Here is a 288358-nt window from a genome sequence, read left to right as displayed (position 1 = left end):
ACGTGGCAAATCCATAATCTACCTGAGCAGAATTTCCCCAGTGACAGTGGCCTCCAGACATCTATCTGGGGTCCTCTGTCTCACAGCATCTTGTGTAAAAGCCCTCACACCCTTCCCCACCAGCCCAGCCTCTAAGAGCAGCATATCTACTCCATAGGTAGGAATAGACATGGAGCGAATGATAACAAAAGGTACAGGTATAACACAGACATCTTGAAATCTATTTGGGGATGCCTCCATCATACACTGGGTTATCTAAGCTAAAAATAAAGGCTATCAGGCCTTGTGCCGGGTTGAATATTGTTTAGATTAGTCAGCTTGGGCTACCATAACAAAATACCACAGACTGGGCAACTTAAACAACAAAAATTTATTTTCTCATAGTTCTGGAGGCTGGGAGTCCAAGATCTAAGCCTCTCTCTTTGGCTTGTAAATACCCCCCTACTGGCTATGTCTTCATGTGGTCTTTCCTGTCTGTGTGCACACTCCTGCTGTCTCTAATCTCCTCTTCTTATAAGAACACCAGTCATATTGGACTGGGGCTCACCCACATGATCTCACTTTAACTTTACCTTTAAAGGCTTTATCTCCAAAGTCATACTCTGAGGTGCCAGGGCTTAGGGTTTCAACATGTGAATTTTGAGAGAACACAATTCGGCTCATACCAGTGTTTCCCCAAAATTCATGTCCACAGGAACCTCAGAATGTGACATCAGTTGGAAATATGGTCTTTGTAGGTGTAATTAGTTAAGGTGAGGTGCCACTGGATTAGAGTGGGTCCTAAACTGACTCAATAACTGATGTTCTTAAAAGAAGAGGAGACAAATAGAAATACAGACCCACAGGGTGAACACCAATTGATGACAGAGGCAGAGACTGGAGTGATGCAGCTGTAGGCCAGGGAACACCAAGGATTGTCAGCAAACCACACCAAGTTAGGAAGTCAAGGAAGGCTTCTCTAGAGCTTTCACGGGGAGCATGGCCCAGCTGACACCTTGATTTCAGACTCCAGCCTCCAGAACTGCAAGAGAGTAAGTCTGTGTTGTTTTAAGCTACCTGGTCTGTGGTCCTTTATCACAGCAGCCCCAGGAAACTAATATGAGCATGATGACTGAACAATAGAGAACCCCCAAATCTCAGTGTATAATTAGATTATCATTGGAGCCAACTACCTGATGACAACAACACAAACAGGTCTATATTTCTCTTCCCTCCTCTGCCTCCCAAGCCTCCCTCTGGTGAATGAGCCAGTAATCAGTGACAAGGTTTTAGAAGATCCACAAGTGAGACAGCAGATCCTAGACATCTGGTCACCAGCTCTCTGAAGTCAGAACCCAAAGAAATACAGGGAGATAATCGTGTTCAATGAAGTCAGAAGTCCAAACTACAAACAACTCAGTCTTTTGTCTCTAGGCTGAGGTTTAGAGACCTGTACCAATCCACAGTGACCCTCAGTGAAAGGAGAAAAATAAAGTCAAAACACTGAGTTTGTATAAAGCCAAATATGTTTAATTTGATGGACTCCCCGTTTATTCTGAGAACATGTCCTTTAAATATCTTAGATATCCTACCTACTATGAAATGATGGTAGTAAGAGAGTGTAAGAATTTTTCTAATATCCATTCTTAGCAAAATTAAAAGCTGGCAATTCTTCGACTGTCGCCCAATTAAAAAAATTAAAATCCATGACCTGTTACTTCTTCCAAGAAGCCTCTCTACATTCCTCCCTCCTTTGGTATTGATGCATAAGTCCTGTGTTTCATTTTTTTACTCACTTATATTTAGTTCTATAATTATTCCCTGATTCCTTCCAAATAGATTGCAAATAGATCCTTATCTCCCAAGGAGAAGGAACATGACTCTTACATATTCTATTTCTATTTTTACATAGCACAGAGCAGTACACTCCACAGGTGCCCAGAAAATGCTGATGAGTGAATGAAAGAATAACCAGATAAAGTTGGTAAAAAAAAAAAAAAAAAAAAAAAAAAAAAAAAAAATCCAAGATATTTTCAGTGGGCCCAGGACAAAGCAGTAATTTATAAATTAATAATGAGGATTTGATAGCTTCTGAAGTCCCTTCCCACTACAGCTGTCTACAGTTCCTGTCTCTGGGAGAACTACTGGGGTGAGAAACAGACCCCAAGTCAGTTGAAATGATAATGAAAAAGGGGGCACCCATGCCACAGGCCCAGAGAATTATGGAAGCTTCCATGGTGAACTTGGCCCCAATTATAAGGCAGCATGATACATCACCATGATCCAACTGCATCTCACCACTTTCACCCAAGCCACCTTCATCCTTTGCATGAACGCATTAACCTCTAAGGTGGTCAGAACCCTGGCCTTCCAAAAGATGAACACATCCTAACCCCCAAAACTTGTGAATGTTACCTTACATGGCAAAAAGGACTTTGCAGCTGTGATTAAATGAAGGACCTTAAGCAGGGAGATTGTCCTGGATTATGCAGATGGACCCAATATAATCACCAGGGCCCTTACATGGGAAGGAGGAGAGTCAGAGTCAGAGAAGGAACTGTGACAATGGAAGCAGATGTCAGAGAGAGAAAGATTGGGAGATGCTGTGCTGCTGGCTTTGAAAATGGAGGAAGAAGGCATGAGTCAAGGGATGCAGGTGGTCTTTAGGAGCTGGAAAAGTCAAGGAAGTGGATGTTCCTCTAAAACCTCCAGAAGGGACGCAGCCCTGCTGCACCTTGATTTTAGGACTCTGAGTTCCATAACTGTAAATTAATGTATTTATGTTATCTTAAGCCACTAAATTTGTGGCAATTTATTTCAGCAGCAGTAAGAAACGAATACACCCTCCTCACTGGCCTCTCTGCTTCTGCCATTGTCCTTCTACGGTCTATTTCTAAACATAAAGGCAAGAGCAATTCTTTTAAAACCGAAGTCACTCTTCTGCTCAACATCTTCCTGTGGTGCCCTATCTCAGAGTAAAATACAGAGTTCTTGGAAGCCCACAAGGTCCTGCCTGACCTAGCCATCCACCTTCTGAGGCTTCCTTTCATCCCATCACGGCCTTATTGGTCTCCTTGGGGCTCCAGGCAGCCTCCTGTCTCAGTGTCTTCACATTTCCTCTGCCCTCTGTTTAGAAGTTTCCTTCCCAGACATCAAGAGCTAGATTCCAACCTCCTTCATGTCTACTCAGATGGCACCTTCTCAGAGAGGCCTTTCTTGAGCACCCTGTTTAAAGCTAAAACCTCAAAACTGAAACTCCCTTCCACTCCCAGACTTCCCTCCCTACCTGATGTTCTCCAAGGCACTCAAACTCTCTGACGTGGCTGGAGCTGATGAGACAATGTAACCAGTGCTGATAACAAGACACGCTAATCACAGCTAAGTCCCTGGGTACACACCAAACCAGGCGTTGTGGTCAGCGCTTTCCATGTATTAACTCAGTTAAGCAAATCACAGTGGCTCTTCACATAGGGCCCTGAAGGGTACTCAAGGGGCCACAAAATTCAAAATGTAGGGTGGGAATTGCTGATTTCTGATGAAGGTCCCAGGTGGTTCAGGACAAAAAGAGGAAACTGTTTACTGGGCAAAACTGGTGTCAACACAAGAGCATTGATAAAATGGAATCGGAGCCAAGAGCCAGCCCTCCAGCTCTGGAAAGTGTCTGAACTATAGTAGGTATACAGTCAGAATCTGCTAATTCGGGTTTTGTTTTGTTTTGTTTTAACAACAAACAAACGAATGTCACCTGCCCATATGGAAAGAGGACGCCCACATTCAGAAACATGAAAAAGCTCAGAGAAATAGGAGACTTTGGCTCAAGAAGCCACACTTGTCAAAGCCTCCAAATCCCACCCACCTTTTCTTGTCACAGGCCCGAGGGGTAGCTAAGAGTATAGATGAGAACTAGGCCAGTGAAAGAGGGCAGGGATGAGACGCGACGGGGGCTCAGTAAGAGCTCTTGCTCCCCAAGGATTCACAGACGGGGCAGCGTGACCAGCGGCGCCCACGTGAGTCTGTGATCAGATGTGGGGTGGGGGACTGCAGGAGGGCTCTCTCCTTTCTGACCCTCCTCCCATGGGCCTCATCTGGGGAAATGCCTTCTGAAGCAACAGAAACCCATCTACAACGAACTCTTCTCCACTCCACTCACAGGCCTCAGCATCCCTGAGGGGGAAGAAAAAGGAATCCCCTTTGGAGGCCACATTAAGGGTGGGGATTTTCCTTCGTTTGCAATTGTAAGCCCAGTAGTCACTCTAGTCAATAAACAAACAAGTGAAAAGACTCAGTGAGGTGTAAAAATAGATTTGCACAGGGCAGACAACTGCGCATTCCATTTATTTACCTCTTCTAACAAACCGATACCTGGGGTGACATTTATTAATAAACGGCATTACCAGGTGCCTGCTATGTGACTCACAGAAATTAATTACCCAGCCCATGGTAAAACCATAACAAGCCTGCAGTGCTGTAACATTTGTGCTCATTGAAAATGAGATAAGTGCTGTGGGTGCAATTTGCATTCAATGCAGTGTATTAATTATCTTCAGTTCTCTTCATGATAAATATACGTGACTGAATCGCTCTCCTAATTTACCGGGTAATAGAGTCATAAGTGGATTCCCTTAGGTAACCAAGGGAAGGCGCTGAGTTGTGGGCAAGATGGAGGCCCAACTCTTTTCCAGCTACTTCCCCGAGCTTAGCTCCTGTACTTCATTGCCTTGCATCATTCCTCGGAGTACAGCGAAGCCAACCTCTTATACTCACCAAAACTCCCAGCCTCAGGCTCTAATCCTTCCCCCTCCTCTTCCACCAGACAGGCTGGCTATTCTAGAAACTCAGAGTGTGCTCAAAAACATGAAGTTAGAGGAGATATATTTCAATCCATTGAATAACTCTTCTGAGCACTGAATGTCATCTCTGCAAAGAAGGGCCTTCAGCTCTTCATTGCCCCCATATTAATTCAGGATTTAAATGCATTTGGTTCTAAATGAACATAAATTGAAACTTGTACTTCGATAACCAGCAGGAAAATACAGATTGAAAGAGACTGGACAGTTGCAGCAGATTAATACTTGGGGATGATGGTTTGGAGAGAGGGCTCAAATGACAAACCCAAGATGAGATGTCCAGCAAAGCTGCGTAGTACCACCCAACAAGGAAAGCCTGCCTTTCAAGATGGCAAGAGGGAAAATGCATGATCAGTGATTATGAACCGGAGCTCCCCGACCTTCCAGTGCTGGCACATCAGCAAAGCCATGCATTTTCCTCTTGCCTTCATGCACTGAGCAGCCTATGATGAAGGCAAGGAGACAGTTAATAATAATAATAATAATAGCAGGGCTTCCCTGGTGACGCAGTGGTTGAGAGTCCGCCTGCTGATGCAGGGGACACGGGTTCGTGCCCCGGTCCGGGAAGATCCCACATGCTGCGGAGCAGCTGGGCCCGTGAGCCATGGCCGCTGAGCCTGTGCGTCCGGAGCCTGTGCTCCGCAACGGGAGAGGCCACAACAGTGAGAGGCCCGCATACCGCAAAAAAAAATAATAATAATAATAGCAGTTACCATGAATTGAGGGCTTACCATGTGTCAGGCACCATGTGTCAGGACTTAACTTACATTATCTAAATTAATGCTCTTTAAGAAGCCTTCCCTGCTTTCTCTGTCTAAAGAACCCCCTCTTACACCTGAAACTAACACAACACTGTAAATCAACTATACCCCAATAAAAATTTTAAAGATATTTTAAAAATAAAAAAATAAAGAAACCCCTCTTACCCCTCCCCACACACAGTAACTTTTCAAGGCAGCATCTTGCTCGCTTCCTGGAGGGCACTGTTCCAGACTCTCATCACCTTGCCCGTTTACCTGCCTCCCCTCCCTAATTAGCATACAAGCTCCGGAAGGTAGAGTCCTAGCCTGTTTGTCTTCACCCCTACCCTGTGACCAGCACACAGTAAGATACTCAACAAATACATATGGAATGAACGCAAACTTATAATACTCTCCTAAAGTAAGCAGACCGAAACACAATTTATGACCTAGACCGAGCGATGCACAGAACATGTTCTCAAATTAACAACTTTATAAGGTCTCCCACCCCACCCAGAGCACTCAGAGTGGCCAGGAATCCCATGTGATAAGGGCCAGTGGCACACAGAAGGCCTACTGTGAAATCCCATCTACTAACTAGAGAGGAAACTCCAACCTGATTCTAAGCTTCCTCAGAGTCCAAGGGAAGAGGACAGCACAGTTGTAAGTACCCATAACACAAAACCAACCAGGAGCCCAAGGGAAGCACAACTATTTCTGATACTCACACTGGACAGAAATTTCTCCTGAGGACAGAGAAGACATTGTTCAATATCCAATCACACCCATGCAGTAAGGAGGCTGCTGTCAGCCCACAGGCACTTCCGTGTGAATGAAAAAAGGACACACTTCTCCAGACCAGCGTGACCAGGAGGGCACATGGCTCGGCAAGAGGTGCCCAGCTGGATTTCAGCCCTCGTTCGCCCCCTTAGGCGGGAGGCCTTGTACAGAACATAACATGCCTAGGGCGGCCTTGCCTAGGGCGGCCTTGCTGAGGACCTGCAGGTGACTGTCTCCTCCTAAAGCGTCTCATGTTAAAGTGCAATCTGGTAAAATCATCTCCATGGAGGTCCTTGGGATGCGGTCCTGGTCCTCTGGTAGATGTTACCACAACATCTAGGGTAACTCTGCTAGGTTATATACCTCGTTATGAAAAATGACAGCAACTGCTGGGTTTCTTCTAAGAGAGGGGTGACATTTTATTTTAGCTAAATGAGCACAGTCTCCATTCTGGTAAAAAAAAAAAAAAAAAAAAAAACTGAACTCTTAATATGTCACTTCCTCCCTGTTATGGACTGAATGTTTGTGTTCCCCCAAAATTCAGATTTTGAAGCCCCACCCCCAATGTGACTGTATTTGGAGATAGAGCTGTCTTGGAGGCTATTAAGGTTAAATGAGATCCTAAGGGTGGGACCCTGATCTGATAGAATTCATGTCCTTTATAGAAAAAACTGATCTATCTATCTCCCCACCATGTGAGGACTTCGCAAGAAGGAGGCTGTCTACAAGCTAAGAGAAGAGGACTCAGAATGAAACCTACCTCGCCAACACCTTGATCTTAGACTGCCAGCCTCCAGAACTGTGAGAAATAAAAATTTATTTTCATTAAAGCCACCTAAACCGTGGTATTTTGTTATGGCAGCCTGAGCTAAGACATTGCCCTTAATATCAATGATATTTATCCCCCTGGAAAATGGGCATCTTTGTACAAAAGGAGAATGCATAGTCGGTTGTTGAAGCCTAGAACTAGGAAAAGAGAAGAAAGACAAGCGGGCAAGAAATTATTTGTTCTCTGTTATATCCCCAGCAATTTCAATAGTACCTGGCACATAACAGACACTCAGGAAGTATTTCTTAAATGATGAAAATCGTAAATGATTATAAGGTAGCAGATAATAATAGCAGCTACATTTACTGAGCAATGAGCTAAGCTATATGTCATGTGTACACACTGGGCATTAAGCTAAACTCTTTACAAATCAAGAACAGAGCTTTAAGTACATCATCTAACATAGTCCCTACCGTAACTGTCTGAGGTAGGTGTCGTTATTCCCATTTTACAGATAAGAAAACTGAAGCTCATCTGCACAAGCTCACAGCAGTAGTAAGGAGTGAAGTCGGTTAATATTTGAACACAAGTCCATCTGACTTCAAAGCCCATGCTCTTAAACGCTCTACAAATCTGAAACAATCCAAAAAGTGGTATGGAAATCAGATATCTGTAAAATAAATCTTAACTGAAATACACCAGGATTATTTACTATTTAAAGGGAACTTGCAATCAATTCCAAGTTGTATATTTTAAAAAACTAACAATGCTTTTTATGAAAGAGCACTCTCATGTATTTATTTGTGATAAATATACCAGCTTCATTTTAATCCATGACACACCCATGATTCCAAAATCATTTTTATTTGGCTCTGCAATATAATGTGTGACATTTCCGCCAGGAGACTGACCTTCCTAGATTTTCCTCAGGCTAGCACCGAAATGGACTTGTACTCCCCAAAGCACACCAATGGGAAGAGAGGGAAAAGAAACAACTATCACAAGTTTGCTGAAAAGTCCACCTGATTAAACTTTTTCCAAAAAGATGCATAATGAACTCACATGGTGTTGGAAGGGTCAAAAAGATGATTTTTTATTGTTGTTGGGAAATTATCATCATTATGTTCCTTTAAATATAAGCAGAAAATCAAATTTTCCCCAGGCAGCTCACCATTCCATCACATCATTTAAATTCACTGTGAATGAAAGCACAGAATAGCATAAGGGCTCACTGACTTCATTGATTTTCCCGGTTGAATTACTGGGCTCAAATAGTAATTATGCACTGTACATTTTTAAGGTCTATTCTTGTCCCCATTTCAAATGCAGAAACACACCATACAGAGGTCAGGTGAGTGGACTGAGCCTGGGGGCAGGGGGGACTTGCAGACATTCTGTCCAACTCTTGACCGAATTTGAGTATCACTCAGAATTTAGTCTTTTAAAATCGCTCCCATTCTTCGGTGCCCGTTTCATGTTATACAAAAAAAAAGAAAAATTACTCAACTGAATGCCATAATACTCTGCTTACATCATTTGGGGCAATTCATGTGGCAGAAACAACATTCAATGGGCCTATATTCCCCCACAGTATTGATAGTTTCCATTGCTGTTAATGAAGGAAACTTGGAGAGAAAAGAAAGTCCCTGTGGTGAAAAAAGCTAGTGAAAATAAGTTTTACTTAAGCAAGTGTCTTAATAGCAAGATTTCTCAGCTCTAATAGGCTAAGAGCCATCTTAAGTCTCCAGGTCAGGGACTCCCGATATCATGTACCTCTAATGTGTTTGACAATAGGACACTCTTTAACCAAGAACCTAAGTTTTCCTGTTCCATAGCCAAGGTTTTAGGAAACACTGTTTCAGGGAGTACATCAAATACACTAGGCTTTAAGAAGGTTACAGTTTAGTTGAGGGGTGTTATGAGTTGAATCATCTTACCTAAAAAGAAATGTTGAAATCCAAACCCCTGTTATCTGCAAATGTGATGTTATTTGGAAATAGGGTCTTTACAAATGTAATCAAGTTAAGAAGAGGTCATTAGGGTGGGCCCCTAATTCAATATGACTAGTGTCCTTATAAAAAAGGTCAAGTAAAAAGACAGAGATACACAAGGAGAAGACACATGAAGACAGAAGCAGAGACTGGAATTATGCCACCAAAAATCTAGGAAGCCTGGAAGAGGCACGAAAGGATCCTCTTCTAGAGGCTTCAGAGGGATCACGGCCCTGCCAACTCCTTAGTTTCAGATTTCTAGCCTCCAGAATAAATTTCTGTTGTTTTAAGCCACTTGGTTAGTGTTACTTTGTTATGGCAGCCTAGGAATCTAATATGGGAGGATGAGACACATGATTGACCAGCTACAAAATGGAGACTAAATAACACAACAAGAGGGGAGGATGGAAGGAGGGGGTGTAGACGGGTGTCCAAAAAGGATTACAGATACAGCTTTGTCTATATTCAATATCCTGTAATAAACCATGATGGAAAAGAATATGAAAAAGAATATATATAACAATCACATTGCTGTACAGCAGAAATTAACACAACATTGTAAATCAACTATACTTCAATAAAATAAATTTTTTTAAAAAAGGATTATAGATAACAAAGATGCAAGGCTTGAGAAGAAAAGAGCTCTCTGGTGGCTGGGGTGATTAAAGATGGCTTCCAGGAGAAGGTGGGAGAGGTGGGATCTGGATTATCAGAGGAGCTAACACACACATACACACACACACACACACACACACACACACACACACACACCCCTCGATGGAGTCACTAGAATAAATTGAATCCCGCTTCTGAGAGATTTCTCCCCTGGACAGCTCAATGGTCATCTCTCTGCCTTGAAGGCACCATGTAAAGCCTAGTAATCGCTCATAGATTTTCCCAAATGAGTTTTAGAAAACACATGCAATTCCCATTTTTGTGAGTTTTGGATTTCTGGGTCAGCTTGCATATCATGAAAAGAACAGCTAAATAAGAACAGCTAAAACAATTAATAATTCTAGATCAAACCAGTTAACACAACCATCTCATTTCAATAGGAAAACCCAGAATAAGAAAAATATCTCTGAAAAATTGGAGTAAAAAATCTCCATTGAATGAAATAGCAGCGAAGGTTTGCATGGGGGAAGGGAAAGAAATCACAAGAACCTTAACTTTTAGCATGAAATGCATCTGTTAAATAGACCTACTAATGGTGTTATTGTAGCTAAAAACAGTGACTTGAAAATGTTGTGTACATTATTACTGTCATTATCCACCAACTGTAAGAATGCTATGTTAAAACTAACTCAAAACACCTCGAGAAAGGTAATTGCTACTAATGGATCTGAAGTGTGCAAAATTGGACTTCATTACCTTGTCCTCACATTGTGGGGCTCGGGAAGCTGCTCGAGATGGTGGTTGGTAGGCTCACTCGTCTTTCCATCAGGACGGAGGTTTGAGGAGAGGGCTGGGCTCGCTTTCGTTCTGTAGTGCAGGGAAATTCCACACTGCAGTGTTACCGGCAAGTGTTTACCAGGCAAAGCCAAGGGAAGGAGATGGAGTTTTAGCACCATGCTCCAAACTCTACCAAGCTGATTCTGTGGTGGAGGAAGGGACTGGAAATACCACAGAATCTTCCTATGCTGAAGATCTTCCAGGTGCCAATTTGTCAGATCAATTGCCACCAAAATGAGTTGACCCTGAAATTTCATAGAATAACTCAGAATCCAGGGTTATACAAGCCAAATGGTCACCTCGAGTCATCTTCTGCTCCCAGACACCCATGCCCCTGAGAAGAGAGCGACCCAGCTCCTCGTCTGCTCTGGTGTGATGCCGCCCCAGTTCTCTCGGTGCATCACACACTTCTTCCTGACACTTGGCCTAACTTCCTTCAGCTGTAATAACTGCTCTTACTCTTAGCCGAGTTCCCCATCTCCTCACCTCACATATCCCCTAAATTTCCCTTATCCCATGCTAATTGATAATTTTAAAAAAAATCAGTCCTTAAATGTTTCCCAAACTTTCAAAACGAATGTCCCCAAACAGTACATGCATCTTAACACAAAAGCTTCCCTCTTCTGCCCAATTCTCCACCACCACACCATGCCCACCAAAAAAAAAAAAAAAGAAAAGAAAGAAAAGCAAAAAATCCAAGGAAGCTGATTTCGAGCAGGAATTTCAACCTCTTTTCTCACTACAAGTCTGACAACTTAGGGGAAATTTCCCTTCTTTTTTGTGGCCAAAATAAAGGAGAACAAGGAGGGCCAAATGACCAGAAACTGCATAGGTAATCTCTGACCTAAAGAGCTGCCAAAATTCTAAATTTAAAAAAAAAAAAATGTTTTATGTCCTAGTTTGGGATTAACACATACACACTACGATATATAAAACAGATAAACAACAAGGACCTACCAAATAGCACTGGGAACTATATTCAATATCTTGTAATAACCTATAATGGAAAAGAATCTGAAAAAGAATAGGTATATATAATATATATATAACTGAATCCCTTTGCTGTACACTTGAAACTAACACAACATTGTAAATTAACTCTACTTCAATTTTTAAAAAGTTCTTCATCTATATAATTTCGTCCCAGCCCCAATGGCTCTGGGTGAGCAGGACCCCAAGCGCCCTTGCTAGTCTGTGATCTTGAAGCTCTGAGTGACTTTGCCCCCATCTCTTCACCAAGACTGAGAAGCAGAGATCCAAATGGTCTTCTGGTTCCCAGGGGGTGAGGCTTCACCCTGGCAAAGAGCACGGGGTGGAGGGGGTGACCGCAGGGGACAGATAAATGCACCACAAGATGAAATGCTGCTGGGGGAAGAAACCTGGCAAACAGTCTAACTTTTAAAACAGTTGTCTTATATGTAACCCCAATATAGATAATATAACTTGTTTCATCGTTCATTTTATTTATTTCTTTGTTTATTCAAGAATTACTTATTTAGCATCTCCTAGCAGCGTTACTGCTCTAACAGTACCTACAAACAAAGAAGACACAGCTGCCTGGTGCATAGATTAAAAGCACACAATGAGGGACTTCCCTGACAGTCCAGTGGTTAGGACTCCGTGCTCCCAATGCAGGGGGCATGGGTTCGATCCCTGGTAGGGGAACTAAGATCCCACATGCTGCATAACAAGGCAAAAAATAAATAAGAATCAAAACACCTCTAAAAAAACATACAATGGGACTTCCGGGTAAGATGGCGGAAGAGTAAGACGCGGAGATCACCTTCCTCCCCACGGATACACCAGAAATACAGATACACGTGGAACAACTCCTACAGAACACTTACGGAACGCTGGCAGAAGACCCCAGACCTCCCAAAAGGCAAGAAACTCCCCACATACCTGGGTAGGGCAAAGCGGAGAGATTCCCGCACAGAGGATCGGTGCCGAGCGGCACTCACCAGCCCGAGAGGCTTGGGCGGGCGGCGCTGGAAGCTGAGGCTCGGGCTTCGGTCAGAGCGCAGGGAGAGGACTGGGGCTGGCGGCGAGAACTCAGCCTGAAGGGGGCTAATGTGCCACAGCTAGCCGGGAGGGAGTCCGGGAAAACTCTGGAGCTGCCGAAGAGGCAAGAGACTTTTTCTTCCCACTTGGTTTTCTGGTGCGCGAGGAGAGGGGATTAAGAGCGCTGCTTAAAGGGGCTCCACAGACGGGCGCGAGTCGCGGCTGAAAGCGTGGAGCCCAGTGACGGGCGTGGGACGCTGGGGCTGCTGCTGCCGCCGCCAAGAAGCCTGTGTGCGAGCGCAGGTGACTGTCCACACCGCCCTTCCGGGAGCCTGTGCAGCACGCCACTGCCGGGGTCCCGGGATCCAGGGGCGGCTTCCCTGGGAGAATGCACGGTGCGCCTCGGGCTGGTGCAACGTCACGCCGACCTCTGCCGCTGCAGGCTCGCCCCGCACTCCGTGCCCCTCCCTCCCGCCCGGCGTGAGTGAGCCAGAGTCCCCGAAGAGGCTGCTCCTTTAACCCTGTCCTGTCTGAGCGAAGAACAGACGCCCTCCGGCGACCTACACGCAGAGGCCAAATCCAAAGCTGAGACCCAGGAGCTGTGAGAACAAAGAAGAGAAAGGGAAACCTCTCCCAGCAGCCTCAGAAGCAGCGGATTAAAGCTCCACAATCAACTTGATGTACCCTGCATCTGTGGAATACATGAATAGACAACAAATCATCCCAAATTGAGGAGCCAGGAGTCAGTGCTGTGCCTCTGAGGTGGGAGAGCCAACTTCAGGACACTGGTCCACAAGAGACCTCCCAGCTCCACATAATATCAAACAGCGAAAATCTTCCAGAGACCTCCATCTCAACACCAGCACCCAGCTTCACTCAACGACCAGCAAGCTACAGTGCTGGACACCCTATGCCAAACAACTAGCAAGACAGGAACACAACGCCACCCATTAGCAGAGAGGCTGCCTAAAATCATAAAAAGTCCGCAGACACCCCAAAACACACCACCAGACGTGGACCTGCCCACCAGAAAGACAAGATCCAACCTCATCCACCAGAACACAGGCACTAGTCCCCTCCACCAGGAAGCCTACACAACCCACTAAACCAACCTTAGCCACTGGGGACAGACACCAAAAACAACGGGAAGTACGAACCTGCAGCCTGCAAAAAGGAGACCCCAAACACAGTAACATAAGCAAAATGAGAAGACAGAAAAACACACAGCAGGAGAAGGAGCAAGATAAAAACCCACCAGACCTAACAAATGAAGAGGTAATAGGCAGTCTACCTGAAAAAGAATTCAGAATAATGATGGTAAAGATGATCCAAGATTCTATTTCCAAGATCCAAAATCTTGGAAATAGAATAGACAAAGTGCAAGAAACAGTTAACAAGGACCTAGAAGAACTAAAGATGAATCAAGCATCGATTAAAAACACAATAAATGAAATAAAAAATACTCTAGATGGGATCAATAGCAGAATAACTGAGGCAGAAGAACGGATAACTGAGGTGGAAGATAAAATAGTGGAAATAACTGCTGCAGAGCAAAATAAAGAGAAAAGAATGAAAAGAACAGAGGACAGTCTCAGAGACCTCTGGGACAATATTAAACGCACCAACATTCGAATTACAGGGGTTCCAGAAGAAGAAGAGAAAAAGAAAGGGACTGAGAAAATATTTGAAGAGATTATACTTGAAAACTTCCCTAATGTGGGAAAGGAAATAGTTAATCAAGTCCAGGAGGCACAGAGAGTCCCATACAGAATAAATCCAAGGAGAAATACGCCAAGACACATATTAATCAAACTGTCAAAAATTACACACAAAGAAATCATATTAAAAGCAGCAAGGCAAAAACAACAAATAACACACAAGGGAATCCCCATCAGGATAACAGCTGATCTCTCAGCAGAAACTCTACAAGCCAGAAGGGAGTGGCAGGACATAATTAAAGTGATGAAGGAGAAAAATCTGCAACCAAGATTACTCTACCCAGCAAGGATCTCATTCAGATTTGATGGAGAAATTAAAACGTTTACAGACAAGCAAAAGCTGAGAGAGTTCAGCACCACCAAACTAGCTTTACAACAAATGCTAAAGGAACTTCTCTAGGCAAGAAACACAACAGAAGGAAAAGACCTACAATAACGAACCCAAAACAATTAAGAAAATGGGAATAGGAACATACATATCGATAATTACCTTAAATGTAAATGGACTAAATGCTCCCACAAAAAGACACAGATTGGCTGAATGGATACAAAAACAAGACCCATATATATGCTGTCTACAAGAGACCCGCTTCAGACCTAGAGACACATACAGACTGAAAGTAAGGGGATGGAAAAAGATATTCCATGCAAATGGAAATCAAAAGAAAGCTGGAGTAGCAATTCTCATATCAGACAAAATAGACTTTAAAATAAAGACTACTAGAAGAGACAAAGAAGGACACTACATAATGATCAAGGGATCGATCCAAGAAGAAGATATAACAATTGTAAATATTTATGCACCAAACATAGGAGCACCTCAATACATAAGGCAAATACTAACAGCCATAAAAGGAGAAATCGACAGTAACACAATCATAATAGGGGACTTTAACACCCCACTCTCACCAATGGACAGATCATCCAAAATGAAAATAAATAAGGAAACACAAGCTTTAAATGATACATTAAACAAGATGGACTTAATTGATATTTACAGGACATTCCATCCAAAAACAACAGAATACACATTTTTCTCAAGTGCTCATGGAACATTCTCCAGGATAGATCATATCTTGGGTCACAAATCAAGCCTTGGTAAATTTAAGAAAATTGAAATTGTATCAAGTATCTTTTCCGACCACAATGCTATGAGACTAGATATCAATTACAGGAAAAGAGCTGTAAAAAATACAAACACATGGAGGATAAACAATACACTACTTCATAACGAAGTGATCACTGAAGAAATCAAAGAGGAAATTTAAAAATACCTAGAAACAAATGACAATGGAGACACGATGACCCAAAACCTATGGGATGCAGCAAAAGCAGTTCTAAGAGGGAAGTTTATAGCAATACAATCCCACCTTAAGAAACAGGAAACATCTCGAATAAACAACCTAACCTTGCACCTAAAGCAATTAGAGAAAGAAGAACAAAAACATCCCAAAGTTAGCAGAAGGAAAGAAATCATAAAAATCAGATCAGAAAAAAATGAAAAAGAAATGAAGGAAACGATAGCAAAGATCAATAAAACTAAAAGCTGGTTCTTTGAGAAGATAAACAAAATTGATAAACCATTAGCCAGACTCATCAAGAAAAAAAGGGAGAAGACTCAAATCAATAGAATTAGAAATGAAAAAGGAGAAGTAACAACTGACTGCAGAAATACAAAAGATCATGAGAGATTACTATAAGCAACTCTATGCCAATAAAATGGACAACCTGGAAGAAATGGACAAATTCCTAGAAATGCACAACCTGCCAAGACTGAATCAGGAAGAAATAGAAAATATGAACAGACCAATCACAAGCACTGAAATTGAAACTGTGATAAAAAATCTTCCAACAAACAAAAGCCCAGGACCAGATGGCTTCACAGGCGAATTCTATCAAGCATTTAGAGAAGAGCTAACACCTATCCTTCTCAAACTCTTCCAAAATATAGCAGAGGGAGGAACACTCCCAAACTCATTCTACGAGGCCACCATCACCTTAATACCCAAACCAGGCAAGGATGTCACAAAGAAAGAAAACTACAGGCCAATATCACTGATGAACATAGATGCAAAAATCCTCAACAAAATACTAGCAAACAGAATCCAACAGCACATTAAAAGGATCACACACCATGATCAAGTGGGGTTTATTCCAGGAATGCAAGGATTCTTCAATATACGCAAATCAATCAACGTGATACACCATAATAACAAATTGAAGGAGAAAAACCATATGATCATCTCAATAGATGCAGAGAAAGCTTTCGACAAAATTCAACACCCATTTATGATAAAAACCTTGCAGAAAGTAGGCATAGAGGGAAGTTTCCTCAACATAATAAAGGCCATATATGACAAACCCACAGCCAGCATTGTCCTCAATGGTAAAAAACTGAAACCATTTCCACTAAGATCAGGAACAAGACAAGGTTGCCCACTCTCACCACTCTTATTCAACATAGTTTTGGAAGTTTTAGCCACAGCAATCAGAGAAGAAAAGGAAATAAAAGGAATCCAAATGGGAAAAGAAGAAGTAAAGCTGTCACTGTTTGCAGATGACATGATACTATACATAGAGAATCCTAAAGATGCTACCAGAAAACTACTAGAGCTAATCAATGAATTTGGTAAAGTTGCAGGATACAAAATTAATGCACAGAAATCTCTGGCATTCCTATATAGTAATGATGAAAAATCTGAAAGTGAAATCAAGGAAACACTCCCATTTACCATTGCAACAAAAAGAATAAAATATCTAGGAATAAACCTACCTAAGGAGACAAAAGACCTGTATGCAGAAAATTATAAGACACTGATGAAAGAAATTAAAGATGATACAAATAGATGGAGAGATGTACCATGTTCTTGGATTGGAAGAATCAACATTGTGAAAATGACTCTACTACCCAAAGCAATCTACAGATTCAATGCAATCCCTATCAAACTACCACTGGCATTTTTCACAGAACTAGAACAAAAAATTTCACAATTTGTATGGAAACACAAAAGACCCCGAATAGCCAAAGCAATCTTGAGAACGAAAAATGGAGCTGGAGGAATCAGGCTCCCTGACTTCAGACTATACTACAAAGCTACAGTAATCAAGACAGTATGGTACTGGCACAAAAACAGAAAGATAGATCAATGGAACAGGATAGAAAGCCCAGAGATAAACCCACGGACATATGGTCACCTTATCTTTGATAAAGGAGGCAGGAATGTACAGTGGAGAAAGGACAGTCTCTTCAATAAGTGGTGCTGGGAAAACTGGACAGGGACATGTAAAAGTATGAGATTAGATCACTCCCTAACACCATACACAAAAATAAGCTCAAAATGGATTAAAGACCTAAATGTAAGGCCAGACACTATCAAACTCTTAGAGGAAAACATAGGCTGAACACTCTGAGACATAAATCACAGCAAGATCCTTTCTGACCCACCTCCTAGAGAAATGGAAATAAAGACAAAAATAAACAAATGGGACCTAATGAAACTTCAAAGCTTTTGCACAGCAAAGGAAACCATAAACAAGACCAAAAGACAACCCTCAGAATGGGAGAAAATATTTGCACATGAAGCAACTGACAAAGGATTAATCTCCAAAATTTATAAGCAGCTCATGCAGCTCAATAACAAAAAAACAAACAACCCAATCCAAAAATGGGCAGAAGACCTAAATAGACATTTCTCCACAGAAGATATACAGACTGCCAACAAACACATGAAAGGATGCTCAACATCTTTACTCATTAGAGAAATGCAAATCAAAACTACAATGAGATATCATCTCACACCAGTCAGAATGGCCATCATCAAAAAATCTAGAAACAATAAATGCTGGAGAGGGTGTGGAAAAAAGGGAACACTCTTGCACTGCTGGTGGGAATGTGAATTGGTACAGCCACTATGGAGAACGGTATGGAGGTTCCTTAAAAAACTACAAATAGAACTACCATATGACCCAGCAATCCCACTACTGGGCATATACCCTGAGAAAACCATAATTCAAAAAGAGACATGTACCAAAATGTTCATAGCAGCCCTATTTACAATAACCCGGAGATGGAAACAACCTAAGTGTCCATCATCGGATGAATGGGTAAAGAAGATGTGGCACATATATACAATGGAATATTACTCAGCCATAAAAAGAAACGAAACTGAGCTATTTGTAATGAGGTGGATGGACCTAGAGTCTGTCATACAGAGTGAAGTAAGTCAGAAAGAGAAAGACAAATACTGTATGCTGACACATATATATGGAATTTAAAAAAATGTAATGAAGAACCTAGGGGTAAGACAGGAATAAAGACACAGACCTACTAGAGAATGGACTTGAGGATATGGGGAGGGGGAAGGGTAAGCTGTGAGAAAGTGAAAGAGTGGCATGGACATATATACACTACCAAACGTAAAGTAGATAGCTAGTGGGAAGCAGCCGCATAGCACAGGGAGATCAGCTCGGTGCTTTGTGACCGCCTGGAGGGGTGGGATTGGGAGGGTGGGAGGGAGACACAAAAGGGAGGGGATATGGGAACATATGTATATGTATAACTGATTAAATTTGTTATAAAGCAAAAAAAAAAAGTGTAATAAAATGTTATTTTGTGGGACCTCCCTGGAGGTCCAGTGGTTAAGACTTTGCCTTCCAATGCAGAGGGTTCGATCCCTGGCTGGGGAGCTAAGATTCCACATGCCTCAGGGCCCAAAAAAACCCAAACAAACCATAAAACAGAAACAGTATTGTAACGAATTCAATAAAAAGACTTTAAGAAATGTTCCTCATCAAATAAAAATCTTAAAAAAAAAACATACAATGAACGCAGAACTTATATTCTGATATGGGAAGGCAGATAATAAACATATCTATGTCAGAGCTTGATCATTTTTTGAGTGAAGAATAATTTAGTAGGAAATGATAACAAGGTGGGAATTCCCTGGTGGTCCAGTGGTTAGGACTCTGTGCTTTCACTGCCGAGGGCACGGGTTTGATCCGTAGTCGGGGGACTAAGATCCCGCGAGACGTTCGGCGTGGCCAAAACAAAAAACAACAACAACAAAAAACAGGATGACAAGGAGAAGTGCTCTTTTAAAGTGGGTGCTCAGGACATGCAAAAAGCACTGAAAGAAAGTGAGATATCTGGGGGAACAGCCTTCTGGGCAGAGGGAGAGAAGTGCAAACGCCTTGAGAAGACCAAAGAGGCCAGGGGAGTGGAGCACAGTCCAGGAGGAGGACAGTAAGATAGATGACATCAGAGAGCAATATGTGGTTGGGCTTTATAACCTCAGGGAGGACATGGGATTTTATTCTGAGGGAGATTAGAAGCCGCTGGAAGGTTTGAGATGAGGAGGGATAAGGTCTGAGCTGTTTTATTAAAAGGACCACAATGGTTGCTGTGTGGAGAGTAGACATCCCAGGGACAAGGATGGCAGTGGGAAGCCAGTGAGAAAGCCATGGCAGCAATCCAGAGGAGAGACTCGGGGGGAGAGAAGTGGTCAGATTCCAGGTGTGTTTTGAACAAGAGGCCAACAGGAACTGCTCATGGGTGGGAGGAAGGGGATGAGATGGAACCAAACACGACTGGCTGGAGTGACCAGAAGAACCGGCGAAGTCGACAGACCTGCGGTCCAGTCCTGCTCCACCACCAACAGCGTGACCTTGTACAACCTCTCTGGGTCTTCATGTCAAAAGTGAGATGGTTGGACTAAAATTTTCTAAACTTCTTGTGGACTCTGACATTTTTCACTTCATTTTTGGCATGAAGTAAGAGCATAAAGCAGCTCTTTTTTTTTAAATTAGATTTATTTATTTATTTACTTATTTTTGGCTGCGTTGGGTCTTCGTTGCTGCGCACGGGCTGTCTCTAGTTGCAGCGAGCAGGGGCTACTCTTCCTTGCGGTGCGCAGGCTTCTCATTGCGGTGGCTTCTCTTATTGCGGAGCACGGGCTCTAGGCGCACGGGCTTCTGTGGTGGTGGCAGGCAGGCTTAGTTGCTCTGAGGCACGTGGATCTTCCCGGACAGGGATCGAACCCGTGTCCCCTGCATTGGCAGGCGGACTCTTAACCACTGCTCCACCAGGGAAGTCCCCAGATCATTTTTTAAATACTCAGGTATTACATCCACGTTCTTATGGTTCAAATAATTCTCTTTCAAACACCTATATTGTCATCAGCACTTTCAATTGCCTCTTCTTCCATTTTTAATTAATCCGGCTCTGCCAGATCTCCAGCTGTCAAAGGCTTTGCTCCGGAGTGTTATCCACAACTTTATGAAAACATGGATCTTCTGCAAGATTTGCGCATTTACTTTGCAATCTATTTATATTTTATTTGCATTAGGGTTGTCAAATGTTTCCAATACCCTGAAATTAGCAGAGACGTACTGAGAGCCGAAAATGTTAAAGATATTGACCCAATGGGCAGGGTTAAAACTCCGGTGTTAAACAGGGAGGGTTGTTTGAGTGGAGGCTGATTTCTAAGTGGTCACATTATTACTGAGAATTTCCTTGTTAGAATGGCTTTTCCTTCCGTATGCAACTGGGGACTCAAGATAATGAACATTCAGAGAACAAAAGGATCCTTACCCCAATAAACAGCTTTAAAAAGTTTCCCATAATGGGTCTGAGATGTCTTTTAGCAGATAGGCATGGCACTTTAACATCTAGTTCCAAATCTGTGTGTGTGTGTGTGTATAATTATGAGTACTAAATATTCTGTGGGTCCCAATAGAGAAAATATTTTGGAAAATCGGTCCCTAGACTTATCATATTTATCATATAGACATAGAGACAATAAGGATGAAGAACAATGTAAAAGCACATTTCCTATTTTTCTTTGGAAATAAATTCATTTTTCTTTTTAATTTTTGGCAAGAGCCCACTGTCATTATACAGCCCTTTACTACTCAAGGTTGGCACAGTACTTGACTTGTTGCCCACTGTACCATGAGAAGTTCCCAAGCAAGTCCTGTGCTCTCTGGAATGAGAGAGCCTGGGGGAGCCAGGAGAGTCAGGCTGACGAGAAGAACAAAGGGAGAGGGGAAACCGGTAAATTGACCAGGTAGGTCCTGCTAGGACTCCCCTTGTCCTGTTTACCATTTCACTTGAGTTTCATGGTACAGATTCTATGGGGAACCCATCCCAGAGTCCCAGCCAAGAAGGAGCCCCTTTGGAGATCCTGCAGGTCTTCACACCACTTCTCCTGAAGCAGTTGACAAGGAAAGGTGGCATTCCTCCTGCTCCATCCTAGGTGGACTAAAAACCAAAAAACTTAGAGGAACCAGAGGAGAGACATTCATATCATTCCCATTTGCTAGTTTCAGCTTTTTAAGACAAGAGAAAATTCTGTGTAAGACAATAGACTCTGGGACCTAATAAGAATAAGCAAAGTTTTACAAAGCAGCCAGAGGACTGAGCTAGGGAAAGAGAAACATAAAAGGAGATGGTGCTCCATTAACACCTTTAGTTTCCTTGAAAACACATGTCACAGGGATGAAGCATAGTTAGTTCTGCAGGACTCATCATGATCAGGGGAAAGCACTTCAAAACCTACATCCTTCTTATGGGAGTGCATGTGAGAGCCAATTAGCAATTACCTCTATTGCTTGAATTAATCTGGCACTAACTGAACAGTCACATTAGCTCAGAGATGGAAATATGAAGACAATGTGCCTCCACTTCCCTGACCCACCAGACACAATCACACACACACGCATGCATGCAGGCATCCTGTGACAGACACCACTAAATGATATCGATAGTTTCACATGAGCTGCAGCATCAGCACTTGGTAGAGTGCCTACTGAGTGTTTTGTAAATATCTGTTGAATGAATGAATCACTGCACTCTTCCTCTCTGAGCCTAGATGCTGCCTTAGAGCCCTGCTCAACAAAGCAATTGAATTCTAAGAAGTTTACTACCAAATAGCCATGGCACACAAATTTAAACCTGCCTCTGATCCCTATACAAAATGTTAAATCATAACACTCTCCCTTTAAGTGATGCGACTTGTATAGAAAATTTAGGTAGATTCCTGGGTTACTTTGAGCTCCATCATTACATCCAGGTTAATTTGATGTTGTTGTTTTCACCGTGAGGCATACAGCTTCACATATTTGTAAACAACAAATTCAGTTTGAAACATAAAGCCTAAATAATGGATGCTCTCATAAGTCACTATTTATCGGTATTGCTTGCACATATTTAATAATGATGTTTTTCTCTAATTACTGTGTTTGGACTATATTTTAAGATCTCTGTTTTCGGTAATTCAGGTAGACATCATAATGCTCAACAATATTTCCAGTTCTCTCTCCTTCCTGAACATACAGATAATCACATTTTCCTGACCCCAGGCAATCAGGTGAGGTCATGTGCTTAGTTTTGACCCAAAGGCTATAACTGTGTTACTTCCAGGTTGAAGCACTTAAGAGATGATGCTCAATTTTCTGTACACTCATCACCTGCCATGGTGATCCTGAAATCATGTCTTAAGATCAAGGTGCCATAAAATCCAAGCAGACTGGATTGTTGAGTCATACCCCATTGGATGACAGCTACCTGAGTGAGAAATAAACCTGATTATGTAAAGGCACTAAGATTTTGCTGGCATTGGTAACTATAGCATTACCTAGCTTACCATAACACAGTAAAGATGAGGTCAGTTGTGATGGAATACCTGTCCCCTGATCTCAGTCCAGTGCAATTTAAGAACGGCAACCAGATTCTCAAAAGTTACAGGGTCAAAACAGTTGATGAAAGAGCAAAGCAGAAAAGAGGTGAAGATAGAGAGGGCAGGGGAAGGAAGGAGGAGATGGCAGGGGCAAAGAAAGATGAACAGAGGAAGCCATTACCAGGAAATCTGTGATAATGCGTTTGGCCAGTGGGATTTGTCCTTACCCAAGACACCAGAAACACAGATGCCAGCTAAGTGAAGCCCCAGCTGTCGCTCCTAACTCTTCTCCACTCCCCTACTCTCTGTTCCGATACCTCCCTCAAGCTCAGCCATGGGCGCCGTCTCCCTTCCGCTGAGTTAAAATGAGCTAAGCAGAACACTCAACTGATTGAAGTTGGAGTTTTTGACTCTGCACTTTTCAAACAACTAGTTTCATAAAGCCAGAGCGAAGTCGAACTTTACTCCAGATACTGGTTTGGCAAGTATACTGTAAAGAGCCAAGCTTATATATGTCCATGCCACTCCCTCACTTTGTCACAGCTTACCCTTCCCCCTCCCCATATCCTCAAGTCCATTCTCTAGTAGGTCTGTGTCTTTATTCCTGTCTTGGCCCTACGTTCTTCATGACCTTTTTTTTTTTTTTCTTAGATTCCATATATATATGTGTTAGCATATGGTATTTGTTTTTCTCTTTCTGACTTAATTCACTCTGTATGACAAACCCTACCAAACATAAAATAGATAGCTAGTGGGAAGCAGCCGCATAGCACAGGGAGATCAGCTCGGTGCTTTGTGACCACCTAGAGGGGTGGGATAGGGAGGGTGGGAGGGAGGGAGATGCAAGAGGGAAGAGATATGGGAAGATATGTATATGTATAACTGATTCACTTTGTTATACAGCAGAAACTAACACACCATTGTAAAGCAATTATACTCCAATAAAGGTGTTTAAAAAAAAAGAGTCAAGCTTAAATCCCAACTTGATCCAGTAATAATAATTTCAGCTGTTTCCCAAAGACAGGTTCCATGAAAGAAGACTGTGGCTTTACAGTATTAGTAACAGCAAAAATGGGAAATAGTCTAAGTGATCAGCTAAAGAGAAATTCATTAAAAAACAAACAACAACAGCAACAAAAACAGGAGACACCCATGAAATAGAATGTTATGGGTAAAGCAAAATGGTGTTTTCAAAGAATGTCTCAAAGGATGTGGAAATAACTTACAATATAATGTTAGGTGAACAAAAAGATGCAGAATTTTCTAAACAGAATCATCTCAGTTTTACATAACAACCCATGACATGCATAAAAAGACTAGAAGGAAATATATTAAAAATGTTACCAGGGACTATCTCTGAGTGATGGGTTATGGGGATCTTTATTTCTTCTTCAAAAGTGTCAACATTTTTTCAAGTTCTCATTAATGAATATATACGATTTTAAATCAGAGGAAAACTTTTATTTTAAACAAACTAAATCTGTATCAGGGCTTCAGTGATTTTATTATTCCAGGGTATGTTCTGGGGTGAGGAAAGCTTTGGCTCAACCCTCTATACCGCCTAAATGCAATCCTAGACAAGTCATAAATGTGCAATATGATGGCTCTGTTGAAAGGATGTTTTATTTTTATATTTTTCAGTTGATATATTATTTAATTAAATAAAATACGATTATAACACTGTTCAGAGCCTTGTTGTTAAATTATTTATAAAAATCTTTTGGTAATATAAGGCTATTATATTATTAGCTCATTTGAAATCCAGGGATTCTTAAAATAATTCAGCATGGCTGGGAGGAAGGTGCTGGATCCTCCAGGCCTCTGGCACATCCTACACTGGACTTTGTCAGGAGAAACACAGCCCTGTTTGGAAAAGAGCCCTACCCAACCTCCACACTGAGGTCCTAGGGCTGGCCCTGCACCACAGGCCAGGGTGCAGGCATCCAAGCAGGCATGAAATCTGCTCTAATGCCCAAGACTCCGCAGAGCTGGAAGGAGTCTTGGATGGCATCAAGTTTCCAGGGTTGCTTTAGGAGTGGGGGGAAATCTCAAAGGTCAGTTTCTGTCTGGAAAATCTTGAGATGAATCGTGAAGGGAATAGTAGAAGTTGCTTCTGGGGCTTCCAAATAGGTTTAAGCTCCCAGGCACAAAGCAAGGGCTTCTTTATCTTCTCCTCTCTCTCCCATCCTGGAGCTGACTGGGAGCTCATAAAATGAAGGGCCCTCTGCTCATGCTGCAGCCTGGTTTGCTGAGGACCAGCCAATCAACTAGTTCTTACTGGGCAGCCAGCACAGGCCAAGTACTGGCAGGGCACTGCCCAACATTTGAGGTAAACAAAGCAGAAAAGGCATATAATCTAGTGCTTCTCAAACCTTCTAAGTGTGCATGCACATCACCAGGGGATCTTGTTAAAAGTACAAATTCTGTCCCAATAGATCTGGGGTAGGGCCTGAGAGTCCAATAAGCTTCCAGGTGAGGTCGATACTTCTAGCACTTGGACAATATTTTAAGTACCAAAGGTCTAGTGGGAGGGAGAAAAAGTCCAGTGGGCAAAACATATACAAAAAAATAAGCTACTAATATTGAATACCTAGAGTGTGCCAAGCAGTAGGAGAGCATATTACATGAGTTCTATCCCTGAGCTTCTCCCAGCCTGGATCTTAGTAACAGGTGTCTGGAGGGACATTGGAGCCACTGGGACAGATAGGAGGTGCCTATGGTCAAACCTGTGCCCACGTGTGGATGGGCCACAGTTAGAGCAATTGGCATGTTAATCTTCCACCAAACCTCAACCCTACCATTGGGCGCTCACTATGAAGATATGATCCAGTAACCTCAGGATCTGAGGCTTAATCCATAAGGAAACCACAACAGGGATATAAGTATTACAAACGGGTCTTTAGATCACTTCTTAGGTCCTTTCCAATCCTAGGAACCTATGAACATAACAGATGTAGAAACCTATAAATAGCCATTAGCCAACTTCTGGCCAAGTAGAAACATCGTAAAAGCATAGATGGGCAAAGCATGTTATTCCTAAGCAAAGTTTATAATGAAATTAAACATCTTTCATGTTAGAGACATTTTTCTGATGTCCATTCACATTGAGAGTGAAGGGCTCAGAAGTTGATTGGAAGCTCTGTGTGGGAGGACAGGCTTATCTACTGGGCGAATCTCAGGCCCTACGCCAGATCTACTGAAACAGAATTTGCATTTTTAACAAATCTCCAGGTGATGTGCATACACAGAAGTTTGAGAAGCATTGAACTACATGCCTTATCTGACCTGTTTGCCACTGCATACCCAGGGCCATGACAATGCTTGGCATCTACTAGCTGCCCGGTATTTCTTGACTGGCCATTATATGGACTGTAATTTATAGTGAAATTATATGCTAAATTTTAATTTTAAAAGCAGCACAACTGTTGAACTCAACAGCTAGAAGTTCTAAGGCACCAAAGGGCCTGACATTCTTTCTGGTGGCACTGTCATATTAGCAGGACATCGGAGCTTTGCTACCTTAAAGCTATCTATGCTTCCTACTAAAACCCTGCTAAAATAATAAGCAAAGGAATATACAAAGGACAAAGAAAACAGGAGAGGAGAAGACAGCATGCAACAGGTGTTTCCAAATATTTGGGGAATGGAAGGTGGATGCATGAGTGATAACTGGCTCAGCAGAGTGGAAAAATATGAAATCTAAGAACCATAGAGAGGACGCCCTGAAATGGGGTTGCTTCACAGTAGAGGCCCAGAGAGGCTCAGGGACCTTCCTCAGGAGGCAGGGTGAGGGTGGAGCTGGAAGGGGAGGACTGGCTGCTCCCTAGCCCTACCTGTGGCATCCTGGAAACCACTCTTCCACAACCCAGCAAGCCCTGGGAGATTTATTCTTCGTATAATTAGATCAGAGCGGTTCTGGTGAAGACACCAGTCACTACAGGGGGATGAGGTGAGATGCTTTACTGAAACAATGGCATTAGGTAAACATTGACACCATCCCTGCCGCCTCCGCTGCCTCCACGGCCTCCACCGCTGACAGCCAGGCTTACATACCCTAAGGACACTGATTCTTCTCTGAAGAATCTGACCTAAGAGAGACGACCAAAGATGCTGACCTGTGATGCATCCCCAGTGGGATGACCTGCCCCCATCAATCACCCTTCAGTGAAGTCTACCGACAGATAAGCCTTGCCCAACACACAGAGCTTGCACCAACCTCAAAGAGCTTCAGTTTTAGTAAACAGGTGTTAGAGGAAAGTCTTCACCACAAAATACGGAAAATAAATCAGGGGAAACTTGGAGCAGATGGCCGCAATATTTCCGTTCCCACATTTTCCTTAAAACTTTGCTCCTTCTTCCATTGAGAGGTGGGGTTTATGTTCTCTTCCCTTGAATCTGGGTGGCACTCCAACTAACAGAGTCACACTGTTCAATACGGGAGTTGGTGGCCAGCACGCCCATGTGGCTATCGAGCATTTGAATTGTGGCTATTGCAATTGAAGAACTGAAATAATCATTTTATTCAATTCTAAATCATTTAAATTAAAAAATTGTAGTATAAAATATTTTGCCAGTAACTTGATTGTTTGGATAAGACTGTATTTCCTATTAACTACTGAAAATTTTGCATCTGAAAAAAATTTAGCATTTGAATTGAGATGTGCTATAAGTATAAAATCTAAACTGGATTTTGAAGACAGTTTGAAAAAAAAGAATAAAATATCTCATTAATAGTTTTATATTGATTACATATTACAATGATATTTTGAATATATTAAATACAATATTAGTAAAATTAATTTCACCTATTTCTTTTTACTTTTTTAAACACATGATTATATTTTAATACACAACCAAAATATCTTTTTACTTTTTTAATGTGGGTACTAGAAAGCTTAGGATTACACCTGTGGCTCACAATTATATCTCAGCTGGAAAGCACTGCAATAGAGTAAAGAGGAATGACTCTATGTGACTTCTGAGGCTAGGTAATAAAAAGGATCCGGCTTCCACCCAACTCTCATGCTCTCGGGACATGCACCCTAGAAGCCCTGAATCATCACATAAAAGTCTGCTGTCCTTGAAGCTGCCATCCTGGAAGGAACATATGTTGCTATAGAGAGATCCCCAGGTGTTTGAATCTTCCCGACCCAGACACCAGACATACAAGTGAGCGAGCCTTCAGACACTTCCAGCCTAGGTGACGCTGAATGGACCAAAGATGAGCTGCACCTGCTGAGTTCTGCTCAGTTGAAGGTTCATGAGCAAAATTAATGTTATTATAAGCCACTAATATTGGGGGGGTGGGGATTTGTGACATAGCACTAGATAACCAGCACAGAGGGAATCAGGCTAGAAATACGAAAAACAAAAAACCTAAAACTACAATTCTTCTCTCCTTACAGAGATAAATATATATAAATATATCATTAATAAAAATAAGAATAGGATGTTGTCAAATAGGTGTATCCAAAGAATAAGATTCTTGAAAATTAAAAAGATCACTGCTGAAAGAAAACTCAATAGAAAAACTGAGATTAAGCTGAAGAAATGTCCAAAAAGAGAATAAAAAGAAAAAAAGGTTTAATCATGCAAAAAAAGCCCAAACCTAGCTAATAGGAATTCTTGAAAGAACAGACAACAGAAGAAATATACAATAAATAGTCTCTAGGCTAAAGGACATGAGTTTACAGACTGAAAGGTCTACTGAGGGCTCATCATTGGGAAACAGAGAAAAAGCCACATGACTGGGAAATTCAGAATAGGAGGAACTGAGAAAAGATCCTAAAAGCTATCAAAGAGGGAAAAGAGTTGCCTCATTCTTTGGTTTTTTTTTTTTTTTTTTTTTTTTTGCGGTACGTGGGTCTCTCACTGTTGTGGCCTCTCCCATTGCGGAGCACAGGCTCCGGACGCGCAGGCTCAGCGGCCATGGCTCACGGGCCCAGCCGCTCCACGGCATATGGGATCTTCCCGGACCGGGGCACGAACCCGCGTCCCCTGCATTGGCAGGCGGACCCCCAACCACTGCGCCACCAAGGAAGCCCAAGTTGCCTCATTCTTGCTCTGCTACTCCTCCTACATCTTCACCAGACACTCCTTCCTCTCCTCCACTGCTCCTTCTTAAACGTATCTTTCTCACTGGGCAATATCTCCTCACAATGGTTTTTAAAAGGAGGTGAGAATGAAAATAATCCCAAGGTCAATGGATTTATAACTTTAATCCTTAGTCAAAAGTAGTAGGAAAGATGAAAGTTCACTGAAGAATTAAGGATTGTCCTCGGGACATATATTCTGGGGCTCCTCAGTCTCTATCAATTTATTTTTGATCCATATATTTTGTCAAATATATGGATCAAAAATTGACCATGGATGGATATAAAAAGAGCATAAATACTAGAAAAGATCTCTTAGCAGCTCTCTCTGAAATCTTTCATGTCAAAATTGAGTAGACAAAAATCCAATTCTATAAAATAACGCTATTCTGATCTCAGACTATTAAGTATCCCACCTTCCAGGACTACTCTGATCTCCCTGTAAAGATATCACAACTGCCTTATCTACCTTCTGTGTTGGTGTTCTTAAACCCGAGGTGTACCTCTTGGAAGTAACCTTATCAGGTACCATTAAATACAAATACTGCAGTGAAATTCCAAGGAATTACCCCCACTGGATTCATGATTCCCAAGATATCATACACCCACATCCTGGGCTTCCATACTGACAGGAAATCTAAAACTGAAACTCCCTCAAGATTCTTCTGAAGCAAATGGCATCACAAAGGAGACACTTTTCCCAAGAATCCCAGATCAGGCAGCAGACAGCTAGATATGAACAGCTTTGACCCATGACCTCCTGATCAAGATCCAGGACACAGGAAGCCACTGAATGCCATACCCTTGTCTCTTTCTTTCATCATTCTTTCCATAACTATCTATTCCCTTCTCTGTTTAAAACTTTGTTAAAAGGAGATTCTTAAAATTACTTCCCCTAATGGTACAGTATTCTGGATGCCAGAGGTTAAACCTTGGTAAGTCAAGAGGATGAATGAAGTATTGGGAAAATTCACTGATATCAAACCTCCCTTCTCCTTGGTCTGGGAACGGAAGTGTTCTGGCTGATCTGAGGATGGGGCAGGATCTGGACTAATAAGCATTATCCAAGGCCTTCTGACAACTCTTTTAATCCATGTTGTCTCCACAATCATTTACTGTGTTCTCTTCAGAGTCTTAAATGCTTCTAGTCAGCCACTTGCTCAAAAAAAAAAAAAAAAAGGACTGAAATTCAACTACAAAGGCAAAACAAAAGTCACAAGAAACTCGATAGCAGTCCTCACCAATGGGTCTGAGACTGCAGTTGACAGGAGTTAGATAATTTGAGGGAGTGAACAAATCAGAATCTGATCAGATGATAAGACTTGGTCTCCCTGTTCACCAAGAAGGGGAACTCTAAGAGACTCCAAGTGACTAAAAATTTCCTGCTGTGGCCCTTATATGACGTGGTTCCTGCAGCTGTTGTTCCCCCATTCTTGATAAAACCCAAATCAAGATCGATTCCACTTCATTCCTCTAATTCTTCCCGTGTTACTGATGCTCTGGTCAATTTTCTTCTATACCTGCTGACTATGGTTTTAGTGTTTGACAACTTTGTGTCCATTCTGAACAAAGAATGCAAGGGGATAATGAACAACTGAAAACTACTGTTGTGTTAGGGTAGTGAGACTATTGAGACTTGCTTCCTATTTTCCAAATTTTCTCTAAGGTAGTTACATCATCTTCACAGTAATTATATCTCCTAATGAAAAAGGGAAGGGATGCATTACTCAGTTCCTACACAATTATAACCACTCCAAGAAAAGATTTCCAAGAACATCTTAAGAATTTGATGTTTTCCACATAGTTACTCAAGGTAAGTCTTGAGTCACCTGGAATACTGGTTTCTCTAAACTTTTTCTTTACTTAAAAAATAGGGTGGGAGGGAGACGTAAGAGGGAGGAAATATGGGGATATGTGTACATGTATAGCTGATTCACTTTGTTATAAAGCAGAAACTAACATACCATTGTAAAGCAATTATACTCCAAGAAAGATGTTAAAAAAATAGCCTATTTCTCCAGCAGAAACATGAATATTTGGTTTAGAAATGACCAACGAAAGCTTTGATTTCCTGCCACCTACTCTTCTCCAAAATGCCAAATTAATGGCATCTGATCCTAACAAAGTGAGGCATCCACATCTAAAAATGTCTTTATAATGGGGGTAGGGAGAGAGGGGGAAAAAGCAGGGGTAATTTTTTCCCAATATGTTTGTCATTATTATAGGTTATATATACAGAAGGAAAGTTAATTAAGCTTTAAAAAAAAATCCATCACACATCAATGGCCGCATTTTAATGAGTACAAAAAGTTGAGGTGTTTACTACCAATTAAAGTGGTTTTTAAATAAGCATTAATTAACACAGAAATTCAGAAGAAAGTTATACCTTGTCAAAGAAAGGCCAGTGCAGGCTATGCCCACTTCTGCTCCCATTCATATTCAGATAGTAATTACCACCAACCCTATATTTTCCATAATAATGAGGAGATGCTGTCATGTCTATCAAACAACAACACACACACAAAAGTGGTAGAATTAGAAATTCTCAACCTGAAGTAAACTTTTCAAATTTTTTCCTTCTGGGTTTTTCCCTCATCCGTGTCAGAGTTATTCAAAGAGGAGGTTGGCCTGATTTTAATGGTGAGTTTCTCTTTCTTTTTCCCCCTTTTGTAGGGAGCACTGTGTAAGGAGTACTCACTGGTCAAGTCTACATCAGCAAATCAGAACAATTACCCAATCATGATTTAAGAGGGCCTGCAGTTCTTCCTTTGTTTCTTAATAATTATGTTAATGTGCATAACACTACTCCCTCTGTCCCATTTCCTTTTAGGAAATATTGTCTATCATAAGGTGGTAAGGAGGAGAAGGACATAAAATCTTTAAAACCCACAACCTAACTAGCACACAGTCTGATGGATGGTCTCATCCTTAAGTGGAAAGTAATGGGGAGTATGCTGGAGTTTGGGGCGGCGCCTAGGAAGATGTCATGGGGGTGGTCACAGGAAAGGGGTTCTCAAGCACCTCGAGGCAACACGTTCCAGAGACTGAGCCTCAACCTCACAAATCAGATTTTCTTACTGATGACCTTATTCTTACCAAATTCACATACAATTAGCCAATAAATCAGTATATTAATTTACTAATCTTTAATGGAAGAGTTCAGAAATTCCCTTTTTAGAGCTTGGAATTCTCATGTTTCCTCTCCAGGTGATCCCCCTCCCAATATCGATCTGTTTATTAGAAAAGGAAGCTGAGTTATTAATCAGAAGGCCCCTTGGTGAACTCAAAATTGGAACAGGAAAGCAGAATGGTGTGGGAGGGCTCTGCTCAATGGAATTTCCCCTCTGCACAACAGGGAACCTCTTTCTTGTGGTCAAAACACTCTAATCCTTTGCACACAGTGCCTCTGCCTTATACAGTGCAAATGTGCCAACTTGGTCTCTCTGGACTCCAATTTTCAGTGAAGATTCCTCCCCTGTCTCACTGGTACATATTTTGCTTTATCTAACAGTAAAGTTCCTCCCTTTGTGGTAATTAGTCAAATTCTCACCATGCCAGAAGCTTCTCACAGCCACCGTCTTTAATGATCCAAGGATAGAACACCAAACAAGAAAGATCAATTCCAGGAGTTTGCATTGGACATGTTTTCAATCAAGTTGGCTAAGTTGCTGTAGAGTCGATTCTTGAAGCTAAAGGGTGAGAGGAGGCAGTGGAAGAGACTTCATCATCTCCCAGAGAGGGATGGTTTCTCCCCAGTGTGCAAAAAGGTGACAGGATGCTTCCACAAGTTCGCACAAAGAAGTGGGAGGGAATCTACCAGTCTTCTTGAGTCTTGAATTATGCATGAATACAGAGATGGATGAAGAGATGGTTTGATTATGTGGCCTTTTAGTTGCCAGAGTATATTTTCAGTGCATCCCCGGGAGGCTGTGGTAGCTTCAGAATTTCTATTTATAAGATAGGTTTAGGGAGCAATCCAGTTGGAAGGGGCTTACAGAACTTGTCTGGAAGCCACATTTGCAAAGCAGACATGCCATTTTTACCTAGATTGAACATTTCTTGGAGTGGCCTAGGGGTGCTGATGAACACTGAGGGAGGAAATGAGGACTCTGCCCGTTGCTATGGGATTACTGAGGGTGGGAGCCAGGTCTAATTTATCTTTTTTTTTTTTTTTTTGGCTGCACTGCGTCTTCGGTTGCTGTGTGCAGGCTTTCTCTAGTTGCGGTGAGCGGGGGCTACTCTTTGTGCAGTGCGTGGGCTTCTCATCCTGGTGGCCTCTCTTGTTGCCGAGCATGGGCTCTAGGCGCGGGGGCTTCAGTAGTTGTAGCACATGGGCTCAGTATTTGTGCCACGTGGGCTCTAGAGCGCAGGCTCAGTAATGGTGGCGCACGGGCTTAGTTGCCCGCGGCACGTGGGATCTTCCTGGACCAGGGCTCGAACCCGTGTCCCCTGCATTGGCAGGCAGATTCTTAACCACTGTGCCACCAGGGAAGCCCCTAATTTATCTTTGAATCATGTAAATGCCTAGCAGGATGAGTAGTGTTAAGACAAGTGTTCAAAATTTTTATAAAATGAATGATGAGTGAGTTTTTAGTTCCATGTTAAAGTTGGTAAGTTCATGCCTGGGTTTGATTCCCTTATAAGCCCACTGGCTTCCCTCCTGTTTCATGAGTAGTGACTGCGTTCTTAATTTGTACCAACCAACTGGTATACCTTCCCTCGTCACAACCAAGCCCAGGAAGAGGTTGATAATGGACCAGCAAAAAGCTACAAAGAAAAACCTAAAAAACCCAGGAATTTAGTTGGAAAGAGAACAGGCTGAATTGACACAGGAGAGAAGGAGTGGCTGGTAATCAGTGTGGAGTAGGAAGCATACTGTGGCCCACAGCTCACTGACGAGCCACAGAGCACAAATATCCTGCCATTCAAGTTGTAGGCACTCTCCATCATACGTTTTTTTAAAAAAGTATAGCTGTTCACTGTTGACACTCACCTCCATCTTATCTGATCCATTTGTACAGGAATAAACAGGCTTTGAAGAACAGTTAAGTACCAGTGTACTTCTTAGGAGAGAAGAGTAAAAGGCTGGCAACCCCTCGAATTCCAGAAGTATGAAAATCTCCTACCAGGGCTGCCACTTTGGCCTTTACTTTTTTCTCATTCCTTTCACTGCCGTTGCTTTTATAGGAAAATACTCATTTAGGGCACTGTTTAAACATGCAGTCAATTGTACTTCTTTTTGGAAAAGTGTGCAATTCCCCCCCCATAGCACAGAGTTGGGTCAAGTCTGGCAAAAGGAAGTGTCTCTTTTTCTGAAATTCTTCAGTTATGTTACCTTTATCTGGCCTTATTAAAATGGAAAGAACTTCCCCTATGTGTGTCCCATTCTTCTGTTTATCAGACTAGGGATAGATTGTGCCTTTCCACTCAATTTGGACAATGAACTGAGTTTCATTTTTATTTATGGGCTTCATAAATCCGTTTCACTTGCTGCTTTTCATGCCCCAGTTCCATGCTGTTGTGCTGGGATTTCCCACCCTGCCAGGCAATTAAACCAAAAACTCGGGGAAAAGAAATTTCTTTACAAAACTCTTTTAAATCCAAAATACACATAATCATCTCCATTTCAGGTCCAATATATTTAATGGGCATGGCCTTTAAGTCTTTTTTTTTTTTTTTGAGCATCCAACTCTCCAGATTAATTCTTTCGCTGTCATAGCCAACCCCTCATTTGAGTTCTAAAGGTTAATTCAAAATTCCAGGATGGAAAGCATGTTTAATTTTAAACCCTCTGTCTCCAGACCAGGTGCCAGGCTTGTGAGAAGGTACTACGGTGGCCATGTGGCTGATGGGCCTGAGGAACAGCAGGGGGTCACACACCATGATCACCTGAGCCCGGAGCAGGAGAAGCCCAGAAACCTGGAGCAGCATGGATAGCTCCATGTTCTACGCCGGATTAGATAAAACCGACAAACAAATAAACAAAAGCAGCCAGACCCAACCATACAGACCTACAGCATTAAAGGAAGGGAGGAGAGATGTAGTCCCCTTTCTTAGTACTTTGCCATCCTCAGAGGAAATTACTGCTATTTCTCTAAATATACAACCAAACAGCAAGCTTCTACCTGATAAGTCTGCATCCAATAGGATCCAATCCCATCTAATAAAATTTACAGACTGGGCTCAGGTATAGTTCAGTCCTGTTATATGTAAGTCTAAGAAAAGAAATCCAATAAAACTTTATTTAGACAGAGACCCAGTAATCTGAATCTCACAATGCTCAGATACAGGCCAAGCTAAAGTTTATTTTGATGCTTTCTCTGATTCAATCTCACAACCACACAAACACACTACATATATATATATATGTGTGTGTGTGTGTGTATGTGTGTGTGTGTGTGTGTATCTATCTCTCTCTCTATATATATATATATTTCAAGCAGAAGTGGGCAAAGAACGTTTAAAGCTGGCCCTACAAGGCTGTAAGCTACTTAAGACCAGGAACCATTGCTGGTTCCTCTTTGTGTTTAGTCCATTCAAGGTACTGCAAGTTTGTTAGATTCATTTACCTGAAATTCTTTATATGTGAGGTGAGCAGGCTGCTTCAACGGTCATGCCACCAATCACTAGGGTTGACCCAGATGCTCTGGCTGACTGTGAAGGTGTTTCCTTTCTCTATGTGGAGCCTGGGAAAAGATAAACTAGAAAGCAAGAATTTGTAAGTGTGTGTATTGCACAATGTTGACACGGCTGACACAAGTGTTTTGGTCCAGCTGGCAGGTTTCTCCCTGGAGTAGAGGTGGGTGGATCAGAATGTGATAAGAATGTCACCAACCATTAGGATCAGCCACCTCCCTTTGCAAACCACATAACCTTCTGTCTTCTAAGGTATTTACTTGCCTAGTAGGGAGAAAACAGAGATAACATGAATACCCTCATTCATTTAGCAGTTACTATTATTTTGGAAAATTAATAAACTGACATTCTGATTTATATCACAATCTTTTGAACCTTTGTTAATGTGGATCTATCTCCTTGAACCTGATGAATTATGGTGAATCAAGTTCTGGACCTGGCCAAGATGGGGTCTAGCACCCAAATTGTGCTAGCAGAGCAGGGGTATAATACCATGGAACATCCTGCCTCAGCAGCCAGTCAGCCCCCCTAAATCTTTCTAATACTATATAACATCTCAGGAAATACTTAATTCTACCTTAGGGATACTGCATGCTAAAATGAGTAAGAGAAATATTAGCTAGAATAGCACTTTCTCTATCGCACTGGATTGCTAAATTGCACTGAAGTAAAATCCCTCAAAGAACAAAATGGTGTTGCAAAAGAAAAAAAGAATCCCTTTCCCTAATAACACTGAACAGAGATGGGCCTGAACCAACATAGAGACTCAAGGCTATTTCATAACGTTGTGCAGGTTGTACACTGCACAAAAGCACCATCAAAGAGGCACTTTTCATTCATAGGCATTATTATAGATTTTTGTATTTACTGGCCAATAGCAGTAAATGCCCAAGGAAGGGCTGCCTTTTTCTAAATTGCACAAAGATAAAGGCTGGCAGTAGCTCTGTAGAAACTCATATCTAGTAAAAGGTCAAGGTAGCCAACATCCTCTTTATTTCTATTTATATATTTTTTATGTTTTTATTTTTATTTATACATTTATATTTGTGTATATGTATTATGTGTGTATATATATATAGTATCCCCAAGAAGTCCCTCCATGTGCCCCACCCAATCATAATCCCTCCCTTCCCCCAAAGTAACAGTTATCCTGTTGTAGTTATCACTTCTTTGCATTTTAAAAATCACTTTTTCATCAAAATGTGCATCTCTAGACACTATTGTTTAGACATGCCCTTAAAATTTTCAGTATCTTTTAATCCATGGGTTTCTCCTCCAACATTTTCATACCTTTATAAATTATCTGTTGAAGAATTCAGGCAATTTGACATATAGTTTCCCAGTGTCTTGATGTTGCTGACTGCATACTCATGGAAAAGTTCAACATGTTCCTATGACTTCTGTATTTCCTGAAAATTGCAAGCTCAGTCCACTAAAGTATCAGACCGCTTTTGGACCCCTTCATGAAGACTACAGGTGGTGTTTAGCAATAATACTATAGGAGACACAAAATGTCTGGTTGTCTTTCTTTTTATAATCTTAGCAGCCATTGATGTTTAATGCTTGTATCCATCCATTAGGGGTTGCAAAATGGTGATAATCTAATTCTATCACTTCTTTTACATTCTGTAGCTGGAGTAACTCTATAAGAGACTTTGTCCCTCATTTACTATTTGGATACCCAGTGATACAGTTCATATAAAAATCAGTATAAATGCTTAATTCTTTCCCTTTATTTCCCAGTTTTCAAGATAATGAATTAGTTCTCTATAATTCTCTGACGGTGATCATTCTTTGTAATATCATTATCAAATCATGGATTAAACATACATGATGGGTTTCGGTTTTTCTCATTACTAAAGGTCAAGTTGTCCCATCTTTGGCCAGTAGGAGGCTCTGTGTCCTTTTGACATGACCCTAGAAATCTTTGATTGCTTCCTTGTTATCCAAGATGTTCCAGCTTCATTTTGTAACTTTCTGCCCCAGACTTATTTCTCCAAGAAGCCATAATTTATTTTACAGAAAAATGGTATTTCAAAACCACAATCTGAGTGCTAGAGATGCTCTTTGCTAAATTAGACATAGTTTCTAAGACTTTTCAGTGGAATAAACTAGGAAATAGTATTGATTCAAAGAAAAAACATCTTATAAATGCATATTGGTGCTCTCTATTCAAATTCAACATTACAGAGCTTTTACCTAACCACTTCTCTGTAACATCAGAATCTTCTTTCTTCCATTCTGAGAATCCTGGTTCTTAAAAGCAGAGAGGATGATAGAACATTTCACAATGACTTATTTGTTTTATCCCACGTTACATGGCAACAATCTCAGAATGACAACACTAATATCACCACCAACATGATTACCAAAACTATTTTTATATTTTTGTATATACTCTCCCTACTTTCCCCATTAAAAAAATAGATCTACCAAATCTACACTGTCAGAGCATATGGTCATTACACACTATACTCTTTCCCCCTTAGTCCTCCTTTAGTCCTAGTTCTACAGGCAACTATTTACTTAATGCTTAAGTCTTCCCCCCACCCCGCCCTGCACTGCACGGCACGTGGGATCTTAGTTCCCCAACCAGGGATCGAACCCATGCCCCCTGCATCAGAAATGTGGAGTCTCAACCACTGGACCACCAGGGAAGTCCCCACTTAATGCTTAAGTCTTACCTTGGTGTCTTTCTCATCACCTCAGTTGTCTACAATATATTCTCTAGTAGATTTCTCAGGAAGAGCTCATGCAAATAATACTCCATGAATACTCACATGTTGATAACTATTGTGCTCTTTATACTTAAAAGTTAGCTTTATTGGGTATAAAATCCTTGGCTCACTCTTTCTTTATTTATTTTAAATACAGTTGACCCTGTACAACACAAGGGTTAAGGGACCTAATCCTCCACACAGCAGAAAATTCAGGTATAACTTATATTTGGCACTCCATATCTGCAGTTCCTCTGTATCCACAGTTCCACATCTGCAGATTCAACCAACCATGGATGGTGTAGTACTTACTATTGAAAAACACATGTAAGTGGACCCACAGAGTTCAAACCCACATTGTTCAAGGGTCAACTCTATGTTGTTTCATTATTTCCCCCTCAGTAAAACACTGTTGTTGAGAAGTGATTAATGATAATCTTTTCTCCTTTGTAAGTCATGTGCACTTTTTCTTCTAAAAGCTCAAAGGATTTCTTCCTCTTCTTGGTGTTGGTCATACTGTAGTCATTCTCAGGTATGCAGTGTGCTATTTCTATATTTAGTTTTTTTTAATTTTCAGGAAAGTTTTCTTGAATTAGTTTTTATAGTTCAATTGTCTTGCTTTGGTTTTCTTTGTGATCTTCTACCAACCATATATCCAATTTCCTTTGCCCACTTGAATATTTGGCACTTTTTCTTTAACCCTTTGTATCTCTTTCTCTCTTAATTTTTTTATTTAAAAAAATTTTCTGACATTCAGTTTCCGGTTCCATATGCAAGGAGCTTAGAAGTCACCACTCTCTCCTAACAACAAGTAAAATTCTGAACAGACTGAAAAAACAACAACTCTTCTTCATCTGTAAGAGATGGGCAAGGACACAAGGCAAACTGCTGCTCCCAAGACTGGAGAGACAGACAAGTGAATACAGGGAGTCATGGCTTACTATAGCAGAAATTCACAAATGGAAGACTCACAGGTGGAAACCTAGGCTGTGGTAGGAAAACCTGAATTGTAACTGACAAAGTGATAGAGGCTCAATGTGGACAAGCTTGAGACTTAAAAACTCGAGGGGACTCAGTCATTGGGGTCCCCTACAATATCATGAGATTTACCTCCAGATAGTTCACAGATGACATGATTAGCTACGCAGAAAATCGGAAAGAACTGACAAAAAAACTCTTGGAACTAGTAAGCGATTATAGCGAGGTTGCAGGATACAATTTCCTATATACCACCAATGAACAAGTGAAAGTTTAAGTTAAAAAACACAATGCCATTATATTAGCACCCCCCCAAATGAGATATTTTAGTATAAGTTGAACAAAAAGAAAAAGACAAGATCTTCGTATGCAGAAAACTACAAAACTATGATGAACAAAGTCAAAGAACTAAATAAATGGAGAGGTATTTCATGTTCATAGATAAGAAGACTAAATATTGTCAAGATGTCAGTTCTTCCCACTTTGATCTATAGATTCAATGCAATCCCAATCAGAATCTCAGCAAGTTATTTTGTGGATATCAACAAACTGATTCTGAAGTTTATATGGAAAGGCAAAAGACCCAAAATACCCAACACAATATTGAAAGACAAAGTTAGACAACTGACACTATCCAATTTAAAGATTTACTATAAAGCTACTGTAATCAAGACAGTGTGGTATTGGTGAAAGAATGGACAAATAGATTGTTAAACAGAATAGAGACCCCAGAAGTATTAACAGAACCACATAAATACGGTCAACTGATTTTTGACAAAGAAGCCAAGGCAATACAATGGAGTCTTTTCAACAAATGGTACTGAAACAACTGAACATGCAAAAAAATGAATCCAGACACAGACCTTACACCCTTCACAAATGGATAACAGACCTAAAGATAAAAAAAAAAAACTATAAAATTCCTAGAATAAAAACCTAGATGAATTTAGGTATGGCAGTGACTTTTTAGATACCAGACCAAAAGCACTTTCCATGAAAGAAATAACTGCTAAGCAGGACTTCGTTAAAATTTCAAATTTCTGCTCTGCAAAAGACAATGTCGAGAGAATGAGAAGACAAGCCCCAGACTGGGAGAAAATATTTGCAAAATACATATCTGATAAAGGACTGTTCTCCAAAATATATAAAGAACTCTTAAACTCAACAATAAGAAAATGAGCAACCCAATTTTTAAAATGGGCCAAAACCTTAACAGGTGCTTCACTAAAGAAGATACACAGATGGCAAATAAGCATATGAAAAGATGCTCCACATCATACATCATCAGAGAAATGCAAATTAAAACCACAATGAGATACCACCACACACCTATTAGAATGCCCCAAATCTGAAACACTGACAACACCAAATGCTGGAGAGGATGTACAGCAATAGAAACTCTCATTCATTGCCAGTAGCAATGCAAAATGGTATAGCCACTTTGGAAGACCACTGGACATTTTCTTATCAAACTAAACATACTTTTACCATACAATCCAGCAGTCAAGCTCCTTAGTGTTTATCCAAATGAGTTGAAAACTTATGTCCACACAAAAACCTACACATGGATATTTATAGCAGCTTTATTCATGATGGCCCAACCATCTTGGAAGCAACCAAGATGTCCTTCAGCAGATGAATGGATAAATAAACTGTGGTACATCCAAACAATGGAAAATTATTCAGCCTTAAAAAGAAATGAGCTGGGGACTTCCCTCGTGGCACAGTGGTTAAGATGCCACCTGCTAATGCAGGGTACACGGGTTCGAGCCCTGGTCTGGGAAGATCCCACATGCCACAGAGCAATTAAGCCCGTGAGCCACAACTACTGAGCCTGTGCGCTAGAGCCCACGAGCCACAACTACTGAGCCTGCGTGCCACAACTACTGAAGCCCACGCACCTAGAGCCCGTGCTCTGCAACAGGAGAAGCCACCGCAATGAGAAGCCCGTGCACCAAAACTAAGAGTAGCCCCCGCTCATCACAACTAGAGAAAGCCTGCATGCAGCAACGAAGACCCAATGCAGCCAAGAATTTGAAAAATAAACATAAGATAAAATAAAAATTTAAAAAATGAGCTGGGACTTCCCTGGTGGCGCAGTGGTTAAAACTCTGCCTGCCAATGCAGGGGACATGGATTCGAGCCCTGGTCCGGGAAGATCCCACATGCCATGGTGCAACTAAGCCTATGTGCCACAACTACTGAGCCTGCGCTCTAGAGCCCACAAGCCACAACTACTGAGCCCACGTGCCACAACTACTGAAGCCCGAGCGCCTAGAGCCCATGCTCCACAACAAGAGAAGCCACCTCAGTGAGAAGCCCGTGCACCACAAGGAAGAGTAGCCCCCGTTCGCCACAACTAGAGAAAGCCTGCACGCAGCAACGAAGACCCAACACAGCCAAAAATAAATAAGTAAATTTACTATAAAAAAAAAAAAAGAGCTATCAAACCATGAAGACATGGAGGAGCCTTAAATGCATATTACTAAGTGAAATATGCCAATCTGAAAGGCTGCATCACATATGGATTCCATCTATGACATTCTAGGAAAAGCAATGGAGACAGTAAAATGTTCAGTGGTTTCCAGGTGTCAGGGGTGGGAGAAGGTAGGGAGGGATAAATAGGCAGTTGCAGACTATTTTGAGGGTGGTGAAAATACTCTTTACACCATAATGATGGATACGTGTCATTATACATTTGTAATGAAAGTGTGACACCAAGAGTGTGACACCCACAGTGAATCATGAACTTGGACTTTGGGTGGTAATGATGTGTCAATGTAGGCTCATCAGTTGTAATGAATGTACCACTCTGGTGGGGGATGTTGATGATGGGGGAGGCTACATATGTGTGGGGCAAAGGGCCTTTGGGAATTCTCTGTAACTTCCCCTCAATTTTGCTGTGAACCCAAAACTGCACTAAAAGTCTGAAATAAGAAAAAAAAATTTTTAATTTTTAATTTTCATTTTATATTTCTCTTAAGGCATTATCTATCGTGTTTATTCACTCTTTTGGTCCTCCCAGTTTAATCTTCATTTCTGAAATAATTGTTTAAATTTATCTCTAAGTCTTTCCTGAGATGTCACATCATTTCTGAGTTTTCTACTTATGATTTATGCTGTTCTTTCCTGTCTTGTATAATTTTCTTATTGTCCTGCAGTGCATTTTGAAATTGTAAATTAATTTTTATCTGTTTGTGAGAACATCTTTCCAGAATGCTTTCATTATCTGTAAGGATATTATTCTATTCCTAATTCTCTTTTTTTTCTTATAATAACTTTGTATGGGACTTGATTCTTTTCTGTTGTGTATTTTTATGTGAAATTAGGTTTCCTAAACTATGAGAATGAAGCAGGTTAAATTTTAAAAGGCTCCAACTTCACAGAGCTCCCTCTTCTGTTGTTTTTGTGAAGTGTTTTTAAAAAAAAAAAAAAAAAAGAAGTATGACGTCTTGGCTTCTGAGATTTCCTGGCCGCCCTTCCCTTCCTTAGAACTGGACCTTTCTCTTGTCCCTACCCTGCTCCGTTTTGATTCCATTCCCAGCAATTTCTTCTCAGTGTAGGGCTCTGTACTAGAAAGCTGTTCTGGCAGGTCAGTTTTGAGAGTTCAAGGAGCCCACCCCTTCATTCTCTTGTATTGCAAGCTCTTTGCACTTTACCAGGTGTTTGAGCAGGCAAAACGCCTTCACCTTCAGCTGCTGTCCTCAACTTGGCCCACTGAGTTTCCAATATGAGTACCAGTAGGCTAGCTAGGATTCTCCTGTTCTCCGGTCCAGTCAAAAGCTGCACTGTTTCTTCCTTTTGTTGCCCACATGGATGTGCTTATCATGCGAGTCTTGTGGTTCTTGGTATTTTGTCCCCAACTGCTCACATTCTGGGATTCCTGGTATCCTGTTACCTAGTTTTGTTGTAAATGTCACCTATGAAATTTTGGCTTCGCTTATCTAATTGCCCTGTACGTTTATACATGGGATTATGTGAGTAGTATGCTACTGCCATCATTACCACCATTCTTCCCAGGATCATCACCATCTTTTAATTCAAGCTAATTTTTTGCTTTATCCTTCCTCTTGATTCCTTCCTTTAGCCTGTCACAGGAAGAACTTGGCCTCAGTTTGTAGAGTCCCTGTATTAGTGCGTGTGTGTGTGTGTGTGTGTGTGTGTGTGTGTGTGTGTGTGTGTGTGTGTTGAGGTGAGATGTATGGGGACAGGGTCATGAGTGAGTAGAGGTTGCTAATTGGGGGCAGATGTGCAAAAAGTTAAAGACATAGTCCCTGCCCTTAGGCGTTTATAACCTAAGAATCCAACACATATCTGCTTAGTGAACCAGAAGTACAGCTATACCCAGTTTTCAATCACAGCTCTTACTAGTTTGCCATGCCAACTGGGGTAAGGCAACTTCTCCGGACTTTACTTCCTCCCTTTGTAAAACACAGAGCATATCACTGCCCTGTCCAATTGTGTAGGTGTGGGGAAGAAATGAAATAATGGAAGCATATGTAATCCGGGCACCAGTGGCCTGCATCCTGGGTTGGGGGAGGGCAGCAACTCTGTGGTGTTCTTCATCTTTGTCTCTGCTCCTCAATGCCTCAGACAGGGCTTGACACATTCTGAGTACTCAGTATTTGCACCTAGAAAAAAAGTACTAACAGCCCTATTATGTGATAATTCATTTAAAGAGCTCCTTGGCCACATCACTGATGACAAGAGTTAACCAACCCCTGTTTAGGGCTGGAGAGGCTAGCCTCAAAAAAGACCCTTCACATGGAAGAAATGGCCTTCACTCCAAAAGTCACCCGTCAGAAGACAGGGAAGAGCTGAGTTTTTAAAATGCATGCTTTATTATTCAGCCTTCAGCAGAAATGTCACCTTTCTAAAGCAAGCTGTTATCATGCGCTCACCGTGCCAAACAGGCGCCTCTGAGGAGCAGGATTTTATCTCAACATTTTTCGTGATTTGTGTTTCTCTTTCAAGGAGCTCCATGCCTTAAGGCACCTGAAACACTAACAGCACAAGAAGGTAAGGTTACAGGAGGAGCAGACTCCAACAACATGAAACAGGGATTTTTGCAAAATAGGTCCAGGATCAGCATCAAAGCTCTAGTCTGCAGTCACCCTGCCCAATAATTCATGTCCTCTCAGTGCAGTTCATTGTTTTCTGGTGGGCTCCTTGGTTGAAACCATATTCTCAAAGAAACTCCGTTTTGTGACAGGGCCCCCATTAGCGGGCTCAGCCACATGACAGGCCTAGAAGCAGCCAGCACAACTGCCGGCAACGCTTGCCAAGAAGCCAGATGCTGCCACACATTGGCATCTGGGTCCTGGAATCGCAACCATGCTCTCAGTCTGGCTAGGGATTCTGACCCCAGCTACGGAAGGAGACAAAGGAAGGGAAGAAAGAGACGGAGCAAGGGGAGGGAGGGCAAGCTGTGGAAGAGTCTCTTGGTAATTTCCCTACCAGGGGTTTAGAGCTTCCACAACAAAAGACTCGTTGGAAAGCTGCTACCAACGCTGCCATGGGCGGGAGAGGTAGAGATGGGGAGCATTCTAAACCCAGCGAGCTATTTTGGCACCTGGGGAATGGGGGTGGCTGATTCTAAAGGAGACAGCTGCAGCGGGCAGCCACCGCTCTCCCCTCGGCTCCCTCACACCACGACAGCCCACAGAGGAAATAAGCTGCCGGACAGGGCTTCAATCTGCAGCAGAGGGATAGACAGTGGCAACGTCAGGATGGCTGTCGCTTTCTGCTTTCTGAGTGCCAAGACTGACCAGCGTCAGAAAGGCCAAAGAAATGGCCAGGGCGAGATCCAGACTGGCAATCTTCAGGGGATCCTTACAATCAAGAAAGGTGTGATGGGGGGTGTTTTGATCCCAGGAACAAGGTGCAGGCAGAAAGAAGCCCTTTGCCTTGAAGTGGCCTTTGATGCTAAGGTAACAGGAGCCTGAGTGAACTTTCAGGTCCTGCTGGAGTCACGTTAGGTGGAGGTATGACCCAGCGGGGTGAGTTGAATGAGGAAAGTTTAGGGTTTGAAGTGAGAGGTGAGAGAATAAAAAGCAGGCAGCAGTTCTTTCTCAAAATACCAAATTCTATCCGGCACCACCTTTACCCACGTCATGCTTGTTGGGAGTTGCTCAGGGCCTTACACTTGAAACACAGGTTAGAGGAGCAAGCGAATGAGACAGTGATGACACGGTGGGAAGAGTCCGGCCTCTGCGGCCAGAGGACTGGGGGAAACAGCCCCAGAGGACGCTTACCAGCAGGAGGGTTGCTTCTCTTAGGGGCACAGGGGCTTTTTTCTGTTCACCAGATACTGTATTCCCTGACCAGAATTGCGTGGTGTGCCTCTGCTCATGATCAGCGGGGACAAGCAGGTGTTGGGGGAACCTCTGTCTACCAGTAAAAAGAATTGTGCAAAGCATGTCCTATCAATGGCGGCTTAGGAAATAGTGTCATTTTGGGGGATAGGGAGGGTGGGAGGGAGACGCAAGAGGGAGGAGATATGGCGATGTATGTATATGTATAGCTGATTCACTTTGTTATACAGCAGAAACTAACACACCATTGTAAAGCAATTATACTCCAATAAAGATGTTAAAATAAAATAAAATATATAACCAAAAAAAAAAGAAGGAAATAGTGTCATTTTTAAGAAGGACAGCACATTACTATGGAGGCCGAGTCTAGGCATAGCAAGAACACAGAGACACATGAAGCCACTGCCAACACTGAAACCCCACCTCCTGAAAACATGAAATTATCTAACCATCTTGCAGATGCTCATGAGAGGTCAATATATATTTGGTCAAAATATACTTTATTAATCATCTTGGTACCTTATAAACAAAAGAGCCTTAATTTAAAGTGAAAAATAGGAAAACAGTGGGTCACCCACATTCCTCTCACCACCCGCCCCCTCACTCACACACACACACACACACACACACACACAGACACACACACACAAAGCCTTCAGGGAACGTTTCATACATTTTACTTTACTCCTGTGAAGCTTGGTGCCCATTTTCAACAGGCAAAACCAAGTCTACCGAGAAAGCATCCCAAGCTAAGTCCCTCAGTTCTAAAGAGAACACTGAGCAGCTCTGCTACCCTTCAGAATGAGATGAGAACATTCTGGCCTCTTTCTCAAACTTGATTTAGATTCTTTACATTCAGATTTTGAACAACGCAGGGACTAAATACTAAACTTCCACTGTGGCTCTGCTTAAGAATGAGCAAACAACTCAGCAGCATACAACAAGTAATCAAAAGAATTATGATTATAATGCTTATTCTACTTCTAAATGGATGAGTCATTTGAATCGAGTAACCATGACAGAAGTGGCTGAGTCTCTTTGGGGGCACAGAAACACTCCCCACCATGTATGCCTCCTTTTGCCCCCTCCTCTGATGTTTTCTTTATCCAACTGGCTATTCCCCTTGCCTTTTCCCTTCCTCCTTATTGTCCTCATTATCTATCTTCTCTTGTCATCTGTTCCCATTGATGCAAAAACTGCTTGGGCCAGCCTTCTGGGAAATATGCTAAGTGTTGGGAAATGTCTTCAAACTCAAAACACACACCACAGGGAAGGATGTTTATGTTCATACAAAGCAGAGGCAATAAACTGACGTTAAACTAAGACAGTGGTTCTCAAACTTGATCATGCATCAGAATCACCTGGAAGGGCTTGCTAAATAAAACAGATTGCTGTGCCAGCCCCCAGAATTCTGATTCAGTAGATTCGGAATAGAGTTCAAGAATATGCTTTTCTAACAAGTTCCCAAGTGATGCTAATGTTGATGGTTTGGGAACGCCTTTTTTTTCATTTCCCTAAAACTTTTTTGGGGGGAAGTAATTTCAAACTTAAAGCCACAAGAAAAGTGAAAATCGCTGTATTTCCTTGACCCAGATTGGAATCATTTTTTTGAGGACCACTAAGCTAAGCTAAAGGTAGGTCAGAGCGGAGAGCAATCACCTGACAGGATGTAATACCTTCTAAGAGCAAGAGCAGAACACCATCCAAATAGAAAGCAAAACCAACTATTTAAAAGGTGGGAAGAAGTATCACAAAATGATGAAAGAAAGTGAGATGGGACCCAGGGGTTTTAAGCTCAGAATAGTAAACACCATTATCAACCAATGCGGGAAAAGTGTAGAAGCTCTCCTGGTTTGTCTCTCTGGTGATTCCTTGGGGGTGATTTTACAAACAACAAATCGGTATCTCCTAGTATAAACTGGCTTCATGAAAAAAGGAAAGCAATTATTTGGTAGGGAAACTCTACACCTGAGAGACATGGATGAGAGGACGGTCATGTACCCCTCTTTTGTATTCTATCTCCTGAACTTAGGACTTTATCTCTTGCCTGAATTTCTGCAGTGACTCCTAACTGATCTCTCTGTCTCTTATCACTTTCTCTCCAATATTATTCTCCATTCTAACCCTACAGTTACCTTTTTAACAGCAGGCTGCAATAATGTCATCTCTCTAAAGTCCCCTACAACTTAGAGAATGAAGTCCAAATGTCCACGTGGCATTTAATCTGGCCCCAACCCACCCTTCAAATTCATATGCCTACACACAGGCCAAACACAACATGCACAGCTTTACGTTTTTCTAGCTCCATGCCTTTGTATACAACTGTTTTTTGTTCCACTGGAAACTTTCCTCCTTCCCAAACAAAATCTGGAAAAAAGAAAAGTCCTTATGTTTAAAAATACCATTCAAAGGTCAAGGTTTTGTTCCACTACAGGAAGCCTTCCTGCAGTTCCTCGGATCTCTCCTCTGTATGCTCACCGTACTCTATTTGCACCCTGTAACACAACATTCTGCCCTACTTATTATTTATGCTTTATTTCCCCTGAGTTTTATAAGATCCTTGAAGACAGGTACCATGTCTTTTGTTCAGTGACCAGAGAAACCCATAGGAGGCAGGGTGGGTAGATGAAGAGGCGATGAAGAGAGGAAGACGGAGAAGAATGAGAAAAGAGTAGGAGAGCCTAGGGAGGGGACGTGTTCAGTTTTATAGTTTTCTTAGGCATTTAGAATGTTTTTGCTTAAGACAGATCCTTCAAATATCTAACACATTTTCTTTCCAGAACAATCCAGACTGAATAGTTGTATAGATTTTTTGTTTTGCCAACACTACACCTCCTTTTCTTGTTATATGCTATCTATGACACAGCTGAGTCAATTTCATGTCTGTCTCCCATATGATAAGGGCAACATCACACTGCAGTCATTATTTGGGCACTGAAACAGACTCAAATCTCTTTACATTTGTCAAATCCCCTTTGACATTTGCCTCTTTGGGTGGGGTTGGTCAAACTCCTGCCTTGTGGATTAGCTTTAGGAGGAATTTGATCAACATTCCCAGAAGAGTTACCTTTTTGATATGAAAATTTTTTGAGACTTACAAAAGCAGGATGCCAACATCTCTAAGTGTGACTAAAAGCTGGTTCATTTGCCATTCTTCCTTATCCCATTCAATAAGAGGTTTTCCTGCCCAAAGAAATGAAAGCAGCTCTTCGTAGACACTCACCAGCTGTCTTCTGCAAGAAAGCAGAGTTAGAACCAACTCTGGATAAGCATGTCACATAATCCTTTCCAAAAAGTTAGTTCAGCATCTTTTTTCCTGGGATAGGAGGAACAGTTTCAGTTTCTGCCTAACTCTTGCTGGGGGAAGAACAAAGAATAGCACTTTAAATCTAGCTCAAAAAAACACGCTCTCTATTGCTCCAGATACCTGGGCCAACATGCCTGACGAGTACCCTGCTTCACTTTCCTAGAGTAACACTCAAGTCACTTTCTCTCTTACACCTCCACACATTTTCTCTGCTGCTATTTCTCCCTGAGATAGATCCCTGGATCAAGGGAAGAAGTCATGTGATAGGGACAAAAAATGCAACGCTATGCCATCTGACTACATATCACCACTATTGTAAATCTTCCTAAAAAAGGAAACTTGCTCTCTGGTTTCCTATTTACTGTCCTTGAGAGAATAAGTGATGCCGAGTCACAAAAGCCTGTAGTACTTTGCTTCCCATTTCCCTACGGCTACTATGTTTACAACTTTACTTAGAAATAGCTGAATTCACAGCTTTTGCCATTTAGTAACCCTTCAACATGAGGACTTAATATGAAATCCTTAAAATGAGGTGAGTAGACATCAAATACTCAAAGTCCAAATTACCTAGACTGGTAGAGGTTAATGTTCTACATTAAATAGGAACAGAAAGTATCAATTTTGTACTCTGATTATGCCTGCCCAAGAATTGAGTCAAATAAACACATAAAATATGATAGATGAGGGCAATGGGGGTAGGAAAACCACCACGGTTGTTGAAAAAGGTCTAAGAAGTGAATAAATGTAGGTGTGTCCTACCCTCCGTGGGCCTCTCACTGCTGTGGCCTCTCCCATCGGCAGGCGGACTCTCAACCACTGTGCCACCAGGGAAGCCCTGTCCTACCTTCCTTTCACCTCTGTGTACTTCTATCTGGACTTTCAACTCTCCTTTTCCAGCGTAGAGCTGACTGAGAAATAGCCTTTTAATATTTCAATCTATTTTTAATTTTTATAGCCACATAACCACTAAGGGCTATGCTACTGAGTGGGTAAATGGCAGTAACCCAAGTATCTGGGATTACTAAAAAAAAATTATAAGAAAACAGTTAAGTGTCAATTTAAGATTTTCATTAACCTTGTATTTTTACAATGTTGGTTTATCAAATTAGTTCACTCTGAAAAAGAGAAAGGCCACCGTATACTTGGGGAGCTTAGAACTCAACTACTGTTTCATTCTATAGGTGAGGGAACAGGTCTAGAATATTGTTATTTGATTAAAGTTAAAAGGAAAGGCTAGTTAGTTACAGAGACAAGACCAGATACCACTCTAAGACTTTCTGTTATATTCCACAATCCTCGAAGAAAGAACTTGAAATATGAGGCTTCATTCATTACCCAGAGCATTTAGAAACACCAAAGGTTAAATCAACTACTCTAAGAAGAAAGATGATGCATCTTATGCCTTGGCCTCTGCTATAAAGTAACCCCTAAGTGAGTCCAATAAAGATGCTAGAAAGGGCCCCCTGAGAGGCAAAGAACCTTTCAGTGCTATAGTCAGATTTCTCTCTATTTAGAGTCATAAATTATGAACAAGTGAATTCAACTAAGGCATACTATGTGTAGGGCCCTAACATAATGTTACTGGTCATAGCATGAATATTATTTATAGATTTTAAATTCTTCATTAAATGCACTATACAAAAGCCAAACTCAATCTTGGTTCACAATGACTCTGAAATAGGATAGGGTAGGAAAAGCCTGAGGGTCAAAACACAACAGGAAATACAGCTGTTTAAAAAGGTTTAAAAGGCAGGTTTAAATATGTTAACAAGAGGTCAGTTATTACAACAAGTAAGTTGAAAAGATATACGTTCCAAAAAAATATTAACTCATATCATAGTTAAAATGAACTGCTAGAATCACGGCATTCTTTTTTACTCTTAGGAAGCTTATCTTACCCTTCTGTGAAATGGAAATGGTAGATTTTCATGCCTTGTCTGAAGATAGGTGGCATTACACCAAGTTATTGGCAACCCACTGGTAAAGCTCTCCTATAAAGAACATAGTAACATAACAGTCAAGGACACTGGTACTTTCATATAAAAGTATAAAATCAAAAGAGAGCAAGGACTCAAACAGATGTTTGAACATCAACGTTCTTAAGGACATTGTTTATGACAGCCAAAAGGTAGAAATGCCCAAATGTCCATTGACAGATGAATGGCTAAACAAAATGTGATATACACATACAATGGAATATTATTCAGTCTTAAAAAGGAATGAAATTCTGATATAGGCTACAGTATGGATGAACCTTGAAAACCTTACACCGAGTAAAATAAGCCAGACATAAAAGAACAGATATTATAAGATTCCACTTCCGTGAGAGACCAAGAAGACTCAAATTCATACAGAAAGTAGAATAGTGGTTACTAGGGGCTGTGGGGAGGAAGAATGGGAAGTTACTGTTTAATGGGTAAAGAGTTTCAGTTTGGGATGATTAAAAAGTTCTGAAATGCATAGTGGTAATGGTTGGGAAAAAATGTGAATATACTTAATGCCACTGAATTGTATACTTAAAAGTGGTTAAAATGGTAAATTTTATGTTATGTAAATTTTACTACAATAAAAAATATCAGATGAGAAAAAAATAAAAACAAGTTTAAAAAATCAAATGAGAAATACTAAGTGGTAAGTTCTTCTCTGATTTTGATATTTCTAATACACATCATCAAGTAAAAACAGACTAGGGGCTTCCCTGGTGGCGTAGTGGTTGAGAGTCCACCTGCCAATGCAGGAGACACGGGTTCGAGCCCTGGTCCAGGAAGATTCCACATACCGTGGAGCAATTGGGCCCGTGCACCCCGACTACTGAGCCTGTGCTCTCAACTAGAGAAAGCCCACGTGCAGCAACGAAGACCCAGTGCAGCCAAAAAATAATTAATTAATTTTTAAAAAAGAAAAAGCTTTTTAAAAAAAAAAGTAAAAACAGACTTGGGTCCATCACCCCAAAGCTATTTATCCTGTGTGTTTATTACTAATATAATTCATGTCTACCATGATTATGAATGATGTATTTACATTAAGCGCAATTCCAAACACACAGAGAGAGAGAGAGAAACTGAAGCAGTGGAATTCTGTCAACACACTAACACAGCAACCATCTGTTAACACTGTCCTTTGAATCCAAGGGACCCAAATCATGTGGTAGGGCTGGGAGCTTCACCTTAGCTGTGAAGTCCTACTTTCATGTCATAGGGCACTTCTGGAAGGAAGCTCTGTAATGGCCAGCTCTAACTACTTACAGATTTCCTACTAGTCCTACACAGGAAGTCATTCTTGTGTCTCACCTGCATGAGTTCCTGTTATGAGGCCAGGGGGCTGGTGAGTTGAAATCCAGTTCCAGGGAGTGATGTCATCTTGACTGAGCTATGATCCTGCTGACCTGCTCCCCATCCCAGTGTTGTTGCAGCACTTCAGCTGGGGTTCAGGTTATAAGGGGACCAAAAAGGAAAATGGGGGAGTAGGATAATAGAAAAAGCAAAAATGCTTGCACATTTCCTTTGTGTCACTAAAGCATTTTCTGCTTCCATTTAATTTGATGGGCAGACCCGGCCAATGGCAGCTGGAAGCTGTACAGATGCTCTTGGAGTAGGGATAGGCTCTCACACAGATCTCAAAAATACAAAGAATTAAAACATACAGAAAGGGCTTCCCTGGTGGCGCAGTGGTTGAGAATCTGCCTGCCAATACAGGGGACGCAGGTTCGAGCCTTGGTCTGGGAAGATCCCACATGCCGCAGAGCAACTAGCCCCGTGAGCCACAATTACTGAGCCTGCGCGTCTGGAGCCTGTGCTCCGCAAAAAGAGAGGCCGCGATAGTGAGAGGCCCGCGCACCGCGATGAGGAGTGGCCCCCGCTTGCCGCAACTACAGAAAGCCCTGGCACAGAAACGAAGAGCCAACACAGCCATAAATAAATAAATAAATAAATAAATAAATAAATAAAAATTTAAAAAAAAAAAAAAAAGATGCTTAAAAAAAAAAAAAAAAAAAAAAAAACATACAGAAAACTTTCATTATGTTGTGGCTCCTAACTTGAAAATGGTGACTTATTCTTTCTTCTTTGGATAAAGTTTAAAAAACAGACATTAACTTACAATTTTGTAAATTGTTGTAAACAATGCATGACTACAGGAGCTATCTTAGCAACAGAAAGAAATAACGAATACAAAGTTTGGAGATGTATAAATACTCATGTTCTTTCTACACAACGTCAAGTAGATTAGGAGGTCAAATCTGGAAATCCTGTCAATACATAATAAAATAGGATTGCCATTCAATCCCATTTAGATGAGATCCTTTGGTTCTTAGGATACTAAGCCATAAAACTAAAATGAAATCAAGCATAATAAGAAGCAGAAGTTGCTAACATTCCAAAATGAAAGGAAGAGAGTCCTTTGAAAAAAAAAATCTTAAGCAATTAAATGAAAGAGAGATTTAAATTTTTACCACGTTTATTTTACATGATTCTTTAGTTCTTATTAAGTTGATACAATTTGGGGAAATAAATACTCCCTTCCCTTTTTTGTTGCATATGTATTAATAGGGGTAGGAAGAACAGAATATGAAAGAATAGACAAAGGGTGTAGAAAGTGAAAAAATAAAGATGAAGAGAGAGAGAGAGAGAAAGAGAGAGTGTTCATATGAACCCTTCTGTTAGCAGTATCAACCAACAAAGTACGAAGTTGACAACATGAAGTGTTTTCTTCTCAAGTGGACTTCAGAAAGAATGACCATGGGACCATATTTGACATACATTAATTATATAGCATCGTGGTTCAGTTTTCCTATCAGACATGATGTGTATATTCTTTTTTTCTCACTTTTTAAGCTCCACAGATGACATTATTCATGAAGCACTTTTAGTATATTATTCAGCAAATATTAATTTGATCATATTAAACCAATCCTGGTTAGCAGAAAGCACTGTCAGCTGCCATGTAAAGGTCCTCCTTTCAAGTAACACTTCATTCTACACTTGGAGCTTCATATCAGAGGAAGGTCTTGAAGGGCATTCCTCTTTTAGCTGGGTTTACAACTCACCTGCAACATTAAATGCAGATAAAATAAAGACCACACCTCAGTTAAAGGTTTGTACATAACAGCCCCTTGCAAATGTAGCCAGTATCTTGTCCAGACAGTAACTGTAAAGGAATTTTCTCTCTCCGGCTTTTTCTTTCTCCATTTCCTCTAAAGATCTTCATCCCAATGCTTGGTGCCCCATAACTGAGTGTAAGGCAGAGCTACCTCTGTGCTGGAGAAGCCTGTCATAGAGAAGATCAGAACGTGTGCAGAGAACCCTGCATTATGTTCATCTCATTAGTTCTGCCCAATCCACAGGGGTAAAAAATGGATGAGATTTGATATCTTCAACACCAGCAACTCCAGCACCAAGACGCTCCACAGGGTTGAACTGTAAGAGCTAAAAAAGAAGGATTTAGTGAATAGTGGGAATCCAACTAAAGAATCAAAGGAAAAGAAAAATATATGAAAGGAAAGAACTTCTAAATTCAACCCCAGTAACAAATGGACTTGACTGACAGCCAACTGACTATATTTCCTTGAAAGGGAATTATGTCTATGATACCACTCTAGCTGTGGGGTGGTGGGGAACATATCTGAGTTTATGACTTTTCAACTGATGTGAAATATGACCTTGAGTAATTCACTTTGTTTCTCATCCTCATATAGTACAATAGGATAGTTACACCTATCAATTTCCTACTCCAAAAGTACAATTATGACATTAATTAGATATTGCACCAAATTCTGAGAGATCCAGTTACTCCTTTCATGATGAGAAAGTTTGGGAGGCACAATAAGTCTTTCAACCCCTAGTGAATTATATATGCACTGGGTCTAAACTTTACCTAAGGTCCGAATAAGCCAATTCATATTCCAGAACTGCTTTCTTTGAAATAGCTGACTCACATGGAACAATTTGATACAATGAGTGAAATGTGTTTCGACTTCTTCACTAATAGGAATCAGGTATAAAATAAGTTAATAAATGTTACACGCAATAGGTTTGTTAAGTGTGGGAAACTAAAAGTAGTCATATAGAATTATAGACGACCCTGGGCATATTGAAAGAATGTCTTAAGACATTCATGCATCCCCAAATTTTTGTTTTAACAGCTTTACTGAGGGATAATTTATATAGCATAAAATTTATCTGTTGTAAGTGTACAACTTAATGATTCTTAGTAAATTTAAAGAGTTGTGCAACTTTCACCACAATCCAGTTTTAGAACACTTTGATCACCCTAAAAAGTTTCCTCATCCTGTTTGCAGTTAATCCGCATTTCCATCTCCAGCCCTAGGCAACCACTGATTTGTTTTCTTTCTCTATAAACTTGCCCTTTCTGGATATTTCGTATAAATGAAATCATAAAAATATGTTGTCTTTTGCAGCTGCCTTCTTCATTTATTTTTTTATTTTATTTTATTTTATTTTTGCGGTATGCGGGCCTCTCACTGTTGTGGCCTCTCCCGTTGTGGAGCACAGGCTCCGGACGTGCAGGCTCAGTGGCCATGGCTCACGGGCCCAGCTGCTCTGCGGCATGTGGGATCTTCCCGGACCGGGGCACGAACCCGTGTCCCCTGCATTGGCAGGCAGACTCTCAACCACTGCGCCACCAGGGAAGCCCTGCAGCTGCCTTCTTCTACTTAGCATAATGTTTTTGAGATTCATCCGTGTTGTAGCATGTATCAACAGTCTGTTCCTTTTTATTTCTAAACAGCATTCCACTATTTGGATATAACACATCTTGTTAATATATTCACCAGTTAATGGACATATGGACTTTCTAGGTTGCAGCTATAATTAATAGTATATATGACTTCCTGCAGACACATATTTTCATTTCTCTTAAGGACATTCCTAGGAGTGGGACTGGTGGGTCTTGTGTTAAGTATTTCTCTTAAGGACATTCCTGGGAATGGGACTGGTGGGTCTTGTGTTAAGTTTATGTTTAGCTTTTTAAGAAACTACCAAACTTTTCTAAAGTATCTGTACCATTTTACATTCCCGCCAGCAATGTATGAGACTTCCAGTTTCTCTACACCCTCATCGATAATTGATACTATCTTTTTTATTACAGCCCTTCTAGTGGGTATTAGTGGTATCTTATTGTGGTTTTAATTTATATTCCCTAATGACTAATGATGGTGAGCATCTTTTCATATCCTTCTTAGCCATTTATATAGCCTCCTTGGTGAACCTTTGCCCATTTTTATACTGAGCTGTTTGCTTACTGAGTTAAAAGGTTCTTTACACATTCTGAAAACAAATCTTTTATCAGTTGCATGATGTGCATATATTTTGTCCCAGTCTGTGGCTTGTCTTTTCATTCTTTTACTGGTATCTTTTGAAATGCAAAAGTTTTTCATTTTAATGAAGCCCACTTTATCATTTTTTTTCTTTTATGGATCATGTTTTGGTGTCATACCTAATAATTCTTCTCCTAACCCAAGGTCATGAAGGTTTTCTCCAATTTTTTTCTTAGGATTTTACAGTTTTAGCTCCCACATATAGGTTAATGAGCTATTTTGAGTTAATTTTTGCATATGATATGAATTAAGGGTCTTAGTTCATTTTGGTTTTAGCATGTGAATATTTGATTTTCCCAGCACCATTTTTTTTTAACATCCTTATTGGAGTATAATTGCTTTACAATGGTGTGCTAGTTTCTGTTTTATAACAAAGTGAACCAGCCATACATACACATATGCTCCCATATCTCCTCCCTCCCCAGCACCATTTGTTGAAAAGATTATTTTTTCATCATCAAATTATCTTGGCACCTTTACTGAAAATCAATTGACCATAAATGTAACAGTTTATTTCTGAACTCTCAATTCCATTCCATTGATCTATATTGCCTATCTTTGCTCTAATACCACAGTAATTAAGTAGTTACTGTGGCTTTATACTGACTGGAAATTGGGAGTGTAAGTACTCCTTTGTTCTCTTTCAAAATTGTTTTGGATACTCTAGGTCCCTTGCTTTTCATATTCATTTTGAATTCAGCTAAAGTTTTCCCAATTTTGCTGATCTTTTCAAAGAACCAACTTGTGATTTAATTTTTCTCTTATTTTTCTCTTCTATCCAATGAAGATTTTCTCTTTCATTGATTTCTGCTTGCTTTCTTTCTTCTGCTTGCTTTGGATTTATTTTGCTTTTTACAGTTTCTTTTTCTACCTTCCTCAGTTACAAGGTGAGATTTTTATTTGAGACCATTCTTTTCCTATACAGATGTCTAAAGCCATAAATTTTCCCCAAGAACTGATGTAGCTGCATCCTATAAATTTTGATATATCGTGTGTTTGTTTTCATTCCATTAAAAACAATTTCTGGCTTCTCTTGGCATTTCTTCTTTGACTCAGGTTATTTAGAAGAGTGTTGTTTAATTTCCAAATATCTGGTATGGATTCACCAGATCTCTTTCTGTTGATGATTTCTAACAAAAAGTTGTTATGGTCAGAGTATGCTGTATAATTTCAATCCTTTTAAATATTGAAAGTTGTTTTATGGCATAGCAAGTGATCTATCATGGGGAATGTTCCATGTGCATAAGATTGTATTCTGCAATCATTGTTCTATATATGTCAGAGTTGTTTGCTAATGTTGTTCAAGTCTTCTCTATATCCTTGCTGATTTTCTATTAATTATCAAGAATGGGGTATTGAAGCCTCCATTTATTATTATTGGATTATTATTTCAATTCAATCAGACTTTGCTTCATACGTTTTGAAGCTGTTATTAGAGCATAAACATTTATAATTGTTATATCTTTCCATGTATTGATCCTCTCATCATTATAAAACATCTTAGTCCCTGGTAATTCTCTTGTCTCCACATGTATTTTGTCTGATATTTAATAGAACCACTTCACCTCTCTTATGGTCACTGTTTGCATGGTTTATCATTTCCCATCCTTTTTCTTTCAACCTATTTGTGTTTTTAATTTAAGTGTGCCTCTTGCACACAGATAGTTGGATCTCTTTTTTATCCAGTTAACAATCTTTGCATTTTGTTTGGCATGTTTAGACATTCACACTGAATGTAATTATTGACATGGTAGGTTTACGTTTGTTAATTTGCTACTTGTTTTCTACGTCTACTGTCTTTTTTTCATTCCCCTTTACTGCCTTCTTCTGTGTCAAATACTTCTTACTGTACTATTTCAGTTCCTCTATTAATTTTCCTTTACTATTTTTTTTTACTGGGTGCTGTCAAGATTATAATATGCTTCTTAATTTATCACAATCTACTTCAGATTAATTCCAGTGAAATGCAGAAATTTTGCTCCACTATAGTTCTATCCCTTCTGTCCTCCTTTGTCTTTTACTGTCATTAAATACTATATGTTACATCTATATAGGTTATAAACCTACCAGCACAGTGTTACAAGTATTGCTTTGTACAACCTTATGTCTTTTGAAAGAAGTTGAGCAGAGAAATGAGAAAAAACATATTTAGTCTTTTCTATTAAATCATATTTATCATTCCAGAACTTTACATTTCCTCCTATGAATTTGAGTCACTATCTGGTAACTTGCAGCTGAAGGACTTCTTGTATTATTTCTTGTAAGACAGCTCTGCTAACAATGAATTCTCTATATTTAATTGGAAATTCCTTAATTTCATTTTCATTTTTGAAGGATAATTTTGCTGGATATAGAAATCTTGGCTGATGGTTACTTACTTTCAACACTTTAAATATGTCATTCCACTGTCTTCTGTCTTCCTTTTTTTTTTAACATCTTTATTGGAGTATAATTGCTTTACAATGGTGTGTTAGTTTCTGCCTTATAACAAAGTGAATCAGTTATACATATACAAATGTTCCCATATCTCTTCCCTCTTTCATTTCCCTCCCTCCCACCTTCCCTATACCACCCCTCTGAGGGGTCACAAACCACCGAGCTGATCTCCCTGTGCTATGCGGCTGCTTCCCACTAGCTACCTATTTTACGTTTGGTAGTGTATATATGTCCATGCCACTCTCTCACTTTGTCACAGCTTACCCTTCCCCCTCCCCATATCCTCAAGTCCATTCTCTACTAGGTCTGTGTCTTTATTCCTGTCTTACCCTTAGGTGCTTCATGACCTTTTTTTTTTCCCCCTTAGATTCCATATATATGTGTTAGCATATATTTGTTTTTCTCTTTCTGACTTACTTCACTCGGTATGACAGACTCCAGGTCCATCCACCTCACTACAAATAACTCAATTTCATTTCTTTTTATGGCTGAGTAATATTCCATTGTATATATGTGACACATCTTCTTTATCCATTCATCTGTTGCTGGACACTTAGGTTGCTTTCATGTCCTGCATATTGTAAATAGAGCTGCAGTGAACATTTTGGTACATGACTCTTTTTGAATTATGGTTTTCTCAGGGTATATTCCCAGTAGTGGGATTGCTGGGTCGTATGGTAATTCTATTTTTAGTTTTTTAAGGAACCTCCATACTGTTCTCCATAGTGCCTGTATCAATTTACATTCCCAGCAACAGTGCAAGAGTGTTCCCTTTCCTCCACACCCTCTCCAGCATTTATTGTTTGCAGATTTTTTGATGATGGCCATTCTGACTGCTGTGGGATGATATCTCATTGTAGTTTTGATTTGTACTTCTCTAATGATTAATGATGTTGAGCATACTTTCATATATTTCTTGGCAATCTGTATATCTTCTTTGGGGAAATGTCTATTTAGGTGTTCTGCCCATTTTTGGATTGAGTTGTTTGTTTTTCTGTTATTGAGCTGCATGAGCTGCTTGTAAATTTTGGAGATTAATCCTTTGTCAGCTGCTTCATGTGCAAATATTTTCTCCCATTCTGAGGGTTGTCTTTTGGCCTTGTTTATGGTTTCCTTTGCTGTGCAAAAGCTTTGAAGTTTCATTAGGTCCCATTTGTTTATTTTGTTTTTATTTCCATTTCTCTAGGAGGTGGGTCAAAAAGGATCTTGCTGTGATTTATGTCATAGAGTGTTCTGCCTATGTTTTCCTCTAAGAGTTTGATAGTGTCTGGCCTTACATTTAGGTCTTTAACCCATTTTGAGTTTATTTTTGGGTCTGGTGTTAGGGAGTGTTCTAATTTCATACTTTTACATGTCCCTGTCCACTTTTCCCAGCAACACTTATTGAAGAGGCTGTCTTTTCTCCATTGTATATTCTTGCCTCCTTTATCAAAGATAAGGTGACCATATGTGTGTGGGTTTATCTCTGGGCTTTCTCTCCTGTTTCATTGATCTATATTTCTGGTTTTGTGCCTGTACCATACTGTCTTGATTACTGTAGCTTTGTAGTATAGTCTGAAGTCAGGGAGCCTGATTCCTCCAGCTCCATTTTTCTTTCTCAAGATTGCTTTGGCTATTCGGGGTCTTTTGTGTTTCCATACAAATTGTGAAATTTTTTGTTCTAGTTCTGTGAAAAATGCCAGTGGTAGTTTGATAGGGATTGCATTGAATCTGTAGATTGCTTTGGGTAGTAGAGTCATTTTCACAATGTTGATTCTTCCAATCCAAGAACATGGTATATCTCTATATCTCTATTTCTGCAGTGTCAGTTGTTACTTCTCCTTTTTCATTTCTAATTCTATTGATTTGAGTCTTCTCCCTTTTTTTCTTGATGAGTCTGGCTAATGGTTTATCCATTTTGGTTATCTTCTCAAAGAAACAGCTTTTAGTTTTACTGATCTTTGCTATCGTTTCCTTCATTTCTTTTTCATTTATTTCTGATCTGATCTTTATGATTTCTTTCTTTCTGCTAACTTTGGGGTTTTTTTGTTCTTCTTTCTCTAACTGCTTTAGGTGCAAGGTTAGGTTGTTTATTTGAGATGCTTCCTGTTTCTTAAGGTAGGATTGTATTGCTATAAACTTCCCTCTTAGAACTGCTTTTGCTGCGTCCCATAGGTTTTGGGTCGTCATGTTTTCATTGTCATTTGTTTCTAGGTATTTTTTTATTTCCTCTTTGATTTCTTCAGTGATCTCTTGGTTATTAAGAAGTGTATTGTTTAGCCTCCATGTGTTTGTATTTTTACAGATCTTTTCCTGTAATTGATATCTAGTTGTATAGCATTGTGGTCGGAAAAGATACTTGATACGATTTCAATTTTCTTAAATTTACCAAGGCTTGATTTGTGACCCAAGATATAATCTATCCTGGACAATGTTCCATGAGCACTTGAGAAAAATGTGTATTCTGTTGTTTTTGGATGGAATGTCCTATAAATATCAATAAGTCCATCTTGTTTAATGTATCATTTAAAGCTTGTGTTTCCTTATTTACTTTCATTTTGGATGATCTGTCCATTGGTGTAAGTGGGGTGTTAAAGTCCCCTTCTATGTGTTACTGTCGATTTCCCCTGTTATGGTTGTTAGTATTTGCCTTACGTATTGAGGTGCTCCTATGTTGGGTGCATAAATATTTACAATTGTTTTATCTTCTTCTTGGATTGATCCCTTGATCATTATGCAGTGTCCTTCTTTGTCTCTTGTAATAGTCCTTATTTTAAAGTCTATTTTGTCTGATATGAGAACTGCTACTCCAGCTTTCTTTTGATTTCCATTTGCATGGAATATCTTTTTCCATCCCCTTACTTTCAGTCTGTATGTGTTCCTAGGTCTGAAGTGGGTCTCTTGTAGACAGCATATATATGGGTCTTGTTTTTGTATCCATTCAGCCAGTCTATGTCTTTTGGTGGGAGCATTTAATCCATTTACATTTAAGGTAATTATCGATATGTATGTTCCCATTACCGTTTTCTTAGTTGTTTTGGGTTTGTTATTGTAGGTCTTTTCCTTCTCTTGTGTTTCTTGCCTAGAGAAGTTCCTTTAGCATTTGTTGTAAAGCTAGTTTGGTGGTGCTGAACTCTCTCAGCTTTTGCTTGTCTGTAAAGGTTTTAATTTCTCCATCAAATCTGAATGAGATCCTTGCTGGGTAGAGTAATCTTAGTTGTAGGTTTTTCTCCTTCATCACTTTAAATATGTCCTGCCACTCCCTTCTGGCTTGCAGAGTTTCTGCTGAAAGATCAGCTGTTAACCTTATGGGGATTCCCTTGTGTGTTATTTGTTGTTTTTCCCTTGCTGCCTTTAATATGTTTTCTTTGTGTTTAATTTTGATAGTTTGATTTATATGTGTCTTGGTGTGTTTCTCCTTGGATTTATCCTGTGTGGGACTCTCTGTGCTTCCTGGACCTGATTAACTATTTCCTTTCCCATATTAGGGAAGTTTTCAACTATAATCTCTTCAAATATTTTCTCAGTCCCTTTCTTTTTCTCTTCTTCTTCTGGGACCCCTATAATTCAAATGTTGGTGCGTTTAATGTTGTCCCAGAGGTCTCTGAGACTGCCCTCAGTTCTTTTCATTCTTTTATCTTTATTCTGCTCTGTAGTTATTTCCACTATTTTATCTTCCAGGTCACTTATCCGTTCTTCTGCCTCAGTTATTCTGCTATTGATCCCTTCTAGAGTATTTTTAATTTTATTTATTGTGTTGTTCATCATTGCTTGTTTCCTCTTTAGTTCTCCTAGGTCCTTGTTCAATGTTTCTTGCATTTTCTCTATTCTATTTCCAAGATTTTGGGTCATCTTTACTATCATTATTCTGAATTCTTTTTCAGGTAGACTGCCTATTTCCTCTTCATTTGTTAGGGCTGGTGGGTTTTTACCTTCCTCCTTCATCTGCTGTGTGTTTTTCTGTCTTCTCATTTTGCTTATCTTACTGTGTTTGGGGTCTCCTTTTCCCAGGCTGCAGGTTCGTAGTTCCCGTTGTTTTTGGTGTCTATCCCCAGTGGCTAAGGTTGGTTCAGCGCATTGTGTAGGCCTCGTGGTGGAGGGGGCTAGTGCCTGTGTTCTGGTGGATGAGGCTGGATCTTGTCTTTCTGGTGGGCAGGTCCACTTCTGGTGGTGTGTTTTGGGGTGTCTGTGGACTTATTATGATTTTAGGCAGCCTCTCTGCTAATGGATGGGGATGTGTTCCTGTCTTGGTAGTTGTTTGGCATAGGGTGTCCAGCAGTGTAGCTTGCTGGTCGTTGAGTGAAGCTGGGTCTTGGTGTTGAGATGGAGATCTCTGGGAAATTTTCACCGTTTGATATTACATGGAGCTGGGAGTCTCTTGTGGACCAGTGTCCTGAAGTTTGCTGTCCCACCTCAGAGGCACAGCACTGACTCCTGGCTGGAGCACCAAGAGCCTTTCATCCACACAGCTCAGAAAAAAGGGAGAAAAAATAAGACAGACAGACAGACAGACAGAAAGAAAGAAAGGAAGGAAGGAAGGAAGGAAGAAAGAGGATAAAATCAAATAAAGATAAAATAAAATAAAGTTATTAAAATAAAAAATAATTATTATGAAAAAAAATTTTTAAAGAAAAAAGAATGAACGGACAGAATCCTAGGACAAATGGTGAAAGCAAAGCTATACAGACAAAATCTCACACAGAAGCATACACATACACTCTCACAAAAAGAGGAAAAGGGGAAAAAATAATATATCTTGTTCCCAAAGTCCACCTGGGATGATTCGTTGTCTATTCAGGTATTCCACAGATGCAGGGTACATCAAGTTGATTGTGGACCTTTCATCCACTGCTTCTGAGGCTGCTGGGAGAGATTTCCCTTTCTCTTCTTTGTTCGCACAGCTCCCGGGGTTCAGCTTTGGATTTGGCCCCGCCTCTGAATGTAGGTCTCCTGAGGGCGTCTGTTCTTCGCTCAGACAGGACAGGGTTAAAGGAGCAGCTGATTCGGGGGCTCTGGCTCACTCAGGCCAGGGGAGGAGGGGTACGGATGTGGGGCGAGCCTGTGGCAGCAGAGGCCAGCACGACATTACACCAGCCTGAGGCACGCCGTGCGTTCTCCCGGGGAAGTTGTCCCTGGATCACGGGACCCTGGCAATGGCGGGCTGCACAGGGTCCCGGGAGGGAAGGTGTAGAGAGTGACCTGTGCTCACACACAGGCTTCATGGTGGCAGCAGCAGCAGCCTTAGCGTCCCAGGCCCGTCTCTGGGGTCTGCACTGCTAGCCGCGGCTCGCGCCCATCTCTGGAGCTCCTTTAAGAAGCGCTCTTAATCCCCTCTCCTCGTGCACCAGGAAACAAAGAGGGAAGAGAAAGTCTCTTGCCTCTTCGGCAGCTCCAGACTTTTTCCCGGACTCCCTCCCGGCCCGCTGTGGTGCACTAGCCCCTTTCTGGCTGTGTTCATGCAGCCAACCTCAGTCCTCTCCCTGGGATCCAACCTCTGAAGCCCGAACCTCAGCTCCCAGCTCCCGCCTGCCCCGGCGGGTGAGCAGACAAGCCTTTCGGGCTGGGGAGTGTTGGTTGGCACTGATCCTCTGTGCGGGAATCTCTCCGCTTTGCCCCCCGCACCCCTGTTGCTGTGCTCTCCTCTGTGGCTCCAAAGCTCCCCCCCTGCCACCCCAAGTCTCCACCCGCGAAGGGGCTTCCTAGTGTGTGGAGACTTTCCTCCTCCACAGCTCCCTCCCACTGGTGCAGGTCCCGTCCCTATTCTTTTGTCTCTGTTTATTCTTTTTTCTTTTGCCCTACCCAGGTATGTGGGGAGTTTCTTGCCTTTTGGGAGGTCTGAGGTCTTCTGTCAGTGTTCAGTAGGTGTTCTATAGGAGCAGTTCCATGTGTAGATGTACTTCTGATGTATCTATGGGGAGGAAGGTGATCTCCGCGTCTTACTCTTCCACCATCTTCTCCTACCTCTCTTCCATTGTTTTTGATGAGAAGTCAGACATCACAATGTTCCCTTGGATACAATGAGTTGTTTTTCTTTGGCTCCTTTCAAAATTTTTCTCTTTGTTTTTGTCTTTCAACAATTGGACTACAACGTCTCTATGTGGATCTCTTTGTATTCTTCCACATAAGGTCCACTAAGCTTCTTGGATGCATCTCAAAGTTCTTCATCAAATTTAGGATGTTTCCAGCCATTGTTTCTTAAACATTTTTTGCTGCCCCTTTCCCTATGTTCTCTTTTTGGAACTCCCATTATATGTATATTGGTATATTTAATATCATCTTACAGGTCTCTTTATCCCTGTTCATTTTTCTTCAAATTTTTTTATCTGTTTTTCAGATTGGGTAATTTACTATCATGTTGAGATGCTCCAGTGAATTTATTTTCCCCTACTTAATTCTTCACTTCAATTATTGTACTTTTCAACTTGAGAATTTCTATTTGGTTCTTTTTTTCCTTTTAATATAATTTCTATCTCCTTATTGAGAATCTCTATTTATTGATTCATTATTGTTTTATTTTCCTTTAATTCTTTGAACATTTTTATAATAACTGCTTTGAAGTCTTTATTAAACCCAAAAATCTGGGGACACTCAGAGTAATTTCTATTGACTGTTTTTTTCCCTGCCTATGGATCATACTACCTTGTTTCTGTGGATATCTTACAATATTTTGCTGAAAATGAAACATTTTTGATAATATATTTTAGTGACTCTGGAGTCTTTTATTTTTTTCTCAAGAACACTGTTATCAATTGCTGTTGGTTGGTTTATTCTTTGTTTGATAACTTGTTCAGCTAGATCTGTAAATCTGCTTCCCCCACCCCACTGTAACAAGCAGAGGTTGATATCTCTGCTCATTCCTTTTTTCTTTTTTAAGAAAAAAGTTTTAAGTTTTCCTTTTTTAAGCTTGGTTTCCTAAGGGTCACTACTGTGTCTGCATAGCTTAGTGGTCAACCAGTGACTGAAAAGGGGGTGCATTCAAATACCTTAGCTACTAAAGCTTCCATCCTATGCCAGTGGGCAGGAGAACACATTCAAAATTTAGGCCACTTTCAAGTCTGTCCTTGTTTTTACTTTCCACTGAGATCTTTCCCTGCACGTGCATACAGCCTCAGTGCTGGTCTTCATGGCCTACCCCAACCTGGAAGAACCTTCTCACCTGGCCAAGCAGGGAAGAGAGAATGCAAGTAGCCCCAGGCAAGTATGCCACAGAGTCCCACAATTCATTCCCAAAGTTCAGCTATTTTTCAAGCATAAGTACTTTCCAGATTGTTGCATCCCTCTGATCAATTTCCAGAGCACAAAGATGGTTATTTTTGCCAATTCTGTCCAACTTTATAATTTCTTTTTTTGAGAAGAGACTTTTCCAACTTTTTCATATGGCTATAGCCATTCAAATTTGAGAATATTCCTATAGCATATAATTTTTTCCACAGAATTTAGTCAACTGCAACTGAAATATGTGGATGATTACATTAATGGTTCTATACCTACAGGAAATCCCACTATTCAAATCAAACCTAAACTTTTATTTCTTCTTTTTCCTTTATTTCTATATTTCTATTATTCACTAATAATTAATCATTTATATAAAAGCATCAGTTGATTTCCTATTATGTGCCAATCCACTACTTTTTAGACCTTTTCAACCTGTATCACCAGCAGTTGTATCACTCTCATGTTAGCAGCCCTATACTATAATTCAACTATATGCTTCATCAAATTATAAATTACTACATGTCGTGAGCTTTCAATGCTGCCTTATCAATAATAATACAAAACATTTATGTGACGCTTACTGTGTGACAGGCATTATTCTAATTACTTAACATAGGTTAATTCACTGAACTCACAACAACTCTATGAATAGTTACTATAAATATCTCTGTTTTATAGATGAGAAAACAGAGACTCAGAGAAATTAAATAACTTGTTTAAGATCATATAGGTAGTAGGTAGCAAGGATATGATCTGAATTCAGGTATTCAGTCTCCAGAATCCCTGCTCTTAATCACAACATTACACTGCTTTATGAGTGCGTGACCTGCAAATGCCAAGAATCTATTACTTCACTTTGATATCACCAAATCCACAAGGGGAGTGAAGCATATACTTCAAAAGACTGTACTCACAGTCTTTTCACTTGAAATTACTGTATCTAGCATTCAAAATGCCTACTTTTTATTAAAGTGAACTGCTCAAAGAATTTTTATATTAGAAGTTGCTAAACTGTGTTAAGAGAAAAGCTGCTATTATAAAACAAACAGCATAAGCATATCCTAAACGTATCAAATCCATTTTCAAAATCAGACAAGTCATGTCCACTGATTGAAATGTGGAAGGCATTAAACATCTGAATACAAATCTAAAATATCAAACATTGGTAAGAATTAACTATAACTATAGCATATTTTTTAATATTTCAGGAAACATATAAACATATAAGTTCCTTCTTTCTTGTTAAAATTGGCTTTCCCGCCCCCATTCTTTCCAAAACATGACCTCACTATGAAATTCCAATAAAAGTTCATATTTTGACTTTTACTAAAGTCAGTTTACCTTAGTTCATGGACTCTTCTATAATTTTGCAAGTGTAAATCTACAAGCAAAAATATAATTGTTTACCCATGACTGTCTTGTTTATTCTGCCATTTTAAATACTCTCCCAGGCCTTCTGAGAGATCACACAAAGATTCTACTGCTAAAAGAATGTGTTAGCCAGTGGCAAAACCAAGACAGTCACTGCCAACCTCCTTTCTCCTAAAGAATAGGCAATAAAGCTGAGCATTGGAGGCACAGAAATTTGTTTTGAAGGTCTTTTTCTCATATAATATCTTTCAACTGACAAAGCAATTGTGTCATAAAGAACTAAATGTACACTGGGAAGTACAAACATCCATGCTCTGAGGATCTGTAAACTGTAAATATCTTTTTTTAAAACTGCATTTAAAATGTAACTATGTTTACTTTAGCACCATTCACTTGGACTGAGATGACTAAACCATGGGTACAGGGAGTTATGAAATCTAGGAAGAAAGCAAGGAGCTGAAAAGACCAAAGGGGAAAATCTCCTCAAAGTGAAATAATTCTTTCCACATAAATCATTTTGTGATTTTTTAAAATAACCTTTATGAACCATGAGGTAGTGGAAGAGGAAAGTCAAAATGACAAATTGCTAATCATGCCAAGAGACCCCTTTTCCCTTTCCTGATGATGTTTCCTCAACATGAGTGGTAGTTTCCTTAGGCAGACCAATGACAGAATGCTGCTTTAACTATATAAGCTATACATATCTGTATTTGGGAACTTAACATATCTTAAGCTCAGACTCCTTTACAATATAAATTCTGATAGACAGGAGTAACAGACCTTTATTAATTAATGTGGGGAATTCTATTCTCAATATTATATAATAATGACTACTTCTTTAAGAAAGAGAAACAAAAAATAGCAGTTGCTAGCCTTCCTTAAATTAATAGCCAAAAAAAATACTTTGAATTTACCTTGCTGTGCCACAACAAAGAATATGAAATCAAATGAGGAGCTGTCCTTTTTGCTCATTAGAATGAAATGTTTTATGTATCTTTGCATTACCTCTTAATCCTTTTACAAAGTGCTCAGGGTACTCTCATCTCACTATTTCCAACCTGATTATGTTTCTTTAGATTTTACAGAGTCTGGGCAAATTAATCTTCCTGAAGCACGACTCTGATCCTTTCACTCTTGTGCACAAAAACTCCAAATGTCAATTTTTTACTGAATTAAATACTATCATTCTCCCCTGGTGTTCATGATAAGAGAGCCCCAATTTCTCTTTCCATTCTCATCTACTTACTCATCCCTATATTCATCCTTGTACTCTAGATAAACCAAACTTTTGATTTCCCAAATTGAGTCTTTCTGACTCCTTCCTTGCCTTTGTTCAAGCTTTTCATTCCACCCAGTTATTCTCCCACATCCAAACTTGCAATGCCAAAATTCTGGCTAAGGTCCGCAAAAATAACACTCACTACACAAAAACTTTCCTAATACCACCACTGCATCAATTATTACACCTCTTTATCCTGACTCGCCAAAGTATTTTTTTAAACCTCTCTGATAGCCTTTATTAAATCCATCTGTGATATAATTATTTGTGAATCTCAAGTTTGTAGCTTATGACACTATGCCTTACATATATTCATTGAATGGAACAAAAATCACAGCTCAAGAGAATACTAGGTAATACTCTTCTTAATATATTCTCCCCTCCCCTTTTCTCTTTCTTTTTTTTTTTACAAATTTTGTTTTCCCTGATTTAAAAACTAATTCATGTTTCATTAAACAAAAATTTTAGTTCTTCATCTTTTTCAAATAACTTTTCCCTTGATATTTTCCCAAAAGCATAGGGGGTCACAGTCCTGACAATTCTTGCTGATTTGCTGTGAGCCTATCACACCTCAATGTAACAACCCTCAGTGTACTCAACAAAACTTGCTCTTCAAAACTAGGTGAACATTTTACACATGGCGAATCAATTTAAGGAGCTCACTAGAGTTCCAAGCCTACCTCTGGGATACTGAACTTTAATTATCAATAGTCTCTTTCTTCAAAGCCACCAGAAATACACCAACTGACACCAATATTCAAGTTCCATGAATGGATCTACAAGTGATCTAACTTGGCAAGATTTTCTACCACTTCTCTCCTAAGTAGCCCATTCCTACGTTTATAAATATAGCCATTCACCATATACTATCTCGAGACTAGCTCTAAGGAATAAACTCTTTAAAAAGTTAAAAAAAAAAAAAAGTAAAGAAAAGAACATAGCCATTCACATATGGTTACAAAATGTAATAGAGCAGCTCCAGACCAGCTAAAACCAATACTTAAATCTCACACCTACACAGGTATATGGAACTGACTAAACATTAGCCTGGATTTTAAATAAATAAATAGATAGATAGATAGATAAATAAATAAATAAATAAAACCAACAAGCTTTACCTATTCTCTCTGACATCACCAATACTCAGATAATAGTAGAAGCCTAAAGATATACAGTACTAGTTCTGAATTTGTAATTAGTAAAGGGTCCTTCTTGTCTGAAACTAATTTCTTTAAGGTTTTGGAGCTGTGGGCTCTGCTAATTTGCATGGCTGATATACTTGGCCAATAGTTCAATTAAATTACCTGTTGAATGAGTGAGCGAGCCTCTTCAGAGACACATTCTGGCATGTTCAAAATAGTGTGAGTATTTATTCCTGCTGGATGGCACTCAACCAGAGTCTGAAACAATCAATCAGGTACACTTCTTATCCCAAACAACATCATATTCTGTTCCATCACAGGGTTTATGGACAGCAAATACAGAAAGCTCAACAACCACCTTAACTGGAGGTGCAGTAATCACCACAGTACCCTCTAAGCAGTTTAGGACATGGGCTATGAGCCCACAGAACTCTAACTGAAATACAGGCAGTCATCAAAATCACATCATAAGCTTAGGCCACTCACCCTTTTCCCTTAGTTATAAAGAGGGTGGCTCATAATAGAAAAACTTCCATTATACCCAAAAACTAAAATGGGATTTGATATCTCAAATTTTTTAGTGTTCTTAAAAACCTTCAAAGTTGAAAATTTGTTAATAATAATGCTTTATATATGTATAGCACTTTATGGTTTAAATGTATGTATAGGTGACGTGTATTCCACAACCATGTTAGGCGCTCAGTATTAACTACATATTTAAGGTAGATGACTACTTACAAAGGTATGACTGTTCATTTCCTCTGTTTTCATCCCAGGAGGCAATCTGCACAATACTCAATTAAAATCTATCAACTATTAACCTCAAATATCTTACTTAAAAGTTATTGATCAGAGAGGGTATAAATTCTCTCTGATCAATAACTCTCCATTAAGCCAGAATGGACGGGAAAAATTACAGTATTGAGAAAAAAGATAATACTACCTTTAATATCTACATTAATTTTCTAAAATGACAATTCCCTCCTGGTTTCAGACAGGTATTTAAAACATACAGAGAATTTAAATCCTTACATGAACCTTACAGATTTAACTCTGTTGAAACTGACTCATAGAAAAAGAAGAGAAAGAGTGTGTAGTCTTATATCTCGCTATGGACTAACAGTGTGACATAACAGAATTTTACCATCAATTTATTCAATGTAATAGAATTCAACTTTTTAAAAAATCTGGCACCTTGATAAACATGCATTTTTCTGCACCCCCCCTTTTTGGTATCAAGGTTTTCTTACTTAGTCCCTGACCTAAAAACTAAAGGCAAAGGCTAAATATTCTCAATTTGAAATAAGGTAGCATCTGGATAAAGTTAATAAACCTCCAGGTCACTGCTTACCTTGCCAGTGAGAAGCTCAAAGAGGACAGCACCCAAACTCCACCAATCACAGGCTTCAGTTTCTTCCGTGATTGCTCCAACCTCTAAACACACCAAAAAAGGTTGATATTAACATTCCAAAGGTCAATTAAACTCTCAAAATTAACATGTATTAGCAAGGTGACCTTTTTAATGCTGAGAGAGCACATACTAAATACTACTGGGTTTTCAAAATTCCTGAAAGTTACTTATCCTTTTGGTCACCTACTGTGGTTGCATTTTTTTATGCAGTCATATATTAAACTGAGACATTTGTTCTTTAGTTGATAGAGGGACACCTTCAAGATGCTATACTTAAAAGTTACATGAATCTACTAGATGAACATTTTGCTTAATTTTTCAAATTTGAGAATGTACAGACAGCCTTATCTCAGGGGTCATTTTTTGTTTTAGAAATAAAGACTCTAGGTTTCAGAAGGAACTTCAAAAATTATCTAAACCAGTATTAATTATCCTTTGAGTTACAGACTAGAAACCAGAGAGGTGAAATGCCTTGTCCAATGTCATATAGTAAACCAGAAGCAGAACTAGGACCTAGTTATAGTATGATCCCTCTCCTAAATAATCAATTGTTTTCAACTAAAGAAGGAGGATGTGAAATGCAAATTTACCCATTTTATTATTCGGAAGTACAGATAGATATGGTGTTTTAAGCCACAACTGAAACTACTGGCTAAGATGAGGGCTTTTAGAATATATCCAAATTACAGTTTTATCTGTGTTATCCCTATCTCTCACCAGCACAAGTTCCTGAAATGTAATACGAGTTTTCAGGTGTCATCTTTCAGTTTTCTTCACAAATCAGGAATAACTCCTCATTTCACCATTTTTGAGGCTTTTAGCTCTTAAGTCATGTTTGATGTCTTCTTGTCCTTTCCTAATGACATTCAATTAGTCACTAAGCCTGAATATATCTGCCCTTTCATTTCCATTAAACTGACAAAACACGCTTATTATTTGTCTGCAGGTAGCCCAAAACTCACAACAATCATGTTGAAAAGGTTTTAAGTAGTTAGATTGGAACTTGGACAATAATAAGTGGAAGTGGTGCTCAGGCGCCCCAGCCTTTTAACCAATACTTAGTGAATCTACTGTGTTGGAGAACCAAAAAAACTCATAACACAGCTCGAGTTTTAAGTCTTGAAGCAAAGGTCATATGGATCAGAAAAAGAGCCATTTCTATGCAAAATACTGAAATTACTCCACTTCAGCAACCTCCTTCCTTATCCCTGCACCTACCGTATTCTGGGCTTCACAAGGCCTGTGTACAACTATACCCTTCACACCAGCTCCTACCCATCTTTCCTCCGCTTATTGTGCTACATGCCAAATCACAACCTCCACTCTCAAAATTAGCTGCTCTCAGCTAGGTGGTAAAAAGAAAACATAGATATTTAACTAACTCATATTATTGTGTGAATGACCAAAAGGCTTCCTCCGAGAGCCATGTGCATTCATAAAATAGCAGCATGCTTGAAAAACTGAGAACTATCTTACTATCTAACAATAGAGGTTTAATTATACATGTTTTGACACATGAATTCAATGAAATGTTACTACATAAGCATTTTAAATGATGTATTCACGCAAGGTTTAGGTATATAAGTAAATGTCTGGATATATTAAATTTTAAAAAAAACAAGCTATAAAACAATAGAATCTTAATTTTTAAAATACATATATTTTTAAAAGACTGGTGAGAAAATGTAACAAAATGTTTTAGTGCTTTGCCTCTGGGATGGTGAGATTTTTATTTTCATTCTTATACTTATTAACCTACACGAATATCTAAGTGGTACAATTTTAAATGTATAGCAAGATGGCATGAAAACATTCAGGCTTGTTGGGGCAGGAAAGATGAAGCTATATAAGGCCAGTCCTCCCTAAGAGTCTGTTTGCCTATAGTTTCCTCTACAACTTTACACGTGATCTTAGCCAAAAGGCCAAGAAGCGATCCTCTAAAACTTTAATGTATCGTATATTAGAGACAGCAGTGGACTAGGAATCAGAAGTTCTGGGTTAAGAGCCTTGAGGAATTCACTTGATCTCATCCATAACACGAAGGTGAGATCTGAGGACCTCTAGGTTAAATTTAGCTCTATAATCTACGATTCTGATACTTAAGGATTCCCTAAAACAGTGATTTTCTTGAAGGACAATTCCTTGGGGGCTCTCATTCAAAGTACTTATGTTACCCCTCCCAGATTCAAATACACTGCCCCCACCCCCATTCCCAAGCTCCCCATAGAGAGCCACCATCATCTTTGGAAGTGTGCTCCAGAAACTTTAAAAAGGATGTGTTCTTAGAAACTTCAGAAAAGTAGAAGAAATTTACCATAGCCCTGTTATCAAATATAACCTTTTGCACATTTCCTTCCAGTCTAAGGCAGGCAATGGATTACATCACTTCCCTGTTCAAAATTCTGAAATGGCTTCTCACTGAACATTAAATAACATTCAAATGTCTTGCTTAACCAGGCATGTATATATATTCAGGTCTCTATAATGAGGTCTCAACCTATCAAGATTCATTCAAACACGTATAAGCAGTATGAACTAGGTCCCCTGCTAGGCACTATTCCTCCACAGAACACTATGTACTCACCACATTGCTAAATAATGTGAAACTAAAATCAGTTTTCAGAGTTAATGGCTTTATTTTTAAATATCTTGCTCAAGAATTTAAGTTATGCCATTTTCTTTAATCATAAAGCAAGCAGTATATACTCCTTAGTTTTAGAAAGGTGTTACATATTCACAACTCAAGACCTCAAATTATTGATCAGCCATCTGTTTTGAATATGCAACCTCCAAGTCTCACTTTCCGTGCCTAAAGGTTGCTAGTAGGCATATATTGTAATAATGATAGTTGCAACAACAAAACAGTAGCTAACATCCATTGACTGCTTACCATACGTAAGGAACTGTGTTTAACATTGTACATGAATTACTTAAAATTTCCAAGCATCCTTACGGAGAACTTACTTGGGTAGAATGACTTTGGAGGAGAAAGAATACTGTATTTGTGTGTTCAGGGAAAAGAGGAATGCCTGACCCAGTCAGCTCAGAGAAAGCTGTGAAGATCAGATGGTTTTATAGGGTCTAACATGCCCTGAGGAGCTGTAGACTAGAATCACACCCCAAGTCTCTGCTCACAAAGGTTTGCTGTCAGAACTGAGCAAAGGGTTATTGTGGTAAGTCTATGCAATGTAATCAGTGACTAATATAATTTATAAAGGGAGCTTTCAAATTCACCAAAAGGTCCAAAGTGCCATCACCAGTGTAGCCTAGACCACCAAATGCTACACGTTGTGCCTGCTTCCCATATCACTGCTGGGAATGTGCGCTGGGTGTGAAATGTGTCAGAGAGAGAGAGAGAGTGTGTGTGTGCACGCACGCATGCGTGCGCACGTGGTAGGGGGAGGGGGATCTCTGATGCTACCATAAGAACAGTGCACCCTCCTGAGCATCAAAGATTTTTGTATGTGTGGGAGGTGGTAGGATGTTGTTTTATTATTAAAAGAAACACAGACCCATTATGGAACAGAATGTAATCCTTGCATGGATCTGCAAGATAATGACTTCAAAGAAACTTCAGGATCATATTATTAGTCTCGGAGGTCCCCATTTCATATCACCGCTACAGTCAGAAGTACTTGGGTAGAAAAGTTTAAGAGGCACTTCAGGAGACAGACAAGGTGTTATTCCTTTATTGGTTTCTGTGACCTTGCTCAACTAAGGAGTCTAAGAACTAGGTTCACTGGTTTTTATGCTGCTTTGAAATCCCTCACAATTTTCTGCCAGAGTCCTTAACAGGTAGATAATGACCAACATACTGCTTCAAATGTGGATGTTAGTGTCTGACAAGCACCAGTCTGAACGTCAGGCAACACAGACAGTAGCAAGAGACCCAAGCAGGCCCTAAAATTAATTTAATTCCCATTTTCAGTCGGCTCGCTTTCTGGTCCAGGATGCGGGATGTACCACGTGGCACCTGATATAACTGCTGGTGACGCCCTAGCACCATCAACCTTAGTCTACTTCATTCACTCCCCATTTCTTTTCCCATCTTTCCTCGATTTTCCCCTCGCCTTATTCTCTTTTTCCTCCCCACTCTTGGCTGTCATTGGTTAAGCTTTCTAATGGCACTTGGGCCTAAAGAAACTACTGATCCCATCTAAGAAAAACTGCTTCTGAAAGTCTGAAGACAACTAGGCTGAATGTCATCTTTAATCTGACTGGGCTAAGAAAGAAGGATAGCAACTGTGAAAAGTTAATTTTTTTCTCATGGAAATCTGGAAAAAAGACACTGAACAAGTTTTAATTCCATCCCCTTAACAGTGCAGCTTGAACCACTTCAAAATGACTTTATATTAAGGATTCATTAATTAATGTGAAACTGACATCCTGACCAACTGTCCTTGATTTTAATAGATGACTCTGAACTACAACAAAGAGTTCTATATTTAGATAAGATACAAAGAAGAGGGCTTCCCTGGTGGCGTAGTGGTTGAGAGTCCGCCTGCCGATGCAGGGGACACGGGTTCGTGCCCCGGTCTGGGAGGATCCCACATGCCACGGCGCGGCTGGGCCCGTGAGCCGTGGCCGCTGAGCCTGCGCGTCCGGAGCCTGTGCTCTGCAACGGGAGAGGCCACAACAGTGAGAGGCCCGCGTACCGCAAAAAAAAAAAAAAAAAAAAAAGATACAAAGAAGAACTTCCTAACGGCTCAGGAAACTTAAATATTAGAACAACTGGAAGAAGATACTTAACATAATTTCTTCTTTAGGGTTTTAAAATAGAATTTCACTTTCTTTTTTTTTTTTTTTGTGGTACGTGGGCCTCTCACTGTTGTGGCCTCTCCCGTTGCAGAGCACAGGCTCCGGACGCGCAGGCTCAACGGCCATGGCTCACGGGCCCAGCCGCTCTGCGGCATGTGGGATCTTCCCGGACCGGGGCACGAACCCGTGTCCCCTGCATCGGCAGGCGGACTCTCAACCACCGCGCCACCAGGGAAGCCCTCACTTTCTTTTAATAATCAGAATGAAAGATTTTGATTGTCTTTTCAACATCCCTTATAGATGAATAATTCTTAGATTAAAATTTTAAAGATATACCTTGAAATTGCATTGCCAAAAAGAAGACTGAGGTTGTGTGGCTGTCAAAACCAATACTCTAAAACTGCTTTACTTGCAAAATCTATACAAAATTTTAAGCATAAACAAAGAGTACTGATTCATATATAAAGCTACATGATAGCTACTACAAACACCAGGTGAACAGTCAGGTATGTTGTGTCCAAAGTCAAAAGCAGAGAATATGAAGAAATATAAAGAAATATCAAATAAATTTGTGAGGGTTCTTTTAAAGTATAACATAGTAAAGCTGAGAAATCCCTTTAAACTCCCTAGCTTGAATTTTTAAAATCTCTGGTGGGAAAAAAAGCAGAAAAAAATTTTAAAGGATAGGGGCTTCCCTGGTGGCGCAGTGGTTAGGAGTCTGCCTGCCGATGCAGGGGACACGGGTTTGTGCCCCGGTCCAGGAGGATCCCACATGCCGCAGAGCGGCTGGGCCCGTGAGCCATGGCCACTGAGCCTGCACGTCCGGAGCCTGTGCTCCGCAACAGGAGAGGCCACAACAGTGAGACGCCCGCGTACCGCAAAAAAAAAAAAAAAAAAAAAAAAAAAAAAAATTAACAGATAAATTCTCCACTGCTTTGTCAATTTTCAAAATATTTTCACTATAAAACCCAATGTATTCAGTTCCCATGCATGCCCCTTCCCCTGACACTACATTCTATATTTGCAGTTTCCAGGGTGGTAAAGCAGGTATCCTTATTCTCCACAAGGACAGCAGGGCTATAAGCATTAAGCAAAGGGATCAGGGGGAAAAATAAACTATTCCCTAAGAAAACAAACAAATCCTCAGATTATTCCCACAAAAACTCAAAAAGAGACAGTGATATCAAAGAATCCTGAATTTTTGTCTTTGAGTCAAAGAAATGTTGTATTGACAGGGCTCTAGTTCTGCTACTGTTTGAGCCTGGCTGGGTATTTTAGCTTCTCTGAAAATGAGGACAGCCAGACCTCTAGCATTCTTTCTACCTGTAATTTTACAATCCTGAAAGTGTTTTCAAAAGCACTCATGAGCCTTTCTCATAACTTCTTCTCCCTCCATTAACCTAAGATGCCCAAAGAGTGGGATTATGCTAAAATGAGCCAGTGTTCCACATTCGTCCTTCTCCATTCTACACACAGCCACCCTTCCTTTCCCTAAGAGACCTGGTGGCAAGCAAAATGAATCAGTGTCACTGAATCTAACTGTTACCATCTTTTAATGTAATGGAGACACAAAGTCAGCTCCAGATTAGATTTCAACTTGTCCAAAATTTTTGGAAGACATCAAATATGTGAGAACAGTTTAGTAAAATTCTAGAAATCCCATTTTAGCACTATCAATCCTCACACTCTAACACAATATAGAATTTTATGGATTCATACTAATGATTCAAACTATCATAATTCACAAGTGAATAAACAAGTTTAAATAAAATAATAAAGATACCACAACGTAAAAATGTGCCTTGCCTACCTTTGTTTTACTCATGTTTAACACCTCACAGAACACTCTTCAACAAGCCAGGACATCTCTCAGGAAAATAATGCTGCCTTAGTAACCCATATTGTCAAAGGGCTTGCTAAAACATAGACTAAGAGAGTTTTATAGTCCTATGATAGAGTTTACTAAGTCTCCCTCTTACAGCCAAAAATAATAATGTTAATCTGACCCCCAAACTGTACTATAATAAGCCGTGTTCCTGAAAAGTAAAAGAGCAAGAAAACAGAAAGCCTGGACTCAGGACACCGTAAAATGTCTCTATCTGTACAAGAAGTGAAGGGAAAGAAGCAAAGTATACACTCTTAGACTTGAGAAAGTCTGAAAGACACTGGAGAGACCGTTCGATCCCAGCATTACTGAGACCATGACATATACTATCTACTGGCCCAGGCCCTGCCTTTTAGGGCTATATAGTTTAAGCCACATGGATGTGTCAAAGACATGACTCAGAAATAACTGTAGATAATATTAAAACTATGCTGGAAATTGTACCGAGAATTTTAAAAGCTGGAAAATGCATCTCAAGGTCAAGCTTTATAAATGAACACCAACCTTCCTATAAAGCTTTATAAAGATGAATCACCCAGCTCGGTGCTTTGTGACCACCTAGAGGGATGGGACAGGGAGGGTGGGAGAGAGATGCAAGAGGGAGGAGATACGGGGATATATGTATATGTACAGCTGACTCACTTTGTTATAAAGCAGAAACTAACACACCACTGTAAAAAATTATACTCCAATAAAGATGCTAAAATAAATAAAAAATAAAAACAAAGGAAGAAAAGAAGATGAATCACCTTGCATTTTAAGTAACTGTGAATTCTCAAATTCAGAATTTACTTTTCTTTAAGAGACATTACCGTTATGGTGCTTGATAAATAAGGGAATATGATATTCTACATTTAGCTCTTTGATGGATTTGTTAAGGCACATTTTCAGACTGGTGACATCACTTGATTCTCCACTAAGGGAGACCCACACAGGTCATCACATCCTTCTTCTTACCTCTACTGATCACAACAAATAGCTACCCATCCCCATTCCAAAAATCTTCAGAGACAATTCCATGACCTCCCTCTGGCAGTATGTTCTACTGTTGCTGTCTTCCTTTCAGGATATGATAGGAAATACAGTAAATTCAGAGTTTTCTTAGAAGAGAATTTCACATATAGAGAATTTCTATTTTAATTTAGAGCAAGTATTTAAATATTTCTCCCAAACTCTTTTCCTTAACTACACTTTTTTAAATAAACAGAATCTTAGATGCCTCATTTCTCTTCACTTTCAAAGTTATAGTAACTGTGGAACTGTTATTAAGAGGTCATATAAAACTCAGTGGAAAAGCAACAATTGTTGCAAATCATGTGTTTATATAATGGTCAAATTAAACCGACATTTAGATGTTGAAAGAATTAGTTACATAAACGATAGAGCACTTTATCCAAATATCAGAATGATGGAACAATTTTAAAGCCACAAACCTATAGAATACATTAAAATGATAGTCAGCAGTAAGTATACTTTCGGGGGGGGTGCAATATAGTTTCTAAATGCACAGGGCTTTTTTTCCAAAACAATATTTTAAATTTTGACATTAAATACCTTATCTTAAGGATTCCAACTCTCTCTTTTAGGAAAAAGAAAAAAAGTAAGAAAAATACATTAGCTTTTAGAATAAAAGAGAGCTCTTTGGTGAATAAGACAATATAAAAATTAAGCCACATTCTTATAAACCTTAAAATTAAGCACCATATACACTTTTATAGTATCAGAAAAAATGCTGTGGTGTCTAAATTTTCCATAAATTCTGTAAGTGTTCAGTAAGATTTAAAACACTATTACAATTAGTTTGTTAACTTTCTTCCAAGGGAGTCAAGACTTCATTAATGGCCTTAGATAGTTCTTTTTTTTAAGTTTTTTTAAAAAAAATCTGATCTATCATTAGTGACATACTTGGACCAAGGGTAAAAGAACGTCTTTCTTCTACAATGAGCATTCCATGTTAGCTAGAGCATGCAAACATTAGTCCTGTGTTCCTACACAGTCTTTCCCTGCAGCATCTGCTGCTAATTGAAAGGGACTAGAATTATAAAATTCTAGTCAATTTCTCTCAGCAGCTCTTGCTGTGTATAAAGATTTTCTATGCAGGGGCTGAGCATTAGTCTTCCACTACAGCTGATGACTAAAGAGCTAAGAGAAAGAAACACAGAAGAAAGCATTTCTTTTTTCTTTATATATCCAACAATACATGGAACTAAACTGTGAGAAGAGGGACAGCTAAGCATATCTTATGTTAGCTTGGTAAATTTCAATTCTGTAAACATAACTATTCACCTATAAAGTCTATTAATGTCCTAGTTAACCAATTGTGTATGTCTTCTGTTTGGACAGTCTCTTCTTTTTATACACATCTTCAAAAGTAACTGTCAATATTAAACCAATTATGCCTTATTTCTAGCTCCTAGGCATAGTACCTGGCACATAGAAGGCGCTTAATAAATGTTTGTTGAACAACTATCTCTATCTTGTGTTTTGTAGCACAGTGCAATCAAAACACCTCCAAAGGCCTCATCACATGCATTTTCTTTAAGTCTATTGAGCACAGAGATCTACATCAAGTCCTCCTGCACCTTTACATGTGGTAGGCCAGAAAGTTTTCAACATTATCTAAAGCATACTCTGGCTGCTGGCTGAAACGCAAGAATGGAGGTCAGTCAGCTGAGGACTGCAGGAGTCCAGGCAAGAGATGATGGTGGCTTAAAATGGGGTGGTCTAGTGGACACCTTCCAGGGCTCCCCTCTGCAGAACACAATGACTGCTACAGTTTGTCCTGGCACGGATGGCATGTGGTAAAGAAAAGAAACGGGAAAGCCCTGGGAGGAGGAAGACAGGACTGGGAGATAAATCAAGGTTTCCCCTGTCCCTGTTCAATGGAAGGAATCTAGACACACAATTACATGAAATGTGCTCCAATGGATAAGCTGGTGATAACATCTGAGTAACTCTAGAGACTGGAATCTGCACTTCCTAGCCCATCCTTTCAAATGGGCATTTCGCTCCTTTTTTCTTATTTTATATTTATATTTATATAGTTCTATTGACATTTCAGAAAATGCTGGCTGCCCAGTTATCTGTTGCACATTCCATAAAGTCCTTCAACATCCTACTCAATCGATGATTCAAATGCCTTATTGGTCGAGTAGAGAATATGAACTGTTTAAAAGTTGCTGGTATCACATTGCTCTAACTCATGAGAGTGTTATCAGGGAAGACCAGCAACAGGGGCGAGCACTTTCCAGAGGGGAGAACCTGCGGCAGCTGGGGCTCAGCGTTCCTGCACACGCACCCCACGGTGATGGGAGAGAGGCGGTGCTGCCCCCCCCTTCCACACGCGTGCCTTCTTGGCTCATCCGTGTCTCTAGACTTGCTTCCTGCCGCCACCACATGACTAATTCAGTTGGTTTTCAGGCAATTGAATTATATGAAACCTGGGGCCTTGGGTTGTACTGCAGAGACTTGAACATAAGTACTAATTCAGGCAAGGTTTAACAAAATTCTGCTTCTCCCACTACCCAGCTTTTAATTCCTTGTTGTCGTGGTGACCTGGCAACCATGTTCTGAGTTTTCCTGCAATTATCTGCACAACTTGGGTCAAAGATCCTTGATTTAACTAGATTCAGCATTCCAGAGCCAAAAATTACTTGTTCGAGGAAGTTTATAGGTACCATTACTATACAGTTTTCTTGTGAGATAAACTAAGAAACAGGTAACTACCATATGACTTCTGGTTGACTGATTATAATTCTGAGCTCTATACAATCTTGCTTACTCTCACCCTGCGTTTCTGGTAGGAAGAAAACCAATAGCATGCTCCATTTTCCATTGATCATATCACAACTCCATTCTGAATAGCCATTGGGTGTCACAGTGTTACCCAACCAAAGCCATTACAGTTGATTGATGAGAAAAAGGCTAACTGAAAATTGTGAAAATGACAGGCGCAGTTTTCTCTCTCTCCCCGCTGCTCTGTTGCTGTGTTAGGCAGGCAGAGCTACATGCACTGCTATTAACGGAGCTTCAGGAATTCTATTTGCTTTATCACCAATTTTTTAAAACCTTGGCATTTTTAAACATTTATTTGAAGGAAGTATTTATGAATAATTGTTTAGAAGGAGTCAGGCCTGGTTACTTCCTGGAGATTCAAACTGACAAGATTTTACATGGTATAAAAACTGATGATCTGGTCAAAGTAGCTAGCCAATAGTTCTGGTACATAATGTTGAACTCAGCATTACATCTTCTTTGTTAAATACCACAGGTAAAAGATACTTCACTTTCTTCTTTATAATAATATGGTGGTGAGACCAATTAACTGAACAGTTGCCAAAAATCCATTTAGACCTTAAAATTAAGAAGCATTACACTGCAGCTATTACTTAAAACAGTATCTAACCTTGTGTTCCTCTTCTAAAAAAAAATTTGTCCAAGATCATAAAGAAAAAGATGTAGAGTAAATAAGAAGTTAAAATTAACTTCCTTTTAATAATCTAAAGCTTGAAGTAAACTCCCTATTCCCCAATATCAGGTAGTACTAGGAAATGTACAGAGATATTGTTCTTATACAGGAGGGGTGAAATACACTATCAATTCTTTCACCCTTATCAATTCTCTAGTTCTAACAGCTCAAGAATTTCTTCCCTTAAGAGGAATTAATGTGTTATTCACTAAGGTGCCGAATAACACGGACTGAATACTCGGCTATTACTCTGTCTCATTCTCACCACTAGAGACAAATCACATTCTGGCCTGATGAGAAGTATGGTTTCAGAATGGGTCTATTTCAATATGGAGTGACCTTAATGCAGAGGTGAAGGTGACTGGCCCATTTTTAGGGGGTTTGTGAGGACTCCAGAATATACCCTACCTAGGGATGGATCCCAAGGTTTCAGACCCTCAAACATGTATAAAGTAACCCTTCAATCTTCTTTCCATCAGAAGGGTCTTGCCCTTCTGGACAAGGTTAAGACTTGACTTGAACCTCTTTTTGCTTAGCCTAATATACTCATGGCACAAGCTTCTTCAGTATACAGGAGTGGAGTGCAGCAGGGAATTTTCCTCAGTGTAAAATTTCCGCTATTCTATGGCAAAATTGAAAAGATACAGGTTCTCTCAAAGAAGACATAGAGTGAGTTATATAACATTAGGAACTAAAGGCAAAAGATTAAAAGTACTTGCTAATCATTCGAGGAAAACATTAAAACATTTACTATGTACATGGGAGCTACTGTTGAAGTTTTGCTTAAGGGTAAATCAAACAAAACAGTTCCTGTTTGAAACATAATGTTTAAATATTAACCACAAATATTTCATTCTTTTAAAATTATTTCTATAGCTCCCTCTTGCCTTTTTCTTCCTTCTCCTTTGGCGGGGGTGGGCGGGGGGAGACTGGACCAGGGATGTAGCCATATTTCCTGGTTATAACGTTATTTCAAAATATACATCTATATTCAGTTGCTTTCTCTAACAACTTCACGTGCCCAAAATTAGATTCCTCACGCATGGTGAAGTTACCCAGGACACAGAAATTCTCAGATCTAAATGATTCTTTCTTCTTTTAAACAGCTTTGTTTGTTAAAAATCTTGGCATTTAAATTTCACCCTACTCAAAAGTTGTCTTGGCTTTTTTCCTGCAAATGAAAACAGTTTCCATAAATTCCTCAATTCCATATTATATACTTTATGTGCAAACTATAAATGAGTAAAAAGAGAATACTTAGAAAGTCCTCCAAGTGAAATAATTTTTTTAACCTTACTGATGTTAGACAGGAAATCAGTATTTATTTCTCGGCAGAAAAGTTCTTGCCCTTAATAAGATGGACTTGAATTTTGACATCTGTGATCTTCTTAATATTCAACAAATCTGTTTCGGATAGATATATGATAAAGCAAATATTATAGGATGTTAATTGCAGAATCTAGGTGATGGGTAAATATGGGTGTACAATTCTTCCGACTTTTCTGTATGTTTGAAATTTTTCAAAATAAAATGTTAAGAAAAAAGTTCTTAAAAATCTATTTTACCACTGGTAAATTAAGGCCTAAAAAGTCTTAAATAACTTGCCCAACGTCATGCAATGAGTTAATGGCTGACGTTAGAAAAATATTGAGTTTTGGGAATTCTCAATTTCATGGTAACATTCTAAGTCTTAAACCTACAATGCCCTCATGGTATTTTTAAACCATCCATGGTCTGAGTCCTAGATCTAATGATCAAATACATAACTATCACACAGAGCACCATGCTTAAAAAGCAACTAATCATGTGTAAAGCATGCGTATGAAGAAAGGTAGGGGAGACTACGCCCCCAAAATATATTCATGGATTATTTGATAAAGTCAGGCTAGAAGAGCAAAGAGTAGTAGTAAATAAATGTTATGCTCTAAAACTGAATTTTGCAGAGAGTTATCAGCATGATTTTTCTATGTTTCACTTTTCACCGTCAGCTGTGAGCTGTTTCCAAGTGTGAAATCGCCTAAGAGAGGAAGCAAAGCTGTCATTTGACATCTGGGAGCGTGGAGATCGGGCTGCGGTAAAAAGCACTTTGGACTTCTTCAATTTACACACATATTCACCTATAAATTCTCAAGTGTGAAAAGTATTCAATGAGAAATATCAATGTAAATTTCAAGCATTTATAAAGGCTCATAATCAGGTGGAAACTAAAGGTGAAGGACACACTCATAGGATACCATATCAACTTGTTAAGACTAGAATGAGGAACTTAAGTGATTATGTTAGCATAATAACTAACATATACACAATTTTATTCACTTGTCTTAGACTGCATATTAAACTTTCAAATCCAGTCTTTTGTGTTTTATGTGCTTAATAAGTTCTATTTTCTAGCTGCTTTTTTATGATGAGAGACGAGACTGCTAAGAAAAAAATACTGGTAAAAGAAAAAATAAATACTTTCTTGACATTTTATTTTTCCTTTATACTTAAAATACTATAACAAAAAATTTATTCTATATTATGATAAATTAATAGTTCCAATGATAAAGCACATTAAATCTTCTAAATACATGTGTGTTTGTGTGTATATACAAATTGAAATAAAATCAGAGTAACTTCAAGGACGTCCTCTGGAGAAGAATAACCAATTAATTCCAGTTATTCTATAATTCTCCAGATTATTCTATAATCTCTCATAACAAAAAAATAGAAGAATCTGTCTAAACATCTCTTAATAAAATATCTAAAACTCTCCTCATATGGAAACTAGACAGTGTTATATTTATATCGTCATGCTATACAATCTATTCCCACTTTGGGGACTATTTCTTTGCTCTTTGCTCTCACAGAACTCCGTTCTGTGTTTCTGTGGTATGAAAGGAACCCATTTACCATGAATGATGTTTATTTAAAATAAAACCTTTCTAGAGAATCATCCTAGATAATCTAAGGATACAAAGTGAACCTAAAAGGAACGGCTTCTACTTTGAAAACAGGGCTGGGTTTGATCAGTGAATTCGTATTCTCAAGACCCTCTTGATGGGTCTGCAGCTGCAGCCATTTATTTGCTGGCTTTTTCACAGATGTAGACAGAGAAAAAGCTCCATGGTTTTTGTCTTTCTGTTGTTGGATTTATTTTCTTTAATATAAAAAAGTGGCAACTTTTTAAAAAAAGTTCTTCATTTCACTGTAGAAACTTGTGAACATCGGACATCCCTGGTAGTATACATCATTGAAATGACTATGACTTTTAAAATCTAAGATCGCAAAGTTGGCAGAAACTACACTTAAATAACAGAAGGTGATCATTTGCATTTCAAAATGTATCTGTCTTGCTTTTCCCCTCAATTAGACCAAAACATGTTGATTCACAGGTTTCTGTGTGTGTGTTTTCTTTTTTAAACTTATTTATAGAGCAGAATAATGGCCCCCCTGCTAGTTTGGCATTTGCTCAAGTTTCTGTCCATGTAAATCGAATCTGTTACTGGAAATTTTTCTCAAAATATAAAGGCACATCATCCACAAGATAAAAAGATACACTGCTGATATTATAAAGTACAGGGCAGGTGGATAATGTTTTTAGGACAAATGTGCGATAAGGATTCCCAGGAGGGAGGCGTGGTAGGGGTAGAGGTTGCATGCTGTTCAAACAGAAGTGAATCGTTCTCATCATAATCTTGTGACAACTTTACTTTCTAACCAAACATCAGCTGCTTAACATGCTTTAGAGTTACTTGGACAAAAATACTAAGGTTAGAGTTGGGAAACAGGAGGGCAAGGGGATGTAGGAGGAGAATTACTTCAACCCTTAGTATTGCAAAGGACAGATCAAAAGATGACTTAGTACTCTATGTCCCCGTGTGTTCATTGATTTGTGATTTTTAAGCATTGAAACATTAGCTGCTTCTCATTGCTCCCACCCCTTTGAGAAGAGGAGCAAAGTCTACTTGTATTTCTATCAGTAGCACTGCTATTCAGTTTTGAAACAGACAGTAATTCACAAATTTTTGTTCCAATTCCCCTTGCATTATAAGCAATGGGCAGGAGTACACACACCTAACTGAGTTCTGCAACTCTAGGTTTAAGACCATCTAAATTAGAACACCAGCATCACTTTTCAATTAAGGTCATTACTGATTGAGTTTTATACTGTTGATAAAACAAATTAATAGGCCCAAGGAATGGAGAGACTTCCCACATTGTTCAATGTATGCCATAATACTAGAACGCTTTTGTAACTTACAAAGCTTGAAAGTACAATTCTTTTATGCAAATAATTAAAACAAAGCCCTTCTTCAGACTACAGCTTTTTGCAAATGTTAGTGAAGGACAACCTGGACGATGACAGCAAAAATCCATTAATGGTAGACTGCCACCTGCTGGTAAACGATGAGAATTGTGATTTCTGGGAAAAGGCTTAAAAATTAGAACTTGGAAACTGATCGCTATTAAATTTAGTACACAAAACTGTATTTCAGTACACAGAGTTGAAAGTATGTATTTGCTGATGTATGTAGTATGGTTTTATTCCACATATATTATAATTCGCAGGAGGTCACATGCTATGAAGGTTAAAGTGAACATGCCTATAGTTTGAAGAAAAATAATCTGCTAGGAAGCCAAAGTACAACCTTACAGACAGTTTTCAACAAGAAAGTAAGAAGAAAAATAGGAAAAAAAGAGTCAGTTATAAACATTAAACTGCCCCATAAACATTTGGTTTTGATGTGAGGTTTATACTGCACTTGACTTCAGGATTTAACAGGTTTTACTTAAAAGAACTCCCAGATTTAATTTTGATCCTAAAAACCTGAAATTCATTATAATTAACATATATTTATTTACATACATTGGTACCTAAAATGTTATTTATAATCAAATTAGAAAGGGGAAGGGTCTGTTAAAAAATAAACCAGATAACCATAATAAAGTGATTTCACTATGACATTTTTTGTTATCCCATTAACTAAATCATACTAATAAGATTTCAAAAGCCAGCATAATATTATCTATTTGAGAAAGAAAAAAATGTAGGCATGCTCTATCACCCCTAGGAAGAAATAAAATCAAACAATCCTAATTTGGGGGAAGAAAGAGGAGAGAAAAGAGTGTAACAGTAAGAAGAAAATCTAAATCATTGTTTTCAGAAAATGGTTTTAGTATATTTGCTTTGCAGACTGAAAAACTGTGCTATTTCTCAATACAGAAATAATTCTTAACAATGAAAATTGTAACTAAAAACAATATAGCTCTTTGAATCCTAATTATAATCATTTCCCATTATGCAGGGAAACAATGTTAGCATCAATAATAATGCTGGTTTGCTAGTAAGCATTAAATACTGTATTAATCAACAACTAAGCATATCATGTCAATACAATCAGCTTGAACCTCCTCTGAAAGCCAGAGGGTGACAAGTGAAGCAACTTTGGCCATTCAAAGAGGCTGAATGCTAGGCAAAAGGTGAACAAACTTTGGATACAAACACAGCCCCATCTGCACTGATAACAGACAGAAACTAACTCAAATCCAATTCATATGCTTAAGAGACCTATAATTATCAGCAAAGGATCTAACACCCCCAGAAATAAATCTCTAATTTAAAAAAACAAAGACAATACAGTAAAAGTAAGAGAAACTTGTTGTGTCAAATATTTGGTTATTTCAAAACAAGAAGAATATGCTTCCTAAAATTTCTCAAATATGGAAAGAACTCTTTAAAATCTGCTCTAAAATGCCAGGATGTCACATCACTGAGATCACAACATTGCATCTTTTTTTATTTCAAATTTTATCCATTTTTAGCCTTAGGAATTTTACTCTTTTAGTCAACTACCTCTCACATCTTAAAAATCATCCATTTACTGGGCTTCCCTAGTGGCGCAGTGGTTAAGAATCCTCCTGCCAATGCAGGGGACAGGGGTTCCAGCCCTGGTCTGGGAAGATCCCACATGCCGTGGAGCAACTAAGCCCCTGCACCACAACTACTGAGCCTGTGTGCCACAATTACTGAAGCCCATGTGCCTAGAGCCCATGCTCCGCAACAAGAGAAGCCACCACAATGAGAAGCCCACGCACCACAACGAAGAGTAGCCCCCACTCGCTGCAACTAGAGAAAGCCCAAGTGCGGCAACAAAGACCCAACTCAGCCAAAAATTAAATAAGTAAGTAAGTAGACAGTCCTCTGTGACTATGAATGGATAGACAAATGGATAAAGAAGATGTGGTACATATATACAATGGAATATTACTCAGCCATAAAAAGGAACAAAATTGGGTCATTTGTAGAGACGTGGATGGATCTAGAGACTGTCATACAGAGTGAAGTAAGTCAGAAAGAGAAAAACAAATATTGTATATTAATGCATATATGTGGAATCTAGAAAAATGGTACAGATGAACCAGTTTGCAGGGCAGAAAAAGAGACACAGATGTAGAGAACAAATGTATGGACACCAAGGGGGGAAAGTGGCGGGGGTGGTGGTGGTGGTGTGATGAATTGGGAGACTGGGATTGACATGTATAGACTAATATGTATAAAATGGATAACTAGTAAGAACCTGCTGTATAAAAAAATAAAATTCTAAAATTTAAAAAAATCATCCAATTAAAGAGGATACTTAAAGGTCCTTTTAAACACTAAGAAGTTGACATTTCTACGAATTCATGGCCAGTTCTAAGAGAAGTATAAACCCATTTAACATCATATACTAACAAATATACATACACACATATACTATGGATTATATAATGATTTTATCCCCCAAATTATCTTTTGTAAAGGGTTAAAGAGATAACCAAATCCAACATATTGTCAACTGCTAGCGAAAATTCAACTTCAATAAAGAAATGAGAGCTGCCAAACTACTTTTCCAAGTGAAACATTTTAGGAGATTGCTCTAACCTGGGGCACAGTACATTCTCTCTATGGCATCGCTGTCACAGGAATCTTCAACCTCACTCCACCTGCTAAAATACGTTAGCTGAATGTGTCCTAAAAACAAAACGACAGGAGAAATCAAAACATTTTTCTCTTCCATTTTCTGCAGAAGTGAACTGTAATTACTCCTTTTGTAGCTAAAAACAGTATCATTAAGAATAATGGCATCATTAAGTACTAGAAGCTATTACTGGGGGTGAATTTGCTGCACTGATAATGAAGCTCTAGACAGGAAATGAAGATACTAATTACAAGATAAAACGCCTACTCAGTTAATTGGAAGCAACAGCGAATAAAAAGAAATGCATTTGCAAAAGTTCCTGACCTCTATCATTCAATAAGATGTTGTTTGGGTTCAAATCGCGGCACACAATTCCCTCTCTATGTAAAGCATCAAGGGCTACCACCATTTCAGCTGCCCATCTTTGAATACAGCCCTCTGGGATGTAAAACCTGGAGTTTAGTGCTAATTTTTTATCAAGGTCCTCAAAAATCTGATGTATTTCCTTGTCTCCTTCTAGTGCTAACCCACTCTCTGCCTTAGTCTCAGAGTCTCTCTGAAATACAGTCGGCTCCTCTTTAGCCAAATCATCAGTTTGATCTGTAAACAGCAATACTTCTTCAGTTTTTAAAGTGTCTGTATTTACGTTATATTCATTAGCACCTGAGAGTGGGTCAGAAATATGGAATAAGCTTTCTTTTGCGTTGCTTCCTGTTACTGCCGATGCAACCAAGCTAAGTCCTTGAAACTTAGGGTCTGAACTGTGTAACAAAGACATGTCTCCCGCATTACTATGATCATCAGCTGCTACAAATAACATCCCAAGATCTCCCTGTGCGTAGTGTTTCTCTGTGATACTATGGGATTTAGGCCCACAGGGATCACTCAGTTCCTCTGTGCCTTTTTCTTCACGTGCTTGGCACTGTTCAGTACTAAGCCTGAGGCATAAAACATCAGGGGTTTCCAACAGTTTACTTTCTATTATGCCTATATTAGTCTGTGTGAACTTTGTAGGTCCCATTGCTGCACCATCTTTCATTGGCTCCAATTCACCAGGCAGATTTACAAGAAGATCAGGCCTTCCTTCATCAGTACCACTGACATCATCAAAAGCAGCATCTTTAAAAGAAATAACCGGGACTGAGTCATCTGAGCCCCTGCTAATGGTGTCATGAGCTATAAACTCTACCTTGCTTTCACTAGTACTAAAACTCCTGGAAGTACTGTCTCCATCAGAAAAAGTGAAGAATGGTTTCAAAGGTTCTGACTTTAGACTATACAATTTTTCTCCAAAATCAAGTCCTAAGAGTTCACTAGTGCTATCCTTACTATCTATTCTAAAGAATTCCATGGGGCTCTTTTTAGATCTACTGAGGGAATCTGATGTTCTTGGAGAACTAACTGCTTCCAGGCCATCATCTCCAGGAAAGAACTTCAGCTCGTGGGCTGTCAGCTGTGTGCTGGGGCTGTCACTGTCAGCAGCAAGGTGTTCTGGGAAGTTTTCTATAGCTTTGGTATCAACATCATTCCTTTCAGTCTTTATGAAAGGCTCCTCATTCAAAGACCCTGGTTCAATCTTTTCTTGCCCATATTCATTGCATAATGTTAAATAACTAGTAGTACATTCTTCTTCTGAACTTGAGCCAGAATCTGGCCATTTTGGAGAGCTGTCTTGCCCATCATCATCTTGGTTGCTATCATCTTGAGAGCTTGGAGTAAGACTAGTCTTCAAAGGCAGAACTTTAAGCATGGCTCCACCATCACTTTCTCTGGATTCAAAGCTGCTGCTGTCCTGAGGACTAGATGTTGGCTGTTGCAGTTGAACTTTAGCAAGTGAAGATTTTTTCACTGCTTCGATGTCAAAGCTTTCTTCAGGACTTCTGTTTAGAAACTTACTGATATATGACCAGAGTTTGCCACCTGTGAATAAGCATAACCAAAAAAAAAAAAAAATTAAGAACACCAAATTAATGGTTACTTATTGAAGCCATTAGAAAAACAAAAAGTATTCTAATAATCAATCAAAAGCAAGTCAATGATACCCATTAATGTCAAGTATAGTGTAAGAAGCAATTTAATAAAATGCCTTCTTGAAGAATAGTCGAGCTTGGATTTGGGATTCACGACAACAAAGAGTCTAAATAAAATTTTTGCAATGAAAAAAAAAACTAAATAACTGAATAAAATGCTTTCTTATTATTGCTGACTGGTGAGTACAGTTTCAAGCATATCTCCTAATATCAATTATTTTTTAAATGATAACCTATTTCTTCCTTTGAAGAGAAACTGGTTATAACAAATACTAGTATGAAATTTCACAGCTAAAATTCTACTTTAAAGTTAAACATAATTTACTCTAGAAACATCTATGTTCTGCTCTATTAATAATTTTTTCAAGCATGGCCACCGAAGCTCTACTGACTAGAAACAGTATTACAAAAAAAAAAAAAAAAAAAAAAAGAATAGTGAAATTTGATTCAGAAATCTTAAAAACAGTAATTGTGGGAGCATACTTTGTAAAGATATAACTATTGCTCCCCAAAATAGGAAATAATACATTAAAAATGAAACCCTGTACTAATAAGGAGAAAGCAACTTTTTTCAGCACATTTTTAAATGTCATTATTAAATATCATATACCAAGGGGAACTAAATCTTAGGGGAAATAATCACTGACAGTCAATTATATGTGTAAAAAGGTCAATGGACGCATCCAAAATATCTTTCTCTCCTTGGCATTTCATTTCATTTAGAGGAACTCAATAAATACATAAAGCGCCCAATACTGTGCCCAGCATAGAGTAATGCTATAAAGGGTAACTGCCATAATATTAATCCTAGGATACTCAGACATCTTCTTCTACCAGTGATCTAGTTAACAATCTTATCCCATTTTGATAATAATTAGTGGTATAGAACATTGTGGTGTTTAACTTCCCTCTTGCTTCTTCTTAACTAACTTTCTGTCATCACTAGATTATACTCGGTGTCTCATATTTCTCCATATTCAAACTAAAGTTTAAAGATTCATATATGGCTTTGAAATTCACTCACTCACACACAAAAGAAGCTATGCATCGATTCCATCTTTTTTGATTCTTTTGACAACAATAACCACATTCCTCTTATCACAAATACCTCCATTGTGGCACACTAACAGTAATGCCTGCCCTGAAGCTGGGGTTCTTGTATGCAGTCCAAATAAAATGATGTATATTGTTCAACTGTCCTACTGTGAGGACAGGACTAAGTCTTTTTCATCTTTATATATCTACTGCCTATACAGTGTGCAGGACATGATAGGCATTCACTCAATGCTTGTTAACTCAAATCATAACTTATCAGAATGGGATATGCCATCACAAAGGAGACACTATCTGTAGCTGTAAAGTTCCAGTGATCAGCAAGGAACAGTACCTAGTAAAGTTCTAAGAAAAGTTGCATTATTCTTAGGCTAATTCAACCTGGATGAGCTGCTCAAATCTAAAATTGAATGTGCTTAAATTCTTTATTTTTGCTCCCCAAATCACTTCTTCTTTCTGACTTCAGAGCTACTGAGGCACAAAAACTTGGACTATTTTCTCTCCTTTGTTCTTCCTATATCTGACAAGTTTCCAAGTCCTATAAGATCTACCCATGTTTCCCACAGTCTTCCTCTTCTTTTAATTCCTTTGACCACTCTGTGTTTCCTGGAATAATGTTATAGCTACAACTAGACCACTACTTTCAGTCCTTCCTGTATCACTCTATCATACCAACTGCTGCCCAAGTAATCTTCCATTTTAGCACAGATCTTATCATGTCATTTCTCCAAGAACCCAAACCCTACCCCCACCCCGCCTACCTACTGAACAATGTACCAACTCCATATAGGTATTTGGACCCTTAGTAATACAGTATCAACCCATAATTTGTTCCTCTCCCTCAACTCATCACACATTTCATCTGAATAGAATTTCTCCACATATAACCCATGCTGGGCTTTTGCTCAAACTATACCTACCACTTAGAATTGTCTTTCCTATTAGTTTCCCCAATATCTGCTTGTCAAAATCCTACCCATTCTTGAAGATCCTTCAGAATTTGTTTTCTTTTATCAGTTTTTTTTACATACCCTCACTGTATACAACTCCTATCTTCTCAGAATCCTCTGTATCACTTCATCCCTCTTATGACATTTACAACATTGTATTTCATACTAATATTACTTCTATGTGTTCATTAGTTCTTTTATCATACTGCAGGGTCTTCATAACTGCAAGGAGAGGATTCTGTCTAGCATGTAAAATAATAGGAATTAAATATTTATTAAATTGAGTTATAAAAAGATGACATCTTTACAAATTTTTTGAAAACCTTAGGAAAAGTTTATACAAATTAAAAATGTCATTATTTTTGGTCATACTTTCTTCTTATTCTAAAACAGATACATGGGTTTTATTATTTTTAAAAAATTTAATATAGAAAAGGACACAGAATAGCAAAAAATTCAGAATATATAAAATCACCCATAAACACTATTAACCATTAGTACATTTATCTTCTGACTTTTCACAACTAACATCTTATCATAAACATTTTCTAATTTCATGAGAATATGAACTTGAAAGGCTATATAGCATATCCATGAGATAGATAGATATGGTGTGTTTAAATGTTCCTCTGTTGTTGAACATCTAAGTTGCTTCTAGTTTTTTATTATTAGAATTAAAATAATGTATACTTTAGCTTACAAATACTTAGCACCTCTGATTATTTCATCAGGACACAACACCAGAAATGAAAGTGCTAGGTCAGGAAGTATGAATATCTTTAATGCTTCTGATATGTGTCATTAAATTGCTTTACAGAAAAGCTGTACCAGAATCCACTCCTACAAGCAACATGTATTAGTGTCATCTTCATAGCATCTTACCTATATTGGATATTAGCAAGTTTACCAATTTGATTAATCAAACATGGCATCTAATTTAATTCCATTCTTTTCATTATTAGATTAAAAATTTTTTAATGGAATTGTTGGCATTTTCTCTATGGAAATTTGTTACTAGCCTAAAAAAGTACTCTAATGTGAAGTATAAAAACTGTGCATTTTCAAGAGAGAAAAAAACTGTTTTAGCTCTTTCCATTCCTTTTTGGGGGCCAAGTTAGATTTAATGCTCAATGTGGAGCTACAGAAACAAAAATTTGGTCCTATGACATACTTTTTTCAATTACAAAATCATGAAAACCACATAACTTACAAAAATACATAATTCCCATGAAGTTTCTTTCCACAGAAGCTGCGTTCTACTTTCTAGAGTTAAGATCAGGCCTAATACACAAACTTACACAAATGTCAACATTATTATTGTAACATTAATAATATTAACCTAAAAAAATCCTGTTATTGCTAAATCACAAAATATAAATAGAAAATATCTAAAATATTTATAATTTTTAATACTCTAAGAATATAAATGATACTTTTCTAAGCCCTGTTGAAGCACATAAAATTGCATATATTAGCTACTTTAAGCTATGAAAATAGCAATCCATAAGGTTTAATAAAAACTCTTTCTGTCTCTCTTTAGATTTTCATCTATTGGTTTTCTGCAGCATTACAAAGAAAATCTTTTCCATTTACTTGACCAGAATTGGAATTTAAATTTAATACATATGATAAAATATTGATGGACCCATGATCAAAAATCATCTTTTGACCCAGCAATTCTACTTCAAGAAATTTTTCTTACAAATAATTCTCAAAACAAAACAAAATTTTAAAAAATGCACATATATAGGGACAAGTACTGGAAACAATTTAAACAACAGTAGACAGGGGACTACTTAAATCAATTATGGTAAATCTGCACAACCAAATACCTTGTATGTATTCAAAAATAAACAAACAGCAATATTGCAAACACTTAGTTTCTACCATGTACTAGGCACTATTATAAGTGCTTTACCTATACCAACTATTTAATCCCCACATCTACCCTCACATCTACACTATGTAATTATTACAGTTAATTACATAATTATTATGTAATTCTTATTATCCCTGTTTTACAAATAAGGAAACAGAGGTATAGAAAGGCTAAATAATTTGCCCAAGGTCACACAACTAGTAAATTGTGAGCCAGCCTTCAAGCTAACATAGTCTGGCTCTAAGATCCTTCTTTTTTTTCCCCCCTTAATTTTTATTTAATTATTTATTTATTTTTGGCTGCGTTGGGTCTTCGTTGTTGCTGTGCGTGGGCTTTCTCTAGCTGTGGCGAGCGGGGGCTACTCTTCATTGCGGTGCACGGGCTTCTCATTGCAGTGGCTTCTCTTGTTGTGGAGCACGGGCTCTAGGCGTGTGGGCTTCAGTAGTTGTGGCTCACGGGTTTAGGTGCTCCGTGGCATGTGGGATCTTCCCAGACCAGGGCTCGAACCCATATCCCCTGCATTGGCAGGCGGATTCTTAACCACTGCGCTACCAGGGAAGCCCTAAGATCCTTCTTTTTAATCACTATACTATACTGCCTCTCTCAGTGGACACCTATATGTACTGATAAGGAAAGATGTCTGAAGTACACTGTTAGGGTCGGGGGAAAAGCAAGCTACAGAACAATATGTAAAGTGAATTTATGTTTTTAAAAAACAGGGACTTTCCTGGTGGCGCAGTGGATAGGACTCCATGCTCCCAATGCAGGGGCGTGGGTTCGATCCCTGGTCAGGGAACTAGATCCCATGTGCATGCCACGGCTGAGGGTTCGTGTGCCACAACTAAGGAGTCCACACAACGCAACTAAGGAGCTGGCAAACTGCAACTAAGGAGCCCTTGGAGCTGCTACTAAGGAGCCCACGTGCTGCAACTAAGACCTCACGCAACCAAATGAATAAAAATAAATAAATATTTTTTTTTAAATCAGACAGGTAGGGGGGAGAAGTATATGTTTATATACACAGGAAATTTCTGGAAACGTTCACCCTATTTCTAGAGAATAGAAATGGGCATTAAAGTGAATAAGGAGGAAGAATTTTTATTTCTACTTTATATACTTCCATCTGGTACGAATTTCTTTCTATATTAGTTTTATAATTTTTTTTAAAACTAGTTAATAAAAAGAGAATCATTTCATCCCTTTGGTCCCCTCTTAACTTGAGGAGAAACTCTTTCCCATCCCCCACCTATTTGCTCGGAAGCTTTTCCAATCACTTTCTTGTAACCTAGTCATTCATCTTTTCTTAGTCAGTATTGAGCAATTATACACTGAGCACCTTCTATGTACCAAGCATTCCTATAAATGCTGGGATATATATATATATATATATATATACGATGAATCATAATCCCTAATCTTAGGAACTTAAAGTTTTAATAACACATATAGCCTTGACTGAATACATTTGTTTCTCCCACCTTTTCTTCTTCAAACAGAGTTAAAATAAGAAATCCATTAATAGGAACAATAAACATTTTAAACCTCTCTCCTAAAATCCTGTCTGGCATATCCAACTGCCTACTCAACACCACCTGGAAATTTAATAAGCATCTCAAACTCACATGTCCAACACTGAATCTCTGGTTTTTCCCTCTAAATCTACTCCTCCCACAGCTTTCCTCATCTTAGTAAATGGAAACCATTCCTTCAGTTACTTAAGCCCAAAACCATGGAGTCATACAAGGCAGAATCATGTCAGTTCTACCTTCAGAATGTGTTCAGAATCTAATAAGCATTTCTCACCACCTCCACCACTAATGCTTTGTGGAAGCCAGCGTCGATTTCACCTGGAGTGCTGCAACAACCTCCAAACTGGTCTCCCTGCTTTCGAGTTTGCCCTCCTAGATTCTATTTTCCACCAAGCAACCAGAGTAATCCCTACCTTGTCACTGCTCTGCTCAATATCCCCCAGGGTCTTCCTATCCATTCAGAATAAAAACTATGTTCTTAAAGTGGCCTAGAAGACCACACCGGATCTGCTCACCTGACTCCCCACTTCTCTGATACCATTTCCTACCACTCTTCCCATTCTGCTCCAGCCACACTTGACCTTGCTGTTTCTTGTACAGCAAATACACTCTTGCCTCCAGGCCTATGTACTTGTTCCCTCTTGCCAAGATACTCTTCCCTCCCATGTCCACATCTGCTCCCTCTCTCATTTCCCTCAGGTCATTGGCCAAATGTCTCCTTCTTAATAAGGTGACCACTCTCTATAAAATAACAACCCCCAACTCACCCTTCTGGCATTCCCTCATATATTTACTTATGTATTTGCTTACTGTCTGTTCTGCCTCTATACTGCAAGCTCCATGTGGACAGAGTCTTTATTTTGCTCACTGCCATGTTAGAACTAAGCCTATATCCCAGAGAGCACTCCATATATTTCTAAATGAATGAATTAAAAATGTTATGAAAATTAGTTCAAGAGACTCATGTGAATCATGAATAGTTCTGTTAAGCAAAGGGAAGTTAAAGCCCAAATCATAAATATTCAAGGATTCATATTATGGAGAAAACAATTCTTCAGTGTTTACTTTTTTAGTAATAGCTATTCACGTATATGAAAGTGAAGTTTTTATGATATATGCACAACCTCCTAATTCACAGAGGTAACAAAGAAAGTACCACTGACATGTAAAAAGATAACACACTGTCCATCAGCCAGTTCACTTGACTGCTCATGCCAAATCCAGGAAATTATCCTAGATTCTTCTCTCCCTAACCTCAAATCCATCACAGGTCCCACTGACTACCCTCACAGCAACTCCACAAGTATCCCAGAAGGCCATGCCATCATCAACTCTTGCCCAGACTACTTTATTACCCTTCATTGCTTCTCCTCTTGCCTTTCTATAATCAATTCTACATACAACAGTCAGAGTGATTTCATTAAATGTAGAGCAGATATTGTCACTGCTTAAAATGTCCAATGGTCTCCCAATGCACTTGAATGAAAGCCAAAGCCCTTGCCGTGCCCCTGCCTGCTTCTCCAATAGCTTCATATACCACCACTGTCTTCACCTACCAGACTCCAACTGAATGGTCTCCTTTCTTGTTCATCAAACATTGCAAGTTTCTTTTTGCCTTCGATTTCTTATACTGATCCCTATACCTAGAATGGGTTTGTCCCTTACATCCAAACAGTTATTTCTTTTGTCATTCAGAACTCCTCTTAAATGTCACCTTCTTAGAGCAGGCTTCCTTGACTAACTAGTCTAAAGTAGTCCCCCAGTCATTCTCGATTAGAGCTCTCTGTGTTAAAGATGAGTATGGTCCCTATTATTAGCCAATATTATCATGCTTTTGTTTTTCTGTTTGACTCTCCACAAGAAGAATGTAAGTTTCAAAAAGTCAGACTCTTTTCCTGTTTTGTTCACCTAAAAGAAAGCCTAATAGATAGTACGTGCTCAATAAATTAGCTGAATATTAAATGAATCCAGAGTCCCTATTTACACCATAATCCAATATATTTGTATTATAAAATCTTCTTAAAATTAAACAATAAACACCTGAAATGAGTAGTCAAAAGAGATTCCTGCCCACCTCCCAAGTTTAAATAATCCAGAACAAATTCTATGGTCACGTAACCATTCAAAGTCAGGCATGGTCAACAATAAAAGAAAGAGACTTGGTAAAGATTATCTAAAACAGTGGGAAATTTGAAAGCCACATGTCTATGGCTTTAAAGCATATTATAAACATTTTCTATAGTAACAAAGTAAAATCAGTTGAAATATCAGCTTTGGGAAGTATAAGAGAAGGTGAGAAGATGGCACAAGAAAAAATGAAGTATTGTATTTGGAGAAGGAAAAGGAAAAACAGGAAGAGGAAGCTGCAAATAGCAGAGGTACACTAGGATTGAAAATTTGCCACAGATAATCTCCAACATGAGTAATCCACACTGGGTAATAGAATATTGACTATAATTACATTCATCCTACTGACCTTGTTCTAAATTATTATGGATTATTACTACGCAAGTTATTTTGTTCCACACCAGAGGTGGCTGTATTTCGCTATCAGATGACATGACCTCTAATTCAATAATGTCTGTAATGCACTGGTATCCTCGGATAAAAGCTGTCTATAATATCTGAACAAAGGTGAATTAGTTATCCAATTCACACACGCAATTAACTCTCTTAATACCTGAGAGACCACAGAGCCCCTTCTGAATTTCCTATCAAATACTACATATGGAGGTCTTCCCTCCATCTGTAGTTATCTTGTGCTGTACTTCATAATAAACAATATTAATAGTTTATTGCCCCCGCCAAAAATCTTACATTAGTTATCATACGAGACCTCATTCCACAAAGCAATGACTCATTTTCCTGGGAAAATGCATTCAATTCAAATGTTAGGCCTATTACTAAAGCACAGTAATTCTTTATTCTCAGTAATGTTAAAATAACGACGCCTTCAAGAAATATGGAAAATAATTTTAATTTTCTTTATTATTTTAAGAACACCTCTCAAAAGCCAAAAGGAGATATTTATTTTGTGGATTAATATTTATGTGCTGTGTTCATTCTACATAAAAGACTCTTTATTTAAATTTAGGTGTTAAAGGGCAAAAACAAACCAAAATATAGTATTTTTTTGCCACCTGTTCCCTTTACTAAGAGCTGAAATTTCATAGTTTGAAGGCAGAGCACTGTGCCTTTGCTTTGTACCCATATGTGATGCCAGTGTCTGTATTCGTAAAAACCCAGATCAGAATAACTAGGTAATGTCAAATGTTAAGCAAATACCTATGCCTTCTAAAAAAGGAGGTGATTAAGTAGTTCTTCAGGGGATGCTCTTCATTTTGTCATCTAACATTAGTGTATCTTCTCAGCAGAAAACAAGAGAAATCCCTAAAATAAAACTTAGTTCTCTTAGCACACATTCGCATTAAAGTTCTCATCATATTGGACCAATCCTAGGAGTGAGTAAGTAGTTAAGTATATCTAAGAATGTTACTACAGTTCAAATGAAATCTGCCTCTTGCCTGGGCTTTCATTCTCCCTCACAACTCAAACTAGGGAGGGAGAACAGAGGAATAAGGAAACAATTTCTCACACGTGTTTCCTATGTTTTATCCGCTCAAGTAATGACAGAAGTAAGAAGGACATTATAGAAACTAAAAAGCTAAGCAGGTGACATTCTTCACTCCACAAACAATTTAAACTACAAACCAACCTTCCACATGCTGCAGCACAAGAAATACCGACTCCTCAGAAATGATGTACTTGTGCAGACACACCATGTTGGGCACACAGCGGGGGATGATGGTCTTTCTGTTCCTGCTGTATTCACTGCTTTTCCTTAGACCCTGACAGAGAACAAAAAGGTCAGTTGTACCCTCAGTTGCCTTTGGAGCCTGCTGTGCTCTGTGTTTATCAACCAAACTAATCTATCCGAGTTACCCTGGGCTTCAGAGAAACCACTCATCTGCTGCTCTATGCCCCTCAGTCCCTGGAGGCTCTGCTGATGGCATCTGGCGTGAATCCAGAGAACGGAAGATGCCACAAAGCTGCCATTAAAATCAATTACGTGGGTCAGTGTTTTTATTAGAGATGCTCTCAAACTAAGTCATCAGGATGACACACAGTTATTTCTCTATGACCTTTTCTTAAGTTTTATTTTACTTATGTATATCTTTAAAGCAGTAGACATCGTGCGATCAATTCAAATTCCTGAGACACAAAAGGCATTCCTAGATTAAACGGGCAGTTTTAAAATTCTATTCCAAAAAAGTACAAAGATCATTTTTTAAGTTTTCTCCAAAGGAACAAGGTATGTGTAGTTTCTGCTGTCATATCCTGGTTTAAAAATCTAAGAAAATGCCAGTGATAAAGTATACTCATAAAAAGAAATTTATTTCAGTATATGTCAAGGTGACCAACTGCCATGCTGATAAGTAAAAGAAAAAATATCAGAAAAATATAAAACTAATCTGAAATTCATTAATTCTGGATGCCATGGAAATGCTTAAATTAGGATATTTTTAGAATATGTACTATAACAATCCACTTCAAATATGATTTTGAAATTACAAAATTGAGGGGGTTTTCTTCCTTTATTCATTTAATTACAAACTGAGTAATACAGAGAATCAAAATTGAATTTAGAAAAAAGACAGGGCCAGGGATGTAGATAACACTTTCCCAAATACCTGTAACAAAGACTTTAAGGCAAAATTTCAGCTCTTAAGAACTATAATCATAATCAAAGGTATGATTGCATGTGGTCTTCACATATTACGCAAAATGTACTAGAGATGTATTTAAATTATACACTATACATTTAAGCAGCATAAAATGAGTCTTCAACTTATCCAAATTATTTCCTCCATACTCTATAACCTAAGCCTCTTTTTAAATGTATGCTATAGAGTATTTATCCACTGTGATGGAAGGACACAAAGTAAAATAAATACAGATCACTGCAAACATAAAAGAACATTCAAACACCCAGAAAAAAATTAAATATTTTCTTTCAGAAGCATAATTTGAAAATAAATTTCTAAATTCATTAAACAGAAAAATTCTACTTACTTTTAGAATGAATGTCTGTTCTGTCCTTGTATCCATTACAAGTAAAACCTACATAAAAGACATGAGTAATAACCTATTTACAATACAATGAAACATGAACTCATAACTTTTTGAAACTATACTTTAAAGGTTTGGGGGAAGTGTTGAAATTGACTCTGCCAAAATTGTTAATTTCTGAATTAATTTTTTTTTAAGTTGCCAAATCACAGGATTAAAACAGTCTTATCTAAAAGTGTGTTTCCTTTCTAAAAATGCCATATTTTAGAAACACTACTACATTTTCCTAGATTTATTTTAAAATATATTTCTTAAAAGGAAGAATTATTTTAGAAAAAGAACTGTTCCTCATGAAACATATATGGCTTAAAAAAAGTTTAAAAAAATTATTTTTTACAGAAATTGAAGTCTCAGTTTTCTTCCTAAAACCTCTAATGTAGCAATTTTTTACAATGTGATCTCAATAACCCAGGCTCTAACCCAAGGCACCCTTCTGGTGCTACTTCTCCATCCTGGACTCATCCTTAACTCCTCTTTTCCCATCAGCAAATCCTGCCAGCTCTATCTTCAAATTGTATCCAGAATCTGAACTCACCTCACCACTTCCACAGCTATTACCCTGAATGAAACAAAGATTTACCTGGATTATAACAATGGTGTCCCAACAGATTTCTCTGCTTCCATCTTTGCTGCCCTATGGTCTATTCTCAAAATAGCAGGCAGGGTTTGCTTTTAAAAACATAAGTTATATCATGTCACTTCTCATTCAGAGAAAAAGCATGCATTCAAAACAATGACCTCAAGACCCCTCATAATCTCACACATTGCCCCCTCAAACTATCCACACTCCCCCTGCACCCATCCTGGTGAAAAAAAGAGTGAATAGAGATAGGGAATTACGCTACCATATTAATATTTATTTTATAGTTTATGTTTTATAAACATTTAAATATTTATATTATATATTTTATATTATGTTAATCTTATCATTTTGGAGAAACACTATAGCAGAGGTTGGCAAACTTTTCCTGTAAAGATGCAGGTAGTAAATATTTAAGGCTCGGCAGGCCCACACGGTCTCTGTTGCAGCTATTCAACTCCGCTGTTGTAGCACAAAAGCAGCCAGAGTCCGAAACGGGCCATGGCAGGAGAATTTACACCACAGAAATCTGCAAACACTGTAAACAGGGCTTTTTTTCCCCACCCCCTCCAGAGAGCTGGGAGTCAAGGGTAAAAGAAGATATTAAGCTTAGAAAAATAAAAGAATGGTCAGAAAGAGAAAAACAAATACCATATGCTAACACATATATATATATAGAATCTAAAAAAAAAAAAAAGTGTTCTGAAGAACCTAGGGTCAGGACAGGAATAAAGACGCAGATGTAGAGAATGGACTTGAGGACACGGGGAGGGGGAAAGGGAAGCTGAGACAAAGTGAGAGAGTGGCATGGACATATATACACTACCAAATGTAAAACAGATAGCTAGTGGGAAGCAGTCACATAGCACAGGGAGAGCAGCTCGGTGCTTTGTGACCACCCAGAGGGGTGGGATAGGGAGGGTGGGAGGGAGACACAAGAGGGAGGCGATATGGAGATATATGTATACATACAGCTGATTCACTTTGTTATACAGCAGCAACTAACACAACAATGTAAAGCAATTATACCTCAATAATGATGTTAAATAAATACATACATACATAAATACATAAATAAATAAATAAAAGAATGGTGAGAAGAAACGGGAGTTACAAAGAGGAACCCGTTTAAGACCTGATGAATTTGAAGTAATAGTGACAACTTCAACTTTGACCCCTCTTCTGAGTGCTTGACCTATACTATTTAACTCCATTTAATTTCAATTGAATATTCCCACAGATACCTCCTAAACTCATCTCTTCCTCTTCCCAAAGCCCTGTCCCCACTAAAACTAAAACAAAACCCCACTTCACCTCTCACCATATTGAATAACACCACCACCCATGGAACCCCCCAAATCAAAAAGCTCCCTAAGTCACCGTGAATTCTCCCCTGCCCCCCACCTTCATAACCAGTGACCAAGTCCAGTCAATTCTACCTCCTAAATATTTCTCTCCTCCACCTTCTACTCTCTTTCGCCTACCACGTTTTAAGTGTTTAATATGTGCTATGCTTTAGTCATGTGTAATCATTGTTAATTCTTTCAATTACCCAATAAGATAGTTTTACCATTCCTACTCCATATGTGAAGATACTATTGCTTCATCTGTAGAAGCTATAACGGTAGATAATAATAGTATCTACCATTTGTGAGAATTTCAGTGAGATAATCTTTAAACTTGCTTGGTACAGCCAGTTATTACTATTATTGCTATCACTATTATTGCTTCTTCTCCCTGAAATGTTCACCCAGCCCCTTATCAAACAAGCACTTATCTTTCCATATTCAGCTCAAATGTCACTGACACTTTTCTTCCTTTGTTCTCCCACTGTATATGGTACCAGCCTCTTCAATTTGGTTTTATTTAGTCACTTGTCTATATCCCAACCAGGTTTCAAGCTTTTCATCAGCATGTTTAAGCAGAATAACAGTCGCCAAAGACACTCATATCTTAATCTCCATAACTTGTGAATATGTTATGTTACTGGCAAAAAGGACTCTGCAGATATAATTAGGGTACAGACCTTAAAACAGATTACCCTGGATTACCTGCCTGGGCTTAATCAAATCACATGACCCCTTAGAGAACTGTCTCTGTCCAGAACTGGACAGCACAAAAATGATATGGCAGAAGGGAAAATCAGAGGGATTCGAAGTATGAGAGGGACATGTTGTTGCTGGATACAGAGGTCCACATGTAAGCACTGGAAAGAGCCCTCTAGGAGCTCACAGTAAGCATGAGAAGGAACAGGCAGCTTCTAGGAACAAAGACCAACCCTTGGCTGAGAGCCAGCAACCACAGTCCTACAGCCATAAAGAAAAGAATTCAGCCAACAACCTGAATGAGCTTGAAAGTGGATTTTCTCCCAGAGTCTCCAGTATGGAATGCAGCCCTGCCAGCACCTTGATTTTAGCCCAATGCAACCCATGTCATGTCAGACCTCTGATCCAAAGAACTTTGACGTAATAAATTTAGTTGTTTTAAGCTGTGAAGTTTGTGGTAATTTGTAATGCAGCGATAGAAAGCTAATACAGGGCAGAAATTGTATTTCCTCCAACACATAACCTATCCATCTCCCACAGTAATTGTTCAATAAACATATGTGAATGAATTTAGGTGTAAAAGTTTGGAAGGTAGACAACAATTTGGGAATGGAGCTTAGAAAATAAGTCAGGACTAAAGATGTACAGTAACTGAGCAATCTCCATAAAAATAACAGCTAAAGACATGAGGAAGTAACCCAATGGAATGCTCACTTTATAGCAGGCACTGTGATGGGGTTTAAGGAATTAAATCACATAATTCATTCAACAATCCAATGAGGTAGGCATACATTTTTTTCTTCCTTTTTGGCCACACCACACGGCATGTGGGATCTTAGTTGCCCAGCCAGGAATCGAACCGGCGCCCCTTACAGTGGAAGCGCGGTCTTAACCACTGAACAGCCAGGGATGTTCCAAGGTAGGTATACTTTTATTAACCAATATTACAGAGGAGAAAACAAACATAAAACTGTTAACCTGCCCATGCTCACAAAGCTAAGACGTGCCAGAGGTGAAATTTAAACCCAGCAATCTGGCTCCAGGGCTCTTCCTCTTTAACTGCTAAACTATACTATTTATGTCTGTGTATACATAGCTGTAATACTGAGGGTATATAACACAATAACAACCAAAAGTACAGTGAGAAATACACCAAAAACCCCAGAAAATATAGTGGTTCAGACATCAGGAAAAGAGAATGCTTAAAATGAGAGTAATCACCTGTGCCAAACAACAAAGAGAAGCCATGAAGAATGAGGACTAAGAAGGGACTACTGCCTAAGGCAGTTAGGAAGTCACTGATAACTTTCAATACTACATCATGCAGTCAACTGGTGGGGACAGAAGCCAACTACTCTGAGTTAGTAATGGGTGATAAGAAAATGGAGGCAACATATACATGTCTCTCCAAAGAGAAGTATGTCAGAAGAAGGAAAAACACTAAAATGAAAGAGTTAGTAGGATCATCAGGTTTGAACTATTTTCAGAGAGGGTAGACCTATTTGCCCATAATTTCCCTCGGAGCTATATTCACCACCAATCTTGAACCTCCTAGGCATGGAAGCACATTCAAAGAACTTGAACCTTGACAGTTAAGTTAACATATCATGAGTGCAAAAGGGGGCACACCTCTGTAAAGGAGGGCTCAATAAATATCAACTGAATCTGTGAAGACATCTATTCAGTATTCCTTAAATCTCATCTGTTTTCACATCAAGTTGTGACTCTTTTAAGCTATTCATCAGATTCCAATCCTAATTTAAATAACATACTTCTATGTGAAATGAAATAGAAAACGTTTCACTAGGTAAAAGGTAAGGAAGCTGTACAAAGCAAAGAACTTTTTTCTACCAGAAACTTCTTAATCGACTGAACAGAATGTACCTGCATAAATCAGGAGTGATATCTCTTTGCTGGTCTCACTTAGCCATGAAGCATGAAGTGGATCCGATAAAAAGGCCAAATTAAGATCGATAAACATGGCTGAGAAGGGCTGCTTTGTTTACATTTACTTTCTTCTCCAAGTTTGTCTGCAACTAGACAATGTTCACATTGAGGCAATAAACACAAGAACATATGTGATTTTTTTTAAATGTGCCCTTTGACTGTCAATTTCTCCCAAACAGGTGTTGGCTAAATGATTATAAATTGGCCTCTGGATACACCTCTTCAACTGAGCCGTACAGGGCTGGTGATAATATAATTAGACCTAAAAACATCAGGCTGGCGAATGCTTTCCATCTGTTTGGCAATAATGTTTAGTTAACAGTAGTCTTTAAAAGAAGCACCTTCAACTTCAGTTCTTAAAGTTATTTATAGAGCCATTCTTAACACACCAGCACTCCTGCTAACAAGAGCTTTAGCCACTTGGAAATTATTAGCCATACGGCTGTATACAAAGAGAAACGACTGCATTTAACATCTGTATCTTTCCAAATTTACACGCTTCAACCTCATTTAGAGTCATTTCTTAATGAACAGTGCTATGGCACTGCATTAATATTATAGTTGCATGCACAAAGATCATAAGAAGCCAAACATTTTTTAATGCCAACAGCAGGCCAATCTGTAATGAAGCTGTCAGCATAAAGGGCAAAATAATAGCTTCTTTAACCCTCAAACAGAATTCGTTCATTTGTGGACTAGAACATATCAATTTAAAAACTGCTTCACGGGTTTGCTCACCTTTATAAAGACAAAAATCTAATTTGGTACTAATTTGATACAATTGTCTTCCCAATAAAAGACTCCTAAAACCATCTTTTGTTTCATGATAAAACAAGTACTATAACTAAACCTGTCATGAAATAATTACCTTGGATAGCATACTTTATTGAAAGAATACAAGTAATGTATTTTTCCCTTTCATTTTTCACTCTTACTTATCAGCACTATATTAGCATATGGTCTAACAGGAGAGATTACTTCATCTTTGCCCATGGTAATATATAGAATCACTGCTCCTAACTGGGAGAAAAAAAACAAAAACAGACAACTTATGCCTTTAGGATTAGCCTCATCTGCTCCTCAATTCTACCAGCACAATGAGACTTGCCTACTCTTCTTTTGCAACAGTAGCAGGAAAAGCTCCAATTGATTATAAGTCAATTTTGTTAACTAGAATGGGGAAGGCCCAATATTTAACTAGGTACCACCTCTGGAAAGATAGGAGACATTGGGGAATATATCAAAGGTATCAAATGATGAGTTTTTTTTAAGCACATGAAAACTAAATTTGGAGAAAAGAAAAGAGACAAATAGCAATAAAGACACTATGACTGTGGTGAGGAATTATGGATAGTTCCCTTCAGTGAAGATTATGTGCCACCCATTTTTAAAGATTTTTTAGATACTTAATTTAAAGGTTGACATTCAAAGTCTGTAAGTCTCTAAAAGTAAATTCAACTCCAATTCCTTTAAAAAGAAAGACTACCTGGGTTATCTGAGGGAATATCTATCTCTACTTTGGTGCCAGTTACTTCACAGGACTCCAGAACAATTAATAAAAGTGTTTTTTTTTAATGTTTAAGAAAAGCTTACAGAGATAGCCATACCAGACAAACAGCGTTTCCCTTAAAGGTGTCACAGTACCATTCGTGTTGACGGGATGTCATCCAAATGGACTTCAACTGTGCAAGTTATACTGCTGGGAATTCACACATAAACAAACATACCAGAAAAGAACGGGATCAACATAATAAAGAAGCCAAAGAAAACAGAGAAGCCCAATTCCACAAGTTAGAGAGTCTTTTTCAACATAGTTCCAGATAAATAAGATTATACTTACTGTACTCTCTTTTTACAAAAAAGTCCACACTTAACTTGACCATTATTAGATGAGTTATTAACTAAACTCATCTTGGCAGCTTTATAGGAGCTAGTAATGTTATTCTTCTGTAGAAATGGTTTTGAACAACAAACCTAAAGCACTAAACCTTTGCTCTTCCTGTCAATACCACATGATGATAATCAAATGTTATTTATATTTATTGCTAAAACCCATCTCATTTTATATGCTTAGAATATTCAAAATGTATTTCTACTGTTGATGGTTAATTCCATACCTTATGCTCATGAGATATTCTTATAAAAAATTTAGCTACCAGAAAACAAAGAGTACTAGGTGACCTTTAATACCAACAATTCTCCCCACTGGGATCTAACTTTCTCTTTCTTTGACATCAGAAGGTTAGCAATGTTCCCTGTACCATTGCTCAGCAACTCCAAAAGCAAAAGGTACTCAGCCTACCACTTCCGTCCATGAGAAGTTGCAGCATCAGGAGCATCAGCATGAACAGACTGTGTAGAGGAACTTCTCACCTGTTATGCCATGAAATCAATCTGTTCTTAATGGTCATATGCTCACAAAAGTTGTTTCACTGATAAGAACTGAAGTATGAAAAGTAAAATTTGACATGGATACTTACAACTCTATCCTAAAGGACATTTTCATTTACTACTCTCAAGAATCTATGTTCAGCAAAGCATAAAAGGTACCCCTGTGATGTAAAGGGAACAGAAAAAAATTATTTGGAGTCTTACCAGTGCTTTATTTGTGCTAGAACTTCCAACATAGCACAATATCGTGAACTAAGTGAACAAACAATCAAAAAGCGTACTGCTTTGTGGACTGACAGCAAAGCCAAAACATCATCAAACAACTTACAGCAAGGAGAAATCTTTTTGAAGCGGGCTAAGTTCTTTAGGCTTCTATATAACCTAGAAGTATCTTCAAATGTAGGAACAACAGAACTAATCTACTAGGATTCTATGGAAGTAGTACGTAAGATCCACATTTCTTTCCAATTATTAAATTCCAAATTACCATAAATTAAAATATACTTTGCACACCACTGTAAAGCAATTATACTCCAATAAAGATGTTAAAAATAATAATAAAATAAGGATATGTAAAATAATATATATATATATACTTTAAATGTTTATCCAAACACATTTAACTTCCAAAAACTTCCCAGTTCAGTTTACCTAATTCTTCTATCTGCCTCAACTACAAGCATACTGGGGCAGGGGCAAGGGAAAAGAACCACAGTAGGACTAGCAAGCAACACAAATCTAAGCTGGTAAATAACGAATTCCTGTATAAGAAAACAACTAATTTTAGATTTCTTTAAATGCCCAGACATTTACAAAGGTTTGAGTATGCTAATTTTTTAATTAAAAGATATTTCAGCAGCGAAAGCTCTTTCATATGCACTACTGATTCTTCATCAAACGTTAACTTTCCAACTTAACACCAGTATAGCCGGTGGCAGCCTGAAGGTTCACCATCTGCTGCTACCCAAAGTCACTGTGGCCACCTTCAGAACATATGCATCAAAGCCTGGAGATAAAGAGACTGAAGGAATACTGCGTAAGTCAGCATAAGGGTGATGACAAACCTAGAGGCAGGCAACAGGCAAGCTACCAGAAAATTCAGAACATCACGAACCATCAGTCACCTCTTCGAATACATACCCAAGGTCACAAGGGACTCTAGTGGCTGAACAAAAAGACAAGAGAAATACTACCTCTAATGGAATTTACTTAAGTAAATGTGATGATTTTTTCCTTTAAAAAAAGGGGAGAGGTGGCTAGTTTTTTTAAATCCCCTATAATTTTATACAAAGCAAGCATACAATAAATAAAATGAAATATAAATTGAAGGTGTGTTCAGTCTATGAAATAATAATAAAGGTGTATATATATTTTTAGGTAGTCATAAAATAAGGTACTTTGCTTTGAAAGGTTTGTTTTCTGTGTACCATCATATCCACAATCCAAATGTTACCCAAGGTAAATGCACTTTGAGATGAGGTTTTATAAAATCCACAAAATAGCAATTAAAAATCCTGATTTCTGGCTACTCAAAAATGTCATTTATTTCAGGTAATGATTATATTCACCACAATACCTCATGTAGAAACAAAATACTGCGGTGTCTTTTAAATTACTATAAACAGAGAATCTCAAGAACCTGGCTATATATTCATCTTAAAAGAAATGCACTTATATGAAATTTTCTTATACATCACCCTTGATTCCTGGGTTGGGTTTTTTGGCATCTTTAATGCAGTTAGAAGAAAAGCAATATAGAAAGTATTTTTTAGAATATATAAAGCATCTTTTAATTCTTGATTTTAAAATGGCAGCAGATACATTTAGTTTGCATTCATTCTAATCTTAATCCTGATTTTTAAAAATTCTTCCAAGCTTCCACAGCGAATTAGTTATAAATTAATTTAAAACTAGGGCATTATTAAACATTCATGTACCCTAAGAACTGTCATAACAAAGTCCATTTGTCCTGACCTCTATTTAAATTGAACACAACCTGTTGAGCACAACTATCTACAGTTTCTATAATCAAATACAATACTGTTGTGTGTGTATGCTCCACGGGAACACAATTCATGCCTCTGTATACTTAGTAACTTCAATAATAATCATGATGATTTTTTAAAAGATCACAGTTTGTCATTGTGATAGCTAAAAATAGAGTATATGTTACCAAAGTAACTTTATCTTCCAAGATGTTATGAATATATTATGAATCATAACATTAAAAAAAGAAAATAAGCATATTTTGGTGGTGCTAAAAGAGATTTGCAAATACAAGTAATTTACTCAAAATTCAAAGGTCAGTCATTCCCACATTGTTTCATTCCTCCAAGGGGCATTGAAATATGCTTGGCAAAGACTGTTTTATCAGGATCAGAAAAGATAAAAAGGATTTTAAAGATGTTCCTCGGGACTTCCCTGGTGGTCCAGTGGTTAAGACTTCGCCTTCCAGTGCAGTGGGTGTGGGTTTGATCCCTGGTTGGGGAGCTGAGCTCCCACATGCCTTGTGGCCAAAAAACCAAAACATAAAAACAGAAGCAATATTGTAACAAATTCAATAAAGACTTTAAAAATGGTCCACATCAAAAAAAAAAAAAAACTTAAAAAAAAAATGTTTCTCTGAAAGTCACTTGGCCAACACCTGGATTATTTATCCTTAGGCGAATAGCTAAATCTAGTCCTGCCCTAGGGCAATGCAAAATACATGTGATTCTCCAGAAAATAATCCAGGGAGTAATTATTTCAACCACAAATATGAATTTTAAATCTCATATTCCTGTTAGCCAAATGTCAATGAATGTGAGCCATTCCTCAATGATGTCTCATACTAGGATGTGAGGTTAATGATTTAGTGAACAATAAAGCTATCACAGAAATGTCTTTTTTATACATATGAAAAAAGTTTTACTTTGTATAATTTTTCAAATCCTAGGCCTATACATCTATTACTTCATAAAACATGCTTCCAAAGGACATGGTGTGTCTTTGTAAGAAAACAGGATATAAATATAGCAGAAGGCAGAATATAAAAAACAGAGAAATCGAGTTTAAAACAGAAATCCTGAAGAGCTAGGAAAAACACCCACTTAGGAGGCTCTTCTCAGATCCCAATGCTTTAAAAGCTAGATCTCTACACCTTTGTCATCCTCATTTTGATTGTCTGTTTTCTGTTTTTGCAAAGCAACTTGCCCAAGGCCACAAAGAGATTATTCTAAAGAGAGGTAAAAACTCTGAAGTTCTGGGTTTATAGGCCCAAGTTCAGTTTATGTCATTCAGTACCATAATGAAACCATTTGTTCTGTTTCTTTGGTTTGAATTCTGAAGTTCACTTGGGATAACGACTTGACACTGTTAAATTTAGATGAAAATTAATTCAATTATAAGTATAGTCTGCTGTATTTAGCTTTAGATCCTTCTTATTTGCATTTGCTAGAAACACCTAATACTCTGGTGCTGATATAAACTATGTCCATTCATACTCTGGTTTAATATTTTCATTCTGCTGCTAAGTGTGTTCCATAGATATGCTCAAATAAATTTATAGGCCCTGGAAACTGAAATAAGTCCCTAAAGAGCAGCAAATATGTCCACATAGTTTTTATATAGTGTTCAAAATTGGTGCAGTGTGTACTCAGTAAATGCTATCTTATAAGGATAACAGACGGACACAGAGGCTACATCTTCAAGTCAATCAATACATATCCAACTAAGTTGCCAATGTCAGAGATAGCCTGATTCCAATTCGGAAGAAAATGCTTCAAGGGCAAGAAAGCTTTAAATATTTTTATTTTTAAGTGTTTTAAATGAGTTTTGCACTTTTGTAGCAGATGGAGTTGAAATTCTGGTACTGGTCAAAATTTAACAATGTTTTAATATGACTAGAAATTTTATTTAGTAGAAGAATACATGTTGATGTTCTTAAAAATTCCAAAGTATTTTAAAGCATATATGAAACACAAAGACACAACACTCATTCTCAAATTGACAATTTCATCGACTGCAACAATTTCCCTACCAACAATCTACAGGTGTATTCTGTGAGAGGGTGAAAAAGGGAGGAGGATGAATGTTTTCACAGTTTTCAAAACTACTCTTCTTGCTCTGATCCTGAACGTGTAGTATGTTTTGAGGTACAGACTCACAGAGTATTTGAAATCTTAAAACACATGTATTATCTCTTTTTGTCCCCTTTATAACTATTCAGCAAGCATTTGTTAAATCCTTACTGCATGGACAGCACTGTATTTAGTTAGGCATTATCAGAGAAAATAAAGAAGGATAAGTTATAGTTTCTGCCCTCTAGGACACGTTAACAAGATATTTAAGGCAACTAAAGGCATACAAGCTAAAATAACACACAACTGAATGCTAAATTGTGTTAATTCAAAGAAAGGAAAGACGAGTATTACAGTTAAGGCGGAGATAAGCTTTCAGCTAAGTCTCGAAGAATGGACTAAACATAGGTGAGCAGGAAGGAAAAAAGGAAGAATTCAAAGAGTTGAAGAAGCTAGAAAGAAAGCATGTGCTGAGTCTCCCACAATTCCTTTAGCCTGAAACACTATTCTAGGAGCTAAACCCTACTCATTCCTCATGTCTTTGCTTTGCTTCTAAGAAGCCTCTGGAGAGCCCCAAGCTAGGCACCCCTCCTACATGTTCTCACAATACCCTAGTGTACTTCCTTCCCCCAAAGCAGTTTCACACTGTATTGTAACTGCTATTTCCCACTGAATTATAAACTCTGAGAGGGTAGAGATTAGGTGTTTTATTCACCATTGTATCTCCAGTGGCTATTATCACACTTGACATATAGCAGGAGCTCAACAAATATTTGCTGAATGAATGAATGAATAAATGAGAAAATGGAAAAGACCTGGAGAGAAATGGTGAGGAGGCAGGCCAATTAGATAAATGGTCCCTACCTTTTTTAAGATAATGTGAGTAGAGAGGTATCATTCATTCATTCATTCATTTTTTTCAATACATATATATTGAGTATCTGCTGTTTTTAAGTCACTATGCTAAATGTTAAAAATACAAAATTAAATAAGATATAGTCACCAAGCTGGTGTTTGACATGTTATAGAGGCTCATTCTCCAAAGACACATATCTTCTGCACAGGATTTAGACTATCTTTTCTATCTAATAGATGTCTGTGAATACTGTACCAAAATATATAAAAATGTTAATTTTTAGGAAAGGAGGAAAATACTTGGTACTTGAGGCATATGAAGGCTTGTTGGAGGAGGCATAGAAATATCAAAAACTACCATACAATATGGATGAATGCTATGACAGATAGGTTCAAGGCATTAAAAGGACACAACAAAAGATATTTACATTAGACCGTAGAGGTAAGTAAGCAAGGGAGCCTTCCAAAAGAAGACAATAATTAAGAATGAGACAAATTAAGTGAGGAAGGAAAGGTAAAGTCACTCCAGGTAGAGGGGTATAAAACATGACACCTTGTATATCTTACAAGTTCCACAGGGCTGTAACCAAGACAGCATGTTGAGGTGGTCTGGGAATGGTCTTTGTAGGCTTAGCTAAGAAATTTGAACATTATCCTAAAATTCTATGTGAAGGTATTAAAGACTTTTAAGCAAGAGAGTTATTCATTTTAGAAAAATCACTTTCCTAAAGTATCAGTTTTATGAATTATTCTGGCAACAGTGTTGATAATGAACCAGAGGAAAATGAGACTAGAGGCAAATAACAGTATGTCTTAAAAGGGGGATAAAGAGAATAGTGTATATCTTTAAACTTACAAATAACTTGGGATGCCTAAATTTTGATTTGAAACGGTTGAAGGAAAGATGGCTTAGTTGTAACTAGCGTACCCAGAAGGTATTGGGTCAACCTGAAATAATTATTCTAGCTACATGTCATCTGCAGGATTCTTTGTCCTATTTTGTTGAAAAAAATTTGTTGACAACTTGAAAAAGGTCAACAAAGACATGTTGATCAAAATTATGGATGCCATGAAGCTGAGAGGACTACACAATGTGTTAAATTTAACATTCTCTGAAATACACATCACTATCCCCTAGAGAAACTGCATTAAATAACAGTAAAGAAATGTTTAAAGTTATACAATAATGACTACAAAGAAAACAAGAGAGGAGATGAGAAAATATGGAAAAGTTTCAGAAGACAGAAAACAGAATGAATCAGATACTACAGACAGCTAAAGGAGGGATTGAAGAGTGCTACTGAAAACGGGCAGTATATGAAAACCTAAATGCCAAATTGATGAGGACATCAGTCCTCCTTCAACCACTGGGCTCCCAGAATGCTGGCTGGTCTAATACTAGATCCCTTGGTAAGAGATTTAAAGGTTCTTTTCTAAGAAAACCAAATAGCCTAAAAGATAAGGCATATAGATACTGACATTATTAGGTCTCCTAATAAAACATCTGGATTATTACGCAAATTGAAGGTCACCAAATGCCCAGCTCAACAAATGAAAAAAACAAAATCCCACCAAACAAATCATTGTGAAATTTTAGAACAGTAGGGATAGGGAGACGAGCCTATAGGCCTCCAGAGAGAGAAAGGGAGGAAGAAAAAAAATGGGTCGGGAATTGGAATGCAGTATATTGGGTTGGCCAAAACGTTTGTTTGGGTTTTTTATGGAAAAACCCAAATGAACTTTTTGGCCAACCCAACAGAAAACTGATGAAGAGAATTCCCACAGTAACAAGAAGTGGAAGTGTGATGAGGAAAGCTATGCAGAAGGCCAAGAGAACAAACCAATCCATACATAAGCAGAACAAAGAAGGAATCTAAGAGAAAAGACTCTGAGAAAACCACTGATCTACTATCTGAGGTGTCTGACTGCATTGAGACGTTTTAAAATTTTATCAGAGAGTTTAGTAATAAATAATGATAGGGACAGAGAAAAAAATAAGCAAATGGGGGAAAATGAGGCAATTTATTAACTCTAAGAAAAAACCAAAAATTTGTACATGGAAAGTCCAAAGATATTTCAACAGATTGAAATTTAGGCCAAATTTAAGCAAAATAAAACTAGAAGAAACAAACATAAAACACTACCAATTGGAAAGACAACACACTGTGTTGAAATAACTAAAAACTGGTTATTGGAGAAGGGCAGTACTAAGGACTAAAGAGGCAGTATTTGGCTCAAGAGAAAAAAGGACTTTCTAAGAGTTTCAATTGTGTAAAATGGAATGACTGACTTTGAGACATTAAGTAGCTCTGTCTTTATTCACACTTCTTTACAGTCCCTTCCATGCTGTTTTAGAATTTACATACTGACCTATATCTCTCCTACTAGACTAAAGAGAGGAACCATGTCTTATATAGCACCTAACACAGTGCCTGCTACATGGTGGCATTCAAAACAGTTTGTTAAATTAATAAATAAAAGGTCCTGAATGAATGAATGAATAAATAAATAAATAAATAAATAAATGGCCCTGAAGCTGAACAGCCATTCAACAGGGCACTACAGATGGGCCACAAGATCTGTAATTCACTGGGTCAGATGACCTTAAAGTCCTTTCTAACCCTGAGATTGTATACCCCAAGCCATTAGGAGGTAAAATGAAACTTGTCCCTTTATTTTGAAATTACTTAGGTTCTCCTACTATAAAACTGACCATACAAATATATTATACATTATACAATCATACTTTAAATACAAAAAGAATTTGACTTCTTTGGAACAAAAATACTCTATTAGTCCAATATATTAACATTAATATTGCAGATAAAGGGTTTTACAAGCATAGAATTTGTTTCATACTCTTAATTATAATTAAGATGTGAATTTCAACAATAGAGACAGAATAAGATATTAAAACACTGAACATTATGAAACATAACTAAAACTCATGTGTGTGTGTATCAAACATGTGGTTGTCCCTTGTTTTAAAAAAACAGGTATACTAGATGTGGTTCCTTAAAGATGATATTATTAATTATAATCAAAGCCTATTTTGATTCCTTATATAAAAACTATGGGTAAACTACATCCCTTTAAATTAAGTTTGTGGATATTAATGTTATCTGCACAATCTAGCTCTATTGTTTACTATTCCTTGTCTTCTTGAAGCAGTTTTTGGTTCACAACAAAATTAAGCAGAAAGTACAGAGTTCCCATATACCTCCTGCCCCCAAACACTCACAGCCTCCTCTACTATGATCATCTTGCACCAGTGGTACATTTGTTGAAACCGATGAACCTACACTGACACACTATTATCACCGAAAGTCCACAATTTATATTAGAGTTCACTCGTGGTGTTGTACATTCAATGGTTTTTGACAAATGTACAACACGTATCCACCATAATAATATCATGCAAAATAGTTTCACTGCCCTCCAAAATTCTGTCTCTGCCTATTCATCCCTCCCCCCTCCTCCTAATTCCTTGCAATCACTGATCATTTTACTCTCTCCATAATTTTTTTGCCTTTTCCAGAATGTCATATAGTTGCAATCACACAATATGTACCTTTTTCAGATTGGTATCTTTCACTTAGTGATATACATTTAAGGTTCCTCCATGTCTTCATGGTTTGATAGCTCATTTCTGTTAAGTGCTGAATAATTTTCCATTGTCTAGATGTACCACAGTTTATTTATCCATTCATCTCCTGAAGGACATCTTGGTTGCTTCCAAGTTTTGGAAATGATGAATAAAGCTGTTATAAATATACACATGAAGATGTTTGTGTAGATATAAGTTTTCAACTCATTTGGGTAAAAAACTAATGAGCATGACTTCTGGATTATATAGTAAAAATATGTTTAGTTTGGTAAGAAACTGTCAAACTGTCTTCCAAAGTGGCTGTACCATTTTGCACTCCCAACCAGCAATGAATGAGAGTTCCTATTATTCCACATCCTCACCAGCATTTGGTGTTGTCAGTGTTCCAGATTTTGGCCAGTCTAATAGATAGGTGGTGGTATCTCATTGTTGTTTTAGTTTGCACTTCCTTGATGACCTATGTTGTGGAGCATCTTCTCATATGCTTATTTGCCATATGTGTGTGTATCTTCTTTGGTGAGTTTCCTGTTAAGGTCTTTGGCCCATTTTGTAATTGGGTTGTGCATTTCCTTATTGTTAGGTTTTAAGAGCTCTTTGTATATTCCAGGTAACATTCCTTATGATATATGTCTTTTACAAATATTTTTCCCAGTCTACAACTTGTCTTCATTATCTTGACAGTGTCTTTCACAAAGCAGAAGTTTTTAATTTTAATGAAGTCCAGCTTATCAATTATTTCTTTCATGGATCATGCCTTTGGTTGTATCTAAAAAGTCACTGCCATGCCCAAGGTCATCTAGATTTTCTCCTATGTTGTCTTCCAGGAGTTTTATTACTTTGTGTTTTCATTTATGTCTATGATCCACTTTGAGTTAATTTTTTTGAATGATGTAAGGTCGGTCTAGGTCCCCTTTTTTCATGTGAATGTCCATTGGATGTGGTGTTCCAGTACCACGTGTTGAAGCAACTATCTTTTCTCCATGGTACTGCCTTTACTCCTTTATCAAAGACCACTAGACTATATTCATGTAGATCTATTTCTGAACTCTCTATTCTGTTCCATTGATCTGTCTATTCTTTCACCAATCCCACACTGTCTTCATTTCTGTAGCTTTATAGTACGTCTTGAATTCAGGTAGAATTAGTTCTCTGAGTTTGTTCTTTTCCTTCAATATTGTGTTAGATTTTCTGGGACTTCTGTTCCTCTGTAAAAAATTTACAGTCATTTTCTCAACATCCACAAAATAACTTGCTGTGATTTTGACTGGGATTGCACTAAAAGTATAAATCAAGCTGGGAAGAACTGACATCTTGACAATAATCTCCAAGTATTTGGGAATTTTCTAGTTATCTTTCTTTTACTGATTTCTAATTTAATTCCATTTGGTCTAAGAGCAGATATTGTAAGAATTCTCCTCTTTTAAAGTTGTTAACGTGTGTTTTATGATCCAGAATGTGGTCGTAGTCTACCTTGGTGAATGTTCCATGTGAGCTTGAGAAGAATATATTTTATGCTATTGTTGCATGAAGAAGTCTGTAAGTGTTGATTATGTCCAATTATGTTGATTGATAGTGCTGCTGAGTTCAACTATGTCCTTAATGATTTTCTGCCTACTGGATCTGTCCATTTCTGATACAGTGATATTGAAGTCTCCAACTATAATACATTTACCTATTTCTCCTTGTAGTTCTATCAGTTTTTTGCCTCACGTATTTTGATGCTCAATTATTAGGCACGTACACATTAAGGATTGTTATATCTTCTTGGATAACTGATCCTTTTATCATTATGTAATGCCTCTGATAATTTCTAATAATTTACCTTGCTCTGAAGTCAGCAATGTCTGAAATTACTATAGCTATTCCTTTTTTTTTTTTTTTTGCGGTACGCGGGCCTCTCACTGTTGCGGCCTCTCCCGTTGTGGAGCACAGGCTCCGGATGCACAGGCTCAGCGGCCATGGCTCACGGGCCCAGCCACTCCGCGGCATGTGGGATCCTCCCGGACCGGGGCACGAACCCGTGTCCCCTGCATCAGCAGGCAGATTCCCAACCACTGCGCCAGCAGGGAAGCCCTCCTGCTTTCTTTTGATTCGTGTAAACATGGTAAACCTTTCCCTAACCTTTTACCTTTAATCTAATGTGTCTTTTAAAGTGACTGTCTTATAGATAACATATAGTTGGGTCTTGTTTTTTAATCTACTCTGACAAGTTCTGTCTTTTAAATGGTACGTTTAGACCATTGATCTTTATGATTATTTACTTCTATTAAATTGCCCTGCTTATTTTTCGTATTTTTTCCCTCCCACTCTTCTTCTACCATTTGTGGCTTTAATTGATCATTTTATATGATTCCATTTTTTCTCCATTTTAGCAAATAAATTATACCTCTTTTGATGGGCATTTAGGTTGCTTCCATGACCTGGCTGTTGTATATAGTGCTGCAACGAACATTGGGGTGCATGTATCTTTTTGAATTCTGCTTTTCTCTGGGTATATGCCCACTAGTGGGATTGCTGGGTCATATGGTAATTCTATTTTTAGTTTTTTAAGAAACCTCCATACTTTTTTCCATAGTGGCTGTATCAATTTACATTCCCACCAACAGTGCAAGAGGGTTCCCTTTTCTCCACACCGTCTCCAGCATTTGTTGTTTGTAGATTTTCTGATGATGCCCATTCTAACTGTTGTGAGTTGATAACTCATTGTAGTTTTGATTTGCATTTCTCTAATAATCAGTGATGTTGAGCAGCTTTTCATGTGCTTCTTGGCTATCTGTATGTCTTCTTTAGAGAAATGTCTATTTAGGTCTTCTGCCCATTTTTGGATTGGGTTGTTTGTTTCTTTAATACTGAGCTGCATGAGCTGTTTATATATTTTGGAGATTAATCGTTTGTCCGTTGATTCCTTTGCAAGTATTTTCTCCCATTCTGAGGGTTGTCTTTTCGTCTTGTTTATGGTTTCCTTTGCTGTGCAAAAGCTTTGAAGTTTCATTAGGTCCCATTTGTTTATTTTTGGTTTTATTTCCATTACTCTAGGAGGTGGATCAAAAAATATCTTGCTGTGATTTATGTCAAAGAGTGTTCTTCCTAAGTTTTCCACTGAGAGTTTTATAGTGTCCAGTCTTACATTTAGGTCTCTAATCCATTTTGAGTTCATTTCTGTGTATGGTGTTAGGGAGTGTTCTAATTTCATTCTTTGACATGTAGCTGTCCAGTTTTCCCAGCACCACTTATTGAAGAGACTGTCTTTTCTCCATTGCATATCCTTGCCTCCTTTGTCATAGATTAGTTAACCAGAGGTGGGTGAGTTTATCTCAGGGCTTTCTATCTTGTTCCACTGACCTATGTTTTTGTTTTTGTGCCAGTACCATCTTGCCTTGATTACTGTAGCTTTGCAGTATAGTCTGAAGTCAGGGATTCTCATTCCTCCAGTTCCATTTTTTTCCCTCAAGACTGCTTTGGCTATTCGAGGTCTTTTGTGCCTCCAAACAAATTTTAAGATTTTTTGTTCTAGTTCTGTAAAAAATGCCATTGGTAATTTGATAGGGATTGCAATGAATCTGTAGATTGCTTTTGGGTAGTATAGTCATTTTCACAATATAGTAATTTTCTTTCAATCCAAAAACATGGCATATCTCTCCATCTGTTGGTATCATCTTAAATTTCTTTCATCAGTGCCTTATAGTTTTCTGCATACAGGTCTTTGTCTCCTAGGTAGGTTTATTCCTAGGTATTTTATTCTTTTTGTTGCAATGGTAAATGGGAGTGTTTCCTTAATTTCTCTTTCACATTTTTCATCATTAGTGTATAGGAATGCAAGAGATTTCTGTGCATTAATTTTGTATCTTGCAACTTTACCAAATCCATTGATTAACTCTAGTAGTTTTCTGGTGGCATCTTTAGGATTCTCTATGTATAGTATCATATCATCTGCAAACAGTGACAATTTTATTTCTTCTTTTCCAATTTGTATTCCTTTTACTTCTTTTTCTTCTCTGATTGCCATGGCTAGAACTTCCAAAACTGTGCTGAATAATAGTGGTGAAAGTGGACATCCTTGTCTTGCTCCTGATCTTAGGGGAAATACTTTCAGTTTTTCACCACTGAAAATGATGTTTGCTGTGGGTCTGTCACATATGGCCTTTATTACGTTGAGGTAGGTTCCCTCTATGCCCACTTTCTGGAGAGTTTTTATCATAAATGGGTGTTGAATTTTGACAAAAGCTTTTTCTGCATCTATTGAGATGATCATATGGTTTTTCTTCTTCAATTTGTTAATATGGTTTATCACATTGACTGATTTACATATATTGAAGAATCCTTGCATCCCTGGGATAAATCCCACTTGATCATGGTGTATGATCCTTTTAATGTGTTGTTGGATTCTGTTTGATATTATTTTGTTGAGGATTTTTGCATCTATGTTCATCCGTGATATTGGTCTGTAATTTTCTTCTTTGTAGTATCTTTGTCTGGTTTTGGTATCAGAGTGATGGTGGCCTCATAGAATGAGTTTGGGGGTGTTCCTTCCTCTACAAAGTTTTGGAAAAGTTTGGGAAGGATGGGTGTTAGCTCTTCTCTAAATGTTTGATAGAATTCACCTGCAAAGCCATCTGGTCCTGGACTTTTCTTTGTTGGAAGATTTTTAATCACAGTTTCAGTTTCATTACTTGTGACTGGTCTGTTCATATTTTCTATTTCTTCCTGGTTCGGTCTTGGAAGGTTATATCTTTCTAAGAATTTGTCCATTTCTTCCAGGTTGTCCATTTTATTAGCATAGAGTTGCTGGTAGTAGTCTCTTAGGATGTTTTGTATTTCTGCGGTGTCTGTTGTAACTTCTCCTTTTTCCATTTCTAATTTTATTGAGTCCTCTCCCTCTTTTTCTTGATGAGTCTGGCTAATGGTTTATCAACATTGTTTATCTTCTCAAAGAACCAGCTTTTAGTTTTATTGATCTTTACTATTGTTTTCTTTGTTTCTATTTCATTTATTTCTGCTCTGATCTTTTATTTCTTTCCTTCTGCTCACTTAGGGTTTTGTTTGTTCTTTCTCTAGTTCCTTTAGGTGTAAGGTTAGATTGTTTATTTGAGATTTTTCTTGTTTATTGAGGTAGGCTTTTATAGCTATAAACTTCCCTCTTAGAACTGCTTTTCCTGTATCCCATAGGTTTTGGATCGTCGTGTTTTCATTGTCATTTGTCTCTAGGTATTTTTTGATTTCCTCTTTGATTTCTTCAGTGATCTCTTGGTTATTTAGTAATGTATTGTTTAGCCTCCATGTGTTTCTGTTTCTTACTTTTTTTTCCCTGTAATTCACTTCTAATCTCATAGCATGGTGCTCAGAAAAGATTCTTGATATGATTTCAATTTTCTTAAATTTACTGTGGCTTGATTTGTGACCCAAGATGTGATCTATCCTGGAGAATGTTCTGTGCGCACTTGAGAAGAAAGTGTAATCTTTTGTTTCTGGATGGAATGTCCTATAAACATCAATTACATCTATCTGGTCTATTGTGTCATTTAAAGCTTCTGTTTCCTTATTTTTTTTCATTTTGGATGATCTGTCCATTGGTGTAAGTGAGGTGTTAAAGTCCCCCACTATTACTGTGTTACTGGCGATTTCCTCTTTTAGAGCTGTTAGCAGTTGCCTTATGTATTGAGGTGCTCCTATGCTGGGTGCATATATATTTGTAATTGTTATATCTTCTTCTTGGATTGATCCCTTGATCATTATGTAGTGTCCTTCCTTGTCTCTTGTAACAGTCTTTATTTTAAAGTGTATTTTATCTGATATGAGTATTGCTACTCCAGCTTTCTTTTGATTTCCATTTGCATGGAATATCTTTTTCCATCCCCTCACTTTCAGTCTGTATGTGTCCCTAGGTCTGAAGTGGGTCTCTTGTAGACAGCATATATACGGGTCTTGTTTTTGTATCCGTTCAGCAAGCCTTTGTCTTTTGGTTGGAGCATTTAATCCATTCACGTTTAAGGTAATTATCAATATGTATGTTCCTATGACCATTTTCTTAATTGTTTTGGGTTTGTTTTTGTAGGTCCTTTTCTTCTCTTGTGTTTCTCACTTAGAGAAGTTCCTTTAGCATTTGTTTTAGAGCTGGTTTAGTGGTGCTGAGTTCTCTGAGCTTTTCCTTGTCTGTAAAGCTTTTGATTTCTCCATCGAATCTGAATGAGATCCTTGCTGGGTAGAGTAATCTTGGTTGTAGGTTCTTCCCTTTCATCACTTTAAGTATATCATGCCACTCCATTCTGGCTTGTAGAGTTTCTGCTGAGAAATCAATTGTTAACCTTATGGGAGCTCCCTTGTATGTTGTCATTTTTCCCTTGTTGCTTTCAATAATTTTTCTTTGTCTTTAATTTTTGCCAGTTTGATTACTATGTGTCTTGGCATGCTTCTCCTTGGGTTTATCCTGTATGGGACTTGCTGCACTTCCTGTACTTGGGTGGCTATTTCCTTTCCCATGTTACGGAAATTTTCAAGTATAATCTCTTCAAGTATTTTCGCAGGTCCTTTCTCTCTCTCTACTCCTTCTGGGAACCCTATAATGCGAATGTTGTTGCCTCTAATGTTGTCCCAGAGGTCTCTTAGGCTGTCTTCATTTCTTTTCATTCTTTTTTCTTTATTCTGTTCCTCAGCAGTGAATTCCACCATTCTGTCTTCCAGGTCACTTATCCGTTCTTCTGCCTCAGTTATTCTGCTATTAATTCCTTCTAGTGTAGTTTTCATTTCAGTTATTGTGTTGTTCATCTCTGTTTGTTTGTTCTTTAATTCTTCGAGGTCTTTGTTAAACATTTCTTGCATCTTCTTGATCTTTGCCTCCATTCTTTTTCTGAGGTCCTGGATCATCTTCACTATCATTATTGTGAATTCTTTTTCTGGAAGGTTGCCTATCTCGACTTCATTTAGTTGTTTTTCCGGGGTTTCATCTTGTTCTTTCATCTGGTACATAGCCCTCTGCCTTTTCATCTTGTCTATCTTTCTGTGAATGTGGTTTTTGTTCCACAGGCTGCAGGATTGTAGTTCTTCTTGCTTCTGCTGTCTGCTCTCTGATGGATGAGGCTATCTAAGAGGCTTTTGCACGTTCCCTGATGGGAGGGACTGGTGGTGGGTAGAGCTGACTCGAGATTGACTTTTTTATTCAGCATAATGCCCTTGAGATCCATCCCAGTTGATGTGTGTATCAGTAGTTCATTTCTTTTTATTGCTGAGTAATATTACATGGTATTGATGCACCACAGTTTAACTGTTCACTTATTGTAAGACATTTTGGTTGTTTCCAGTTTTGGGCTAATACAAATAAAGTTTTGTAATAGGTGTGTAGTGATGACTCATCGTGATCTTATTTTGCATTTTGCTAATGACAGGTGATGTTGAACATCTTTTCATATGCTAATTTGCCATCGTTTAATCTGGTGAAATGGCTTTTTGTATCTTTTGTTAATTTTCTGGTTGTATTGTTTGGGTTTTTTAATGCTGGCTTTCAAGAATTCTTTATAGATTCTAGATGAGTCCTTTGTCATATATGTGGTTTGCAAATAAGTTCTCCTAGTCTGTAGCTTGTCTTTTCATTCTCTTAATGGGTTTTTCACAGACCAAAAGTTTTTAATCTTGATAAAGTCAACTTATCAATTTTTCCTTTTATGAATCATGCTTTCAGTGTCACATCTAAAACCTCTATAAACCAAGGCTTAGCTACTCAAGATTTTTTCCTCTGTTTACTTTGAGAAGTTACATAGTTTCACATTTCACATTTAAATGTATGATCCATTTGGAGCTAATTTTTGTATAACGTATGAGGTATAAGTTAAGGTTCATTTTTTTGCCAATAGACATCCAACTGTTCCAGCACTACTTATTAAAAAGATGATTCTTCCTACAAGGTCTGCTTTTGTACCTTTGTTAAAAGTCAGCTGGCTGCATTTGTGGGGCTATTACTGCATTCTCTATTCTACTCCATTGATTTATATGTCTCTCCCTATACCAATACTACACTGTCTTGATTACTATATAGCTATATGGTCTTGAAATCAAGTAAACTGTACCCACTTATTCTTTTTTCAAAGCTGTTTTAGCTATTATAGCTCCTATACTTTCCCAAGTAAATTTTAAAATAAGTTGGCCTATGTCTACAAAAAAAACTAGAATTTGACAGAAACTGTGTTAAAATTGTGTATTGATTTGGGGAGAATTTACATCATTTCCATCATTTCTATGTTGAGTCTTCCAGGCCATAAACAATGCACATTTCTCCAATTATTTAGACCTTTGATTTTTCTCATCAGTTTTGTACTTTACAGCATAAAAGTCTTGTACATATTTTGTTATATTAACACCTAAGTAGTTCAATATTTTTGGAGTGATTGTAAATGATATTGTATTTTTAATTCCAGTTTCTATGTGTTCACTGTTAGTATATAGAAATATAACATTTTTGTAAGCTGATTTTATATCTTGCAACCTTGCTGAATTCACTTATTAGTTCTAGTTTTTTGATAGATTCCATGTTTTTATATGTGTAGAACATCATGTCTCCTTCAAATAGGGTCATCTGTTTGCTTTCTTTCCAATTCATATGCCTTTTATTTCTTGATCTTGCCTAGTAGTACTGTTTAGAACTTCCAGTACTATGTTTAATAGGTGTGCTAAGAATATGCCTTGTACCCAACCTTAGGGTAAAGCATTCAGTCATTCATCATTAACTATGGTATTAGCTGTGAAATTTTTATAGATATTCTTAACCAAGTTGAGGAAGTTCCACTCTATTCCTAGTTTTTAGAGAGATTATTTTTTTAAATCATGAATCGGTGTTGAATTTTTCAAATGCTTTTTCTGCATCAATTGGTACACTCATACAATTTTTCCTCTTGTTAATGTGGATGGATTACACTGATTCATTTTCAAACACTGAACCAACCTGGCATCCCTGAAATCAACCCCACTTGGTCATGGGACATAATTCCTTTTACATACTGCTGACTTCTATTTGCTAATATTTTGTTGAGGACTTCTGTATCTGTGAATATTGGCCTATAATTTTCTTTTTTGTACTGTCTTTGATTTTGGTATTAGGACAATAGTAGCCTCATAAAATGAACTGGGAACTGATCCACCTTCTTCCATTATCTGGAAAAGAATATAAAGAATCGGTGTCAATTCTTTAAAATTTTGGTAGAATTCTCCAGTGAAACCAGTTGAGCCCCAAGATTTCATTTTAGGAATTTTTTTTTATTGTAAATTCAATTCTCTTAATAGTTATAGGGCTATTCAAATTATCCATTTCGTATTAGGTTATAGTCTACACTTTTCTACAAATTGGTGCACTTCATCTAAGTTATTATATTTTTTCCCAATAGCAAGCCAACCCAAGAATTCTACCTAGCAAGCATCAGATAAAGTTGGGAAGCTATCTCAATTACAAAATGCCAAGGCACTTGAAGTAATAGTTTTAGGTTTACACTATGTGGCATCTCTTATAACAGTGACTTATAAAGCATCCCACTGAAGCTGTTTTTCAAGGAGTGGCAACGTTATTTGGGCAATCCAACCATACCATCCTCACTGCACCACATGCAGAATGACTCTCCAGTTACACCCAAACCAGAAGAGTTAACTGGATGTGAAGGGATCACATCTTGGTATTTTTACTCTGATGTTCCAGTCAGTGTTCCTCCTAGCCTTTTTTTTTTTTTAACTCTGTTTAAAACTCACAAGAAGTTGCAAAAATAAGAGTCCCATGTACCGTTCACCCAGCTTCTCCTGATGGTGACATCTTATATACCTATAGCACAGTATCAAAACCAGGAAACTGACATTAGTACATTACTAGATTATGGATTCCTTTATCCTTTTTATAGATAAGCTATATAATAGTGAACTTTCTCAGAAACTCTCCCAACACTTGGGCATCCTATTAGCAATCAAACTACCAATCCAGACCTCTAATTCAACTGCAAACTACCTATATATAAACAATCCTTCTACACACAAACATATACATACTCTATATATTCATACCTCACACACAGAAACACAAAAGTTTGCATCCACACATGCACAAACTTATATGAAAACAACAGCAATCCCACCCTTCTTATCTGAGTACTGTATTTCACTAATTTCTACTTTCCCTAGCTATTACTACATGAAGACTATGTGTAAATGAGTCTGAGGGCTAAAAGAAATCTTTAAAAGTTATCTAACATAAAAATCCATCCAATGCTTGATTCCTTGTACAACATCCTCATCAATGACCCTTCAGCCTTTACTTGAGTACTTCTAATGACAAGAAACAAATAAGATATGAAGGAATCCAATCCACCTTTGGTCAATCCTAATTCTTGAAAGGTATCTCTAATCATTAGCCCAAAACTTAAAAATCTGTACTCATTTACTTCTAGTTGTATCCTTTGGGGGATATGAACAAAAAAGGCTTATCCCTCACTGTCTTTCTCCCAGGAAAGACAGATGCCCTATTTTGCCTAAGATGTCCTAGTTTGCATCTATTGCTCTGGCATACTTAATAACCCCTTTTACCTTCAAGATCTGAACAGAACATTATATATTCACTCTATCCTGTATAGCCCTCAAAAATATGAAGACCACACGTTTTTATTAGGTTAACCTCATTTTTCAGCTCTTCTTTGTATGATACAATTTTGAGGGCCTTCTCTAGCCTTATCATTCTTGCTTCTGAATGCACACCAGCTTATTGATATTCCAAGAGCTTAAGTTCCTTGTCCCATATATATACTAATGAAAGATTTTCTAATCCCAGTTAAAGAACAGAAAGTCACTTACACCCCTTTGAATTCTAGACCAAGATACAGCATTGCAATTACTGTGCCTCTGGGTAAAGACATCTGAGTGTCTTGAACCATACTAGGTAGCAGTCTCACATTATACCAGTAGGTGTCACTCTATATATGATATATTTAAAGTTATTTAAGTCTCAATTTCATTCATTCAACAAATTTTTATTAAGCATCCATTATGTGCCAGGCATGATTCTAGGTGTTATGAGATTATAGAGGTGAACAAGACATGATCTTATTTTCATGGAGCTTACAGGCTAGATATTAATGAACAAATCTGCTTTATTTACTTTATATATAAAAGTCTATAAAATTCTATTCCTAGGGAAATTTTATTTTCCTGAGTTATTAGATAATAACACTCAAAATAACTCATGAAGAACATATTAATGAAACAGAATCAGAGCGGTACAGGTGAGATTAATGTATCCAGTGTATTTTCTAGCTGTTTGAATCGATACAACACTTCTCTTCCAAATTTCAAGTTTCTAAAACCCAAACTTTAGGTATCCCTCATTACAGTGGGGAGGAATTTATCTTAAAAAACAATTCAAAACACAACATTGTAAAGCAATTATATTCCAATTTAAAAAAAATGCACATTTAAAAAAAATCTACCTATTCATGTTTTTACAAAGGAGAGACTGGTATACAAATTTTTAAAGATTATTTGTAAAGCTTATTAATTCCCAAGTTCATATTTCCTTGTTTCTACTTAGAAAAGTTAAAATGTCCCCTTCTAAATACCAATATACTCCCCAGGTTAATAGAACAAAGACAGTAATGAATTATGCCTCAGCATAGAATTTAGAAATTCTTCTACTGTCAACATCCTTATTTGGATACATGTGAGACTCATAGCAATTATCAGGACTTAAAGGTGATCTACTCATGATTAGAGCACTGCAATGAAAGGTCACACTTTGTCAAAATAAACAGATCTAAGAGAAGGAGGAGACACTGTACATCAAAAAAGTATATTTGCCTGCACAGAAATCCAAGAACCTTTCATTAATCCAAGAACTATTTAATTGTTATTTTACTTCTCTGTATTCTCAAATAGAATGTTCTCTAAACTGGAAAGGCTAGGAAAAACATGGTTAAGGAAACATTTCAGGCTCAAAAGTCCTACTGCTTCAAATTCTTTAACTTCAAAATTCAGTCAAATAAATCTATTTGAGAAAAATGATGCTTAGAAGAATTTAATAAGACCTGACAGCTTCATGTAATATCCAACCTACTGTTTATTTTGAAATACCTCAAACTCTTATTAGTTACTGTTCAAATTACCTGAAATATACTGCATATTGTTCAATTTTAGCATGGACTCACATGCATACTTTAGAACACAAGAAGTACTCAATGAACATGAAGTTATAAATAAACACTAAGGTGCTTCATAAAACAAGGTTAACATAAAAAAGATTAAATTAATTTATACCTAATATTAAAGCATTTTCTTTCACTTTGAAAGGTAAAGTGGTGGTTGACCAAATATATGTAAAACACGGTTTACTGTGTATGTTTTTTTCTTTCTTTTTTTTTTTTGCAGTACGTGGGCCTCTCACTGTTGTGCCCTCTCCCCTTGCGGAGCACAGGCTCCGGATGCACAGGCTCAGCGGCCATGGCTCACGGGCCTAGCCGCTCCATGGCATGTGGGATCTTCCCGGACCGGGGCACGAACCCGTGTCCCCTGCATCGGCAGGCAGACTCTCAACCACTGCGCCACCAGGGAAGCCCTGTGTATGATTTTTTAATTACATTTGTAAACTCTCTGACAGGCTCAGTACTGTTAATGTCTGGCATATCTGAGATGTCACCAAATTTGGGGAAACTCAATGGCAGAGACCTCTGTTATCGCAGTACTTTTATTCCAAATATAAAAATGCGTGTGTGCAAAAGGGGGGTTAGTGTATTGGAAAAAGCACAGCTTTTGGTGTCACAACGATCTACGTTTGAATTTCAGTACCACCCTAAATAGCTATGTGATTTCTGGGCAAGTTACTTAAACTGTTCTAAGCATCGCTTTTCCACCAACATGCAAATAACAGGTTGGATAGGATTAATACATTGTTTATATTATATAAATGCCTAATACATGGTTTGATACATAGCAGGTACTCAAGAAATGGTATTTATTAGGAGAATGTCATTTTTTTTTGACCATTAGATTGACTATACCAGTTAATGTTGAACAACTACTGACTCACTAGTTTTTATAACTATAACAGGTTTATAAAACCAACCCCCTCACTAGACTGAATGCCAACAAATAAGCACCTTCTCCTTTAACACAAGTATATTTTGCATGACCTTACATGAATTGCTTAGATAAAAGCTTTTTCTCTTCTCTTTTGTTATTTTAAAGCGCAGATGCATTTGAGTCATTTTCTCCTTTTGTTTCATATCCTTAAGATCCAAAGCTTCAAAGACATAATGTCAGCATGCATCGATTTATGACTGAACTCTTGAAGAGACACTGAAGAATTACCTTGTCAATCACCCCAAGGACTCTGAAGGCCTTCAGCTCCTCGGCAGGGCTCCTTAGGTTCCAAGGGGGCCTTGAACTTAGTGATCCTGGAGGCTAATGGAAGATATCAAAGATTATACATCAATCAGGGAGGTGCTTGAAGGAAGACTGCCTGCTGAAGCAAATGTCAGGCCAAAGGAACTAAATTTATCATAAATCAGAGAATGGAAAGATGAAAGGAGGAAATTTCTATTTGTCTGGAATGTAAAATAAAAAAATAATAAAATCAAAAATGAAGAAAATCAAGAAAACAGTTGCAAGTAAATAAATCATAACATTGAAAACAAAATTTTAAAAAGAAAAATTAATGAGCTGATATAGTTTCCAGAGCAACAATGCAATTCAGAACTGTATAGCTGTAATGAAACTTTGTAACAAATGGCTAACTGAGCCAACAATCAATCACAGCCTTATATTTACCCCAGAAGGCTCAAGAGTAATTTAGAAGGAGGGGACTAAAACAAATGTAACAACAGATAAACTTGGGGAGGGAAGGAGCATAAGTCATTTTCTCTCATCATAAAACTACAGTCCTTTAATGTTACTTTATAAATATATACTAGGTATGTTAAGAGGGATTGGCAAATTCAAGTTCAATCAGAATTGCCAATAATGGTGAAAAATTAAGAAACTCTGTCATATAACCAATAATTATTAGAACTGAGATTGTGTAAGCCTAGAAAAGAGATGATTTACAGAAGAAAGAAAATATTTTTTAATATTTGAACGTTCAAATCTGTGATGTTGGAAAACTTAGTCTGTTCGCCACAAAAATAAGTCCAAAAAAGATCAGTGAATAAGGAAGGGATATTTCAGTAGCACATGCAATGAAAGAATAATCCTAACTTTCCATCCATTGGTCTTAGTTTTTCCCTATCAGTAAAGTAAAACATTAGACTAGATAAACTCTAAAGATGTCTCCATTTGGCATTTACAACCAGAAAGCAATGTTTTATTAATCCTTATATTAAAATGGTGATGCTGCAAAGGATGCCAGGACACACAAAGCCTTATTATTCCCTCAAAGCAGACCTTTTTGTTGTAAAAAGTCTGTTAGAATATATAGGAAACATTTATCATCCCCATGAGTAGACAATAAATATCCTGGTTAACCAAATGTCATGATTACCAGAGCTACTGAGTTACATTTTTGATACTTCAAGTCCTAGTGCAACTCAGCATCACTAGACAAGAAGCTCCTTGAGAACAGGAAATATGCCTTATTCATCTTTATATTCACAGTGCCTAGCATGTTGGTTGGAAGCAAAGAGAAAGAGAAGAAAAGAGAGGAAGAAGGAAGAGAGGAGGGTAACAAGTGAGGGAGGTTGCATAGACAAATTAGGTGTCTTTTACAAATGGGGAAAACTGTCACTTTGTGAAATTTTCTAAAAGCAGCAATCCTAATTGCTTTCAAAAATTTTTTTGTTTTTAGGTTTAGTAAGCAAATACTAACTTCAATATGCCTAAAGAGGTGGTATTTAATTTTTTTTAAAAAAGACAACTTTTTATCTTTTAAAGAGACTTAACTTGAGAATGCTGGTGACAGTGGCAACTGGACAGGATGATAATCTTTTCTCTTTTTTTAAGTACATTTCTCTTTTTTTATGTTTTTTAAAATTTTATTTTATTTTATTTATTTATTTTTGGCTGTGTTGGGTCTTTGTTCCTGCATGCAGGCTTTCTCTAGTTGCGGCGAGCAGGGGCTACTCTTCATTGCGGTGTGCGAGCTTCTCATTGCAGTGGCTTCTCTTGCACAGCACAGGCTCCAGGCGCGCGGGCTTCAGTAGTTGTGGCATGCGGGCTCAGTAGTTGTGGCTCGCGAGTTCTAGAGCTCAGGCTCAGTAGTTGTGGCGCACGGGCTTAGTTGCTCTGCAGCATGTGGGATCTTCCCGGACAAGGACTTGAACCCGTGTCATCTGCATTGGCAGGTGGATTCTTAACCACTATGCCACAAGGGAAGCCCGATAATAATCTTTTTAAAGCTATTTAATTTCTACTTCTAGGATATGTTTCCAAAAAATTCCTTTTTAATCTCACTTTATTAGGTGCTGAGTTGGATGACATAAAACACAGATACATCTCTGCCTCCCTAAACTCCAAGGGGTATTTTTAAGGATAGAAAAACATTTAGCAGAGTATTTTAATAGACATATAACAGAAATAGTCTCTTCGCTCTTAATCTATATTATTTTATCTTCATACCTCACCCTGGCCTGAGTGTAGTACTTACAAGAAGTTATTATTATAATCCCCATTTTACAGATAAATAAAAGGAAGTTCAGAATGGTTGGGTGTTTACCGTCAGAAAGAGCAGTGAAAGATCCTAGGCTAGACCCCAACTCCTTACTCTATTGCTTGCAGTCCTTCTGCTACACAACACATTCTGATAATTAAGAATTCATCTCCCCCTACTCTATTACCAAGTAAGAACAAGAACTGCTTGTGATTTTGGTGATAGGAATGGTTAGGAAAAGTTATAGGAGGAAAAAGAATACTTTAAGTGATAACTTATCCATTACATTCATCTTTGAAAATATAGCCAAACACGTCCAACATCCCTATCTGCTACTTATCCCTCTTATTCAGTAATGTCATTGGATCTTTCAGTTTCCAAAGAAAGTTATCAGTTCACTTTAGCAACCTCAACAGCAAAGACAGCAAACCACAAAATCTCTACTGTGCCTTTCAATAAATTACTGTGTGCCCACTATGTGCATGATAACTGAAAGGGATATAAATCATCAAAAAACACCATCCCAGGACTTCCCTGGTGGTCCAGCAGTTAAGACTCTGCGTTCCCAATGCAGGGGGCTCGGGTTCAATCCCTGGTCAGGGAACTAGATCCCGCATGCTGCAACTAAGAGCCCACATGCTGCAACAAAGAGCCCGCATGCCGCAACTAAGAGCCCGCATGCTGCAACTAAAGATCCCGTACGCCGCAACTAAAGATCCCGTATGCTGCAACTAAGACATGGCACAGCCAAATAAATAAATATTAAAAAAAAAAAAAGACATGGTCCCTAGCTTCAAGACGTTTACAACTTACCTGAGGAGATAAGCCAAATACATGAAAAGTTAAGTAACAATACATTTTTTAAAAACATAAGACAATAGAGATAAGTCACTAGTTTATCACGTGTCTGATAACCTGTGGTCTCAGAAAGAAGTGGAATCAAAGGGGATTTTAAATGTTATGTAGGAATTAGGTTAGGAAAGGATATTATACATAGGATTGGGGAAAAAAGAACTCTCTTGGTGGGGAAAAAAATGTTCAAATTGTAGAACAAAGGAAAATAAAATTGCACTTTTAAGGTTGGTCAGTTTTATTGACTTTAACAGGCCTTGAATGCCAGGGAAAAAAGTCTGGACTATGTTTTCCAGACTCTAGAAAACAACTTTTTGTATGAGAAGCAACCCAACGAAAACAGTGATTTAGTAAGGTTACTTTTGCAAAGACAGGAATGGTGAAATTGTAATGGGGAAAGACCAAAGGCAAAGTGATCATTCAAGTTCTCTTTCTACTTTAACCATCTATAAAAGTTTAAGATCAGAGAAATGAACAAAGAAAGATCATGAAATAAAACCATCAATAAAAAATCCTGTATTTCTGATATGCAGTGTTTAAATTGGGTAGAATCCCTATAGATCTATTCCTTTTTTAGATGGCAAAAGGAAACATAAATCCACAGAATTTTAAGAAAAGAAAGAGACCGAGATCAAGTCCAACATTTTTTTTTTCAGATGAGAAAACTGAAAAGCAGCAAGGTTAAGCAATTTGTCTAAGATGACAAAACTAGGTAATAGACAAGAGGGGATTAAATCTTATTTATAAAATAATATAACATTGTTTAGGAAAACTTCAGCCGATGCTATTGGGGCAGGGTGGGGTGGAAATATTTCTAGGCAACATGGCTGATTTCCTTAAAGAAAAAAGTAAAAATTTCACTTATTTGTATTAGCTACTATATCAGAAGATGCCTAGAGAAGCAAGGAGTTCAAAACTTACAGAGGGTGAGGAGAAGGGAAAGGCAAGAATATATGATAGTCCAACAACCTTCAAAACCAAAGATGGCAAGTATATATCACTCAACTGCTCAAGCCAATGGCAAACTCTATTAGTCCCACACTCTGTCTTGCAATACAGCCACTACCAGTGGACTAGAGTTAGCACACTAGTAGAACCTATTTACTATTCCTGTTCAACACTGTCTAAATGGTTAAGTGAACCTTACCTTTGTTTACATTTTTGGTGTTTTTTAAAGCTGTTGTTTATCCTGCCCAGAGTCTCTTTCACTCGGTATTATTCCCTTTTCTCAATGAGATCTATCTCAATTCTTACCAATCTGTTAGTGAGGTACTTTTCAAACTTTAACATGCATGCACATCACCTGAGGACCTTGTAAAAATGGAGATTCGGATTCAGTAGTCTTTGGTGGAGCCTAAGATTCTGCATTTCCAAGAAACTACCAGGTGATGCTATGCTGCTGCTCCACCAACCACATGTGGAGTAGGGTTAGCTACTCATCCTTAAATAACCTGAGAGTGAGTCAGCATTATTTGGGAGGGAACAAGCAATCAAGGACAAAAGGAAAGCTCTACAAAGAACATATCAAGAATCCACGCTCTGAACCATGATAGCTAACTACACTAGTTCTGAATTTGGCTTCATCTTTCACTGGCAACCTATTAACCCTCAATACTCAGTTTCCTAAAAAAGTATCTCTTACATCACATTTCAAGCACAACTCTTAACTGCAGTCCTATTACTGATTTGGAATGCACCTGATTTCTATCTTTGCTTTGCCCATGTCTCACTAAAGGTGACACAACACTCATTTTAAAATATTTGCTAAAGAAGAATTGAGAAATACCAATAATAAGAGTAAACAAAATGCACAACAGAGAAATATTTTCAATATTATAGCAACTATACTCAAAATCCACAAAATATTCAGGAAAGCCATACATTCTACAGTTGTCCCTCAATATACACAGGGGATTGGTTCCAGGATCCCCACGAATACCAAAATCCTCAGATGCTCAAATCCCTTATTTAAAATGGTGCAGTATTTACAAATAACCTACACACATCCTCCCATATACTTTAAATCATCTCTAAACTACTTATAATACCTAAGGCAATGTAAATGCTATGTCAATAGTTGACAACAGGTGCCAAATTCAAGGTTTCTTAGAACTTTCTAAAATTTTTTCTCCCCAAATATTTTCAATCTGCAGTTGGTTTAATCCACAAATGTGGAACCCATGGGTTCACATGGGTTCCATGAGGGCCAATTGTAATTTCATTCGTACCTTGTAATTGCAAACAAAAAAAGGTATTCGTGCTTTAAAAAGTACGCAATCCTTTATGTCCTAAATTTAGACCATTTACTGTCTTTTTCTAAATTTCATTGATCTTAAGTTTTAAATTCCTAGAGCTAAAAATAGCAAATAAGCTATTTCAAGTCTTTTCCAGAGAAGTCCCCTCTAACACCAATTCTTAAATCATTCAAAGTCACCAACAATTTAAAAAAAAAAAAAAGGAAAAGAAACCCATCTCCTTTAGTTAAAACTACACCTTTAGTTCAAATAAAGCTCATTTCCTTTTTTTCTCAGACTTGCTCCTTAAGTTTCCTCAGAGCCTTTTAGTAATGAAGTAATGAAGAAAAGAAAGAGTAGGAGAGTGCTTTTGCTCCTTTCTGTCCTTTTTTGAAAAGGATATTATCACCAACGATGGGGAAATTCGGAACTTTTTTATTTACCACATAAGAGTCTCAAATAAACTCAATAAAGCAAAAGCTTGAACTACCACAGAAAACTCAGGTAAAGTGAGTCATGACCTAGACTGCACCAAAGGGAAAAACAGTAATCAACAAAAAATTTCAAATCCAAAAAGGATTCCTTTCTTTTCTTTTTTCTTTTTCTTTTCTTTTTTTTTTTTTTTTGTGGTACGTGGGCCTCTCACTGTTGTGGCCTCTCCCATTGCGGGGCACAGGCTCCGGACGTGCAGGCTCAGCGGCCATGGCTCACAGGCCCAGCCGCTCCGCAGCATGTGGGATCTTCCCAGACCGGGGTACGAACCCATGTCCCCTGCATCAGCAGGCAGACTCTCAACCACTGCTCCACCAGGGAAGCCCTTCCTTTATTTTCTTAATCAACCGGATGAGAAAGAAATATTTGCACATGTATTCAAGAAAGAAATAATATCTGCTCTGCACAGAATTTAAGATTTGCTAAAAATCATTTATATGATTCTCTCATTGTGTTGGTTGAAACTATTGCCCAAAGATGGTTAAAGAAGAGAAATAGTAAATTCACCAAGCTCATCCAGAACCTCTAGAAGACATTTAAGTTAAATTACAGATAAAAAATAATCAAGCATATCTGACCTAAATAAGGGCCAGATTTAATAGAGTAAAATACAAAAGTGAAAATAAAAAGCAAATCCTTACCCTAAAAGAAAAACATCTTGCTCTATCAAAAAAAACTCTTCTCTAACCTCCTTGCCTAAGAACTGAAAAAAAATCCTAGCATATCAAATCTGATTCACTAGGTACCCCTTTTTAACCCTTCCTGATACAAGTTTCCATTATTCTACATGGCTCTCACAATCCTCTCTAACTTTTGTTTCCTCAATTACGTACACATTTTACGTACAATTATGCTTTAGGGTTTGCAAGAGCAGAGACTGTGTCATATCTTTAATATAACTCCAAAGTATATCTAGTTTGATACTGTATACACGCAGAGTCATAACAGATGCTTAATGAATTTATATAAATCTAATACAATCAGCTTTCCTATACTAGATCTCTCTTTTTTTTATTTTCATTTGAAGCTATGCTTGAAGGAAAATTCTGACATATACTTCATGGTTCCTTTCTCCAAGTCTAAAGGTATACAGCAGGCTTTATATATTTATTTGCCTAATAAGTTATTGCTCCATAAAATGACTGTGGGGAACTGTAACAGGGGATACATAAATGGGGAGTTTGAATGAGTAAGTATAAGTAGAACATTCAAAGTTAACATTAATAGAAAGAACAGAATACTGCTGATTTTGACTCCCTAAAACTTTTAGAATATGGTTATCCCTTGAATAGCATGGGGTTGGGGTGCCAACCCTTCCCACAGTTGAAAATCCTAATATAACTTATAGTTGCCCTCTGTATCCACAATTCCTCCTGTATCCATGGATTCAACCAACTTCAGATTGTGTAGTACTGCAGTATTTACTGCTGAAAGAAATCCACGTGTAAGTGAACTGTTTAAACCCATGTTGTTCAAGGATCAATTGTATTTATATACAAGATGGATTTAGTAAAAGTTCATAGAGGCGCATCCTATTTAATACATTTATGAGTATCCCCAAAATGGACGGAGAATATACGCATCAGGATAGCACACAGGGTAGGTTGCCAACTCCACAGAAAATAAGAATTAGAGTCAAAGTAATGTTTACATAAATATTCCATTTAAAAATGATAAAATTCAGGGACTTCCCTAGTGGTGCAGTGGTTAAGAATCCGCCTGCCAATGCAGGGGACATGGGTTCGATCCCTGATCCGGGAAGATCTCACATGCCGCAGAGCAACTGAGCCCGTGCGCCACAGCTACTGAGCCCGCGTGCCACAACTACTGAAGCCCGCGCACCTAGAGCCCGTGCTCCGCAACAAGAGAAGCCACCGCAAGGAGAAGCCCGCACACCACGACGAAAAGTAACGCACGCTCGCCGCAGCTAGAGAAAGCCCACGTGCAGCAACAAAGACCCAACGCAGCCCAAAATAAATAAATAAAATAAATAAATTTTAAAAAAAGATAAAATAAAAAGATAAAACTCAATCCTGCCATTTGAAAAATGAATGGACCTAGAGGGTATTAGGCTAAGTGTCAGGGAAAAACAAATATTGTATGATTCCACTTACATGTGGAATCTAAAAGACAAAACAAATGAATAAACATAACAAAACAGAAACAGACTCATAAATACAGAGAACAGACTGGTGGTTGCCAGAGAAGGGAGGGGGTGTGAGTGAAATAGGTGAGGGAGATTAAGAGGTACAAACTTCCAGTTACAAAGTAAATAAGTCAGCATAAGGAATATAGTCAATAGTACTGTAATAACTTTATATGGTAACACATGATAACCAGACTTATCATGGTGATCATTTTGTAATGTATAAAAATATTGAATCACTATGTTGTACACCTGAAACTAATATAATATTATAAGTCAATTTTACTTCAATAAAAATAAAGTTTTTAATTTTAAAAATTAAAAATAAAATTCAATAGTGAAGCATTAAAGGAAATAATATAATTGAAACAACGATGAAAGAAAACAGGAAAAGATTAGCAAACAGAATACAGAGTCACAGTAATTAACAACCTGAAAATGAGTCAGCAGCTATCTTACTTAAATACATTTATTATGTTAGAACAAGTAACAAAAGTATATTACTTCCAAGTTGGAATATATGTTTTTGTTCTAAAAAGATTGGCCAAATGCTTAACAACAAAAATTCTTATACTAATAAGTACAGTTCTGATAACTGTATGTTTTAAAAGGTCACACAGAAAATGAAAAGGCCTCAGAAAAGCAGCAAAAAAAGTTTTAGTTGTCCAATGAACCAAGATTAAATAATGGGCTATTTTTAAACTAGAAAATTGAGACATTTTATAATTTTCAGAAAGTATAAAAAGCATTTAAAAATGTGGGAAAAGGTATATAAAGCAATATATGAGGGGAGATGAAAAATAGGGCTAATGCTTATTAAGCTAGTCTTAAAAGTTTGGCTTATAGGCTGGTCTTTTTATGAGGTAGGCACTTGAATGTTTACGTGTGAGTGCGCGTGCATCCACATATGAGTGATTTTTTTTAAACTCATTTAATCCTAACTACAGCCTAGCAAGGAATTACTATTATCCTCATTATTCAGATGTAGAAACTGAAGCTAAGAGGTGGAGTTAAGTATCTTGTCCAATCTTCCATGGCTTCAAGGGACAGAGTTGAGATGTGAACAAGCCTGCCTGCCTCTTAGATCAATTAAGAAAATAAACACTTTCTCCCACCTCTAGAAGGTATAACTCTTAAATTGCATCAGAAAAAAAAAACTTAGTTTCATATAAAGAAAAAAACAGAAAAATTTCTTCCAGAAATTTGCCAAATCCAGATGGACATAACATAAAACAATAATGATAAACCAAAATGTTTCTAATGTTTTAAACATTCACCTGCTTTCCAGACAAGGCTAGGGGTAGCCCCAAATAACCTAAATATCCCTGTTAGAATTATACCTTTATAATTCTAGGTGATCTATAGCTGCTACTTGTAGGACTTATGCTTAAATAATTAGTTTTAGCATGAATCAATAAATGGTACAGGAATGGTATAAGAATCATAACTTAACTTTAAAATTTTCAAATAAAATTCAGTATAAATTACTGTCATTCTACACATGGTGATATTAGGGATGGAGTAAAGAATAAAGGGCCGAGAAAGAGAAGGAGAAAGTGAGTCCCATTTTATTCCACTTCTGGTGGTGTGCTTTAATGCTTTTCTTCCCACCAACACCTTGTAAGAAAATCACTGATAAAATTCCAAAGACCAAAATGCTCAAACATTCTAGTTAGAAATAAAACTGAGAGACAAAACAGCAAAAATGTCTAAAGAAAATACAAAATGAAACATAAGACATACCTGAGATACATCATGAAGTTGAGGTTTCACATAAAGGCTAGAGAGACTCTCTGCTCGCATGAGATATTCTGCGGTTCTTCTCTTCACAGCTTCTCGACGAGTAGGGCTTGACTCTCCTAAAAGGAAAAAACAAAAGTCAGGACATGCGAAAAATAAATAAACTTTCTTTTATCCAAACTGAAGATTAACTTCCTTTTACCCAATTTACCACTTGTTCACATTTCTAACTGAAAAGAAGAGAGAGATCAAAATTGGAACAGACATCAAAGTTATTCATATCAGCAAGGTCTAAATATTACCCAGATGAATTTCATTTATCTAAATTCTGAAACACTCCTATTTAAATACATATAGAGAACTTGATGTATTTTATAAGAGGAGCCGATATATAAAGAATGTAATGTAAAAGGTCTGTGGACAAGAGACTAGCCTAGTCCAAACAGTATACGGTTGTCCAACTCAACAAATACGACTAAGTGCAAGAGACATTTAATAAAAGCTGTGACATGGATGTGATATGCTATAAAAGTACCACCAAACTGGAGAATAAAATTATTTAGGGTAACTCCAAATTCACTCTGATTTTTGTAAGCATCAGGGTTTATTCATTAATAACAAACTGTCACCCACCTTACAACTGAAAACAATAATGTGATTTAAATCCTTGTAATATATTATGTGAAAGTGAACAAGGATCATTTACCCTGTCTGGCTCTCAGTTTCCCTAAGGAAAGGATATCCAAAGTGGCCTCTAAGAACTCAAGATCTCAAAAAGGAGGTGTTACACTCCTGGATCTCCTCTCCAGAGTGGGATGATCCTATGCTTTTACTCATTTTATATACATACTCGACTATAATATAACATTTCATTTGAAGAAAGGATTCCATGGCTAAAAGTCAAAAAGTCTGAAACCACTGTACTATATGATGTCTAAGGTTCCTTTCATAAATAATATTCAATACTATTCATAACTCATTTTTATCAAAGCACTTAATACACAGTACTGTTTTTATAATTCACCCTATGCATCTTCTGAATGAAGTTAACCAAAATGTAAGTATCACAGAGTGGAAAGTACCCTGGATTACATTCCAGAAACCCTGGTTATCTGAACTCTGGCTCTGCCTCTCGTTAGTCATGCGTCCGACGATAAGTCATCTCAACTCTGTGAACCTCTTCCTCATTCTCTAAAATGGAAATATATACCTCAAATGACTGTAGAGATTAAAGTAGACAACATACATAAAAGGTACTACAACAGAGCCAGTGCTATAGGAAGCAATAAGTTGTAAAGGTTTTCAATCTTGGTTTTTCTCTCAAAACCAAATCTTACATAATAATGTCACCTGGTTTGCTGAATTAGAAGTGAACTGAATTACAATAAAGCAGATATTTTCCCCCAAGAGACTACAGGTGGAAAAACCTCTTCTTATTTCTGCCAGGAACAACATCTTCTATTTCTTCTGGGAAATGCCCCTTTCTCCTCCCCTTCATACTCCTCCACCTGTTCCCCCAACCACTACTAACCCTTAACAACATGGTTTGAATGAAAGCTGCTACTTTATTTCACATCTCAGCCCCTCTAGTCACCACTTGTCAGCCAAGGGTGAGCCTCCCTGTCACAGCAGGGCCAACCATAGAACCCCATCCTCTTGGCCACAGTTGGAGAAGGGAGAAATTGGCCCAACACAAACTGGACCAATCAGTCCTTCTGTGTTATTGACGCTGTAAGTAAGAGAGGGGGAACTGCCAGCAGCCATAGTTTCTGCCAAAGCAAAAAAAGAGACACAAATACCAGAGACCAAAAAAGAAAACCTAATGTGACTGGGGTCCCTGATTTCAGATGAGCCTACAATCCTGCCATTTGTTGCCTAAGGTAGTGGATTTTGTCACATGTAAACCAAAGAACACTGAATGAATACGGACCTCTAAGAAAAAGTACAGGGAATTCCCTGGTGGTCCAGTGGCTAAGACTCTGCACTCTCAATGCAGGGGGCCCAGGTTCGATCCCTGGGCAGGGAACTAGATTCCACATGCCGCAACTAAGAGTTCGCATGCCTCAACTAAAGATCCCGCATACCACAAGGATGATCCCTCGTGCCACAACTAAGACCCAGCACAGCCTAATAAATAAATAAATTTTTTAAAAGAAAAATTGCAACAAAGTTGGGATTGCAATTTTGCTTAAATACCTTGCCTTTCACAGCTTTTATCTTACAACTCCATCTCTTCTCTCCTTTATGAGTAGTAATTCACAAATATAACTGGTCGTGGTGAGGGATGGGGATCTCTACTGCCTTTTAACTGTGGAACAATCTATATTTATTAACACTCCAATTCCTCAAACCTCAAATAAAATGTCAGTATGCTTCCTGCCTCTGTCCTTAAAATTTACTTAATTTCTAAACCCAAGGTTTTTATTTTTACTCTGTTGAAAAATGGATATAATCTGTGAAAATCACCTAACTATAACATATTTTGAAGATAAAATGTGCCACGTAAATAAGAAACATTCACTACTTCGACACACTGCTCATTCTTAGTTTTGAGCTTATTGCTCATAGACTCCAACTGCTACTCCCATTACCATTAGCTCTTCTCATTGCAGGTTATACCTTTCAAGCCCTAATTTAAATCCCCATTTAGAATTTTTGGTTCTTCTTAGGCTCAACTCTAATAGAAACTATGGCAATTTAGGGTTTTTTTCTATTTAATTCAGTGTCATTAAGCTTTAATAAAACTTCAAATTTTTCTTTTTTCAAAAAAATTAACTTGAAATTTAAAAATGTCAATTATAAAACACCTAATTAAAGCTAGAGTTAAAACCATATTTTGTGGGCTTCTCTGGTGGCGCAGTGGTTGAGAGTCCGCCAGCAGATGCAGGGGAAACGAGTTCGTGCCCAGGTCCAGGAAGATCCCACATGCCACGGAGCGGATGGGCCCGTGAGCCATGGCCGCTGAGCCTGTGCGTCCAGAGCCTGTGCTCCGCAAAGGGAGAGGCCACAACAGTGAGAGGCCCCCGTACGGCAAAAAAAAAAAAAACGTATTTTGTAATCAAATTGCTGCTTTTTAAACTTTTGGTATTTCTGTTGCTTTCGAGGCAGTCACCATAGTAACAGAGAAACAAGAACCGGAAGCCAGCAGTTGAAATGGACTCCTGCTGATGATAGTGGTTCCGCTTCCATGGAAACAACAATGAAGTGATGGAAATACTGGAAGGCTTTTTAAATGTAACCTTAAATATACATACTATGCCTCGTTCCTTATCAGCCCCTTAAAAGTAGGTCACAAGCACTGCTGATCAATAGCAGCAGCCAAGGATGAAAACCACCTCTTGTAGATTTCTGCTGCAGGATACTTACTGAGGTTTTTGAGTATCAGAAAGGAAAAATTAATCTATCGATTTCCAGAATAATTCCAAGTAATCAACTTATTCATAAATATGACTTTAAACAGATTTTACTTGATCAAAATTTTTGACTAACCTTCTTAATTTCTTAATCTTCATTTTAAGACACACGCAGCATATAATGATTATTTTTCAAGGAAACTAGGTTACCTGGAATTAAACTTTTAATCCCATATTAGGTCATGTGGCTATTATTTCTTCAGTAATTTATCTAGGTAGACACTTAATAAATGCTTTTAAAAATGGATACGTATTTAACATTCTACCTAGGGACTTCCCTGGTGGTCCAGTGGTTATGACTTCGCCTTCCAATGCAGGGGGTGTAGGTTCGATCCCTGGTTGGGAAGCTAAGATCCCACATGCCTCGGGGCCAAAAGCCAAAACATAAAACAGAAGCAATATCGTAACAAACTCAATAAAGACTTTAAAAATGGTTCACATCAAAAGATCTGTAAAAAAAATAAAAATTCTACCTGAAGATAAACCAATACCTTCAATAAGTTCTCTACATTTCTGTTAATCATTCAGACAGAACAAGAATTTCCACTGTGCTTTGGCAGTCAAAAGAGAAAAACTGCTTCCATTATTTATTTACTAACCTTTATGTCAAAAAGTTCTGGTGTACCATAAAAGATGTCTTATATTTATATATTGTGTCAACCCATATTTCTTTACCTCAGATCAAGAGAAAGAATAGAATTAGGGTGATTATAAAGTGTGATTCATGAAAGAAGAGAGTGTACCTGAATAGAAATGAGCAATTTCAAAGTTGTCATTGAAAAATTTTGAAAACTGCTATCCAGCAGTCCAGAGCACCAACCCTGACTCAATTTACTAAGAGAAGTTATTATAGAAGGCACAATCTATAGATAATAGAATTGTGAAATTCTAATTTACCCAAGAGACCATCACCATTTGGTACTCCTTCACTATATCTAATTCATTTAATATATTACCTTCCTTTTATAACTAAGGAAATTGAGGCTCAGGGATGTGAAATGCCTTTCTCAGTCACAAAGTTAAATAAGAGCCTAAACCTAAACCAGATCTTATGCTACCACACTTGAAGTAACTGAATTTGAATTAGATTATTCTACTGTTACTGAGTAGAGCAAGAAAAAGACAGAGCACAGGACAAGTACAAGCGAGTATGGGAACAAAGATGAAGAGAAAATAAAGGTAAGGAGTTGAGGCAGGAGCCTATCAGACAAGATAGAGTAGAATCAGAGAGAAGGAAAGACTGAAGAAGATAGACAGGCACATGAGAAAATCAGAGCTATGAAGAGGTACAGATTTCACACTATGTAAAAGAGAATGGGCCTCTCTGAGAAAAACTGGGCTCTCAAACATCCTTGTAACCCAAGGATTTCCTTGGAAAACAAAGGTCCTTATTCATTTACCCATTTTTTTTAAAAAAAGGCATTTTTACTCACAGAAATAATGAAAATCAGTTTCACGAACTAGAATAAAAAGTTAATTCTTCCAATTCTGTTATTCTACCCTTAGTCACTAAAAAGAATATAGCTACTGCCTCATCACTGATTCAACAAAAGAAAAGCAATGTTAAAGGAAGAATTGACCACGTCAGACTTCTTGAAAGCCAGTATGTCTACATTTGTACTTTATGGGAAATTTTTAGGGATTTTCAAGAGTATTTTGACCATACTTGATTGTCTCCACATGCACAGAATTTAATCCCCATATAAGACTCTACTTAGTCACATCTTATATTCCTATCGCTACTCCACACTCTCCAGTAGGCCCTATTGGAGGCCCTATCACTTTACTCTTGGTCAAGCATGCTTGGTTTTCATTCAGATTTATCACATTAGAAAGAACATCCAAATCAACCTGGGTTTGCTGGGATAAGTTTTTGTTTGTTGGTGCTTCCTTTTTTTTTTTTTTAAACAACTTCAGTCACACAAAAGAATATGCCTGTTTGAGATGGCCTTGGTGGTTAGAGTTTTTTTTTAAGTGCTGATTTATTATATTCAATGGGTTTTTTGTTCTTTTCAGGTAAAGCCTACCATTTCTGACTTATGCTAAGTGTTCTGACAACAAAAGGCAACCTTGAGAAGAACTGTAATTTACGGTTCTACACATCACCCACAAATCTAGAGCCATCAGCCTTTCCGTGAATAACAAACCTGGTCAGTCAGGGAATCTGCTTCCCATTTGCATTTAAACAACCCCCTATTAATGTTTTTTCTAAACTAAGTGTTATGTGAACCCTAGAAGTTCAAAGAGTCACCAAAGAATAGTAAAAGCAATAGTTACAATAATAGTTGTGCCCAGGCACTGCCTCAACTATAATTGCTTTCAATGTTGTTTAAGCAGTTTTTCTGCCATTAGAAAAAGAAACAGGGCTTCCCTGGTGGCGCAGTGGTTGAGTCCGCCTGCCGATGCAGGGGACATGGGTTCATGCCCCGGTCCGGGAAGATCCCACATGCCAAGGAGCGGCTGGGCCCGTGAGCCATGGCCGCTGAGCCTGCGCGTCCGGAGCCTGTGCTCTGCAACGGGAGAGGCCACAACAGTGAGAGGCCCGCGTACCACAAAAAAAAAAAAAAGAAAGAAACAAACAGTCCAAAATGGAGCCACTAAGCCCATGTCACCAAACTTTAGAATACCTAACTTAATCGCAGTTTCAACCTTCCCCAGGACTGGAATCTTAACCAGTCAGTCTGGAACTTCCTCGTCAGCACCAGGGAGGTAACCAGCCAATAAACGTTTTTGTCTCCCAAAGGAAGGTGTCTTGCTCAAAATAATCTTTTTTTGTTTATGACTTCCTTGTCCCATCCCTCTCTGGCTTTAAAGACCTTTCCTTTTCTGGAGCTCCTTGGAGCTCCTTTCTACTTGCTGGATGGGATGCTGCCTGGTTCAGGAATCAATTAATAAAGTCAATTAGATCTTCAAATTTACTCAGCTGGATTTTGTCTTTTAACAGATATGGTGTCAGTGTCAGGGTCCAAAGTGAACAAACTTCTGATGGCATTTGAGGACAAGAAAGACAGGTGTGGTATCTGTGAACCCCTTTTTGTGTTCACTGTCTTTCTTTCAGCGGTCAGTTTCTCTCAATTCTGAGCTCCTTTCTCTTTGCATCAAGCTTCAGATATAAATGGCTTTCCTTTACAGGGCAAGACAGCTTGAGCTGGTAGACAGTTCTGCCCGGAACCCAGGTCCCTAGCTTTATAATGGACTGCAATTCTCAGGTTTTTGAGTGGAACCCCCAACCCTTAATTCTGTCCCAGGATCCACTTAGGTACTGTTAGTGGCAATATGCTGTTCCCTATTTATGTGGGGCCCCCAGTCCACAGCCCGCATTTGTTGAGATCTGCTGGTTCAATGTTTTCCCCAGTCCAAGGTCCAGCATCCCACACTGGGGAACTGGTATGGTACACACAGGGCCTTTTCTTGGTTAGGACTCAGTATATACTAAGGTACACATTTTTTTGCCTTACTTTATGTAGATAAAGGCTAAATGCTAATAGGAATCTCAGAAGTCAAAACAGCCTCAAAATTGACGCGTAAGGGTTGAGCATTTAAGATCTGTTAGAATACCCACCACCTAACTCAAAGACTCCCAAGTTAGGATAAGTTGGTCACAGAATGGGTAACTGACACTCAGTCACTTGCCAACCTTAAGAAAATTTCCACGCATAGAGGTACACTGTAAAACACCACATAATCCCCAACCCTATGACACACCCCTCTTTGGTATTAGTTTGGCTCCAAGAGACCCAAAGGCCTAGCTAAAAAAATAAAAACAATAATGGGATCCTTAAAATCCAAAGAGTTGGGCTTCCCTGGTGGCGCAGTGGTTGAGAGTCCGCCTGCCAACGCAGGGGACACGGGTTCGTGCCCCGGTCTGGCAAGATCCCACATGCCAAGGAACGGCTGGGCCCGTGAGCCATGGCCGCTGAGCCTGCGCGTCTGGAGCCTATGCTCCGCAACGGGAGAGGCCACAACAGTGAGAGGCCCACATACCGCCAAAAAAAAAAAAAAAAAAAAATCCAAAGAGTTAAGCACACCCTTCTGGCATACCTGCTTATTTTATGTCTAACAACTGCAATCCTGGAAACTGTAGATATCTACAAAAATGGCAAAATCTTACTAAAAACAACCTAGAATTACAGTGGCCATTATGGGGAACATTCCAATTAGACAAGATCATTCACTTAAGAAGTGCAATTAAAAGTAAGAGTTCCCCAATTAAACAAACAGAATAGGATACATACTTTAACTGGTATGCAGTAGCTTCCAAAGGCTTCAAAATGCCAAAAGAACTTTATTGAAAGTTTTGTTACAAAAAGCTAACAAAAAATTAAAGACACAAGAGGTACCTAAAACAAAGAACTATAAGACACAGGACTTCGCTGGTGGCGCAGTGATTAAGAATCCGCCTGCCAATGCAGGGGACAAGGGTTCGAGCCCTGGTCCGGGAAGATCCCACATGCCACGGAGCAACTAAACCAGTGTGCCACAACTACTGAGCCTGCGATCTAAAGACTGCGAGCCACAACTACTGAGCATGTGCGCCACAACCGCTGAAGCTCACGCGCCTAGAGCCCCTGCTCCGCGACAAGAGAAGCCACCACAATGAGAAGCCCGCGCACCGCAATGAAGAGTAGCCCCCACTCACTGCAACTAGAGAAAGCCCATGTGCAGCAACGAAGACCCAACACGGCCAAAAATAAATAAATAATAAATAAATAAATGTATTAAAAAAAAAAAGACAGACACAACTCCTACTGCCCCCTCCATCTTCCTTTATCAAGTACTCATTCTAGTAATCCTCTGTTTGAATTGTGTTTCCACTCTGAAGAGACTACAAGGCCATAAACAAAAGTCCGTCAAGTTAATGGCCATACAGGAACCCCTATACCTTTGAAAGAAAGACCCTGTAAGGATCTCTCTCAGAGGTAATGAGACTGAGGATTTTCTGGTAAATGCTACATCATTCCCTTAAACAACAATGGGGAAACGGAAATTAAAAATTAATTTAAAACCTTGCCAAATTCTGGTAAATATCAGAGATACATTCTCCACTTAAACCCCACTCAAACCTTGCAGCTGGGATCCTGGAAAAACTGGCAGAAACCAGCTGAGGGTGAGAATTATTACCAGAGTCAATTCTGGATCTCTGTCTGTAGTACCCAATAAAGAGAAAAATAAAGTATCTTTTGCACCCAATTAGGGGATACCTCTTAAGTCCAAGGGGTTGTTCAATATTGCCAGAAATATTTACTGTTTATCTAAGCTGAAAACTGACAAGATTTTTTTTTTAATTTTAAGTAGCTCTGTGGTCAAAAGTTGGCCAAACTGGAAGTTAAAATACAGAGTCTGCTAATTGTTTTTTAAGGCCTTCTCCCCTAAACTAAAATAATGTACCCAGCAGGAAAGAAAAAACTTCTAAAACCCTTATAAAAGGACTTATGGGTGGATCAACCTATGATGTCATTTAAATAACAACCCAATTCCTTGTGTAACTGAGAGCAACTGTCCTATCTTATAAATTCCTGCAAAACTAGAAATGCAGCTCTAGAGGCTGTCCAAAATTCACCTATTCCTTTTTCCAATCTCAAAACCTCCTCTATTTATCTTAAAAGACTTGCAACTTGCATTCTTTTCTTGTGCCTTTGAGATGTAAATATTAAAGTACAAACTTCAGAGAGGTAGTTCTTATCAGTTTAAAAAAAAAAGAGGGGGAAGGGGGACAGAGGGTAGGTCATTTGGAACTTGAGCAATTGAGAAATCCTAAGTGTACAGAAGCTATGAGGTCCCTGTTCACATCTGTCTACATGTTCACGTGTGCCTATATACATGTGTTATAGATATATTTTCTACCTCTGGATAGTATTGCCAAAATTAACTTATAGAAGAGCTCTATCTAACTGGCTTACCAAAAAAATTAAGTGCTTATATAAATCATGTATTCATAAAATTCTTAAAAATATAAGAAAAATTAACCCAATGCTTTTGAGGTTCACTCGATCTGAGATAATCTTTAGTAAATAAAAGCTCGTTTTAAGTTTGTTGATTTAATTAAAACAGACACGTCTTTAAAGTTATCATACTAAAAATAATGTTGATATACACCTTTTATTCAGCCTAGGCTAACTAAAGATCAAATAAGTTTATGTTATCTCTTATAAAATTTGTCAGTGGGCTTCCCTGGTGGCGCAGTGGTTGAGAGTCCGCCTGCCGATGCAGGGGACGTGGGTTCGTGCCCCGGTCTGGGAAGATCCCACGTGCCGTGGAGCGGCTGGGCCCGTGAGCCATGGCTGCTGGGCCTGCGCGTCCGGAGCCTGTGCTCCGCAATGGGAGAGGCCACAACAGTGAGAGGCCCGCGTACCGCAAAAAAAAAAAAAAAAAAAAAAAAATTTGTCAGCAAGAAAAATGGCTTGGGATGAAGACTGACATTGTCTAATGTCTCATGAAGTTTTTGTGGGCAGTCTAAACATAATTGTTAAAAACAAGTAAATGAAATAGATGTCAGTAGGATAAAAAGTTTTTAGGTGAACTTTCCAATAGTTTCTCCAAATCTTTTTGGTAACCTGAAATTTTGTTAAGTTAAATTAAAGGATAGTCATTAAGTATCTAGATCACTTCCAAACAAGGTAAAGTACTGAAACATTAATTACTGAACATAGGTTTATCTAATTTTTGCTTCTTTTTACAGAGAAATTCAAGGCATTTGGGTCTATTAATAAGCATGTTTTATGCCACACTGAGAAACTGTCTATGAGAAAACACATCTCTAGAAATTATAGGATTTATGAATCTGCCAATCCACAGAATGCTAATGTAAAAGATAGTTCATAATTGCTTATTTCCCAGTTTTCACTAGAAATTAAAGGTTTCTAAGGGTTAAAAATTCTCATGTAGGTAATTAAAACTACTAGAAATAATAAGGAAAAGGAATTTTATGTGTGATCAGGACTGGCTAAGATTAGAATGCATTTGATTAAGTTTCAATACCAAAAGTAAGCTGGTGTAAAATTAGAATGTGAGTTTCTCCCTATTAAAAGGGACAAAGTTTTCTTGGACTACTGATCTGCTTTTGATAGTAAGAGATTATAAAAGGTTTTCCTTTACCTTTTGAACAATCAGCCATGGCCAGGGAGGAGGTGGGGGACACAAAGATCTTGTGTCCTGTCAAAATAATAACCTATGTTCCCTGTTGTCTTTATCGAGTCTTTGATTTCTTAAACCTAGCCCTCTGGACATTAAAAGAAGTAAGTTTTGCTCAGAACTATGTAACGTATATTTGCCTGTAAAGTTTTTGCCACTTTGGTTAAATACATAAGCATTGTTTCATAGTGTCCTATGACCCTATTTGACCAAATGTTTTTAAACCGTTTGATATTTTTTACAAAATTCCCAAAAATCAAATTCTAAAAGAAGTCTTTCTGACCTCAAACTAACTTTGGGATTTTTCCAGAGGGCCCTTGGCATATCTCAAAAGATTTGTTCTCTCTTCTCATAAAAAGATAGATGTTAAACTAACTAGACTTATTTGATATGTTAAATTACATGTGAAGCACTGAGAAATAAAAATACTAGGCCTTCTTTATGTTCTATTTATATAGGTATATAAGTATTCTAAAAATTGTATGAAGTTCCTAGAAATCTGATATATGTTAATATGTGATAGTGTTATAATAAAACATTATAATACATATAATGACATTATAATAACACAATAATAAATCTGATAATGTTATCAGTCATAATTCTAGTTATTGTCTTGGAGTGTTGTGTGTCACAGAAATAACCAAATTTCCTTGTCAACTGCGCTGTAATGAACTCTAGTCAGATCTTTAACCACGGGCATTTTAAGTCTTTTGACATTTACAGATGGTTATTGTTTTACTCTGATGCTTTTGTTAAAGCGTTCCTACAAAAGTGTTTCTTCTTGGGCTTCCCTGGTGGCGCAGTGGTTGAGAGTCCGCCTGCCGATGCAGGGGTCACGGGTTCGTGCCCGGGTCCGGGAAGATCCCACATGCCAAGGAGCAGCTGGGCCCATGAGCCATGGCCGCTGAGCCTGCGCGTCCGGAGCCTGTGCTCCACAACAGGAGAGGCCACAACAGTGAGAGGCCCGCGTACCGTCAAAAAAAAAAAAAAAAAAAGTGTTTCTTCTTCAGAGAAATTTCTAGAAAGGATTCTGACAAATACTCTAGGATACTAGTTTCTGGTAACTTTCAGATAATAACACCAACTGGTTAAGAATTTATAGAACTCTAAGGAAAAACTGGATTCATAAAACTGCTAACAAAAGATGAAGATCAAGAACTAATTACAGTGTAAAGCAACTATACTCCAATAAAAATTAATTTTAAAAAAGAAATAATTACATAGAACTGAATGAACTGATGAAGATGATTATAATTTTTTATGACTTTTTGTTTAAAACATTGCTGGTTCTTTCATTTTTCCAGGTTTAAGGAAATCCTTTTATCTCTTCTTTTAAAGCTATCAGCAATTTGGTAACATACATTTGTGAACTAAAGTGGAACATTTACTTTTTCTCCCTACTTGATCCCACCAAAATTCAGAAACTCCTGAGTATTCTCTTCATGGCAATAAAGTTCATTATTTGCATAAGTTCAGTAAGAATCTGTCCTCATTGTAACAGAACACAATTGGAAACACTGGCTATATTACCAAGACTTTAACTAGAATGTCACATTTGACAGAAATGTGTATACACTCAGATATGACCAGACAGCTTTAAGGAACTACTTGGAAAAATTGGCCTGGTGCCTTACTTACAGGGTTACTGTCAGCCTTACCAGATGAGTATGGAAGGTTATACTTCCTGACAGGCCCAGGAACCTTGAAAAGAGAGGACTTCACTCAAACTATAGGTATTGCAGGTAAAATCTAGTGCTGATCCTTGGATTGGCTTCCTAGCCTCAAAGGCTTTTAAGAGTTCAATCTGAGATCCCTTATGAAAAGTTCCACCAAAGCAGTCTTAAAAAGAACTTATACAATCAATCACTATTCTTGCTGCACTTATGAAAATAATCAGGCCAAGTCTAATGCAAACTGATTAGTTTTACTGTAATTATCCTTAAAAAAAAGAAGTGGGGATAACTGTAGGGAGAAAAATTATGTTTGCACCTTTGTCTATTTTAGAGTAACCCTGTTAACTGTCTTTGAGGTTTGGTTATACACCTATAAACTGAACTAGATCCTAAATTCTTCTAGTTTCCTCAAATATCTGGCTACAACTCTCCAAAGTAACATTTCTAATTTTCTCCCACCCTTCTAATTTAAAGTCACTAAAGCCTTTGTTTTAAAGGCTGCCATTGAATCTCCTATAAGAGACTACAAGGGACTATAACCAGGTCCTCTTCCCTGCCCAGATGGCAGTCAAACTTCAGAGACTTGAGCCTTGGATATATGTCTCACAGCTGAAGAAGGCTCTACTTGACCTCTGGTTCTGTACAGACAGTAAGGACCTCTGAATCAAATTGTCAAGGAAGAGAAGTAGCTGACATCAAGGTAGATTGCTTCTGCCCATGATGCTGGATCAAGACTTCATACTTTAACAAACATGAAACCCTTTATTCTTGTCTTTCTTTCATTTACTCTGGAATTAGCCTGGAAAAACATTTCCATATCTCCCAGTCCAATGCTAAGCAGAGTAACATCTCAGACTGCTGGATTTGTCACCAAAGATTCCAATCTATCCATGATACTAGAGATCTCCTGGTCCTCCCTGTGACCAATTTTTCTTCTATTCCCAGTGTCACTGGAAACTATGATCAACACCCCACTCACCCTCTCTTAGTAAGAAGTCTCTTACCAAGTTCAACTCTTGTGGCCACAACATGAAATACCATTTTTTACCTTTCTCCAATTATAACTGTACTTCCCCAATGAGACATAATTACCTACATAACTTAGGTCATTTGCTCTCCCACATTCCCATGATTATCTAGATCAGATCTGTCCCCACTCACTAAGAGATCTCACCATCAGCACCCATCTTTGCTAGGTGGGCGACTCTTTATTTCAGGCTAAAAGATTTTCTTTCTGTAAGCACTGAAATCCTAACTGACCTCTGGCTTGAACGGTAAACACAGCAATCCCTGTGAATGGTCCATTAGCAGCATCACTTTAATGGGAATGGTTTGTGCCCCAATAGGCTTTGTCTTTGTTTGTGGTGGTTATCATTCTCCTCGGACCTATGAGTGCCTAGATGGCTAGCGTACAACTGTGCAATGCCTCTTAGGTTACCCAACTGTACCCCTAACTTTCCACAAATGAACTAGTCACCTCATTGGTCAACTCCCATGGATTTACATCAGAAAGTTAGAAAAGACCTACCAGGAGATGTTCATGACTCAGAATTCACTTCCTTTGGCAAGGCCATGCTTCCCTGGTCAAAACTAAATGTAATTGAGAATGTGATTTTTAAATTTTCCTTAATTCTTGAAGATATTCTGTTATCTGCTACTGAAACAATAGCTGCCCCCCAAAAATCCTTAGACTCTCTGGCCAAAATTTTTCCTCATAATAGTATAGCCCTTAATTATCTTTTAGCTGAGCAGGGAGGTGTCTGTGCTGTGGTCAACACCACTTGCTATGCCTGGATCAACACTTCTGGGGAAGCTGAAACTCAATTACATAAAATCACTGAGCAAGCCACTTGGTTAAAAAGCTGACTCCTTCAGCAGGGTTGTTCTTTGACTTATTTGATTTTGATTGGTTTGGATCTTGGGGACCATGGCTCCAAAATGCACCCCAAACATTGAGAATTATCCTGCTTTTTTATAATCATAATAATCTTTAAACTTTGATCACGTTTCTCAGTTAAGCTAAGAGTTTGATCAAAAGGGGAGAATTTAAAAAAAAAAAAAAAAAAAAAACAGGTCCAAAATGAAGTCAGTTGTGCTAAGCCCATGTCACCAAACCAAGACTTAAAACCTAGTCTAACTGTAATTTCAACCTTCTCCAGGATTGGAATCTTAACCAATCAATCTGGAATTTCTCAGTCAGGATCAGTGAGATAATATGCATGATAAACCCTTTTGACCCCAAAGGAAGGTGACCTTGCTCAAAATAATCCTTATTTTTATTTATGACTTCCTTTTCCCACCCCATTTCTGCCTTTAAAAAGTCTCCTTTTCTGGAGCTCCTTAGAGCTCCCTGCTACTTGCTAGATAGGATGCTGCCCAATTCATGAATCCATTAATAAAGCCAATTAGATCTTCAAATTTACTCACTTGAATTTTGTTTTTTAACACTGCTATCAGTAATACTGTGTGAAAACTAACACATCGTTAGACCATAGGGTGTTAAATGCCTACAGAGATAGCCTTCTCTTAGATTCAACAATTTTTTTCTGCTCCCTAACCTATTTTTGTTTTGCATTTTTAAAGGGGAGAACCCAGAAGACCAATTATTCAATTACTTCAAAACAACACTGCTTGGACAGTCTCTTTCTGACAATAAACTCTTCTAAGTAAGAAAGTAAATAAATAAACAATCCCTTAAATGTTCCTTATGATGATGATGATAATAATCCCCTAAGTGTCCCCTATGTTCTAATCAAATGGCTTCTAAAAGATTAAGATAAAAAGATTAAAAGGAGCTAGAGACATATTGAAGGAAAAAGGAATAAAGAATTAAAACCAAAAAGCTAAATTTTGTCTTATAAGATGGAATAAAAATAAGATAGGGGAATATCTGGAAAGGAAACTCCACATAAACTTACAGTTTTTTTATCTGCCACACAGGTAAATATGGAAAGTCCCCCAAACCATACAAAAGCTTTTGCTCATTTTTCACTAGCTATAAGAGACATCTTAAGAGAAGCAGCAAATCTATGGAAGACTCAGTTCAACAACTGTTTTCTTGATGTCATGATATGGAATCACATTTCCTTTGAGAGGATGTAAAATGCTCAACAGAAATACTGATTATAAGCAGTTAATTCTTCTCAATTCTGTAAGTTTCATAGACTCCATTAATGCGTCTCCACCTTAAAAATTAAATTGCCTTAGTGTATACTAGAATTAGAAAAGACTCCATCCCATCTTTCTTCAGACTGATTTAAGGTGAAAATTACATATCGCCACATTTAAACAATTCAAAGTATGTGTCAAGCACTACCCCCAGAGTATATCACATGTGAAGCCCATTTCAGGATAACAAAGAAAATCCTCCCAGCAACTGGCTTTCTTTAAGTAAGGCACAAGAGTGAAAAAGTTCTCCATACCACTTATTCCTGCCTCTCCTACCCCTTTCAGAAGGAAAGATGTCTAATAGTTACTGAACATCTATTATGTTCCAGACACATAGTCATCTCAATGTTTATGGTCATTTCAGTGTTGTCATAGGACATTACATATAGAAGACTATCAATAAAATTTTGTTAAACAAATGAATGAAAAAGTAAATGAATGATTTTGCACCAATATTACACAGTCTGATTACAATACCTTCACACCTAGAGATGATTCAATTATCTCCTTCTATAATTTGGTGCCTTTCATAATAGTCACATAAAATACATGTCAGAAAATGTGTATAATTATTGTCTTTATCATCTGTGCAGGTGAAATGCATAAAAAAGGAATATAGCATAGAAGTGGCATGGCTGGACTAAAAAGAGAATCTACATTTGGTTTAATTTTATGAAAAATTATCATAACAGTATCCGTGAGGAAAATACAACACAGATATTCTAAGTAATTATAAATCATTGTGTAAAATAAAATGAAGCTTATGAACTTGCACAATCGTTTGACAATTATAATTTTGGAAAACGTGTTTCTTAACAGTTTGTAAAAGTATGATACAGTGATCTGGTTATTTTTCAAATGAAACACACTTTGAGACCACTAAGAGAAATACAGTATAATCTTCTGAGAAAAAGCAGATTTACATTTTTAATACTTCCTAAAAGAGAATAAATAAGCTGAATTTCCATGCAATTTATAACTAGCTCAATGTTTAATTAAGATATAGCTTAAGCTGTAAATTATGTAAAAGTATGTAACTCAAGTAAAAACAAAATAATGATTAAATCCTTGCCCAAGTGCCTAACGACCTGTCAGCACTGAAATAGCAGTAGTTTTTCACTTAGTGTATTTTAGTTTTGTTTGGTTTATTTTAAAATACTCGTAGATATCTACATTTCTTCTGATCAGAATCAAGGTTTTTTTCAATAATCACAGGGATTAAACCAACCCTCTCATTTTATGTTTTTAAACTGTGCTGCTAAAGATATTAAAATGTGGTGATACTCATGACAGAGACCATCTAATAAAAAAAAAAAAAAAAACTCGAGAATCCTCATCTCTCTGCTTTTGCTATAGAGCAGCTGTGCCTCACACAGATTCACATGAATGAAAATATTTAGATGAGAAACCACCCACTTAGTTTATTTTCCATATGACTTTCCTGTAATTATTTTGTAAACTGTTCACACAACAATACATAAAAACATCTGCAAAAACAGGTAATTAATGTGTCAAGCCAAACTAATGCATTTTTTATGGTGTCCATGCTTCGTCAACTGTAATTATAACTCTTTTTTAAGCAAATGATGATGTGTTTGTTGCAATGTGCAAGTGGTTATTTTAGATGCTCTGTTTACTCTTCATACAATCTGAATATAAAACTCCACAGCTACTTTACCCAACATCAGTGCTTTACCTAGGTTTTTGCAGAAGCAGGAAAGTGGTTCTCTTTTCCAGGCTATAATTTCCAGTGAACACTTTTGTCGTTAAAACATGAAACTCTCAACATAAAAGTCAACACCAAAATAGCCAACAATTCAAGAAACATATGCCAACAGATGATTCATCCAGACTTTCTTCCTTCAGTTGTAACCATGTGGGAAGGCAACACTTTATGCCCATCGGATACAGTACGCTGAGCCTCCTGATCATCAGAGGTTCAGAAGGTTCTTTTTCATCGCGGAGCACAGGCCCCAGAGGCGCAGGCTCAGCGGCCATGGCTCACGGGCCCAGCCACTCCGCGGCATGTGGGATCCTCCCAGACCGGGGCACGAACCCGTGTCCCCCACATCGGCAGGCAGACTCCCAACCACTGCGCCACCAGGGAAGCCCGGTTCATTATTTTTTTAATGTATGATATTCATTCCATCTAGACCACCAAACACATATATCTTTGACATGAGACCAACAAATGAAGAATCAAAACCTGCCCAAAGCATACTGCTTCATATTCAATTTATCCTGCTTGAGTTCTAACTACATGAAAGATCATCTTAATTATCATTATTACTATTATTATACATTAACAATATTGCATACCAATAATCATCCTCAGATGGACATTATTCTAGGCCCAAGGTATGTGATCTCTAAAGTTCTGTTTCCAGAGGTAACAAAGTCTGAAATTAAGGAAGAAGCACAACCCTGTAATATTCTTATAGTGTCTCTTCTCTCTTTAAAAAGGGCAACTTTTGAAATGAAATTGAACTATTTGTAATGAGGTGGATGGACCTAGAGTCTGTCATACAGAGTGAAGTAAGTCAGAAAGAGAAAGACAAATACTGTATGCTGACACATATATATGGAATTTAAGAAAAAAAAAGGTCATGAAGAACATAGGGGTAAGACAGGAATAAAGACACAGACCTACTAGAGAATGGACTTGAGGATATGGGGAGGGGGAAGGGTAAGCTGTGACAAAGTGAAAGAGCGGCATGGACATATATACACTACCAAACGTAAGGTAGATAGCTAGTGGGAAGCAGCCGCATAGCGCAGGGAGATCAGCTCGGTGCTTTGTGACCGCCTGGAGGGGTGGGATAGGGAGGGTGGGAGGGAGACGCAAAAGGGAGGGGATATGGGAACATATGTATACATATAACTGATTAAATTTGTGATAAAGCAAAAAAAAAAAAAAAAAAAAAAAAAAAAGGGCAACTTTTAAAACATCTATGGTGAAAACCCATAGTATTAAAAAACTGTGGTAATAAAGAACTCTTAGGAAACAAGGTTTTTCTGTTTATTTTCACAATCAAAAATTTTAGAGATAATGTAGAATTAGCCCTTCTGGGTCCAAGCTTATATAACTCTTTATTTTGATACAAATATTTCTAAACTGAGTTACTCCATTCTTCCCCTGATTATTAGCTACTGAGATATTCTACAGGTGTCTATTCAGCTGCTAGAATATAGTATAGGTGTTTGTCTATGCCTACCTTGTTCCCAAAAAGAACATGAGAAAAGTATTAGAGTAAATCACATGACAGTTTCCTAGCTGCCAAGTTTGCATTTTAGGTCAAATGCTAATTCTGGACAATTTGGGGTTGAGTCTAATCAAAACAGAATAGAGTCCTAGTTCCCAGGATGCTGAAATAGGAAAGACAAGACCAAGACAAGGAAAGGAACCAAGACAGAAGCTTATTTACTAAAGCTAGAAATCATACTCAGGGTCATATTAGCAAGAAATAACATGGAGTTCCCACTACTTATATAGCTACAAATATAAATGTAATAATGCATATAATTAATGTCATTTCCAATGGCTGAACTCTACACATCGTCAAACTTTCAGGACAAATATACTGATGTCTGTGTGGAGTACTGATGTGCCTACAGGAGTCATGTTAAGCCTATGTGACATTTTCACAAGCTGCCTTAATGCATACTGGCTATTTACTACACTTACTTTAAGATTTCACTTATTTATCACCTCCTCCAGAAGCCTTCCCTACAAGCTTTCTCCTTCCCCCGGTCAAGTGCCCATTTATATGTATCAATATGAGATTCAGGAAATCTCATTCAAAAATATTTACAGAGGATTTTCTATGGAAAAGCCACCATACTAGAAGATACAATGATGAATGAGAAAATTCCTTGCATTCAAGGACATTACAAGTAAACAAAGAGATATTCATTCAATAAATAATTGCATAAATAATTATTTCATTGTAAATATGATAAGTACTTGAAGCAAAACAGTGTGCAATGACAATAAGATTCAGGAAATCTATTCTGGTCTGAATAGAGGTGAGGAAAGGCTTCACTGAGGAACTGTCATTGAAACTGAGATCTGATGAACAAGGGGATATCAACTGAAGCAACACAGAAAAGCACTCAAACAGAGCACAGCTTATGTGAAGGTTCCAACACAGAAAAGACCTTGGTGCTTGCCAGGAGGTAAAAGGCAGCCACTGTGGCTAAAGAAGAATAACTGAAGAGGAGTGGTTCAAGATGAGCCTGGAGAGGGAGGAAGAAGCCAAATCATTCATAGCCTTGTAGACCATAATATCTTTGGATCTTATCCTCAAAGCAATGAGTTTAATGCAAGAAACTGGCATGATTAGACTATTTTTAAAAGATCACTCAGACTACTCTACTGGTAGAGAAAGAACAGATTAACATGAAGCAAGATCAGAGCAGGAAAAAAAATTATAAAGTTGTTAGAAAAGCAACGACAGAAGGTAGGATTTCCAGAATATCAGAGAGAAGAACTGGAGAAAACCTCTTCCCAGACAAAACTGGTCAAAATTATCAAAAACAACAACTCTGGAAATTGACTACAGACATACAAAAATTAAGAAATATTTATATAAGAAAAAGTACTAAACTGCAATAGAAAAGCAAGGGTGTTTTAACATGCAGCTACTCCTACCCATCCCTAGTCCAATGTCGATAGCAGGTGTGAGGATCAACAGCCTTCCTGCTGCCAGGGGTGGCTAGTCTGATATTCACTGAAAAGAGTTCCAGGCTATTGAAATCAACAGCAAACAGTGACAACAGACAAGCCAAAAATTTAACAGGAAAATCTGAGAAACAAGATAGTCACAGTGTGCTTTGATAAGCTCCCACATATTCGTGGGGATCTTGAAAGTTATACACATGCACAGAGAAGACCACAGAGGGCCACAGCTATCCTCTCACTCTTGGTGAACAGGAGACCATGCAAAAACAGAAAGTAAAAACCAGGGAAGACTCGTAAACCGCCTGAATTTTGACTGCCCTAGCCCACACACAGACACTCAGCAAATGGCAGAAGCCTCACTGACTGAGGCAGTTTAAGCATAATCTCTAAAGGATCACTGGCTGACCACAAAAAACAACAACAAACAATCCCAGAAAAATGGAGGGGAGGAGGTAGAATCTTACATTTGCTATAATATATTATCTAAAATATCAAGTTTTCAACAAAAAATATGAGACATTTCAAGAAACAGGAAAAGTTGGCCCATAAACAGAAAAAAGCAGTGAGTAAAAACTGTCTCTGAAGGGACTCATACGCAAATCTTAGTAGACAAACACTTCAAACAATTATTATAAATATGTTCAAAGAACTAAAAAAAACCATGTTTAAGGAATTAAAGAAAGCACAAAGACAACGAATCAACAAATACAGATTAACAATGAAAACAAGGAAATTGTAAAAAAGAACCAAATAGAAATTCTGGAGTTAAAAAGTACTCAACAGCACACTGAGCTGACAGAAAAAACAATCAGCAAATTTGAAGATAAATGAGTAGACATTATCCAGTCTGAATAAAACTGAACAATAAAAAAAAAAAAAGAGGGAGGGTGTGGGGGAAGAACCAAATTCAGAAATAAAGCACACTAACATACAAATAATGCAGTCCAAAAAATAAAAGAGGGGGGGAAGACAGAAGAAAGGAATATTTTAAAGAAATAATAGGTAAGGGACTTCCCTGGCGGTCCAGCGGTTAAGACTCTGCGCTCCCAGTGCAGGGAGCCCAGGTTCAATCCCTGGTCAGGGAACTAGATCCCACATGCCACAACTAAAAGAGCCCACATGCCGCAACTAAATGAGCCCACGTGCCGCAACTAAAAGATCTCGAACGCCAAAACAAAGATCCCTCACGCGGGAACTAAGACCCAGCACAGCCAAATAAATATATATATATATATATTTTTTTTTTTAAGAAATAATAGGTGAAAATTTCCCCAAAATGATCTACATATCTAAGAAGGTCATCAAATATACCAAGGATACAACAAACATTAAGAAGGATAAATGTAGAGATTCACACCCAAATATATAATAGCCAAAATGTCAAAAGCCAAAACAGAAAATCTTAAAAGTAGCAAAAGATAAACATTACTTATCACATACTAGGGGATTTCAACAAAATTTAACAACTGGCTTATTATCAGAAAAATGAAAACCAAAAGGCAGTGGTATGGCATATTCAATACGCTGAAAAGGAGAAAAAACAGTCAACCAAGAATCCAATATCCAGGAAAACTATCTTTCAACAATAAAGACAAAATAAACATTCTTACATAAACGTTAAGAGAATTTGTTGCTAGTAGACCTGCCTTACAAGAAATACTGAAGCAGGGGGAAAAAAACCCACAAGAAAGAAAGAAAAGGAAATGACACCAGAGAGTAACTGAAATCCAAATTTTAAAAATAAATAAATAAAGAGAGCAAGGAAATTACTTAGGTAAAATTTTAAAAAGACAGCATAAATATATTCTTTTCATTTCTTCGCCAAACTGGTTTAAAAGACAGGTAAATTTAATCAATCATTGTAAAACTGCATTGTACGACTTTTATATAAAGATGTAACATATATGACAATACTAGCAAAAAGTAGAAGGGAAGGAAGCTATACTGAAACAAAGTCTCTCTTTATCACTAGAATTAAGGTAGCTTTTCTCTGAAGTAGAATGTTTTAAGTTAAAATGTTTATTACTGTAATCTTCAGAAAAACCACTATGGAAGATCATAGTCAAATCAAAGTCAAAATGAGATAGCCTAGAAAAAAAAAACAGATAATAAAGGTACCCTAGAAAAATATCTACTTACCACAGAGGAGGCAGTAAAAACAAAGAAGAAATGAGACATATAGAAAACAAATGGTATGACAGCAGACATAAATCCAATGATATTATTAAATACACTAAATGTATATGGATTAAACATGCCAATCAAAAAGCAGAGGTTATAAGACTCATGTAGGATCTAACTACATCCTGTCTACAGGAGACAGAATTTGATTCAGACAAACAGGTTGAAAGTAATAGAATGGAAAAACATGTATCATACAAAAAGTAATGAGAGAGGTAGATAGTTATACTAACATCCAACAAAAAGATTTTAAGAAAAAAAGAATTTTACTAGAGACAAAAAGATTGTAATGTTAAAAAGTTAAATTAATCAGGAAGATATAACAGTTATAAAAAAATTACGCAGCTAATGACAGAATTCCAAAGTAGATGAAGCAAAAACTGAAAGAAATAAAGGGAGAAACAGACAATTCAACATTAGTCAGAGCTGTCTCAATAACTGCTAAAACAGGGCTTCCCTGGTGGCGCAGTGGTTGAGAGTCTGCCTGCCGATGCAGGGGACATGAGTTCGTGCCCCGGTCCGGGAGGATCCTGCATGCCGCAGAGCGGCTAGGCCCGTGAGCCATGGCCGCTGAGCCTGCGCGTCCGGAGCCTGTGCTCCGCAACGGGAGAGGCTACAGCAGTGAGAGGCCCGTGTACCGCAAAAAAAAATTTTTTTAATAAATAAATAACTGCTAAAACAGAAAAAATCAGCATTCATTTTTTAAATATATTTTCACTGGGTACATTATTCTCAATCGACAGTTTTTTTTAATTTCCTTTATGTTAAAGATGTTAGTCAGCTGTCTATTTATTTGCATTATTTATGCAGGAATCTGATGTCACTCTTTTCTTTGTTCTTCAGTTCATGTTTGTTTTTTTCTTTCTGCCTGCTTTTAACTTTAAGATTTTTCCTTTATCACTGGTTTTGAGCAATTTGATTATAATATGCCTTAGTGTTGTTTTCATGTTTCTTATGCTTGGGGTTTGCTGGGCTTCTTGGACCAGCAGAATGTTTTAATTGAATTTGGAAAGCTTTTAGGCATTACTGAGTTTTGTTCTGGGATAGTTATGTTTCTTGGAAGCAGTTTCATTTTGGCAGGTCTTACTTCTAAAATTTGGTAGGGTGGGCCTAGAGCTAACTGTTACTCCACCCTACTGGAGCAAGACTCTTCTGAGTATTCTACCCAATTCCCCATGGTTGAGGTTTTCAAGACTACTTTTTAGGAACAGACACTATTCCCAGCCCTGTGGGAATGCCCAGAATGTTTCCCCTGATCCTTTCAGCGAAACTTTCCATGACTACGGAAAGTTTCTCCACATCCGTGCACTAATCTGTACTCTGCTAAATATTCCAGGGGACACTCTAAATCTATATACGGTCATCTCTTCTCTAGATAAAACACTAGACATCAAGTAATGGTCCTGCAAGCTCTAACTGCAAACTCTATCTTTGGCCTTTGTGGACTCTCAGCTCCATCTCTTCAACTCAGAGGTTTTGCCATGATCCGTCTGGCTTCCCTGTTCCCTGTTCCCTGTCCTTGAGCCTGGAAACTCAACACAGTAAGCTGGACAATCATAAGGCTCATCACATTTATTTCCTGTACCTCAGAAAACACTGCCCTTCATTACTTAATACCCAGTGTCTTGAAAACCATTGTTACATATACTTTGTCTGGTTTTTTAGTTCCTTCATGAAGGAGAGTAAATATAGTTACCCTGTTACCCTGTTACCCATATTGGCCAGTAGTGGGAGTCCTAGTTTTAATGTGGCTAGTGGAAAAATTTAAATGTGTCTTACATTATATTTCTATTATACAGTGTTATTGTAGATAGTCTCCAAAACTATGTAATGCTGAAATCATCTAAGAAAGCAGGGTAAGGAGCTTAAGAAGGTTAACAACCAAGAATCAACAAATTTCAACAGTTAAATGTCAAATGGAAAAGAAGGAGCTGGCAAAGTAGACTTAGAAAAGGCAACCTAAGAGAGAAAATGAAGAAAAGTGTGGTGTCACTGGAAAAGTAGAAGAGATTTAGGAAAATCAGAGATTGTATGAAATACAATCACTGCAGAGTGTATACATGTGAGTTAACCAAGGAACATCAAGGATAAATAACATTATTGAGGGCCCAGTTAAGATTAGTAACAATGAATTCATTTTGGTTAGCAACCTCTGTAAACCAGAAATATGGGAAATTCATGGATACTCCAAAACAAGTGGATAACTTAATCCATAGCTGGGGATCTGCCAGGTAAAGTGATGTAAGGTCAAAAAGCAAGGGAGATTAAGGTACCTGCCAAAAGACATTTTGAAATGATGGCTCATAAAAACTAAGATAAATACAGAAATAGAAACAACTGAGAGGTGCTAGAAAGAAAAAGTGGATAGGTTAGCCATCAAGAGGTACTAATAAAAGTAATTTGAAGACTAGGAAAGTACAAAGTAATGGCATTTTTTAAATTGATTGCCATTCTCTGCCCTCTAATAACTCACCCTTGCCTCTTCTCATTTTTTATTCCTTCAATTCTTGCTTCTTGTTACTTTGATAAAGATGGGCCTTTTACTATCACTGCAAGTCAAGGCACTGTTCCCCCTCCAAGTACCAAACCAATCAACTACAACAAAAAATCCAATTTCGGGTACTTTGTTTCTAATCTCTGCTTTTATTTGTCCTGGGTACTTGAAGTTTTTCTTCTTTATTGTCCTACAGTGTATTTTTCCTTTGTAGGGGAAGGGGCTATGACTGATCTGGGTTTATTAAAGATAACTATTTTATAGCAAGATTTTACTTTATTTGTGAACTTTTCACCCACAGCCAATAAAGCAGGTAGGCCTTCATTAATCAGAGAATAACTTAATGATATCTCATATATCAATAGTTCAAAAACCAATTTAATCATAAGTACCTATGACTATTTACATAATGACTAATTATCAAAAATAAGGCAGGGCTTCCCTGGTGGCGCAGTGGTTGAGAGTCCGCCTGCCGATGCAGGGGACACGGGTTCATGCCCCGGTCTGGGAAGATCCCACATGCCGCGGAGCGGCTGGGCCCGTGAGCCATGGCCATTGAGCCTGCGCGTCCGGAGCCTGTGCTCCGCAACGGGAGAGGCCACAACAGTGAGAGGCCCATGTAACGCAAAAAAAAAAAAAAAAAAAAAATAAGGCAGAGACTACTAAAAGGTAAGAAAATGTTCTACAAACATAAATACAATAGCCATATTACAGAAAGTATCATGAAACCTTCAAATAACTGTTTGAATGTATCAAGAATCCCCATTTCTTCTCTGATTGCTGTGGCTAAAACTTCCAAAACTATGTTGAATAATGATGGTGGGAGTAGGCAACCTTGTCTTACTCCTGATCTTAGTGGAAATGGTTTCAGTTTTTCATCACTGAGGACGATCTTGGCTGTGGGTTTGTCATATATGGCCTTTATTATGTTGAGGAAGGTTCCCTCTATGCCTACTTTCTACAGGGTTTTTATCATAAATGGGTGTTGAATTTTGTCAAAAGCATTCTCTGCATCTATTGAGATGATCATATGGTTTTTCTCCTTCAATTTGTTAATATGGCGTATCACGTTGATTGATTTGCGCATATTGAAGAATCCTTGCATTCCTGGAATAAACCCCAGTTAATCATGCTTTATGATCCTTTTAATGTGCTGTTGGATTCTATTTGCTAATATTTTGTTGAGGATTTTTGCACCTGTGTTCATCAGTGATATTGGCCTATAGTTTGGAATCCAAATCAGAAAAGAAGAAGTAAAGCTGTCACTGTTTGCAGATGACATGATACTATACATACAGAATCCTAAAGATGCTACCAGAAAACTGCTAGAGCTAATCAATGAATTTGGTAAAGTAGCAGGATACAAAATTAATGCACAGAAATCTCTGGCATTCCTATACACTAATGATGAAAAATTTGAAAGTGAAATTAAGAAAACACTCACATTTACCACTGCAACAAAAAGAATAAAATATCTAGGAATAAACCTACCTAAGGAGACGAGAGACCTGTATGCAGAAAATTATAAGACACTGATGAAAGAAATTAAAGATGATACAAATAGATGGAGAGATATACCATGTTCTTGGATTGGAAGAATCAACATTGTGAAAATGACTCTACTACCCAAAGCAATCTACAAATTCAATGCAATCCCTATCAAACTACCACTGGCATTTTTCACAGAACTAGAACAAAAAAATTTCACAATTTGTATGGAAACACAAAAGACCCCAAATAGCCAAAGCAATCTTGAGAATGAAAAATGGAGCTGGAGGAATCAGGCTCCCTGACTTCAGACTATACAACAAAGCTACAGTAATCAAGACAGTATGGTACTGGCACAAAAACAGAAATATAGATCAATGGAACAGGATATAAAGCCCAGAGATAAACCCACACACACATGGTCACCTTATCTTTGATAAAGGAGGCAAGAGTATACAATGGAGAAAAGACAGCCTCTTCAATAAGTGGTGCTGGGAAAACTGGACAGCTACATGTAAAAGAATGAAATTAGAACACTTCCTGACACCATACACAAAAATAAACTCAAAATGGATTAAAGACTTAAATGTAAGGCCAGACACTATCAAACTCTTAGAGGAAAACATAGGCAGAACACTCTGTGACATACATCACAGCAAGATCCTTTTTGACCCACCTCCTAGAGAAATGGAAATAAAAACAAAAATAAATAAATGGGACCAAATGAAACTTAAAAGCTTTTGCACAGCAAAGGAAACCATAAACAAGACCAAAAGACAACCCTCAGAATGGGAGAAAATATTTGCACATGAAGCAGCTGACAAAGGATTAATCTCCAAAATTTACAAGCAGCTCATGCAGCTCAATAACAAAAAAACAAACAACCCAATCCAAAAATGGGCAGAAGACCTAAACAGACATTTCTCCAAAGAAGATATACAGATTGCCAACAAACACATGAAATGATGCTCAACATCATTAATCATTAGAGAAATGCAAATCAAAACTACAATGAGATATCATCTCACACCGGTCAGAATGGCCATCATCAAAAAAATCTACAAACAATAAATGCTGGAGAGGGTGTGGAGAAAAGGGAACACTCTTGCACTGTTGGTGGGAATGTAAATTGATATAGCCACTATGGAGAACAGTACGGAATTTCCTTTAAAAACTACAAATAGAATTACCATACAACCCAGCAATCCCACTACTGGGCATATACCCTGAGAAAACCATAATTCAAAGAGTCATGTACCAAAATGTTCATTGCAGCTCTATTTACAATAGCCAGGACGTGGAAGCAACCTAAGTGTCTATCAACAGATGAATGGATAAAGAAGATGTGTCACATATATACAATGGAATATTACTCAGACATAAAAAGAAACGAAATTGAGTTATTTGTAGTGAGGTGGATGGACCTAGAGTCTGTCATACAGAGTGAAGTAAGTCAGGAAGAGAAAAACAAATACTGTATGCTAACACATATATATAGAATCTAAGGAAAAAAAAAAAAAGGTCATGAAGAACCTAGGGGTAAGACGGGAATAAAGACACAGACCTACTAGAGAATGGACTTGAGGATATGGGGAGGGGGAACGGTAAGCTGTGACAAAGTGAGAGAGTGGCGTGGACATATACACACTACCAAATGTAAAATAGATAGCTAGTGGGAAGCAGCCACATAGCACAGGGAGACCAGCTCGGTGGTTTGTGACCACCTAGAGGGGTGGGATAGGGAGGGTGGGAGGGACGGAGATGCAAGAGGGAAGAGATATGGGAACATATGTATATGTATAACTGATTCACTTTATTATAAAGCAGAAACTAACACACCATTGTAAAGCAATTATACCCCAATAAAGATATTTAAAATAAATAAATAAATAAATAATTTTTAAAAAAAGAATCCCCATTTCAAGGTCCTGTGCAAAAATGATTAAATAGGATGGCTTGGCCATAAAGAAAGCCTCAACAAATTTCAAAAAATTAAAATCATTCAGACAAAGTCGACTGGACACCATGGAATTAAGTTAGAAATCGGTAACAAAAAGATAATCAGAAAAATCTCAATTGCTGGGATATTAAATGGTATACTTACAATATACATAGAAGTATATTACTTAGAAGTAATTCACAAGTGCAGTAGGCAGACTAATGGACCCCTAAGATCTCTGTGTTCTAACCAAGGAACCTGTGAAAATATTACTTTACTTGGCCAAAACAACTTTACAAATGTGATTAAGGTTACGAATCTTGAGATATGGCATTTTTCCTGGATTATCAGGGTGGGCCCAACCAAATCACATGGGTTCTTAAAATCACATAACGTGTCCTTGCTAAGGATCAGAGTGAGATGTAACTATGTTAAAATGATGAGAGAGATACAAGATTGCTGGCTTTCAAGATGGAAGAAGACATGCAGGTTGCCTCTAGAAGCTAGAAAAGGCAAGGAAACCCATTCTACCCTAGAGTCTCTGGAAGGGAATACAGTCCTGCCCACACTTTGATTTCAGCCCAGTAAGACTCGTGTCAGATTTTTAACCTACAGAACCATAAAATAATAAATTTGTGTTGTAAATTTGTGGTAATTCTGCTTAACAGAATCTAACTCTCTTTCTTGATAAAACCATCCAGAAAACTAGAAATAGTAGGGAACTTCTTCAACATTATAAAGGACACCTATGAAAAACCAATTACTAATATCATATTCAATGGTAAAAAACTAAAAGCTTTCCCCCTAAGATCTGGAACAAGACAAGGATGCTGGAAAGTCCCTGGTGGCACAGTGGTTAAGAATCCGCCTGCCAATGCAGGGGACATGTGTTCGAGCCCTGGTCCAGGAAGATCCCACATGCCGTGTAGCAACTAAGCCCGTGCACCACAACTACTGAGCTTGTGCTCTAGAGCCCGTAAGCCACAACTACTGAGCCCACGTGGCACAACTACTGAAGCCCGCACGCCTAGAGCCTGTGCTCTGCAATGAGAAGCCACTGCAATGAGAAGCCCACGCATTGCAACGAAGAGTATCCCCTGCTTGCCGCAACTAGAGGAAGCCCGCGGGCAGCAATGAAGACCCAACGCAGCCAAAAATTAATTAATTAATTTTTTAAAAAAAGACAAGGATGCCTACCTTCACAATGCTACTGAACACTGTATTGGAAGTTCTAGCCAGAACATGAGGCAAGCAAAAGTAATAAAAGGCACCCAAATTGAAAAAGAACAAATAAACTACATATATTCAGATAAAATAATCCTATATATAGAAATCCCAAGGAATCCACAAAAACCTACTAGAGCTAATAAATGAATTGGGCAAGTTGCCAGATACAAGATATACACACAAAAGTCAACTGAAATAAACAATCTGCAAAGAAAATTAATGAAACAATTCCATTTACGATAGCATTCAAAAGAATAAATACCGAGGAACAGACTTAACCAAGGAGGCAAAAGATTCATACACTGAAAACCACAAAACACTGCTGAAAGAAATTAAAGACGTAAAAAATAAGACATCTGTGTTCACAGATTGAAAGACTTAATATTGTTAAGATGGCAATACTCCCCAAATGTATTTACAGATTTAACTCAATGCCTACTAAAATTCCAACAGCCTTTTTTGCAGAAAGAGAAAAGCTGATTTCTAAAAAAATTTAAATAAATTTTAAAAATAAGTATGCCAATTCTACCACAAATTTTTTAAAGGTGATTTTCAAATTTATATAGAGTTGATATAAATTTATATATAGAGTTGCATTATAAATTTATATAGAGAGAGTTGCATTATAAATTATATACATATAATTTATATAGAGTTTATAAAGTAGATCCCAATAGTAGAAACAACATTGAAAAAGAAGAACAAAATTCTCAAAGGGGATCATAAACATAAATCAAAAAAGCTAGGAGCCAATGCATTAGAAGGCTGGATGATCACACCACCATTGCTTATTAAAAATATAGCTTTTGGTCTTGTTAGCCTTATACTATATCATACTTTGTACTGAACTGGGTAATCCCTTAAAGAAAAAGTGGGCTAGGCAATATTTTCATAATGTCTTCAGAGTTAACACCATAAACAAGTCAAATAAGTTTTATTCTTAAAGCTACATGTTTTCATTTCTGAAATTCGGCAATAAGAAATTATGTGACTTGCTTCTCTTCATCAAATGTAGACTTACTACCTTTCTCCTATATCCATCCATTCTAAAGCAAACAAGTTTATCCTTTGAGCTTCCTGATACTTGAGTAACTCTCATTCAAAGGAATAAATCAATGGTCAAAACTGTTTTTTAAAGCACTTGAGTATATGGCATTATGACTGCACAGAGACTAGCCACATTCATAGAGCCTGGACATGTTCTAGAGCCAACCCTACAATTCTAAGCTAATCAAAGAGACTCAAAGGAAACCTAGAAGTGTATGTAGGTTTATGGTTTCTCCAGGACTTCTATTCCTCACTGTGGGAAACAAAAATAGTCAAGACCCAATAAGAGACCCAGAATGACATATCAATAGTACCGCAGCACACTAGGTCAGCTTTTGAAATATGTCTGAACATCCCTGAGAGCCTAGCACACATAGACCCAGGTATGGGGTCAACTATAAAAAATGGTTTGGTACTGCTTATTATACCATTTACCAGGATGAAAATTGCAGAAGATGGTTTGCATCTCTCAGCTAAGTAGCAACATCATAAGTAGGCTCATAGGTCAAAAATATCAACAAGTTTGACAAAAAAATTAGATACCAACAACATCCAGAAACTCTTTTCATTGTGACATTCATAATGTATGCAGGAGACTTAAACAGAAACAGGAGAGGGGAGGGATGGAGAGGGGAAGGGAAGGGAGAAGAAGGGATGGGCAGAGAGGAGAGGAGGTCTCATTGTTTAATTTTATATTTTTTATTATTTATATGTACCAGGTACACAGTACCTGGTACATACAAGTAGTAAAACCTTGTTGAATGGTCAACTGAATGATAGATGGTTGACTGAGCAAAGAAATAAATGGGTAGAAGGAAAAAGAATAAATACGCAAAGTTTAAAAATTTGAAACTGGAGAAGACTTGTGCTTCCATTTTAAAAAGCTAATCTAATTATGTTTGAGAAGTAGCATGGCAGAGTGGAAAGAAGGCAAAATTTGAACTCAGACCTAGATTTAAAGCCTGGCTGAAACTTTTACTGATTTGTGTTGCTGAGCAAATTGCTTACTTTATATAAGTCTTAGTTTTCTCCACCTGTAAAATGGGGATTCCAGTATCCACCTTCCAAACACAATAAACCAGCAATGTTGGCACCTAGAACAAACTGAACAAAACCAGCTCTTAAATCAACTCTGTAATTCATAATGTAGCCCACAGATGGGTGTTACTAACAATGCTCGCCATCTGGTAGCTTCCTGTTTTAAATAATTATTCTTGCTAACTAGGTGCCAACCTTTTAGAATCATTATATTAAATGTCTGCACCCTCTAAGTTTTGGTGTCCTTAGACAAAGCCCAGCAAGACCAGCCATAGCTCAGCTTATAGGTTTGCTCTGAGGATTAAAAATAACATTAAGAAAAACCCCTTGTACAGTGACAGGCACGTATTAAATAATAAATTATTGTTATTTAAATATTTCGTTAATACCTTTATGTCATCCATTTGCCACTCTACATTATCACAATTATTCCAATAAGCCCACACTAAGAATAAAGATTAGTCATATCAGCCACTTGCAGAAATATATAAATAAGACAGAAATGAAATGTACTGAAACATTCTCTTCAAAGATTCAAGTGGATTCCTTCAATCTTGACTTTTGGATTTTCCCTCTTAAATCCATAAAAATCTCTTCTGGACTTAGAAGAGTAGAGGGCACCTTAATTTCAAGAGCCATTTCTAGACTGAGGAAATAAGTGTTGGATTCAAAAGGAGAATTCAAAGTTACCACTATCAGGGTATGCTTCTTCTCTGCTGGATGGGCAAACAGAACTGCTGCTACTGTGTTTTGCATCTAACCTCAGCTGTGCAAACACGAATTAAGTAAGAAAAACATCAAGCCATCTTTATCAGATCTCCAAACAACCTAGATAAATTCCTTTAAATGAAGAGTTTAGTTAGGATGAATAGTTAGTATGCAGAATAACAAAATTTGCAAACTCTTAAGAACCCCTGTACAAAGCACTTCTTCTTAGCTCTGAAAGATTATTTCTCTGGACTATCAGATATCCAGAAATAGTTACTTTATTAGAAAGTATGCCAATCCAATCTAAGGTCACAGGTAACAATTCTCACAGCAAGAGTTAAATCAAAATGACTCATAGGTATAACTGGTTAGAGTGATGTCTCAATAACAGTTTCTCCAAGGAAACATCTCTTCTGCTCCTAAATGTCAAGTTAGCTCACAAGATGGAGCCCCCAATTTCCCCACAAATTAAAGAATAAAGTCCATTATAATCAACACCACTTGACAGTGATAAGCTGAAACATTCTCCTCTAAGATCAAGAACAAGACAAGGATGCCCACTTTTGCACTTTATTCAACATAGTACTGGAAGTCCTAGCCAGAGCAATTACGCAAGAAAAAGGGAAGAGAAAAAAAAAAGCATTCAAATTAAAAGGAAGAAGTAAAACTCTCTCTTTTTGCAGATGACATGATATTAGATATAGAATATCCCAAAGACTCCCCCAAAAACTGTTAAACTAATAAACGAATTCAGCAGAAGTACAGGATACAAAATCAGTATACAAAAATCAGTGTTTCTACACACTAAAAACAAATATTTTTTTAATTTATTTATTATTTATTTTTGGCTACATTGGGTCTTCATTGCTGCACACGAGCTTTCTCTAATTGCAGTGAGCGAGGGCTACTCTTCGTTGCATGCGTGGGCTTCAGCAGTTGTGGCGCACAGGCTCAGTAGTTGTGGTACACGGGCTTAGTTGCTCCGTGGTATGTGGGATCTTCCCGGACCAGGGCTCGAACCTGTGTCCCCTGGACTGGCAGGCGGATTCACTGTGCCACCAGGGAAGTCCTACAACAAATTATTAGAAAGAGAAATTAAGAAAACAATCCCAGGCTTCCCTGGTGGTGCAGTGGTTGAGAGTCCGCCTGCCGATGCAGGGGACACGGGTTCATGCCCCAGTCCGGGAAGATCCCACATGCCGTGGAGCAGCTAGGCCCATGAGCCATGGCCGCTGAGCCTGCGCATCCGGAGCCTGTGCTCGCAATGGGAGAGGCCACAACAGTGAGAGGCCCACGTACCACAAAAAAAAAAAAAAGAAAAGAAAACAATCCCACTTATAAATGTATAAAAAAGAATAAAATACCTAGGAATAAATTCAACCAGGAAGGTGAAAGAACAGTACACTAAAACCTACAAATAACTGATGAAAGAAATTGAAGAGAAAAACAAAAGATATTCCATACTCATGGACTGGAAGAATTAATATTGCTAAAATATCCATACTACTCAAAGTGATCCACTGATTGAAAGCAATCCCTATCAAAATTCCAATGGCATTTTTCACAGAAGTAGAAAAAACAATTCTAAAATTTGTATGGCACCTCAAAAGACTGAATAGGCAAAGCAATCTTGATTAATCTTAATTTCAAACTATATTAAAAAGCTATAGTAATCAAAACAGTATGGTAAGCCAAAGCAATCTTGAGAAAGAAAAATGGAGCTGGAGGAATCAGGCTCCCGGACTTCAAACTATACTACAAAGCTACAGTAATCAAGACAGTATGGTACTGGCACAAAAACAGAAATATAGATCAATGGAACAGGATAGAAAGCCCAGAGATAAACCCACGCACATATGGTCACCTTATTTTTGATAAAGGAGCAAGAATATACAATGGAGGGCTTCCCTGGTGGCGCAGTGGTTGAGAGTCCGCCTGCCAATGCAGGGGACACGGGTTCATGTCCCAGTCCGGGAAGATCCGACATGCCGCAGAGTGGCTAGGCCAGTGAGCCATGGCCGCTGAGCCTGCGCGTCCGGAGCCTGTGCTCCACAATGGGAGAGGCCACAACAGTGAGAGGCCCATGTACCGCAAAAAAAAAAAAAAAAAAAAGGATATACAATGGAGAAAAGACAGCCTCTTCAATAAGTGGTGCTGGGAAAACTGGACAGCTACATGTAAAAGTATGAAATGAGAACACTCCCTAACACCATACACAAAAATAAACTCAAAATGGATTAAAGACCTAAATGTAAGGCCAGACACTATCAAACTCTTAGAGGAAAACATAGGCAGAACACTCTATGACATACATCACAGCAAGATCCTTTTTGACCCACCTCCTAGAGAAATGGAAATAAAAACAAAAATAAACAAATGGGACCTAATGAAACTTAAAAGCTTTTGCACAGCAAGGGAAACCATAAGCAAGACCAAAAGACAACCCTCAAAATGGGAGAAAATATTTGCAAATGAAGCAACTGACAAAGGATTAATCTCCAAAATTTACAAGCAGCTCATGCAGCTCAATAACAAAAAAACAAACAACCCAACCAAAAAATGGGCAGAAGACCTAAATAGACATTTCCCCAAAGAAGATGTACAGACTGCCAACAAACACACGAAAGGATGCTCAACATCACTAATCACTAGGGAAATGCAAATCAAAACTACAATGAGGTATCACCTCACACTGGTCAGAATGGCCATCATCAAAAAATCTACAAACAATAAATGCTGGAGAGGGTGTGGAGGAAAGGGAACACTCTTGCACTGTTGGTGGGAATGTAAATTGATATAGCCACTATGGAGAACAGTATGGAATTTCCTTAAAAAACTAAAAATAGAAGTACCATACGACCCAGCAATCCCACTACTGGGCATATACCCTGAGAAAACCATAATTCAAAAAAGAGCCATGTACCACAATGTTCATTGCAGCTCTATTTACAACAGCCGGGACATGCAATCAACCTAAGTGTCCATCAACAGATGAATGGATAAAGAAGATGTGGTACATATATACAATGGAGTATTACTCAGCCATAAAAAGAAACGAAACTGAGTTATTTGTAGTGAGGTGGATGGACCTAGAGTCTGTCATACAGAGTGAAGTCAGAAAGAGAAAAACAAATACTGTACGCTAACACATATATATGGAATCTAAAAAAAAAATGGTTTTGAAGAATCTAGGAGCAGGACAGGAATAATGACACAGATGTAGAGAATGGACTTGAGGACGTGGGGAGGGGGAAGGGTAAGCTGGGACGAAGTGAGAGAGTGGCATGGACATATATACACTACCAAATGTAAAATAGATAGCTAGTGGGAAGCAGCCACATAGAACAGGGAGATCAGCTCGCTGCTTTGTGACCACCTAGAGGGGTTGGATAAGGAGGGTGGGACGGAGACACAAGAGGGAGGAGATATGGGGATACATGTATATGTATAGCTGATTCACTCTGTTATAAAGCAGAAACTAACACACCATCGTAAAGCAATTATACTCCAATAAAGATGTTAAAAAAAGTATAGTATTGGTATTAAAAAGACACAAATATCAATGGAACAGAATAGAGAGCCCAGAAACAAACCCATGCATGTACAGTTAACTAATTTTTGACAAAGGAGCCAAGAATATTCAATAGGGAAACGATAGGCACAATAAATGGTGCTGGGAAAACTGGGCATCCACTTGCAAAGGAGTAAAACTGGACTCCTATCTTACACCATACACAAAAATCAACTCAAAATGGATTACAGACCTGAATGTAAGACTTGAGACCATAGAACTCCTAGAAGAAAACATAGCGGGTAAGCTCCTTGACATCAGTCTTGGCAATAACTTTTTGGATTTGAAACCAAAAGCAAAGGCAACAAAAGCAAAAATAAACAAGTGGGCTACATCAAACTAAAAAGCTTCTTCTACACAGCAAAGAAAACCATGAACAAAATGAAAAGGCAACCTACCAAATGTGAGAAATATTTGCAAATTATATATCTGATAAGAAGTTAATATCCAAAATACACACAAAATTCTCACATTTCAATAGAGGAAAAAAAATTAATCAGATTAAAAAATAGTCAGAGGAAGTGAACAGACATTTTCCCAAAGCAGACATGCTTAAAAGGTATATGAAAAGGTACTTAACATCACTCATCATAAGGGAAACCCAAATCAAAACCACAATGAGATATCACCTCACACCTGTCAGAATGGTTGCCATCAAAAGGACAACAAATAAATGTTATCAAGGATATGGAGAAAAGTGAACTCTTGTGCACTGTTGGCGGGAATGTAGATTGGTGCAGCCACTGTGGAAAACAATATGGATGCTCCTCAAAAAATTAAAAATAGAACTACCACATGATTGAACAATTCCAGTTCCAGGTATACATCCGAAGGAAACAAAATCACTACCTCAAAGATACATTTGCACCTCCATGTTCGTTGCAGCATTATTTACAATAGTCAAGACATGAATCAACCCAAGTGTCCATCAACAAATGAATAAAGAAAATGTGGTGTATATATACAATGGAATATTATTCAACCATAAAAAAAGAAAGAAATTTTTCAGGGTACTATGCTAAGTGAAGTGAGTCAGAGAAAGACAAATACCATATGATCTCACTTATACGTGGAATCTAAAAAGAACCAAACTCATAGAAACAGAGAACCGACTGGTGGTTGCCAGAGGCAAGGGGTGAAGGTGATCAAAAAATACAAACTTCCATTTATAAGATTAATAAATCCAGGGGATGTGACATACAACATGGTGACTATAGTTAACAACTGTATTGTATATTTGAAAGTTGCTAACGGAATAGATTTTAAAAGTTCTCATCACCAGAAAAAAAAAATTTACAACTATGTGAAGTAATGTATGTTAACTAAACTTACTGCAGTAATCACTTCACAATATATACATATATCAAATCATTATGTTGTACACCTTTAATACAATGTCATACATCAATTATATCTCAGTAGAACTGGAGAAAACATTTTTTAAAAATAATGTCCATGTGTGGTGACTGGTATACTTTTAAACAGAATCCACAGACTAGAAGCACTGCCCTGACACTACATTTAACAAGTAGTTAAATGCATAACCATGGGCCTCAAACAGAAGCTATTTTACATTTTGGTTAAAATTAGAATTCTGTGATTGTGGTTCCCACAGTGTATGAATAAAATTGATCACATTATGAATAAACAATAGAAGGTTACAAGCAATTAGTTGATTATAACTTTTTAGATTAACCACAAAAAGTAATCCAGGCAGAACTGGAGATTGTGGTTTCAGAGAGACAAGCGTAAGTTAAATAGGACAAATATGTTTAAATAGTAACACTCCTTAAGCTAGAGGTTTAGTAGGTTTGATATCAAGTTCCAGTGGAGAAATAATTCACCACCATAATCACAAAGTAACTAACTAAATTATGTACTTTTTTTGTTATTTGCTGACATGTATCCCTAATTCTCATTTTGAAGCAAAGATTTTTATTTTTCTGGTGCCATCAAGTGGTAACATTATGAAGTGTTCTAAGGTTAAATGCAAGTAACTTTTAGACAGAAAAGTATCACACTGATGTGTTTTATATCAATATATATCAATTTTGTGTTTTAGCACAAAATTATATAGAAAGAAAAGGGCAAAATATCAGAGCCAACTGTTTGGAACTCATCCCCATTTTAAACTCCCAACCCCAAATGAAATTTAAGACAAAGAAGAAAAATGAGTAGATCATTACCAAAATGCTCCACTAGCAGACAAAAAAAACAGCAAAAGACTATGAAACTACTTGAAAAACAAAAATTTATATCAAAATGATATATCAATCAAACCATAAGAGATGCTCCCTCCTGAAGTTCCATTAATGTGGCAGTAAAAAAAAAAAAAAATTATTTTTAAGGCAAAACCCTGTAAGAACAAAGAGACTGAGAGAGAAAATAGCAGCAACAAAATTTTAGAAGCTAAAAAGTAGATGGTTGAGTGGTTATTGACTTGGGCAACTCAAGGAAGCTGCTTGACTTACTGTGTGACCAACAGCAAGTTACTTAATAATATAACTTTAACTTTAGCACTTTAAATCTGTCCAAAATTTCAGGAACTAGTGGTTTTAGGTAGCTGTGGAAGTTGAGTGTGAAGGCTAAAAACAAGAGAATTCATCAAAATCCTGGTTAAGAAGTAATTAGGACACTATTACACACACTCCCTCTTCCACTCTATACAGCCAAGTATTCATCTTTATACTACATTAGAAGATGGAAAGTTTATACTCTAGGAAGAGTAAACAGAAGTCTTCTAGACTATAGGACACCAGGCATAGTGAGGGTGGGAGTACTGTAGTGAAAAAATATTAGTAATCCAGGAGACTGTGGTAATCTAAATGGTACTAACAAGTCAAAGACCACAAAACAACAATGACGATGATGATTTTCTGGACAGAAAACCACTGGAAGAAGGTCCGATCAACCTTTGATTATTGTGCCCAGAAAGTCAGGTATCGAGTTGAAGTATGCTTCAATCTGCTTCCATAAAAAAAAGGCAAATGATAAAAACTGACACTTAAAAATAAGTAAATGAAACGCTAAGTTCTACTTACAGACATTCAGCAACATTCAGCTCTACATGTCCCATATCACCCACATTAATTAGCTGAGAATTTATCACAACTAACAAAAACAGAATAGTAGGCAAATCCAAGAACGCTTTACACTCTCAGTTTAAAAGCTCATTTCATCTTGTCTCTTCGGGCCGAGAGTAGATGTACTAAAGAATCTCTATGAATACTCCTGAGATAGGTGAAGGCTGGTGAACATGTCAGAAAAAAACATTATTATTCATACAAAAGACTTAGAGCCTTCAATTTTTTTAAATTGTTTTTGTTGATTAATTGATCAAAGCAGAACTTAAGTATCTCTGATACTGTCCTCCATTTCATGTAACTAAAAGTATATGTCCATATTTAAGTCATTTAATCTCCAGTAATTTCTCCTTTTCAGTCTTGTTTTTACATAGGATTATACACAAGCAACAGTTATACATCACATACTTTTTCTTCCCCTGATACCAACACAAGAACATGCCAAAATACATTAATACAGATAAAACTGTACCTTGAACACCTTCTAGGAGTAAATCAACTCCCTTCCTATAAAAATCAGAAGCAGCTTCATAGTCATCTTCTTCTTCCTTTTTTAAAGCCAGCTTTATTAATTCTCCTGCTTTCTCCAAATAATCTCTCTTGCCAAGCTTGGATTTTAAACTGCCAGGAAAGAGGCCACGACTTTCCCGTTCTTCTTCTGTTTTACTCTGTTCACTGTCAGAAGCAACAGCCCCTAGTGCTGAAGAATCCGAAGAAAGACTGAGACCAAAAGTTCTAATGGGAGAATTTTGATTGGAAGCCATTCCATCATCCAACTCAGCAAGAGAATCCACATCAACAGTAAGAGATATTAGATCACTGTCACTGGAGAAGCCTAGAAATATGATCACAATAGTAAACAGATATTAAACTGAGAATCAGCCAGAAGAATACAAATCATACTGACTATTCATTTTTTCATACTACCTATGCCAATCAGGAAGGGTGTAATTTACTGATGGAAGTCAGTGTCTAGCACTTTGTTTCAGCTTAGTTCATTTTTTTTTAATATCTTTATTGGAATATAATTGCTTTACAATGTTCTGTTAGTTTCTGCTGTATAACAAAGTGAATCAGCTATACATATACATATATCCCCACATCCCCTCCCTCTTGCGTCTTCCTCCCGCCTTCCCTATCCCACCCATCTAGGTGGTCACAAAGCACCGAGCTGATCTCCCTATGCTATGTGGCTGCTTCCCACTAGCTCTCTATTTTACATTTGGTAGTAGTGTCAATGCAACTCTCTCACTTCGTCCCATCTTACTCTTCCCCCTCCCCGTGTCCTCAAGTCCATTCTCTACATCCACGTCTTTATTCCTGTCCTGCTCATCAGAACCATTTTTTGTTTTAGATTCCAAATATATGTGTTACTATACAATATTTGTTTTTCTCTTTCTTAGTTCATTCATTTTTGCACTGTCTCCCTACAGCTCTAGAAGACAGTCTCCTTGCCTTAATCATCAAACTAAAACTGAGACAAGTCTTTATCTAGCCTTGCTGTCAAAAAGAGCCCTTACCACAAGATCTCATAAACTATTTATAGAAGGCTGATGCTTGTATATACAGCTGCTGTGAACAACAGCATTATGATAAAAGGAAGAGTAAGAGCTTTAGAGTAAGACAGAAAAGAAGTGCCTGGATCCCCGTTCTTTAAAACTTACTGTGTGACCAACAGCAAGTTACTTAATAATATAACTTATCATGCAGGGCTTTAAATGAGGAAAAGAGTTAATGGATATAACAGGCTATCATTAAATTATAACTATTATAGCAATTACATAATAATTAACCCTCAGAGGTGTGCTTTTTTTTTTTTTTTGCGGTACGCGGGCCTCTCACTGCTGTGGCCTCTCCCGTTGCGGAGCACAGGCTCCGGAAGCGCAGGCTCAGCGGCCATGGCTCACGTGCCCAGCCGCTCCGCGGCATGTGGGATCTTCCCGGACCAGGGCACGAACCCGCATCCCCTGCATCGGCAGGTGGACTCTCAACCACTGCGCCACCAGGGAAGCCCCAGAGGTGTGCTTTTAAGTAACCATCCATATCTGGAAAATGTATGCCACTTACAGTTTTTTTTAACTGAAGTATTTTGAAATTTACATTTCAGCCTCTTCCACAAGCTTTTGGAGGAATCTTTGGTCTGTATTTGCATCTTAGTTTTCTGACATAAAATGAATAATGGGTGCTACTGAAACATTTAAGCAATGAAAATTACTTCTTCCATTTCATATAACTGACTTCATGGTAACTGAGCTTGAAATACAACAACAGTTATTAAACTTTCTGGTCTTAGGACCTCCCTTTACATTTTTAAAAATGATTAAGAACCTCAAAGAGCTTTTGTTTATATGGATTGTTTCTGTAAATATTTACCAATCTTGATATTTTAAAAACAAACTGCATTTTTTTAAACACTAAAACTAGTTTTTTAAACACGAAAGCCCATTACATGTTAACATACTGTTTTTTCCTTTTTTTTTTTTTTTTTGTTCATTCATTCTCCTGTTACAGGACCTTTTTATCATTTCAAGTTTGTTTTTTTTTTTTAGTTTATTTTTGGCTGTGTTGGGTCTTCGTTGCTGCACACTGGCTTTCTCTAGTTGTGCCAAGCAGTGGCTATTCTTCGTTGCGGTGTGTGGGCTTCTCATTGAGGTGGCTTCTCTTGTTGCGGAGCACGGGGTCTAGGCGCGCAGGCTTCAGTAGTTGTGGCACGCAGGCTCAGTAGTTGTGGCTCGCAGGCTCTAGAGCACAGGCTCAGTAGTTGCGGCACACGGGCTTAGCTGCTCCGTATCATGTGGGATCTTCCCTGACCAGGGCTCGAACTCGTGTCCCCTGCACTGGCAGGTGGATTCTTAACCACTGTGCCACCAGGGAAGTCCCAACATAATTTTTATAAAAATAACTAAGAAGTGCCATTGTGTTACATTTTTGCAAATCTTGTTAACAGAAGATGGCTGGAGTCTCATGACTAATTCTGCACTCAGTCTGTTGTCAGATATTTTTCTGGTTCAAAAGTTTGAAGAAAATGTCACATGGGTAAGTAACTGAAAATGGGGTGAATATTTTAATAGCCTTTTCAAATAATTATGGCTATTTTTTTGATACTACCAGAAAACTTAACAAACAGTAGTTTCTTAAAGGTTAGTTTACATGTGGAATATAAATTTCTATCAATGTAATTTCTGTTTCTGTTACATTCAAATCCACGGGTCTGTCTTACACACTGAATGAATCTTTTATCTTGCATGAGTTTGTAACATCACACCCTGGTCATTTTGAAAATATTAGTTCCCTGAGTTACATAGATCCTCCAAATGGTGACAAATTTCATTATTACAATATCTCCAAGAAAATCATGTTTGCTACTTACCACTACCAACATCATCAGAAATTCTTTAAGTATTGGAAACTGTCAGGCTCAAAGGCTGATACAGATTCTCCAAAATTCTAATTTGGGACTGAAAACTAGAATTTTATCAGTATTTGGCAACAAATACTGTTAGCTGTTTTGCTCAAAGTGGCTGATACAGGTTCTCCAAAATTCTAATTTGGGACTGAAAACTAGAATTTTATCAGTATCTGGCAACAAATACTGTTAGCTGTTTTCCTTGAAGTATCAGCTCACTTCATTGATTTTCAAAAAAAACATTTGCTAAATACCCAAGTCTGAATAATGATAGTTTGTATGTCAATCATTCTTTCAAACAAAAATGGGGTCCCAGGGAAAAAGTAGCTAGTTTATGGCTCAAACAATTGCACACGTGCTTTTTCTCAAGGCAACCATGGTAGTTCAGCACGCAAAGTGTTTTATGTATACTTCCACGTCATCACACAGAATACCAAGAAGACATGTACCCAAGGGTTGAGATTTAATAAAATTAACAGTTTTTACTGCTTTATCAAGGCTTTATTCCTACGTGAAACTACCATTGGTATTACTGCAAGTATGTGCAACAATTACTGTTACAGTCTCGTATCACTGTCTTGATTCATGCTCAAGTACATCAGTTTTATCCACCATTGCTTTTGGATCATCAAATGTCAGCAGAGTGGAAACAGCAAATAATTTCCTAGATTATTATGAAAATAGTTTCTGCCTTGAGCATCCCCTGCAAAACATCTCAGGAATACCCAGAGGTCTGAAGACCATACTTTGAGAGCCACTGATTTATATCATTAAATAAGATTGACAATAGGGTTAAGCAAAACTTAGGTCTGGGAACAACTATGAGACCTGCATCTCCATTGAATACTGACTGCCAAGTTTCTCATAAAGGAAAATATATTAAGAAGAAAATGATCTCCCCAGGATCATATACTAAGTCAAAATTAAAGGTGGATTTGAGTGTACAATTCTAGATCAGGGATCAGCAAACTTTTTTTCTGAGGGCCACAGGGTGACTATTTTAGGCTTTGTGGGCCATATGACCTCAGTCACAACTAATCAACACTGTTGTTGTAGCATAAAAGCAGCCACAGGCAATGCCTACGTGAAAAGTGTGCCTGTGTTCCAATAAAACTTCTTCTATGGATGTTGAAATTTGAATTCCATATAATTTTCACATGCCACAAAATAATATTCTTTTGAATTCTATCAACCATTTAAAAATGTAAAACCCATTTTTAGCTTGTAGGTCATATAAAAACAGGTGGCAGGCTAGACTTGGCCCATGGGACACAGTTTGTCAACCCCTATTACAGACTCAAATTGCTTACTTCATACGGAATAAAGTAAGTTAGGGTAAAAACATTTACTGGCAGCTAAGCTCAAATTTCAAATCAACTTTAGACACTACTTTGGCACTCTGTCAATATATCCTGTTTTCAGGGATTTTGGGGTTTTTTTAAATCCTTAGAATGCTCATAAAGTACTAATTTTGTTCCCTAAAAGCAACAGATTTCATTAAATCTACAATATCAGATGAAATTCACTGGACCTAGTGGAAATCTTTTCAATTCTCTGACATTTCAACTGTATAGACAGCACTTAAAATCAAAATCTCTTTATAGCAATCTACAAAATTATTTATCCCTGCTCTGAGCAATATATAAACTTTACAAGAGATTTTTTAAAATAATTTTTAAATATTTTATATATTCCATACAAGTTTATTTCCTTAAATAGTTATCATTATATAACCTGGTCCATTGAAATTAATAAACAGACAAAGAAAAAAAATGTTGTTTATACAGCTAATCACAAAACAAAGGAAATGTTATAGATCTTTTGTTTGCTCCCTGATGTCTTGTCACTATAACCTCCACATCATCTATCACATTGTACTGTTTCATGCTTTGCCTGATTTTCCTTTCTAACAAGAACAATAATACCAAAGGGTAAGAGGGTAAAGTTATGTGTATTCAGTTTCTTGGCTTTTGACCATAAACATCTAGTCACATAGTCATATTTCCTCTTACTTTTCCAACCTTATTTTATTAGCAAAGGAAATTATGATTAAATGAAATTAGATCAGAAAAGTAAGACCACCAAAACACCTAGGGAGAAAGTCAGATAGTAAAATAAAGTAATAAATAAATATTCTATACAAATTGTTTCCTTTTCAAATTCTACCTAATTCTAAATGAGTGTTCCTTTTTTTTTTTAATAGATCTTTATTGGAGTATAATTGCTTCACAATGCTGTGTTAGTTTCTGTTGTACAACAAAGTGAATCATCCATATGCATACATATATCCCCATATCCCCTCCCTCTTGAGCCTCCCTCCCACCCTCCCTATCCCACCCCTCTAGGTGGTCACAAAGCACCGAGCTGATCTCCCTGTGCTATGCAGCAGCTTCCCACTAGCTATCTATTTTACATTTGGTAGTGTATATATGTCACTGCTACTCTCACTTCGCCCCAGCTTCCCCCTCCCCACCCTGTGTCCTCAAGTCCATTCTCTATGTCTACATCTTTATTCCTGCCCTGCCACTAGGTTCATCAGTACCATATTTTTTTTTTTTTAGATTCCATATATGTGCGTTAGCATACGGTATTTGTTTTTTTTCTCTTTCTGACTTACTTCACTCTGTATGACAGACTCTAGGGCCATCCACCTATAAAGGAGGAATGTTTCAAAATAAGCAAACATAAAAACTAGCAGGTTAGGAAGAGGAAATTTTTTAGCCTAAACAGGAGAAGCAAAAGGAAACAAAAAGACTTGTTCTGGTTTAACCTTTTTGGAGGACAATTTGGCAATGCATACCAGATGCAAAACATGCTGGTATCTTTGGCCCAGAAATTCAGCAATTTATACCAGAAATAAACAGAGATGTGAAAAAAAGATCCATACATAAGAATATACATCACAAAAATTAGTGCAATTGGAAATAACAAATCCTAATGATAGGAGATTATGGCACATCCTTATGATAAAATATTACAGTTATTAAAAATTATGTTATAGAAGAATATTTAATGCTAAAGTATTCATGCTCTATTAATCAAAAACAACAAACTGCAAAGCAGTATATATATACTATAATTCTAGTTTAAAACAACAAACACAGAAAAAACGTCTAGGAAGGTACACTAAACATTAACAGTACTTTTCTCTGTATGCTGGGACTACAGGTTTGCTGTATGTGTATGACAAGTCCTTAAGGCTCTGTATGTGAAAGATATCAAAGAAGATATAACTGGGAATTTGTTTGTAAGAGCTAAAACTGGGAATGTGTTTGTAAATAAAGATATGTTATACAGACATAATTTATAAAATGTAGGCCTGTGTGAATCATGGCCAGCAGCCAGTGCCAAGAAACATCACTTAAGAGAGAAGGCAGACATGATTATAAAGACAGATCTGTATAAAGCAGACTAACCCCTGACACTTCTTCCTTGCTTGTTTTCTTCCTTTAATTCTCCTCTTAAGATGCACCCTAATATACCTGAAAAACCTAACCCTATCATATTTCCTCAACCATACACTGCAACTAATCTAGTATTATCTACTATGTTTCTCTTCCATATTGAAGCAATTTCTACCTTCCCTTCTTCTCAATGAAGGGAATTCCCCAACCAGCTCAGGAAGAACACTCCCCGTCTACCACCTCAGCAATGAATATAAAAATACAGATAGAGGTATGCAAATACTCAGTACCTAGTTTATTCATCCTATATCCTTAATAAATCTACTTAATACAGTGCTTGCTCAACTCCTTGACATCACAGTCCTGTCATTTAATCTGTTTTTTACAAAGCTACACATATAAATATCACATGAAATGGACACTAGCTCCCTGAAACCCAGAAAGTTAACAAGTAAGATGAAGAGAGCTGCAAGCAAGCAAGAGGTTCTCAGTTAAGGTGAGTAGGAAGAACACTGTGGATAAGGCAGGGCAACAACTGACAATACAGAGACTATTTGTCAAAAGTTAAACCAACTTGAAGTCAATCCATGTTTAAAGGGCCCTCTGGGCCATCATGAGAGTAAAAGGTGCATCCTTTACCAACACCATCAAGTCAAAAACCTAAGCCTTTTTTGGAAAGGGTGGGGGGTGGAAGGGAGTCAAAGGTTCTATGAAAGCGTTCTGCCTCCAGGTTCATATCACAGAGATTCAAGTCTCAGGGCTATTAGAGGGCCCCAGGCGACTGGTTAAAAAGCAGCTACAACAGTTCACCTACCTACCCTCACCTTCTGTGCTTTGAACTGCTCAGAGTAGGGCAGTGTAGTGTAATCTGTCGAGGACACCATCTCTGAAAGACAGGCACCGGGGAAAAGGTTGAGTTGCCATAGAATAAATCTTTATACTATAAGCTATCAGAAATCTGTATTTGAAGACCATCTGCAAAAAAGAGATCAGTTTCCTTTAGAACAACAGGTGGTCTCTCATAGCCAACTATATATAAAATACATGGCCTCATTATTATTAGCTGATAGCTTTCACTGAGCCCTGAGGTTCAAATATTGCCATCGTCAATGAAAGGGAATTTCTACTTTTCCCAGTAGCAATGACTCAAGCTTCACACACAAAGCAAGATTTCTAGCGAGCAGAACAAAGGTCACCCTGAGGTAGAAGACATACATATCAATCTCCATTAAGAAACGAGCCCTTATAAATATGATTTTAAGTGAATACCTAAACCTAGAAGTTGATGTTAGTCAAGATTCCTGTACTTGAATAAAGATGCAGACGTAGAGAATGATCTTGAGGACACGGGGAGGGGGAAGGGTAAACTGGGACGAAGTAAGAGAGTGGCATGGACTTATATATACTACCAAATGTAAAATAGATAGCTAGTGGGAAGCAGCTGCCTAGCACAGGGAGATCAGCTCAGTGCTCTGTGACCACCTAGAGGGGTGGGATAGGGAGGGTGGGAGGGAGAGGCAAGAGGGAGGGGATATGGGGATATATGTATATGTATAGCTGATTCACTTTGTTATACAGCAGAAACTAACACACCACTGTAAAGCAATTATACTCCAATAAAGATGTAAAAATAAATTAATTAATTAATAAAAATTTAAAAAATAAAAACACCCACAAAAAAAAAGTCTGTACTTGATTACCAAATCATCATTCAATAATAGCTATTGTTACTAAAAAGAACCATTCCTTTGACGTTTCACATTTTTATAATGTCCTCGATACATGTCTTTGCTTCACCGTTGAAATTTTATAAAAAGAACATCAGAATATCTACTGCATATTTGCTTAAAAAATAGAGTAAACTCATAAAACAATAAATCAATCACAATTACAACCCTAATTGTTACTTTACTGTTGTAACCCTACCTTATCATGAACAACAAAGACCTATGAGTTTGCTTCCATTTCTACCTAATGAACTCTTTTTGCTGCTAGTCTCCATAATCTACTCTGCAAATCAAACCTGTTACCAGCACATATGTAACTTACACTGAGCTTTCTATACCAAATATGTATTCTCACTGCCTTCCCCTACATAAAATTAAATCTCATTTCAAAATAGAGTTCTGTGATTGCTATTAAATATCTGGAGTGCCGTGACTGCCTTAGGCACCTGGCTTAATTTCTCTGAAATTCCAGTTTTTAATTGTAAGATAAGAGATTTACATATATCATTCCCAATTTTCCTTCTATTCTAAAACCCATTCCCACAACATATTAATATCATGAATTTTTTATTTGCCCCACCCGACTGCTAAACTCTTAATATCCAACATTATCCTCAATAGCCCTAGAGTTGTTAAGGGTCAATACTTATAATTTGCGTCATTTGTTTTATAATGCACACATAACCACAATGACACATTCTCATTTGTGCTTATCGTGAGAATAATAACTTATTCTTTTTTTTCCTATTTATTTTAAACTTTTCCACCAAAGGAAATTCAACTAATAATAGACAGTGAATAACAGTTAAGTAGATAAGCACTTAAGAGAAAAAGGAACTTCAAACTGAACAAGCACACTAGAAAGTAATACAGGAGGGCCTAGAATTAGCCCAGTAACAAGATTTACAGTTCTCATGGTGCCACCTAGCGGACATTTGCACTAAATTCTACTTTAAATTTAAATTACTTTTAATTAGGCTTTCTATATTTTGTCATCTTTGTACTTACCTACATAATAGAAAGAATTACTACCCTGCCACCAAATAAATACACAAATCTTGAACTGAAAGTGATTTTAAGAGGTCCCTTACATAGACTAGCAATAGATGCTATTCTCAAAATATACATCTCATTTACTCTAAAAACAGTTAATTCAAGACCACTTAACAGATCCTTTCTTGTGTCTACAATTGTTACAATGAGCACTTAGGGAGCTCTTACTCCACAACTTACAGGCAAAAAGAAAAAAAAAAAAAGGTAAATTTGACTACTCCAGGAGACATTTAAGAATATTTCTTCTTAAAGATATGCTACATATAAAAAGCGGATCTCTCCATTTGTATTTGTGGTTATGATCACCTAATTATTTTCTCTTATTCGCTGCATACACCTGGAAAATGTCCCTCCCAAAACTGCAAAAGAAGTCAAGTAATGTACTAGGAAGAGGAAATGACACAGTTTACCAGATGAGCTTATACCAACATCAAAGGCTCCAATACCAAGGCCAACATGGCAGTAAAGCAACCTACATCCTTCCAACAGGCCAACAGATGAGAGAAACATACCAAGAAGCTCAATTCCCATGCACCATTTTGGCCAGGTTTCCACTAATGTCACAGTAACTTTATAGCTAAGTTTAATTCAATAAAAAGATGGAATTTTAAAAAGGAAATAAGATGTTAACAATCAATTAAATCTTCTTTCATCTTTGAGAAAATATAGTTTAATTTCGCTGAACAAAGGAGATAAAGAGCAACCAGCATTTCATTTTAAAAACATAAAACATTAACATTTTATCTAAAAACCTACTGAATAATTTTATAATTTTCAATTTCATATCAGATAAAATACATTTAGCAGTTAATCACCAAATTATTGGTTTTATGAAACCTTAAAGAGGTTTCCTCTATCATACTATACTATAAAATAATGAAATTTTTTTTAAATCCACTAACCTAATTCTTTACATTTTCCTTAGAAAACTTTCTTTCAAGGTAAATTAAGTAAGACCTGTTGATTGCATTTTATGGTACTAATAAAAATGATGATCACTTAGCCTCTACATATGTTCTCTGTCACTCTAACTGAAGGACCTTGGCACAGCAGACTATATATTAAGATTTGCCCTTCTGGTCCATTCCACTGGCAAACTAAATCACAAGTATGAAAAATGAATCCACCTTCAAAACACCGTTTAAAATACTACACTCAGAGGAGCTGTTACGGAGTAAATCACCTCCTCATATTTTGGCTCTGAATTCAGATCTCAAGCGTGTGCCACCACAATCCCTCTACAACCTTCCATTTCACTGCATACCTGTGGGGCTTGGCTGGCTGCCAGCTTTCCTCGCTCTTTTCCTACTAGAGGCCCTCTCCCTTGTTTGTCTCTGTGGTTTGCAGACCTTTTGGTATGAAAGTAAATCTTCCACTTGGCTAGTATGCCAGACAATCTCATGATATTTAAAAGTCATTTTTCCTCTCAAATAACAATGAATTTGCAAGTTTTCTGACACTCCAAGCTGTATTTGTCAACAGGTATGTTTCAGCAGGATTAATTAGCCAGGCATAGAGGCTTTTAAAGGGAGGGGGTAAAAAACATAAACATTAACAGCATTTCCAGTTCCATGTTTTTCATTCTTCAAGGATCACAGTGTGTTTTAGAGATGGTAATATAGTTAGAAAACTAAACTATGCACTGAAAGGATAAAATTTCAGTATTACTTTTAGGTACCATTAAGTCTTCTTCTGTGTTTTTAACAGAAATGTTGCCCCCAATTTCCTTCATAAAAGCATATTCCTAAATGATAACTGCTTCCAAGGAAAACTCATCTTTTTGAAACGTCAAAGATAAACCCTGAAACAAATATACTCTACCTCTGCTGTAGGTAGGGTGGCCCATTCACCCAGTTTGCCTAGCTTGTTGGTTTATGCTTGTTGTCTTGGAGTACAATAAGTACAGTAGCATCTTCTTTAATTCTCAGAAGTGTCTCAGTTTGGACAATAAATTATAAGCTCACCCTAGCTTATAAAGTTAGAGCTATAATCTACCTTAGGTTATATCTCCTTTAATATCAATACCTTTTTATTCCGAACAGCTTCCACATTTTACAACACCATCCCAAGGAAAGTCATCCTAATAATAATGCTCCTCCCCTTCTCTCCTAAACTAAGGCAAAAGACCTCTGCACCACTCACATCCCTGATTACCTTATACTCAAACAGGCTTCTGGGACACCCTTCTCTCACCATGGTTGACTCCTACCTAGGTAATAAAGACTTATCAAGGATATCAAAGAATATAACCATCCCCAAATCAAATACCCTTCAATTTCTGTATCAAAAAACAAAGAGAGGGCTTCCCTGGTGGCACAGTGGTTGAGAATCCGCCTGCCAATGCAGGGGACACGGGTTCGTGCCCCGGTCCAGGAAGATCCCACATGCCATGGAGCGGCTGGGCCCGTGAGCCATGGCCGCTGAGCCTGCGCGTCCGGAGCCTGTGCTCCACAACGGGAGAGGCCACAACAGTGAGAGGCCCACGTACCGCAAAGAAAAAAAAAGAGAGAGAAAAGAAACATTCTGTAATTTTCAAGAACTGTACTCCTCACTGAATACTCTCCCACAAATCTTTCTAACTCTCCTACTTGTCCTCTCTTGGACATCACCAAATCAGCACATTTACAGGCAGAAAATGCCCTCTCCCTCTTTCTCAGGAGTAGGAGTGTAGCTCTGAGGCAACACCCAGATCAGGTTATCCCAGAAAAGTCACCCTGCAAGGAAACTAGTTCTAGAAACAGAGTCACCTTAGGATCTCAAGCAGTGATTAGATTTTCCAAAGCCTAGCAAGGATCTCAGATCAAAATAGGTCGTGGAGAATAGATTTTTTTTTTCCCAACAAACCTGATGGACTATAAAATAAAATTACTATCAACGATGTTTTTCTATGACCTTAGCTGATTCAGGATGGAGTCAAAGATACTGAGGACCCAAGGGAGACCCCTGGGCCTAAGGTCCCCCATACATTTCACAGAACAGTAGGTGTAAGTTAATGGACTGTGCTTTTAAGTCAATGCGAGCCATCATGAAAAATAAGAAAAGCTAATCACTTCTCAATGTGGTACCACCAAAAGAAAAATAAATTTTAAGTGAATCAGCCCACACAACAGATGGGAACTTGTTGTTCCTACCAAAACATGATGGGAATTACTGCAATAGATCTATGTCAATGTGTCTGTCACTGTATGACATCAGTATACATCCCCACAAAAACATCACTACAATGAGATCATGGCTACCTCCCATGTTAGAGTCATACACCATTCTCCTCTACCATAAATTCTTACTCATGAAAGAGATCAAGAAATATTATCTAGTCTATGATTTTTCTTTTATATAAACCAAACCTAAGCCATCTCAAACAAATCTAATTACCTATTTTTAAAGACTCTCCCCACCCTGTCCCTAAGTCTCTCTCTTTTTTAATTCCAAAATATTTTCTGGAAGAAAACTAGCTAAGGAAATTCAAAGACCAAAATATGTATTTTAAATCTTCATAAAAATTCAAAGATGGCTTAATAGAGGAATAAAACGAGATTAAGCATTCTTGAATTAAAGTGATTAAAAGTACAAAAATTGCTTTGGTTTAGACTCATGTTATTATAAAATATATCAAAAACACTAAAACTGCCTTAGATTTATTCTTTCTGGTACATGACTAAACTTTTAAAGCCAGTCTTGAAATTAATTGTCTGATAGTCAGATGCTGCTAAATAAACTTTAGCAAGGCATTCTTATACTAGACAACACAAATTCTGAACACTCATTATACCACATTTCATCAAATCTAAGAAGCCATTAATTACAGGACAAATCATTATTTTATACATCACTAAGAAAGAAAAAAGCTGTCTATTAAATGTAAGATATCATCAACCCAGTATTATGTACTCAATATCAGTGATGTTAAAACATGAAGGAAAAAAAGTATCTTAGAATTAGTGAAATACTCTCAAATTCCTATATCCACCTAATTTTGGCAATGTAACTATGATTTATAGTCTGTCACAATCAAAACCACTGAAATGAAAAAAAAAATTTATATCTCTTACCTTCTGTAGTACATTCAGGAAAGCTATCAGTGAGGGAATCCGAATAAGCTTCAACGGGACCAATCAATTCAGAACCATCATTGATTATTCCACCCTAAAAAGACCAAAGTAACTGTGCTTCATTGTCGATATGAGTATTTTAAAAAATCAGTAATGAGAACAATGGTTATCTCATCTATGTACAAGAATTACAAAAATGTTCATCTATTAAACTAGATTACAACTGCTTTTAAAAAATCAGTAGGAATATCAATATTGGTTCATCAAATGTAACAAATGTACCACACCAAGGAAAGATGTTAATAATAGGAGAAACTGTGAGGGAGAAAAGGGAATCTATGGGAAAACTCTATACTTTCTGCATAATTTTTCTGTAAACCTAAACTGTTCTAAAACATAGCCTATTATTTAAAAATTCAACAAGAATTTTACAATGTTTTTAATAATGTGTGGCTTTTTATAAAAGCATGTTATTTTAAATCTACCAAAAGTACTCATTAGAAAAAATGCAGAAAAAGAAAAAGCCCACCAGCTAAAGTGGTGGGTATTACTCAGTATCCTTAGTAGTCACTAGTCTTTCTAATTAATGATAAATGATGGACTCCATTAGGAAGTCATTTAATTTTACCAAATTAAAAACTACAACATACAACACAGCACCTCAAGTGATCCGAGAAGTGCCTTATATTCGAGAATCATTTGAATGCAATGTACATAAGACTAAATAAATTTAAGATATTTTATTAAAGATACATTTTTAATAAATATAAAACTGATTTATCCATGTGACCATCATTTTATTTCTATATTTAAGTTTGAAAATTCAGGCCTGAAAAGATTATTTTCTCTTACTCTGTGTGCAACTAGAGAATGCTCTATCAGGCAAGTGGTGTGGTGTGATTTTGTGCTGTGGCTTTATGGACTGAATGCTCCAATCACATATATAAAGGTTTATAACCCTTAAATAACTACAACTAATTAAAATAATAGCTCTTCTGCTCTTTAACATATTTCTTTTTACCTTCCACCAACAGTTCTATACCCACAAACACTATTACCAGGATAACAAAACCCAAGAGAAATACAAGACCCCTATTTCCTCTCTGTGTCAGCACAAAGAACTCAACAACTATCCTTTCCCTGCCCCTAACAACTATCTTTACCTAATCAAGTCTCCCTGCCAGTTCATCTTTAAGGAAGAGAAATTTGAAATGGTCCCTCTCAAATTAACAAATTTTACTTCCCTGAGTTTTAAGTGAACTGAAACTTTGAAATCAATTATTTTTAGAAGAATTTTTATCACATTATTCTATTTTTTATTAAAATATTCAAATCACAGATTGTAACTGAATTTTTCTCCAAAAAGAAGAGTATCTATTCTAGACTTAGCCATCCTTTAAACAATATTCAAACCAAACCCTAAGAAAATGTAAAAGTATTCCTGAGAATTTTAATAGGCAAATTTGATTTTAGGTATAATCTCACATAGTAGAAAGTGCCTTTCAACTATTAACTACCTCTTCCACTACCAGGTATGTGACTTTAAGTTACCTACCTATAAAAATGGAAATAATATCTACATAACTAACTCAAAGAGTTGTTAGGACTAAAAGATTTCACAGATGTAAAGTGTTTAGAACAATGTAATAAGCACTCAAATTTTTATTTGTTATTACTAGCTGATACAAGATTCGCTCATAAGATAAAAACAAAATACTGAAGAATGCAAGAAATGTTTTAGCTCATAATCCTATAGAAATTTTACTTACCTAATTTAATAAACAATATTATACAAAATAGATAATAAAGAATAAATCTTTAATGAAACAAAATAATAAAAACTGTTCTAGAGGAACTTAAGGGAAGTAGTAGGAAAATATGACACAATTCTACTTTAAATCTCTAGTTCAAAAACATTAACCTTTTAGTGTTTCTGAGTATGCAGTAAAAAGAAACTCTTATTAGACAGCATCTCAAAGGTTTTGATTAATGAAGAGTCAGTCTGGGGGGGGAAGGAGTTCAGATATGCTGGAACATCCAAATATGGTGGTAAATCAGCAAATGCCCCCTAAAAGGCAATGATGAAACTAGAGAAAACTGCCAAAACAATTTTACATTTCAGAGCTCTGGAAATTAACCAAAAACATAAAGCAAATGAATAAGTGGCTACTCATAAAACCACAGAAGCCCAGGTGAGAACTGTGGGGGTCTGTGACATTCTTGCCCATATTCCCTCCCAGCTGGGTTGCCATGGTAATTATACAAGGGAAGACAAGCCTTAAAAACAAGTAGATTCACCTGCAGAAGAGGCTGGCATGATTTAGACTTAAGCAGAGAAAAAAGTACCCCCTCAAAAAAAAACAGTGTTACCAATAATAGTAGCAATCTTAGTGCCAAAGAAATGGCAAGAACAGTGGCTCAGCAAGCATGAAGTTGTAGTAAGCAAAGGACCAGCACATTAGCCAGACATTTAGCAGGAAGATCCAGAAAATAACATGGCCATAAGGGTTCTTAATAAGTTCTCTACCTATCCATGCAGGAAAAACCAGAGACGGATCAAGCTATCTGCAAATCCCTGGCAAACCATGAGAGGGTGCGCATGCAGAGAAATGCAAGAGATCCCAAAGGAAAACAAAAGCCAGGGCAAACTTTAAAACTGCTTGAACCTTGAAAACACACAAAGAATCATCAGCGTAAGGGAGAAGCATATAATGAAACAAAGTGTACAAGCAAAGGCCAATCACTGGCTGACCCAAGCTATGCTTACACAAGGCACCTAGCCAGGTTTAAAAATACAATAAAGATTTTAAGCTGAGCAGAGATATTAGCAGTCACACACTGTACACCAAACAGACTACACAGATTTAGTACAGACATGTTACTGAACACACTAATAAAACAATGGCAACAACCCTCAGGGGAAAAAATTAGAACACAGAGTTGCTATATTATCCAAATTTTTCTGTGTTCAACAACAAAATTATGAGACATACAAAGAAAGAGTAAAGTGTGATGATGAATGGATACACAGAATGTGGTATATTCATATCCACTTAATGGAATATTATTCAGCCATCAAAAGGACTTAAGTACTGATACATCTACAACACAGATGAACCTTGAAAACATTAAGCTATGTGAAACAAGTCAGATGCAAAAGGCCGCATACTGTATGATTCCATTCATGTCCAGAATAGGCAAATCCATCAAAACAGAAAGTAAATTAGTGTTTGCTAGGGGTTGGGGCAAGTTGGGTAGGAGGGGCGAATGCTAACGGGTATAACATTTCTTTTGGGGTGATAAAAATGTTCTGAAATTAGATAGTAATAATGGTTGCATGACCCTGTGAACCAACTAAAAAACACTGAACTGTATGCCTTAATTGGTGCATTTTATGTAATGTGAATTTATCTCAATTTTAAGAAAAAAAGAACCAGATGAAAATCCTAGAGTTGAAAAGTATAGTAACAAAATTTTAAATTCACTAGAGAAGTTCAACAATACATTTGAGAAAGAAGAATAACCAATGAACTTGAAGATCAACAGAAACTATCCAATATGAACATCATAAGAAAAAAACTGAATAATAACAGAGAACCAGGGAGAGCTGTGGGATAATATCAAGCATACCAACTTACATGTAATAGGAGTACCACACATGAGAGAGGAAAAAGGGCTGAAAAAAAATATTTGAAGAGGTGAGGGCAGAAAACTTCCAAAATTTGACAAAAATATTCATCTACAAACACAAGAAGATAAATTAAACCCAAAATAAAATAAACAGAAACAGATCAACAGCTAGTCACTGTTGAAAGACAAAGGCTAAATTCAGAAAGAAGCAACAGTAAAAGACTTATACAGTGGAACTACACTATAATTAACAGCTGACTTCACATAAAAAAACAATAAAGGGGGCTTCCCTGGTGGCACAGTGGTTGAGAGTCCGCCTGCCGATGCAGGTTGCCCCGGTCCGGGAAGATCCCATATGCCGCAGAGCAGCTGGGCCCGTGAGCCATGGCCACTGAGCCTGCACGTCCAGAGCCTGTGCTCCACAATGGGAGAGGCCACAACAGTGAGAGGCCCGCATACCGCAAAAAAAACTAATAATAAAAATAAAGGACAAAAGACAGAGGAATGATAAATTCAAACTGTTAAAAAGAAGTGTCAATCAATAATTCTATACATCCAGCAAACTATTCTTTTAAAATGATGAGTAAATAAAAACATTTCCAGACAAGGACTGGGAGACTCTATTGCTAGCAAACCTGCCTTGCACAAAAAAAGAAACTACAATCCTTCAAGATGAAAGGAAATGACAACATGTGGTAATTCAAATCCACCTGAACACATAAAGAACACCAAAAAAAGGAAACATTAGGGTAAATAAAAAGACTACATAAGTATATGTTCTTCTCTTTTCCTCCCTTAACTCTTGAAAAGACATCATAACACTATATAGTTCAGTTTACATTTCAGGTATACGATAATATAACAAAAAAGGAGTAAATAGAGCTCTATGGAGCAAACTTTCTATATTTTACTGGAATTAAGTTAGTATTCTTCTCAAGTAAATTGTCATAACCTAAAGTGCATATTTTAATCCCTAGAGCAAACAGTAAGAATATAACTTTTAAAAAAGCACACACACAAAAAAAGAATTTAAGTGGTATAATAAACAATACCTATTTAATACAAAAGGTGGTATAAAGTAGAAAAACAAAGGACAAAAAATATGAGACATATAACAAATAGCAAAATGGAAGACAAAAATTCAATCTTATCAATAATTAAATATAAAAGGACTAAATACCACAATCAACAACAGCAATTTGCAGACTGAATTAAAAAACAGGATTAAACTATATATAGTGCACGTAAGAGTACCCTTTACATTCAATAATACAAACAGACTGAAAGCAAAAGAATAAAAGAAAGGTACCATGCAACTGTAAGAAACCTAGAGTGCCTATATTAAAATCACAAAAAACAGACTTTAAGACAATAAATATTACTAGAAAGAGGGGCATTTCATAAGGTTGAGAAAATCAATTCATCAGGAAGATATAACCATTCTATGCCATAAAAGCCCCCAAATAAAGTAAAAATTAACATAACTGAAAAGAAAAATAGAAAATTCAATGATAATAATTAGAGACTTCAATACTTCAATCTCAATAATTACTAGAACAACTAGACAGAAAATTAGCAAGGATAAAGAAGACAACACTATCAAGTAACTTGAATTAACAGATATTTACATAAAACTCCACCTGACAACAAAATATATGATCCTTTCAATGTTGCTAGGAAATAAATCAGGTCTCAGTAAATTTTAAAGGAATGAAATCATACAATGTATATTTTCTTTTTTTTTCTTTTTATAAATTTATTTATTTATTTTTGGCTGTGCTGAGTCTTCACTGTTATGCATGGGCTTTCTCTAGTTGTGGTGAGTGGGGGCTACTCTTCGTTGTGGTGCACAGACTTCTCATTGTGGTGGCTTCTCTTGGTGTGGAGCACGGGCTCTAGGCACGTGGGCTTCAGTAGTTGTGGCATGTGGGCTCAGTAGTTGTAGCTCGCGGGCTCTAGAGCGCAGGCTCAGTAGTTGTGGCGCACGGGCTTGGTTGCTCCGTGGCATGTGGGATCTTCCCAGACCAGAGCTCGAACCCGTGTCCCTTGCATTGGCAGGCAGATTCTTAACCACTGAGCCACCAGGGAAGTCCACAATGTATATTTTCTGACCACAACCACAAGAAAACAAAATTAGAAATCAACAACAGATGAAACTTTAAGAAATCCACAAATATTTGGAAATTAAAGAACATGTTTCCAAATAACCAATGGGTCAACAGAAAAATCATAAAAGTAATCAGAAAATACTTTGAACTGAATAAAAGTGAAAATAAAACAAAAATTTATGGGATGAGGCTCAAACAATGCTAAGAAGAAAATTTATAGCTGTAAATGCCTATGTTAGACAAGAAGAACCATCTCAAGTCAATAACTTAAGCTTCAAATTTAAGGAATTAAAGAATTAGATAAAGAGCAAAGTAAACCCAAAGCATGCGAAAGGAAGGAAACAGAGTTTAGAACAGAAATCAGTGAAATGAAATAGAAAAATAGAGAAAAGAAATCAATGAAACCAAGTTGATCCTTTGAAAAGATCAACAAAAATATCAAACTTTTAGCTAGACAGGTCAAGAAAAAATAGATAAGACACAAATTACCAAAATCATGAATGAAAGAGGGGACATCACTACCATACCTATAGAAATTTAAAACATTGTAAGGAACACTATGAACAAATTATAGAATTTAGATGAAAACTCCTAGGAAGATACAAGTTAAAAAGCTGATTCAATCCTAAAGATGCTACCGAAAAACTACTAGAGCTAATCAATGAATTTGGTAAAGTAGCAGGATACAAAATTAATGCACAGAAATCTCTGGCATTCCTATACACTAATGATGAAAAATCTGAAAATGAAATCAAGAAAACACTCCCATTTACCATTGCAACAAAAAGAATAAAATATCTAGGAATAAACCTACCTAAGGAGACAAAAGACCTGTATGCAGAAAATTATAAGACACTGATGAAAGAAATTAAAGATGATATAAATAGATGGAGAGATATACCATGCTCCTGGATTGGAAGAATCAATATTGTGAAAATGACTCTACTACCCAAAGCAATCTACAGATTCAATGCAATCCCTATCAAACTACCACTGGCATTTTTCACAGAAGTAGAACAAAAAATTTCAAAATTTGTTTGGAAAAACAAAAGACCCCGAATAGCCAAAGCAATCTTGAGAACGAAAAACGGAGCTGGAGGAATCAGGCTGCCTGACTTCAGACTATACTACAAAGCTACAGTAATTAAGACAGTGTGGTACTGGCATAAAAACAGAAAGATAGATCAGTGGATCAGGATAGAAAGCCCAGAGATAAACCCACGCACATATGGCCAACTTATCTTTGATAAAGGAGGCAGGAATGTACAGTGGAGAAAGGACAGCCTCTTCAATAAGTGGTGCTGGGAAAACTGGATAGGGACATGTAAAAGTATGAGATTAGATCATTCCCTAACACCATACACAAAAATAAGCTCAAAATGGATTAAAGACCTAAATGTAAGGCCAGAAACTATCAAACTCTTAGAGGAAAACATAGGTAGAACACTCTATGACATAAATCACAGCAAGATCCTTTTGGACCCACCTCCTAGAGAAATGGAAATAAAAACAAAGATAAACAAATGGGACCTAATGAAACTTCAAAGCTTTTGCACAGCAAAGGAAACCATAAACAAGACCAAAAGACAACCCTCAGAATGGGAGAAAATATTTGCAAATGAAGCAACTGACAAAGGATTAATCTCCAAAATTTATAAACAGCTCATGCAGCTCAATAGCAAAAAAACAAACAACCCAATCCAAAAATGGGCAGAAGACTTAAATAGGCATTTCTCCAAAGAAGATATACAGACTGCCAACAAACACATGAAAGAATGCTCAACATCATTAATCATTAGAGAAATGCAAATCAAAACTACAATGAGATATCATCTCACACCAGTCAGAATGGCCATCATCAAGAAATCTAGAAACAATAAATGCTGGAGAGGGTGTGGAGAAAAGGGAACACTCTTGCACTGCTGGTGGGAATGTGAATTGGTACAGCCACTATGGAGAACAGTGTGGAGGTTCCTTAAAAAACTAAAAATAGAACTACCATATGACCCAGCAATCCCACTACTAGGCATATACCCTGAGAAAACCATAATTCAAAAAGAGACATGTACCAAAATGTTCATTGCAGCTCTATTCACAATAGCCCGGAGCTGGAAACAACCTAAGTGTCCATCATCGGATGAATGGATAAAGAAGATGTGGCACATATATACAATGGAATATTACTCAGCCATAAAAAGAAACGAAACTGAGCTATTTGTAATGAGGTGGATAGACCTAGAGTCTGTCATACAGAGTGAAGTAAGTCAGAAAGAGAAAGACAAATACCATATGCTAACACATATATATGGAATTTAAAAAAAAAAAAAAATGTCATGAAGAACCTAGGGGTAAAACGGGAATAAAGACACAGACCTACTTGAGAATGGACTTGAGGATATGGGGAAGGGGAAGGGTAAGCTGTGACAAAGGGAAAGAGAGGCATGGACATATATACACTACCAAACGTAAGGTAGATAGATAGTGGGAAGCAGCCGCAGAGCACAGGGAGATCAGCTCGGTGCTTTGTGACCGCCTGGAGGGGTGGGATGGGGAGGGTGGGAGGGAGGGAGATGCATGAGGGAGGGGATGTGGGAACAGATGTATATGTATGACTGATTCACTTTGTTATAAAGCAGAAACTAATAAAAAAAAAAAAAAAAAAAAGCTGATTCAAGGAGAAAGAGGAAATTAGAATAGACCTACAACAAGAAAATGAACTGAATTAGAAATTTAAAATCTTCCCACATCAATTCCGATCCTAGGTATATACCTAAGAGAAATGAAAAAATATGTCCACACAAAAACTTATATGCCAGTATTCATAACAGCATCATTCATAATAGTCAAAAGGAGAAGACAACCTATATGTACATCAACTGATGAATGGATAAACAAAATTTGGTATATCCATGGATCCATACAAAGGAATATTATAAGAAGTATAAAAAAAGGAATGAAGTATGGATACTGGCTATAACATGGATAAACCTTTAAAGTATAATGCTAAATGAAAAAATACAATTCCATTCATAATAGCAACAAAAGAATAAAATATTTAGTAATAAATTTAACAAAAGAAGTGCCAGATTTATACCTGAAAATGGCAAAACATTGCTGAGACAAATTAAAGAACACAAATAAATGAAATGGTGAGTTATTTCATGTTCATAGATTAGAAGACAATATTGTTAAGATAACAATTCTCCCCAAACTGAGCTACAGATTTAATACAATTCCAATCAAAATTTCATCAGAATTTTCTGTTGATATGGACAAGCTGATACTAAAACATTTTATGAAAATTCAAAGGAATCAAAATTGCCATAACATCTTTGAAAAATACAAATAAAGTGGGAAAACTTACACTTTTTGATTTCAAAACATATTATAAAGCTACAGTAATCAAGAGAGTACGTACTGGTAAAAAACAGGCACATAGATCAACAGAAGATGTCAAAAGTCCAGAAATAAAGCGTTACATGTATAGTCAATTCTTTTTCAGCAACAGTGCCAACATACTTCAATAGGGAAAGGATAGTCTTTTCAACAAACAGTGCTGGGACTATTTGATATTCAAGTGCCAAAAGGTTAATTTAGACTGTTACTTCACACTATACACAAAAATTAACTGAAAATGGATCACAGACTTCCAGAAAGGAATGTAGGAGAAAATCCTCTTGACTTTGGGTTAATCAAAGAGGTCTTAGATATGACAACAAAAGCATGATTCAGAAAAGAAAAAAAATGGTAAATTATACTCCATCAAAACTAAAAACTTTTGGGCTTCCCTGGTGGCGCAGTGGTTGAGAGTCTGCCTGCCAATGCAGGGGACACGGGTTCGTGCCCCGGTCTGGGAGGATCCCACATGCCGTGGAGCGGCTAGGCCCGTGAGCCATTGCCGCTGAGCCTGCGCGTCCGGAGCCTGTGCTCCGCAACGGGAGAGGCCACAACAGTGAGAGGCCCGTGTACCACAAAAAAAAAAAAAAAACTAAAAACTTTTGCACATCAAATGACACCATTAAGAAAATGAAAAGACAAGCCATACATTCAGAAAAAATATTTGCAAATCACGTATCTAATAAAGAACATGTATCCAAATTACATTTGTAACTCTGCCTGCCAATGCAGGGGGCACGGGTTTGATCCCTGCTCTGGGAAGATCCCACATGCCACGGAGCAACTAAGCCTGGGTGCCACAACTACTGAAGCCTGCACGCCCTAGAGCCCACGCATCACAACGAAGAGTAGCCCCCGCTCACTACAACTAGAGAAAGCCCGCACCTATCAACGAAGACCCAACACAGCCAAAAGTAAATTAAAGAAAAGAAAAAATCACACAATACCAAGTGTTGGTGAGGTTACGAAACTGAAATTAATACTACAGTGAGACATCATTATACAGATAGTTATATTTTTTAAAGCACACAATACCAAGTGCTGGTGAGGCTGTAAAAGAACCAGAGCCTTCATACATTGCTGGGGAATGTAAAATGGTGAAGTCACTTTGGAAAACAGTTTGGCAGTTTTTTAAAAACATAAACTTACCATAAGACTCAGCAATTCCACTGCTCAATATCTATCTGATATATGTTTTCTATATGAAATGAAATTAGAACATTTTCTCACATCATATACAAAAATAAACTCAAAATGGATTAAAGACTTAAATGTTAGACTGGAAAATATAAAACTCCTAGAAGAATACATAGGTGGAACATTCTTTAACGTAAATCATAGCAATATTTTTTTGGATCTATTTCCAAAGGCAAAGGAAACAAAAGCAAAAATATACAAACGGGACCTAATTAAACTAAAAAGCTTTTGAATAGCAAAGCAAACCATCAACAAAACGAGAAGACAACCTACTGACTGGGAGAAAACACTTGCAAATGATATGACCAATAAGGGGTTAATATCCAAAATACATAAAGAGCTCATACAACTCAACATCAAAAAAACAGTCAACCCAATTAAAAAATGGGCAGAAGACCTGAATAGACATTTTTCCAAAGACATACAGATGGCCAACAGGCACATGAAAAGATGCTTAACATCATAAATCACGAGAGAAATGCAAATCAAAACCACAATGAGACATCACCTCACCCTGTTAGAATGGCTATCATCAAAAAGACCACAAATAATAAATGTTGGCAAGGATGTGGAAAAAAGGGAACCCTGTGCACTGCTGATGGGAATGTAAATTAGTGCTGCAACTGAAGAAAACAGTGTAGAGGTTTCTCAAAAAACTAAAAACAGAACTACCATATGACCCAGCAGTTCCAATACATCCAAAAAAAAAACAAAAACATAATTCAAAAAGATATATGATTTATGTCATAGAGTGTTCTGCCTATGTTTTCCTCTAAGAGTTTGATAGTGTCTGGCCTTACATTTAGGTCTTTAATCCATTTTGAGTTTATTTTTGTGTATGGTGTTAGGAAGTGTTCTAATTTCATTCTTTTACATGTAGCTGTCCAGTTTTCCCAGCACCACTTATTGAAGAGGCTGTCTTTTCTCCATTGTATACTCTTGCCTCCTTTATCAAAGATAAGGTGACCATATGTGTGTGGGTTTATCTCTGGGCTTTCTATCCTGTTCCATTGATCTATATTTCTGTTTCTGTGCCAGTACCATACTGTCTTGATCTGTAGTGAGGTGGATGGACCTAGAGTCTGTCATACAGAGTGAAGTTAAGTCAGAAAGAGAACAAATACCGTATGCTAACACATATATATGGAATCTAAAAAAAATGCTTCTGATGAACCTAGGGGCAGGACAGGAATAAAGACACAGACATAGAGAATGGACTTGAGGACACGGGGAGGGGGAAGGGTAAGCTGGGACAAACGGAGAGAGTAACACTGATATATATACACTACCAAATGTAAAATAGCTAGCTAGTGGGAAGCAGCTGCACGGCACAGGGAAATCAGCTCAGTGCTTTGCTACCACCTAGAGGGGTGGGATAAGGAGGGTGGGAGGAAGACGCAAGAGGGAGGGGATATGGGGGTATAAGTATGCATATAGCTGATTCACTTTGCTATACAGCAGAAACTAACACAACACTGTAAAGCAATTATACTCCAACAAAGATGTTTAAAAAAAAAAGATATACACACCCCAATGTTCAGAGTAGCGTTGTTTACAATGGGCAAGATATAGAAGCAATCTAAGTGGCCATCAACAGATGAACAGATAAAGAAGATGTGGTGTATATATACAATAGAATACTACTCAGCCATAAAAAAAGGATGAAATTTTGCCATTTGCAACAACATGGATGGACTCGGAGGGTGTTATGTTTAGTGAAATAACTCAGAAACAGAAAGACAAATACAGTATGATATCAGTTATATGTGAAATCTAAAAAATAAAACAAACTGATGAATATAACAAAAAAGAAACAGACTCGGATAGAGAGAAACAGTGACTATGATTGGGGAGAGGAAAAGGGGGAGGAGCAAAATAGGAGTAGGGGATTCAGAGGTACAAACTACTATCTATAAAATAAATAAGCTACCAGGATATACTGTACAACACAGGGAATGTAGCCAATATTTTATAATAATTATAAATGGAGTATAACCTTTAAAAATTGTGAATCACTATGTTGTACACCTGAAACCTATATAATGTTGTAAATCAACTATACCTGAATTTAAAAATATGTATATGTGGAAAAAGAAACTTTGTTGTATGAGACAAACCCTTTTCTTATTTAAGATAATATGGTGAGTTTTGCTGTTGTTATTGTTTATCTGCAGCTAAATAACCTTCAAAGACCATATTTACTGATCTCTACGTAAAGAAACTAAGCATCACTGTTGTGATACTACCAAATCAGTATCTCTCTCCTGCCAAGCACAGTGCTTAAGATATTTCCAAATATTTTCCAAGACTAGCTTGACTTCTCTTAAACTGCCTGATCTTTTCTTCCTTTCCTTTTGTTTCTCATTCCATAAAGCCTAAAACTAAGTGTCTTCCAGCAACAGTTACAATTAGGAATTCCCAGACCCAAAAGAAATAGAATGAGCAGCTAGCTTTCATTTAAATTGTTCAGTCTATGATCTGACCTCTATATCCCTTTTTTAGCCCTTGACATGTGTTAATTTCCAAGACTGCCTTTCACAGTTTCTACAGAGCAATATTCTTCTTGCTTAATAATGCTGCCATGGGATTTCCCTGATGGCACAGTGGTTAAAAACCCACCTGCCAATGCAGGGACACGGGTTCGAGCCCTGGTCCGGGAAGATCCCACATGCCACAGAGCAACTAAGCCCCTGTGTCACAACTACTGAGCCTGCGCACTAGAGCCCGGGAGCCGCAACTACTGAGCCCGTGTGCTACAATTACTGAGCCCGCGTGCTACAACTACTGAGCCCGCGTGCTACAACTACTGAAGCCCGCGCGCCTAAAGCCCATGCTCCGCAGCAAGAGAAGCCACCACGATGAGAAGCCCGCACACCACAATGAAGAGTAGCCCCTGCTCGCCACAACTAGAGAAAGCCCACGTGCAGCAACGAAGACCCAATGCAGCCAAAAAAATTAATTAAAAAATAATAATAAATAATGCTGCCTTTTTCTAGAAGCATAGATTCGCTGCCACATAGAAACAGCTGTATTTAGTAAAGAGCTAAATACTGTATCAATTTGACTTGGCCTTTTATCCTAAACATCTGCATTAGGTCATGAGCAGAAGCCAAATTTAGCATCTCAGCCGTGTTTACAGAGTAATGAAAAATTAAGCAATTAAGTCAATCAGCAAGAATCTTATTGTTACTACAAACTTTTATACTACTCTTTCTATTTCTAAGTCATAAGTTTATAATATCTTTCAAATGATCAACTTCCTTCAGTAAACTAAAATAGGTCATAAAAAATAAATTCCTTTTGTAGATCCTTTGGTATATCCTTTTGTAAGATCCTCATATACCTTGCTGCCTATATGTTCTAAGAAATGACATATATACAATTGAGTAGATTTTTAGTTAAAGAAGGGAAAAAATAATTATGGCACAATCATCTAGCTTTTTTCTAGAGAGCTAAATGAAATAGGAAAAGACATTAATATTATAAATAAAGACATTGATATTAACCAACAACTAGCACAGGTTCGATACAAAATAAGCTAGAAAATTATTATTTAAAATGATAATGAACTCAGAATGAAGGCATTACATGTCAAGAAACTTAAAACACTACTATCCAAACATCTGTGGTAATACAACTTGTACTAGTCTACCTCTTTAAGTTGTATGGTGACTATTTTTGTTCTATCTTTACATAGCTTAGTCTAATTAGAACAAATTTAATATAGACTAATAGAAAAGAAGCCTACTACTGAAAGACACCTCAAAAAGTGAAGATAACTACTGGAGTTTCATCATATTTAAACATTTTCATGTATTTCAATTATGATGGAGTGAATTAGATCATCTCTAAACCCTCAGCATCGTTTTTTTTTTAAATCTGTGAATCGAAAATTATATACAGTTCTACATGAGAAACAGAAGACATGCCATGGACATTGTTATTTAGCTATTAACTTCTACTTATTTTAGTGAATAATGAAATTCAAAAGTAAATGACATTTTGTTTTAAAAACAACTTGAATCTTGCTTTACTACAAATTAGAAAACAAAGACATTTAATAAAATACGAAATATTCCAGAAAGAACACCAAACCTTGAAAAAATCTTCAAGCTGTTTACTGTTATAAAGAGCAGGAATATTGGCAGAGAATTGTAGCAGATCTTCAGCACACTGTCTCCTCTCTTCAATAACAGTTTCATCAAACCGTCCTAGAATTAAATAAGAATCAACACTTAAGGAAAGAAAGATCAAACACTGATTTATGTTAGTTTATGTTCACAATTTAGAAAGCAGCAGCAGGCCTATCACTGCCTATTTGCTCTGCTTATCAGGCAACTTTCTGAAGTCAAATCTAGTCTCTACAGTTGGAATCAGTAGTGCTCCCACCAGAAAAGAAAATAATGTTTCTGATAAAACAAAAGGCAGAGGTGTCAACTAGTAAATAAATAATGCAGTCATGATCTAAAGCCTGTCAATATAAAAAACTAAGAAGCTGGTAATTTGAAACTAAAGTTGAAAGCAGAATTAATAAAGAACTCAAATGGTTTTCTATAGTAGTTTAATACTGTAATTACTCATATAATTTTCCCTTTCCCACTCTTTTTTGATTTTTAAACGGAGCTGAAGAGAGAAAATTACGAGAACATCTGTATGTCAGTGGGGTCAAAAACCTCAGCTTGAAGCAAAAAGCTTTCAAGCCAAATTCCATGTGTGATGCTGTCAGTGTACATGAAAGCACACTTGTGAGAAAAAAGAGAACACACACAGCACAGTGAGCTCTGGTTTGCAAGGTGATCGAAAGGTGGTTTTCAAAGAATTTTTTTTAATGATATATACAGTTTGAATGCTGATAAGACATTTTCAAATATGACCATTTTGTACTACTCTCAGATAAGATTACTGGTTGGCATTTGTCACATGCCATGTATCATACTGATTGCAATTTAGGTTCAAAAAAATACAAAATCAAAAGAGTAACACATCCCATACTTAAGTGGCTTTGCAAAATGTTAATAGAAAGCTGAGGTATAAAGAGATTCCTAGTTATAGGCACCACAACTTATTGGAAATAAGTCAACTTCTTCGCCGTTATCACTACAAAGAAGCAAATGAAAGAAAGGGAGGAAAAAAAGAAACAGATGGATTAAAACAGAGCCCTCACTTGCTTTAGTCAAAGCATTAAAATACATCTGAGAGTACAAAGAGAAAAGAGGTTACTTTTGCAGTGCCACACTTCTTGCAGTAGCTCAGTAAGTATTTAATGTAACTATAAAGTAAGGAAATTTATTTTTTACTAACTTTTTAAAATATCACTTCTATTTGCCACCCACTCAGAAATACAATTAATGATTAAATTTTGGTGTGCTAACTAAATTTGTGCCAACTCTCTACTCTCCCTTGTTTATGGGGAAATCTGTTTCAAAATGCTCAACTCTATTGTAAAAACACATAATTACAAAAAAGATGTTCTAAACTAGGAAATGTCACATCTAATCCAACATACTTTAATTTAAAACCAGCCCTTATAGTAAGATTATACTATATCCCAGCTAAAAAACTTGACATAATAATTAGACTTTGTGGAAAATAACAGATTGAGGTTCAAGCATTTTGATTTTAATCATGGTATCACCTTAAAATGGTTAATGTTTTACAGAAAGTGAACAGGTTTTTAAAAGTCTATGGAATGTAAATAAGCAAGGTAGCATGATCACATTAAAAATGCTTGTCAACCTAAAGATAAAAAAGAGGGAGAGAGAGAGATTCCTAGTTATACTACCCACAGCAAGAATTTGAAACTGAACCACTAAATACCTCAGCTCAATGTGTCTCATGCTTATGGTGAAATGTCTACTTCATGATAACTAAAAGAAATGGTTTTAGAGATAGACCTGGGTTCAAACTACTTGCTCTATCATTCACTAGCTATAAAATCTTAGGCAGATTATTTCCTAATTTACAAAACAGAGAAAATGAGCAATGTACTTAAAATGAGCAGTTCCATACCAGGCACATAGTAAGCACTTAATAAACCAATCATGGTGTCTTTAAATCTTCAAGTACCATCATAGTGTCTGGCATACAGAACATGCTAATATATTTTTGTTGACTGTATGAGTGAATAATAAAAACATAGAAATACTTTCTAACACAAAGAACTATCTTACGGTGGAACATTCTATCCTAGAAGATAGTCATCTTTCACTGATAAGAAATTTTAGGGACTTCCCTGGTGGTCCAGTGGTAAAGAATCCACCTTCCAATCAATTCTGGGTCAGGGAACTAAGATCCCACGTGCTGCAGGGCAACTAAGCCCTGCACCACAACTATTGAGCATGCATGCCACAACTAGAGAGCACACGTGCCACAAACTACAGAGCACATGTGCTCTGGAACACGCGTGCCACAACTACAGAGCCCACACACTCTGGAGCCTGCACGCCACAACCAGAGAAGAGAAAACCTGCACGCCACAACTAGAGAAGCCTGCATGCCGCAATGAAGATCCCACGTGCCACCAGACCCGAACACAGCCAAAAAAAGAAAGAAAGAAAAAGAAATTTTAACAGTGGGTCCATAAACAACCCCCTATGCTTAATGGATGGGTTACAACAATCCTACAAAACTCCACGCATATGTCCACGGGTACGTTTTTCTAGGGAAAAGATCTGTAACTTGTATCAGCATCCTCAAAGAGCCCACGCCCAGTAAAGGTTAGCAGGCAAGTGGCAATCAATTAGAGGATTCCTAACATTCAGTATGCTACTTCGTTTACTTTGGGATAGCCAGTTGCTATCCCCATATCTGTTCTCGCCTTCTTTCTAAGTAAAATAATCCCCAATTTCTAACTAGGTACATGGCGGCCCAGGGGAAAAAAAAAAAGACTATAATTTCCATCTTACCTTGCAGTTACATGTGGACACGGACTAAATTCTGGCCAATAACATATAAACAAAAGTTATTTTGCAGATTACCAGAAATCTCTTTGAGAGACAACTGATATACACCCTCACCTCCCCACCTCCCGCTTTTTCTTCTATCTCCTTTTCCCTTTCCAAGAAGGACTATGATGTGGGAGGTTAAAAATGATATAGCAACAAGGCAGGAGCTTGGATTCCTGATTACTTTGGAGCTGCCCTGTCTCCTATGCTGCCCTGCCTCCTATGCTGCCCTGCATAGGCTACCTCCAGAGCTCATGCCATGAGAAAAAAATTGACGTCTATCTGGTTTTAAGTTTTGTCACAAGTAACCAAACCTAATATAATCCATTATGCTAAATCTGCTTTCCTATTAGTTCCCAGTTCATATGCAACAATTACATTAAATTCTTCCAATGACAAAAAACACATCTAAAATGACGCTGCTAGCATACCTATCAATAATATTATCTGGAAACAAACTGCTAAGAGCCCTAACATGTAGAGCAAATTCTGTGACCTGAAAACAATCTAAGATATTCAATCTTGGGGAAAAAAACGTAGGCCAAACAGGTTAAAATGACAGCTAAACGTCCATTATTCCTTGTTTTGCCTAAATAAGAAATTAAGTATGCATCGGTGCTTATGATTATTGTCCAACATATTTATCCTTTAAACAAAAAAGTAAACTGCAGTACTTGTAAATTAGTATTTATGTGAGCATCTGCAATCTAAGAACAGAAATCCAGAAAATGCACACATTATATTATGCTTCAACCCACAAGACCACCTGATATTATCTTTAAATGAACTAACAACTTGTTGAAAAATTTTAATGAAAAACTTCCTATTATTTGATGACATCCTAAAAAAGTCTCATTTACTGGCTGAAACAAATACATAAAAATTTAGCTGCTTTAATCCTAGTGTGATCAATGGCTCATCCCACCTCCCTATTAAACTAGATTTAAATGCTTAAGCAACAAGCGTATCACTTCTAAATAGAATAAACATGTCAAAAGTGCATCTTTGTTATATTTCTATTGATCTATGCATTTCTATTCCACTAAACCTGGACAAGCAGAGACGAATTAGAACATTTTTCAGAATGGAGTAAAACCAAAATTAAAGGCTAATGCATTAAAAGGTTCAATTACACTGAATCCTATCATCAGAACTAATATGATGAAAGAACATGCTCACTTCTTTGTTCCTAAGATATTTCAAAATAACAACAACAAAAAATAGTATTGGCAGCACAAAGAGAAGCAGATGAATTTTAATGCAGTAACTACTGGCCCTAATATACGTTAAAAAGCCACCTAATTTGAAAATTAGATTGAGTTAGCAAGATTCTAATGGTAGACAACACACTAGTGGTTATTCTCAAATTGTTAATCTTTTAATATCATCAACCTCCCTTAAAAGGCAACAACAAAGAGAAATTAATAAACAGGTGCTTCTCTTATCAGTGCTTTAAATTTCCAATCACAGGAATGGAAATTTTTTTATTTTCCTGTGAAGAGAGTAGAAAATTTATATGTAATTGTGATAGAAAATGTAAAACAAATTTTTCCTGAGGTTTATTATACAATATTACATATTACATACTATATTATTTGTGTGTGAGTATGTATAGATTATCTTTAAGCCACTCCACCACCTCCAAATTACTGAACAGTGGTTTGCTATTAAAAGCTGCAAAAGGAAAATTAAACCAAAACCTTCTAACAAAGCTGGTAAAGCATCAGAAATAAAGTCTCTCTCTTTGATTTATAAGCTGCCTTTGAGACTTTCTCTATGTTTTTTTAATTACGTAGAACAACTCCTGAAAGCAGCGTTCACAACTTTTTTGAAATGCAAATGTCGGTGACCAAAAACTGATTATACAAAACGAAAAGTTATCCTTGACCAGTAAGAAACTAGCCAGAAAAGCTTGGTGCTAATTCTTAACTGTATTAAAAACTCATTCACAGAGTAAAAAGAAAAAGAGGGAGGCCAACGTTCTCAGGTGTGAATTCCCTCTAGTCAACAGCACCAAGAACATACCTCTAGTTAAACAAGCTGGATTTAAGACTCCGAGAAAGCATACTATGGGGAACCCTGAGGCATTTCACTAAGAGGGTGTTAGAAAGGACTTACAGGATATGAGCCTGTGTTAGGTGCTTTGGGGAAAGATTCAAAGAAGTGGGGCTTTGTTTGCCCTGGCTTGGATGCTGTTAGGAAGCAGAAGTAATTCTATCATTCTGTTAATTCTATCTAATTCTATGATTCTATGATTCTAATAAATCTTACTATGAGGCAAGAAGAATGAAGAGGCTAAGGCTGTGATTTATAAGAAAAAAAGCTGTAGTCATCACGATAGCCAGGGTGAAGATATGCTTGATCATTTTTGTGACTTGAAAAATGTTTTTGTCTGTGTTCAGGCATGATTACAGAGTGGTCTCGTTTTAGTCTTGATCCAAGGACACAGAGTGGCCTTGTCTAATGTTCCTGTTCTGTGAAACTGCTTACGTTCAACAGAAGAACAGCACAGCTTAGCTGTGAATGCCAGGCCAACTTTAAGAAACACCAAAGTCAAACAAATAGGTAGTGCCGGGCCAGTTCTTTCTTAGATCTGTCAGGAACTGCTTTGCCTTTCTCACAGGAAATCATAGTGTGAGGAGAGATGTAATAAAGCAAACAAAAAACAATGATCTAATCATGAGAAAACAATCAGATCAACATTGTGAAACCTACAAAACAACTGTGTCATACTCTTTAAAAATGTCAATGTCATGAAAGACCAAAAAAAAATGCATAAGGAATAGTCTAGATTAAAGAAACAAACCTAGAGGCATAATCCTGGATCCAAAAAAGAAAAAAATCTATAAAAACCATTTTTAGAATAACTGGAAAAATCTGAATATTGACTACATATTTGATAATAGTCTTATATCAATGCTAAATTCCTTGAGTGCTAAATTCCTTGAATAATATGGTATTGTGACTATAGGGGAAATATGGGAAGTAGGGATGAAATGTCACAATATCTGCAACTTATTCTCAAGTGGTTCAGTAAAAAAATGATACATACACACAGAGATACAGGAAAATGTGGCAAAATGTTCATCGGTGAACTTGGACAAAAGGTATGTAAGTGTTCACTACACTGTTCTTTAGGGTCTTTTGGTAAATTTGAAAATTTTGCAAGTTAAAAAAAATTGGAGAAAAATAAAATGAGTTAAGTGTCATACTGGTGAGATGTAGAACCACAAGGGGAAAACAACTAACTCAGCCTAAAGGAAACAGAACGTCCTAGAAGAGGAGACAGCTAAAAATCTTAAAGGCTAACCAGAACGTTCTCAATGGAACAGTGCAACACTGAAGAAGGAGACAGAGAAAGTGCGGTACGTTAGAGGAAAGGCAGACCGAGCAACAGATGAGAGCTAACAGTAGCTGACGTTGTGTCAAGGACTGAACTATACACACTACGGATATGATCCTCAGAACAGGAAGCTATAAGCCCTAACTCACCAATAACAAAATAGGCTCAGATGTTAATTTGTACAAGATCACACTGCTAAGTAAATAATGGAGAGAAGATTTGGGCCTAAATCTATCTGACTCCAAAAGGTATGTTCTTTTCACTGTAACACTAGAAGAGTAACTACATATCCAATGGTTCTGTAAATTACAATAGGACTCTCTTTTGCAGCTGAGGCTTATGTACTAAAAATGTGAGAATAGCTAAAAGACAGATGATTAACCAACAATTCCCTCCACACAACCACAGCTGCTGCCTGCAAGGTTCACTGCAACTATAAGTATTACAAATGGACTGTACCATTTATTGAAAGAGATAAATTGCTCACTTACTAAGATTAATAAGAAAATTTCACTCTTTAATATATAAGGATGTGGAGAAAAGCTGAAAATAATCCACTAGCAACAGACAATAATAGCTAAGAACCTCAACCAATTCAGAAGCCGCTCCCTTTCACCCAGTGACAAGCTTATTGTTTAAGAAGCTGGGCTGTACATCTCCCAACATTAAAGTTACAGCTACTTGGGTGCAGTTGAATTCCACAGTACAGAACGTATAAGGCAGAAAGTAAAAATATCCCTCCACCCACATCATCATAGGCTATACACATTAGGTATGACTTCACACAAATATGTATGTCTATTTAAACACAGATGGGATCTTACTAAACATATTGCTATGCAACATTTGTTTTCTGTATCTTGGACATCTTTCTGTATCAGTGTATCTCAAATAGCTGCAGAATTCTATTAATTGGCTAAATTATGGCACATCCATAGAATCACACAGTGAGAAAATTCCGTGTCAGTATTGAAAATGCTTCAAGGAAACCCACGTGTATATACATATATGTGTGTTCATATATGTACTGTGTGTTCTGAAAGTTTGGTCCACAGACTACTGGGGGTCCCCCCGAGGGCCTTTTAAGGTATCAACAAGGTCAAAACCATTTTCATAATAATACCAAGACAGCAGTTGCATTTTTCACCACATTGACATTTGCACTGATAATCTAAAAGCAATGGCAGTAAAACTGCTGACCTCTTGGCATGAATCAAGACAATGACACCAAACTATACTTACTAGTACTCATCATATTCCTTATTGCCACTCACTCATATTAAATCTTTTTAAATGCCAGTTTCACATGCGGATGTCCTTGATGAAACAGTAAAAATTATTAACTTTATTAAACCTCAATCCTTGAGACCATTTCTAGTTTTTTTCTTTATCTTTGGCTGCGTCGGGTCTTAGTTGCAGCGTGCCGGCTCTTTGTTGTGGTGCGCGGGCTTCTCTCTAGTTGTGGCATGCAGGTTTTCCCTTATGTAGTTGTGACGTGCGGGTTCCAGAGGGCTCTGTAGTCTGTGGCACGTGGGCTCTAGTTGAGACGTGAGAGCTCAGTAGTTGTGGCACACGGGCTTAGTTGCCCCGTGGCATGCGGGATCACAGTTCCCTGACCAGGGATCGAACCTGTGTCCCCTGCATTGCAAGGTGGATTCTTTACCACTGGACCACCAGGGAAGTCCCTGAGACCATTTCTTTTTAAAAGTCTATGGGTAAAAAAAAACTATAACTGCTCAGACTTGGATATTTGACAGATATTCTCTCAAAAATAAACAAACTGAGCCTAACACTTCAAGTAAAACAACCAATGGCATTGTTTTCAGTGATGAAATTCAAGCTGTCAATTCACTATAAGCTTGACAGCTTCGCAATACTTAAAAAATTTCCTTTAGAGATCTGTGATATTAACAATTTTTGATATTATATAATGAAATGGGTCAACATTTTCAAGATCTGCATAACTCAAGGAACCAATCTTTTTCAAATGATCAATGCATGATGTTACAAGCTCATGCATAAGTAAAATATCCATTCAAATCTAAGACAGACCAGGTGGATTTTTTTTTTAATTTTTCACTCTTTTTTTTTTTTTGCCTGTATTGGGTCTTCGTTGCTGCACATGGGCTTTCTCTAGTTGTGGGGAGTGGGGGCTACTCTTCGTTGAGATGTGCGGGCTTCTCATTGTGGTGGCTTCTCTTGCTGAGAAGCACGGGCTCTAGGAGCGCAGGCTTCAGCAGCTGCAGCACGCAGGCTCAGTAGTTGAGGCACACAGGTCCTAGAGCGCATCGGCCTCAGTAATCGCAGCGCGCTGGCTCAGCAGTTGGAGAGCACGGGCTCTAGGGCATGTGGGCTTCAGTAGTTGTGGTGCGTGGGCTCAGTAGTTGTGGCTCACAGGCTCTAGAGCACAGACTCAGTAGTTGTGGCCCATGGGCTTAGTTGCTCTGCAGCATGTGGGATCTTCCCGGACCAGGGATCTAACCCATGTCCCTGCATTGGCAGGCAGATTCTTAACCACTGCACCACCAGGGAAGTCCCCAGACCAAGGGATTTTAATACAACAAAATACCAAAGGTTCACTGACAGGGTTTCAGATTCCATAATGCAATTAAACCTTCAAGAAATTACTGCTGTGGGGGGTGGAGTCAAGAAGGCAGAGTGGGAGGATGCAGAGTTTGCATCCCCCCACAACTAGGGCACCTACCAGATGCTGGTGGGGGACCTAAACACCCAAGGGGACAGGAGGAACCCCCAAGTGACAAGGTAGGACGTAGGGGGGAACAAGAGGGGAGGAGAAGTAGAGGCCGAACGGGAACAGCACCCCTGAGGGGTGGCTGGGGGAGGGAAGGGGTTCCCAAGCCTTCAGAGACCCTTGGGGGTTCAGAGGATCAGAGGGGAAAGCAGTTAGCATTTCCCCTGCCCAATCGGGCCCCGGGAAGCCTGCTGGTCCCAGGCCGGGTCCTCTGCCCTCCAGGGCCACTTCTGGCCATGTGGGTCCTGGGGGCATGGGAGGGACAGGGGGGAAAGAAGAGGAGAGGCTCCAATCCCTGAGGGATCGGAGGATCAGGGAGGGAACGCAGCTTGCATTTCCCCCACCTAGGCAGGCCCCGGGAGGCCTACTGGGCTCCCTGGCCTGGTCCTCTACCTTCCAGGGTGCCCTCCAACCGCGTGAGTCGTAGGGGCATGGGAGCAAGGTGGTGGGGGGGAAGGAGAGAGGAATACAAGGGACCCTCCAGGAATGGAGGATCGGGGGGAATGTGCCTAGCATTTCCCCTGCCCACTCGAGCCCAGGGAGCCTGCTGGGGTCCCGGGCCTGGTCCTCGATCATCCAAGATCCCCTCCAGCCATGTGGGTCCTAGGGGTATGGCGGGGGAAGGTGGGGAGAGAGTAGAGGCGAACGGGGAGGGACACTCTGGGATGGAAAGATCAGCGGGGAGAAGCGTGGCTAACATTTCCCCAACCAATCCAACCCCGGGGACCCTGCTGAGGTCCTGGGCCTCATCATCCACACTTGGAGGCCAGAGGCACTCCAGGGCCCCTCTGGCTGCACTGAGCCTATGCCCTTCCCCCATCCACCCAGGTCCCGTGGGTCCTAAACCTAGACCCCACCCCCACCTAATCCACACCCGTGCCTAAGACCCACCTCCCACAGCCAAGGCCTTTTCTGGTTGTTTTTCTTTTCCATTTTTCTTGCTACTGTGGTTCTGTCTTATCTTCTCGTTATTGTTTCATCTATATTTTTATTTTTTCTAATATATCTGTTAGTTTTCTAACCTTATTTTATTTTTTACTCTTTGTTATTGTCTCCTCCCTTTTTTTCTTTGCCACCCCACGTGGCTTGCGGGATCTTGGTTCAAGGGCCAGGGGTTGGGCCTGAGCCCCTGTGGTAGGAGCTCCGAGTCCGAACCACTGGACTAACAGAGAACTGCAGACCCCAAGGAATATTAATCAGACTGAGGTCTCCCGGAGGTCCTCATCTCACCACCAAGACCTGGCTCTACCCAACAGCCCACAAACTCCAGTGCTGGAAGCCTCAGGCCAAACAACCAGTAAGACAGGAACACAGTCCCACCCATTAAAAAAAAAAACCCAAAAAACAAAAATGAGACAACAAAAAAACATGTTACAGATAAAGGAGCAAAGTAAAAACCTACGACCAAGTAAATGAAGAGGAAATAAGCAACCTACCTGAAAAAGAATTCAGAGTAATGACAGTACAAATGATCCAAAATCTCAGAAACAGAATGGAGGCACAGATCAAGAAAATACAAGAAATATTTAAGAAAGACCTAGAAGAACTAAAGAACAAACAGAGATGAGCAACACAATAAATGAAATTTAAAATACACTAGCAGGAATCAACAGCAGAATAACTGAGGCAGAAGAATGAATAAGTGAGCTGGAAGACGGAATGGTGGAAATAACTGCTGAGGAGCAGAATAAAGACAAAAGAATGAAAAGAATTGAAGACAATCTCAAAGACCTCTGAGAAAATATTCAAAGAGATTATAGTCAAAAACTTCCCTAATGTGGGAAAGGAAATAGCCACCCAAGTCCAGGAAGCACACAGAGTCCCATACAGGATAAACCCTAGGAGAAACACACCAACACACATATTAATCAAACTATCAAAAATTAAATTCAAAGAAAAAAATATTTAAAGCAGCAAGGGAAAAGCAAAAAATAACATACAAGGGAATCCCCATAAGGTTATCAGCTGATTTTTCAGCAGAAACTCTGCTGGCCAGAAGGGAGTGGCAGGGTATACTTAAAGTAATGAAAGAGGAAAACCTACAACCAAGATTACTCTACCCAGCAAGGATCTCATTCAATTTGATGAAAAAATTAAAACCTTTACAGACAAGCAAAAGTTAAGAGAATTTGGCAACACCAAACCAGCTTTACAACAAATGCTATAGGAACTTCTCTAGGTGAAGAAAAAGACCCACAGAAACAAACCTAAAATAATTAAGAAAATGGTAATAGGAACATACATATCGATAAATACCTTAAATGTAAATGGATTAAATGCCCCAACCAAAAGACACAGACTGGCTGAATGGATACAAAAACAAGACCTGTATATATATGCTGTCTACAAGAGATCTACGTCAGACGTAGGGACACATACAGACTGAAAGTGAGGGGATGGAAAAAGACATTCCATGCAAATGGAAATCAAAAGAAAGCTTGAGTAGCAACAGTCATATCAGATAAATTAGACTTTAAAATAAAGACTGTTACAGTGATAAGGAAAGACACTACATGATGATCAAGGGGGCAATCCAAAAAGAAGATATAACAATTATAAATATTTATACACCCAACACAGGAGCACCTCAATATATAAGGCAAATGCTAACCATAAAAGGAGAAATCGACAGTAACACAATAATTGTAGGGGACTTTAACACCCCACTTACAGCAACAGACAGATCATCCAAACAGAAAATAAATAAGGAAACACAAGCTTTAAATGACACAATAGACCAGATAGATTTAATTGATATTTATGGGAGAGTCCACCTGAAAGTGGCAGAATACACCTTCTTCTCAGTGCACACAGAAGATTCTCCAGGATAGATACATCTTGGGTCACAAATCAAGCCTTGGAAAGTTTAAGAAAACTGAAATCGTATCAAGCATCTTTTCCAACAACAAGGCTATGAGATTAGAAATCAATTACAGGAAAACGACGGAAAAAATCACAAATACATGGAGGCTAAACAGCGTGCTGCTAAATAACCAAGAGATCACTGAAGACACCGAAGAGGAAATAAAAAATACCTAGAAACAAATGACAATGAAAACACGATGACCCAAAACCTATGGGACACAGCAAAAGCAGTTCTAAGAGGGAAGTTTATAGCAATTCAATCTCACCTCAAGAAACAAAAAAATCTCAAATAAACAATCTAACCTTACACTTAAAGCAACTAGGGAAAGAAGAACAAAGAAAACCCAAAGTCAGTAGAAGGAAAGAATTCATAAATATCAGAGCAGAAATAAATAAAACAGAAATGAAGGAAAAAACAGCAAAGATCAATAAAAGTAAAAGTTGGTTCTTTGAGAAGATAAACAAAATTGATAAACCTTTAGCCAGACTCATCAAGAAAAAAAGGGAGAGGGCGCAAATCAAAAAAATTAGAAATGAAACAGGAGAAATCACAACTGACATCACAGAAATACAAAGGATTACAAGAGACTACTACAAACAACTATATGCCATTAAAATGGACAACCTCAAAGAAATGGACAAATTCTTGGAAAGGTACAATTTTCCAAGCATGAACCAGGAAGAAATAGAAAATATAAACAGACCAATCACAAGCACTGAAGTTGAAACTGTGATTAAAAATCTTCCAACAAACAAAAGCCCAGGACCAGATGGCTTCACAGGCAAATTCTACCAAACATATAAAGAAGAGCTAACACCTATCCGTCTCAAACTCTTCAAAAAAATTGCAGAGGAAGGAACACTCCCAAATTTGTTCTATGAGGCCACCATCACCCTGATACCAAAACCAGAAAAAGTTATCACAAAAAAAGAAAATCACAGACCAGTATCACTGATGAACACAGACACGAAAATCCTCAATAAAATACTAGCAAACAGAATCCAACAACACTTTAAAAGGATCATACACCATGATCAAGTGGGATTTGTCCCAGGAATGTAAGTATTCTTCAATATACGCAAATAAGTCAATGTGATACACCATATTAGCAAATTAAGGAATAAAAAACCGTATGGGGCTTCCCTGGTGGCGCAGTGGTTGAGAGTCCGCCTGCCGATGCAGGGGACGCGGGTTCGTGCCCCGGTCTGGGAGGATCCCACATGCTGCGGAGCGGCTGGGCCAGTGAGCCGTGGCCGCTGAGCCTGCGCGTCCGGACCCTGTGCTCCGCAACAGGAGAGGCCACAACGGTGAGAGGCCCGCGTACCGCAAAAAAAACCAACCAAACAAACAAACAAACAAAAAAAACCATATGATCATCTCAATAAGTGCAGAAAAAGCTTCTGACAAAATTCAACACCCATTTATGATAAACACTCTCCAGAAAATGTGCACAGACAGAGCCTACTGCGCCATAATAAAGGTCATATATAACAAACCCACGCTAAACATCACTGGTGAAAAACTGAAAGCATTTCCACTAAGACCAGGAACAAGACAAGGATGTCCACTCTTGCCACTCATTCAACATAGTTTTGGAAGTCCTAGCCATGGCAATCAGAGAAGAAAAAGAAATAAAACGAATACAAATTGGAAAAGAAGTAAAACTGTCACTGTTTGCCGATGACATATTATACATTAAAAATCCTGGGCTTCCCTGGTGGCACAGTGGTTGATAATCTGCCTGCCAATGCAGGGGACACGGGTTCGAGCCCTGGTCTGGGAAGATCCCATATGCCGCGGAGCAACTGGGCCCGTGAGCCACAACTACTGAGCCTTCGCATCTGGAGCCTGTGCTCCGCAACAAGAGAGGCCGTGACAGTGAGAGGCCCGAGCACTGTGATGAAGAGTGGCCCCCACTTGCCGAAACTAGAGAAAGCCCTCACACAGAAATGAAGACCCAACACAGCCAAATAAATAAACAAACAAATAAATAAATAAATAAAATTTAAAAAAAAAAAAAAAAAATCCTAAAAAAGGGCTTCCCTGGTGGCGCAGTGGTTGAGAGTCCGCCTGCCGATGCAGGGGACACGGGTTCATGCCCTGGTCCAGGAAGATTCCACATGCCACGGAGCGGCTAGGCCCATGAGCCATGGCCGCTTGGCCTGCGCATACGGAGCCTGTGCTCCGCAACGGGAGAGGCCACAACAGTGAGACGCCCGTGTATCGAAAGAAAAAAAAAAATCCTAAAGATGCCACCAGAAAACTACTAGAACTAATCAATGAATTTGGTAAAGTTGCAGGATACAAAATTAATGCACAGAAATCTCTTGCATTCCTACACACTAACAGCGAAAGATCAAAAAGAGAAATTAAAGAAACAATCCAATTTACCATCGCAACAAAAAGAATAAAATACCTAGAAATAAACCTACCTAAGGAGGCAAAAGACCTATACTCAGAAAACTATAAAACGCTGATGAAAGAAATCAAAGATGACATAATCAGATAGGAGAAATATACCATGTTCTTGGATTGGAAGAATCAGATTTGTGAAAATGATTATACTACCCAAAGCAATCTACAGATTCAATGCAATCCCTATTAAATTACCAGTGGCATTCTTCACAGAATTAGAACAAAAAAATTTACCATTTGTATGGAAACACAAAAGACCCTGAATAGCCAAAGCAATCCTGAGGGAATAAAACATGGAGCTGGAGGAATCAGGCTCCCCGACTTCAAGCTATACTGCAAAGCTACAGTAACCAAGACAGCATGGTACTGGCACAAAAACAGAAATATAGATCAGTGGTACAGGATAGAAAGCTCAGAGATAAACCCACACACATATGATCACCTACTTTATGACAAGTGAGGCAAGAACATACAATGGAGAAAAGACATCCTTGTCAATAAGTGGTGCTGGGAAAGCTGGACAGCTACATGTGAAAGAATGAAATTAGAACACTCCCTAACACCATACACAAAAATAAACTCAAAATGGATTAAAGACATAAATGTAAGACCGGACACTACCAAACTTTTGAGGAAAACAAAGGAAGAACACTCTTTGACATAAACCACAGCAAGATCTTTTTTGACCCACCTCCTAGAGTAATGAAAGTAAAACCAAAAATAAACAAATGGGACCTAATGAAACTTAAAAGCTTTTGCACAGCAAAGGAAACAATAAACAAGATGAAAAGACAACCCTCAGAATGGGAGAAAATATTTTCAAATGAAGCAACTGACAAAGGATTAATCTCCGAAATTTACAAGCAGCTCATGCAGCTCAATAACAAAAAAACAAACAACCCAACCAAAAAATGGGCAGAAGACCTAAATAGACATTTCTCCAAAGAAGATGTACAGACTGCCAACACACGAAAGGATGCTCAACATCACTAATCACTAGGGAAATGCAAATCAAAACTACAATGAGGTATCACCTCACACTGGTCAGAGTGGCCATCGTCAAAACATCTATAAACAGTAAATGCTGGAGAGGGTGTGGAGAAAAGGGAAGCCTCTTGTAAATTGGTACAGCCACTACGGAGAATAGTATGGAGGTTCTTTAAAAAACTAAAAATAGAACTACCGTATTACCCAGCAATCCTACTACTGGGCATATACCCTAAGAAAACCATAATTCAAAAGGACACATGTACCCCAATGTTCATTGCAGCTCTATTTACAATAGCCAGGACATGGAAACAACCTAAATGTCCAACGACAGATGAATGGATAAAGAAGATGTGGCACATATATACAATGGAATACTAGTCAGCCATAAAAAGGAACGAAATTGGGTCATCTGTAGAGATGTGGATGGACCTAGAGTCTGTCAGTCAGAATGAAGTAAGCCAGAAAGACAAAAACAAATATCATATAGTAACACATATATGTAGAATATAGAAAAATGGTAGAGACGAACCTATATGCTGGGCAGGAATAGAGACTTAGATGTACAGAACAGACATGTGGACCCAGGGGTTGATGGGGAAGGTGGGACGAATTGGGAGATTACGATTGACATATATACACTACCGTGCGTAAAACTGATAGCTAGTGGGCACGTGCTATAAAGCACAGAAAGCTCAGTTTGGTGCTCTGTGATGACCTAGATGGGTGGGATGGGAGGGCGGGGGAGGAAGGTCCAAGGGGGAGGGGATATAGGTAGACATACAGCTGATTCACTTCATTCTACAGCAGAAACTAACACAACATTCTAAAGCAATTATACTCCAATTTAAAAAAAAATGTTAATAAAAGAATAAGAAATTACCGCTGTCTACTCAGTCATAGAAAAGAATAAATTTTGCCATATGTAACAACATGGATGTACCTGGAAAGTATTATGCTTAGTGAAATAAGGCAGAGAAAGACAAATACTGTATATTTTCACTTATATGTAGAAACTAAAAAATAAAACAAATGAGCATGACAAAACAGAAACAGACACACAGATACATAGAACAAACTAATGGTTACCAGTGGAGACAAGGTTGAGGGGAGGGGCAATATAGGGGTAGAGAATTAAGAGGTACACACTACTAGGCATAAAATTAATAAGATACAAGGATGTAATGTACAGCACAGAGAATATAGCCAACATTTTATAACTTCAAATAGAATATAATTTTTAAAAATATCAAAGCACTATGTTGTACACATGAAACTAACATAATATTGTAAATCAGCTAGACTTCAATAACAAAAAAAAAGAAGGAATTTACCACTGTCAAGCTCTGATGTATCAAAGAATATCTTCAATTATCTGAAGAGCTATTAAAATACTCCTCCCTTTTTCAACTACATCATCTGTGTGACCCTAAATTTTCGTCATATACTTCAACCAAAACCATCACCACAAACTGAATCTAGAAGCAGATACAAGAATCAGCTGTTGGGACTTCCCTGGTGGCGCAGTGGTTAAGAATCCGCCTGCCAAGGTGGGGGACACGGGTTTGAGCCCTGGTCCGGGGAGATCCCACATGCCACAGAGCAACTAAGCCTGTGCGCCACAACTACCAAACCTGCGCTCTAGAGCCCGCGAGCCACAACTACTGAAACCCGCGCGCCTAAAGCCTGTGCTCCGCAGCAAGAGAAGCCACCGCAATGAGAAGCCCACACACCGCAACAAAGAGTAGCCCCTGCTCGCCGCAACTAGAGAAAGCTCACAAACAGCAAGGAAGACCCAATGCAGCCAAAAATAAATAAATAAAATAATTTTTTTTTTTTTTTCAGTACGCAGGCCTCTCACTGTTGTGGCCTCTCCCATTGCGGAGCACAGGCTCCGGACGCGCAGGCTCAGCAGCCATGGCTCACGGGCCCAGCCGCTCCGCGGCATGTGGGATCTTCCCAGACCGGGGCACGAACCCGTGTCCCCTGCATCGGCAGGCGGACTCTTAACCACTGCGCCACCAGGGAAGCCCAAAATAAATTAATTTTAAAAAAAGAATCAGCTGTCTTCTTTTAATACAGGCATTGGAGGTTTGCAAAAGTAAACTAATACTACTACTCTAGTTTTTTTTGCTTTGGAAAAATCATTTTTCATAAAAATATTAACATGTTAAGTGTGTTTTTATTCTTAATTTAGTACAATAATATTTTTAAACTTCTAGTATGGTAAATATTAAGAGATACAACCAAACAAACAACAGTTCTTCAAGCTTCAATAATTTTTAAGAGTGTAAAGGAGATTTCTGAAGCCAAAGCGTCTAATAATCTGATAAATATCTCCTATGTAGACATGAGAATAGATGTGTAGTAAAATTTACCAAAATAGGAAAAGGTATATTCCAAATTGTCCTCCCCAAACTGGTCAAATTTCTACTCTTCCTGTATCCATTTCCCCATAGTAGCTATAATCAAACTTTTAAATTTCTGCCATGAGACTGACTTTTTTTGGGGGGGGGGGGGCTGCACTGGGTCTTTGCTGCTGCGTGCAGGCTTTCTCTAGTTGCGGCTCAACTATTGAGCCCGCATGCCACAACTACTGAAGCCTGCGTGCCTAGAGCCTGTGCTCCGCAACAAGAAAAGACGCCACAATGAAAACTCGTGCACCACAACGAACAGTAGCCCCCACTCGCCACAACTAGAGAAAGCCAGCACGCAGCAATGAAGACTCAACAAGCCAAAAATTAATTAATTAATTAATTAATTTTAAAATAAATAACAGGGTGAATATAAAGCTGTCCATACAAGAAAATTTATGGTAAAGTTATAGAAAAAACAAGAAATAACATTCTGTACTCTATTGGTCAAGGTCCAATCAAGGGATTAAAAAACATATCAATTGGGCTTCCCTGGTGGTGCAGTGGTTGAGAGTCTACCTGCCGATGCAGGGGACACGGGTTCGTGCCCCGGTCCGGGAGGATCCCACATGCCGCGCAGCAGCTGGGCCCGTGAGCCATGGCCGCTGAGCCTGCGCGTCCGGAGCCTGTGCTCCGCAACGGGAGAGGCTACAGCAGTGGGAAGCCCGTGTGCCGCAGAAAAAAAATATATATATATCAATTATTTTAACAAAGAGAATTTTTTTAAGAAAGAGAATTTAATATAAAAAAAAGTAAACTAAGGGCTTCCCTGGTGGCACAGTGGTTGAGAGTCCACCTGCCGATGCAGGGGACACGGGTTCGTGCCCCGGTCTGGGAAGATCCCACATGCCACGGAGCGGCTGGGCCCGTGAGCCATGGCCGCTGAGCCTGCACATCTGGAGCCTGTGCTCCACAATGGGAGAGGCCACAACAGTGAGAGGCCCGCGTACCGCAAAAAAAAAAAAAAGAAAAAGTAAACTAAGTATGTGAAAACGAAGGCAAAAAAAGGAACACCAAGGTATCAAAATAACAGAAAATAACAAGTGTTGGCAAGGAGGAAGAGAAACTGGAACCCTTATGCACAGCTAGTGCAAATGTAAAATAGAGCAGCCACTATGGAAAACAATATGGTGGTTCCTCAAAAAATTAAAAATAAAATTACCGTTATGATTCCACTTTCGGTATATACCCAAAAGAATTAAAAGCAGGAATTGAACTGATATGTGTACACCCATGTTCACAGCAGTATTATTTTTAATAGCCAAAAGGTAAAAGCAATCCAAGCGTTCACTGATGGATGAAAAAATAAACAAAATGGTATCTACACACACAATGGACTATATTCAGACACAAGAAGGAAATTTTGACACATGCTATTGATACAACATAGGTGAATCTTGAGAAATTATGCTAAGTGAAATGAGCCAGTCACAAAAGGACAAACACTGTATGATTTCACTTATATGAGGTGCCGATCCACAGTTGGTTGAATCCATAGATACAGAACCTGCAGATCCAGAGGGCTGACTGCACAACACCATTTTATATAAGGGACTTGAGCATCCACAGATTCTGGTATCCACAGGAGGTCCTGGAACCAATCCCCCACAGACACCAAGGGACAACTGTATCAGAATAATTCAATGTCACCTCATGTTCCTACAGGGTTTTTCTATTTGCTTCATTGGTTAGAGTTTGAGTTGTTGTTCTGGTGCTGTTTTTTCATGAAAGAAAAGAGTAAATGCATTCTGAGTTAACAAAACCACAGCAAGAACATGAAAAAACAGGAGACCTGAAAGGCCTGCAGTTTGGCCTGCCATGTTCCTCTCCGTGGCACCCGGGCCCACGCAGCCTGCCTCACCGCCCAGTGGGGAAGACATATAAGGAATTTGCATAAGACAGCTGTGCAGAATGGAGCTGGAGGAGCCTTATTTGTGCAGAGAGATACTCCTGAGAATAACCCAGATACTCCATTTGATTTCACACCAGAAAACTATAAGCAGATAGAGGCCATTGTAAAAAACTACCCAGAAGGGCATAAAGCAGCAGCTGTGCTTCCAGTCCTGGATTTAGCCAAAGACAGAATGGATGGCTGCCCATCTCTGCTATGAACAAGGCTGAAGAAGTTTTATAAATACCTCCAATGAGAGTATATGAAGTAGCAACTTTTTATACAATGTATAATAGAAAGTCAGTTGAAAGTATCATATTCAAGTCTGCACTACTATACCTTGCATGCTTCGAAATTCTGACAGCATACTGGAGACCACTCAGAAAAAGCTTGGAATAAAGGTTGGGGAGACTACACCTGACAAACTTTTCACTCTTATAGAAGTGGAACGTTTAGGGGCCTGTGTAAATGCACCAATGATTCAAATAAATGACAACTACTATGAGGATCTGACACTTAAGGATATTGAAGAAATTACTGATGAACCCAAAGCTGGCAAAATCCCAAAACCTGGGCCAAGGAGCAGATGATTCTCATGTGAGCCAGCCAGAGGTCTTACCTCTTTGACTGAACCACCTAAAGGACTTGGCTTTGGTGTGCAAGCAGGTCTTTAATTTATATTCATAGCAAATATGTCACTGGAGAAATAAAATAGGAATCTCCTATCTTAAAAAAAAAAAGGAACATGAAAAAACTTCAATTGCTTGAGGCATGATAGGAATTATCTTAATAAGGGGCTTCTGACTTCATGGTACAGTGTTTCAGTGTTCAGTATATATACACAATTAGCTAATCATCATTTTTAAAAATCACAATTTCAAAATAATCACTTACCAAACACTATTCCTTTAGCAAATGGAGGAAACAATTCTGAACGTCGGAATAAGTTTTTGTGAATTTGCCATAGTTCTTTGTGTAGTTTCTTAAAGTCACTATATCTCTTCCATACAATTATCTAAAGAGAGAAGATAATTAAATGTGTAACTCACAGTGAAACCATAGATATCTGAACAACAAATAATCTTTTTATTAAAGTGCTCAAAATTGTCATGCAAAGAAAAACATACATGTTCTAACCAATATGGTTAACTGTCTAAAATTAACTAATAATATTTGATTTAAAAATATAAAGCAGCAATTCTTCCTCAAACTGTTCTGATTGGGTTTTTAAATTTCATTTTAAACAAGTACTATTTTCTTCATGCTAGAAAAATATCAACCTGGTACAAAAAAGGTTTACACTACATAAAATGTCACTTAACCTCTTCAAACATTAATTACTATTACCCTGGAAACGAGTTAGATGTCAAAATATATATTCATCTCAAAAACAGCATGTTTATAAACACAAAGTAGTTTAGACAATTTTTAAACATAAAAAACATACTCAGCACTTCCCTAAAAGAATAATCTGAAAAACACTGAAAAAAATGGCCTTATAGCAAATAATTAACCTAAACTTTTGCATTTCATAAACCTCAATAAAAATAGTAACAAGATTTCTGGAGGCAAGGTAAATCCTGGTCAGAATACCACTAAAATTAGGGTATTTCAAAAAACAAAATAACAATCATTTAGATTATATAACATGTAAAAGTTTACCTTCATTAGTTTAAATTATTGTCAACTTTAGATTAAATTAGAAAGAAAAAACCCTTAATAAAAAGAATTTGACACATGGCCTTGATGTCGCTGATTCAGCCCCTCAGTTGCCACAAAATAGGGTAAAACTGAGTTTTAAATTCCATTACCTGGTATATTGGGGCCTTTACTTCTGAAAAACCTAATTATTTCACTTCTAACAAACTCAATAGCATAATGCTAATAAGCAAATCTTAGGCCAAAGAGGTAATCAAGTGTGATTTAAGAGACTTGTCAAAAAATCTACTCCTGTATATAAGAAATTCTTCACTAAACTCTGCCATACTATCAAAAATTCTACCATGAGTACTAAGTGTCTTGCTTTAATGTAGGAGATTTGCTTTTAATCCTAGGAGACTAGTCAGACTATAATATGAATTAATTTAAACAAACTCCTTCCTCCTGATCCTTCCTTTTATTCACTTACTTGACAATAAAAATAGTCATCAAAACAAATATTTTCACGAGCCTACGTTATGCTAGGCACTGTGTTGGCACAAAGGATGAAGAAATGAGAAACCAAGTCCCTCCTTTAAAGAGTTCCCTGTCGAATTAGGAAGAATAAGCCAACACAATAACTACATCACAAGACAGCATGATAAATGCTTAAAACAGTAGCCCAAGCGTATCATGGAAGGAGCACCTACACAAAGTACTGACTTAGGTGGGCATACTGAAGGGACATAATAGCTAGAACAAAAAAAAAAAAAAAGAGAGAGAGAAGTGGTTGGGAATGAAGTATTTAAAAGGAGAGTGAGATGCCAAATATAACTACTAAAATTTTGGCTTTTGCAACTGGATAAATGGTAGTGTTATTCCCTAAGGTAAAGAGGAAAGGAGAAAAAGCTGTTTTGAGATAAGAACGAAGTTCAATTTTAGACATATTTTATTTAGGTGCATGTGAGGCATTTAATTGGAGTTGTCCAATAGAAAAGACAGGTTTGGAGTTCAAGAGCAAAAACTAAACAAGATGTATTAACTGGGGAGTCATCGGGAGAGAGGTGGTAACCACTCAGAAAACATTTCTCAGCATTTGTAACAAGATGAGGAATCTAACAACTGAATGATGGGGGTCAGCCAGAAGTAAGGAAGAAACCAAGCACAAAGTAAGTATTTAAGAAGCTCAGCTATGCCATGACACAGGACACCTGGATGGAAGAAGAGATTTTATTTTAAATGGAAGTAAACAAGACAAATGCTGACAGCAGAAAATCAACAGTTCCAGTAAAAGACAGAGTAAGAGGAACTAACTGAGAGAGCCAAACCAACACTCGAAAAGTAAAAGGTCTCAGGACAGTGAGATTACAAGTGATTTTAATTTTCATATCTTGCTTCTCTGTAGTTTCTAATTTTGATACATTAACATAATTTTGTCATGGGAAAATAGTGTTATTTTTATATTTTTTAAATAGATCAAATTATGGTGTTACCACATTTGCCAAGGGCTTAAGGGGGAAATGGGTGGTGAGCTCATGACAGTAATCTTTTTTTTTTTTTTTTTTTGTCTGTGTTAGGTCTTTGTTGCCGCACGCGGGCTTTCTCTAGTTGCGGCGAGTGGGGACTACCCTTCGTTGCAGTGCGCGGGCTTCTCACTGAGGTGGCTTCTCTTGTTGCAGAGCACGGGCTCTAGGTGCATGGGCCTCAGTAGTTGTAGCACGCGGGCTCAGCAGTTGTGGCTCGCGGGCTCTAGAGCACAGGCTCAATAGTTGTGACGCACGGGTTTAGTTGCTCTGAGGCATGTGGGATCTTCCCGGACCAGGGCTCGAACCTGTGCCTGCATCGGCAGGTGGATTCTCAACCACTGCGCCACCAGCGAAGTCGTCATGACAGTAATCTTACATAACGGAAATGCAATCCTTAAAGCCATTATAATCTAGACACGAGAGCTATTCAAAAGACTGAAGCTCATGGAAACAATTAAATCTGCAGATAAAATTTATATTCTAGTTAGGGTCATTTTCAGATAAAGTCAGAGTAACTTAAAGGGCAAAAGTTAACAATTGAATCACAATAAGAATAATAATACCATGGCATATAAACCAGTAGATAGTCTGTCATAGCCAAAATTAGAGAATCTGTGTTTCTTCACCATGCCCTAAGTTACTCACTCATATATTCCTTATTCTGGACTCTAAGACTGTAGAAGTGAAATACCTAAGAGCAAATATAAACCTTCAAAAAAGGCAGGAAATCAAAGCATCCCAAAAATGTCACCATCTACTGCCTCCTTTTCTTCTTACTCCTTTTGAGCTTGGACATTTCTAGAAATCTTCAAAATGTAAATGTGAACGAAAGCACACGTCCATTACATCAGCAAGTATGGATGTCTATAACTGGACTATACAAAGGCCCAAAAGATACATGCAAAACACATTTTTTCTAATAATCAATTCTTTCCTATCAGGAAAAAAAAAAGTTATATTAACAGCTATTATTCTGCAGAACCAACCCTGCAGAAATTTCCTATTTATTATAGTTACTCTGAATAAAATTCCTCAATTAAATATTAATTCAGTGACAATCATAATAGACTACAAATTTAATAAAAGCTTAATTTTCATTAAAAACACTGCCTTAAATACTTTTTACATAAAACAAATGCTTTCTTTTCAGATGATTTCTCTTAACGATACCAAAAAAACTTTAGATCTTTTACAAAACCACTCAATTCAATTAACTCTGTCCTTTTTACTCTCATATAGTATTTAAAACTAGCTGGATCATCTTTTCCTGCAACATCACTACCATACTATCTGCTTACAAATTTTCTTTCCTCCCCTTTTGAAGAACCTTTTCTTTCCCTTGACACATTTCAGAATGTGCTCAAGTAGCTTTTCTAAAACTATTTTATTTATGAAATGACTTCAACGTTAGAGATTTCTGACATGATACATAGAAAGTTCTATTTTGGTTCTCATTTCCCACATTTCCCCAGTGAAATTTACTACCTAGAGAGAAACAGAGCTATAGGTTACTTTTTTTTTTAAAGGTGGGGGGAGGAGGGCACACATCTCCATCTTTTTCTTTACCTTCTGCAAGTGTTCAGAGCAGTGGTCCCCAACCTTTTTGGCACCAGGGACCAGTTTCATGGAAGACACTTTTTCCATGGACTGCGGTGGGGAGGGAGGGGGAGGCATGGGGGGCGTTTCATGTAGTAACGCGAGCAATGGGGAGCGGCAGATGAAGCTTTGCTCACTCGCCTGCCACTCACCTTCTGCTGTGCGGTCCAGTTCCTAACAGACCACGGATCAGTACCAGTCCGTGGCCCGGGGCGTTGGGGACCCCTGCTCTAGAGAATCTACTGAACAAGAAGCCACATTAACTACTGCTATCCCCCTTAAGATTCACCCACGCTGCTCTTAATAAATAAAAATTTAGAGGGAATTTTTAAAAGATAAAAAGAAAAAACTATCCTGGATAATTTTAAATTATTTACTCTATGTGAGTGTTTTGGCATCCTTAGGAAGAAAACAGAGCTATCTGGTAGCATGCACCAAGGGGTGTGTGTGTGTGTGTGTAAAAAAGAGCTAAATTTCTCCACTTTTATAAGGATACCATATTATTAGCCCTATACTTGCTTAGACAAGCAGTACATCTACTGATCTTCAATAGCACTTGTGAAGCATGACTAAATTCTAAGCAATAACTAAATGAATTTGTAAACAGAGAAAGAAAGTGAAAAGAAAGGAAACAGAAACAAATTCTAGGTGGTAAAATTCCTCTCCTAAATAAGAATTCCAATGTTTAAATGAAATACGTGGGAAACCAAAAAATGTTGCTATAACTTCAAGGATATTTATACTTCAAGAAGCAAGCTAGACAGAAGACATTCTTTTCAAAATTTTATTCCATTTCTAACAAAGGACCATGCAATCGTCTAACTAAAGGACACTTACAAGAGTTTTCTGATGAATGGTTCACCAACAGTTGTTATTATAAAAGAGATTTCCCCAAAAAAGGATTAAGGAAATGGCAGAGAGTATGTTCATGGATAGGTTGGTTCAGGATTCTCCCTGGAAAAGGGGAACATCAAGCTACAAACTACAGCACAGCAATCAGACAATGTACTCAATGGAAACACAACCCATTTTCAATCCTAACAGAGTTGTAAATTTTCAAAAGCAGAATAGCCTGGTATTGACTATTAATTCAACATAATTAATAGAATTCTAAGGAATAGTTCATACTACTCAACTGACACTTAAGTAGAAAGAGTACTTTATCAATCAAAGGTATAAGTTATTTTCACTGCCATTTTGAAAGGATAGAGATATATAGATACAGATCTAGACATAGATATAGATATAGCCTTTTCTTCCTAAATAACAATATTACCATATTCTCTTCCTGGCTATTGGTGGGGGGTGGGGTGAGATATCTTAAAACCCCTAAGGAAAAAGTATGAAATCGTTTTAAAATGTGTCTTTTATTGAACTTTTTTTTAACAACAGGACAAAAACAAGTATCAGATCAGATATAGCAAGTAATGGTAATATATAAAAGTTAAAATATTATCTAAACATGTGTCACAAATTCAAACCAACCGGTAGCAAACAATCAACTTAAATCTATGAATCAAGCCAGGTATGTACAGTAAGGAGTAGTGGGGCTTGTGGCTAAATAGATAGCATATAGCTCACCTGAAGACATTAAAATGCAATTAAAAAAATAACTTGCAGAATCAAGACTGCCAATTTACAACATCTGTTTTAAACACTTTAGTAGGAAGAAAAAAAAAAAATATATATATATATATATATGCTCTTCTAATCCTACTGTAAATAAGCAAGGACCAAAATGAAAGTAAATTTTAAAATGTTAAAAAAAAAAAGCTAACTCCTCAGTTAGGATTCCTAAAGGATATATAACAAGGATAAAGTAATTATAAATAGAGAATTCCACAGTTTTAAGCAAAAATATAACAAGCTGTTATTTTAGAAAGAGGGAAATAGTCTGTAAAAAAACTACAAAATTTTAAAAAGAAACATCTACACCCAAAGCAGTTTTCCAACATGCCAACTCAGTATAAAAATATATGAAACACATAATTTATTATTATGATCTTTAAAATTAATACTAGTTACCAAATACTTTCTCTTTTTTTTTTTTAAAAAACCAAACAGGCATCATGATTTTGAAATAGGTAAAGAGGGGCCCTTAACTGATACTGAAATCTTATGAGTTGTAGTTATCAGAAAAATTATCACATTATTAAACGGCACTATAATTCCTGAAATTCTTATTTATATAACTTAACACCTACTGAAACTTAACATGTACTTAATAGGTCTGAAATAAGACACTTCAGCTATTGTTTAATGAATTGCAGACAATCTCCAGATAAACATACAAATACAAAAACTGACATACAAATAATTGTTTCCTCAATAAAGCATTTAAGTAAATTTTTGTCAAATACATAAAATAAAATTTTCATATGGATAAACATGTTACCTCCTGGACATCCTCTGGATTTCTTCGTGAAACAACCTAAAACAAAGCATACACATAAATCATTTCATTACTTTCAACAGCATTTGTATGAAAAATTCAATTTGCTTAAAGAAAAAGAAATACTATATTATATCACTTACACAGAAGTCAGTTATATAATAACTTCAGTATCTGAAACACATACTAAAAAATTAAGCAAAAAGGCAACTAAAATAAAGTCCACATGCTAAAGTTCATGTATTATTACATTCACAAGAGAATGCCTCATGCTTTCCCTCTTACTTGACATAATTCTAACAGCTTGTCTATCCCCCTTTCCAGCCTACATATAAATCAGAAGCATAAAAAGCAGCTGCACCTGGACAAAGTATACAAAAGGATAGCACTGCTTTTTTTTTTTTTCATTTTTTGTCTTTTTTTCTGTATTATTTCTTACAACTGTATGTGAATCTACAATTAGCTCAATAAAAATTTCAAGTTAAAGAAAAAAAAACAGCAACCACAATGCTCCCATACACCACTATTTGTTAGAAGTAATCACTGACCTCCTAATGGTGAAGAAGAAAACAAAAGTAACCCATAAAAAATTATATACATCGTCCTCATCCTTAAGGAGCTCCTGGCTGAAGGCATAAAACAGTAAACATGATACGATGGCCATTCTGTAAGTACAGACTAAGATAGGAACAGGGATGGAGGTGCAAATAAAACAGACAGAAAAGGTCAGGGAAAACATCAAAGATGAAGGATGAGGGGGAGGAGAGGATTCCAGACACAAGAGAAGGAACGCTGGACAAGCTGGAATGGAAGGAGCTTTAGGGTCGCTTGTGAGCTGCATTTTACAGTTAAATTCAAATTTAAATTCCTAAGACTGACTGCATATGGGCCTTTAAGGTGTGACTGGCACCTGGCATCATCCCTTACTATCCTTCAAGGCCCCAGGACCTAACCCTATACCTCTTGGACCCCCACCCCATCTTTCCACCCACACGGATCTCTTTTCCAGGAGGTCAAATTTATCAAGTGTATCCCCACCCCTACCTGAAGGCTACCATGCTCACTGTTCCCTTTGCCTGAAATGCTTTTCCCCTCAGTATTTTCATGGGTTGTTCCTTCATCTCTTTCAAATCTTTACCCAAATGTCAATTTCTCAGCGAGGACTTTTCTGTCCTTCCTATTTAAAATACAGCTCTACTCACACCTGGCATTCTCTATCCTTTTCCCCTGATTTATGGTTTTCAAAATATTATGCTATGTATTTTACTTGTTATCTATTTTGTAACCTGTGTGTAGGCAAGGACTTTTGTCTGTTTTGTTCACTGCTATACTCCCCTGGCCAGTAACTGACTTGTGGTAAATATTCAGTAAATATTCAAGGATTAAATTTTTAAAATTATATACATCATTCGGGGACAAATAATCCTATCAATATTCCCTGAGCAAGGGGGGTGGGGAGGGGAGGCGGTGGATTCTTTCAGACTTCTCTAATGACAAAAGCCAAAAAGTCTAACACCATTTACAAAGAATTCCTCACAAAATTTACAAAAAAGAAGGCTGGGTGCTTAAATCATCAAATAGCATTGTAGAGTGGGAAAATCTCACATTAGATACATAATACCCTCTATGCAAATGTAAAAATCATGAATTTGATGCTACAATATGTATTTTGCAGAAACAAACAAAAAGATACATCAAACATATTAAAATGGTTGCCTGTGAATGAGAGGAAAAAAGTCCTTGATGACTGGTGACAATGAACTGGGAGATTATGATCAACTCAACACTACCCCTGAGGTCCAAAACAAAAACAAAAAGTATACTATTTAAAGTCAGACAAACCTGGGTTCAAATTATAGTTGCTCCACTTACAGGTTTGGTCTCCTCTGTAAAATGAGGAAAATACTCCCTAGGTCTGATCTCCTCTGTAAAATGGGAATAATAGTCCCTGCCTGGCCTGGCTATAATTGACATCAAATATGAACAGAACAAGAACTCCATAATTAAAAAGTCATCTCCCTCTCTCTCTTACTAGAGAGTTTAACACAAGAATGCCAACAGAGGGACTTCCCTGGTGGCAGAGTGGTTAAGAATCTGCCTGCCAATGCAGGGGACATGGGTTCGAACCCTGGACCGGGAAGATCCCACATGCCACGAAGCAACTAAGCCCGTGCGCCACAACTACTGAGCCTGCACTCTAGAGCCCGCGAGCTGCAACTACTGAGCCTGCATGCCACAACTACTGAAGCCCACGTGCCTAGAGCCCGTGCTCCACAACAAGAGAAGCCACCGCAATGAGAAGCCCATGCACCGCAACAAAGAGTACCCCCAGTCGCTGCAACTAGAGAAACCCCATGTGCAGCAATGAAGACCCAACACAGCCAAAAATAAATTAATTAATTAATTAATTAATTAATTAAATTTTAAAAAAGGAATGCCAACAGAAAAGGTTTTCAATTTCTTGCCACTCTATTCTACAATTTTCAGGATATAAAATTTGGTGAAATCTCTTAGCAATTTTCATTAATTTAAAACAGTGCTGTCCAATAATACTTTCTCTGATGATGGAAGGAAATGTTCCCTATCTGCACTATACAACACAGTAGCCTCTGGCCACATGCTTCTGTGTGGCTACTGAGCACTTGAAATATGGCTACTGCAACTGAAGAACTTAATTTTTAATTTTATTTCATTTAAATTAAATTTAAATAAAAGTAGCCACATATGGCTAATGGCTACCATATTAAACAACACAGATTTAAAGTAAGAGGTTAGAAAGCTAACTAACAACCATATATTATTCAAATATTGGATTTTAGCTATTACTTTCAAATTCCAACCCTCCCCGAAAAAACTTTCCAAAAGATTTTGGAAGCACACACACCTTTCCAAAAGTAAGGTGCTTCACATAATTAAATGATTTAATTTTGCCTCCTATAATTTTTTCTTATATTTTTATAAAATGTGGTAACAAGAAGAAAGTTAGAGGTAATCAATCCACTAATATCCACCCACCAAAAATAATCAACATATGATCACTGGCAATAAGATTTATTCAGCTGTTCCTTACATTCTAAGATGTACCTTTCTGAAAATTTACTAATTTCCTGAATTTACAACTCAATCATTTTATAAACATACTAAAGTACCTTGCTATTTTAAATAATCTTTTTTTACACATGCAAATGATCTTTTTGTGACAAAAGAAATTACTTCCTGGTTTGGTGAATGTATCAGAAGTATCACATTTTAGATTTTCCTCAGGCAAGCCATTCCAGAAATCAAATATATGTGTACTGCAATATGCAAAAATACATTAGTAATCCCCTAATGATATCCACAATTTTAAAACCATTTCATCAGAAATAACCAATCTGATTATGATTCCTCATCTACACTCTTACTGGCTCACATACTTCTGCTGTGTGCTGGGGCTACGATGGTGAGCAAAAGAAAGTCCCCGCCTTCACACTTCCCAGAGCTCACAGTCTGGTGGTGCGCAAGACTGTAGTGTGCTAAGCAACAGAGTAAGAAGTGCTTCAGCCTAGGCGCTTCCCATGATACTGAATGCTCACTGAATTCTTGTCCAGACCACAGTGGCATCCCAGAAGCAGACAAGAACAGTTTAGTGACTTAAGACCTTCAATGTTTTCATAGTAAGTTACTCATGGTTATTACAGAAAATCAAAGCCTAAGTACTCAAACTATCTAAGGGAAGGTCTTTAATTTTTTTATATTTATTTATTTATTTTTGGCTGTGTTGGGTCTTAGTTGCAGCACATGGGATCTTTGTTGCAACATACGGGATCTTTCACTGCAGCGTGAAGGCTCTTCATTGCAGTGCAGGGGCTTTTCTCTAGTTGTGGCATGCCGGCTCAGGTGTGGCGCATGGGCTCCAGAGTACGTGGGCTCTGTAATTGCGGCACATGCGCTATCTAGTCGTGGCTCGCATGCTCAGTAGTTGCAGCATGTGGGCTTAGTTGTCCCGCGGCATGTAGGATCTTAGTTCCCCGACCAGGGATCGAACCTGCATCCCCTGCACTGGAAGGCAGATTCTTAACCACTGGACCACCAGGGAAGTCCCAAAGGTCTTTAATTTTAAGCTCCCAAAAGGAACTTCTCTTCACCCTCACATACTTCTCATATGAAAGGGGGAAAATTTACTTAGGCAGAGTTCAGAAAATTAAGTCAAAAGCTATTTCCTGAGCATTAATTATCCTTTTCCCAAACAACATAAATAAAGCTTACTGAAAATCATGTCTGGAAAGTAGAGGGCCTGATTCTCCTCTTTCCTCTTTGGTTTATTTGCTTCTCTTTTGTAGGTTCTTCTTCCTCCTTCTACCCTCAACACTCTGTAATCATTCCAAGAATCAGTCCTAACTCTGCTTCTTAGCCTCCTTTTTAGAATTAAGAGAGAAAGTCCATATCCATGTTAATTCTGTTCAAGGCACTGTGCTAGGCATGTGGCGGGGGAGGGGGGAACTTGACTTTGTACATCTGCATTTGCAAAGCATTTTATTGATATATCAGTGTTTCATGTTACTCTCTGAGCAACCTATGAATTAGGCAGAAGTGGTTATTATGAGTCCCCCTTTTACCCAACAAGGAAGAGATCCAGAAACTTGTGCAAGGTCACATGGCTATTCACCTTCAGATTGGAATGAGAACTCGGAGAGTCTGACTCCTGGTTCAGTGCTCTTTCTGTGGTACTCTACTGCATCCGTCCATTCATCTGCAGTATTTTTAGCAATAACTAACTTTACTTACTTCCACAACACCCTTCACTATTGTTTTATTTATTCTTTCTCTTACTCATTCAACAAATATCAGTGCCTACTCTGCTGCTACGTACTGAAGCACAGTGGTGAAAACACTGGGTCTGATTCCTACATCACATTATAAAAATATAATCACTTGCCAAATACATTACCAAGTTCAACCACTTGGTATCCCACTATAAGGATTCGGTATTCCCACGTGTGTAATCTCACTTAAATGAGTTAACAATGTGTCCTCTGAAATGAAAACCAAAAACACAAATGTATTAGGATAACATGAGTTAAGCCCAAATGTCCTTTAGTAGTAACTCTTTCTACCTAAATAATTCTCTTCAGCGGGACTGCCAAATTGACAAAAAATAAGAATGTCAAATCAGAATCTGAAGAAAAATATGATCATACTGAATATGAACAAGACTGAGCCCTCAGACCAAGATTTCTATAACTTTTAAAACTATATTAGCAATTATCTCAATAAGTAGTATCAATTCCAAAACAAAAATACTGTAATTTCACCCTGATATAGATTGCTAGCATTTAGTAATTTTTTCCTGGGAGAATTTCAATATTTTGTCATAAAATTCAGCCTATAATTTCACAAAAGTTAAAATTTAAAGCAGTGATTGTTTTCATTTAAAGTTCATAAATTTCCACTGCAAGCGTTAGCTACCACTGGCTCAGTAAGTACTATACATATCTTGAAGAGCCTTTTGCTATAGAGAATTATATCACCAAGTCATCCTGCAAATTATTGTGCTAAAGCTGTGCTTCAAAAGCCATGTGCCACGGAATACGGATACTCTTTAATAATCGGTGCTTTCAAAGGAGGCTTAATGGTCAACTCAGTTTACCTTTGTTTTAAAAAAAAAATTTTTTTTTTACAGCAGAATTTCTCAAGGCCTTAACACACTATTATGCCTAGTAAATCTCCAAAAGGAACATATATAGTATTCCCCAAGGTCATTTATCCACTCAACTTTTTATTTTTATCATAGGTTGTTTATTTATTATTACTTGATTTATTTAGTGCAACACCTACTAAAATTTGAAACACAGTTGGGAAATGTTACTGCAACGTTTGTAGTCCATCTGCCTCGGTTAATGCCAATGACAAGTTCTGAATTTAGGAAAACAAATAAGGGCTCACAGTGAAGGTTAACTCTCTCTCACTGTGCTAAGAAATTAAATACTTTGTTTCATTCAATCAACAAGACAATATTGCCTGGTAGAATGAGATAACCAAGGACCAAGAGCATATATTATCATACTAATACTAATCAGATTAATCAGTAACAGAGGATTGGATCTCACAATTCTGTGATTCCGAACAAAGTGCTCTTTCCAGGACATAACAGATCTACCCTCCTAGAGATTAAAATTCCAAGTAATAGTCCTAATGCCTGTTAGGTAAACCCATTTGTCTTTCACAAAGAAATGCAAGTAAACCAAAAAATAGACGTTGAAGAAGCACTTTGGCAGATCAGAAGGATCAAAGAAGAGAGTCTGAATACCAGCTCTGGCACTAGCTATAAACTGCTTTCTTGCCAGTTCAGTGCTAAACCAAAGAAAAGCAACCTTAAAATAAGCCCTCTTGCCCATCTTTAAAAAAAAAAAAAAAAAAAAAAAAAGAATGAATGTTGTGGCTTGGCCTAGCTAAGGCCCATAATAAACAACAAACCATGCTGTCATTAGGTCCTCTAAATCCTTTCCAGTGCTAACTTACTTTATTTACATCTTAATAAGTTTTACCTAGTTTCCTTAAAAGTCAAGTGAAAGGCACTCTTTTATCTAATTATTATCATAATAACTCATAAGAATGATTTGAAATCAACCTCTTAACTCAGACATATACAAAAGAATTCTCTTCTTCATAAGATTAAGAGATAGCTACTGGAAAATAAAACTACAAAATTTATTCAAATCTAGCTATTGTATTTCCTACCAAAAATGATCACAAAATAAGTCCCTTTAGAAACAAATGGAAATCAGTTAAACATAAATTTTAAAAAGCTACTTTTATGAGCAATTTATTATAATCACGTCTTCTGATGGCCACTTCACTATTACTATTCAGCTTCTAGTTTAGGGTAATATCAGATCTAACAGGATAAAATATTAACAAAAGTAACATATTAAAAAAAAAAAACTAAGTGTCAAGATACAAATAATCAAACACAATGAAAAAAGAGAGACATGCCCACTCATTTCATTTCTCAAAAATATGACTTTCCACACCTAGGAATAAACCAGACCAAGGAGGTGAAAGACATACTTGAGAACTATAAAACATTAATGAAGGAAATTAAAGAGGATTCAAGGAAATGAAAAGATATCCAATGCTCTTGGATTGGAAGAATTAATATTGTTAAAATGGCAATGCTACCCAAAGCAATCTACAGATTTAATGTGATCCCTATCAAAATACCCAAGACATTTTTCACAGAACTAGAACAAATAATCCAAAAATTTATATGGAACCATAAAAGACCCAGAATTGCCAAAGCAATCCTGAGGAAAAAAATAAACAAAGCAGGAGGCATAACTCTTCCATACTTCAGACAATACTACAAAGCTACAGTAGTCAAAATAGTGTGGTACTGGTACAAAAACAGACATATGGATCAATGGAAAAAAATATAGAGCCCAGAAATAAACCCACACACCTAGAGCCAATTAATCTTCGACAAAGGAGGCAAGAATATAAAAAGGGAAAAAGACACTCTCTTCAGCAAGTGGTGCTAGGAAAGTTCGCCAGCTGCATGTAAATCAATGAAGTCAGAACATGCACAACATAAACCAAAATAAACCTCACACCATGCAAAAAACAAACTCAAAATGGCTTAAAGATTTAAACATAAGACCTGACACCATAAAACTCCTAGAAGAGAGAACAGGCAAAACATTCTCTGACATAAATTGTACCAATCTTTTCTTAGGTCAGTCTCCCAAGGCAATAAAAATAAACACAAAAATAAACAAATGAGACCTAATCAAACTTACAAGCTTTTGCACAGCAAAAGAAACCATGAAAAAAAATTAAAAGACAACCTACAGAAAGGGGGAAAATATTTGCAAATGATGCGACAGCCAAGGGCTTAATCTCCAAAATATACAAACAGCTCATACAACTCAACAACAAAAAGAACAAACAGCCCAATCGAAAAATGGGTAAAAAAGCTTAATAGACATTTCTCCAAAGAAGACATACAGATGGCCAGTGGGCACGTGAAAAGATGCTCAACATCATTAATTATTAGAGTAATGCATACTAAAACTATAATGAGGTACCACCTCACACCAGTCAGAATGGCCATCAGTAAAAAGTCTACAAATAACAAATGCTGGAGAGGGTACAGAGAAAATGAAACCCTCTTACACTGTTGGTGGGAATGTAAATGGATACAGCCACTGTGGAGAACAATATGGAGGTTCCTTAAAAACACAAAAATAGAGGAAACTTCCACAAGCCTCTTAGATAGACTCATCCACCAGAGGGCAGACAGCAGAAGCAAGAAGAACTACAATCCTGCAGCCTGTGGAACAAAAACCACATTCACAGAAAGATAGACAAGATGAAAAGGCAGAGGGCTATGTACCAGATGAAGGAAAAAGATAAAACCCCAGAAAAACAACGAAATGAAGTGGAGATAGGCAATCTTCCAGAAAAAGAATTCAGAATAATGATAGTGAAGATGATCCAGGACCTCGGAAAAAGAATGGAGGCAAAGATCAAGAAGATGCAAGAAATGTTTAACAAAGACCTCGAAGAATTAAAGAACAAACAAACAGAGATGAACAATACAATAACTGAAATGAAAAATACACTGGAAAGAATCAATAGCAGAATAACTGAGGCAGAAGAACAGATAAGTGACCTGGAAGACAGAATGGTGGAATTCACTGCTGAGGAACAGAATAAAGAAAAAAGAATGAAAAGAAATGAAGACAGACTAAGAGACCTCTGGGACAACATTAAAGGCAACAACATTCGCATTATAGGGTTCCCAGAAGGAGCAGAGAGAGAGAAGGGACCCGAGAAAATATCTGAAGAGATTATACTTGAAAACTTCCCTAACATGGGAAAGGAAATAGCCACCCAAGTCCAGGAAGCACAGAGAGTCCCATACAGAATAAACGCAAGGAGAAACACGCTGAGACACATAGTAATCAAACTGGCAAAAATCAAAGACAAAGAAAAATTACTGAAAGCAGCAAGGGAAAAACGACAAATAACATACAAGGGAACTCCCATAAGGTTAACAGCTGATTTCTCAACAGAAACTCCACAAGCCAGAAGGGAGTGGCATGATAAAGTGATGAAAGGGAAGAAACTACAACCAAGATTACTCTACCCAGCAAGGATCTCATTCAGATTCGATGAGACAAACAACAGCTAGGAGAATTCAGCACCACCAAGCCAGCTCTAAAACAAATGCTAAAGGAACATCTCTAAGTGAGAAACACAAGAGGAGAAAAGGACCTACAAAAACAAACCCAAAACAATTAAGAAAATGGTCATAGGAACATACATATCGATAATTACCTTAAATGTGAATGGATTAAATGCTCCAACCAAAAGACACAGGCTTGCTGAATGGATACAAAAACAAGACCCATATATATGCTATCTACAAGAGAAACACTTCAGACCTAGCGACACATACAGATTGAAAGTGAGGGGATGGAAAAAGATATTCCATGCAAATGGAAATCAAAAGAAAGCTGGAGTAGCAATACTCATATGAGATAAAATACACTTTAAAATAAAGAATGTCACACAAGACAAGGACACTACGTAATGATCACGGGATCAATCCAAGAAGAAGATATAACAATTATAAATATATATGCACCCAACATAGGAGCACCTCAATACATAAGGCAACTGCTAACAGCTCTAAAAGAGGAAATCGACAGTAACACAAGAATAGTGGGGGACTTTAACACCTCACTTACACCAATGGACAGATCATCCAAACAGAAAATAAATAAATAAGGAAACACAAGCTTTAAAAGACACAATAGACCAGATAGATTTAATTGATATTTATAGGACATTCCAAAAACAGATTACACTTTCTTCTCAAGTGCACATGGAACATTCTCCAGGATAGATCACATCTTGGGTCACAAATCAAGCCTCAGTAAACTTAAGAAAAGTGAAATCATATCAAGCATCTTTTCTGACCACAACACTATGAGATTAGAAATGAATTACAGGGGAAAAAACCTAATAAACACAAACACATGGAAGCTAAACAATACGTTACTAAATGACCAAGAGATCACTGAAGAAATCAAAGAGGAAATCAAAAAATACCTAGAGACAAATGACAATGAACACATGATCATCCAAAACCTATGGGATGCAGCAAAACCAGTTCTAAGAGAGAAGTTTATAGCTATACAAGCCTACCTCAAGAAACAAGAAACATCTCAAATAAACAATCTAACCTTGCACCTAAAGGAACGAGAGAAAGAAGAACAAACAAAACCCAAAGTTAGCAGAAAGAAAGAAATCATAAAGATCAGAGCAGAAATAAATGAAATAGAAACAAAGAAAATAATAGCAAAGACCAATAAAACTAAAAGCTGGTTCTTTGAGAAGATAAACAATATTGACAAACCATTAGCCAGACTCATCAAGAAAAAGAGGGAGTGGACTCAAATCAATAAAATTAGAAATGAAAAAGGAGAAGTTACAACGGACACCGCAGAAATACAAAGCATCCTAAGAGACTATTACAAGTAACTCTATGTCAATAAAATGAACAACCTGGAAGGAATGGACAAACTCTTAGAAAGGTATAACCTTCCAAGACTGAACCAGGAAGAAACAGAAAATATGAACAGACCAATCACAAGTAATGAAATTGAAATTGTGATCAAAAATCTTCCAACAAAGAAAAGTCCAGGACCAGATGGCTTCACAGGTGAATTCTATCAAACATTTAGAGAAGAGCTAACACCCATCCTTCTCAAACTCTCCAAAGAACTGCAGAGGAAGGAAAACTCCCAAACTCATTCTATGAGGACACCATCACCCTGATACAAAAACCAGACAAAGATACTACAAAGAAAGATAATTACAGAACAATATCACTGATGAATATAGATTCAAAAATCCTCAACAAGGGCTTCCCTGGTGGCGCAGTGGTTGAGAGTCCGCCTGCCGATGCAAGGGACACAGGTTCGTGCCCCGGTCCAGGAAGATCCCACATGCCGCAGAGCAGCTAGGCCCGTGAGCCATGGCCGCTGGGCCTGCGCGTCCGTGGCCTGTGCTCCGCAATGGGAGAGGCCACAACAGTGAGAGGCCCACGTACCTACCGCAAAAAAAAAAAAAAAAAAAAATCCTCAACAAAATACTAGCAAACAGAATCCAACAACACATTAAAAGGCTCATACACCATGATCAAATGGGATTTATCCCAGAGATGCAAGGATTCTTCAATATACACAAATCACTCAGTGTGATACACCATATTAACAAACTGAAGAATAAAAACCATATGATCATCTCAACAGACTCAGAAAAAGCTTTTAACAAAATTCAACACCCATTTATGATAAAAACTCTCCAGAAAATGGGCATAGAGGGAACCTACTTCAACATAATAAAGGCCATATATGACAAACCCACAGCAAACACCATTCTCAATGGTGAAAAACTGAAAGCATTTCCTCTAAAAGCAGGAACAAGAAAAGGACCACTCTCACCACTATTATTCAACATAGTTTTGGAAGTCCTAGCCATGGCAATCAGGGAAGAAAAAGAAATAAAAGGAACACAAATTGAAAAAGAAAAAAGAAAACTCATTGTTTGCAGATGACATGATACTATACATAGAGAATCCTAAAGATGCCACCAGAAAACTACTAGAGCTAATCAATGAATTTGGTAAAGTTGCAGGATACAAAATTAATGCACAGAAATCTCTTGCATTCCTATACACTAATGATGAAACATCTGAAAGAAAAATTAAGGAAACACTCCCATTTACCACTGCAACAAAAAGAATAAAATACCTAGGAATAAACCTACCTAAGCAGACAAAAGACCTGTTTGCAGAAAACTATAAGACACTGATGAAAGAAATTAAAGATGATACCAACAGATGGAGAGATATACCATATTCTTGGATTGGAAAAATCAATATTGTGTAAATGACTATACTACCCAAAGCAATCTACAGATCCAATGCAATCCCTATCAAATTATCAATGGCATTTTTTACAGAACTAGAACAAAAAATCTTAAAATTTGTATGGAGACACAAAAGATCCCAAATAGCCAAAGTTGTCTTGAGGGGAAAAAACGTAGCTAGAGGAATCAGACTCCCTGACTTCAGACTATACTACAGAGCTACAGTAATCAAGACAAGATGGTACTGGCACAAAAACAGAAATATAGATCAATGGAACAGGATAGAAAGCCCAGAGATAAACCCACACACCTATGGTCAACTATGCTATAACAAAGGAAGCACAGATATACAATGGAGAAAAGACAGTCTCTTCAATAAGTGGTGCTGGGAAAACTGGACAGCTACATGTCAAAGAATGAAATTAGAACACTCCCTAACACCATACACAAAAATAAACTCAAAATGGATTAGAGACATAAATGTAAGACCGGGCACTATAAAACTCTTAGAGGAAAACATAGGCAGAACACTCTTTGACATAAATCACAGCAAGATATTTTTTGATCCACCTCCTAGAGTAATGGAAATGAAAACAAAAATAAACAAGTGGGACCTAATGAAACTTCAAAGCTTTTGCACAGCAAAGGAAATCATAAACAAGATGAAAAGACAACCCTCAGAATAGGAGAAAATACTTGCAAATGAATCATCGGACAAAGGATTAATCTCCAAAATATATAAACAGCTCATGCAGCTCAATACTAAAAAAACAAACAACCCAATCCAAAAATGGGCAGAAGACCTAAATAGACATTTCTCCGTAGAAGACATACAGATGGCCAAGAAGCAGATAAAAAGCTGCTCAACATCACTAATTATTAGAGAAATGCAAATCAAAACTACAATGAGTTATCAACTCACAACAGTTAGAATGGGCATCGTCAGAAAATCTACAAACAACAAATGCTGGAGACGGTGTGGAGAAAAGGGAACCCTCTTGCACTGTTGGTGGGAATGTAAATTGATACAGCCACTATGGAAAAAAGTATGGAGGTTTCTTAAAAAACTAAAAATAGAATTACCATATGACCCAGCAATCCCACTAGTGGGCATATACCCAGAGAAAAGCAGAATTCAAAAAGATACATGCACCCCAATGTTCGTTGCAGCACTATATACAACAGCCAGGTCATGGAAGCAACCTAAATGCCCATCAACAGACGAATGGATAAAGAAGTTGTGGTACATATATACAATGGAATACTACTCAGCCATAAAAAGGAACGAAATTGAGTCATTTGTTGAGACGTGGATGGATCTAGAGACTGTCATACAGAGTGAAGTCAGAAAGAGAAAAACAAATATCGTATATTAACGCATGTATGTGGAACCTAGAAAAATGGTAAAGATGAACCAGTTTGCAGGGCAGAAGTTGAAACACAAATGTAGGGAACAAATGTATGGACACCAAGGGGGGAAAACTGCGGTGGGGTGGGGATGGTGGTGTGCTGAATTGGGCGATTGGGATTGACATGTATACACTGATGTGTATAAAACTGATGACTAATAAGAACCTGCAGTATAAAAAAACAAACAAAAAAAACAACTAATACTAAACTTTCTTTGGCTTATTTGTATGGCAATATGTTAATATAAATGTTTCAGACATTACATGAAATTTCTAAAAATCTTATATGTTCTGGTATAATGTTATAAGTCATAATTCTAGTTATTACTTTAAAATGTATATCTCAGAAATAACTAAATTTCCTTGTCAACTGCATTATTATGAACTTTCATCAAATCTTTAACCATGGTCATTTTTAAGTCTTTTGTCATTTACAGACTGTCCTGGGTGTACTCTGATGCTTTTGCAAAAATTTTCCTATAAAAGGGTTTCATCTTCAAGGTGTTCATGGAAAAGACTCTGACAAGTACAGGTTTCTGGTAACTGACTAAACTGCTTAACTGAATGAATAAGCATTTTCAGAGCTCTAATGGAAAACATGAATTCATAAAAGTGCTAACAAAAGATCAAGAGGAAAAATAAATTAATTACATGGGACTGAGTGAACTGATGAGGATGATTATAATTTTTGTGACTTTCTATTTGAATTAAAAAAAATCCCACAAGGACTCAGAGGCAAAAAATATACAAATCAATTTTCACTGCAAAGTAAAGGAGCTGTTACAGTGGAGGATTATTGGACTGAATGTCAATATTATGACATAGTATGAGTGTGTTTCGTGTTTGGTAATTGCAATCATTGTTGCTTTTGTTGTGGTCATCCATTTACAATGGTTGGTGTCAGTTTATTTATCTCTTGTAAAAATAAAATACAGTGTGTGTGTGTGAGTTGTGGGGAAAAAAAAAGGAAACTTTTAAATTCCTGATTCTGGTTTTGTACAACTGTATAATTAATGGTGATGATCATATTATAAGGGCAGATTTATATGTGTGGGGGAGGCGGTGGTGATGGGGAGGCCCAAATAGAAATTACAAATAAAGGAAATAAAATTCAAAAAAAAAGAAAGGCTTCCTGTAGAACACAGGGCAGGAGCTAACACTTCAGATGAGCAGGGACTGCCAAGACAAAAGGCAAGAGCATTCCAGACAGAGGAAACAGCATCTAGCAGAGAGGTATGGAAGAATGCAGGGTACCAGCATACTTAGAAAACTACAAATAATTATCTTCCCAAGCACAAGCAGGCCATACAAGAATGTGCTCAGGAATTGAAAGCAGGTTCCCTCTAAGCAATACAAATAATGCCTGAATACGAAGCTTTGGAAATGGCAGCTTTCAGATTCGAGTCAAGCTGAGTACTTCTATTCATTCCTTGCTCCCCTTTGTTCACATCATCCTAATCACTGTAGTATACTTGCATCTATCACTTTTGCCAAGCTACAGTACAGCCACAGCCTCTAACGAAATATGTTTAGGTATTCAGCATAGCACTGGGATTAAAAACCCAGTCTACCAGGGTTCAAATCTAGACTCCATAATTTGCTAGTTGTGTGACCCCAGGCAAGTTATTTAACCTCTCTGTGCTTCAATTTTCTCACAATAAAGTGAGAATAATAATTGCAGCTGCTCATCGGGCTGCTATGAAAAATGTGTTAATTTATATAAAGTTCTTAGAATAGAGCTTGACTCATAGAAAGCACCACAGAAGTGTCTGCTATTAATACTCAGTAAACATTAGCTATGTAAAATAAAGACATGTATTCTCACAGTTTGAAAACAAACCCAAATTACTTTATGTGCAAGACCTGCACACTGAAAACTAGAAAATATGGTTCAAATTAAAGAGCTAAATACATGGAAGATGCGCATTCATGGATCAGAAGATTCAATACTGTTTAAAGATATCAATTCTTCTGAAATTGATCTACATTCTCAAGGTAATTCCAATCAAAATCTGGGTAGCCATGTTTGTAGAACTTGACAAGCTGATTCCAAACTTTTTATGAAAATGCAAACAATCTAGAATAGCCAAAACAATTTTGAGAAAGAAAAAGAAAGAGGACTAAGACTACCAGATTTCAACTTAGTATAAAGGTATAGTAAACAAGGCTTTGTGCTATTAGAGAAATAAAAGCCCACATTTGTACAGAGACTTGTATATAAATGTTCCTAATAGCTGTATTAACAGCCCCAAACTGGAAACAACCCAAATGTCCATCAACAGGTGGATGGATTAATTGTAGTATAACCATACAAGGGAATACTGGTCAGCAATAAAAGAGAATAAAAATACACAACATACGGGACTTCCCTGATGCCGGAGTGATTAAGATTCCGCCTGCCAAGGCAGGGGACACGGGTTCAAGCCCTGGTCCGGGAAGATCCCACATGCCACCGAGCAACTAAGCCCGTGCACCACTACTGAGCCTGTGCTCTAGAGCCCGTGAGCCACAACTACTGAAGCCCACGCACCTAGAGCCCATGCTCCACAGCAAGAGAAGACACGGCAATGAGAAGCCTGCGCACCGCAACAAAGAGTAGCCCCGGCTCACCGCAACTAGAGAAAGCCCGCAGCAACAAAGACCCAACGCAGCCAAAAGTAAATAAATAAAAAATAAATTTATTAAAAAAAATACACAACATAGATGAATCTCAAATAATCATACTAAGTTAAAGAAGTTGGATACCCCCCCCCAAAAAAAGCACTGTATATGATTCCTTTTATATAACATTCTAGAAAATACAGCCTAATCTACAACGACAGAAAACTTACTAGTGGTTGCCTAGGGACAGAGGGTGGGGAGAGGGGACTGACTGCAAAGGAGCATGAGGGAACTCCTGCAGTGATGTCTGTGGTGGTGGTTACACAATTATAGACATTTGTCAAAACTAAACAAACTATACACTTAAAATTGGTGAATTTTACTGTATATAAATTACATCTCAATATAAACAACATAAAGTCATAAGGCAAACCGTCTTTTAAAAATAAAAGCATACCTTTTTCTTTCCATATTCATGGAAAGAATACAGGAAAGAATTACCATTCACTTAATATTGTTGAGAAATGTATATACATTATGAGAATTTTGTAAACTTAGCATGATGACACAACCAAAAACACTGCTAATGGTTCTTTCATATCTGTGTCTCCTTTAACTAAAGAATCAATGGAATTCTACAAGAGAATTTTCCAATCCTGAACAGAAGTACTTATTCTAGTTGAAAATTAATAAGCAACACAGAGTTTAACTAGGAAATCCATTAGCAAGCGTGTAACTGGCCATAAGGTTATCTAAGCCTGACAAGTTCCAGAGAATTGAGGGGGGAAAAAAAAAGTATAAAGGAGATTTAAGAACATGAAACAGCTCTTATGCTACTCAAAATTTAGCAATGGTACTCCACATGATTCTAATTCTACTCCTACATAAAGAACCCTGCAAGGGTCAAGAATACAGAGATTGTTCCTTAAAGCTAGAAGTCAGTCAGTAATAGGAAACAAAGAAGACATTTTTATCTTATGAAGTTCTCTCAGGGGAGCACTACTTACCTGATTAATTCTCCTAAGTTAAGCTGTTTTTCTCCTTAAGTCTCAAAAAATAACAAATATTTTACTTATTTTATAATACTAAGTGGTTGTTTTTTAAGTATATATCAGTATTAACCCTCAATCCTTAAAATCAGAAAACAAAATCTGTACAATAAGTAATAAATGACGTAAATATTTACAAGGAGAAAAAAAGGCAGTGTAAGCAATTTCCAGTTAAACAACCAAAGCAATATGTAGCATGCATATTATATGGATTTGGTTAGAACAGGCAATGTGCTACTTTATCTTCTAATTTATGCTGTCATATAAGTTAGTTCACAGCTTAAGATATTTAAGATCTCAATTAGGTTAACCTTTCCTTTTGTAAAGTAAGAATACAAGTAATAATCATACTCAGTGTTTCCTATTCAAGTTCCACACACATTCACACCTTCAGGCCTTAATGGGCTCTATTCCTTCTACCTACCCTTCTACCTATGATGCCCTCTCCATTTATCCCACCCATCTAGATTCTTCCCATCTCTCACCACCTATCTTAATTGGTACATGTTCCCTGATCCCTTGGGCCAGAAGCAATCTCTCTGTCTTCTAAAATCCCATAGCCCTTTCCTGTAGTCTCTTATGGCATTTAACACTTTCTACCCTGTACTATACTTCTTTAAGTCCAGTAAACCCTTTTCTACTAGGAGTATCCTTGAAAGGAAGGTCCACACTTTATTCAGCCTTGTATCCCTAGGAGCACATAGTGCCTGAAACTAAACATTTATTGGGTGTGTTTAGAGAAGAAATAGAGAGGAAAACGTTCAACAATATTTTTTTAGGCATTCTGTGCCCCACTGCCTTAGGAGATATAAAAGGAAACAAATACCAATGATAGAGACCTGCTCTAAATCTACTAAGAGACATAGACATGTAAAAAGATTAATACAATATAACTGTGGTTAAGTGTTATAACAAGAGATAAACAGGGTGCTGTGAGGGGAACATTATGTATGTTGAAGATTGTTCTAATTCCACAAACTATGTTAGGAAACCAAGTCTAGATTTTTGAAGGTCCCAAAGACTAGAAAGGTTTCAAGAGTGGTATAATAAGAGCCCCCTTAATCTTAAAATTTTTTTCTTAATCTGAAACTAACACTCCACCTATATAGCAACCTTACTTGCAAACAGGGAGTAACAAATTTCTCTCTATTCTTGGTACAGCCCTCTGCAATAACCAGGCCTGGTCTTATTATATTTACACAAATTTGCTCATCTCATCCTCTCACACTTGTCTGAATTGTGCACCATTTCCATAAGGCATGTGCCATTCCCATGCCCCAAACTCTGCTTATCTAAATCTATTTAACCTTTAAGGTTCTTCTGAAAGCCCACTTCCTAAGCTATCACCCAAGATTACTACATCCCCCAAATGTATATTGTACCATTACTACTATCAATACCTCTCTTTTTTAACAATTAATGATAATGATAAAGTTAATTCTTAACATTTTATACAACTTGGAGTTAAACAGAACTGATCTCAAACCCCATTTGTGCTACCACCTTGCAACATGAAGCTGGGCAAGCCACAGCACTCTCTTGAACCTTAGTTTCCTCATTATTAAAATTAGTATTAAATTGGGTGATGTGTACAACATGCCTAATATAAACATACATTCATACTACGTACATGTATATAGATATTTCATTTTAATATTCTTATTTTATATTTAATATTCATATTTAACTTTATTACTATTATTTTCCAAGAAGGGAGACGCAAACTCTCTCTAAAACTCAAGGCAAGAGCAATGAAACATGAACAAATTGGGTACTAAAAACTGGATCAATTAGTTGATGTAAAGGAGCCTCACAACTTTTAAATGTGCCCTCAAGACAACTCACACAAGACACCGTCAGCAGAATTTCTCATGTCTCCTACTGAAAACCACGAAAAACTCAGAGGCAGAAAGACATAGACAGATACAGAGGTCTTACGATGGTGGCCCTACCACTGACATACTTCCCAAGAGTTTATCTTCCTCAGTGCAACCCTGAAGCTGTATAAAAGGTCAAGGGAAGAAATATCTTTTATTATGTAAATCAAATAGTACATAAATTTAACATTTTTTTTAACCTGCATTATCCCTCGGAGGCAAGCAAAACCACTTCTGCAAATTTCAGCCTCAGAAGAGAAAGTCCAAGTGGGATGGGGCTGAATCATCAATTTTAAATGATCAACGTTTGCCCCACCCTGGAATGGGGACACTACCGCGACCGTTTCCAGCGTTGTCCGGGACATCCCACGCTCTGCCCCCACCCCATCCTTCCTTAAGTCCTCACCTCGGACGCTTGTCCCGGCACTAGGCGCAGCCAGTCCCACCCTCGGCTCTGACCCGGTGTCAGGCATCCTCACACCAGGGTCCACACCCGTCTCTCGTCCCAGTTCAGACTCTTACCCCACCCAGACAACTGCACTTACCCGGGCGGTGACCTTATACACCGTGTAGCCCTTCGGGTGTCGCTGGGGCTCGGTGACAGTGTAGAAACGGGCCAGGTCGGCACCCCGCTCTCGGGGAGAGGTCATCCTCCCGCCGCCTCTGCCGCCGCCGCCTGCCGGGGATCATCAGTGCAACCCGACACCGCCGCGGCCCGGATTCTCTAAGCAGCGGCCAGGCGGCGAGGGGGCGGTAGCTCTGCTGCGGCGCCTCCGCCGCAGAGCTCTGCTTCCGGGTTGGCGGGAAAGCTTCCGGGTCAGGCCGGCGCGCCAATTCTGGGGAAGAAGTGGTTCCACCTGAGATACGGAGCCTAATTAGGGCCTGACTGGCAAATAGGTTAGGCCCTAATTAGGCGGTTCTACTGCCTGGAATCAGGCAGTAGAACCGCCTGTAACGGGATGGAGGGATACCCGAGCCTAGCATCTTCTTTCCTTCCCTACTGACGACCCATCGGTTTAAATACCCACAACACCTGAACTCTCTCCCTGACATAACTCTTCCTTCTTTCTAAGACAAATCCCGACCACCTGTGCATATGTCTTTATATCACCACAGCAACCCCCAAATGTTAAAAAAAAAAAAAAAATAGAGCCTTCCTGTTAGAGTTTTACAAGGATTAAGTTGCGACCCACTGCGGAAGCCCACTGACAGTACGCCCTGCGGGGAATTCAAGCTGGGGAAAATTAGGACGTATTCCCTGCTTTGGGTATACTAACCCTTAGACAGTTAAGATGAATATCCAAGGGAAATTTTCACAGGTTCTTGCACCTTTCCATACATAGAAAAGCACTAAAATCATTAACTTGAGATAGTTGTTCTGTGTGATTAGCAGTAATCTTTTGATGTTTGACTTCATGTTTTTCCCAGCAAAAAAAAAATCATATATAACCTGGCTCCTCCCTTACCTCTTTGGAGCAGTTTCTCAGAGCTATCTGAGAGGCTGTCTCCTGAGCTATAGTACTCAAAGCGGTCCCTGAATAAAACTGAAACTCATTTTTCTCACATTGTGCCTATTTTTTAGTTGACACAACCCTATATCAGTTTTAAACTTCATCCCTTCATATTCTAAAAGCTGGAATCTGTGTCTGGCTGGGGGGGTCGGGGTGGGGAGGGATTGGGAATCACCTGACTCAGAAAGCTACTAGGAAGATAGAGTTTCCTATCTCAATTCCTTGCTATCCACTGCTTGGCAATTATTCTACCTTCCCTTGATCAAGATTTTCTCATTCCCCCATAACATTCATTCCAAGCGTTTGCCATTCTCCTCAACTCTCTATTCCTCTTCGTCTTGCCTCCCTACCCTTTGGTCCCTCCTTCTTTACAGGAGGAAAAAAGTTCTTAGTACCAACCCCTCCATCTTGACACATTTCTATTCCAGTCTGAGATATAGACATATCCCTACCTTGTTTTTCAGGACTAATCACTCTTCCTGTGCCCTGATATCCATCCTCATTGGCAGACCTAAAGACATTGTTCCATCGATGACATCCCAACCCTGCTCTCTGTACCTTTAATCTATTCCTTATCACTGGCTCCTTCTTCTCAACCCATGTATGCCTAAATCTATCTATCATTCATTCATTAAACCTGAATTCACCACCTACTATATGCCAGACATCATGCTAATTAGGCATTGGAGTTACAAAGTCTCTGCTCTTAAGAACCATCTAGTAAGAAAAAACAGGGAACAATTAAGCTATATTGTTATAAATAGTATAACAGATGTATATCTGGAGTGCTACAGAGCACATCTAATTAATATTGGAAGATTAGCTAAGATTTTTCTGATACAGGGGAAACTATGGCTGAATCTTGAAAGAGAGATAGGAATTAGCCAGGCAGAGAAGAGAATAAAGGACATCATTCATGTTGTCTTTTCCCCTGCTTCTTTCTTTCTCCTTCCCCTCTTTGTCAAAGTTAAGTTGTTTTCAAAGTAATCTGCATCAATAGTCGAATATTCATCACACATTCATACATTCATGAATATCATACATTCATTCCCATATTCACTTCACTACTACACTGCTACTGTGAAACTGCTTTGAAAAAAGTTTCTAATGACCTTATCTTACCCAGTATTTCCAGACTTTGAACGTTTCTGATCATTTCCACCTTTTCAAAACTCTTCTATGTCCTTAGTATAGGAGTCAGCATTCTCTTGCTTTTTTCTTTTACACTCTGAGTCATTCACTCCTTTTCAATCTCCTTTGTTGATTTCTCCTCCTTCTGGGAAACTTTAATGTTCTTGTTCCTCAGAATTTTGCCTTTGATCCTTTGTTCTTTATTCCCATTGACTTACAAATCTATATCTCAAGGAGTATCTCTTTTCTAGGATTTGACACATATTCTGCACATCTTTACCTATATATCCAAATACCACTAAAAAAAGCAGATTAAAATCTGAGCTTTTTTCCCTCAAAAGCCTGTTCCTATCTCAATGACTGACTTTACTCTCCATTTAGTTACATTAGCCAGGAATCTAGGAATCACCCTTAGCAACTTCCTCTCCCACTTTCTCCAAATTTGTTTAATTCAGCAACTGCCATTGGTTAAAACTAAAAGAATAGAAAAAGATATATCATGAAAGCACCACACAGAAGACTTTAGAAGAAGACACATTACCAGGTATAAGGAAGAACAAAACTTAATGATAAAGGGTTCAGTTTGTAAAGAAAAAAAAAAAGTTGCCTGCCATTCCAGTTCTACAAGAATCAAGCCATTTGCCACTGCAGTTGCCCACTGACAGTGCACCCTGAGGGGAATTCAGGATAGAGAAAAACTGGAAACATTCAGCAGTGTTTTGGATATACAGGCCCTTAGATAGTTAAGATGCATATCTAAGGAAATTTTTCAAATGACCCCAGATTCTTATATCTTCCCATACATAGAAAAACACTAAAATCATTAACTTGAGATGTTTATTCTTTGTGATTAGCAGTAATCTTTTGATGCATGACATCATGTTTTTCCCAGCAAAAGAAACTCATGTATATCCTGGCACCTCTGTTACCTCTTTGGAGCAGTTCCTCACAGGTATCCTAGAGGTTCTCTCCCAGTCAATAGTCCTCAGTAAGGTCCTGAATAAAACTTAACTCACAAGTTTTATGTTGTGCATTTTTCTTTCAGTCGACAAATTCATCAAGAAGGCATGACGATTTTAAATGTGCATGTGCCTAATCAAAGAACTTAAAAATGTATAAAGCAAAAACCAGTAGAACTAAAAGAAGAAAAGGACAAATCCATGATAGTAGTTAAGACATTAACACTCCTCTCTCAGTAACTGATAAAACAGGTGGACAATAAATGATATTTTTAATTTAATTTTTTTTTTTTGGCCATGCTTGGGATCTTAGTTCCCTGACCAGAGATCAAACCTGTGCCCCTCACAGTGGAAGCGTGGAGTCTTAACCACTGGACCATGAGGAAAGTCCCAAATCCGTTTTTTTAATCTCCAGGCATATAAGAAAATCTCTGTCTAGTCATTAGCTGACCACTAAGCTAACAGAACAGAGACTTCAGTGGCCATACACAACAACCAGTAGACTTTACAAAACAGTTCAGAAAATGTACTAAACAACAACTACTACAAGCAGTAACAATGAACTCTGAGGAGGGAAGAGAATCTGGTTTTCAGAGTTGTCACATTATGATACTCAAAATGTCCAGTTTCCAACAAAAAATTATGAGGCATCCTGAAAAATAAGAAAGTACGGCCCCTACACAGTGAAAAAAAGAAATCAATAAAAACCAAGTCCATGAGGAAGCCCAAATGTAAATAAACTATTTTAAATATGTTCAAAGAGCTAAAAAATAAAACAAAAAATGTCCAACCAAAACTGGCTCAAGAAGCAACAGAAAATGTGAATAGACACATAATGAATAAAAATATTGAATCAGTAATTTTAAAACTTGAACAAATAAAAAGCCCAGGATCAGATGGCTTCACTGGTGAATTCTACCAAATATTTAAAGAAAAATTAACAGCAATCTTTCTCAAATCCTTCCAAAAAAAATAGATGAGAAAACAATGACTCATTTTATGAAGCCAGTATTAACTGAGTATCAAAGCCAGACAAAGACATACCAAAATAAGAAAACTGCAGTCCAAAATCTCTTATGAATATATGGAAACTTCTTCAACTAAATATTAACAAACCAAATCCCACAGTATATTAAAAGGATTAAATAACATGGTAAGTGGGATTTATCCCAAAAATGCAAGGTTGGTTCAACATATGAAAATAAATGAGTGTAATACACCATATTAATGAAATAAAGGGGGAAAAGACATGATTATCTCAACAGATATATACAGAAAAAGCATTTGACAAAATCCAACACCCTTTCATGATAAACACAAAACAAAGTAGGAATAAAATAGAATTTCCTCAACCTGATAAATGGTACTGATGAAAAAACCACAGTTAACATCATACTCAGTGGTGAAAGACTGAAAGTTTTCTCCCTAAGATCAGCAGCAAGACAAAGAGGTACACTCTCTCCACATCTATTCAACATTGTACTGGAAGTTCTAGCCAAGACAATGAGACAAGAAATAAAAAGCATCCAGAGTAGAAAGGCAGGAGTAAGACTTTTTGTTTTACAGGTGACATGATCTCATATACAGAAAACTCTAAACACACACAAATGCAATAAAACTGTAATTGCAGGAAATAAGATCAGCACAGAAAAATCAATTTTATTTCTATACACTAGCAATAAACAATCTGAAAATAAAATTAAGAAAATAATTCCATTTACAGTACCATCAAAAACAATAAAATATTTGAGAATGAATTTAAACAAGGAAATGTAAGACTTGTACACTGAAAACTCTGAAAACCTCATAGGGAGAAATTAAAGCATACCTAAATAAGTAGAAAGTCATCCCACGTTCACGGATTAGAATATTGTTAAGATGGCAATACTCCCCAAATTTATCTACAGATTCAGTGTAATCCCCAGTAAGATTCGGACTGCTTGGTTTTTGTTTTTTGTTTTCTTTTTTCGGAAATGGTCAAACTGTTCCTAAAATTCATTTGGAAATGCAAGGTATGCTGAACGGCCAAAACAATCTTGAAAAAAAAAAAAAGGATTCACTTCCTGATTTCAAATTTTACTACAAAGCTACAGTAATCAGAAGAGTGGGGTCGTGGCATAAGGGTAAACATATAGACAAATGGCATGGTTTGAGAGTTCAGAAATAAATCCATACATTTATAGTCAAGTGATTTTCAGCAACAATCCCAAGACCATTCAATGGCTGAGAAGGGTGGAGGAGGGTGGGGAGGGGTAGTAGGTAGTCTTTTCAACAAGTGGTGCTGGAAAAACTAGATATCCACATGCAAGAGAATGAATTTGGATCCCTACCTTATGCCATATACTAAAGTTTTTTAAAAATTAACTCCTGCTACATGCATCAAAAAGGATAAATCTTGGAATTCCCCGGTGGTCCAATGGTTAAGACTCCATGCTCCCAATGCAGGGGGCCCAGGTTCAATCTCTGGCCAAGGAGCTAGATCCTGCATACCGCAACTAAGAGCCTGCATGCTGCAGCTAAAGATCACACATGCCGCAACGAAAAAGACCCTGCATGCCACAACAAGGATCTCACACACGACAGTGAAGATCCCACATGCCACAGCTAAGACACTGAGCAGCCAAATAAATAAATAAATTTTTTAAGAGTTATTCTCTTTAAAAAAAAGGATGAATCTTATGCACATAATGTTCAGCATAGAAGTCAGACATAAGATAATGTACATACTCTATAATTCCATTGATATAAAGTTCAAAAACAGTAAAGCTAATCTAGAGTGATAGAAGTTCGAACAGTGGCTATCCAAAGACGACAGGGATGGGAGGTGCAAGGTACAATGGGTTTTGCCTGAGAACCACGTGAGAAACTCTTCTGGGATGCTGGAAAGGGCCATGATCTGGTGGTTAGTAGTTACGTAAGTGTATACATATGAAAACACTTACCAAACTAAACATTTACGATTTATTCACTTTACTGTATGTATGTTGTACCCCAGTCAATAAGTTAAAAAAAAAATTTAAGGAAGTAAAAGTCCCCTGGTCTCCCTAGTCCCTTCCAATCCACCTTTCATATTCCCATTAAAATCATCCATTTTAAAAGCTATGGCAGGGCTTCCCTGATGGCGCAGTGGTTGAGACTCCACCTGCCGATGCAGGGGACACGGGTTCGTGCCCCGGTCCGGGAAGATCCCACATGCCGCGGAGCGCCTGGGCCTGTGAGCCATGGCTGCTAAGCCTGCGCGTCCGGAGCCTGTGCTCCACAATGGGAGAGGCCACAGCGGTGAGAGGCCCGCGTACCGCCAAAAAAAAAAAAAAAAAAAAAAAAAAAAAGCTATGGCATTATGTCACTCCTCTGTAAAATTCTTCAGTGGGTCTTACTGTCATAATTTCTCTGTCATAGATTTTTAGAATCCATCATGTCTGGTCCCTGCTCACCTGTCAGTTTCATTTCTCTGGGTTTCAACCAAATCCTTTGCAATTTCACACCTTCAGATCTGCAAACCATTTGTTTCTCTTGAGATATCCACCACTCCCAACCAGCCTTCAGGAATCAGCTCACTCAAGGACTAATGATTTTCTGAAGCCCTCTTTCACAGTAACGATCTTCCCTTTCAAGGAGTAGTAGGTGTTCCTTCTTCTTTGCTACCACATGTCTATTCTTCATCTGTACTACACACCTATTGCAGGGTAGTGATATGTTGTGTGGGTTAATTTAGGGCTGACATGTTTTTATCCCACTACACCATGAACTACTTAAAGGCAGTCTTCTTTACATTTCCTATTACTGACTGACTTCTAGCTTTAAGGAACAATCTCTGTATTCTTGATCCTTGCAGGGTTCATTATGTAGGAGTAGAATTAGAATAATGCGGAGTACCACTGCTAAATTTTGAGTAGCATAAGAGCTGTTTCATGTTCTTAAATCTCCTTTATACTTTTTTTTTTCAATTCTCTGGAATCTGTCAGGCTTAGATAACCTTATGGCTAGCTACAAACTTGCTAATGGATTTCCTAGTTAAACTCTGTGTTGCTTATTAATTTTCATCTAGAATAAGAACTTCTGTTCAGGATTGGAAAATTCTCTTGTAGAATTCCATTGATTCTTTAGTTAAAGGAGACACAGATATGAAAGAACCATTAGCAGTGTTTTTTGGTTGTTTCATCATGCTAAGTTTACAAAATTCTCATAATGTAATATAGATTTCTCAACAATATTAAATTAATGGTAATTCTTGCCTATATTCTTTCCATGAATATAGAAAGAAAAAGGTATGCTTTTACTTTTAAAAGACAGTGTTGCCTTATGACTTTATGTTGTTTATATTGAGACATAATTTATATACAACAAAATTCACCAATTTTAAGTGTATAGTTTGTTTAGTTTTGACAAATGTCTATAATTGTGTAACCACCACCACAGACATCACTGCAGGAGTTCCCTCATGCTCCTTAAAGTCAGGGGCTGTTCTTCCTTTGTATTGTATTTGTATCCGGGTATTTGTTGCAGTGGCTAGAAGATAAGAGCTTCAGAGTTAAGCTAGAAGACAAGAGCCTCTGAGTGCTTTAACTCCTGGGCTCTAAAGACTTTTTCCTGCCAATCCAATTAAATATATTAAGTTATAATTATTTATCTTCTTGCCAAAATAATCGACTTATACTGATCTGAGCATCTGACCGGAATGTAATAAAAAATGTACCCATAGGAGCACCTCAATATGTAAGGCAAATGCTAACAGCCATGAAAGGAGAAATCGACAGTAACACAATAATAGTAGGGGACTTTAACACCCCACTTACACCAGTGGACAGATGATCCAAACAGAAAATAAATAAGGAAACACAAGCTTTAAATGACACAATAGACCAGATAGATTTAATTGATATTTATAGAACATCCCACCCAAAAGTGGCAGAATACACTTTCTTCTCAAGTGCACATGGAACATCCTCCAAGATAGATCACATCTTGGGTCACACATCAAGTCACGGAAAATTTAAGAAAATTGAAATCATATCAAGCATCTTTTCTGACCAGAACGCTATGAGATTGGAAATCAATTACAGGAAAAAAAAAACTGTAAAAAACACAAATACATGGAGGCTAAACAGTGTGCTACTAAATAACCAAGACATCACTGAAGAAATCAAAGAAGAAATAAAAAATACATAGAAACGAATGACTATGAGAACACGATGACCCAAAACCGATGGTACGCAGCAAAAGGAGTTTTAAGAGGGAGGTTTACAGCAATTCAATCTCACCTCAAGAAAGAAGAAAAATCTCAAATAAACAATCTAACCCTACACTTAAAACAACTAGAGGGGGCTTCCCTGGTGGCAGTGTTTAAGAATCCACATGTGGGTCCGGGAAGATCCCACATGCCACGGAGCAACTAAGCCCGTGTGCCACAACTACTGAGCCTGCACTCTAGAGCCCACATGACACAACTACTGAAGCTTGCATGCCTAGAGCCCGTGCTCTGCAACAAGAGAAGCCACCGCAATGAGAAGCTGGCGCACCACAAGGAAGAGTAGCCCCTGCTCACCGAAACTAGAGAAAGCCCGCATGCAGCAACGAAGACCCAATGCAGCCAAAAATAAATAAATTTAAAAAAAAAACTAGAGAAAGAGGAACAAAGAAAACCCAAAGTCAGTAGAAGGAAAGAACTCATAAACATCAGAGCAGAAATAAATGAAATAGAAACAAAGAAAACAGTAGCAAAGATCAATAAAACTAAAAGCTGGTTCTTTGAGAAGATAAACAAAATTGATAAACCCTTAGCCAGACCCATCAAGAAAAAAAGGGAGAGGATACAAAACAATAAAATTAGAAATGAAACAGGAGAAATCACAACTTATACTGCAGAAATACAAAGGATAATAAGAGACTACTATGAAAAACTATATGCTAATAAAATGGACAACCACAAAGAAATGGACAAATTCTTGGAAAAGTACAATTTTCCAAGCATGAACCAGGAAGAAATAGAAAATATAAACAGACCAATCACAAGCACTGAAGTTGAAACTGTGATTAAAAATCTTCCAACAAACAAAAGCCCAGGACCAGATGGCTTTACAGGAGAATTCTATCAAACATTTAGAGAAGAGCTAACACTTATCCTTCTCAAACTCTTCAAAAAAATTGCAGAGGGAGAAACACTCCCAAATTCATTCTACGAAGCCACTGTCACCCTGATACCAAAACCAGAAGTGGATATCACAAAAAAAGAAAATTACAGACCAATATCACTGATGAACATAGACGCAAAAACTCTGAACAAAATACTAGCAAACAGAATCCAACAGCACATTAAAAGGCTCATACACCATGATCAAGTGGATTTATACCAGGGATGCAAGGATTCCTCAATATATGCAAATCAATCAATGTGAGACACCACATTAACAAATTAAGGAATAAAAACCATATGATCATCTCAATAGATGTAGAAAAAGCTTTTGACAAAATTCAACACTGATTTATGATAAAAACTCTCCAGAAAGTGGGCATAGATAGGACCTACCTCAACATAATAAAGGCCATATATGACAAACCCACAGCAAACATCATTCTCAATGGCGAAAAACTGAAAGCATTTGCACTAAGATCAGGAAAAACACAAGGATGTTCATTCTTGCCAGTCTTATTCAACATAGTTTTGGAAGTCCTAGCCATGGTAATCAGAGAAGAAAAAGAAATAAAAGGAATACAAATTGGAAAAGAAGAAGTCAAACTGTCACTGTTTGCAGATGACATGATACTATACATAGAAAATCCTAAAGATGCCACCAGAAAACTACTAGAACTAATCAATGAATTTGGTAAGGTTGCAGGCTACAAAATTAATGCACAGAAATCTCTGGCATTCCTATACACCAACAATGAAAAATCAGAAAGAGAAATAAAGGAAACACTCACATTTACCACTGCAACAAAAAGAATAAAATACCTAGGAATAAACCTACCTAGGGAGACAAAAGACCTGTATGCAGAAAACTATAAGACACTGATGAAAGAAATTAAAGATGATACAAAAAGATGGAGAGATATACCATGTTCTTGGATTGGAAGAATCAACATTGTGAAAATGAGCATACTACCCAAAGCAATCTACAGATTCAGTGCAATCCCTATCAAATTACCAATGGCATTTTTCACAGAACTAGAACAAAAAAAATTACAATTTGTATGGAAACACAAAAGACCCCGAATAACCAAAGAAATCTTCAGAAAGAAAAACGGAGTTGGAGGAATCAGGCTCCCTGACTTCAAACTATACCACAAAGCTACAGTAATCAAGGCAGTATGGTACTGGGACAAAAACAGAAATATAGATTAATGGTACCGGATAGAATGCCCAGAGGTAAATTCACACATTTATGGGCACCTAATTTACGATAAAGAGGCAAGAACATACAATGGAGAAAAGACAGCGCCTTCTATAAGTGGTGCTGGGAAAACTGGACAGCTACATGTAAAGGAATGAAATTAGAACACTACCTAACACCGTACACAAAAATAAACTCAAAATGGACTAAAGACTTAAATGTAAGACCAGACACTATAAAACTCTTAGAGGAAAACATAGGAGAAACACTCTTTGACATAAACCACAGCAAGATCTTTTTTGACCCACCTCCTAGAGTAACAGAAATAAAAACAAAAACAAATGGGACCTAATGAAACTTAAAAGATTTTGCACAGCAAAGGAAACCATAAACAAGACAAAAAGACAGCCCTCAGAATGGGAGAAAATACTTGCAAATGAAACAACAGACAGAGGATTAATCTCCAAAATATACAAACAGCTCATGGAGCTCAGTATTAAAAAAAACAACCAATCCAGTTTAAAAATGGGCAGAAGACCTAAATAAACATTTCACCAAGGAAGGCATACAGATGGCCAAGAGGTACATGAAAAGATGCTCAACATCACTAATTATTAGAGAAATGCAAATCAAAACTACAATGAGGTATCACCTCACACCAGTCAGAATGGCCATTATCAAAAAATCTAGAAGGAATAAATGCTGGAAAGGGTGTAGTGAAAAGAGAACCCTCCTGCACTGTTGGTGGGAATGTAAATTGATACAACCACTATGGAAAAAAGTATGGAGGTTCCTTAAAAAACTAAAAATAGAACTACCATATGACCCAGCAATCCCACTACTGGGCTTATGCCCTGAGAAAACAATAATTCAAAAAGAGACATGTGGGCTTCCCTGGTGGCGCAGTGGTTGAGAATCTGCCTGCTAATGCAGGGGACACGGGTTCGAGCCCTGGTCTGGGAAGATCCCACATGCCGCGGAGCAACTAGGCCCGTGAGCCACAACTACTGAGCCTGCACGTCTGGAGCCTGTGCTCTGCAACAAGAGAGGGCACGATAGTGAGAGGCCCGCGCACCGCGATGAAGAGTGGCCCCCGCTTGCCACTACTAGAGAAAGCCTTGCACAGAAACGAAGACCCAACACAGCCAAAAGTAAATAAATAAATTAAAAAAAAAAAAAAAGAGACATGTACCACAATGTTCATTGCAGCACTATTTACAATAGCCAGGACATGGAACCAACCTAAATGGCCATTGACAGATGAATGGATAAAGAAGATGTGGCACATATATACAATGGAATATTACTCAGCCATAAAAAGAAACTAAATTGAGTTATTTGTAGTGAAGTGGATGGACCTAGAGTCTGTCATACAGAGTGAAGTAAGTCAGAAAGAGAAAAATAAATACCATATGCTAACACATATATATGGAATCTAAAAAAAAAAAAATGGTACCGATGAACCTAGATGCAGGGCAGGAATAAAGACGTAGACATAGAGAATGGACTTGAGGACATGGTGGGGGAGGGGGAAGCTGGGGCGAAGTGAGAGTAGCATCGACATATATACTCTACCGAATGTAAAAAAGATAGCTAGTGGGAAGCAGCAGCGTAGCACAGGGAGATCACCCCGGTGCTTTGCGATGACATAGAGGGGTGGGATAGGGAGGCTTGGAGGGAGGCTCAAGAGGGAGGGGATATGGGGACATGTGTAGGCATATGGATGATTCAGTTTTTTGTACAACAGAAACTAACACTAACACTAAAAGAAACTTGAGTTTTTGGCAAAGCTTTGCTACCTTGTTCTAGACTTTTCTTCAGTTTCTATTAGATTTTTCAAAATATTGTAATAATTCAAAGGTTCTCTTAAATATTTTTGACCTCTAGGATCCCAAACCTCCCAAGTTTAGATAACTATGAACTAAAGATTAATTAAAGAGAATAATGTGAAACAACTTACACCTTGACGTTAGCCTTCATTAAAGGCACATACTGCTTACAGTTAAATATCTAGTTTGGGCATGGCAGAGTCAAAATACTTGGTAAAATACCATAAAATATCCATTTATTTTCTCATTATTTAGACAAACAAAAGACACGGTTTCTGTCCTCAAATGGGTATCAGACAACCACAAAGAGCATTTTTGCTTTTTCTTACATGTAGCTTCCTCATACTCTTCTCTGTTGTTCCATTTCTCAGCCTCTTCCTTCTTCTCTGTGTCCAGGGAACCCCTGCTGAGATCTGTCCTTGTTCTTTCATAGCTTCCCAGAAAGATAGCTGTAGGAGCCCAAAAACAGACTAAGCCAGGCAGCAAGGTCATCTGTCAGAGCTAAGTTCAATTCCATAACATTCACAAATATCTGCACTGTAGGGACTCACAAACCTGCAAAGGCCTCATTCTGGGATTGAGGGATCAGAATAGGAAAGGGTTTGGGGATAGAGGGAAAAGATGAGCTAACATGAGTTTTATATCCTGACTACCAAATTTCTATCATTGTACCTCTGTTTTGAAAGCCTGAACATCAAGAGTTCTTAATTTAATCTGCCCGTTTACAGGTTAGGAAAGAAATGAGAAATTCTAGCAAGGGCTGAATGCTGTAAAGTTTTCATCAAGGACCACTGCAGAATATATCGTTATGTAGAATTCCATCAGCTTTCCAGTCCAATTTACTAGATATTGTGAGACCATTTGTGAAATCTGGTCTGCTCCAAATTAAATCTTTAATATGCCACCACTCTGGCAGGTCAGATATAACTTAGGCTGGAAAAAATTAGAAACAGCATGAAAAAAAGAAAGGTAAGATTTCATAACCATAAAGAGTTAGGAAGCCACTGTACCAGACTACAAGGTTCTGCAGGGGAGAGAATTATGTCACCATGACAACCCGAGATATTTTTATTAAGAGAGTTGGTAGGCTATACTGAAACATGTTCCAGAATTTGGAGGTTGAGAGTGAAGTATAAGAACATGTGTGGGAGTTGAAAGACAAATTTCAACTTTATTTGGATTTTCATCTTTATTTTTTAGCTTTTCCTTGCAATCCACATATTGCCAAATCTTGTTTTCTAAGCGCAAAAGGGCAAAAATAATTTTTATACCCCATATTAATATATAAATGTTATGTACATGTATGTATATATGACTATGTAACTTCAAGAATTGGGAGGGGTTTTTTTTAACAAAGGATACAAGGTTTCTTGAAGAATTGGACACATTTATATCATCAATAGCTCAAAATAGGTTATTATAAAAATTTTTATAATTAATTTATTTTTATTATTTATTTATTTATTTTTGGCTGTGTTGGGTCTTCGTTGCTGTGCGCGGGCTTTCTCTAGTTGTGGAGAGTAGGGGCTACTCTTCGTTGTGGTGTGAGGGCTTCTCGTTGCAGTGGCTTCTCTTGTTGCAGAGCTTGGGCTCTAGGCGCGCAGGCTTCGGTACTTGCGGCATGCGGCCTCAGTCGTTGTGGCACGTGGGCTCAGTAGTTGTGGCTCGCAGGCTCTAGAGCCCTGGCTCAGTAGTTGTGGTGCACGGGCTTGGTTGCTCTGTGGCATGTGGGATCTTCCCAGACCAGGGGTCGAACCCATGTCCCTTGCATTGGCAGGCGGATTCTTAACCACTGGACCACCAGGGAAGTCCCAAAATAGGTTATTATACATTAGTATACCCATCCTTGTCTTAAAAAACCTGAGAGTATCAGGTGGATACCTTACATATTGAATTTATACTATATTACTTTTCATTTGATTTTATAACATTTTAATCTTCTGTGTTTAATTTCCTCTGTACTGTTTCCCAAAGTGTCTGCATAAAGCTCTGTATATGTGTATTATCTACGCAGTATATGTAGTTTATTTAACCAAGTTTATGTTCCAGTTTGTTTTGCATACAAAGTTGATGCAAAATAAACATGTCTGCCTGTGCCTTATAACAGATACTTCACAGCTATCATTTTATTTAATCCTCACAATATTTCATAAGTTTTATTATCCTCTTTTAGAGATGAGCTAACTGTAATCAAAGAGGTGATACATTTGCCCCATGCCACATCTGGAAGTGTCAGGTCTGTTAAATCCCAGGTTTATTTGACACTTACAAGTCTTTCCATTTCCTGTGCTACACTGATTATCAATGTCCTCATGATTCTGGAGGCATATACTTTGAGCTTATAAAGAAATTGTTTCTGATATTACATAAAACAATATGTTTGTACTTCTAGCTAAGATATAAGTTCTTGCATTGAAATGTCCTCTGCTCCAACACATAGCAATGAGAGATAAAATATAAAAACAGAAATTAACAAACAAAACAAAGCCAAGAAACAAACAAACAAATAAACTACCATGCTTGGAACCAATATAAACCTCTCTGAGGCCCAGAAACACCAAAGTTGAGGCCTACAGCGCTCTCCATCTAAGAATTCTGCTCCTGCTTGTTAACATGGACCAAAAGTCCTCCCATGAAAGACAAGAGATGGACGCAGTCTCACTGCTGAAACTAGGGGCTTCTGCACCTATAAAAAAAAGGTTGAAAAGTGCTGCAATGATTGCTTCCAGAGCCGTGACAGTGGCTAGGAGGTAGGCAGGAGAAAGGTGACAGTTTCATATCCCGGACCTGGTCAAGTGGTCCACTAGCTCAAAGCCTGGATCTGCAGTGTTTCTTAATATCATAGCTAGATAAGCTTAAACCACCACTATAAGACCTGATTCTGGTCTGGGATTACTTGGGGGGAAATGGAGGCAAATAAAACACAGTTTGGTAACTAAGTGTCACTCACAGAGAAACCAAAACTGAAGATATTATCGGTGACACAAAAACAAAAAGATTTTATCACCCACGGACATTTGCTAAAAAGAGAAACAATGTTTAAAAAAAGACACAATGGGCCCAAAATGGATTGCTTGTGCTAAGCCCCACATCAGCAAATCAAGACTTAATACCTAACCTAATTGCAGTTTCAGCCTCTCCCAGGAATGTAAACTTTAACCAGTCAATCTGAAATTACCTGGTCAGCACTAGCAAGGTAGTCTGCACAATAGAACCCTTCTGTCCCCCAAAGGCAGGTGACCTTGCCTGAAACAACCCACTCTTTGCTAGAAACTTCCTTTTCTCATCCCTTTCTGCCTCCAAAAGCCTTCCATTTCGTACAGTTCCTCAGAACTCCTTTCTGTCTGTTTGATGGGATGCTGCTTGATTCATGAATCCTCGAATAAAGCCAGTTAGATCTTCAAATTTCCTCAGTTGAATTTTGATTTTTAACAATAACAAAGAGGCAAAGAAGTTGTTATAAATATGTTGGTGTTACTATTAAAAAGCTAGTGTTGAGGGAACAAAAAAAAATCAAGAAATATGGGCAGCAGTGTTTAATGAAAAAGTCTGCTAAAGTTCTTGTCTTAATCATGAAAAGGATAGAGATAAAAAAAATTCTTATTAGAAATTTTGTTAGGAATACAAATGAAATTAGTATTTGGAGCAATAGAAATTTTTATACATGCCAAGTGAAAGTACAACCACTTTGGAGAGCAATTTGTCAATATGTAGTGAAGATAAGGATGTATTTCCTACCATCAGCACAATTCCACCCCTGGGAACATGGAAAGAAACATCACAGATGTGAACAGGAAGACATATAAGAACATTTATTAGTAATTATAGCATTAGTAATAATAGCAAAATCAGTAAACAACATAAATGTATATCAACAGAATAAAAGATTAATAAATGTGACTTGTAGTTGGAATAACGTACAGTACTGAAAAATGAATGAACCAGAATTAGAGGGATAAACATGGGTAAATCTTAAAATGTTGAGTTCTAAAAGCAAGTTGCAGAAAGATACAGAGTGTGCCATTTAGATATAGTTTTAAAATATGTTACATAAAACATTATATAATGTTTGGAATACTTATTATATAGAAAAATATAACAGCATATATGGGAATGGAAATCAGGACAGTAGTTATATCTGGGGAGATGAAGGACTTGTTGGTGAAATGCCAAGAGGCTTCAACCACGTTTTTAATACTTTATTTCTTAAGCTGGGTATTAGGATAAATGAAAAAATGAAAGAGTGAATGAACTTTAACTGCAAATGTCATTGGAGTCCACCTGGTATAGGGATATAACAATAATAATATCTGGAAAGATTATTTAAATTGGAACTTAACAAACTACAAGTGCTACACTCTTGTTATGGTGTTAACTTGAGGTTTGATTGACAAATAAAAATTGTACATATTAAGGTGCGCAACATGTTTTGATATATATAAACATTTTGAAACGATTATCACAAGTTAATTAACATATCCTATCCATCTCCTCACTTAGTTACAATTTTGTGTGTGTGTAGGGTAAGAATACTTATCTTAGCAAATTTCAGGTATATATTTTTATTAACTATAGTCACTATGCTATGCTTTAGGCCTCAGAATTTATTCATCTTATAACCGAAAGTTTGTACCTTTTGACCAATATGGTATAAATTTCTGATTCCTCCTGTCCTCTAGAAACTAGTGAAGGTCTTCTCCAGATGTGTAATGTTTCTCTTTCAGTCTGTTCTGGATTTTTCTTCTCTCATAATCCTGGCTCTGCCTTGTTTGCCGATCCAGTCTGGATATCCCAGACTAGAAATGGTCAAGCCCCTGCTCAGAATTATCTGAAAATTGTTTTCAAATCCCTAAGTCTCTTTGCTATTGTTCAAAACTCATATTTTTAAAAATATTTTTATTAGCATATAGTTGATTTATAATGTTGTGTTAGTTTCTGTACAGCAAAGTGAATCAGTTATATATATATCTCCACTCTTTTTCAGATTCTTTTCCCATATAGGTCATTACAGAGTATTGAATAGAGTTCCCTGTGCTATACAGTAGGGCCTTATTAGTTATCTATTTTATATATAGTAGTGTGTATATATCAATCCCAATCTCCCAATTTATCCCCTCCCCCTGGTAACCATAAGATTGTTTTCTACAGCTGTGACTCTGTTTCTGTTTTGTAAATAAGTTCATTTGTACCATTTTTTTAGATTCCACATATAAGTGATATCATATGATATTTGTCTTTGTCTGACCTACTTCACTTAGGATGACAATCTCTCGGTCCATCCATACTGCTGCAAATGGCATTACAAAATTCATATTTTTGAGTATTATTTTATCTTCTGCCACATTTCCATAGCTCTAGTCATCTCTATGTCTAGTTGTAGAGCCCTTAATTCCTTAATGAGGTTCTCTGTACCTCTGTCACACTCTGAAAAGTGCCTCCACTAGTGACTTATCCCTTGAGAGGAGAGACAGTCACTGACTTCACGCCACTGCACCTCTTCATCCTCCTCTCTGCTCCATAATCAGCCCTGGCAGTTCTGTGGAAGGGAGAGGGAGTCTTACCTACTTCAGTTTTTGGCAGCAAGAACAACTTCCATGGTTCAAGAGTAAACACGGAAACACAGAAACTCACCCGTCCAGTTATTAAAGAGCTGTTCTCCTTCCTAGTGGGCAATGAATTCTTGAGAGTCCTCACATCATAGAATGTGGACTCTGAAGCACTTCTCTTTTCTTTCAAACATCAGAGCCTCTGGGAGAGGTTTAACTCACACTTATTGCCATATTATCTACTCACACCTCCGCCCAACTGATTCAAGTTCCTAAGCTTTTAAGCAGTCCCCTTAGCAGCAGCTGAATCTCTGTATGCTTGCCCGAAATATTCGGTTTCCCTTTAGTGGAGACCTTGAATGCTGAGGCATTCCTGACCATTCTTCTTCACTGCCTCAGCCCCTGGCTATCTATGCAATGATGATGGAATGGTATTTTGAGATACCAATCAGTGTCTCACCCCACCCATTTCTTACTACCATTAAACTATTTCAAAAAAGAAATCACCTGTTCACTAGAGATTGACCTTAATTATTTGAACTTGGATTCTTAAAACATTTCTGAGTTAGTTTCTGTAAGAATAATATATTTTTATTTTAAGCATATCACATTAAAGTATTTCTATGTCTTTGTTTTCAGATAATTTTAGAAGTTAAATTTATATGTGTTTATTTACCTTTATAAACCAATCAGAACAGAGCTCCTTTAATAAACTTTATAATTTAATTTATTAGTACCATCCAGATGTAAGACATCTCATACTCACAAAATGAGAGGTAAAGTCCTTTAGAAATAACAGACACATAGACACACAGGCATATGGAGAGTTTATGGCTTTGATTTTACAATTTCAGCCATGGGTCAAGAGTAAACATAGAAACGTAAAACATAAAAATTCACTAGTCTAGATATCAAAGAGTTATTCTTCCCAGTAGACACAGAATTCTTGAACTGAAAATAGACAAATAAATAAACAAACAAAACCAACAAACCAGATTCTCTGTTGTCTCTCACTCAACAGAAAATAGATCTCTATAAATCATTAATCCTTTTACAGAGCCCACCAATGTGGTCAGACCATACAACCAAATTCCTGATCCTTGCTGCCATGAAGGGGAAATAATTTATTGGCCACATATAAGCCCCCAAAAATTGGTGGAGGAGAAAATTTACGTGAGGAAAACAGAGACCTAAAGAATTCTATTGTGCTTCAGATTCACCTCTGGGAGCAAGAAAAGAAGTACCTGGATTTAGCAACCCATGAGGTGTACTTCTCTGGTGGTGAAGTTCAACTGGTTGTCAGATGAATACATTGGGCATCTCAGTGGGAACTGCAAAACTGTTATAGGATAATTCTCAAAAAAAAAAAAAAGTAAAATCATACTGTTACCCACCATGGTTCTTGCCCTCCTTAATCAATAGAAATTGATGAGGCCAGACAAGAAATTCAGGCAAGGCTTTATTGGGGCTCCTGGTGCAGCACGAGGGAAAAACAAGCAAAACAAGCAAAAACAAGTGACAGGTTCCCTTGCTTGTTCCCCGAGTAGGGGAGGCGAGCTGGTTCCTTATACAGGGTGAGGGTAGGGGTGGGTCCAGGGCTTGGGCCCGAGGGGTGGCTTAGGCGGTGTGTCCACCCCCTTAGTGGTGGACAATCATTTGTCCACCATCAATACTTGCAGTGCTTTTGCAGTCATTCATGGACATGTGCAGAGTGGCAAAAAATTTGGTTGCCTAACGTGCATGTTCCCAGGAGAGGTCTAGGGAAGCAAAGTGCTGCCTTCTTGTTTCAGCTCTCACATCATAAACAAGTGTCCTCTTCACGATCTATTTAGTGCCACACTTTTCACATTTTTGTGCCTTTTTTCTTAGGGATTTTCTTGTTTAAAATGGCCCCCAGGAAATTCCCTGACGGCACAGTAGTTAGGACTCCGCATTTTCACTGCCAGGTCCCGGGTTCAATCCCTGGTTCAGGAACTAAGATCCCACAGCTGTGGGGTGGAGCCAAGAAAATGAAATGAAATGAAATAAAATAAAAGAAATAAAATAAAAGAAATAAAATAAAATATTTTAAAAATGGCCCCCAAAGGTAGTGCTGAAATGCTGTCTATTGTTCCTAGAGTCCTTGATGTGCCTTATGGAGAAAATACATGTGTTATATATGCTTCACTCAGGTATGAATTCGTGCTACTGGTCATGAATTCAATGTTACTGAATCAAAAATATATAGTAAATAAAGTGTCTTTAAACAAACACATATAAAACAAGGTTATGTATTGATTTAGTGACTAAAATGTGACCAGTGGCCTGGGGGAACCTAATTGTATTTACCTTAAGAGCAATGGTTCAGTAGTTATTAATTCAGTGTTGGCAGTAACTTTGAGACAGGCTGGGACCTGGGACACTTTGCTGCTGTGCTTGCACCTGGACAAACATCTCCTTGAGCAACAAAATACAAAGAAACTCTAAAGGACTAATAACTGCGTGCATGCTTGAGAAGTTGGGGCAAATTATGGACATGATACAAAAAGACCAAAAAAACCCAACTACCACTTCTGAAGAGCGGGGAGCAAAAAAGGTGTACTGCACATTTATGCTGCACTCAACACCACCAAAGGGGTGGGCAAACAACCTAAGCCCCTCCAGCCCGACCACTGCACAGACTCCTACCCTCACCCCACAAAAGGAACCAGGTCACCACCGACCTTGGGGAGCAAACAAGGGAAACTGTTACTTGTTTTCGCTCCCCCTACTGCAGCAGGGGCCCCAATAAAGCCTTGCCTGAATTCCTTATCTGGCCTCTTATCGATTTCTACTGATTGGGGGAAGGCCAAGAACCCTGGCTGGTATCAACTTTATAGAACATAACTACCACAAATAACGGAAATCAACTATATGTATACGGAGGGAAAAAGTGTTTTTCAAATGCATCTGATTTTCTTATTCACACAAGTTGGGTGGGGGGGGGAGCCTTCCCAAGAAATCGCTCCACTACTCTCCCAAACAGCCTATAAAAATGGTCATCAGGCTTTCCACTATTCCTTTCCCCCTCCACTTTATTCTTCCGCAGTTCTCTCTCTCTCTCTCTCTCTCTCTCTCTCTCTCTCTCTCTCTCTCTCTCTCTCTCTCTGTGTCTCTTGAAGGGGCTCTCCACCTAAGTAATGTTTTCCAAGAATCTAGAGTCCTATACTAAATTTGATAGCGACGGGCACAGACGACGCACACGTACGTTCAAAAGTGAGCTCTGCGGCTGTGTTCCCACAAAATTAATTGAAAAAAAACCGTAGTACCACAATTCTATCAGAACTCAGAGAAGGGCATTTCCCCACTTTGGGCATCCACCTTTGGAAATTCCCAAGGACATTATATAAATACAGTAAATTTTTTTTTTTTCTTTTTAACAGTAACTGCAGTGAACCCTCCCACAAGCCTTAATAAAGCTGTTCGGCTCTTAGTTTATTTCCTCTGTTTCTTTAAGACGTAAGTCGGGTGTTTTGCCCTGTTCAGAAATGGCTGCCCCTGCTTCACATGCACTGCGCATGCTTCTTGAACAGAATTTGGCGTAGAGGCAACTCAGTGACTTACGCGGCGCAAGATGGGGACTTGGCGGCGGGCATGACTGAACCTCCCAGCATGCTTTGCAGCCCGGCGGAGAGGCCCGACGTCTAGTGATGGGGAGCCTTTGGTGCTCTACGCCGCCAAATCGGCTGTAGAGGTTGAGGTTGAGCCCGGGGCCTGGGAATTGGACGCTCGCAGAGGGGGAGAATGGAAGCGTGGCGCTGTGTGAGGAGGGGCTACGGCCGCTGTGTGGTGGGGAGAGGCAGGTCAGTAGGGCTGGGTGGCGGGAGGGAGGAGGGAGGGGCGGGCGGCCTGGGGGCGGGCGGCCAGGGTTAACCGGGGCGGGGCGGGGTGGGGAGTGGGGGTTGGAAGAGGAAGAGGGCCCGGGCCGCGGTACTGTCAGGACGGACCATCAGAGACCCTGAGGGATAGGTAAACCCGGCGCGCAGCCGGAGGGGCGCTCGGCCCACGCGGTCCGGGGCCCGGGCGCGGAGCGCGTCGGCCATGGGCCGGGTTCGTGCTTTCCGGACCAGGTTGGCCTCAGAGTCCCGACCCTTTTCCCCCAACCCAACCTCCGAGCCAGCCTGAGCCTCCGGGTCCCCGGCCTCCTTCCCCAACCCTGCAGCCCCCTCCGGGAGCTGCCTGTCTGCAGGGAGGGGCTGGTTTGTTGTTGTGTTGGTGCCTCTCGAACTTTAGTCACTGGAATCCCAACCTTTACGATTATTACCAAATTCTCTTTCCACATCTATATTACTTACTGGATATTTTTCTTGAAATTGACTCACTTTTTTAAAAAGCACTTCAATAGGTGCTGCACACGTTAGCGTCTCCCTAAGCAGTATCCGTGAGATCTTGGGTTTGGTATACTGACTTTTTTTCCTAATACATTTTGAAATGGATGCTTAGATATAAAAAAATTTTAAGTTTAAATGTGTACCACGCGAAACCGACTGGTGTACCACACGTGGGAAGCACAGCACTCTATTAGTTTTTACATAAGTTATGGGGATCTGGTTTTAACTCCTGTAGTCTTGGGACTTGACAATTCAGTTCAGCAATGTTTCCTGAGTACCAGCTGTGTGTCAGGCACTGTGCTAGGCACTTGGGAAGAGACCCAGATTAAAATGAATAAGAAGGCACTGGCCGTGAAGGAGCTCATCATTTTAAGAGAGAGAAAAAAAAAAAGTCTGTATAAGTAGCTACAGATATAGAGAATGTTTTGTAGTACAAGTATTGTATTTCAATACGGTAGCTTATTAAAATAGAAAATGTATGGGCAAGCCCCAAATCTCTATGGCTTTCAGAGTTGTCACAAAGCAGGATACACTACCCTTGTCATGTCTTTAAAAATTTACAATTACATTGAGTTTAGAGAACAGTTTGAAAATGTGTAAACTGCTCAATATATGTAACAGTTAAAAATTTAAATGCTGTTAAAATGAAACAAATGTAACATATAAAAGTCAAATAACAGTTAAATACAATTTAAGCAAAATTCTTTTGGTGATAAAAGTGGACATTATTGACACTATCTTGGAAATGTACCTTTAATGAATTCTGGAGGAAAGGATAGAAGTTTTTCTCAGAATCCTAGCATTTTGCCAGAATAGTGTAGTAGAAAGAAGGTGGTGCTTGAGTTGCGTTGTTTCTTAGGAGAGCCTGAGAGCGATATATCTATTCAAAATAATAATAACACTACTTTGGAGACATTTTTCATGCTATAACCTATCATATAATTGGTATCAGATAATTGATGCTGTTGGGTTTGGAGTGTTGGTGAATTTCTAGTAAGTAATTCTCTTTCATTTCCCTCAAGGAGAAGCGTGCTTTAAAATAAAAGAAAAAAAAAGGGAGTAGCATGGAACAATAAATTATCTACCTACTGATTAGCAAGAGAGGTACTTTTATGAGGTAGTGATAGGCTTTTGTTAGCTATAAAGATGTTTGGAAAATGTAACCTTGGTATAAAAAACATGTTCAGAAGCATGTTTTTACTCCAAACCCAGGTTGGAGAGATTCACTTTAATTGTAGTCACCTTATGTGTTCTATATTTGATTTAAGTATTATGTTTGCTGTGGATTTTATTTGTCCATTGAGTTTTATTAAATGCTAGAAAGCTACTCTGAATACCGTTTGGTGATTGATTCAACACAGCTGAATTGTGCGGACTTTCAGAAGTGCATCTGGTGTTTCGGGAGGTTGGTGGATTCTATGTTAAGCGTTTAGAATACCATTCATAGTTGTTTAGGGAGAGTATTGAGATATTGCCACTAGTAGTTAAGTAATGGCTGCTTTTTCCCCCATCCTTCACAGATTTAGAAGTCAGATTTTAAATATTAGACATTACCTTCCCTTGAGGAAACATTTAGATTTTGTGTGCTACAGCTGAACAAGAAGTGGTGCCTCAAGGAGTGTATTTATTTCTTTTAGATACCCCATGTTACCCCATCACCAGAAGAGTCTGGGCAGAGACTGGACTGCACCGTGGGAGAATCTGCAAAGGTGTTGCTGGAACAGACATATTTCTAGTTGTATGAGGTGGCCTGGACATTACTCTCGTGCTCCTTACCCATACTTCAGTAGTAGGCATTTTTCACTAAATTGGAGACCACCTTGTTTGTTTGAGTCTAGAACTCAGTTTCAGTACTGGAACTGGACACCTGACAACCTGAGCCAGACATCTTTGATTCATCTCTCTAGTTACATCATGAACTCTGAGGGAGATGAGCCTTCATCAAAACGAAGAAAACACCAAGGTAAAGGTGACATTTATCTTGGTGGAGAAATAGACATAAGCCATAGAGTAATTGAAACTTTCATATTTAATCCTTAAGAAAACCTGCAGGTTTTAGAGGTGTTGGTGTTTATTTTTAGCCAGTAGTTTTCTGTTATAAAAAAGGAAATTCTTTTTTAAAATTAAGACTTTTAAAAAGAAATCTTCAATTAATTGTGTATTTCTGGCAGTAAAAATAGAAGTGACTCTACATGTAGACTAAAGTTGGAAAACAATGGAGGACTAGATTAATACATTAAGTTTAATTTAAGAAAAATTTTCAGATTCAGTGTTTTTGAAACAAAGGTCCTTAGACTTCTTAGAAATTGGTGGATGTATGCTTGGGAGTCCACAGAGCTATTTAAAAAAATCATGTTTTCATTTTTAATGTTAGCTTCATTGTATAAGACAAAAGAATTTCCTTAAATAGAAACAATCATAAATGAAAGCTATTTTCTTAAAGAATCAGATTTTAGCTTATTAGATTTATATTTCTCATACTGGGGTCTGTAGACATAATCTCGAGAGTCTGTGGGAAGTTTTATCTTTTAACCACATCTTATTCAACTTTGAGACACTTTTTTCTAGGTATCTTGATTATTTCTATTTTTCTCATATTCTTTTTACTCTAAACAATTCACCAGGCTCTCTGTGCTGCCAGCCCAGCCCTGCCTCCAAAGTATACATGAGTTGTCTAAGTAAATTTGGAATTGTCTTTCTTACTGAGCTGTGGTTTTCAGTGAAGATCATCCCTCTGAAGATATGAAAATAGGCTGTGTGAGTGTTAATGTGTAGGAAGCTGACCTAAGTTTGTCAAAGGATGGCATTCACCGTGTCTCACTTGGAAGTCAGAGCTAGATTAGTTAGAGCTCTTTCAAGTAGAACTTCTACTACACATTTAAGTAGAAATTCTAAGCACTCAAAAGTGAAAATCTATTTGTATAGCACTTAACCACCACATGTGTTTATAAACAAAGCTTTGTTTGAATGATTAAAAGGTGTATTTAGAGACATTAAAATTAGGTTCCTAAGGACAACGCATACTTTATAAATCTAGGGCTGTATGATGACATGAGATAGCTTCTCATTCACGTATTCATTGTTCATGAGGACGACACACTCCTCTTCTGTTTAGCCTTTTGTTATAAATCAGGTGTGCTCTCAGATGGAGCGGTGGTGTAGTGACACAAGCATGGGCTTAGGAACCGCTCCCTGCTCTCATTCTGCTCCACCACTAATTGTGTGGGTTTGGACAGGTCACTGAACCTCTCTGCTCCTTGGTTTCCTAGTGTAAAATAATGCCTACTTTGAAAGCCTGTGGAGGCATGAAGTGAGATATGTCAAAGTGCCTAACACACTGTTGGCTTCATAGTAGGTACTCAGAAAATCCTGGTGTTGTTGTTTTCCCTTTAATGGACGGGGAATTACATTTACAGACTGATAAACTTTGATTGCAACCTGACTCTTTATATGTCCGTTCTTCCTAGGTATTGTGAATAAGGAAAATGCTCTTCGTTAAGCCATATTTGTGACTTCTGATATTTCACTAATACTACTTTTCAATCAAGAGAACAGCATTGCTAACTTGCCTATCACTTTAAAGTGGTATTTGAAGGATTTGTGTGACAATTATGACCTTTTAATTAGGCACCCTAAAAACCTGATCAGGCCTATTGCTTACTTTCTTTGATTCATCTGTCTTCTCTGCTGTGATCACCTTGTTGCTCCTGACATGGAAGGTATATAAGCTTTTGTAGTGTGAATTTATGTTGTGAAGTATGTGAAGGCCAAAGACTATCCACTCTCTCAGTAGTTTTCAAATTGTCTTCCAGGGAACCCTAGCATTCAAACACATTTCTGTATGTTTATTAAAAGCAAATGTGGTCAGAATAAGATGTGTTTACCCCATCATCCCAGCTCCAGTCCCAACATACCAGGGACTGATGGTCATAACATGAAAAGTAATGCCAAAGGGTTATACAAGCTGTAAAAGTCTGAAAGCCACTGTATTAATTTGATAATCTGATGGTCTCAGTTATTTAAAAAATGGAATTGCAAAAAGACTTGGTTACAAACTCTTAATTGCCAGGACTATACAAATTTTAATGCTTTTATATGCCTTTATATGTACATATTCTACAAGAAAGTATGAATGATTTTTTTAGACTTTCATCTTTCATATTTTAATGCAATGGTGCCATCAGGGTAGTGCTGTAAGTTTGTGATGGTAGCTTACATTTTGTTTGTATGACTAGAGCCCTTTCCATCTCGTATACATATAAAGACTTAATGATTTGTGGCTAAAACCATAGACAGTCCCCAGTTTATGAATGAATTGTGTTCTAGATAATCAGTTCTTAAGAATCAGTTCTGTTTTCCTCATAGAAGCTATGTTATAAATCTCAGGGTAGTTGTGTGGAGTCAGTATAATTTGCTTTAGTTGTGGCCTTTAGGAGTAGGATTCTCCATTTTCAGTGAAGGATAAGGAAGGGGATAGTTTCCTTCTCTTTCCTGGGCATAGGACAAGCTCTAGGCTAAATTATGTAATAGTTGAACACTTTTGTTTAGTTTGGTTTTCTTTCCTTCCACCATTTTTTCTTAACCTTTCTCCTCAGGCTCCTAGTACCTTCATGGTATCATAATTCCAACTCCCCTGTTCCACCCAGACCTCACTATTCATAAAAATTACCTTCCTCTTCTGTCCTCTGGTCAAAATTCCTATTCCCTTAGTGCAGCAGATATCGGCATTTAGATTTTGAGGGAAGAAACCTGATTAAAGTCAATTTACCAGAGTATATTTTAAAATTTTTACTTCACTGGCATTTTTATAGAGTGTACTGACACTTTTTTTCTTCCAGTTTTATTGAGATATAATTGACATACCAGCCCTGTATAAGCTTAGGTTGTACAGCATAATGATTTGACTTACATACATCATGAAATGATTATCACAATAAGTTTTGTGAACATCCGTCATTCCACAGAGACACAAAAGTAAAGAAATACTCTTCCCTGTGATGAGGACGCTTAGGATTTACTCTCTTAACAGTTTTCCTATAGAACACACCACAGTGCTCATTACATTGATCATGTTGTACATCACATCCCTAGTATTTATTCATCTTATAACTGGAGGCTTGTACCTTTTGACTGCCCTCAACCAGTTCCCCCTCCCCACTAGAGTGTGTTGATATTCTGACTGTAAATATACCATCATTGTAGAAGATTTGGAAAAATCTACCACAATCCTTCCTCTCAGAGACAATTACTCTTAAAAACAGTGGTATGTCTCCCTTTAGTCTTTTTTCCCCCATATATAAAATATTTTTCTTCAATTTAATTTTTAATTGGTGAAATCTTAGGGATTGTCATCCAGTGAAGTGAAAACCTTCTTTCAGGAAAAGGGAGATATTCTAGGGCTCAGATTTTTTTCATATCATCTAATCATGCTCAAAAGTCCATCTTCAAATCTTTTTGTTTCCCAAGTTCATCCCATTTCTTGTTTTTCCCTTCTTTTGAGCTTATAGATTCTCTAAAATGTTCCACATTTTTTTTCATGGCTTCCATGGCAGTAAGAGTATCCTCTTTAATGGTGGGGTGAGGAACACAAGATCAAAGGGGGGGTGTGTGTCTGTGTATATATACATATATATAAACATATATACTTAGTGGTGTGTGTCTGTATCTATAGTGATACACATATATATATATATTTACTTTTAGTAGTCATTTCTAAGTCAAAGACTGCCTATAATTGCAAAATCTCATGCTATTTGATCCTCTTCTCATCACTTTATCAGGGTACATGGTGTCTTTGCAGAATATAAACTATCACACATTCCTGGTTGCTGCATGCTAGGTTTGTCAGTCAGGCATCATGATTTACTAGCATTCTGTAGCTGTGTTACATTTAACTTTTGCTTTGGTGTGCATTAAAAATATTTCTTTTGCTTATTTTGTTTGCATTCTTCCAGTAAATACTGCTTCCATTTATTGTCATTATATACCCTTCATTCATGTCTAAACCAGATTTCTCAGATGAATTGTTTCTGGAACTTAGTTAAGCATTTGATGATCTTATCATACTAATAGGTGATAAAATACAATGTGAAATCACCTTACTGAAAGGCCAGCTGTGACATACAAATATATTATCATGGTTATGAAGTTGCTGAGCATGTCTGCGGCAGAGCCACTTCGTAACCATGGGGAAGTGAGAAACCGTGACCCCAATACAGTCAGTTTTATTAACACACACTCTCAGCCTCCAAAAGACTTGCTAGACCCTTTTAAACTGTTTTGTACCTCTTGGTCAGTCAGTGTATCATTTTACTGCCTTTGTAGTCAATTTGATGACAACTTCTAGTTATTGAGTACTACATTGCCATTTCCTAGGGAAAAACATTCTGTTCATTGCCTATAGGAATGTTTAAAAGGCAAGAAAATACTTATATACAGGAAAAATATGATCCGTTTTTTATTAATTCTTTGTATTTTATCTAATATATTTTAACAGGCACAATAAAACGGCATTGGGAATATATATGTAACCATAATAAAGAAGAAACGAAGATCCTAGGAGACAAAAATGATGACCCCATATGTGGAGACAGTGAGAACAAGTTTGACTTTTCAGTGATGTCCTATAATATACTTTCTCAAGATTTATTGGAAGACAATTCACACCTTTATAAACACTGCCAGCAGCCAGTATTACACTGGAGTTTTAGGTTTCCCAATATTCTGAAAGAAATTAAACACTTTGATGCAGACGTAAGTACAAAATATCATCAAAATTCTTCACATAAGGAAGAGTTGGATTCATTTCTGAACTAAATGGTTTTATCCCTTTTGTTTGTAGGGTAAGAAGGGAAGACATTAAATATAGTGATGAGGGAATTCCCTGGCGGTCCAGTTGTTAGGACTCTGCACTTTCACTGCCAAGGGCCTGGTCGGGGAACTAAGATCCCACAAGCCACAGCGTGGCCCAAAAATAAATAATATATAAATATAGTGATGGAACAGTTTTTAACAAGGTATCATAACTTTGGAGGAATAACTTGCTAATGGTTGTTGATATAAATAATTATATAATGTTTCAAATAAGATCCAAAAAGTTTTAAGTGTCAATCAGTTTTGAGACAGGGACTGGCACCATATTAAGTATTCAGTAAATATTTCTTTTGATTCAAAATTTAAATAATTCGTGCAAAAATTTATTTAGATGATAGCATTCGAAAAATTATCTCTTAAGAAAGGACTAGGGGCTTCCCTGGTGGCGAATCCGCCTGCCAATGGATTAAGAATCCGCCTGCCAATGCAGGAGACACGGGTTCAAGCCCTGGCCTGGGAAGATCCCACATGCCGTGGAGCAACTAAGCCCGTGGCCACAACTGCTGGGCCCACATGCCACAACTACTGAGCCCATGTGCCACAACTACTGAAGCCTGCGCACCTAGAGCCCATGCTCCACAACAAAAGAAGCCACAGCAATAAATTCGTGCACCACAACGAAGAGTAGCCCCTGCTCGCCGCAACTAGAGAAAAGCTTGCGTGCAGCAATGAAGACCCAGTGCAGCCAAAAAGAAATAAAATAAATTTTTTAAAAAAAGGACTAGAAGGATTTAGTACTAATAAACATGTAAATTCAGGAAAAATATTCCAACATATAAATTATAAGTATTTCCTTTGGTAAATACCAGTTTTGGATAATAAGAGGGCGTCATGTGATTAGAGGTCAGGGTTTTGGGGACTGATCAAATTTGGAGACATTAATTTGATAGATCTATACATTACAAGAAAAATTTTTTATTTCAGCTTTCATCAGGTTTTTAGAATTTTAGAAACCTATTTTTAAAGACAAAAGCACCAGAAAATTCATATTTGCATTTTTTTGTTTTAATTCAAGCCATTTTTTTTCTTTTAAGGTACTTTGTTTGCAAGAAGTGCAAGAAGATCATTATGGAACAGAGATCAGGCCAAGTTTGGAATCATTGGGTACAGTGTAACTTTTACTTTAGCCAGATTTACTTAATGGGTTGTTAAAGTATAACTTGCTAATAACAAAGATGTGTGGTGTATTTGGACCAAAAATCTTAATTTTGAAAAAACTTAATATGCATTTCAGAAGGTCAGGAAAACATTGAGGTATATCAAATGGGACCTTTTGTGTTAATACATAATTTTAATTCGGATGGAAAGGTATGCAAGAATCTCTTAATAGCTTCCTTTCCAGGAGTTGCTTTGCCTACTCCCAGAGCCCTAAGATTCTGAGTTCCGTGAGATCAGGGACCATCGTGTCTAGTTCATCATCATATAATACCAGTGTCCACCGTGTGTAATGGGTAGAAGCTGAAAATCTGTTTGGTGAGTGAATACCTCTAGAAACAGGTTGTCTGTTTGAGAAATGCTGCCTACTTCACATTCATTCATGCAGCAAATATTGATATTTTTTGAGTGCCTACTGTACACCATGCACTGTTCTAGGCAGTGGGGATATAGCAGTAAGCAAAACAGGCAACAATCTCTGCCCTTGGGGAGCATACATTCTAGTGGATAAAGGCCAAGAATAAACTGAACAAACAAGTAAATAGTGCCTTAGGTAATGGTAGTTTTCTGGAGAAAAGCAAATGGGTCAGGTTTCAGTTTGAAACAAAATGATCAGAGAAGGTAACATTTGAGTAAAGACAAAGGAGGTGAAGGAACAAGCCATGGCTAGAGCTTTCCAGGTAGTGGAGATAGCAAAGGAAAGGCGCTGAGGTTGGAGTGCCTTAAGGCAAGTGAAGCTGCTGTGTGTGGAGTGGAGCAAGCGGGGAAGAATTAGAGGCAAAAAGGTGAGAGATACGGGGTTGGGGGTGGTGGTGAGGGGGCAGATTACTATAAGGCCTCACTGTCTTTGTCATGACTCTGACTTTTGTTATGATGGAAATGAGAATGTGATAATGTACATGTATGTAACCCTGAAGTCTGCCAGTAAAAAAATCTTATTTGACCCAGTCTCAGACTTTTTTGATTCTAACACTTATTAACATCCTACATTACTAATGTTTTGCAGAATACACTTTGGTAAACATTGTTCAAAAAATTAGGAGAACTGTGTTTTGCCATATATATAATTTTGTGTGTGTGTGGCAAAACACAGCTCTTCTAATGCTTATATATATAAAAAACCAGCCACCTTCATTTAAAATTTTTTTCTTTCCTCTAGGTTATCACTGTGAATACAAGATGCGGACAGGAAGGAAACCTGATGGCTGTGCCATTTGCTTCAAACATTCCAAATTTTCCCTCTTATCAGTGAACCCAGTGGAATTCTACCGCCGTGATGTTCCTCTATTGGACAGAGACAATGTTGGATTAGTGTTACTCTTGCAGCCCAAAATCCCAAGTGCTGCCTCCCCTGCGATCTGTGTGGCTAACACACATCTGTTGTATAACCCAAGGCGAGGTGATATTAAACTGACCCAATTGGCAATGCTTCTGGCAGAGATTTCCAGTGTTGCCCATCAGAAAGATGGCAGCTTCTGCCCCATTGTTATGTGTGGTGACTTTAATTCTGTTCCTGGTTCTCCACTGTATAGTTTTATAAAGGAAGGGAAATTGAATTATGAAGGACTTGCCATAGGAAAGGTACGTGCTTGTTTCCTCATCATTAGGAGGTGGACTTAGTCTCTCTCTTCGTTGTAAAGTAAGGATAGTCATCACAGGGCTGTTTGAAAACCTTGATGAGTCAGTACCCTCACTTTACCAACCTGTGATGATGAGCTACAGCTACTGATAAGTAATTATTTTACTTGATTGAATTTGACCTATTGAATTTCCATCTATTTGTGGCAACATTCTGCTTGGAGGAATTGACAGGCAGTAAAAAATTCAGAATGGGGGAGGAGAAGAAAAATGAAAGCATTGACAGACATGAGTACTGCATAAATAAGGAATTACTTACAAGGTGGCAGAATAGAATTTTGAATGCTGGATGTGGGCAATATAGTTGGCAAAACAGTAATTTAGTATTTATTTATTATATAAGTTTCCCTTTATACAGTGATAAATATTTTAATTCTTTAGCTGAGTAATTTATCCCACGTTTTTATTTTAAGTGTACTTTCTTTTGCTTACTTTAGATAATTTCATCTTCGGTATATTTAACCAAAATAAACTCTCCACCACTGAGTTTTGAATGATAGTTTGAAATTTTATAAGAGTTGATCTCTCTTAGTATTTTATGTAAAAGGAAATATATTGCAGGTAGTAAAAAAGGAGGAACAGTATTAGTCCAAAACTATATATCGTTTAGATTTCCAAATTAGACAAAAACATGCATAGGAAAAGATTGCCATTTACATGTAAATAATAAGTGCTTTCTGAACTGTATTTGAACAAGATTTTATAAGCACAAATAATCAATGTAATGAATAAAGGGTAATATTTACCATTCTTGGATTCCCTTTTATCTAAGAAATAAACTTTTCAGTACACAAACTATTTAAAATCTATTCACCTAAGATACCTGTTGAAATTTTGTTTAGGTATCTGGCCAGGAACAGTCTTCACGGGGACAAAGAATTTTATCTATTCCAATTTGGCCCCCAAACCTAGGTATCTCACAGAACTGTGTGTATGAGGTACAGCAGGTACCAAAAGTAGAAAAGACAGGTAAGTGTTTGCAATACATTTTGGCAGTCTTCTTGATAATAGTGTTCCATTTGAAGACATAAAACTAAATTTTTAAAGGGATAACATCTCAGTGATGAATATTCATATATAAAAGCATATAGTTGTTTGCTTATTCCTTTTTTTTAAGAGCTCTAAATTTACCTTTTTAAAATTCAGCTTCCAAAATTATCTTTGCGTGAATTACTTGCATGTTGCTTTGGAAATGTTTGTGTTTTATTTTTGCTAATTCTGGAGATCATCAAAACATAGATACGAGAATGAACCATTTAACTAGGCATCTATCTAAACTAGATATGTCTTAAATATTGTTCCTAGAGTAAAAGGACTATACTAAGGCAAGCTAGAACAAAACAATACATTGATAGTATAAATATATTTCTCTTTGTTCTTACAGACAGTGATCTGACACAGACACAGCTGGACAAAACAGAGGTCCTAGTAACAGCTGAAAAGTGAGTTTTGGAAAGCAACAATAGACATTTGCTGACTTTAGTTGAGTAAAGAAATCATTTCTCAAAAATCACTTGGATGAAAAATGAAGTTGATGTTATTTTATGCTGGTGAAGAATGCTGGCTCTGAAGTGAAGTAGACCTGAGTTCCAACCTTGACCTTGCTACTTTTTAGCTGTGTGATTTTTGAGCAAGAAATGTAACATCTCTAAGGTTCAGTTTCTTTATCTATAATTTGGGTTGTTGTGAAGATTAGATGAGACAAAGCATGTAAAGCTCAGTGTTTGACATACAATAGTAAGTGCTTAAGCACTGCTGTTTATAGAAGCAGCTTGTCCACGGACCTGAACAGGCTAGTAAATTTATTATCTTTGAAATTTATTGCTATTACATATTTAAACAAAGGTCAAGATCACAGAAAAATATCTTTCAGATTTCAAGAGGACCTTTAGCCTCCTTTGACTTACTGGATCTTGAAACAAATCTATAGGAGAATTGATCCAAAAGAATATGTCTGTAGAAAAGACAATTACTTATACCGTATCTCTTAAACTACAGGAAAAGGTCATCAGAGGTAGCTGGGTGAAGATGCCTGGATTTCTTTTTATTAAAGAATCATGAATCTTTAGGGCTGTGGTTGAGAAACAGATGTATATTAATACAACAGGGTGGAGACTTAAATCTTGTCTCTTGGGAGATTCTTGAAATGTCTTGATTGTTTCATATTGTGGCTCTTTTATAGCTTTGACTTTCGTTTAACATTTAAATTTTGGGACCACCTCTCATTCTCTTTATCTGCTTTCTCCTCAGTCTTATTTTATTTTGTATATCTTGTTTTGGGAAAATTTCTCATATATAAGAATTAGTAAGAAAGCAATTTTTTTGAATTTTTGAAAAAGAATATATAAAAATCTGTGATTAAAACTTTCAAAGTAAAAACTTCCCTGAGTAAGATTAATAAAAAGGTTACTCTTGGGCTCCCCTGGTGGCGCAGTGGTTGAGAGTCCGCCTGCCGATGCAGGGGACACGGGTTCGTGCCCCAATCCGGGAAGATCCCACATGCCGCGGAGCGTCTGGGCCCGTGAGCCATGGCCGCTGAGCCTGTGCGTCCGGAGCCTGTGCTCCGCAACGGGAGAGGCCACAACAGTGAGGGGCCCGCGTAAAGCCAAAAAAAAAAAAAAAAAAAAAAGGTTACTCTTACAAATACTTAGTTTTGAGTAATTCTTAAATCTTTTTATAACAAAATGGGGTATAAGAAAAGATACTTTTAAGTATCTATATAAATACAGTGTGTGTATATGCATAGCTTTTATCTGTAAACTGAAATGTTGGTAGTAAGATAACAGTTTGCAGGAGACCTATTTTACATTTAAAAATATTGTAAATATAAGTCCTTAGACATAAAAAGTTGCTAAAACTTGGAAGTAGAGCATCTTGAAACAATTACCTTTGCTTATTGACATATGAGCTCTTTAAAAGCAGAGCAACATCTTTATTTGTGTATTCTCAGTGCATAAGATGAGATAGTGCCTGGGACTTAGTACATGCTTAGTAAATGTTTGTTGGGTGAATTAAAAAAAGGTTTTTTTAAATTTTGTTTTCTTTTGTGACATAAAAGATCCTTAAAATTCATGATGTGTTAGTAGGAAATGATTTTTAAACCTTTTACCCATAACATTATGTGTATTTGTAGTGTGGGGTAAATGTAAACCATTATAGAAGCTGTTTTAAGATACAGTATGGGGAATTCCCTGGCGGTCTGGTGGTTAGGACTCCACGCTCTCAGAGGGCCCAGGTTCAATCCCTGGTCTAAGGTCCCGCAAGCCGTGCAGTGC

The 288358-nt window shown here is 37.8% G+C and overlaps 2 protein-coding genes and 1 pseudogene across 8 annotated transcripts in view; 2 read left to right on the top strand and 1 right to left on the bottom strand.

The window, feature by feature from the left end:
* Positions 1-54308: 54308 nt before the first annotated feature.
* RPS6KC1 (ribosomal protein S6 kinase C1) lies at positions 54309-253421 on the bottom strand (the record flags this gene model as incomplete). 5 transcript variants are annotated; one of them, XM_079724834.1, is made up of 15 exons in its annotated part: positions 54309-54419; positions 69914-70009; positions 71103-71185; positions 89178-89267; positions 89539-91134; positions 100371-100503; positions 101729-101776; positions 130586-130678; positions 140325-140440; positions 179639-180001; positions 192809-192902; positions 207235-207350; positions 227646-227766; positions 233907-233942; positions 253307-253421. In XM_079724834.1, the coding sequence occupies 15 exons, from the start codon at positions 253409-253411 to the stop codon at positions 54309-54311; spliced, it is 3201 nt and encodes a 1066-aa protein (XP_079580960.1). The 5 variants fall into 5 exon arrangements, with proteins under 5 accessions (XP_079580960.1, XP_079580962.1, XP_079580963.1 ...); XM_079724836.1 differs by lacking the exon at positions 130586-130678; XM_079724837.1 differs by lacking the exon at positions 179639-180001.
* On the top strand, positions 226679-227425 carry LOC307048726 (NADH dehydrogenase [ubiquinone] flavoprotein 2, mitochondrial-like; annotated as a pseudogene). The gene has a single exon. The product of its transcript is annotated as an NADH dehydrogenase [ubiquinone] flavoprotein 2, mitochondrial-like (transcript).
* Positions 253422-274830: 21409 nt separating the features above from the next.
* Positions 274831-288358, top strand: part of ANGEL2 (angel homolog 2) — a gene marked incomplete at both ends in the record, with an annotated part of 16270 nt that continues 2742 nt past the window's right edge. Inside the window, 7 exons of one of the 2 annotated variants that reach the window (XM_079725281.1) lie at positions 274831-274889; positions 277055-277380; positions 281914-282170; positions 283325-283394; positions 284605-285026; positions 285926-286052; positions 286468-286525. In XM_079725281.1, coding sequence (XP_079581407.1) covers positions 274831-274889; positions 277055-277380; positions 281914-282170; positions 283325-283394; positions 284605-285026; positions 285926-286052; positions 286468-286525 — 1319 coding nt within the window. Of the gene's footprint in view, positions 274890-277054; positions 277387-281913; positions 282171-283324; positions 283395-284604; positions 285027-285925; positions 286053-286467; positions 286526-288358 lie in introns of both variants that reach the window. The other variant, XM_079725280.1, reaches the window with a different exon arrangement.

This window comes from Hyperoodon ampullatus (genome assembly GCF_949752795.1).
Source record: "Hyperoodon ampullatus genome assembly, chromosome: 2".
NCBI classification, from domain to species: Eukaryota; Metazoa; Chordata; class Mammalia; order Artiodactyla; family Ziphiidae; genus Hyperoodon; species Hyperoodon ampullatus.
The sequence above is the reverse complement of the archived record's forward strand: the minus strand, read 5'-3'. Positions and strand labels throughout refer to the sequence as shown.